General features: G+C 48.1%; 10 protein-coding genes, 1 long non-coding RNA gene and 1 pseudogene across 23 annotated transcripts; 4 read left to right on the top strand and 8 right to left on the bottom strand.

Annotated features, from left to right (window-relative positions):
- The first annotated feature begins 16,880 nt into the window (after positions 1-16,880).
- LBX1 (ladybird homeobox 1) lies at positions 16,881-20,300 on the top strand. 2 transcript variants are annotated; one of them, XM_090279533.1, is made up of 3 exons: positions 16,881-17,021; positions 17,951-18,677; positions 19,378-20,300. In XM_090279533.1, exons 2-3 carry the CDS (start codon positions 18,353-18,355, stop codon positions 19,896-19,898), a joined length of 846 nt encoding a protein of 281 aa, XP_090135659.1. In that variant the 5' UTR covers positions 16,881-17,021; positions 17,951-18,352; the 3' UTR covers positions 19,899-20,300. The 2 variants fall into 2 exon arrangements, with proteins under 2 accessions (XP_090135659.1, XP_090135658.1); XM_090279532.1 differs by lacking the exon at positions 16,881-17,021 and having other exon boundaries at positions 17,698-18,677.
- Positions 20,301-38,028: 17,728 nt separating this feature from the next.
- Positions 38,029-38,616, bottom strand: LOC150010520 (MICOS complex subunit MIC27 pseudogene; annotated as a pseudogene).
- Positions 38,617-73,802: 35,186 nt separating this feature from the next.
- Positions 73,803-79,807, bottom strand: TLX1 (T cell leukemia homeobox 1). The gene is made up of 3 exons (XM_090279531.1): positions 78,870-79,807; positions 76,574-76,775; positions 73,803-74,248 (listed from the first exon to the last, which is right to left on the bottom strand). The coding sequence occupies exons 1-3, from the start codon at positions 79,435-79,437 to the stop codon at positions 74,026-74,028; spliced, it is 993 nt and encodes a 330-aa protein (XP_090135657.1). The 5' UTR covers positions 79,438-79,807; the 3' UTR covers positions 73,803-74,025.
- Positions 79,808-136,416: 56,609 nt separating this feature from the next.
- Positions 136,417-140,683, bottom strand: KAZALD1 (Kazal type serine peptidase inhibitor domain 1). Of its 2 annotated transcripts, XM_090278434.1 has the most exons (6): positions 140,385-140,683; positions 139,774-139,810; positions 138,816-139,374; positions 137,608-137,768; positions 137,379-137,526; positions 136,417-137,199 (listed from the first exon to the last, which is right to left on the bottom strand). In XM_090278434.1, the coding sequence occupies exons 3-6, from the start codon at positions 139,318-139,320 to the stop codon at positions 137,105-137,107; spliced, it is 909 nt and encodes a 302-aa protein (XP_090134560.1). In that variant the 5' UTR covers positions 139,321-139,374; positions 139,774-139,810; positions 140,385-140,683; the 3' UTR covers positions 136,417-137,104. The 2 variants fall into 2 exon arrangements, with proteins under 2 accessions (XP_090134560.1, XP_090134559.1); XM_090278433.1 differs by lacking the exon at positions 140,385-140,683 and having other exon boundaries at positions 138,816-139,371; positions 139,774-139,940.
- A 16,778-nt stretch (positions 140,684-157,461) lies between these two features.
- Positions 157,462-171,944, bottom strand: SFXN3 (sideroflexin 3). 4 transcript variants are annotated; one of them, XM_090278432.1, is made up of 12 exons: positions 170,572-170,796; positions 169,391-169,554; positions 168,588-168,762; positions 168,140-168,234; positions 167,698-167,773; positions 167,451-167,536; positions 167,069-167,196; positions 166,855-166,904; positions 165,968-166,017; positions 165,234-165,281; positions 164,884-164,981; positions 157,462-157,593 (listed from the first exon to the last, which is right to left on the bottom strand). In XM_090278432.1, the coding sequence occupies exons 2-11, from the start codon at positions 169,549-169,551 to the stop codon at positions 164,885-164,887; spliced, it is 966 nt and encodes a 321-aa protein (XP_090134558.1). In that variant the 5' UTR covers positions 169,552-169,554; positions 170,572-170,796; the 3' UTR covers positions 157,462-157,593; position 164,884. The 4 variants fall into 4 exon arrangements, with proteins under 4 accessions (XP_090134558.1, XP_090134555.1, XP_090134557.1 ...); XM_090278429.1 differs by lacking the exon at positions 157,462-157,593 and adding an exon at positions 169,748-169,903 and having other exon boundaries at positions 163,910-164,981; XM_090278431.1 differs by lacking the exon at positions 157,462-157,593 and adding an exon at positions 163,910-164,533.
- A 948-nt stretch (positions 171,945-172,892) lies between these two features.
- On the top strand, positions 172,893-192,603 carry PDZD7 (PDZ domain containing 7). The gene is made up of 16 exons (XM_090278428.1): positions 172,893-173,181; positions 177,117-177,257; positions 177,583-177,757; positions 178,014-178,190; positions 178,472-178,619; positions 179,840-179,900; positions 180,254-180,661; positions 181,194-181,391; positions 182,920-182,970; positions 183,557-183,732; positions 189,313-189,404; positions 189,547-189,638; positions 189,798-189,869; positions 190,377-190,994; positions 191,309-191,409; positions 191,806-192,603. Exons 1-16 carry the CDS (start codon positions 172,953-172,955, stop codon positions 192,019-192,021), a joined length of 2,955 nt encoding a protein of 984 aa, XP_090134554.1. The 5' UTR covers positions 172,893-172,952; the 3' UTR covers positions 192,022-192,603.
- A 201-nt stretch (positions 192,604-192,804) lies between these two features.
- LZTS2 (leucine zipper tumor suppressor 2) lies at positions 192,805-203,331 on the bottom strand. 4 transcript variants are annotated; one of them, XM_090278425.1, is made up of 5 exons: positions 202,728-203,331; positions 196,941-197,387; positions 195,651-196,313; positions 194,892-195,149; positions 192,805-194,120 (listed from the first exon to the last, which is right to left on the bottom strand). In XM_090278425.1, the coding sequence occupies exons 2-5, from the start codon at positions 197,343-197,345 to the stop codon at positions 193,437-193,439; spliced, it is 2,010 nt and encodes a 669-aa protein (XP_090134551.1). In that variant the 5' UTR covers positions 197,346-197,387; positions 202,728-203,331; the 3' UTR covers positions 192,805-193,436. The 4 variants fall into 4 exon arrangements, with proteins under 4 accessions (XP_090134551.1, XP_090134549.1, XP_090134553.1 ...); XM_090278423.1 differs by lacking the exon at positions 202,728-203,331 and adding an exon at positions 199,910-200,012; XM_090278427.1 differs by lacking the exons at positions 195,651-196,313; positions 202,728-203,331 and adding an exon at positions 199,910-200,012.
- Positions 201,729-203,074, top strand: LOC150010515 (uncharacterized). Its single transcript, XR_016511244.1, has 4 exons — positions 201,729-201,792; positions 201,983-202,032; positions 202,296-202,457; positions 202,590-203,074. It is a non-coding gene; the product is annotated as an uncharacterized LOC150010515 (long non-coding RNA).
- Positions 203,332-205,181: 1,850 nt separating the features above from the next.
- TWNK (twinkle mtDNA helicase) lies at positions 205,182-210,745 on the bottom strand. Its single transcript, XM_090278421.1, has 5 exons — positions 208,385-210,745; positions 207,956-208,196; positions 207,697-207,804; positions 207,239-207,380; positions 205,182-206,367 (listed from the first exon to the last, which is right to left on the bottom strand). The coding sequence occupies exons 1-5, from the start codon at positions 209,622-209,624 to the stop codon at positions 206,047-206,049; spliced, it is 2,052 nt and encodes a 683-aa protein (XP_090134547.1). The 5' UTR covers positions 209,625-210,745; the 3' UTR covers positions 205,182-206,046.
- Positions 210,300-211,491, top strand: MRPL43 (mitochondrial ribosomal protein L43). Its single transcript, XM_090278422.1, has 3 exons — positions 210,300-210,495; positions 210,585-210,691; positions 210,790-211,491. Exons 1-3 carry the CDS (start codon positions 210,365-210,367, stop codon positions 211,029-211,031), a joined length of 480 nt encoding a protein of 159 aa, XP_090134548.1. The 5' UTR covers positions 210,300-210,364; the 3' UTR covers positions 211,032-211,491.
- A 726-nt stretch (positions 211,492-212,217) lies between these two features.
- Positions 212,218-225,631, bottom strand: SEMA4G (semaphorin 4G). Of its 2 annotated transcripts, none has more exons than XM_090278419.1 (16): positions 225,541-225,631; positions 221,975-222,444; positions 221,722-221,870; positions 221,375-221,437; positions 218,831-218,929; positions 218,626-218,719; positions 218,366-218,479; positions 217,999-218,168; positions 217,748-217,917; positions 217,308-217,452; positions 216,921-217,143; positions 216,403-216,518; positions 216,096-216,271; positions 215,846-215,907; positions 213,442-214,495; positions 212,218-213,315 (listed from the first exon to the last, which is right to left on the bottom strand). In XM_090278419.1, the coding sequence occupies exons 2-15, from the start codon at positions 222,096-222,098 to the stop codon at positions 213,666-213,668; spliced, it is 2,535 nt and encodes an 844-aa protein (XP_090134545.1). In that variant the 5' UTR covers positions 222,099-222,444; positions 225,541-225,631; the 3' UTR covers positions 212,218-213,315; positions 213,442-213,665. The 2 variants fall into 2 exon arrangements, with proteins under 2 accessions (XP_090134545.1, XP_090134546.1); XM_090278420.1 differs by having other exon boundaries at positions 216,111-216,271.
- A 1,476-nt stretch (positions 225,632-227,107) lies between these two features.
- On the bottom strand, positions 227,108-273,670 carry SLF2 (SMC5/6 complex localization factor 2). 4 transcript variants are annotated; one of them, XR_016511243.1, is made up of 21 exons: positions 273,382-273,670; positions 270,737-270,780; positions 269,520-270,256; positions 268,154-268,211; positions 261,427-262,400; positions 260,379-260,449; positions 257,206-257,328; positions 256,647-256,814; positions 255,560-255,662; positions 251,872-251,947; positions 251,167-251,308; positions 249,386-249,488; positions 246,127-246,303; positions 244,820-244,917; positions 241,688-241,775; positions 240,092-240,223; positions 239,486-239,563; positions 237,514-237,600; positions 235,442-235,510; positions 233,022-233,202; positions 227,108-228,714 (listed from the first exon to the last, which is right to left on the bottom strand). XR_016511243.1 is itself a non-coding variant. In XM_090278416.1 (20 exons), the coding sequence occupies exons 1-20, from the start codon at positions 273,519-273,521 to the stop codon at positions 233,167-233,169; spliced, it is 3,504 nt and encodes a 1,167-aa protein (XP_090134542.1). In that variant the 5' UTR covers positions 273,522-273,670; the 3' UTR covers positions 232,695-233,166. The 4 variants fall into 4 exon arrangements, 3 of the variants coding, with proteins under 3 accessions (XP_090134542.1, XP_090134543.1, XP_090134544.1); XM_090278416.1 differs by lacking the exon at positions 227,108-228,714 and having other exon boundaries at positions 232,695-233,202; XM_090278417.1 differs by lacking the exon at positions 227,108-228,714 and having other exon boundaries at positions 232,695-233,202; positions 261,427-262,397.
- Positions 273,671-282,801: the final 9,131 nt, after the last annotated feature.

The raw sequence follows: 282,801 nt of genomic DNA, 5'->3' as shown, positions 1-282,801 counted from the left end.
GTTTTTGTCCAATCTGTCTGCTGCACCCCCCCCCCCGCCCCCCCGTTGGCTCAGAGAGCTGCCCTCCTGCCTCTCAGCTTTCACGGGGCAAGAGGAGGGCTTCCTCTCCCCTTACAGCCTCTCCTCATCCTTTCCCTCCCCACCAGCTCACCTCTTGGCAAAAGAACAAAGCCCAGGCAGCTGTCCAGGCCCCCTCCTCAGCTCCCAGCGCAGGAGGTGTCCCCAGAGCACAGGGGCCATAGCCTGGCCACACCCCACCCCCATCCCAGCTGCTGGTTGCATTCAGGGCCAACCCAGACCCTGTGGCCTAAAGAAGAATTGAGTGCAGAAAGAGGGATATGACATTGAAAGACAGCTCCTCATAAGGGTCTCTGCACCCACACCCCTCCCTGTCATACACTTTAAAAAGAAAAGAAAAGTCTGAGTGATGTTGGCACGAAGGTGAATTGGTACAATCTTTCAGGAAGCCAGGTGGGTAACATGTATCCATGGCCTCTATGAGATGCATCCCTTTGGCCTAGCAATGCCATGTTTAGGAGCTTATTGTAAGGAAATAAGTAGGAATAGTCCAGACAATTTAGCTTCAAGGGGCTCATTCAAGCTTGGTTATAAGAGTGAAAAATTGGAAACAATCTAAACATTCCACGGTAGGGATTGGCAATGACAGAATACTGCAGCCACTAAAATGATGGTGTGGAAAGATGTTTAGCATCACTGAAAGGTGTTCACATAAAGCTGAGCAAAACAAGCAGGTTGCAAAACAGTATGTGCACTAAATGCGATGTGTGGGGCTGAATGAGATCCTGGAATAAAAAGAGGACATTAGTAGGAAAACTAGTGAAAGCCAAATAAAGTCTGGAGTTCAGTTAATAATAATGTACCAATGCTGGTTTCCTAGTTCTGACAAATGTACCATGGTAATGTCAGCATTAGGGGACACTGGGCTAGGGGCATGGAAATTCTCCGTACTCTCTTTGCAAGCTTTCTGTAAATCTGAAATTATTCCATAATTAAGCTGACTTAAGAAGTCATTATGTATATATAATGTGATCTCCCATTTTTTTTTAACAGCATATATACATCAAGGGATGGGAGAATATTCACCAATGTGTTAAACTTTAGTAATATCCGAGGGGTGGGATTATAAGCAACTTTAATTTGATTTAATTTTGATCATTTGAATGTTTTTTTTTTTCAGCTTTATAGAGGTTGTCTTGACATGACATTGTGTAAGTTTAAGGTGTATAACATGTTGATTTGATACACATATATTGCAGTAAAATTACCACTGTAGCGTTAGCTAACACCTCCATCACATTATATAATTACCATTTCTTTTTCATTCTCACATTTAAGATCTAGTCTCAGCAATTTTCAAGTACACAATACAGTACCATTAACTATAATCACAATGCTGTACATTAGATCCTCAAATCTTTTTTTAAAAATAAAGGAACATGCACCACTTGCATAATTTTTTTTTAAGTCAAACATTAAGTATTACTGGGGACATTGAGAGTAGCTCAATTCCCAGCCAGCCACCCAGCCTCCTCCGTCCCCTGAAGGTCTTGAACCCAGCCATTCTGCAATTTCTTTTACTTTTCTGCAGCCACTAATTGGCATGACCACCTCTCACCTCTGGAAACTCCAGAATTTGTGGATCTGAAATTCTCTTCTTTGATCCCAATCTCCTGTCTTCTCACCTCATTCATTCCCTCATTCTTACTCACTTGTTCTCTGGTCTCTTAAGCCCTCCTCTACTTCCTCCCAGTCCACCACCCCCATTCAGGCTTTACTTCCTCCCTTCCTATCCCAGCTCCCTGTCAGCCATTTCAACAATGAGCTTCCTGCCATCCTGCCTACCAACCTCCAGCCTTAAGCAATACTGCCATCCACTTTTCTGCTCTTACTCCTGGGCTCCCTGGAGTAGGTGGGAAAAAAATAAAAAGGTTCCTTTATGCTGCCTCAACTCATCCTTCACCAGTATGTCTTAAACAAACAAACCTTTCTCTTCATCTATAATTAATTCTTCATTACAATTCCACAACCATTACAAACTTCCTCTGCAAGCCTTCAACTCTAACTTGACCAAGCATACGGGCCCCATTCCTTGAGTAATATTTTCCTTTCTACCTGTCCCCAAACTTACCAGTCCATCCCAGAATTTCCCTGGATCACCACCCACCATTCGTCTTCCTCCTGTCTCTGAGGAAGAAGAGTTCCTTCTCCTTCCCAAGGACTCAACCTCTCTTGCATCTTCCCAGAATTTTCTCCATTATGCATTTTCCACATCTTGTCCATCGTGGCTCTTCCTCTTTCCTCTTTGTCCTGGGCAAACTTTATAAATGATAAAGCACCTTGATCACCTCTAGTTCTTTGCCATTCGCTCTTCATGCAACATTCCTGCAGCCCTGTAGTCTCTTACAGTCACCCATGACCTTGAAATAAGCAAATCCACTGGCCATATGCTCTGTCCTCCTCACTGATCATTCTACAGGATTTAACACTGGTTCCCTCCCTAAAAACTCCCATCATCTTCAGGCCACTCACTCCTCTTGTTTTCCTCCTAACTTTCCAACTACCCCTATGTGATCTCCTCTGAATCTTTTCTGTCCTCCAACTTTCTAAATACAGGGTTCTCTCAAGATTCAGTTTTCAGTCCTGTCTTAATCTGCCCTCTTCCCCATTTCTGTACGTTCACCGCTGTACTGGCTTCCACTAGCCATCTCTTTGGAAGAATCCCTAACTAACAGCTTCTGAGTTCCCACCTGTAACGTCCAACTTTCTGCTGAGCATCTCTGAGTGGATGTCCCAGAGTACCTGAAATGATTATAACCACAATCATTATCTCCATCGCCTCCCTAAGAAGCCCCATCTTCGGACTCCCACCACTGTTTCCAACAATCAAGCTAAACACCTAGGAGTCCCTTTGACTCCACTCTCCCTCTTCATTATCCCCCCAAATCCATTGAACCACCAGATCAAGCCAATTCTACATTATCCTCGTCTCTTGCCCATACCCCTTTGTGTTCTGTCTCCTCTGCCCTCATCCATTCTGGCCTGGCTTACCTAGACTATGGCAATATCTTTACCCAAGACCATCCTGCCTCTTACCCTGCCCCACTCACACTAACTTCTAGCAGAGCAACTGTCTACAGCCTCTAAAGCTGGGAAAACCATATACTTTATTATCCAAACAAGCATGCTTTTGAGAGTGAAAGGGACTCTTTAAAATAATAATACATTTTAATAATAATGCATTTTAATAATAATTACAGTGGAACTTTCCTGGACATATGGTCATCCTACCTAAAGCACATGTCTTTTCTCAAGACTTTCTATGACTCCCATTACATTAAGTTCCAACTCAAAGTAGCATTCAAGTCCTACCTTTCCAGCCTCTGGTTCATGTACCACACTCCCCTAATAAGCAGAACTACTCATTGGCCCTTGAACATGACTCATGAACATAACTACCCTAGTCCCATTCCTGTGTTCATATCTACCTTTCTTCAGGAAATCCTTGTCTCCAACTCTAGTCCCCAAATCCTATTCTTATTTCGAACTACCTTCCCCTCATCCTTTTCTTTCCCCTCTCTTGTAGTACTTTGCATTTCCTCCTTGGCATGGTATTATTTCTACATTTGGCTCTATGAAAAGTGCTGATCAGTGGCTGCATTTGGCCCTACTCCTAGTCAGCTCTTTGGCTGGGCAGCTGCTTACATTGTGGCCTGGCATTAAAAGATGAGCTGGGCCAATTGATGTCCTCTCCTGGGAATTAGAACTATGAAATATGAAGAGACTAGAGCAGTTAGCAGAGGTGATGTAGAGAGAGACTCAGAGAGGCCGGCTGGTCAAATGCAAGTCACATTATGAGAAATTATGAGAAAACCCAGGAAGCTCTTTGTGCTGTATGGGGGTCAGAAGCAGTTATGAGCTGAGGCTCTGGAGGCCAACCTGAGTGAGAATCCTGACTCCTCTGCTTCCTGGCTTGAACCTGGGGCAGTATACCTCACCTCCTTGAGCCTCAGTGTTCTCATATGGAAAATGGGGGCAATGTTATCAGCTAATTCACAGTGTTCTTAAGAAGATTAACTGAGATAAGCATGGACACCAAGGTGTCTGGCATTTAGTAAGTGCCAGAACTTGTTAGCTATCATTCCTCCTCCTCTAATTATTATTATTATTATTGATTTCATTAATATTAATGAGGAGAGAGACACACAGAGAGAAGAGAGACCCTGTGGGCTGCCTTTCCACCTTACCATCAGAGAAAAATTGGTCCCAGAGCTGCCTCAGTCCCTGAATGTTTTCTGGGCCCAATTCCTGTACTGGACCATGTGCTACAGTACAAAAGGCCCTCCAAGTGTGTGTCTATGTGTGTGTGTGTGTGTGTGTGTGTGTGTGTGTGTGTGTGTGAAAGAGAGAGAGAGAGAGAGAGAGAGAGAGAGAGAGAGAGAGAGAGAAAGATTCCTCAAGTGAACCTCTGTTTCTTGCAAATGGAATGCTCCCTGCCCAAATTCTTGTCTTCCTCATGTATCTGGACTTGAGCTTTCCACAGTCCAAGAGAATGCTCTGTCTACACAGTATCCTGCTGCCTGGCCTTGAACACAGCTGTTGCTCAATGTTTGGTGAATGAATAAATGAACTAATGAATGAGATTCCACCTCCTCTTTAAGGAACCTACAGCAGGGCTGTTTTAGGAGACTCAGAAATCCATGGGGTACACAGCTGTGAGAGAGTCAGCCCCCTGGTTCATGGTTTCATCCCTCAAAGCAGGAAAGTAGGAAGGCCAGGACTAGGATCATTCTGAAGAACTGGTGCTGCAGGGTCCCTTCCCTGAGTTTGGCCTTGCCCACATGCTGCTAGGCCCTGCCTGTTTTTTCCCTTACTTCCCCTAGCCCCAGGATGAGGCGCATTAGGAGGGGCAACCGGGGGAAGAGATCTATTGGGTCAGGTTGCCAGTCTGCTAAAATGGGGCTAAGGCCTCCCTCTCTCCCCTGTCTAGCCTCACAACCTCCACTCCTTCATCCGTATCCAAAACTTCAGCCATACATCTTTTCAGACCCTTACACTTACCATGCTCTGTCTTACTATGTCTTTGTACATGCGAGTTCTTCCCTTCGGGTGCCCTTCTTCACTCCCAGAATTTCTACTGCTCTTTAACACCCAGCTCAGACCCAACCCCTTCTGGAATCTTCCTGGGACTTCCAGGCAGGGTTAAATGCTCTTGCTCTGTTGCCCTAGCTCAATACTCCAGTTGCCCATGCATTTGTCTATCTTTCCCTGAAAATGTACCAAGATCAGGAATTATGCTCTATTTATTATTGTGACCCCCTGGCTGGTTTGGCTCAGTGGATTGAGCGTCGGCCTGCGAGCTAAGTGTCACTGGTTCGATCTTCCAGTCAGGGTACATCAGAGAAGGAAAACTCTGACTCCAAAAAACCTCCGCTGCCTTGCGGCATACCTCTTCAGGGGAAAGGCTAAGGGAGTAAACCCCGACAGAAAATCCGGAGCTGGAGTCCCTAAGGCGGTTCGACGTTGTAGTCAACACCAGCAACTCCTGCGGCGCACCTGAAGCCAAGCTGTATTGACTCCGTCTTTCCCTTGGACCCTTCAGCTGCGAAGAGAGGGGGGGTCTGCTGCATGGGCAACAGCAGACCCTCCATATCACCCTGCTCAGGCTCTGTAGCTTCAGCTTCACTGGAGAGGACACTCCAGCGTCATCACAAGATGTCGATTCAACACGGGAGGAGACAGATACCGTGTCACTCCCGAGTTGGACTGCACAGCCGATCTCAGCGGTGCAGATAGACTCTTAAGAAGCTACACCATCGTCTCTCGAGACGGACGGCTGCCAACGATTATTGTGACCCCAGTGCTTAGCAAAGGACTTGGCACATAGTAGGCTTTCACTAAGTATCTGACTTAGTCAGTCAGCCCAGTTGACCGACTATATGAATGTATCAACAGTTAATTGTTTCTCCCAGCTCTGGGATCTCTGGATCCTGCTGTTTTCTCTTCTTCTTTTAGGACTTTATCGAAGCCTTCTGCAGTCCTATGACAATTTCTCCCAAGGCCACCACTACTCACCCCTAGTCCTGAGCTACACCTGGCATCCACCATGCAGGACACTGCAAGGTTATGGATTTTGAAGCTAGAGATTTAGGGCTTAGGTACTAAGCAGGGGCCACAGGAGAAAGGATAAAGTGGGGTGAGTTAGGACTTGAATATCTTCAGTGGCCATTTGGGTCCTGATGGGTGGTTTCAGGTTGTCTCTACCAGACAGGCCTCTTACTAGACTGCTGGGCATGCCTGTCACTTGCCTGCCCTCCTACCTCCTTGGGCCCATAGCTGAGCGGCTGGCGGAGGCAGTGCTGGGCCAGCCCAAGCAGACAGCCTTGCGCAGTTGCTGGCTCCAGGCCTCCCAGCCCAGCTTGTAGCTCCCCCCAGAGTGGCGGGATTGATTGGCTGCAGCCGGAATGGGCACCAGTCTCCCTGGCTTGGACAGAAACGGGGCCATCTGTTACACCTCTAGTTAAAAGTACATAAAGTTGAGCATTTGTGCGCCGACAATACCACCCCTGACACCCTCCACGCGGCACAGCGCTCCGGCTCCTTGGCAGGCTTGCGCTCCACCACAGGCCGGCACAGCAACGCCTACATGCTGGCTCAGTTGGCACCAGCACAGACACCATGGCTCCACACCCCCTGCAGCCTAGCCCAGCTGGGTCCAACCTAGAAGCTTAGATCCCACCTGTATCAGAGAGCGGAGGAAAGGATGGAGGTAGAGGTTATATATTAGTGGGCAACTCCTGCCCCAACTCAGAGGGCCTCATGTGCACATGATGCCAGACTTCAGGTTCTCATTTGGGGGCACCTAGAACAGCTGATCATGCTAGTCCTGAGCCAGGCTGGCTCTGGAATCATGCCAGGCCTTGGGTTTCCTGGGCTAAGCCAACCAGAAGAGTTCATTTTCTTACTCAATAAGCTCATGGACCTTGAGTCTGGAGCCCCCATGGTGGCAGCTTATACCAACAGAAAGGACAACTTTGGACAAGGCTGGGTTCTGGACTTTGGCTTTCAGCACAGAGTTCTAGATTCTTGTTTCTGGGCTCTAGGATATGGAACCTGATTTCTGAACCCAAATTTCTGATCTCTGGCTCAGGCCTGGACATTCAAGTCATTCCACAAACATCTCTTCCTACTTATCTTCCTCTGGTGCTCTAGCCAGGCCAGACTACCTGTTTCCCAAAACTGTTGTGAGCAGTCTTGCCTCTGCCCCTTTTCTCTTGCTGCCCCCTCTCACTCCAACCTGGCATATTCCATTTCTTCTCTCCAACCTCTCAATCCTTTCCTGCCTTCAAGGCCTACCTCTAGTCCCATCTGCAAGGCAGACCTCTCTGGCTACAGGATGCCTCCCTGCTCAGATTTCCCAGAGGTCCCCTCCACCACCTGAATGGTTTCTCATGAGTATGTCTAGTATGACACTTGAGCTCCTTCTGCACAGGTAGAAACTGCGCTGGCCCTTGTCTTACACACAGGCTGCAATAGGGCTGACAACACATTTGGGAGAAGGCTCTATAAGTGCCAGCCTGAACTTAGCTCATTTATGGGGGAAGGGAGGCAATGTGCATAGTGATACTGGCTTTTCCAAAGGCCATTCTAATGGATCTGCTGGTCACAATCGGAAAGTAGATGGCCAGGTAGACAGACAACCTTTGATTACTCATGTGTTTGTTTAATACACATTTATTACACATGTGCTATGTGCTTAGTCCTGTGTGGGGCACAGAAGAGGAGAGGGAATAGTATAAAAATGAGATTAGACACAGTCCCTGCCCTCAAAGAGCTTACCCAGGAGTAAAGGCCATAAGACGTCCAAATAATAACTATAGTGCAATAAACCAACCAAAACCAACAAAAGTGCCCTTTGTCTCATGCAACAATAGACTCTTGGAGCTGGAAAGGACCCAGAAAGTCAGAGACTAATATCCTATCCTTGGCCAAAACATGTTTATATATACTACATGGCATATGTGGGTAAAGCTCTTACTTGGCACAAAGTAAGGTGATAGTAAAATGATAAAGATGATGATGATAATGATGGTGATAAGACTGTGATTATTCGCCTTCTCAACAGGATCTAAGCATTCTCCACCTACTGGGGGAGCCCACTCCCAGATAAGGCAGCTCCTCCTATTGTTTACATTCTACCCTTCAGAAAACCATCCACAAAAGCTCCCACCAGCAGTCTACAGATAGTGAGGTGACCTGGTACAGTGGCCAAGGAAGGGGTGTGAGGACAGAGGAGGACTGAGAATTATAGTAGGGTGCTAGTCCTAACTAGGGGGACTTACCTGCCTACTCCAATCCTTTCCTGCACAACATCTCCTAGCCTGGGGGAGTTGCCCCCAACTCTCCGCAAAGCACTGGTGGTACAAGGGCCTAAGAAAGGCTGGTAGGCCCAAATCAGGGCCCTAACAGAAGCTGGGCAGTGGGCCTGGATATGAAAAATCCTGTGACTTTCTCCTTCTCATGGGCAGCCCCAGGTAGTGTGTGTGTGTGTGTGCTCCCAGCCATGTAGAAAGCACAATGTAAAGCTTATAGGCCATGGAAAACCCTGGAGAGTGGAAGTGGGTAGGTGTTGAGGGAGAAGGTAGGGAGCAAGAGAGCTGGGGGAGGGAGGGAGTCAGAGTCTGAATACATTATGATCTGCTATGCTACTTGCCATCTGAGACACCTCAAACAAACCACTTGACCTTTCTGAGGCTCAATTTGCTGGCTGTAAATTGGACCACAAAGACTGTTTGCCTACCTACAGGGAAGACCATAGGAGGGCCTACCGTGACTGGCCAAGATCCTTATAAAACTTCAGTCACACTCATCAGCGAGGGGTACGGCCCAGGGATGCTGAAACTGTCTGGGCTCTGCACAAACTGAAGCTGCACTTTGCCCCTCAGCCCAGGCTGGGGTCCAGCTTGGGGGCCTATGTTGCCTAGGTCCACTTTTGCCACCTCCTTGTTTGTGGCCCTCATCGACCCCATCCCCATAAATCCCTGTTTTTTTCTTTTCTGTTTATAAAACTCTGCCCACCCGCACGGCCTCTTCCAAGAAAGAGCCCTGAAAAGAAAGCAGCTACAGAATTCTTCTTCCCATGTTCACAGGCACAAGCTGATCCATGCTCACAGCGGATTAGAAGCACAGGGAAAAGGGTGAGGGACTTCAGCTCGGCTCTTCCAAGCCCCTCCTCACAGGGTGGGGCCAGAGGGTAACTGAGAGATCGCTGGGATGAGGATAGGCCTCGGACTGGGAAGAGCTCCCAGCGCTAGGAGTGGGCGCAGGCATGCGGGCCAGGGCCTGAGCTTCCTTAGACCTGCCAGCAGCAGGCGCTGTGGCGGACGCGCCCCCAGTACCCGAGATTAACTTAAGAGCTCACACTAATATCCCTGGCTGTGTGGAAACAGCGTTTTATTAAATGCTTCACACAGATTTGGTATAATAAAGATGAATATATTATGTCCTTTACCTCCTCCAGAGTGAGACAATAATAAGAGAGGAAAAAAACAATAAAGTGAAACATAAATACAATGTAATGGGACTTGTGTCGAGGGATGCGTGACCTGTCGGGGCTGCCACGGGGTGACTTTGCAGCGGGAGCTCCGGACGGTGTCGTAGGGGAGGCGGACTCCAACCCTTCCCAGCCCGGCCAGGGGTTCCCAGGCCCCGGTTTTCAGCCTGCCCAACTCCGAACCCACACAGCCAGTCCCACCTTTGCAGCAAGGAGTACTAACTCAGAGGCGCTCCTGGGGGAGGTTAAGAGAGGGGGATCCTCTGGCCATACCCCTACCCCGCACGTTCTCCCTCTCGGTGCGGGACTGCCAGGGAGGTAGCCCCCACGGGAAAGACAGATTCATGAGCTGATGGACAGGATCGAAGGAGGAAAAATCCGAAAGCGACAATCTCTATATGGGGAAAAGTTGCCCTCCGCGGGCTCTCCCATTACTAGCCGGAAGTCCCTTATTTGAGTCTCATTCCCAACCTTCTCTAGGAGCCGCCAAAATCGTTTTTACCCGAAAATAAGACTATCAAGTGCGGAAAAAAGGGAACTCGAGGAGGTTCAGCCCCACCACTCCCCTCTTAGGTCGAAGCCAACGGCAAGGGCTCCATTCACCAGTCCCGGATGAAACTGCGCGACTTAAACTCAACAGCACTTCGCAGCTGGATCCGGGTTCGAGCCCCACCTGTGGCAATGCTAGCTTAACCTCGGTTTCCTCTTTGGTAAAACTGGAGACGTTGTCAGCATTGGAGAGAAGATTTCTAACACCTGGTACCCCGTCAGCTGTGAAAAAAAGAAAAAGAAAAAAAAAAAAAAAACAGCTACCGGCTGCTCCCCGACATATTCGTTAAAATAAGTAGCCTAGCCACATCAGACCTTCAATTCCCAAACCTTACTTCCTCCTTAGGCCCCAAGGTGGGAAACCCTTTTCCCCAAACGAATGAAAAGGCTTAGTCTCCCATCACGATCCCTAAATCCCCTGACATTTACCCCCGTCAAGGCTCAGAAAGATTAAGAGACTTACCCAAAACCACAAACCCGTCGGTGGTGGGGCCCTCTGAGGTTGAGGTGCCATCACAGCCCATCCCACCTGCCTCCGCGAAGACACCTGAGCCGCCCTGCTGTGAAAGCCATCCGAAATTTGGCCAAGAACCTAGAGCTCCGGTCCAGGCCTCAGGAGGGGCAGGGTAAGCCCAGGTCTCCCCACAGGCCCGGGCTGTGGCACTTACCAAACGAACAGAAACGAATGTCTGCGCCGGCCCAGGAAGGCCAGCAGGGCCACTGCGAGGGCCTCCGCTGAGGTTCACCACGTTTCGGAAAAGGGAAGGCTGCTAAAGAGAGGGCGGGTTCGACCTGCAGGAAGTGAAGGAAGACCCGGGGGATATAAGCAACCGTAAATGTGAAATGGGAGGAGTGCGATCCCTCAAGATCAGGAACCCAGTGACAAGTGGGAAGTGGAAAAGCCAAAGGGAGCTGGTTTCACTCAAACGAAATAAGGCCGAGGGCGCTGTTTATTTAGCCTCTCTTCCAGGCACAGCAGCCTGGGGCTCCTCGCAGGTCTCAGGCGAAGCGATACCAGCTGCTTGCTCGGTGAGAACTGGACCCGCGGGTCCAGGAAAGGCAGGGCCAGGGGCCAGGGAGCCAGGGGTTCCAGAGTGAGTGGAGGGTCCTGCGGCTTCCCCGGAGTTTCACTTCCATCCTGGCCCTGACGAAAGCAACCCCAGGGCATCTGGGCTCTGAGCAGAAGCCTGAACCTGCCTTCTTCACTTCGCTCAGAGCCACACTGCCCAGTTCTCTGTGCCCTGGGGCAATGGAATAGTTGGTTCCTGAAAGTCAGACCACTGCGTCCTTAGTCCGGCGTTGGTCAGCCCGTCTGCCTTCTCTTGCGGGGCATCTTGAGAGTGGCTGAGTTGGGACAGCCCTGCCCAGCAGGAGGCCCTCTGACTGGTGGGGCTGGAAAGGACAAGGGACCAGGGAGTCTCATGAGATGTGGCCGGGCAGAATCCAGGATAGGAGAGGGCAGGAGGTCTTCTACCCAGACTCTCCACCTCAGGCGTGTTAGTGATCCCCTCTCCTCAGCAGGAATGTGAAGGAAGGGCACTAATGCAAGGAGCCCCCATGCCGCTGCTGAATTATTCACGTGCTGTTTATTATAAGAAGCCTGACTCAGGCCTTTCCTGCGCGCTCGCCTAGTGGGGCTGGCGTGCTCCACGTTCTCTTCTCCTCTCCCTGCTTCGGTCCCTCCACCTATGCACTTGGCCCAGAAGCAGCATGGCAGCAGGGGGGGTGGGGGGTGGGGGGGTGGGACAGCCTTGTCCCAAGCCCTCACCCTTTTGGCCCCAAACAGCCACCCCACAAGCTCACCAGTACCTGCCCAGGCTGCAGACCTGATGGAAATGGACAAGGGACCAAAGGTTTCACCCCGATCTTAGCAGATTGCTACCCAGGAGACAGGGGGAGAAAATATGGGGGTATTCTGGCTCCTGCTCTGGGCTAGCACTTCTGGCCTCCTGTGTGGCTGACCCTTTTGCTTGCACAGCGGTGCCCACTTCTTTACTTACCCTAATGCCCTGGTTTTTCAAGGCACAACTCAAATGCCACCTCCACTGGGACAGAACCAGGTTCCCTCCAACTATCTTTATCTTCTTCCATAAAGACACTTCCACCCTGGGCTACTGGGGTGAGGGTGTCTGTTTCCTGCCACTCCTGCCTGCCTATCACCCTCCATCTTCTGTCTGTTCTTCATCTCTGCTTCTGGGCCCAAAACATGAGAGGGGCTCGGTCCTGTTTTTTTTTTTTTTTTTTTTAAGAGAGAGAGAGAGATAGTGAACAAACTTCATTCCTTAATCAGGCCATACCACAGCTGGGTCCAGAACCTAGGACCCTCCCCCCATGGCCAGAAAGCATTAAATAATGAGGCTCCTGTACCCCTCTGTGTGTGTTGGAGCAGCAGGGGTGCCCCACACATCTGCACACAGCTGGCAAAACAATGTACCTACCCTTCCCTCGTATCCCTGGTCCTTTCTCTGGGGCACAGAGTAAGGTTCCTGCCTGGCTCTTTTGTCTCTTATTATTTGTTTAGTTTATTCATTCAGTAAATGCATGAGGAAACTTTGGTATATGCCAAGCTAGCATAGGGCATGGAGAAGAAATTCAAGTCCCTTCCTCCCCAAGTTCACAGCCAGGTGGAGAAAGAGGCAGAAGGGCAGATGGACAAATAAGCACATCCCAATCTGACATGACACCAAGGAGGTGTGTGCTAAGGAGCCCAGAGGAACTCAGCAGGTCAGGGAAGACTCCCCCACATGAATTAAGCACTAAAAACAGAACAAGAGGTGCCAAGAAGGGAAGCAAAAGAAACCCTTCCTCCTCCAGGATGAGGGGAGCAAAGATTTGGGACCAAAAAAGAGGGTTGTTCTGGAAGCTGCAGAGTATGGTCACCTGGGCCTTGAGCACCCTTGCAAACTGTCTCATCCCCTGTCTACCCGTCTCTATCACTCAGTGGTCTGTCTATGCACCCCACCCCACCCCCTACACACACTTTCAAAGGCCAATCTCCCTATGTAGCACTTGTGGTAGGGCCAGCCTGTCAGTAGGCTCTGAAAGGGAAAAGAAGTGGGGAGGAGAAAAGTGGGAGGGAGCTCTCCAAAGCAGCGCCCTGGCCATAGATCTTGCCCCCTTTGCTAGACAAGGTCCTGAGAGCTGGGCCTGGCCAGACAGCAGGGCAGGTCCAGAAGTAGGAATGGAGCCTGTCCTGAATTTTGGAGCAGCTGACTCCCAACTCCCCAGGCCAGTGAGGAGACAACTTCCCTCCCCCTATCTTTTCGCCTTCCCCTATTGGCCTGCTTGTGGCCTTAAACTTTTCTGGATCTCCAGTCCCTTTTGAGGATCCAATATGTTATGAAATATTGCCCTTGGAAAAATGTGCCCACTTGGGCTCACATACATAATTTAACACACAACTTCTGGGATCTGCAGAGCCCCTGAAGCCCATTCAAAGAGCCCTTGGGGGCCTCTGATTAAGAACTCCATGGTTCTGGGATTAAGACTTGAGTCAGAAGAACCAATATTCAAATCTTAATGACTCCAAAATAGGCTGTGTGACTTTGGATTGGTTAGTTAACTTCTCTGGGCATCATTTTCCTTATATGGAAAATCAAAGTAATAATAGTAGCTAGCTCACAGGGTTGTGAGTAATATATGAAATGAATAAAACTTAGCCTGAAGCCAGGCACATGCAGTAAGGGCTTATGGTGTTTATTGTCATGGTTATTGTTGTTGTTACTGCAGATGGTGGCCCAGGGCAGAATATAAAAACCAAGTGGGCAGTCCCGGTTCAGCCAGGGTGGCAGAAGGCCATCTATCGGGAGTCTACTTCTATAGCAAAAGAAACACTCACTGAATTGCACAAGGAGAGTCAAAGTAGCAGGTCCTCAGGGGACAAAAATGATCCTGATTGGTGGTCAAGTTAACTCATTTCAAGCGGTGTCAGAACCTTTTTTTTTTTTTTTTTTTTTTTTTTTTTTCAGGGAAGCTTTGGCCTGAGGGCCAATGCTGGTGCTTACACGAATAATCTGGAAACAAACAGGCTACCAAAACAGTCTGGATTAAAGCCAAGGAAGCCTTTGGACATTTACTTGAATTATTCTCCTGTGCTAAGGAATAAATCATTTTGTTTGAGTCTACAGGGTCCCCTTATCCTGGCATTTCATGTTATACTCTTTCCTTCCTCTTTGTCTGGAATATTCACTCAACTAGAGGGAAAGCAGATTTTTGGCAGAATAATCCCTTCCTCTGGAGACAGAATAAGGCTGGACCCTGGTGGTATAGGCAGCAAACATAAATTCAGGAGTCAAGATACAGTATAGACTAGGCTCTAAAGACAGGCATTCCCTCTGCGGAGCAGACTCCAGGGACAAGCTACTTCCAGCTCCAGGGAGATGCCACCGGTTCAACTTACTGGATTGGGGATCCCAACAGGGTCTTCCCAACCCAGCATGAGATCCCAAGAAGGGGGGTGGGCAGAAGGTTAGATCCTGGAGAGCAATGGCAGGGTTTCTTTTTACCATCCCTGACTTACTGCCCCTGACTTACTCCTCCTTCTAATTTTCACAATCTCCAAAACTCCTTTGAGGGGGGACTGTCAAGACCCAAGCCTCTCCCCCCCACAATAAACAATCATTTATCCTTCATTTCCTTGATAAAAACTCGTTCAACCAATATGTGGAGGGTGCCAGGTGCTCACCTGGCCAGCTGGGGTCTGAGGTGTATGGAATTCCCAGATCAAGGTCCCTGCCCTCAAGGACCTCCTGGTTTGTCTGGTGGGAGAAGCAGTGAGTCTGACCACAAACACAAAACACAGCTCCTTGTTCTGCAGGACGGGTATGTGAAGCCACTGGATTTGGGCTCCCAGGTGTTCAAAAGATTCCAGCCATTTACACAGTGGGGTCTGAAGTCCAGGGAAACTGCTGAATATGGAAAAGTTTGGTGGGGCAGTTAGGCTGGTTTTTGAAAATGGCCTGGAGGAGGTGATGCAAGCAGGGGACCCTAAAAAACAAAATGAGTGGGTAGCACTCCCAGGTGCCCCCTGAACCCCTAGCCAGGATGGAGCTGTTTGGCTATAGAGAGGAGCAAATTAGGCCAAAACACTAAAGCCTCAGGATTGAGCTGCAGGTATTGCTGAAGGGAAGAGGTTTGGCAACAGTAGGTGGAAGAAGTAATATAGCAGAAGATTGTAGAATGTCCTGTCTACTTTGACATGTTGAGGTTGAAGAATAAAGGTCCCAGGAAACAGTGCTCCAGTGGAGAAATTCTATGCTCCCACCCCTCTGTTCCACAATTACATTCCTTATCTTCCTGGCAGCCTCACAGTAACATTAAACTTCACTGGTCCTGAGGGACTGGGAAATGGGCAACAGCAGGGTTGTCCTTAAGATCCTCTCCTACAGGCCAATATCAGGTGTGAATACTGGAACAGACAGGAAGAATGAAGGAGGAGTATGGGAGGAAGCCTCTCCCAGGACAGGGACCCAAGAGTCCCTGTTCTCTGCTAGCACAGGGATGTGGCTTGCCTCTGGGTCTGGGCTTTGGAAGGAAAGGGCTGCAGGCCAGAGGGTGAAGCAGGATCCTCAGAGCAGAAGTGAGAGGAGAGGGCAGACCCATTTCAGTCCCAGAGCTTCCAAGTCAGAAAGGTCCAGCTCCCTAGTGCCCTCTCCCTCAAGTCCCTCTCTGCCATCTCTGGACTCCGACTCCTTGGTTGCTAGGTCCAGCATCAATCACTTCATGGCTCCCAGAACAGCACTGATGCACTAGATAGGCCTGCCTTGGGGATAGTCCTGCAGCTCTGGGGGAACTGAGAACCCCATTCTCACCATCTCTGCCTCTGAGCACCTGTCCTCCCCCAAAATACAGGACAAAGATTGGGCAGGCACTGGGATCCCAAACAAGGATCCTTTCTCCCTGCACTGTCCCTTTTGCTCTGGAGAGCTGCAAGCCATGCTCCAAACAAATAACTAAAAGGGAGATAAAGCAACCCATCTCTGATGCACTGAGGCCCCTGGCATCTAAGGAGAGAACCTGTACCGGGGTCCACAGCCCAGCTCCATTCACTCCCTCTCTGGGGCAGGCATGGGGTGGGGTTGAGGGGCTAAGAAACCCAAGAGGTCCTATTCTTCCCACCCTAGCCTCTGGACTGGACTACAGTCCTCTGCACTGGCGTCTCTGAGCCCTTCTCTCAACCAAGCAGGGCTGCAGGCTGGCACTGCCTGCCCAGGAGTTTACAAACAAAGCCAGGGAAAGGGCTGGGGCTGTGTGGAAAAGGAAACAGTTCTTCCTCCATTGGCTCTAACCCCCCTTTACCTCCCTTCCTTTCTCCAGGCTTAGAAATGGAAAATTAGGGTGGAGAGGCCAGAGGCCCCACACAAACTAGATGAGGGAAGCAAGAGAGAAAAGAGCCTGGGGCACAGCCCCAGGTGAGAGTTCATAGGTAAGGGTTCAAACATGCCTATATAACCACAGTTCATATCTGTTTACACAAATATACACATGGAGAACGACACACGAATATACATATTCAAAAACAAACACATTCAAATACTAGTGCACACAAATTCTCGCCTGGTATACAGAATGTGGGGCCATAGGGTTCCCAGACCCTAGTCTGACCTGAATCCAGGCCTCTCGGCGGGTTCCTAAGAGCGTAGCCCAGCCTTGGTCGGCCCCCTCTGAGCCCCCGCCCCGCATCCGGAACAGCTGGAGTCGGCCGGGCGGTGCACTCAAGCCGGGCGCTGGGTGGGGCGGGGCCGGCAGCGGGGCCCCGGCCCGGGCCGGGCAGAGCGCAGCTGGGAGGCCCGGAGCCGGCCCCGTTAGCCCCGGCACCGGCCCCGACTGCCGGTCGGACCCCGGTCACTAGGCGGCCTCTAGAGCGTCGGCCCGAGATAAGTGTGCAAGATTGCTGGAGTAGGTAAGTCTGTCCCTTTAGGATCTGGCCTGAGGAGAGGTGCCCAGGGCCACCACCAACTCCACTCCGCCTCTGGTCTAGGGAAGGTTGAGTCCTCAGACTAACCCCCTCCCCCAAACCCTGGGGTCCCCAAACCCTGCGGTTCCCACCCCTGTGTCCTGTGTCGCTTCACGCAGGGCTGCAGAGCCCGTTTGGATCTCCTGATTCCCTCTTCCCAGGGCGCGTGGCCCAAGGCCGTGAGAGAGTATAGGGGTAGGGGCGCTGGGTCCTTGATCACAGCTTGGCAAAGTCCGCGCTAGGAGGCGGCGGGGCCCACCCAAGCTCCTGGTCTTACCTTGACCGCTTGGCGGCTGTGTATTTCCCGGGCTGGGCTCTCGCCGCCCTTCTCAGGCGTCAAATCCCGGGTCGGAGAGCCTAAGACCTCCAGGCCAGCGCTGCCATTGCAGCCAGGCCGGCGGGAGGAGGGTGCGCCGGGAGCGCAGCTCGCAGTTTGGGGTGGGGGCGGCGGCTTTCAGTCGTCGGTGGTTCGGGTGCAATAAAGGCGCTGCTAATGTAATTTACAAACAGCTCGGGCCGAGAGCGGCGCAGCGCCCGGACTGACAGGCGCATTAGGCAGGCTAATTCCAGCCGGCTCCTCCTACCCCCGGCCCGCTAATTAATGAGCTTCCCAACTTAGAGCTGCCTGCATTGGACAGAGAGTGAAAGAGAGGGCGAGGGAGAAGGAGAGAAGGAGAGGACGGGGGGAGCAGAGAAGAGAGAGGAGGGAGGGAGAGAGAACAGGAGGAGAGAGAACAGAGAGGAAGAAGAGAGGAGAAAGGGAGAAAGGAGAAAGAGAGGGAGAGAAGTGCCGCTGCAGATAATTGATTACTCCTCGATCAAGGCTAACTTGTTAGCAGTAGTCAATTGCCCCATCTCTCCGCCTCCCCTCGCAGTACGGGATCGGCGCCCTCGCCTCGGCTCTTCCAACTGCCGTCTCCAGGACCCGGGGCCAGGAGCAGCCGTGGAGCCACCTGACACCTTTAAATAGCACCAGGGCTGGCGAAACTGGAGCCCCGCGCGGCGCGCCCCGGCTCGGGCCCCGGATTGCTGGAAGCCCCGGCAGCGGCAGTGCCCGCGTCAGCACCCTCCTCTCGGGGCCCGGTGCAGCTCTACTCGCCTCTGCCGCTGTGCTAATCCGCCCCGCGCACGGCCGGCGCTCGGCCCGCGCCCTGCCTGGCGCGGCCTCCTTCCCGCCCGCAGCTGCCTCTTTCCTGCACCACCCGGCGCCCGAGCTGCCCGCGGGCTGGGTCCCCGTGGCCCGAGCCGCCCCGGCCGGGCCCCCAAACGAGGCCGAGATGACTTCCAAGGAGGACGGCAAGGCGGTGCCAGGGGAGGAGCGGCGGCGCAGCCCGCTGGACCACCTGCCGCCGCCCGCCAACTCCAACAAGCCGCTGACACCGTTCAGCATAGAGGACATCCTCAACAAGCCGTCTGTGCGGAGAAGTTACTCGCTGTGCGGGGCGGCGCACCTGCTGGCGGCTGCGGACAAGCACACGCCGGGCGGCTTGCCCCTGGCGGGCCGCGCATTGCTCTCCCAGACCTCGCCGCTGTGCGCACTGGAGGAGCTCGCCAGCAAGACCTTTAAGGGGCTGGAGGTCAGCGTCCTGCAGGCAGCCGAAGGTAGGTACTGCAACTAGATTCCCCTACGCCCAGAGCCCCGCTTTCCGAGCCCAACGCGCTTTGTGCCCTCCACCTCTTCCCTCCTTCTCCCGCACCGTCCGTCAGGGCCCTCCAGCCCAAACCGCTGCCGCTAAGAATGGAGATGGGTGGGACAGGACCCAAGCCCTATTTCCTGGGGACCTTTGTATAGACCAGAGTGACCAGGAAGGGATAGTGGAAACACAAGCTCTCTCTGTAGTCTGACTTCTCTGCCTGACTCCCTCCTGTTCCCGGTGGCCTGGGCACTCTTAGTCCTGTTCCTGGGATGAAGAATGGAGAGCCTTTTGCTGAGAACTTTTGGGTAAGGGTAGAGTTGTGGTGATTGTGAAGAGGTGGAGTACCAATATTCATACAAAAGTCAGGACGTCGTGATCTGGCTCCTTCCTGCTCTAGCAACCTTGGGTCTTTCAAGCCAACTCTTGGGGAGGGGGGGGAGGGGGGAGAAAAAACAAAACTATTTTTTTCTACGGACTTCCGGTAGAAGAGAGACGGGGAAGAAGGTTTGCTTTTAATGAGACTTGCCTTACTCCGGGAAGTCTAACCAAAACCGAGAAGGGAACTGTGGCAAACTGCAGGCTGGATGAGCCTAGGTGAGGTGAGCGAGAGACGGGGTGGGGTCTCTTCTCCCCTGGCGCAAGCCTATACTATGGTTTCCTCGCAGGCCGAGACGGGATGACCATCTTTGGGCAACGGCAGACCCCCAAGAAGCGGCGGAAGTCTCGCACGGCCTTCACCAACCACCAGATCTATGAGCTGGAGAAACGATTCCTCTACCAGAAGTACCTGTCCCCTGCCGATCGAGACCAAATCGCGCAGCAACTGGGCCTCACCAACGCTCAGGTCATCACCTGGTTTCAGAATCGGCGCGCCAAGCTCAAGCGGGACCTGGAGGAGATGAAGGCCGACGTGGAGTCCGCCAAGAAACTGGGCCCCGGGGGGCAGATGGACATCGTGGCGCTGGCCGAACTGGAGCAGAACTCGGAGGCTGCCGGCGGTGGTGGCGGCGGCTGCGGCAGGGCCAAGTCGAGGCCTGGCTCTCCGGCACTCCCTCCAGGCGTTCCACAGGCCCCGGGTGCCGGGCCCCTGCAGCTCTCGCCTGCCTCCCCGCTCACGGACCAGCCAGCCAGCAGCCAGGACTGCTCGGAGGATGAGGAAGACGAAGAGATCGACGTGGACGATTGAGCGAAGCCTAAAATATTTCGCCGCACGGGGCCCCTGGAGCAGTAGGCCTGCAGCCTCCCTGACCGGATCGCCGAGGGGAGCTGGGACCTCCTCTGCAATTCCCGCCTTCTCCCTTGTCCCTGGCCCAGACTGGGCTCCCAGCAGCCGCCTCTTCCCTCTCGAAGCAATAAACCCCGGCAGGGCTGGCCGGCCGGGCCGGCCGCTGCGAGTGGCCTCCGCAGGCCGCCCGGGGAGCCCTCCCCGTGCAATTCTGTATGGCTTCTGTATAAATATTTAAACCTATATAGCGGATTTTTCCCACCGCAGCCTGACTTTTTATTTTCTTTTCTTTTTTTTAATTTTTAAAAATCTCGGAGATTTTCATGCTTTCAAAGCTCTCAGGCTGCCGGTTTTGCTGAGGATGAGGCAGAACCGAGGGTAAGGGACACTGAACCCGGCGGTCTGGAGGAGGTAGCCGCCCTGACTGTTTTGATTTTTCTCTGCATGTGACGAATGCACCGGCCGTTTCCTTCCTTGCCTCCCTGGGCCTATTGCAGTTGACTTCTTTTATTTTCTCCTGCATTTCTCCCCCCAGGCCCCCGCGTCAGAAGTGGCTGAGGTGGGCAGCTGGGGCCTGACTCGCAACTTTCAAATTGATCTTTTCTTCCTCCCCTAAGAGAAGTCTATTTCCGATGCCATTTCTGCCTCCCAATACTCACTAGCGCTATTTTTAAGATTCCTTCTCACCCTCTCTCGGTTTCCTTGGACTGACTGCTGGGGTCTCGGTCTTAGCGACAAAACGGGGAAATCCAACCAACGAACCAACCAACCACGAAAAAGGAACCCAAAGCCCTAGAATTATTTTTTACTCTTTTTAGAATTTTTTTGCATGTGACAGAGACTGAGAGGAGGCCAACCTAAGTCCTCACCCCACCTCCTCCATAGCTCTGGGTCTGTCTCCAATGCCCTACTCCTAGCTGGACTTGGCCAGACAAGGTGGCCAGATGAGGGTAGGTCCCAAGTGCTCCTTCCCTGTTCCTGCCCTGCCTTCTCCTCCCCGGACTGTACCCAAGGCCTCTTTCTCCAATAAATAAAGTCTTTGCCATTTTACTAGAAGCAGTGGTGACCGTGTCTAAATGAGTGGGCTCTATTCAGGGAAGCCGTGGCAGGCCCAGTGTCTCAGTGCTGCTTGTTGCTGGCTTCTCTGGCCTTGGAGATTTAGAGGAGTTTCAGGGCAGGCTTGAGAATAGGGGTGAGGGGAAAGCCGCAGGAGGAAGGGTTTCTTGCCTGCAAAGATGCGGTAGGCTCCAAATGAGGCTTCGTCAAGTCAGGGTAAAAAGCAGGGCATGCAATGCTGGGCACAAATGCGTGTGTATGTTGGGGGTGCCACAGACATGAAATTAACTTTGCGTGAGGCAAAGGGTGGAGGGGGACTTGCCCTGTGATTTGGTTCATACATTCCACCCGGGACCCAAGGGCATTCTTCTGGCGCTCCCTGGGGTCTGGCTAAACCTCGGGTGAATGGCAGGTATAGCTCAGCCAGACAGCATGGGGCCTGAGGGCTCCCGAGTTTCGGTTCTGCCGGAGGGCCTCACTCTTGGGGGAGGAAGAAAAATGAGGCCAAAAGTACCAAAGGACAGGCTGAATTGCGCTCACAGGCGCGGGGAGATGTCAGCCCAAAGCTTCTGAGAGTTGGGGTGAATTTCTGGTCACATTCACAAATTCTGGGTCCGGAACTTGGCTGGGGGCAGAGACATCAATCTTCCAAGGACTCTCTGGGGTCCCCGCGCCCAGAGTGGGGCAGAGCAGGGAGGTAGGCAGCTTTCACTTTTCTGGAGTGAGCGGGTTTCTCTCTGGGCTTTTGTTGTCGCTCCGCTGGCCAGTGGCCGCTGTCATCAGAGGAGGGTCCCGCCTCCAGGCCGCTCAGCTCCCTTTCTCCGAAAAATTGATGTGAGAAATGCGCATCTGGTCTCGGGCAGGCGATGGGGCCCCGGGGCCTGAGTCGGGAACGATCGTGTCAGGGAGGAAACTAAGAGACAGAGAAACAGAAAAAGAAAGAGCACAGAAATCCACTCCGAAATCAAAGCGAGAAAGTAGAAAGCCACAGACAAGGGGAGAAAGAGGAAGAGGAAGAAAGAGGAAGGGGGAGAGAGAGAGAGAGGGAGAGAGAGAGGAGAAAGAGAGGAGAGAGAGACAGAGAGAGAGAGAGAGAGAGACAGAGAGAGAGAGAGAGAGAGAGAGAGAGAGAGAGAGAGAGAGAGAGAGAGAGAGAGAGAGAGAGAGAGAGAGAGAGAAGATAGAGGAGAGAACCAAAGAAGGAAAGAGGCTGCCGGGCGGCCGGGCCGGCGTGCGGCCGTTTCTCCTGGGCGACATAAATCGCCCTCTCTCAGGATGGATGGGTCTGTAATTCGGAGCGCGGACCATGAAGGCCGGGACGAATGGACCCGGGCGGCCGCTGACAGGCGACAATAGCCGGGCCCAGCCCCCCGCGGCTCCGGGTGCGGGCGCGGCCGCGGCCCTCCGCAGCCCAGAGCGCGCCGGCGCTGGCGACCATATGGTTTTTGAATTTTCTTCACAATTTGTAGACAATTTGATGGATTAGGTCCCCGCGCGCGTCTCCCCGGCACAAAGGCGGCGCAGGGACCACGGCGCGGCGGTCACCCGGGCATCTGCGCCCGCCGTGCGCACCGCCCCCCTGACTGGCCCCCGCCCGGCGCCCGAGCCCCAGGCCGCCCGCCCAACACGCCCATGAATCCCAATGAAGCGGTCCTGGCACCTATGGCCACTTCCCGCTTCGCGGCCCCGGGCTGGGCTCTACTGGGTCCCTTCGGGCTAGGGGCGGTGGCCCCGGGGCTGAGCCCACCCGAGCTGCGGAGCCCGCGGGGCGTGCGGCTAAGCAGGCGCATCGGGGATGAGGAGAAACGGGGCCATTTATCCGCCCGTCTAGTTAAAGCGGGTTATTTGTTTGCTTCTCCGGCCTCCCCCTCTCTTCCCCTCCCCATTCCCTCCTCCCCCTTCCTTCCCCTTCTGCCTTTTATTCTTTTGTCTCTAAATGGATTTAATGAGCCTGAAAAACATGACAATTGAATATAACCAAGAAATAAAAAATAACAAGGGAGGAAGGAAGGAGGAGAGGAAAGAAGGAAAGAGGAAGAGGAAGAATTAATAAAATAAAGGGAAAGATTCATTCAATTCATCAAATATTTATTGTGCATCTTTCCGGTGCCAGGTCGCGCTGGGGGCTAGGGAAATGGAAACGAATCCGATCCAGTTCCTGCCCTCAAGGAGCTCTCAGTCTAGTAGTGGACGAGACCTGCTATACCCCGGGCGATGATAGGTGACCTGAGCCAGTGGGGAAGAAAAAGTGCATTAGCAGATCTCGGAAAGAGGGATTTGGACTCCGGGTAGTGGAGTCTTCGCAGAGGAGGGGGCATTGGACCCAGGCCTTGAAGGACAAGAAGGAATTCGTTGTTTTTATAGGCCAGAAAGAAGGGCCTGCGAGGGAAGGACCGGACTGTGGTCTGCGGAAAGGGGAGAGAGACGGACCCAGGAGCCCTGGGCTGAGCCCCAGTCGGGAATCCCGGGAAAAGTGCACCGCGTGCTCGGTTCTGCACACTTTGGGGAGTGGATTCGACCTGCCCCTCAGTCCCTTCAGATCTGCTGGGTTGCATATTGCTGCCAGGCCGCTGGTAGGCTTCTGGAGCCGGTCCGACAGCCGGTGTGGTCGTTGTGACCCAACTCCACCCGACAGAGCACTGCCGCTTGTGACTGGTTTTCTGGCCCCATCGCGCAAGGAGCCGGCGGCGGTGATGCTGGCCAGGTCTGAGCCCATCCTTTCCTCAGCAATCCTAGCTCTGATGGGAGCTGCTACCCCTGAATGGGCCAGGGCGCTGCCTCAGGGACCTGTGATGTGAGAGGGCCTCGAATGCAAGCGCTGGCCCTGGGCCCCTCTGGGTGCTGGCCAGCCCTGTCCTAGGTGCGGAAGTGTGTGATGTGGGTACCGCCTGTGTGCCTTCCGTGGGAGCGGGGCGTGCGCATTACGCGTGTTATTCTCCGGGTGTGTGTGCGTGCGTGTATCGTGTGAGGGGCTGTGGGCCCTGTGCCCCTTCTCAGGCGAGGTTCGTTAATGCTTAGGACCGCCTGGGCCACCAGCCCTGTGTCCCATGTCACTTTCACTGCCTGGGGCCGTTGCAGGCAAGAGAACCCAGGACTCTGGCTTATCTGCAGACCCGCTTTCGGTTACGGGCTGCCCAGGGGGAAACGACCTGGCTTTGTCTTTTCCTACCCAGTTGGGCCTGGGGCCTCAGCTGGGCTCACCAAGTCCTTTGGTAAGGGCGGTTTCTGATCTCCCGGCCTGAGACACCGCTGAGACGCGCCTGCTGACCCGCCCCACCGTGCAATGTAGCTGGCTCGCTTTCCCCGCTCCTCCTTTCCAGGCCATGGGCTAGCGGGCGTCGCCGGGTGAGGCCGGGAGGCGCAGTTCCTTATTTTACGAGGTGTCGGGCCGGTGTCAGACGCAGCTCCGATAAGTAATACTCCAGTCTGAGGGACCAGAACGTGGTAATTAATCCCAAAGACTTAAGTGTATTTTAGTTCAGGAGGAAAAAAAATCACTAATTCAATCGTCCGGAAAATTGAAGTTTGATGCATGAGTCCCCCCTGAAAGGAAGGGTTGGGGCCGCCCACCTCCCCTCCGCCCCTGCCAGTTGCCGCGGGGACCCCTCCTCCCCACCCTTCTGAGGCTTCAGGTAGAGGGAAGTCCACTCACCCCGCCCTGCATATCCCCAGGCGCTCAAACCCTGGGCACCTTGGCTTTGCTCCCTAATCCAGTAGTCAACACCTCTTTCTTGGGGCCCAGAAAGCGGTTGTGCTGAGAATAGATATTCCCCTAGTATACACACCTGCAAAGGGGCATAAGGATGAGCAGGAGGTGTAGGGGGATTGACTAGATAAGAGACCCAGAGTGGACAGGGTCAGAAGCTGCAAAAGGCACCATAAACCTAAGTGAACTGGGGTCATGCCGGGCAGCAGGTAGGAAGGTTGCTGTTGTAAAGTGGAGAAGAACATGTGCTGGCTTTGAGGTGATGTGAGTGGGGTTAGAATGGTGGGTGGTTGGGTTGTGTAGGAAATGGGTGCATCTCTAGATGATGTGTGTGCCTGAATAGGGGTCTCAGGTAGAGGTTGGCACTCCTGGGAAAGCTGGGAACCTATCCCCAAGCTGGTCCACAGGCCATGTCTCCCAAAGGAGAGGCTCCTGGTACTGGAGCAAAGGAAGGTAAAGGTACCTCAGCCAGATGCATGTATATGAGAGGGGAGCAGTACTCTGGAGGGAAGAAAATCTGCACCTAAGTTTCCTTGGGGGCCCCACTTCCGCACTCCAAGATCCAGGGCTGCCATCCACAAGTCAACTTGTCTCCTAACCAATACTAGTTCTGGGAGAGACGTTAGGTTGAGGGTGTGTGTGTGTGTGTGTGTGTGTGTGTGTGTGTAGCTTTAAGGGCATCAACAGGGTGTGCCACTGAGTGTGTCAGAGTTGTGCAACTGAGAGACTGGGCATGTGTGGCTGATTAATGGAAACAGAGCATGTGTAACTGTGGGCGACTGGGTGTGTGCTGTTGTGTTTGTGTAACCAATTGTTGCAAACTAGTATGTGCAGCTAGGTGTGACTAAGTTAGTGCAATGGAGAGGAAAGAAGTAAAGCTGTCACTGGGGTGGGCGTGACCAAAGAGTGAGTGATGTCCCCAGTGTGTGTGATGTTATGCTGGGAGCTGGTGTGAGCAGATAACTAGGAAAATGAACATTGTTGTGGAACTGAAGCTACAGACAACCAGACTCCTGACTCCAAACTGCTTGACCAAACTAGCTACTCAAATTTACACTTACAGTGGGTGAGGTGGGGGGTGAGGGGAGCACATGGCCTGAAGGGAGGGGGCTCATGAGAGGAGTGGCAGGAAGTGGGATGGAGGACCTCAGCCTGGACATGCAACTACTCTGAAAGCAGCTGAGGCAAGTGAGTAAACACTATGTCTGCTTCTTTGAGAACAGGATGGCGTGGAGGATTGTCCTCTGTAGTCCTGTTGGGTAATGCCAGGCTGCCCTACCTACCCCCTCCTACTCAAGTGGATCCCCAGGCTGAACTTTTGTCTCTCGAATAATCTACAGACTTATTGTGGTCTCCTGAGTACCAGGTCACCCTTAAAGCCCAACTTCCTTAACCCACTCAAGAGAAGTTTCTCTTTCCTGGGTCAGAGGCTCAGCCCTGCCCAAACTGGGAGAGGACAAATGGCAATATGCACATGTACATGCATGGTGGATGGATGACACTGCCTGCAGGGCTGAGTGTGAATGAGTCTTGCCCTCTTTGGACCCTGGCTTATGTATGTACACAGAGATTGTTGGGAATTGGTGTGTGCATGTGGACCTGTATGGGCTTTCCCATAGAGAGTTGGATGGGGCTAGTTGTTTTCGAGTGAGGGGGTGGATGTAATGGGGAAGGGAAGTTCGTTACCTGTGAGTATCCTAGAACCTGTGTAAGTTTAGTTATCAACATGTGTGTATAGAGGTTTGAGATGAGTTGTCACCACATCTGGTTGTGGTTGCAACATCTGAATACATGGGATGGAGGCACTCCCACTGTGTGTCTGCACCCCTACCCCTGCCAAATTCAGGGGCCCAAGTCAGAAACAGTGGATCCAGGGCTCTGTGGAGAGGGATCCAGGGCTGTAAGTCCCCTCTGCCAAGAAATGGTGGCCTTCTTTTTCCCTTCCTTACTGGCCCCCCTCCCAACACAGAGTCTGGAATGAAAAGAGGTGACCCTTCTCATTTCTCAGAGGCTGCTCAAGGTGAAGTGTCTAGGTCTCCACAGGGACTGTCCCCTCTCTCCTGATGTCTGTGATGGGGCCTATTGATCCAGCTGCCCCGAGGGTCCCCTGGGAACACCTGCCCACATGTAAATGAATGGTAGGCTCAAGTGAGCCCACCACCAATCCAGGGCACAGACAACACAGGCACATAGTGTGTGACACAGACATTCCAGAAACTGCAAACATGCACAAAGCAGGCACCAAATCACACAGACCCACAATGCAGAAACCCAATACATCCCCACAGTGACACAAACGTACAAAATGGCAGGAAACACAGTGCAGTCACATATGATACCTTTGGTGTTAAACAGAGATACCATCCTCACTATTGTACACACAACACAGATACAGTGACAGGCACAGCCTGTAGTCACCACAAGCACGCAGTGCACATGCTTTTAAGCATTTGATGCAACCACAAGTGTGGGGAGGGAGCTGGCTGGCTTTGGCGACTTTGAGGGAATGATGCCCAATGTTCTGATATTCTGAGAGAAGTCCAACAGCAGCAGAGGGCAGCGAATAGCAGACAAGGGTGGTGGGGCAGGGAGGCTCCGGCTGTCTGGGGGAGTTCCCAGCCCTTAGCTCAGGAAAAAACCAAGTCCCCCAACCACCCCAGAAATGCAATCAAAGCCACCTACCGCCCACCCGCCCTGCACAATGGCTCTGGCTGGAGTCGTTATCATTTTTGTTAACTTTTTATCGACTGTTTGCTAGATGGCGTGTCAGTAAAGTGTATGATTTGAGATGAAAAATTAGGCAGATTAACCTGAGGGGAGAGCCTGATTGATTACTAAATAGGATCAATTTGAAAGTTTTAGTCCTGGCGTTTCTGCAGAGCCTCTTAATACTTCAAACTTCAATTTTACGGGCGATTGAACTAAGCATGTTTCTGACAAAATTGATATATGTATTAATTTGCTTTAACTGGTGATTAATTACTCTCCACTGAAAGAATTATATGAAGCTGTTTGCCTGCGATTTGCATATTAATCAAATTCTAGTTGATAATTCCACTGGTGGGGGGGTCAGGGGCGGGGCATGGGGCGCGAGGGTGTGAAGGGGTGTTTGCGCGGGTGCCGGTGTGTGCGCTGGTGTATGTGGGGGCTCCCCACCCCCTTTTGCTCGCTCCCTGCTTAGCTGCCAGTTTAGTGCATTAAAACCAAAGATGCAGAACGAGTTTGCCCGGCTATTTGGCGGGAGCAGAAATTGCCTGTCCGGTTTTATGATCTGCTCAGCCTGAGCAGCCGGGTCCTTAATGTCCCCTGTCAAAGTGTCCACGATTTAAAGGGAAAACGGCCCCCGCTTTAGCACAGTGCCTGCCTGACAAGGGACGAGGCAGGGACGAGCACCCCCTTAAGTAATCCCCTTCCAGAAGGATCATGGTTTCCAGGATGGCACCCCAGCTCTGGAGACCCTCAGAAACAAAGCCATGTCCTCGGAGAGGTCCCAGCTCCGGCAACGCTTTAGCAGTGGAGTGCCCCCCGACACTCATATACATGGGGGCACATGCACACACAGCACAGACCCAGAAACATGGTCATACACTGTCACTTGATCTGATGGGCAGGAGGCCATCCTCTTAAACACGCACAGACACAGCTATCCAGTCACACTCCTGTTCACTTAGATACCCGCTCCTGTTCCTGTCTATAGACCCACTCAGCTACCCACACTCACACCCAGGCATACAGAATGACACACAGGCGAAGAGCTTACATAGACACACAAGTCACGTCCACAGGGCCTTTCAGGCGCACGTGGTCACACACACTCAGATACACGCACATTTTCAGACCCACATGCAGACCTCATCTATACACACACACCCAGGCATAAAGCTCTTTCGCATGGGGATTAGCGGCTGGATACGCCCCTAATGCTTACTCACACCCTCTCGGCACACACAGTCCCCGCTGCCCCCTCCAGGCCCTATGCCTGCCTGACTCAAGCTAAAGAAGGCGGCGCCACTGAATCAACTTTGCTCATCTCTTGATTCAAAGGGTAGGAGTGTAATTAAAACCAGATAATTAATGAGACAATATTCCTCCAGCTACATCTTTAATGAACAAACCCCTTCAGGGCAGCCTCTTCTTCTAGGCTCATTAAAGAGAAGAAAGTTGGGCTGCTCGCGGACTTCCCAGCGCGTTAATAACGAACCCTGAGTGGGTGCCTCGGCCTGGAGCGCGGGAGCCACCGTCGTGCTCCCTGGCCCCGTCCTCGCACCACCTCTTTGTAGCTTTGCCTGCCTCGACTCCCACATCCACCCTCACCCCTATCCCCGCCAGGTGCCATTGTCTGCGGCTGCCCCCCAGCGGCCCCGCAATGCTGCTGTTCAGTGACTTTCTGCTTCGCTTGCCCTCTCTCCGGTGGCCTCTCACCAGCACAGGGCAATCTGCGCTCCGATACTACTGGGCATCCGGCTACCAGTTTCCCTCCCGCCAGACACTGAGCACTCCAGGACCTCGAGCTGGATGGAGTCGGCTCTGTAGAAGGGAAATGGAGGCAAGGTAGGGCCTGAGTCTCCCTCTAAATCTCAATGCCCTAGCTGGGTGACCTGGGACGGGCATTTGTGCTGCGGTCCCGGGAAGGGGTGGGCAGAGATCACTTCATTTTTCATGCGCGCCCTTGTGCACTCTCAGGAACGCGCACTAACACATGCACATGCACCGGCGCGCACGCGAGCGTGCATACAGACACGCCCACTCGCTCCTGTGCGCGCGCACACGTGCAGAGAGTCTCGAGGCCTCAGGTCCAGACCGCACGGTCCAGGCAGCTGGCAGAGCTTGCTTAAGCCTTTCCCCCCGCCGCCTGAGGTCACTCTAGCGTTATTTGTCTCTGGGGTAGAAACTTTTTCTCTCCGCGAGCAGCCTCCGCGCCTAGAGCGGACAGATGGACCAGAGAAATAAGGAGCCGGCAGCGGAGTGGGAGCTTAGGGCCCGGGGACTCGGACCCAGGCGGGGGCTGTAGCTCTGTCTGCGGCTTGTGCGGCGGCGCCTGTGTTCGCCTGCGCTGGCTTTTAGGGATGAGTTATGTGGTAATGAACGAAGTAAATCTGCATGCACAAAAGATGCTAATTACTCTTAATAGCATACCCAGACGCCCCGAGACTGGAAACCCAGAAACGCAAATCTGCTCCCGATAAATATTTTTAATTGTGAAATTTCCTGGAAACAAGGCTTTGGGTATGCGCGTCGAGGTATTTGGCTTTGGCGGAAGGGAAACGGCTCCACTTAGGAAGCGGGGTCCGGAGCCACTTAGGAAGCGGGGTCCGGAGTCAGGGCCCCGCGCAGAGGCGCCTGGCGTGGGCCAAACGACCTGAGCTCGGCGCTGGATAGTTAGTGATGTATCGCATTAATTACCAGTGTGAGCTGCAAATGGTTCGAGGCCCAGGGAAAATTAATGGGAATCCAAATTCTAATTATGTAGCTGTTGTTAAAGAGTTTAACTAGATAGTCACGAAGAAAATTGGATTAGGCACAGAAATATGCAGGCAGCGCTCACCGTCCGGGAGATCGGGAGATCAGTCCAGAGACTTAGCCTGGCTGTCACCCCTGCCCTAGAGGACACTCCTCCTCTCAGAGGAAGGAAAAGAACCCCTCCCCATCACACCGGAGCGTATAAATAAAGATCTGGCGTTTTCCGTTGGCTGCGGCTTGGCTGGTCTGAGAATGGGAGGAGAGTCCGAAGCTTGCAGAGGCGTGCAGTTGGATGGCGGGGGGGGGGGGGGGGGGTCCGTGTGGAGGTCCAGAACTCCTAGGTCCCTTGGTCTGGGTAAGCGTTTGTGTCCATTTCTCGGGTTGTTGCCTCGGGGTCTCTGCGAATGCACCCTACGCCTCTTTCTGATAATCATATAATTACATCTGAATGCTGTAGGTTTACATTTTCCCACTGTCAGTTTAAGGAAATAGCCACCAACCGGAAGCCCAATTGCACCCAAAGCCTCGTCATTCACTTTATTAAGGACCCTGGATGTTTCTATTTTTGCAGAAAATGAGGTTTGATCAAGCAGCACTAATACCTCCGGCCTCAGGGAGGGGGCGGGGACTCTCAGGGGGGGCTCCGTTTCCCGGAGGCCTAATGGCGGGTGGTGCCCAAGCTAGAGAAGGGTGGTCCACCTTGAAACCCATGGACACCCAATCCTTCACTTCTCCCAGTTTCTCCCAGTTTTCCCCAGAGCTTTGGATTCTTTCCATCCCGGGCCACCTACTCAGTAGGCCCACACTCTCCCTCATCCCAGCACACTGGGCTTGGAGCCCCCGCCACACTGATGCTTGTGTGGGCCTGGGGCGAGGCTCTTGGGGAGTTGAGGGGACATTGCAGCTCCAAAGGCAGATATCAGTGTCCTTTCAAGCCCACCTATCCCCTTTTCAGAAGTCTGGCAATCGCGGAGGATGCTGCTAAGGTCTCTGGAGAAGGCCTGGACGGTAGGGAAGCACCACCTCTCTGGGACCCTTCCCCACCCTGGTCAGTCTGATTCCAGCTTTCCATCCTCTCTTCCAGGAGAACGCAACCTCTCCCCACCACCCCTTACTTTACAGGGGGAAGTCAGTGGGTCCGGGTCCTCACCAAGGATCTCCAGTCCTCTGGGCGAGACCATGCTCCGCGCTTTGCTGCAGCCGGAGGCTTCTATTACCCATCATCGGATCTCCAATTCCTAGACAGCTGGGTGGGATTAAAGCTGGCGCTGCTTGCAGCGCGGACCCTGGGTCTCTGCAAGTCTTCCCTCCAGAGAGGTTCCTGATTGAACTCAGAGCGCCTGAGAAGTGAGGAGGCATGGGACCCCTGGGCCGAGAATCAGGAGAGCGGGATGGTCTGGAGAGAGGATCCTACAAGTTTGGGGCATCAGAATCTGAGTAATTTGCAGGTGATGGTGAGAAGCCAAGCTGGGGTCCTGATAGACCCGTTCAGGGAAGGCCCAGGCAGAGAAGGGTGCATGGCACGGAGGTGTCCCAGAGAGACAAATTCCGACTTGGGGAATGGATGTGAGTCTGATGCATTTAGAGTCGCAGCCTCTTTCCTCCTGGGACCTGATGGAGGCAGTTTCTCGGAGCTTGGGGCACATTTTCCAGAGTCAGGAGAAGCCACTGAGGATATCCGAAGGAAGAGCAAAGGAAGGGAGGCCCCAAAAACCCGGAGATCTACACTCTCCCCTTGTCTCATGGGATGGAGTCTGGAAGGCTCAGAGAAGGAGGTGATAAGAGACCTACAAATCCTGGGAGAAAAACAGATGGACATTGGCACGCTCTTGGATTTTTTATTCCTGGGATGAATTCGGATTCCAAGACCCGGAATTATTTTCCCAGTGGCCTCAGAACAGAACCCATAAATCCGGAGAAGCAGGTGGGTTGAGGACAGACTAAAGGACAGAGGATCCTCCACCCCTTTTCAGCTCCTGGGGAAGGCCTGGGGCATCCATCCTCTGTCCCTCGAAATGCATGCCATGCCTTCGGCTCCTTCTTCTCCGTGACCCTTCCAAGTCTCCTGGTAACCATGCTGTTCCATGGGCCCCCAAGTACCCTCTGTTTCAATGTGTAGGCTCATTGGACCGCTGCTGGCAACTTCTTCCTGTAGCCCTCTCCAGGTTTCCAAGCCAACCCCTCCTCTTCAAGACTGTGCTTCTCTGTGACGCGGCCTTCGAGCGCCACCTAGCGGCACTTGTGACGAGCAACAGCACGCATTCTTCAGCCACCCCCTACCCTCCACCCCACCTAGAACTCCTACACCCACGTGGACACAAGCCCTACCGTGAGCATGCTTCACGTCCACTTCCTGGCACTAAGCCATTCGGAGAGGGCCACTGCAGGAAGAGTGTGTGTGTATGTGTGTGTGGGGGTGGTGGTGGTGGTTATCTATCTCCTCCTTGGGACACGCAGATACCAGGGACGTTCTTTCAGGGATTTGGTATGGGGTGGGTCTGAGAAGGGATCACCCCATGTCTCGTTGGTGAGGGGTGAAAAAAGGGTCCTCCTTGGGCATCTCAAGAAGCCACTCATTTCTGGGAGAGCGCCTAAAGGGGAAGTTATGAAGTCCCTAGTCATCTCTATTTTTACCCTAGCCAGGCCCTCCTCTGCAGTCACCTGGACACTAGAAGTAAATTACTAGAACCCCCTCGGCTCACAAAGTTTGGGTCCTCGCAACCTCCTCCACCTGGGAAAGGTTAGGCAAGAGCTCCGCCTGCTGTCCATAGGTTGGCATTGCTGCAGGCTGCGCGCTGAAAGGCTGCAAAATTGAGCAGAGGAACTGGATATGCTTCTCTGGTCCTGATTTGATCTGCAGGAGGTCCTCTTGACCATCCCTCTGCCTTTAGGAAGGAGATCTTTTCCCCAGAGAAGAGGCTTATTTGGTCTTCATGGGTTTGCACAAAGAAGGAATAACTCAGTGCTATTGAGTACTACCCCTACTACTGGTTCTTTTTACTTATTTATTTTTAGAGAGGGGAAAGGAGGGAGAGAGGGAAACATCGATGTGCGAGAGATGCGTAGATCAGTTGCCTCTCACACGCCCCCAACTGGAGACCCGTCCTGCAACCCAGGCGTGTGCCCTGAGCGGGAATGGAACCAGCAATCTTTCACTCCACAGGCTGACAGCCACACCAGCCAGGGCTACTGCTAGTTCTGTGCTAATCTTACCTTTTCCTTCTGCTGCTGCACCAGCTGACCCCTAAATGATATGGTGCTAGGAAAGTTAGAAATTACTTCCTCTGTAGTATGATCATCAAGACTGACAGGACAGACTGTGTTCCCTATCTAGCATTCTACAGATGGAAAGGTCAGGGGAAGAATGAGTGCCAACAGGTGCAGGGTCAGTCCCTTTAGAGAGTGTATTAAAAGTGGTGATGGAACTGGAGAAGAGCCAAGACCCCTGAGTTTTTGGTTGACAGCCAGCTACTCCCTGGCAGAGAACCCCATGGGGGCCCTCATGCCTGACACATACTGACTCCCTGATACACAAGACCCTCCCTCCCTAATGCTGACCCAGGCTACCACAGTCTCCTATGGACACAGAACCCTTTGACCCTGTCATGGCCACGCTCACCAGAAACCAACACCTGAGATCTGTCCCACCCCATTGCAGGACATTCTCTGGCTCTGGACAACTAGGGGAATCAAACGTCAGAGTGGGCACAATCCCTGCACATGTATGGGATGAGGCAGTCCATGAAGGTCACTCTGGGTCATTGCCCTTGATTGTGAGGCTGTCCTTAGAGAAGAGAGAGGAAGGGCAGTGTGTGCATGTATGTGGCAGAAGGAGGAAGACAGGGCTTTGTAGGTCCCCATGTGATATGAGATCTGGTGACAGCCTCTCATTTGAAGTGATGCCCTCTGATTGTGTAGAGGTGCCCTAGAGCTCTGATCCAGGCCCCTCCCACCTACCTGCCATTTCCTAAGAGCACGATTCCCACCTAGGCACAGGTCAGAGTAAGCCCCTAGTATTGGGAATTTCCTGTTACTGTAAGTAGCCCAAAAACATGAGAATCCTTAAACCTGGGTCTTAAATGGAGAAATAAGTGAAGTGGGGACAGTGTTTCTGTCCTTTTCTATCTTTTTCCATTCTTTCTCTCTTGTGGTTTTCAGTAATTTCCCATAAGGGGGCATGGTGCTTTCTCCTCTCCCCATTGGGGGTCCTTCCAGTCACTGCTTCTTAAAGCCAGGACATCATGTGTTCCTCCTCCTCTCTTCATGTCTAGGAGGAGAATGCAGCAGGGGAGAGGTGGCTGATGTACCTGGCTGTATGCTGATCTGAGCTTGAGAAAATGCATATTTCAGGCTCCATTCCAGGGCCACTGAAATGGAATGCAGGGAGCAGGGCTGTAGACTCTTTCCTTTGATGTCGGAGCTTGTGGCCAAAATCTGGGGTCGGGGAGATGTTCTGGATATGGTGGACCATTTTTATGCATTCTAATCTTCTTGTTTATTTCCTTCCACTCCTTCTGGGCTCCAAGTTAAGGTCTTTAGGAAAAGTGCATTATTTATTTTGTGTGTGTGCTAAACTGACCCAAGAGGAAGACAGGCAGAATAACACTGGGGAGTGCTCTGGCAATCCTGGGCAGTGAGAGTGGAATCAGCCACAGGCCAGAAAGAAGTGGCCCAGGGTTTTCATGTCAATGGAGACCACGTGCTAAGACTTCTAAGGGGCCCAGGAGAAGCAGTTGACAGGAATGCCCCAGCTGGAGGAGTACGTACCCTGACCTGTGGGGATGGTGCAAAGGGTAGTTGTGGGTGGCCACCTATGGAGCTGGGGACTTGAGGGCACAGCGACAGTGTGATGACACTAAAAAGTAAGGACCTTTGTCATACCCACCCCTTTACCTTGTTGTCTGACTGTGTTCTCTTTGCACCCCTAAGCTTACAGGAGCCTCTTAACCCAGTGCCCAGAATCCTCTGCAATTGGGGACAGAGTTTTGTGTGTGTGTGTGTGTGTGCTTAAGTGTGTCTTTTCTGGGTGGTGATGGCATCATGCACTTTTATTAGGTTCCTAAAGGGCCTGTGACCCAACAAAAGTCAACAGCATTGATTTTCTTCTCTATTATCTATAGTGAGGAAACCACCTTGATTTCATTTTTAAACTCCTGTGACTGTGTGTATAAGTATGTTTGTATAAGTTAAGTCTGAAGATAAGCAGGAATTCCGTAGCTCCTATCCCTTGGAGGGCAGCTGTTAGGATGTGGCTGAGGTTCTGGACACAGCCCTACAGTTAGAGAAAGGGGAGATGAAACCCAGGGAGGAGGGGAGCGGCTGGGGAAGACAGGCCTTCACCAGCGGGAGGCTCCCTGAAGGAAGAAAGGGCCCTGCTTGGGTGTGGCTTTCTCTCCTCTCTGGACCCCGGCCAGAGAGGGAAGCCAGAGTGAGGGAAATGTTGAGGACTGAGAAAGACAAATGGGACTTTGCCTTGGCAAGTGGATGTAAGATCCATCTGGCCTTTTGTTTCTCTTTCAGTTTAACCTTCTGTAAATCTGGATTCCGGGAGACGGAAAGACAACAGACAGCAAATTCTTTGGAAATCCATGGTAGTTTTCAGTGTATATCTGTTGACTCAATGATTAAATAAATAAAGCAAAACGGCTTCATGAGAGTACAGCCATGTTATTAAAACATAGAGAAACTGGGTCTTTGTAAGTCACCTGAAGCTCTTTTGGCAGGAGCCTCAGTCACTTCAACAAAGTAGGTGTGCTATGTGCCAAGACCTTCACATGTGATTACCTCATTCAATTCCCAGAACAACCTGAAGACACAGGCACTGGGAGTTACAATGCCCATTGTACAGATGGGGACATGAGGCTGGAGGCCAAGGCACTTGCCCAGTGTGGCAGTTTGCAAGTGATCAGAACTGGACCTGCTTCCTGAAGCTGCAGGGCCCTCGCTCTGCTGTTCGCCCTGGCCACCTCTGGGAGCCCACCCTTCTACTCAGGCCCAAGTCAGGGTGGGAATTGTGTCTTGGGGGTTGCGGCCTCCTTTTTAGCATCTCTTCTCCTCTTCCCAGGTGAATGGTGACATCCAATTCTCTGGCTTCTTGCAACTCCAAGTGTGGTTCTGGAAACAACATGGGCATCACCTGGGAGCCAGTTAGAAAAGCTCCACCTGGACCTGCTGAGTCAGTACCTGTATTTTAATAAGATTTCACAGAGTGATTTGTGCACACATGGGAGTTGGAGAAGTTCAGCTCTCCATCTCTCTCGGCCAACTGCAGGTAAGGAAAACCTTTGCTGAGCTGATTCGTAGGAAGCCATGTCCCCAGGGCCGCTGGGGGCAGGGATGCCAATTTCATTCAAGACTTGCAGCCTCTGTCCTGCTTCAGGTTTCCCAGGACTCCTCCCTTCCAAACCTTCCTTCCCCTCCCAACTGGAAAGCCAGCTCCTCCTGCCTGGCCACATCCCTGCATTGCCTCTTATTTAAAAATAAACTTTTAAATTCAGAAGAGTTTTTGATTTACAGAAAAGTTGCACCCCTGACCCAGTGTCCCCTCTGTTAGTATCTTGTTACCGTGGCACATTTGTCCCAAATAAGCAAACAACATTGGTGGTATTGCTACTAACTAAACTCCACGTCATTCATCTTCACCAGATTCTCTACTAAGGTCCTTCCTCTGTTCCAGGACTCGATCCAGGATTCCATGTTATGTTTAGTTGTCTTGTCTTCTCAGTCTCTTCTGGCCTGTGCGAGTTTCTCAGATTCCCCTTGTTTTATATAATGCGCTCAACAGTTTGGAGGCACGCTGGTCAGGTATTTTGTAGAGTGCCTCCCAATTTGGGTTTGTCTGGTGGTTTTCTCACAGTTAGACTGAGGTGACGGGTTTGGGGAAGAAAAGTACAGACGCGAAGTGCCCTTCTCCTCGCATCACGTCAGGGAACACGTAGTGGACATGATGCACCATCGATCGTGTTAGACTTGACCACCTGGCCCCGGTTCTGCCTTACTTAGCCTTCCCTATTGTCTTTCCTCACGTCTCTATAGTTTCCTTCCTGGTAGTTAGTCATAGTTTTAGCAGCTAATGATATGTTTGCGCCATAATATCTCCATCACCCCCTCTCCGGCACATTCCTCCTCAGGCCACTTTCTGCCAACAGAAGCTGATGCATTCATGGGTCTCCTGCCAGCATGGGGTCTAAAAGCTAAATGGAAGCTTCCCACCAGGGCCTGGGGGCCAACAGGAGGTTGGGCCTTAAATACTCCAAGATATGCTCTGGATAATTTAGGAAAGTGTATTCTACTCAAGCTAAAGGAAAATGTAGAGTAATATTAGAAGGTGATTGGGAAAGGGCAATACTGGGTGTTGAAGAAGGGAGTTATCCAGTCATGCCTGAGTGTTTTTATTTTTTTCTTTGTCATAAAATATGTATATTTTATTCTGGCTCTGGGAAATGAAAAAAGAGAAGGCTAGGGAACATATCCTTCCACAAACCATTCTCCTTTAGCTGGCATTCATTACAAAAAGCTAAAGCAAATATACATGTGTATATGTATTTATATATGCATGTACATATTTTTTGAGGTTTTAGTCTCATAATCTTCACATTATTTTCTCTATTTTTTAATAAACACCCTTAAGAGTTATCAAATGCATCCCAATACTACTACTTCTGCCTCTTTGTCAATCATTTAATATTCTTTGGATTGTATTTAACATTTGTGTTTTAATCACTTATGTAATAGGTCAAACTATACATTAGAAAGTATAAAGGATAAATTTGCTTTAAGTTATGCCTTATGCATCACAATGACCCATTCCATGGTTTTTTCATCATTATTTGGAACTTCACACATCTGTAATTCTCTATGCAGACCTCCTCAGTTTCTAGTGCTGCACATATCTACATCTTCTGGGTGGGACTGCTGGTGATCCATAAGCTTGGGGTCAGGTACAGACTGTGTAGCACCTGAGATGGATTCTGATTTGGTCTTCTTTGCAAATCTGAGTTCTGTTGGCAAAGCCAGTGAGTGTTTCAGGTCGTGAGCTGTTTTTGCAGCCATTGCTATTACAGCAGAGCTTCCTAGCTTTGCAATTATTATGGACTGAACCGAGAAACAAACAGTTGCTCCTAAAGTGGCCAGTCCCAATGGATAAGCAATATTTTTTAATCTAGAATCTGTTCTTGCTGTAAGCAAGCCTGCCAATCCTGAAACAACAATCACTCCAATTTCTGGAAGAAAATCTCAAGGTGGATTCTTCAGGTAAACATATGAATCTTTTCCAAATTGTACTGTATCCATTATCCCATTTTTCACAAAAGCATAAACACCCTTGCACAAGCCAATATAACAACCAGTTGTAGTGTGCATGGAGGCAAAGCACATTTGTAAATTACCAGGCTGTTCTTCAACATATTTAGACTGGAGAGGTGGTGAGGTATATATGAAGAGCCTTACGGCCGCCATGTCTGTAACTGTCTCCACCCAAGTTTTTGTACCACAAGAGAAGACGGACAAACCAGTCAACGCAGCTGCCCCCACTGCAGCTCCGCCTGGTTACCTGAATTTCTTTATATTTTATTCTAAATTCTGAATTATCCTTCTTGATCATGTTAAGCAGTAGTTATTGCTCCTGCTTTAACACAATCCAGTCTTATTTTCATTTTAAAATAGCAACAATGAATGGAAAACATCCCACTGTCCTTCCCACTTTGAGCCTTTAGTCTCTCTGTGCGGTGTGAGACAGTTCCCATCCCCACCCTGGATCCTTGCCAAATAACCATGGGAAAAAGAGAAGTGAAAGACATTCCATGGGGACTCCACCAAGCTCAGGAAAGAAAACTCTGGCCTCTGGGTGGGAATTGATGCCTTTAGAGTCTTAATGTGGGAGAGGTACCCAAGATTCATGTAACCTGACTCAGCCCCTGAAGCCCTATCTACCACCCCTAGTGAAATCTATAGAATATTGTTCAACTTCTAGAATTCTCCCTACAGTGTTACATCTGTATGGTTCCAGATTGCCCAGAGATGATGAAATATTGGTCTTTGTCCTTCCTAAAAGGGCAAATTATGGTCAACAGTCATGCCAATGCCTGGTAGGAGTCTGCCTATGGAATGTTATGCAGGATTCTTTGCCACCTTACACAGGAAGCAGGATGGGCCCAGGTACTATGTCACTGGCCAGTGGTGGTAGAGGGTGGTGGGGTGAGGGAGAGACAACCAGCTGCCACCACTATGAATTCTGGTTGTTCGCATGAGATCCCTTGTGGAAGAATGTTTTCTGCACTCTTTTAGGAAGAACCAGCTTTTTGATCTAGCTGGACACTCCCATGAGCCACACACCATCCAGCAGAGAGAGGTAAGTGGCAAACAGGCCCCCTAAGGCTACCAGTAGTTGTTTTAGTCAGCCCTGTTCAATGGCAGTGAATGGAAACCCACCCAAAACAGTTTGATATAACATAGCTATAGAGAATTCCTCTTTCACACTTCCCTGAAGGTGGGCTTCAGAAACTGGGGTACAATGGGACCCCCACTGTACCAGACATGGCTTACTGGAGCAGGAGTGGGTACTGACCCAGACTGGGCCTGCCAGAGCCTTTCTCCTGATTTGCACAAGAGCTAGAGTGATCAGGACATCTCTGTGGCCCCTTGAACATATACATTCTGGGACTATGAAGCAGCCATGTTCAGCCTGAAGCACAGGAAGAATTGAAAGAAGTAGGTCTCAGGTAAGATACTTGAGACCATGAGGACAAGAGAGAGAAGTGCTACCTGGCTTCTAGGCCCTCCTGGGCCCCAGTGTGCCACTTGCCCTTATAATAACTATGCTATATAATACTAATATCTCATAATAATTACCATTTTGCCTAATTTAGCCTGAATGAGTTTCTGTCACTTATATCCAAAAAAGCCTAAGACAGAGGGTACTGTAGGGTTTCAGAGATTATCACAGAAAGAGTGGAAAGCACACTGGGGCTCAGGAATTGGAAAAATCATGTCTCTCTCTCTTAATCTGCCCATCTGGTTCTTTTCTTTCCTTATGTATCTCAACAGATCATTTTTCTTTTTGGTTTCCAAAGTGAATCCTAGTCCTCAATCTACACAACCTTTCAGTTCCAGCCATTGGACTATAGTCTCTACATCTAGTTGAAATATGAGAGACAGGCAAGGGGAGAGGTATTGATTGATTCTACTTGGCTTGGGGGACAAGGTGCCCACACAGTGTATTAATCAGGAACCCCCCCCCCAACCGTTTAAAAAATTTATTGATTTTTTAGAGAGAGAGAGGAAGGGTAAGAGAGAGAAACATCAATTTGTTGTTCCACTTATTCATTCGTTGGTTGCTTCTTGTATGTTCCCTGACCGGAGATCTAACCAACTGAGATACCTGGCCAGGGCACCCCCACCCCCCTTTTTTATTTAAGAATAGAAAGAAGTCCAACTTGTAGCCCAGGAGGGAAAAAGGGAATGGATTAGCTCATGTAACTGGTAAGAACAGGGTGGACAGCATTGCTGGTCCTGGCATTAGGTCTGGAGAATCCCAGGTTGAGCTGACTTCTGCCCCATAGATAGTCTTAAGAGTAGCCCTTCTAGCAGCAATATCAGCTCCTCTCTGTGTTGACTTCTGTCATCCCCAAGTCTTAAGCAAAGTTTTGTCAAATGCTAACAATAATAAAAAGACACTAGAGGTCAGAGGCCTGCAGGCAAACCCTGCCTTCAAACCGAGACATAGGGAGACATCAGGATTACTTCACAACTCCGGTTGTCTCTCAAACAAGTCTGTTCAGACATCTTCAAATATGCATTTTAGCACCTCTTTCTGCCAGAGTGTTGACACTCAGGCTGGCTTTCCCAGGGCTGAGTGATGCCTCTGTGGGTCTCTGCAGCACCTTCCCAGGGCTCAGAGGCACAGGCAGGAGAGTGAGCCAGAGGGGCATTCCTGCTTCTCAGTCAGTACCTTTTCTGTTTGCAAATCCCTCAGCACAAACCACTTAGTACATGTGGACAAATCTGTCCAGGCTCTCAAGACACAATTCTTGGGAGTGAGGAAAGAGGAAAGACTGTCTTTTTCACACCCTCATCTCTTCCTAGTCCCCACCTCTCAGCAAATGGTCAGGAAGATTCTGAGAGTGGATGCAAACGCGGAAGCTTGGGGATCTCAGTGAAGAGAGATAATGGGTAAGGACCCTGACCCTGGGCCTCAACCGGTATGGGACTGAGCTGCTTTTGGGATCCATTGTCCTGCAAATATGTGAACTGGCATCTAGTCAGGTCTAAATTAGTGCCAGGCTGTGTTCATTCAATAACTCCTTTTAAACAACCTTTTTATTTTGGAAAAAATTCAAACTTATAGAATAGTTAAAAGAATAGTATCATAAACTCCTAAATGCTCTTTACCAAGATTCTCTGATAACTACTATTTTACTACATTTGCTTTATTCTATCGTTCTCTTACACACACACAAAGAGATGTACTTATCTTAGTATTGTTTTTTTTTTCTGAACTATTTAAGGATAAGTTTTAGACAGATAAGCCTTCATCCCTAAATACTTAAGCACATATCTCTTAAGAACAAGAACATTTTTAAAAAGTTATTTATTGATAGATGAAGTAAATACTTTCTTAATTTCTAAAAAGAAACGGGGGGGTGTGACAAGAACATTTTTTTACATATCCTTCAGACAACTACCAAATTAAGGAAATGTCACTGATACACACAATTATCTAATATATGATCCAAATTCAAATTTTGTCTTTTATAGCAATTTTTTTTTTCTGATCCAAGATCTGATGCAGAATTATGTGTTGTGATTAGTTGTCCTGTCTCTTTAGTCTTCTTTAATCTGGAAAAGTTCTTCTCAGTCTGTTTTGCCTTTCATAATATTGACTTTCTTTTCTTTTTTTTATTGTTGTTTTATTACAGTTGTCCCAGTTTTCCCCCATTGCTCTCCACTGCACCCTGACTCCCACAGTCAATCCCCACCCTGTTGTCCATGTCCATGGGTCATTCATACTAGTTCCTTGACTAGACCCTTCCCCTCCTTTCTCCTTTCCTCTCCCTCGCCCCTCCCCTCTGGTCACTGTCAGTCTGTTTCTCGTTTCCATGCCTCTGGTTCTATTTTGCTTGTTTGTTTGCTTTGTTCATTAGGTTCCTGTATCAGGTGAGATCATAAGGTATTTGTCTTTCAACAACGCCTGGCTTATTTCACTTAGCATAATACTCCCCAGTTCTCTCCATGCTGTCGCAAAAGGTAGGAGTTCCTTCTTTCTTTCTGCTGTGTAGTATTCCATTGTGTAAATGTACCAGTTTTTTGACCCACTAATCAATCCATTGATGGGCACTCAGGCTGTTTTCAGCACTTGGCTATTGTGAATAGTGCTTCTATAAACATAGGGGTGCATAGGTTCTTTTAAATTGGTGTTTCAGGATTTTTGGAGTATAATCTCAGCAGTGGAATCACTGGGTCAAAAGACATTTCCACTTTTACTTTTTTGTCATAATATTGACTTTTTTTGAAAGGATTGGATGTCTGACAGTTTCCTCCTGAATAGATTCAGTTTAGGCATTTTGGACAGGGATGCCACATGAGAGATGACACTGTGTTCTCAGTGTATGAGTCAGGAGGCACAGGATGTCAGTTGGCCCCATTGTTGGCGATGTTAACTTTGATAGTTGGTTAATGTGTTTCCCAGATCCACATAAAAAAGTAAAGGCCATATTTTCCCCTTTGAAATTAATAAATGCTCCACGAGGAGATACTTTGACCCTGTTTTTTCCCCCAATAAACTCTTGCCCAATAGTTTTAGCATCCGTTGGTGATTCTTTCCTGAATCAGTAATTACCATGATAATTACAAAATGGAGTTGTCTCTTTTTCACATCTAGGATTAGCTGCTATTTATTATCTCATTTTACAGATTGAATCCTTGAGACTCTGAAGGTCACGTAACTTGCCACAAAGCAGGAAGATTCAGATTCCAGAGCCTGTTGCTATGCTGTCCTTCCCATCACGCGGTGTGGGAGGCGATGAGAGCTTCTCCCGCCCCTCTCTCCACTGCAGAACACTTACCTCCTTGCTTCCCTCCCTAAATGTGAGGCTGTGGCTGTGGTCACAGTTCGATGGAAAGAAATGGGCTGCCGGGCGCCCTGGCCAGGTTGCTCAGTTGGTTGGAGCATTGTCCCATACACCAAAAGGTTGCAGGTTTGATCCCTGATCAGGGCACATACTAATTGATGTTTCTCTCTTACATTGATCTCTCTCTCTCTCTTACTCTCTCCCTCTCTCCCTTCCTCTCTCGCTAAAAATCAATAAACATAACTTCAGGTGAAGATTAAAACAAAGAAATAGGCTACAGGGTTATCTTTGCACCACCCCCCATCCCCAGACTTTCCCTCTTAGTCCTCTTATGAACCTTCCAAAAATGATATGCAGAGCAGAAATCTCAATTAACCTGCCCCATTTTCCAAAATACACACACACACCATCCCCTCACCCCACCCCAAGAGGTAAGAGGCTCTCCCTCTCCAGATCTCAGAGAATAAGGAGAGGCTTTGCCATGCAAAGAAGTACCTGTGGTTAGAGAGGAGCTGGAGGCAAAGCTAATGGGCAACTGCAGCGTGACCGTGACCAGAGTTGGGTGTTCTAAAAGGGAAGAAGAGAGAGGGAGGGAATATAGGAAGTGCTTAAAAGTACTGACTCTAGAGTCAGACTGCTGGAATTTGAACCTGGGTTCCTATCAACCTCCGTAACTTTGGACAAGTTTCTTGCCCTCTCTAGGCCTCGCTTTTGCCACGGATAAAACACACCTGTAGGACATAACAGTGCCTACCTCGAAAGGTTGTTGTGAGGATTAAGCGAACTGATTCAGGGACAGTGCTCTGCCCAGGTGAGTTATTGCTCCAGTGATGGTGGAGTGTGCTGAAGAGGAAGATGATGTGGGTGACGGTGGGTGGCGGAGGAGCCTTGAAGGGCTGTGGCCCCAGGACAGTGTCCACATGAGGGGAGACCCTGTGGTTTGTTATTGGAGAAGGTGGTGGGTCAGACAGAGGCAGGAAGGATGTTCCTGTCCTGCAGGGCTGGGAGGGCTGGGATGACTCACTCACTCACTTGTTTACACTTTATCTCTCACCTGCTTCCAGAAGGGCTTTGAGGAGCTCATAATTAAAGCCTCAGGTGCCTCAGCCTGCTGGGACGGAAAAGACCAAGTCCCAGCTGGAGCAGGGCTTGGGTGAGGCTGGCACAGCTGGGCAGGTCCCAGGCTCACTCACCCAGGGGAGTGGAGAAGGGCCGACTTCCGTGCCGGGAGGGGTAGAGGGTAGCAGGGATGAGAGGCAGGAGAGGGGAGGGCAGACTGAGCCCTGACTGACAAACCGCCCAGATGGACAGAGGGACTGGAGGCTGGCAGTGTCCCATTTGGACAAAGAAATGTGGTAGGAGGAGGGGGTGAGGGTAACCGAGAAGGGGCTCCAAAGGTCTCTGAATCTGGCCGGGCCCATTGGCAGTCTTTGCTTAGTTGCTGTCTTTGGACTTAGACCATCCTGTTGGATATTCTTGTGGGTCAGTCCTGGGCCCTCCAGCTACCCCATGTCTCAGGCCCTCTCCATCAGGAACCCCCAGCTTATTTCTGGATGGAGGGAAGGCCTTCCCTCTCCAGGTTCAGGTCCAGGTCCAGGTCCAGGTGCTTCTGGACTCAGGCTGAAACACTCGTTGGAGGAAATCCTGTCCTCCTCCTCAGCTTTCCACCTCACCCACCCTACTCTCACGAAGTTGGGACATCCTGATGGTCCCTGTGCCTTGTTCTGGCAGCAGTGACAAGGAAGCACCTGCCCCCACCCCTGGGAGCCCTTCTGTCTCAGGCCACCCAAGGCCTGAGCTTTGCCCGCTCCTCCCCCACACTATTTCCTGCCTCTTACTTGGAACGTCCCCTGCAAACCCCAGCCTCAGCTCAGCTCAGGTTTCTTTCGGAGTTGCATTGACAGCGTCCCCACATTACACCAAGTTTTGGCAAGTCCAGCTCAATTCTGACAGACTTTCTGTCATAGTTCCCTCCAGCAACTTAAACCACACTTTACCGTAATGGAATAGCTTTCATTTAGGGAGGTGGAGGGAGTCTCCCCGAGGCGGGATTAAACATAATGACAGTTCCTAAAGGTAGGGGCTGGAATTCAGGCTAAAAAGGTAAGGCAGCCAGACTTGGGGTGGGGGTGGGGCGAGACGGTGGCGGGCAGTCAGAAGTCCCAGAGCCAGCATTTGCCAGTTTGGGCTGTGGGGCTGCCCAAGCAACAGAGGTGGAGGGGAGCAGCATGCAGCTTCGGGGTGCAAGGAGGGGTGGAGGCGTGGGGGGGCAGGAGGTGCGTGGGCAGACAACCACTGGCCACCATGTGGAAAAAAAACTTACAGGTTAAGATGCCTCCATGTGAGAACAAAGTCCCTTGTTAAAAAGAGGAATCTGGCTGCAAGAAGCAGAACTAGAAGGAAATAGCAGCACGTGAACCTCAGGCTGCAGAGATGGAGCTGAACTCTCTAAGGACCTTGATTCAGGAACTTGAAAGGATATCTAGGGTTACTCTCCCCCAAGCCTCTTGCAAGCCCAGTTCTCTCTCTCTCTCTCTCTCTCTCTCTCTCTCTCTCTCTCTCTCTCTCTCTCTCTCTCTCTCCCTCTCCCTCTCTCTCTCTCTTCGTTTTATCTGCTTCTCTCTGCACTCATATCATTTGGGGGCCACTCAGCATCTACACCCCCCTCCTAATAGCATCCCTATTTCCTATGCAGGAGTGTTTAAATATATACCCTGGATTTTGTCTTTATTCAGGTATGATGTAGCCAACTGTCACTGAGAAGATAATTTGCTATTCATAGTTCCCAAGAGGACAGGGCATGCCCACCACGTGGGGCCACATGCAGAAGCACCAGGGCCAGTCAGGAGGCAGAGGAGCACAGGGAAAGCATTATTAGCACAAGCCTTTATTGTGGTTTCCCTGGAAAAGGCAAGGCAAGGGAGGGCAAGCAGACTTAAGATGGGCAAATCTGAATAATTTCGGTGGGCTCTGGGCTATAGGGCTATTGTCTGGTCCCTAGCCATGGGATGATAAGCAGAGAAATATTGTTTTCTGGAGTGTGAGAGCCAGAAAGAGGAGGTGGTTTGGAGTCTGGGCTCTGGACCGATTAGTTTACATGCAAAAAGACACACTCCTTGTTTTGCTCTCTCTAGGAATTAGTTAACTGCAGCCAGTGAGGCCCCAGCTGCCAGAGCAAAAAGGAAATAAGAAATTAGAGTTAATGGAGCGACTTAGCGCTCTCACACTGGATATGACCATGCTGGGGTGGTCAATCCAGGCATTCTTCTCTCTATAAAACCAGAGGCAAGGCGGTGAAGCAGGAGCTGTGGGCACGCTTTCTGTGTCTCAGCTTCACTCCTAAGGAACTGGGAACTTAACATTTCACCCCAGCTCCTGAAACACAAATGTCCAGCACACAGGGTGTGTGGGATATAATCTTCAGAGCCACCTACAACTCTGATCAGGGAGGAAGCTGACTCACACTACCCACCAGGCCACAGTGTCCTCTGGCATCATGATTCCCAAACCCCCAAAGCTAAGCCCCTAGTGCCATATGTGAGGGACAGCAGAAAGATTGGGACCAAGTAAAGGCTTGCACCCCTAACCTAAAGTTGTGGGAGATCTGCAGGAGGGTTGGTGGCATATGGCAAGATCTCACTAATGAAGAGAAACAAGGATATTTAAACAAATATGGAGCAGAAAATAGAGGATAGAATGAACCTCTGAAGGCCTATCGGAATTCCCCCATGTCCCTCCCTTACACAAGTGACAGAAGCCTGCAGGGGCTGTGTAGAGGAAGGCAGAGATGGTCTTGTGTGGAGCAGGGAGGAGCTTACATGAGCATTCATCAGATGATTATGATGGTAGTTTTTGGATTAATTAATTAATTAATTAAAGACACTTTTTTAGAGCAGTTTCAGGTCCTCAGCAAAGTTGAACAGAAACCATAGAGCTCCTGCCCTAACCAGTGTGGCTCAGTTGGTTGGGCGTCATTCCACAAAGCGAAGGGTTGCCAGTTCGACCTAGGTTGTGGCTTCGGTCCCCAGTCAGGGCTTGTGTGAGAAGCAACCAGTCCATGTTTCTTTCTCACATCAGTGTTTCTCTCCCTCTCTTTCTCCCTCCCTTTCCTCTCTCTAAAAATAAATAAATAAATGAAATCTTAAAAAAAAAAACACACACAAAAGAAACCACAGAGTTCCTGTAGACCCCCCACCTCCCCATAGCCTTCCCACTATTAACATCATCCCCCAGTGGTGCATTTGTTACAATGACACATCATTGTCACCCAAAGATCATAGTTTAAAGTAGGGTTCCCTCTTGGTGTGAACTCCATTGCATGGGTTTTGACAAATATATGTCATGTATCTACAACTATAGTATTATATAGAATAGTTTCACTGCCCTAAAAACCCTCTGTGATCCACCTATTCATCTCCCCACCCTGTGCCCCATCCCGTAACCACTGATCTTTTTATGGTCCCCACAGTTTTGCCTTTTCCAGAATGTCATTCAGTTGGAATTACATAGTATATAGCCTTTTCAGATTGACTTCTTTCATAAGTAATATGCATTTAAGTTTCTACCGTGTATCTTTGTGACTTATTTCATTTTGGTGCTAAGGATATTACATTGTCTATTTGTATATATTAATCCATTCATCCAATAAAGAGCATCTTGAGTACTTTCAAGTATTGGCAGATATAAATAAAGCTGCTATGGACATCTATGTGTAGATTTTTTATGGACATAAATTTTCAGCTCATCTGGGAACCAAGATTGAGACACAACGGGCTCATCCAAAGGCACATTCTCTCCTGCCTAAGCAAACAGCTTGGAGGTGGTGGCAAAATTAAGGACCCAGATAGTACTAGTTCCCTCTCTAGGCTCACACCACAAGCAAGGGAAAGGTACCTCAAGGGACCATGACATTTGAGACGTGTAATCCCTATAAAAGAAAATCCAAAATATGAACAAACTATATGAGATGAAGTAGAAGTAATGGACCAATGAGAACAGAACTCAAACAATCATAATCAAAATTCTGTAGGGATCATGGAGAATATTATAAATTCGAAAAAGGGAATGAGAATGTATAAAGAAGCTCCTAAGTATGAAAAACATAATAGCTGATCTTTACCATATACCATACACAAAACAAAATTTAGATATATTAAAATGTGAAAGACAAAACAAAAACTTTTAAGAAAAAATATAGGAGACTTTTAAAATATCTTTGGGGTATTCCTTAATTCTTTAAACAAGGAATGAAAGTTCAAATTATTAATAACTATACTGACATATTTGCCTATATTCAAATTTTAAAATTGCTCATAAAAATGACATAGACAATGTCAGAAGACAGGCCATAAACTGGAAGATGAAATTTCCTGTGCACATAACTGACAAAGCATGAGAACACAGACTATAGAATGAACTCCTACAAGTCAATAAGAAATGAACAGCCAAACTCAATGGCCAATACACATGTGAAAGGATGTCCAACTTACTAGGAGTCAGGAAAGAAAAGGCAAATTAAAAAAAAATGAGATACCAATTCAGATGGATTCGACTGGAAAATTGCTTAACATCTGACCAGACCAAGTGTTGTCAAGCAGTAGGGAAAAAGGAACTCACATGTCGGTGGGAGTATAAATTCATACATTAGTTTGAGTAGGAGATTAAATGTAACCCTGCATTTCACTTCAAGGTGTACATCCCAGAGACACACTCACATATGTTCACAAGAAAACACATACTAAAATGTTCACCATTGACTGCAACAAGTTGAAAACCATCTAAATGTCCATCAACAGCAGACTGGAAGAACTACAGTATAGCCATGTGATGGAATACTACACAGCAGTGAAAATGAACTGGAGCTACATCTATTAACATGAGTAATCTCCACAACATAATTTGGAAAGCCAGAGAGAAGTTAAAGAAATATATATGCATTATATACTATTTATATTGAGTTTAAACCCCCAAAACAAACAAAAAAAATGTAATAATTAAAGAAACATAAAAGTGGAATGAAAGTATACAAGTATACATGGGAATGATAAAGACTATATTGATGGTTGTGGTTTCCTCTAGTAAAGAGGGGGTAGCAAAGAGGCTCTGGTCACTCTTGACCCTAGGAGACTGCCCTCTATGTGCCAGGCACTGAGCTGGGCCCAGGTGGCTGAGGTCTTGTTCCTGCCCTCTGGAGGAGACAGATAGTAACCCAGATACTGATCCTTGAAGTCCATCCATGTCTGTGCTTCCTCCACCCGGAAATCCTCTACTGTCCTTTTTCTGAACTTGTCAGGTCCTGTACTTGTCAACCCTTAACTTCAGCCAGACTCCTCTTGGGAGAGGGTTACAAAGGGAGTGTGCCAACTTCCTGCCAGCCCCCACCTGACCCAGGCTTATCTCTTTGGCTTGCAGCCATCTGTCAGGAACCAGCCCCCCTCCTTTTCAGGAGTTACTTGTACATCTATGCGTTTGTTAAAAGCTCTCCCATGGGCAAGGGAAGAAAAAGAATAAAGTGGCTTGTGAATATGCCTTTTTCATGGGAGACCTGGTCCTTTCAACCAGTCCATAAAGTAAGACGTCAAGTCTTTCAATCTCTTTTTCATGGATGATGACTGGAAGTGATGTGACTTGTCCAAGGTCACCAGCAGAGTGAGGGTTGGACAACAGATCTGTCTCACTTCTGAGCATGTAGCCATCAAGTCCTCCCTGGAAGCCACCAGGGCAGAGACAATGAGGTTCAAAACAAAAGAGTGCACTCCTAACTCTGGAAGGAGACCTGTGGGAGAATGAATACTTTTTCATCCCCTCTGGAGAGGGACTGGGGCCTGCCTGGGGTTGACAGGCACAGAGAAATGAAGCTCTGCTGGCCCAGAGGGCCCAGAGCCTCGCCTATATTGGTGCTGCTCTATGGAAGGGGCGCTGGTAGATGGCAGGTGTGAGTGGAAAGAGATAGGAAGGGTGAAAAGAGCATAAGTGGTGGCCGTTTGGGGGTGGGGGTTGGAGCTATTTTTGATTGTAAGAGTTTAGGGGAACAAATCCTGTACCTTAAGAGAAAACACAAGGCTGTCAGGAGCCACTTGGGCTCTAGCACATAATAGACTGAGCAGGGGCCACGGGTGTCTGGGGCACTTTGGAACAGCTTTGTAAGGTGTAAATAGCCCTAGGTGGGGAGAATGGCTACTTTTGCAGCTGGAGGGACAGGAACCTGAATACACAAAAACAGGGGATGAGCTCCCCCTTGTGGCACTTTTGGGTCATGGCAGCCCTGAACTCGGGCCTGGGTATCTGGGGAAATTCTTTCTGTATTGTCTAGGACTAAAGAAGTATTTACAGTGTGCTGGGCCTTGCACTGGCCATTTATAGCCACTGTTTCACCTTTACCACAGCTGGCAAAAAACTGTTTCTCTTCACCAGCACTTTCCCTCCATTCTTTACCCTCAGGTTCAAGTGGAACCTCACAACTTCTCAGAGGAGTATCCTGACCCCTTGTGCTTGCTACATCCAGAAAGCCTGGCTGTCTCCCTGATGCTTCTCACACTTTACTATAATTAGTTTACCTAATTGTTTACCTTTACCAATGGACCATAACTTCCTCAGGCAGCTTACTCTCCATTATATCCCTGGCAGAGGGAAGGAACTGAATTAATTTTTGTCAAATGAATAAATGATGAATGAGAGAGTATCCTGGCCTACATAGCCATACACAGGGTCACTATCACAATGTGGAGTTATGTGGTGCCTCAAGACTGTTAACCTTGATATCTTGAGCCCTTCTCTTTGCAAAGCCCCATATTACTACATGTTATAATCCTTTATATTTGCACCATTCCTTTACTGGTAAGATATAAGAAGGAAAAAAGAAAGGGAGGAATTTTATAATACAACCATCGGGTGTTGGGACAGAGTTCCTGAGCACTGGTCCTGGGCACAGTTGCCAAAGTGGGGGAAGAGAATCCATCAGAGAACATCACACAGCAGTTGAGCCCCCAGAGGACATTTAAGCTGGCTCTCCAGAATTGAGGCCAAAATCAGTGGGGTCGGGATCACACCACCCATCTCTCACTGTGTTACCTGTTGTGAAGTTTTAATAAGTGACCTTGGCCTCCTCATGTCAGAGGTTTCTCCTCATTCATCATCTGTATGAAATGGCAGCAATGGCAGCAAAACCCTGGGCTCCCCAAAAGTGCCACAAAAACACCTCTGAAACACCCTCAGAGCACTGGAAAGACTTCTAACAGTCCATTTTGACAGATGAAGAAATGAAGACTCAAAGAGTAATAAAACTTGCTCATGATCACCCAGCTGGGAAGTGGCAAAGCTGGGATGGCAACCCAATGCGTGCTCTTAAATTTGTTTTGAATAAATAATATACTTGCATAATACATACACAAACAGTTCAAAGCAGTGGCAAGTCCGCCTTCCTTCTACCCTCTCTCTCAGGCATTCTGTTGCTTTCCTAAGAACCAGAGCTATACCTTTTCTATGTGTATTGAGACATACATGCTCTTTCCACACACATGCACATGTGGGGGAAGCCTGGCATGTTCCCTGTTCTGAATCTTGTTCTTCCCATCTAACAGTATATTGTACGTATCTTAGAGCTTGCCCCATATCAGTGTACCTAGAGCTGTCTCATTCTTTTCCTGGCTGCACACTATCACACTGAAGGATATGCCATAATTTATTCTCCTAGTCCTCTGTTGATGGACATTTGAGTTGTTTCCAATCTTTTGAGATTACAAACACTGTTCCAATAAATATATTTGTAAACATGTCATTTCTCACACATAAACATGTTCCTGGAACAAAGCCTCTTAAGTATTCTACTTTGTTTACTCATTAGTTTTGGTGGTCATTCATCCATTCAGGACCTGAGGACACAGAGATGAATAGTATTCCTCCCCTCCCTGAAGGTGTTGGCAGAGGCGGTGAACCTGCTGTGGAAGGAGCGCTGGCCATTCTTCTCTCTGAAACCGGAGGCTAACAACTCGTCTGAGGACTGACCTCCAACCTCCCAGATGTCCGTTTGGAATCAAGGTAGACCACACACTTCTTCATGCTGCACGGTACCCTTTCCAAGCCTTTCTGGTGTGGCAGTTTTCTGCCCTACTTTGTCAGGCTTCATTTGAGTAGCGTTCTGGAAGGCCCGTTGAAGCCGCCAGAACTGGTGCAGCACGGAGAGCGCCCTCTTGTGGTCTCAGTATGGAAGGACTCAGTACTGCTGACCGCTTGCGGTCCTCCAGTGCAGGGCAGTGTACTCTCAAGACTCTTCCTTTGCCTCAGATGCTAAAGGCAGAGGCAAAGAGTCCTCCCAAATCCTGCTGTCCCCTTCTAGAGAGTGGAGGCTCAATTTTAGGGTATCCTGTGCCCAGGCTGCTTTAGGTTGTGAAATCAAGAGAAGAGAGAAAAATGGGAATCTAGAAATCAAAAGGAAAAGAAAGAGAATCAGAGATGAAAAAATGGGCCCACCAATATGGACTAAGGTCAGTCCTAGACAGAAATCACAAAGACTATGCTGTCTTTACGCTCAGGGTTCACAGATCTTTGTGAGTTCCCAGACACCCCTCCCCCTCTGCAGCTAAGACAGTGATGCTCAAATCAGCAAGTGGGGCCCACAACCAGTCACATTGGGCAGGGCTGGCCCTTGAGGAGAGCCAACCCTGCAGCCTTTCTGCTTTTGGGAAAGACTCTGAGTTGTACTTATGGTTTGGTGTGAACTTGTACACCTGACCAGCCCCAGGAGAGACAGTGCCTCCAGAACCTAGTCTGGCCCCTGGTTCTCCTCCATATCCAGCCTGTCTGCTAACCAATGACAATATCCATACCAAATACATTTACAAGTTCCGTGAGCCAGGACACCTGAGTTCTGGGTCTCTGTCTTCTGAAACGAAAGGATTTCTGACACTGTCCTGGATACTTACTTGAGAGAGGCATCCAGGGCTGTAGAGAGGCTGTGGTTTGAATGGCAAGAGATATAAGGGAGAGAATGGGGGTGTATATGGGAAGAGAAAGAAGTTAGTCCTGGTACTGGGGACTTTTATAAGTGACAGGTGTGGTAGGCAGTCTTTGCAATGGTCCTCAGTGATCCCTGGTTCCTGTGGAATCACTGCCCCTTGAGTATGGGCTATGCCTAGATACTTGCTTTTAATGAATGAAATATAGCAAAAGTGAGGGGCTGTTACTTTTGAAATTAGGTAGCAAAAAGACTGTGAGTTCCATCTTGACTATAGATTCTATCTTGCTTGCTCTCTCAGGCCCTTGCTTACTTGCTCTGATAAAGCCAGCTGCCATGTTGTGAGCTGCCTAACAGAGAGGCTCACATGGCAAGGAACTACCAGCCAACAGCCAGTGAGAAACTGGGGTCCTCCAGCCAATAACCTACAAGGAACTGAATCCCAACAACACTATATAAATGAACTTGGAAGTAGACCCTCCCCATGTCAAGACTTCAGATGAGATTGCAGGCCCAGGTAACTCCTTGGTTGCAACTTTTCAAGAGGAATGCACACTGGAAGAAAGTTGGACAGATGTAGAATGAGCTACTTCACAGTATCCAATGCACCTTCCAATTGATAGTGGAACTCCATCCTCTCACCCAGAAATCCCACTGACTCAACCCAGCTAGCCCACACCCACTACCACCCCCTTCTTCCCTAGCCCCAGCCTGTCTCAGGGAGGAAGGACCTCCTTATCCTATCCACTATAAAGATATCTATTTGGTCAAACATAGCTTTGTTCTCCAGGTAGAGCCATTGTTCAGTAAGTCTCACTCTGCCTACCCCTGAAATATTAAGGTCAGGTTGGTAGTCTTGGGGTCATTATTACCCATGTCCCCAACCCTTCTTATCAAAATTTCTGCCTTATTCCACAGGCCCTAACTGAGAGGAAACCGAAAGGGCCCCAAGGGGAAGAGGATCTTGGCTCATTTTCACTCAGAGCATCTCCCTCGACACCAAAAAGCCTTGGAGAATCTTATCTTTGCTCCTCTCCAAGTCTTGTCCCCTGTAATGTCCCCTAAGATGTCCTTGATCTCTGTGGATGGGAGAAAGAGCTCAGTAACAACTACTCATGAAGCACCACTGCCAACTCAACACTGAGGCAGGCACTGGGACAGGGTTGGTCACAACTCAGAGGGTGGCCTCCAGAGTCAGTAGTCTAGTGGGAGAAGAAGTCAAGTAAATGAGCACCCACAAAACCCTGCAATGAGTGTGATGAGAGAAGAATACCTAGGACATTTTGGGAGCTAGGAAGAAAGCATAATTCTTTCCCCAGGGCATGGAAGGCTTCACAGAGGATAAGTTTATTGGGCACCCATGAAAGAGGAGTAGGCATTCCAGACAGGAAATGACATGTATCTGGCCACAGTGGTCTGAGAGAGTGCGCTGCACTCAGGGAACTGCACGCTAGTTGGTAGAGATGGCACTCCAATGAGGGGAGAGAGGAACCACAGAAGAATTTTTTTTTTTTACTGACATGAAAAGACATCCAAGATAGATTATCAAATGAATAAAGCAAGTCACATGAGAGTGTGTGTGGTGTGATCCCTTCATATTCTGTGTTAACATATGTTCTTGCTTATGCTGTGAATGTCTGGAAAGAAAACACATAAAATCAATAACTGGTACTGTGAAGAGATGGACTGGACTGGCAAGGAGAGGAGGGATGAGAAAGGAGTGGGGAAGAGGACTACTCTCCCTTTTTACTTCATACCACTTTGTATTGTTTGCATTTGCATTAATTTGCAATGTTGATATATTAAAATAATTTAATTAATGAAGTGATATAACCACATTTGCCTTACAGAAAGATCAGCCTCACAAGACTTGGGGAACAGTTTGAATGTGGGATAAATATTAAATGCTATTAAAAATTATTGCTAATTTTAGCCATATATGAAAAGAACCTTATTTTTTTAGAGATAAATATTATGATGTCTAACATAAAAGGGGTTCTAAGCCTTGGTGAGTTCAAGAAAAGCTGGACCCCATGAACTTCCCTGTCCTCCAGCTGTGGGAGTTTCTCCAGAAGTGCTCTGTGGCCTGGTGAAGACACAAAGTAGGAGGTGGTGACACAGCTCCAGCCCTCAGATGTGTCAGTGGCTTGGATTAAATGAAAGGTCAGGCTGAGTGAAGGGACTGGGGAGGTTCCTAAGGACAGTGAAAAGCTGTGTGTGTGTGTGTGTGTGTGTGTGTGCATGTGTGTGGCTACTCCACATCTAATTACCCTCCAATTTGGGAGAAACCCTACTTTGTGTATGTTTGGAGGGAGGCAGAATCTCATTGCTAATAGAAAAGCAAAGAGGCCAGAACTTTCTTTCTCCATCCCACTATCAGCTAGCCTGTGAGAACATGACCCAAACTGAGCCAATTAATGCTCCTATCCAGGATGACTCAAAGATATGGGGACAGGTGAAAAGTTATTCAAAGTAAAGACAAAAGGGGTTGGAAACACAGTGCCAGCAGCATTGGGTGCTAAGTGGCAGAAACAACAATAGGGACGCCCAGCTAGAATATTCTTGTGTTGACCTTGACTGAATTTGCTGTCTTCCTGGTTCCTGCACACTGTTTTTTCTTTTGTTGTTGTGTTGTTGTTTCATTAATTAATTAATTTATTTATTATTTTTATTTTTTTAGGGAGGGGAAGGGAGGGAAAGAGAGGGAGGGAAACATCAATATGTGAGCGATACATTGATCGGTTGCCTCTTGCATGCCCCCAACTGGGAACCTGGCCTGCATCCCAGGCATGGGCCTTGACAGGGAATCGAACCTGAGAACTTTGGGGCTGGCACTCAATCCACTGAACCATACCAGCCAAGGCAGTTTTTGTTTTGTTTTGTTTTGTTTTAAAGATTTTATTTATTTAGTTTTAGAGAGAGGGGAATGGGAGAGAGAAAGAGATGGAGAAAAACATCAGTGTGTGGTTGCCTCTCACATGCCCCCAAATGGGAACCTGGCTTGCAACCCAGTCATGTGCCCTGACTGGGAATCAAACCGGCGACCCTTTGATTTGCAGGCTGGCACTCAATCCACTGAGCCACACCAGCCAGGGCTGTTTATTTGTTTTAATGTGGATTTTATAAGCTACCTAAAATATTTTCCCCCAATTTTTTTTCTTTAGGGAAGCCAAAGTTAGCCTTCGTGTTTGCTGCCAAGAACCCTACCTGGTACATAAATTGGTACCAGGAAAGTGATAGTAGGCAAAAGATTGCGAGGGGAATGGTGGAAATGGGGGTTGGTTATTTGGTTTAGTTGGGCTGTAAGTCTATAGATATCCAGGAGTGAGAATTTGATAGCCTGTGCCATGCAGTGCAAACCAGCTAATTAGATTACCGCATGTGGTCACCTAGAATGAAGTGTCCACTGAGGACAAGTTTTATGAGACCATATGGAATGGATTATCTGCTTCTAAAACCACAGAAAAGCTTATAAAAATTGGATAACAAGTCCAAGCCCTAAATTTTCAGCTCAAATAAATGACTTAAACCCATGGACTTTCTATCACTACTGGAAAATATACCTTGTTTCTTGGTAGCAACAGGGCTGACATAAATACAAACCAATATTGGAATTTGATCCTAATGGTTCTTAAACTATGATGTCAGACAAATCACAGTCTTATAAAACAGGACACTGATTAGGAAAAGTGGAACTCCAAGAACTGGAATAGGGCTATCTAAGAGACCTTCATAGGACACAACCAACTATCACTGAGCCTCCTCTACCAGCTGAAGCTGCTCCTCCCCAGTGCTCCTTTCTTGACTAATGATGCTCTGACTTCTTCTGGAGTTACCTTGCAAGAGGACACCATTTATCCTTATGCCCCACCCCTCCTACCCAACATTTTCTTTAGGTATGTCATATCCCAACATGCCAATTTTGGGGGCGTAGCTCTCTCTGAAGGAGCAGTTGACAGAAACCTGGACTCCCAGCTGCTCAAACTAGAACAACAATTCCAGAATCTTTACTAAGTGTTCGTACATCAATAAATTCAGCATGATCAGAAGTTCAAAGGAATCTGAAGACTTATGAAGATAGGAACATTGGAGAAGGTTTACTATGTGCAACTTGACCACCCATCCATTACGTCCTTAGAAAGGACCCTTGATGTTTCATTCTCAAAGAACTTGAAAAATACTTCAGTGAAGGAAATAACAGGAACAGCAAATAGTATTTTAGTAAGTTGTTCTCTGTAGGCTAGAGATGCTGTTTGGAGATGGTGTGTGACTCTCTCTTTAAAAGAAAACAAAGAACTCTGTATGCTTTAGAACAAGTAATAACACTTAAGTAGTAGAGGCAAATGTACATAAATAACACATTAGTCAGCAGAGCTGACAGGTACTCCATGGACAAAGGTCCCTGATCATTATAATTATTTTTGCTTCTTCTAATTAAGTGCCTGGAATCAAAATAGTCCACTAAGGTACCACTTGATCAGTACTTTTTAAAAAATGGTATGAATTGGTGAACAGAGCCTTAAGTTCTGTTCACCAGACTACTAATTGTTCCCCAATACCATTTTCCCTTTCTCTCTCTTAGAAATTGAACCTCTGGTTTTTAGCCCAATACATGGCTACTCAGAATAAAGACTACATTTACCAGCCTCTCTTGAAATTAGGTATGGCCACATGACTAAGCTTTAACCAATAAAATGTGACCAGAAGTAATATGTATAATTTCCAAGTGTGTCCTTAAAGGCAGGGGTTATCATCTTCTTTCTCCCCTTCCTCCATCCTGCTGCTCAGAATGCAGAAGCAATTTGGAAAACAGACAAGGACAACACTCTAGTGACAGTGAGAAAACAGTATTAAAGGGGGCAAAGGTCCCTGAATGGCGCTGTGGAGTAAGAGACACCATATCAGCCCTATTCAACCTACATTTGGACTGTCACATGAGAAAGAAATGAACTTCTATCTTGTTTAAGTTACTGTTATTTTTGGTCCCTGTTACTTACAGGGAAGTAATGATGACAGATAGTAACCCCCAATGATAAAGAATGTAGACACCTCCCTCAATTCCCAGACCTGAGTCATTTCACAGACCCAAAGCCCCGTAAGTAAAAGGGAGTTTGAGCACCCTCAGTGAGGAGCTCTGTAAAAGCATTAAAACAAGTTCTTTAATAATTACAGCTATCATTTATTGAATTTCATTGTGTGCCTGACAGTGACACAGTGGGACTCCATACCCATCTCCTGGCTGTTTTCCTTTCTATCCTCAACAACTAACAAAAACATGCTCTGGTTATCAGTAATTCGAAAGGCAAAATGGAAGCCCCTGGAGCTCTCGTTTCCTATCAAAATAGTAGATCAAAAGCTAAATCCTGGGAGAAATTCAAAGATTATACCATAAAAGACCATAGAAGCGAAGAGTAGTGATTCCTATCACAACTTCATTTAATTATCAAAAGGTGATAGAACATGGATGAAGCTTGGAGAAAGTTCAAAGTCTATGGCACATCAAAGTGCTAGATGGAGCCTGTGGCATGTCACAAGAAAAGAATACCAGGGGAGGCGCCTCTCATGGCCCAGTAGAGAACTAAGAGCTACTTATAGAAGGGGGCCTGGGTTTGGTATAAATCACTAGATGTACATGAGACACCAAAACAAACTGAGCTGGCTGCTCTCTGATCTACCTAGCCACGTGCTGGCTCTACTCTTCAGAGTCTATCATCAAGTGGAAGTGGAATCTATGGAATCAGGTCCATGTAGGTCCTGAAGGCACAAGTAAGTATCCTGTGCAGGCCACTCAACAGGGCCTGGACTAGGGTGAGGTAGCCAACATGCCTAAGGTGTAACACTTAAGGAGGCATTCACTCAGGTGTTGACCATGTATTTGCAAGACCTTGAGTGTGATTCCTCTTTATATTTTTCACCACAGTAGTCCCTCTCTATATCGCGGCTCACTTATCGTAGCCTCACTGTATCGTGGGATTTTTAAAAATATTATTTTTAATTATTTATTGTGGATTTTTTGCTTTATTGCAGGATTTTGTGGTACTGTATACATATGTTGTTAAAGTTACATAGGCTTAAGAGTGTAGAATATGTTTAAGAACATAAGTCGTCGGCAGCCGTCCGTCTCGAGAGACGATGGTGTAGCTTCTTAAGAGTCTATCTGCACCGCCGAGAATGGCTGTGCAGTCCGACTCGGGAGTGACACGGTATCTGTCTCCTCCCGTGTTGAATCGACATCTTGTGATGACGCTGGAGTGTCCTCTCCAGTGAAGCTGAAGCTACGGAGCCTGGGCAGGGTGATATGGAGGGTCTGCTGTTGCCCATGCAGCAGACCCCCCCTCTCTTCGCAGCTGAAGGATCCAAGGGAAAGACGGAGTCAATACAGCTTGGCTTCAGGTGCGCCGCAGGAGTTGCCGGTGTTGACTACAACGTCAAACCGCCTTAGGGACTCCGGCTCCGGATTTTCTGTCGGGGTTTACTCCCTTAGCCTTTCCCCTGAAGAGGTATGCCGCAAGGCAGCGGAGGTTTTTTGGAGTCAGAGTTTTCCTTCTCTGATGTACCCTGACTGGAAGATCGAACCAGCGACACTTAGCTCGCAGGCCGGCGCTCAATCCACTGAGCCAAACCAGCCAGGGACTAAGAACATAAGTAGTGTTTATAAAAGTGTGGAAAAGGTTAATAAGGGAGTGGGAAAGGTTAATAAGGGACTGGGAATAGTTTATAAGTGTGCGGGAAGGGTTTATAAAGCCTTAAAATATATATAAATACTAAAATAAGTGTAAGGTTCCTACTTCACAGATTTTCACCTATCACAGGGCTGTCTAGAACATAATACCCACGATAAGTGAGGGCACACTGTATAGGCAGCCAACTTCTTTGTCACACATACTACAATGCACTAGCCCTCACTCCACATCTATGATCTCATGCAAAATACCTTGATACCAGATGACGGAGGAAGAAGAACGTCAAGACTAGTTTATAGTGCAATACACCAACCCTGGCCAGAAAAAGAACATCGATGTACAGTCCCATTCACACGTGGCTCTGAAAAACGACAGAGAATGCTTCCGAGTGGGCAGAATGTTGAACATTATGTTTTGTGGCTCACTGTCTGGAGGGAGAGATGGCCTGAGAAGGATGTGTAGTGAATGAATGGGCAGTGGCTAATTGTTTAGACAGATGGCCAAGGTCTTGAAAGGAATGAGACTGAAAATTTGGGGCAAGGAATTAGAAGGACAAAGTATAAAAAAGAACTTTGGGATGAATATGGATTGTGAAAATACTTGTGTTTTATGAAATTGACCACCCAAAGTCTCCCACTATAAAAAGGGTTCTCAACAATTAGATGGACAGGAGAACCCACTCCACATCTCAGTCAGTTTCCATCCCCAGGTACCCCAAGGCATGCTCAGTGTTCTCCTGAGCAAATGGCCCCAAGACTGAGAGGAGCTTACCATTTCACCAAAGTTCACCTGTTTACCATCATTGCCAAGAGCCCAATTTGCTGGCAGTAGTAATCAATCCCAAGTCCTCTATACTATTCTACAACCTCAGAAGGACCATTGAGGTATATAAAGGAATGTTTGGATATGCCTACTCTGAGCATCAAGCCTCTGTCAATACTGTCATCCATGGACTTAGACCTGATTTTCCACACAACATTGTTTCTTAACAAGAATTCATTTTGCAGCTTTAGAAACAGGCTAATGTCCATGAGATTCACTAATCTTACTTATGTATCCCATTATTCCAAATCAACTGACTGTTCCTCTCAAACCAATTCTCTCTTCCTCCCTAGTATATGGTTGTCCACCTAAGGACCACATTTCCCAGCTGCCCTAGTGTGTAGTTCTCAATGGAATGTGAATGGAATTGATAGTTACAGCTTTCAACTCACCTTCTTAAAGAGCTTGCTGTATCATTTTCTTCCTGCTAGCAAGAACTGACAACTTTGGAACGAGGCTGTTGAAGAAGGCAGAGCTTTCCCATTAGCTTGGGTTTCCAGATATGTTAATCTTCCCTGGATGTAAAAAAAGAAGTAAACATTTCTTTCTGCAATTGTGTTTGAGGATTGTGTTAGAACAGTTTAGTATTTTATGGTGGTGTGGCATAGCACTTCAAGAATGAGGAATATGCTGTGAGCTAGCGATTAATATAAGACATTATTTCTCCCACAACCAAATTATATGTGTCCCGAAAGAGGGGGTGGCACTTCCTACAAGTACCCAATGATCACCCTGTGACTCTTGTTTTTGCTGGATTAGGGTTAGAGAGTCCTCAAGGGAAGAAAGTCCCCACCAAAACAAACCACAGTTACTCATGCCAATGAATGAACAGGTGAAAAGGGAATTATGGGATTGGCCAGGATGATTAATTCTGAATATCAAGGTCAAATAGGATTTTTTTTTTTTCTTACACGGTGGTCAAAAAGAACTATTCCTGGCACCAAGGGGCTCCCTTGGGTTTCCTCCTAGTGCTGTAATGTCCAATGGTAAAAGTTCATGGAAGACCACTACAGCCCTTCATAGGCAGGACCATCAAGGGGTCAGATTCACCAGGGAATAAAGGCTTGCTCCTCTCCTGGGTAAAGGATGCATGCAAACCAGTTCAGGTGCTGGCTAAAGGCAAAATAAATAAATAAATAAAAAGAATCATAGGTTGGGAAAAAGGAGGAGGATGTCATCAATAGAAAACAGAATTTCAGGGGGTAGGGAGAGAAGGCTGTAAGTAGGGGAAGAGTCTAGTCAAGGAATTAGTATAAATGACCCATGGACATGGACAATGGGGTGGGGATTGACTGTGGAAGAAGGGGTGGGTGGGGTGGGGGGAGCAATGGGGGAAAAAGTGGGACAAATGTAATAAAAAAACAATAAATTAATTTTTAAAATGAAAGACAAAAAATCATATGATTACAGCAATAGGTTAAAAAAAAGAATTTCATACTTCAGAAAGAAAGATAGTAGCTTTTACATCCTGCCCTTCTGTCATGTTAGACATTTCTATATTTTATTTTAAAAATATTTTTATTGAATTTATTGGGGTTATATTGGTTAATAAAATTATATAGGTTTCAAGCATACAATTCTATAATACACCATCTGTATATTGTATTGTGTTTACCATCCAAAGTCAAGTCTTCTTCCACCACCATTTATCCCCCCCTTTATCTTCTTCTACCTTCCCCACCCCCCTTTTCCTCCGGTAATCACCATACTGTTTTCTGTGTCTATGAGGGTTTCCTTTTTTCCCTCAATCCCTTCACCTATTCTATTCAGCCCTCCGAATGCCCTCCCCTCTGACAGCTGTCAGTCCGTTCTCTGTACCTACGAGTCTGTTTCTATTTTGTTTGTGTTGTTTATTAGATTCCACATATAAGTGAAATAATATGGATTAGGTATTTATATATTTTAACTTATTTGCATTTTCTTCCAGTTGCTATTCCCTTGCTATTGTATTGTGTGATGATGATTAAATTTACAATTTATTCTAGTCCATGGGTTGCAGAATATTGAGATGGGCCTTCAAAAAACTAGACAAGGAATAGAATGAAGATCCTGAACTTAAGAGCTATGAGGGTTTGGAATGTCTCCCTTAAAGGCAAGTTAAATACATTCTGTATGAATGATGTGTGATGCAAACATCGATATGCAAGAGAAACAACAACCAGTTGCCATCCCCCTAACTGGGGACCTGTCCCACAACCCAGGCATGTGTCCTGACCATGAATTGAACCAGCAACCTTTTGATTCTCAGGCTGGTGCTCAACCCACTGAGCTACACCAGTCAGAGCTCCTTTTTTTTTTTTTAAACTACTATCTGAACACTCTTTCTGTTTGGGAAGACTTTCCCCAAACAAGGTTAATAATTGTGGAGGAGTTTTAGCTTTTCCTATAGAAACCTAAGGTACTTTGTTCCCTCCTCATCTCCGACAGCTAGTGCTGAACGAACATATGTCTTAGGTCTGGACAATCAAATGATCCCACATGAGCTTTGAAACATGATGGAGTAAAGTAAGTTAAGGATGGAAGGAGACTTGAAAAATTACACATAGTGACGTTCATGCCAAGAGTCTAGTGACAGGGATGCCAGCAGCAGTGCCCGAACCAGCTTTTCCTGTGGTGTGACCTCAGGGTGTTTTCTGAAGCCAGTTTTCCTTAATTCTATATCTTTCAGGTGGATCCTACAGGATTCAAGGAAGGAGAGTCTTCTCTGCCATCTAGGGTTGAGAAGTACTTTCTGAACCTTCTGTAGGTGAGAAGGCTCCTCCTGTCCTGTGTTGGTTAGAGAGGGATGCTGCTTCCTTATGTGGACACTGGTCACTGAGACGACCCATTTGTCAAAACAATTGGGGTGGCTATTGACAATTGTCAGGCCTGTGGCCCCGAGATTCAAAAGATTCAGCGCCCCTCCTCCACTCCCAAAGGTCCCGAGGGCAGAGATACAGGGAAGGTTCAGGTCTCCCGGAGGAGCAGTTGGAACTGGGTTAGCTCTCCTTTCATTCGGGATTCCTAGCCCTTCTAAGGAGTGTAAGGAGGCAGCAGCACCCACTGTGATGAGCTTCACAGTACAGCCACTGGGAGCTTCCCGCCACGCGGAAGCCTCGGGGCTTTCTCCTCAGCAAAAAGTAAAGCACCTGACCTCTTTTCTCAGCCTTGCTCTTGCCATGATCCTTTGTGGATGCCGTCGTGTGGCGATAGAGCTCACTGAGGGGTGAGAGGGGTGGGAGTAAAGCTGGCCCATTCCATAGATACCCCCCTGGGGAAGTCCTCTCCCCATATTGGAGTAATGCCCTCCTAGCTCCTCCTGGAGCCTCACAGGGCCGGGACGCAGGTGGGACTAGAGGGGAGGCTTAGAGTGGTGCTTATTAACACCCAAGAGCCCTGGGGAACTGTGTGTGTTTCTCCTTTCAGGCTCTCGCCTTGGAATTCGGCGATCTTCTTCTTCGGGCCACAGGATCAATGCTGACCCAAAGGCCCCTGCCCTTCCCACGGGTTTCCAAGCGTTTACCTTTCTGCTTGGGCGGGTCCGGATCCCGCGTGAGGCGCGGTGCCAGGTCGCGGCTGGCTGAGCTAGGCTTTTAGGAGTCTCCGCCTCTGAAACCCCCAGGAGCGAATGAGCGGCCGGGGCGTTCCCCAGGTTATGCAGGGCAGGACCCGGCGCCCCTGTGATCTGCAGGGTCACCCATTGCCCATAATTTCTGAAGGCGGAGAGAGTCCCGGATCCTGCAGGGGGGCGGTGGGGGGGGGGGCGGAGCGGGGCCGCCGCGCACTTTCCTGCCTGGCCTGGGTCCCAGGAAGGGATGAAGCTCACAGAAGTCACTGGCAAATCTCACTGAGCCCAAGCCGCCTCAGAAATGTGTCCCTGGAGTACAGGGATAAAAGACAAGCCCTTCTCTGCCAAGGCCAAGCGCAGAGTGACTAGATTTCCCTTGCAGCTCGGCGCACTCAGGTCCACGCGGCGGAGTGGAGCGACTCCCCGCCCAAGAATGAGCCACGTTTGCTGAATTCTCCAGCCTTTGTAGCCACCGTGCAGTCAGAATCGCACTACCCCAGAACGCATGGAGTCCGGGTCCGAACTGAGTGGAGCCTCCAATTTGCGGACTGGAAAGATCCAAGCGGGTGGACACAGGCTGCGTTTTCTTCCAGGCCACCCCAGCCCCTCGACACACCCCAAGGACCAGGTTTGGGTGCAAGATGTCCTTTCTCTCCGGGAACCTGTTTATATTTGCAAATACCGGATGCTGGCGGAGTCTGGCTACAAAAATGAGAGCCTGTTTCTCGGCCTCTTCACATTTCTGGCAAATTCCAATCTGGTATATCCTGCTTCTGAGTGCGCCCTGCTGTCCGGCCGGACAGTCCCTGCGGCTGGTGGGGTGCGTACATGGGAAGGTGAATAGGGGGCGCTTCTGAGTCGTTCACTAACCGTCCCTACAGAGCTTTCTGCAGAACTCTCGACAGGCTTGAGGATGCCCTGAGCTGTCTCCAGCGCACCACGGGGAGCTCCAGGAAGGTGCTCCTTTGTACGCACTGTGGCGTCTTACTGGAGTTCTTCGAACTCCTGTGAACTGGCAGTGACACCCCATGACAAGGGAGGAAGCTGGACTGCAGTGTGGAGTCCACGGTGGAACCCACCCCAGAAGGCTCGGGATTGCTAGGGGGCCTTCCTTAAACAGAGGGTTCTGCTCAGGTGGTGCAACCAAAGGCCTCAGGCCTTCCAATGATCTGAGTCTTCAGCCTAAAACCCCACCCCCATCCCGCATGGACGAATATCCCTCATGCACCACTGCCCCCACACTTTCTCTGCTCTAGAAGCCTCTCCCACCGATCTAGGCTGGCTGGTGTCACTCTGACGATGTACATCCGCTGCGAGGGGCCTTTGGGTCCCAGCCATCCTGTGCACAGAAGAAGGCTGGCAGCTCACTCTCCCTAAGACGGTAGATGAGGATGTAAATCTGACTTGGAGCTGCTGTGGGGTTAATAACTCTCCCCTCCCTTTCCTTCTGCCCAATCCCCTGCAGAATCTACCCGGGGGCAGTATCCAGCCACCTTTGTGCTGACCAGAAAGTACTCAATTTCTGGCCTGAGATGTCCCAGAAAGGGAGAGAAGCCTATAGCTACAAAATGTGTTCGAGGTTACCACTGTGTTTTTGTGAGCTCAAAGTCAGGCTCCTAAACAAGCATGGTTCTCCCTTGAAAGCAAGTGAACTGGTGAGAGAGAGGATGCCAGAGAAACCCCGTAAGACTTTTCCTATCAACTTGTGCGATTGGCCTCCCAGTCTGTGTGCAGTCAGGTATGGCCATGTGGCCACCTGGGAACAACTGGAGTGAATGCGAGTGATCCTGCATTTCCCTGGACTGGAGGCAAACGTGGGGGTGAGATCTGGGAACAGCAGCTGGTGTGTAACCTACAGATGTCCAGGGAAGGGTGGAGTAAATGAGTAGAAATACAGTGGGACTGACCCTTTGTGTGGATGCAGACACATGAGCCAGCCTGACAATCAGCCCGGGGGTCTGAGAGGGACAGAGTAACAGTGTGTTCCTGTGAGCGCGTGAGGTGTGGAGTGTGTGTGTGGTGGTGGGGGGGGGACAGGCGGGCAGGGGGACTCACCACTCTGCATCAGCCCCACCCCCTACCCGAGGCCTCCAGCCCTCTAGGGCTGGGCTGATCCTCCTGGAGGTTTCCTCCCCTCGAGTCTCCACCCATCCCCACTGGGTCTCTACCAACTCTCTGCCTGCCTGCCCCATGGACAGTTGGGCACCTGTGAAAGCAGAGACTTGCTCCAAGGAGGGATAGGAAGCGCAGCACCTAAATAAATACACAATAAACCTCCCTTTGAAATGCTGTGGAGAAAAAACTCCCAGCAAGGACAGCAGCCACTGACTGTCCCTGGAAAATCAAGGGTCCAGAAATGAGGTGGGAAGAGCACAGCCCCTGAAGATTATAGGATGCACCCAGTAGAGCTCCACCCCACCTGGTGGGTAGAAAAACCAGGTCAAGCCACATGGGGCTTCCTGAGCCTTTCCTGAAACACCTGAAAAGAGGCAAGAGCTTTTACCTGCATTATCTCTTTAATCCCTTCAGTAATCTGAGCAAGGATTGGCCCTATAATTTGAGCAATGAAAGTGCAGGCTCCTAAAATTTAATTAACTTTCCGGGGGGTAGAAAGCACAGAAGCTGAGCTCAGAATTTAAGGTGATGTTCAAAGCCACCTCAGTAGGCACCTGGAAGTGAAAGAGGACTTTAGAAAGAGGGATGGGGGCAGAAGGAGAGGAAATGGGAGATTGGAGGGGCCACACAGGTAACAGGGAAGGAGCAGGACCTAAGAGACCAGGGAGGGGTGAGTGGCATGCTGGAGAGTGAATTATCAGAACCCTATTAGAAGGGGTATTGATTGTGTCTGTAGTTTTCATTTCTGTAAATAAAATGGAAAAATACTCTAGGGCAAATAAAATAAAACTGCAAGTTATATCTGACACATAAATTTCAGAATCCAGGATTAAATATCAGACATAGGGTGGTAGGTTAAGACCTTGATTCTTGAACTAGAATCAGCACCATGGGAAGATTGTTCTAAATCTGAAATCTGAGGCCCCACCCCAGACATAATGAATGAGAATTATTTTAACAAGTGTTCCTTCCACATGTTAAAGTTTAAGACATTGTCAGGGGATATTTATATAGTACATAAATGAGTATACCTTGTATTGTATATAAAGGAGCCTCCCCTGGAATACCTCCCTACCTCCTCCTCCTCTACCACTCTGGAGGAGGTAGGGAAGACAGAAAGGCCATACTCTCTTTTCATATTCTGACTGATCCTTACTGCCTATAAGATAAACCTAACACCCCTGCAGGCTGCACCCTCCTACCCATCCCAACACAGTCCTCACTCTCTAGCCCGGAACAGCCTCCCCAGCTACAGGCTTTGCACAGAGCAGATGGAAAAGGAAAGGAAGGATTTTCCTTCCTGGTTCTCCAACCTTTTGTCTAATAAAGTGTGATTCATTGCCACTATTTTTAACTTTCTGCTTATTTGAGTCTTCTCATCCTGCTAACCCAGAAGAGGGAGAAGGAGGGGTGGAAGTGCACAGAACTCCCTTCCATCCTAGAAGCAGGCATGCCCCAGCTGGGAAAGCCCAGAGAATGGGTGCTGGATTGGTGTGGAGGAACAGGAGGTCTCATAGGCCTGGCAGTGCTTCAGTGATAATCTTGGAAAGGGGGGTGTGCGTGGGGCAGTCAGAGCCAGAAGGGGCCCAGTGGCTTGGAAGCATTTTTTCCAGAGTCCCAGGGGGCAAACTCCCAGTGGACCCCTAATCTAAGAGCTCTCTCCACAAAATGAGACATCCCTTGAGGAGGCTAGTAGGCTCTCAACTTGAGGCCTCCCCAAATCCACCACATCTCTGTACTCAGCCATCTCTCCCAATGGCCCTAGTTCTAGGGTTAGACCCTAAGTTGAAATGCTGATTCCCCACCTTTTATCAGCTGTCTGCTCTTAAGCAAGTCGCTCTGAACTTCAATTTTTCCTGTCTATAAAGTGGGATATCACCTACCTCACAGGTTGTTTGTTAGGTACATATAATACCTTTAAAACCTGGTGCAGCCCTGGCTGGTGTGGCTCAGTGGATTGAGCACAGGCCTGTGAACCAAAGGGTCATCAGTTCACTTCCCAGTCAGGACACATGCCTGGGTTGTGGGACAGGTCCCCAGTTGGGGGCCCGCAAGAGGCGACGGATAGATGTTTCTCTCCCTCTTTTTCTCCCTCCCTTCCCCTCTCTCTAAAAATAAATAAATAAAATCTTCAAAAAAAAAAGAAATCCTCTAAAAAAAAACCTAGTACAGTGCCTGGAACAAAGAAAACGCTCAATCGTGTTGCTTATTAATATTACTATCATTATTTCCCGCCCAGGCTGGTAGCAACCACCCTGCCGTCCCTAGGGTCCTCAGACCCCAAAATTCCCAGGGCCTTGGCTCCAGTCTCACCTCGCTGCGCAGCCCCTAGAGGGCGTCCGGAACTCACTTGTCCTGCGTTTCTGGGTTGAGGCCCAAGATCCAGTTCCCACTCTGGGAGACTGAGTCGCTTGCCCGCTGCTTCCAGCTGTTGGGTCTTGAGACTCCTCCCGCAGGAACCGAAGATACGTTCCGCCTCTGGGACCACAGGGCGGAAAACGTGAGGGGACAGGAGCAGCCTCCCCCTTAAGGCGATACTTGGCACTGGGGGCCTCGAATCCCCAGGCCCTCGGCCACCTTCTGGAACACACAAGGAGACCGGATTTCCGTAGGCTTGGGGAGGCACAGGCGGCCGCTGGACCTCTGGGCCTTGTTAGAGTCCTTGGCTAGAATCCAGGGCCGTCCGTGGCCCCTAAGCTCAGTCTCAAGTTCGTGGGGGTGTGTAGCCACCAGAGTTGCAGAGCTGGAAGTTAAAGCACGGGCCTCGAAAATCCCCACCCCCAGGCTGACTGGCAGTCGAATTAGACCCTCCTCCCTCTGGGCTAGAAGAGGAGGAGAGAAAAGGGGGAGAAGCGGTGCCCCGTGGCGCGGTGGCTGCAAGATAACCGCGTAAAAAAGCTTGGTGGGGCCCAGACGAGGGTAAGCTTGTGAGAGTAACTGCGAGTGCTAGCAGTGGAGATTGTGTGTGTGTAGGTGTACCTAGCACCGCACACCTGTAGTTCCCCTTGAGTAACATGGCACACCCCCATGCATAGTAGAAGGAGCTATGTGAGGTTGTACACAATGCTGGCTGTGAATGAGGGGATGTGAGTTTGTACACACCCAACGTAACTTGGATACCCATTGTTCCCTCCACTCATTCCTATCCCTTCCCTATCCATGGAACACACCATCCTCCTCCGAGTCTGCTCTGAGCTCCTTGGATATCCAAATTGGTACCAGTCCTCTCTGTTGCACAGTCTGTTCCTATATCAGACTCCCTGGGGGTAAGGAATCTAGGTGTGGGTGCAGATGAGTGGTGCCAGAAGCCTCCCTGGGACAATATTGGGCAGTAAATTCGTGCCATTGGGGAAAAGCCCTGGCAGCTCCTGTTAGTTGCCCAAGTAGCAGCCTGGCTGTGGGGCTCCAAACTCGAACTAACCAGGGAGGGCCTAGGATGGGAATTTTCTGCTTAGGAGCCGGACCCTGGGGTGACTAGTGTGTGAAGGTGGGCGTGAGGTGAGCATGAAGGAGGGGGTTTCCTCCCACATCTGGCCTGAGGGGCCCTCAGGGCAGCCCAGGAACCACAACTCCCCCTTCCCCAGCCCGGCCCCAGCTCTATGCCTGGGACCCACTTCACCCACCTGCAAGTCACTCAAACCACAAACAGGATGCTCACCTGAGTCTGGGGCACAGGGCAGACACCACACCTGCCACTGCTGTGGTAACATTACGAGGCAGTGCTCAGGCCATGCCCACTCACCCCCAAGCACAGATCCTGCCACACAAAAGCTTTATTATAGTTAACAGGTTGAGCCAGATTCGCTGTCTGCCACGGAAGGCACAGCACCCTCCTCTAGGACCCCAGCCCAGCAAGGGTCTCTGGGTCCCCATCGAGCCACCTGGGTGGGTGCTCAGGGCTCACTCAAGCCAAGGAAGGAAGCTGGCCTTTCTGTCCAGGCAGGTTTGTTGATCCCCCCCCCCCCCCAATCTACACACAACTATTCGGATACTTTCTTCTCTATTTTTGAACAGAGAGACCGACCATTTCCGGCAGGCGCCTGGCAGGCGAGGAGTTGTGAAATTTTTACTGCAGACACTTGGCCCTGCCTGTGACCCTCGCAGCCCCCTCCCCTCCTGCTTCTGCCCCACTAGGGACGGGGTTGCAGGCCGCGCCGCCAGCCTGGCCTTTCCGGCAGCCGCGGCACTCGTCTGACGCGGGATTCGCCCAGATTCGGTCCCAACGAATTCCTGGCGAAGAGTGGGTAGTCTTGCGCGGTTCATCAGGTCTAAGAGCCTCAGTGCTGCGGAGGTCTGGTACCTCTGGGACGCATCGCTCTAGGGCATTGTGCACGTAGGAGGGGCCCTGGGAAAACGCACGACCGGGGCCACTGGCTAGCTCTGGGAGCAGGCGTGGGGGATTCGGGTAGCTGGTCAGGGCAGCCACGTGGTGGCCCGCGCTCACATTAGGCGTGAGGTGGGGGGCAGCAGCGCTCGCAATCCCTGTATGCGGAGTGCCCACTTCCGCAGAGAATCTCCGATAAGCTGGACAGGAGCGTAGAGCAGCCGGGCTGAGCGGGCATTCGCCGGAGGGACAGGAGGGTGAACCCTAGCTGTTTGTAAAGATGGGAGGGAGGGAGGAGGTATTTTAGGGAGGGTTAAGCCTTTAGGTGTTTTAGGGAGCCTTATGCTTAATTTTGCCTGCGTTTGTCTTGCAAGAGCGGGAGAGGGAGTAGCAGTGAAGCACGGGGTTTGTGGGTTTGTGTTTGGGCTAGGCAGCCGCTCCCCGTTCCTGCCTCAGATCCTCAGCTGGACAGTCTGAGGCCAGAAAATAGCCAGGAGCCTCCAGACGCAGCAGCTTCTTGGAGGGGGGTGTTCCAGGGACTGAGAGGCCCCAGTGTCCCCAAGGTCCTGCGACTCTGGAATCCTGCAGCCCGGAGGCACTGAAGGTGTGAGTCTTAGAGACCGAAAATGGAAGACACCTCACCAAAGAAAGAGTGCAGGCTGGGAAGCTCCAGGACTGGGGGGGCGGGGGCAACAGACATACCTGCCCAGGCAGAAAGAGACAAATTCTACAGTTCCAGGTGACAATTTCCGGATTTCATTCAGCCGGGTACTGGGCACTACAGCTACTGCAGGCTGGAGACCCGCTGCAGACCCCAACGTGTGGCCAGAAACTTCTCCCCACCACCAAAAACACAGTCTGTCAGGGTGTGGTCTTGGTCACCCAGTTGGTGTAGGGGCTGGGGACAGGAGACTGGCCTACCATTTTTGGGCCCCGAATTCTCTCTTGCAGAGAGCTGGAGCCAAAGGAGCCACAGATGAGGAATGAACGAGCCCATTCCCCACAGAGCCAAATTTCCCCTTGGGTCTCCTTGGGTGGGACATTGCTGTGTTTTGTCCCTTTTTCAAGGTGCATGTCCAGGATGGCAGGTTGGTCAGGAATGAATGACAGTGGCGCTCTGATGGTTTCCATGGCTCTCCCTATCCCATCCCACTGCACACAGCTCTGCACGCACAAACAACTCCCACACACCACTCACTTCTAGTCTCTAGTCACAGAGTTCTCTTACTCTCCCATTCCCCAAAGGGAGCCTCCTTCTCCCCACCCTATTCCCCCAGGATAACATGTTCCCTAGACCCTTCATCACTTAGCTTCTTTCACAAAAGCAGGCCCAAGTCAATTCTGTGCACCTGAGATTGGCCTAGTGTGTATTGGGAGGGGCAGATGTTATGTAAAGTGCTGTGCACTGTGGCTGCTGTCCTGGCCAGAGTGGTCTGGGGCTTCTGAGAGGGTTCTTGAGAAATCACTTATTCAGATCCCACCTAGGGCAGGCTAGAGCTGGGAGCTGTGAAATCCCACTTAGAGCACCACAGAGGACCCTGGCCCCCTTACTGACCCAGTGTGCCTCAGTCTCTGCAGCTTGCTGGGTAAGGGCTAGAACTCCAGAATCCCTAGCAGGTATTAGTACCCCCACAATGTATCTGCACATCCTACCTTAGACCCCCACTATCTTGTACACCACCAATGCACAATTACACCCATTCATACACAATCACCAGGAGGAACAGTCACCCACAATGATTACACTCCCCACTAATCCATTTCCCCAATTATATATATACATACATATATATATATATACACACATATATACACATTGTCACACCCAAGTATATACATCTCACACATTAGTACATCTCACACTCAATTACATCCACATAATTGCAGATGATACACAATCACAAACATTCACACATGTAACACAAAACAGATTCACAAGGAGAAACTAATATGAACTCTCACAAACATTAACATGATTCACATACAATCACAAATACAGGTGGGTAATCACACAATTACACCCCCCCAAAACACAGCTCCACTTACACATGGCTACCCACACACACAAGTTCATCTGTATAATAATAGTTTCAATTTCCAACTTAAGCAGAAACAAGCACACCAATTATTGCAACACAATTACACACTAGTACTAATATTCGCTTTCAGTAATGTTCTGATTGCTCACAACGTTAAAAACACACAATGTACGCACACAACTCTCACACTCAAAGACACTCTATCCTTTCCAACACTAGCTGTCTTAGAAAAACCTTGCTCTCCCTCCTTTTCTCAGCTCTGCCTTTTCTCTGTTCCCCTTCTTCCTTCCTCTTTTCAGAACCTGCAGGCCCTGGCCCCTGATGTCCCTTAGGCTCAGGCATCAGTGGCTGCCCTGGTAAGCACCAACTCACACCAAACCCAAGTAGCTGCCTGGTGCTGGGCTCAGCAAGGAGCAGGCAGCCCTAACTCCGGATCCGGAGGGTTTTATTTTTTTTCACATAAATTACACAAGCACTTTATAAAATGGTTACACAGAAAACACCTTATAAGTGCATAACTTAAACCCCCCCTATGAACAGGGTCTGGAGAAATAGGCTGAGTTTGTATGAAAACCTGACTGTGCATACCGTACCTGGGTGCGGCTAGGATGTGTGATGGAGGCCCGGCAGGCCAAATGATGCTGTTATGGCCGTTGTGTGTGGGATGGTATGTCACATTGTGGTCGTGGCCTTGTGTTTATGAGAAGTACAGCTCAGAATGCTGTTCAGAATGAGTCTAGGTCACTCCTGGCCTAGGCCAGATAGTGAGGATCAAGGGTAAGAAGGCTATGGCCCTGTGTGTGCATGACACTCTGCCGTAGGTCCCCTGTGTGTGACTGGGGTGACACCATGAGGGATAGGGAAATCATTTCTGTATGGGCCTATGGGTGTCCGTGTGTGATGAAGAGTGGGATACAGAGAGAGGTTCAAATGACAGCCCATGCTATCCTCAGGGGACCCCAGAAACTCCTCTTCCCCCACTTCCCCTGACTCTCTTGGTCCCACGTTAAAAATCAGAATAAAAGAAAATAAAATAGGTGCAACTGAGACTGACTCCGAACAGTTCTAGTGGGTGCAGGACTGCATAAGAGTCTGGGAGTCTGGGAGGAGGTCGCCGGTCCTTGTTCTCCGCACTTTTTTCTTCTTTTCCACCAAAGAGAGAATGGTTTCGGTGAGCACGCAGACCCCTGCGGAGGGGCGCAGCGTTCTCCTCCTGCGCGCAGTCTGAGGCCGGTAAAGCCGGAGACAGTCCTGGCTCTCAGGCCTTGACAGGGACCCCTTGGCTGGGCTGGGGTCTCCGGGGTGGAGTGGGCAGAATCACTCGCAGGCCGACGCCACCGACGTGACGCTGGTGATCTTGGTCGAGTCATCGGACCACGGCTGCAGGTTCTGCAGGGCGAAGAGCGACGAATTGTGCACACAGAGTGGGTCAGCAGGCAGCGGCTGCGCCAGGCTCTTCTGGAAGGCCTCTTGCTGCAGCTGCAGGAGAATGCGGTTCGCCTGCTGCCTTTCGGCCTCACGCTCCTCCGCAGTCTGTCGCCTGCACCGGGGACAAGCCGTTACCCACGCTTCGGTGTTATCCCAAGAGATAGCCTGAGCGAGCACTGGAGCTTGGGCCCCTCTAAAGCATTCCCTTATCTTTAAGGTCCTGACTCCGACAAAGACTGGTAACCCCGAAAGTAGAGGGAACAACGGAACTATATCAGGGAAATTGTGGGAGAGTCCGACAGTCAAGCAGCTGGGGCTTCTCATCTGTGCCCGACACAGACACACCAGCCTCAAAGGCCGCAGCCAAGTATTGCATGGCATCTCCACTCTCCCCAACCTTGAAGATGACCAGACACTCTCTTCCCAATCCTGGGCAATCCATTCCAAGTCCAGGGCCGAGGCAAAGGCCGTGGATACGAGTTACCCTGCCAGACCTCTCTTCTCCCCCTTTTCTCTGCGAACATTTTCCAGGTCTCCCGACCTCCTGTGCCGAGCTCTGAGCCCTGTGCCCTGTGCCCTGCCGAGACCAGGGCCCAGCCAGCCGGCTTCCTCCACCAGGGCGGCCCAGGGAGGCGATGGCTCACTTATTCCATTTAATGCCTCCCCTCCACCCTGTCAACTAAGATCAAACGTCTGTCTCTAAGGTGGACAGACCTAATGGGAGTCCCCGGGGCCTCCAGAAGCAATTTGTAGGCGATCGATGAAGCCGCGCAAAGCCAGCGAGGGCCTCTCCCAGCGACAGCCGCCGGCCTCCTTCCCACTGCCCCTTCTTGCTTTTTGCTCCATCTCTCTGGCTCTCTTCTTTCCCTTCTTTTCTGCACTTAAACTGTTTGATTGTTTCCCTTCCTTTGGGTTTTGTGTCCTTATCTCTTGTTTTCTTTCACCCCTCAACTCCCACCCCTTTGGCTCTTTAAAAATAGAGGGAATTTGTTTGAAACGAAAATGGAGGCTTTTATCACCCATTGGTCTCTTTTTTTATAGGTAAGACTTTGCTAGGCTGCCTGGTTTCCTTTTCTCCCTGGGGTGGGGTAATCTATCTTTGCCGCCCCATTTGTGTTTCAGTTTCTCCCTTTGCCAACCGCTCTTTCTCAGACCCATACCTGGGAGGGGGCTTGCCTGGCTCTCTCCCCTCCCTCAGGCTACAGTTCTGGGTGGGCCTTGAGAACACTAGTGTCGCCCCTACCCGGCTAGCCCTTGCTCCTCTTTAACTAGCTTTCCAGAGGTCTGAAGCTGGCCCCCCACCCCTTCCCCAGCGGCAGGAATGTGGGGAGGGGAGGGCAGCAGGCTCGCGGGGCAGTGGCTTCCTTTGTGGCCACCACGGCGGAATCCAAGGCAGATTCCTTGCCTTCATTCAGAAAAAGAGGAAACTCCAATTCCTTCCTGCCGTCCCAGGCCCGCCCGGCCAGGCGCCGCCACCTTCGCCCAGACTCTAGCGCTACCCCCTGAGGCCTGAGCTAGCGAGAAACTCCTGGCAGCCGTGGTACCGAGTTTTCGGGCCAGATGTGCGGGAGGGTGCAGGGATGTAAGAGGGCCAAGCGGAGAAAGCGCCGGTGTGTGCGGAGAATAAGCCAGGGACACTTTCTGTACATAAGAAGGAGAAGGATGGAGGGAGGCAAGGAGGGAGGGAGAGAAAGAACAGAAGTCGAGGTATATGGGGGAAAATATTAATGTAGTTGTGGGTGTGTGACATGAGAAGGGAAAAATCAATCTCCCTACCCACCCCCACCACACACCCATCTGCTCCTAATTGATCCCGGATTCAGAGGGACCCTCGAAAACCCCGCCGCAGCCGGCGCGGATTGATTTTCCCCTTCCAGGGTGGGTAACCCGCTGCCGGAAGGCAGAGTGGGGCGCGGGAGGAGGGAACCATCAGACCCCGGGCTTTGGTCTGGGAGCCCAGGCCCTGGTCTTGGAGCTCCAGACACTCTTGCAGGGATCCCGGCTGGGGCGCAGAAACAGGGCGTGGGCCATCCTGTCTCCATTCTCGGGGGTAGGAGAGGCATTTCTGTAAGTGCGAGTTTTCTCAAACAAAAAGCCTCACAGGACTCGCTGATCCAGGAAGCCCAGACTGCATAGACAGCTCTAACCGGCTGTTTCCGCGAGCAGCGACCGAGATCAGCCGCGTCTACACCGGCACTAAGTGTGCTGGTCAGAAAAACAGGAAGCCTCCGATAAAACAGACCTGGGGCTCTCCAGCCACATCTCGGTCATCAGCGTCCTTTGCCTCCCACTCCCTGAGAGCCTAGCAGAAGCTGCCGGCTCTTCTGAACAGATCAGAAACTGAGATCAGAGGAGTGTGAGTGCCCCGAGAGGCCCGGAGCCTTGAGCGGACTGCCGTGACTGCGCTGCCCGCGCCGCGCGCCCCGCGCGCTCTCACCTCCACTTTGTCCGCCGGTTCTGGAACCAGGTTTTGACCTGTGCGTCAGTCATTTTGAGCGCCTTGGCCAGGGCAGCCCGCTCGGCCGAGGCCAGGTACTTCTGGCGGTGGAATCGCTTCTCCAGCTCACAGATCTGCAGGCGAGTGAAGGACGTGCGCGGCTTCTTCTTCTTGGGGGGCGTCCGGTTCTGATAGGGGTGACCTATACGGCGTGTTACAGTGAAGGGTGAGAGGGCCACTGGAGCGGGAGACAGACAGATGGCAGAGGCAAGCGGCAGAGCGTCAGGAGGCGTCCCAGGCCCGACACCCCGCGAATCAGTGAGCATAGCAGCTAAACCCCACGAGCAGGGCCTTGATCCTCCTCCCGTCAGCCCTGAGCTCCAAGCTCAGGCGGGAAACAGCCCCCTCCCGCCGCAAGCCGCAGCCGCTGCCACCAAGGAGGCCTCTCTAGCCCGGGGCTCCCAGGTGCCCAACCAGACACTACCACAGTCACCTCCTCAGTCTCCCTGAAGCGAGCTAAAGATCGCAGCCCACCACAACCCACGGCCTCCAGCCTCCAGCCTCAGAGAAGCGGTCCAACAGTAAGAGGACATGCTTGGTTAAGATCCTGGATCCTGGGTCCTGACCTGAGCCACCATCACACAGCAATATATACAGACACATCCCGTACAACAGTGAAAAATTATAGATCTCTACCTCCAAACAAGCTGGCAAACAGGCACAGACACACAGGCAGACACACACAGGACATGGGGCACCACAAGGTGACATGGGGCAACACAAGGTGACACAAGGCAACAGCCATACGCTCCCTCAGAACCTTGTTTAGGCTTGAAGGAAGATTAGATGGGCTGTGGCACTCGTAGGTAGGCCCTATGTGGAGTACCTTTCACCAGCACCAGGACCAGTGAGTTCCAGGTTGGGAGTTCCATCAGTCCTTCAAGATTGGCCTAGCCTGGGGTGAGGGGCAGGGATGGGCACCAGGCCCTGACTCCATAGGCCTGAGAGAACTTGGGTTGGGGCAGTGGGGCCCCTTGGGTACAGGGCCCTTCCTGGAGGCCCAAAGTGGAATGACTGTTGTGCCTCTCCGCACCCCTTCCTAAACTTTTGCCACAAACCCAGAATGTGAGCCAAGTTTCCAAGGTTGGAACAGGAGTAGGGAGCCTGTGGTGCCTTGAAGTCGCCTAGCCTAGGGTCTAGCTCTAAGCTGCCTATACCCCTTTCACAATTGGGCACTGGAGCCTGAGGCAGGGGAGTCCCGGCCTGTGCCTCCTGCTTCCTCTCACTAAGGCCTGGTCCGGAACCCAGACTCAACTCGTGGCTGCTTCCCAGTGGGTGTGGGAGCCTTGCCCGTTCAGAGGATGGCACTCTAGGATCCAGAGAATGCCAAGGGAAGCGAGAAGTGAAGCTGGGGGAAAAGGGCCGGAGCAGGGGTGATGGTTGAGTGCTGAGAACGGAAGAGGGAGCCGAGGGAGCTGGGGCAAGCGGAGGAAGGCGCGGAGCAGGCACCGGAGAGTTCAACAGCCGGCGCCAACAAATGTGTAATCGTCCCAGGAGTAGACTTTGGGTGGCCAATCGATCGTGGGCCTGGCCAGTATATTATTTACGCCGGAAGGCGGAGGGTGCAGGGTTCGGGGAGGACGCCGAGCCAGAACAGAACGAAAATGAAGCGGGTGGTTCAGCCTCAAGCTGTTACCGACCCGGACGAAGCCCACAGTCCAAGAAATGCCCGCCAGCTCTTCAGCTTTACTCGGGCTCTTGGTCTCTGCCAGCCAGGCAGCGCAATAGACACTGGAGCATGAAGTGAGTGAGTGTGTGTGTGTGTGTGTGTGTTGGGGGTGGGGGGGGCAGGAGGTGAGGAACTTGCTCTTTCCTTGCGTCTGATTCTGGGGCTCGCTGCCTGGGCCAGAGAACATCGGGACCGAAGAAGTAGTTTGTTCACATCACGCCACTTCTCTCAGATACCTGAGCCCCAACTGCGGGTAGAATGTAGTCCCGAAGCTACCTTCTCCTTCCCTCCACCTAACAGGGCCCAGGGACTCCGAGAGGGGATCAGGGAGCACTTCTCAGACCAGAGGTCCTGCGGGAGAGACGCAGAGGGGCCCAAACTGGGAGAACTCTTACAGCATGGCGATTCCTCGAGCATAGATAGGTGGCAGGCTGTTAAATTTGAAGGAAGCACCAAGAGGAGCTGGGCGACCAGGCGCGCAAAGGGGTAGCGGGGAGCCACGTGGAGGAGGGGGGGAAGTGCAGAGCCCGGGCCACGGCCAGGCGGGCGTGCGCGGGCTGGACTCACCTGTGAACCTGTCCTTTGTGTATCTGCGGTTACTCTCCATCCAGGGAAAGGTAAGGCCGGTGAGGTTGTTGACGCCCGGCACGGCAGGCACGGAGGGCACCGTTGGCAAGCCGGTAGCCAGAGACTGGGGGTGGGCCACTGTTCCAGCTAGTGGCCTGTGCGCCGGGACCCGAATCACCCCTGCAGCGCTCAGCGCCCCTCCGCCGCCGCCGGCGCCACCTCCGCCGGGACCCGGGCCGCCCGCCAAGGCCATGTTCACGTTGTAGGAGCCGGCGAGCGGGCCCATGCTGCAGGCGCCGCCTCCGCCGCCAGCTGGGCCACCTGGACCGCTCGGACAGCCAGCTCCATAAGCCCCCGCTCCCCCGGCCCCCGCTCCGGCCACAGGTCCCCCGCCGCCGTAAGGGTAGGCGCCTCCGACCAAACAGCCGAGGCCGTATTCTCCGTCCTGGAGGCGTGAGTTTGGCCCCATGCAGCCGCCCTGGTCCGGGCTGTTGAGGATCTGGTCGATGCCGAAGCTGATGGGCTCTGCGTGGCCAGGGTGGAGATGGTGCGGACCCAGGTGCTCCATGCTGGCCCCCAGCCCCGGCCCCGCGGGGGGGGGGGGCCTGGGCGGTGGGGCTCGCTGTTTTTCGCTCTGGGGGCAGAGCACAGGGGTGCAGGGGCGCGAAGGCGGGAGCGGCTCCTGGCTGCGCGGAGACTTGGAGGCGAAGTGCGCAGAAGGGCTAAAGTAGGGGGAGGGGAAGGGGAGAGGGGGCGACGTATTCTACTCCTCTCCGGCTGCTCCTTCCCCTCTCCGGCTGCTCGCTCGCTGTTGACTCTGGGACATCAATCACCGGGCGAAAAAGCCCGGTGCGAGCGAGCCTAGCTGTTCCGACCTGGTCTCTCCATTGGCTGTGCTCGGAGAGGAGCGGGGTGAATGACAGCGCGGGGGAGGGGCGGAGACGAGGAGTGAGAGACCGGGAGCCGAGACAGATGCAGAAGCCAGAGACAGAAGGACGGCGACTGAGGCTCGGAGAACTACTTCAGGAAGATGGGAACTAGAGACTTAAAAGGAGAAAACAAAAAAAATGGAGGCGGCCATTCCCAGAGACCGAAAGATAGAGCCTAGGAGTTGGAGGTCAGAGCCCTCCTCCTAGTCAGGCAGGAGCCGCCCCCTAATTTTGAATTGGGCTAAGGGGTCCAGTCCACCGGGTGTCTGGGGTAAAGGTGTCCCAGCGCTACTGGAGAATCTCCCCAAGGGCTCAGCTGGGAAACACCTGTCCATCAACCAGAGGATTTACACCAAACTTGAAGTCCAGCTTGTTAGAAAGTAGAAGACTGTCTACTCCCCAGGTATGGAGCCCAGGCCCCTGGGGCAAGGAAGGTGAGTTCAGGCTTGCCCTTCTTTAAAACACAGGCCTATGAACAACTGGCTGTATGTTTAAAAAAAAAAAAATCAACAACCACCTAATCAGCCTGTTTAGAGAAACTGAGGAAGGGAAGACTTCCTGAAAGGGAGACACAAGAAAAGGGAGTTAGCTTCCGCCTGTTGCCAGGGTGCCCATGCTTCAAGATACCCCTTTCCTTTAAAATAAACAGATGTCTCAATGAATTCATTTGGATTGCTTTCACATAGCAACTAGGCCAGTGGTGGCTATTTCAAGCGAGAAACCTTTGGACTGTGGTAAGGGGTAGGGGTGATTTTCCTACTTTTGGAATCTTGGAAGGGAGGCCTAGAGGCTTAAGACAGCGGGGGCTGGGGATGGTGGGACCAAGAAGAGGGAAGTGCATCCAGGACAAATTTAGGCCTCTTCAAAGTTTTGCCTGTGGCTGACTGGCTTGGAGCCCAGGAGAGAAGAAGGAAACTCCCTTTTCTGCTTCCCCTCTTTCCCTTCTCCAGTAGGGAAAGGTTTAATCCCTCCCAGACTCCAAGCTCTGGGAAGGGCACAGGTTGGATCACTTGGGATCTATTTCTGGTCTATTCCAGATTCAACAGGCCCTCAGAGTGGGGCTGTCTCTTTCAGGCAATATGCTATAATGTGAAGACACACATTCTACTTACCAAATCTCATTGCAATGTAGTATTTGCATTGGCCACATCTGTTACTTCCACTTGAAGAGATCTCCTTGGAGGAAAGAAATGACTTACTCATCTCTGTTTGCCCCTGTGGAGTATAGCCCCAAACCACAAAATATACTCATTTTGAGTGAGCAATAAATGAATAAACCTCCTTATTCAACAAATTTATTTGAGCACCTACTATATGTCAGACATGGTTATTTTAAATTTTTATTTATTAATTTTAGAGAGGGAAACATTAATATTTGCTGTTCCACTTATTGATGCATTCATTGGTTGATTCTTGTATGCGCCCTGACCAGGAATTGAAACCACAACCTTGGCATATAAGGACAATGCTATAACCAATTAAGCTACCCAGCCAGGGCTCAGGCATAGCTCTTGGCATTGAGAAAAGAGCAGGGAACAAAGCAAAGTTCCTGCCTTTGTAGAACTTACATTCCATAGAGGGGATGTAAAGAAGCAAGTACAATAATACAAATTAAAATTAAGTGTTATGGAGAACACTATATACTACACTAACTCTTTGAGATGAGTAATCTCTATTTTAAAGATGCAGAGAAATCAAATCTCAGAGAAGCTAAGTGACTCGATCAAGATAGAGGAGCTGGATTCTACTTGCTTTTATGAGTTACCCAGGAAACCTGGCTGATGGTTGGAAGGGCATCTCTATAAGGAACACCTTCTCTGGGCTCCAGGCAGGTGGACAGGGGTCCATTAAATATAAAGCCAGGTGTGGTGGTTTTAAACACTAGACAGAGGCATGAGGAGAGAACCCCACTTCCTTGCCAGTACTCTCCTCTCCACCCACCCAATTCAGGAGGTTCCATAAGTTTCTTTGGAAGTTATTTGAACCTGAAGGGATCTCTTTCCTGCCTCTTGCAAGAATTAAAGAAGACATAGACGTAAATGTTTTACTGAGAAGATACTGTGTGCCAGGCACCACACCACACTGATCTCATTTAAGACTCACAACAACCCCATGAAGTTAATAGAAATATCCCATTTTAAAATAATTAAGAAAAAAATGAATGTTCATATCAATTTTACTCATAATGGCCACATTTTTTAAAATTAAAGAATATTGATGAATGGATAAATAAAATGTGGCATCTCCATTGAATATTATTCAGCCATAAAAAGGAATAAAAAGGAAGTCTTGGTTCATGCTACAACATGAAAGAACCTAGAAAACACCCTTCCCTCCATGCTAAGTGAAAGAAACCAGGCACAAAAGGCGACATATTATATACTTTCATTCATATGAACCATCCAGAATAGACAAATCTATAGAGACAGAAAGTAGATTAATGGTTACCAGGAGCCAGAGGGGAGGGGGGGATTGGGGAGTGACTGCAAATAAATACAAAGTTTCTATTTCAAATGATGAAAATACTCTGGAGTTAGATGGTTGCACAACTTTGTAAATATACTAAAAACCACTTAGTTGTGAGATTTAAAGGGCTGAAATTATGGTACACGAATTACACCTCATTTTTAAAAAAGAAAAAACAAAAACTGAGGTTCATTGAGATGAATAAAGTTGCCCAAAGCCCTACAGACAGGAAAGGATTAAACTGGGATCCCAAAATCTGAACTATTTTTCCTGTTAGATGGTGAAAACTAGGAAAAGAGGCCCTTCAGCCTCCTTGGAGGCTGGGTCCCAGCTGCCTTGCTCCACCTTTCTCCTTTCAGTCAAGAAGTCACATTTGTGTCTAAACACAGTTCTGCCTGCTGCAATTAAAACTCTCTTTCTAGGTTATCCTCAAAACAACTTCTGTTTATCACTCTCTGGCCCCTGCCTGAAACTCCTAGCATTCTCCCCTTCCTTCCTCTCTTCCCTCCTAATGCACTTTTCCAGCTCCTATGCCTTTCCCACCCTGCCTGTTCCAAGCCTTTGGGCATCTACCTCACTCACCTCTTGAACACCTCACTTCTGTCCCCGGTTGTCCAGGGTACCTGAGAGGAGGCCTCATCCTTGCTGGTCTAGTCTAAGTTTGGCAGAGGTCACAGCTGCCTAGGAGCCCACTAAGATGGTCAGACTGCTCTCCTCACCAAATCCAGCAACCCAGGGACATCCTGCCTTTCCCCTGCCCTCACTGCGGCCTGCCTGACTGATTTCCCTTGGATTTCCCACACAACTCTCTTGCTTATCAGAGTCAACTTTTATCCGAATCCAGTTTTGAGCTGCTGGCCTCCCCCCTATCTGGGGTTTTTTGAGTCCAGCCCTACCTCAGCTTTTGGGATAGTGAAGTCGGGGAAGGTTACACTCTCAGTCCCTTCTCTGCCTAGGAAGATGAAACAAGAGCCCCAGGGTTCAGTGGGTTCTGGCCCCTGCTACTCCCATAAGCAGTGTTTCCTGAGCACAATGCTGCAGGTTAGAGAGGTTTCTGAAATGGGGAAGGAGACTCAGAGCTTAGAGTCATTGCATCTTGTGTTCCATTGCCTTACACTGTAGCCCTGTTAGGAAAGGGTGGGGTGGAGGGAGGCATGACTCCCAAAGTACCAGTGATGTCCTAGGTATCTTTTCATCCCATCTTCCAAACGTCCTGTGATGTGGCTTTTGTTGTCTCCATTTTACAGGTGAAAATACCAAGGCACTGAAAGCTGGGAAGGGATAGAGACTGGACTCAAATGCTGCCTTTCTGACTCCATTCTTTATAAGCTGCTTCCTCAACACCAAACTAGACAGATGTGGTCTTTGTCTTGCAGGAGTATCTTTGCACATGTCTAGGTGAGTCCAGCCCTGAGGCCACCTGGTAACATCCCCCACTTCCAGCACCAGCCCCCACCCCCCGCCCCCTGCACCAGGCATGCAGAATAAAGAAGTGTCTCCAATTAAAAGAGGAGCAGCTGGAGCTGAGGCTGTGGCAGAGGAAAGAGAAAAGGGAGGGCTCATCCACAGGCGAAGCCCCTTTGGATCCCACATTACTCCTGTCCCCCTCTGGGAGAGACCCCTGAGCCAGGGGTTGTCCTTTAGCTTAGGGGTGTATATGATAACTTAATTACTTTGTGTTTGTGGGTCTGTGTCCATGAAGGGAAGGCTGGATGCAGAAGTGTGCATAACAGTGAGGGTAGGTGCCCTTGTCTTTAAGGGATAATTGTTAAAATTTGTTTTTTATGTTTTTACCCAAATATGCACTGATTGTCCATTATGTATCAGTGTTAGGCTGTTGGGACACAACTGCAAACAAAAGGTACTTGGGTAGGAGCGCTGGGGGAGAGGGAGTCAGGGATTCTGGGTCTGTTTTACAACTGGACTTGTCTGTGTAAGGATGTGTGTGCCAGGGAGAATGCAAGCGAATGTGTGTTTTCTATAACAGGATGATTGTGTGTCTCTACCACTGTTCCTCTGTAACAGACATGTACATGATGGTGTGAGGGTATCCCTTGCTAGTGTGTGAAAATGTGAATATAATAATAATGTGTGCTGCTGATGTGCGAGGATTGTCTTATTTTCTAGTGTAGATATCAGGAAAATGGCCATATGTGGGCCCGTGGGTTTGGAAAGAGGGACACAGGGTATGTCCAATAGATATTTAGCAGGGAAAGGATGGAACAGGTTGAGAAATATGTAAGGGGACGTGAACATGAAGTGGTCCATGGTGGGAACCTTGAGGTCTGGATCCCCAATACCCAAGGTGCCCTTTCTGCTTTGCTCACCTGCCTCAGTAAAGGGGCAGAACGTTCCCCCTTTCATGAAGGAGGCAGGCACAGCTGATAACTCAGGGACTTAGAGACCCAGTAAAGGGGACCCCACCTGCCCAGAGCCCTGGGGTGGGGATGCTTGTCTCCAGGAGCCTAGGATGGGGAGGAAGGGAGTGAGCAGGTCAGGCTGGTTCCAGGCACACAACTCAATTATTCTTCAGGCCTGGGAGAGGGCAACAAGGGCTGTGCAGGACCATCCCCAGGTGTCCCTACCCAATCCTTAAAGTAACAGGGACCAAGGACCTCTCCAACACAGAAAGCCAAGCACACATTTCCCATCAGTGGAGCGTAGGACATGGAGAGACAGGGGACAGAGCTTCTCTGATGTAGGATACACCTTAGTGTTACCTGGTTTAGGGGCCAGCACCTTCTCCTCCTCCCACTCCACCCCAAAGCCTGATTGAATAATGGGATCCCTGATGCCTGGCCCTACCCTCTAGGGCTTCCCTTCTCAACTTCTGACTAAATGGAAGCTGTTGGCCCCATCACCCCTGGGCACCAAGCTAGGGCCTCAGGCTTCTCTCTGACCAACTCCCTCCCAAAGGAGGACCAGAGACCCTCAGGTCCCACCATCCAGCATGAGTGCTCTTGACCCACTATATCTTTGATGCTAAGTCTCCTCTCAGGACTCCGAAATAGGAAAAAGGTAGGACAGTGGGTGTGCTGAGAGATGGTTCAGGGCAAGGCAGACCTCCACCACTCTGTCATCCTCTGGCAGCTCCAGAAGGGCTCCCTGGACACCCCCCAGGAGGACACTAAGTTGGGCCTCCCACCAGTGGGCCCCAGTGGAGCAGCTCCCATCCTTAGCCTCTAATTTTGGCCTTACTCAGCTGCTGGATGGGGCCGTGCCCTGTCCCAGGAATTTCAGGTGGCAGAGGGCACCTTGGTAGCCAGGCCCTGAGCAGGGTGTTGGGGAGAAAGAGGGAGTGGGAAGAGAGCCAGCCTGCCTGAGGCCAGGCCTCTGAGGGCCACCACCATCTTCCAGGAACCACTCTACCGCCTGCCTGGTGGGACTGACCAGGCTCCCTTCCTGACTGAGGGCTGGACCCCCGCAGACCTGTGTGTTCTCTCACTCAGCCCCCACAACAAAGCCCAGATGAGCGAGCTTTCCCGACCGGGCCACCCAGAGCCTGCAGTGATCAGGTCTACCCCGGCTTCTCCCCTCAATTTCTTGCCCATAGAGAGCATAGATTTGGCTTCAGAGGGAGGGCGGATGGAGACCTTCCCAATACCGGATTCCCAGCGGGTTTCGATCCAGGCTGTGATGAGGGAGGCTGAGTCTGAGGTCGCAGAGGTTGCCCCTATGAGCTGGGGCCACCTTGGCATGGATAGGTCTGGTAATTTCAGGGGTGCAAGGGGTGCGTGGGAAGCTGTCGACCCCCGCTGAGCCATGGTCGGTCTGTTCTGGGAATGGATAACCGGGCCCACGGCTGAATGAGAGGGCCTGGCAGCCGGGCGAGCCTGGTGGACTAGGAAAGTGTTCTCCCAGGAAATGAGTTGAGCTGGTGTTTGGGTCTGAAATGAACTCTCCAAGCTCCTCCTCCATTAGAAAAGCACGGGGTGGGGTGAAGGGGGGAACGAATTCGGCCTGGGAGACCCAGCTGCTGCAGGGCTGGTGGCAGTGGTGCTGGTGGTCGGGGTGGGGGTAATGTGTTCCATACCAAATGCTGACTGCACACAGAGCCGCGCTTATATACAAATGGCCATGCACAGACACACTGACCATCCAAGCCTTTCCAGGTGCAGTGCTGGAGCAGCTACATCATCACCCACTCCCAGACCCACACTCATCCTTGCACACAAAACTCAGGCACTCCTGAGCGCAGTCCCCACGGATGCTCTCAAAGCCTCCTCCACACATCCGCACACAGGTGCGCAGACACACCCAGCCACACTCACACCCCCTCTGCACAGATGCAAAACAAAACAAAACCCTCTCCCTTCACATGCACACTTACAGGTCACACGCGCACAGGTACACACACACTAGGAACCTGCAGGTACAGCTCTTTCCACACGTCCTTCCTGCACCTTCCTTTCACACTGACTGGGCTCACAAGCAGCCACACAGTGTCCCAACTTTTCCGGTGAGGCCTAGGTCACTCTCGCGGAAGGGGGGAAGGGAGCCGCAGGTGCCAGAAGTGGGGGGCGTGCCACAGGGGGAGGGGCTGTATCCATATGCATGGGCTCCGCGCACAAAGAGCAGCTGCCCGAAGCTCAGCCCCCGGGGGCCCAGAGTTATACAGAAGCGGCGGCCTCTCAGTTAATTGAATTAGGCCGGTCAGGCCCTGCCACCCTTGCGCCACCCGCGTCCGCTTTGCCACCCGTCCCCGGGCGCCGCGGGCGCTTGTTGGGTGCCGAGGGATAGAGTGAGGGAAGGAGGCACCACCGCCTGAGCCCCGGCCCGAGGCGGTCTCTCCCCACAGAAATAATCCCATTGTCCCGCGGGCTGCGTGTGGCACTGGGCACTGGGGATCACCAACTGAACTGTGACGCTGTGATTAACGGGACAGAGAAGGGGTTGACACAGCCCTTCTCCACCCACCCTCTCCCTGATTCTCAGCTGCCTCTGGTTCAGGTGCCTCTTCCCCACCTGAGAAGTGAGGGCGGGAGGAGGAAGAAGGCCAACTGGCCGCTGGAAATTAGGCAGGTTGGATGCCTTAGTGAGGGAGGTGGGCCGCGCATGGTCAGGCACAGCGAAGGCCGTGTGAGAGTGGAGCAGATGAGTGGGCCAGAGCACGCGGTAGCTAACTTCGCGAGTGTGCAAGAGCATGGAGAGCCATAAGCCCCTGCGCAGTGAGTGAGGTGCTCCGTGTGTGTGCGACTGTGGTTTGAGTGTGGAGTGGGGGCTGTGTGTGAGCGAGGTGTGAATGAGGTATGTAAGGAGATCCAGCTGCCCCCTCTGGGGGGCCACACCAACTCCAAAGCCAGGGAGCTGGGCTTAGAGTCTGGCACTGCCTGAGCTCCACATGCAGGAAGAGCCTGCCTGGGCACTTGCCTTCCTCTCAGCCTAGATTTCAAGAGTGGCCTCACCAGAGACCCCACCTGAATCCCCACCACCAGCAACTGAATCCAGCGTATTCAGGAGCGGTGAGCACACAGCTATGCTCTTCAGTCCCATATGCTTACCTCTACCCAGAAGCAAAAGACCTGGGACTGGACCTGGGACTGGCCCAAAGTGTGTGTGTGTGTGTGTGTGTGTGTGTGTGTGTGTGTGTCCTATGGGTGTGTCTTAGTGAGTGAACCACATGATCCCGGGAGGGTGAAAGAGGGCCACCATCCTGAGTTCCTAGGGCTGCAGGAGGCTTTGGGATCATTTAGTGGCCAGCACTGCTACTGAGACCCTGTGCCAGCCGGGACCCCTGGCCCAGGACCTTCTGCCTGCGGCTGCCTGCTGAGCTGCCTCAAGCCACCTAAGTTGCACAGTGAAGATGAAGTCCTCTAGCAGTCTAACTAGGGGTGGGAGTGATCTAAAGCTGGGAGACTCGTGCCCTCAGGAAGGGACCAGGAACTTGTGGAGGAGTAATGCAAGGAGAGCAGGAGCTGTCACCTCCACACCTACTCGCCCCACTGCCCAAGGCTCCTGAGGGGGAATGGGAGTTGGGGTGGGTGACAATGATCTGGGGGCCCACTCTCACAGGCCAGGGGCCAGGTCTCTGCAGCCCGCACTGTATTTCCTGGGACTTTTACTGCATCACCAAGATGAGCAGTGACATCCCCCTCTCCCCTTTCATAAATATTACATCTTCCCAATGCAATTACAGGAGACGGAGCGGCATGAGCATTTACTAAATAAGATTATGGGGTAATGCTAATGCAGTTTATGTCTGCGCTCTGACACCAGACAAACTCCCTATTAATAACCTCTCAATGAGGCAGGAGGCTCCGAAGGCAGAGCCTGGGGCTGCCCACACTACACATAGGGTAAGAATGGCCACAGCATGGCCACCCTGGGCTCCAAGGCTCTCCCTGGGCTGCCAGGGCCACCCTCCTCTCTAGGCCTCTCGGCTTAGAGCTCTCTTTTTCCAGGGGCAGCCTCGCCATCTGCCTCCAAGCTGTGGAGTCTCATTGACACCCTCACTTCTTTCACTTAACTTCTTTTTGGGCAACAGTTTGGTCCCCACTGCTGCACCACCCCTCTCTTTGGAATCCAGAATCCGCACCGCTGGAGGGGCCCATTCTCCATCCCTAACAGGTGTACAGGACACATTCTTCCCTGGCTTAGAAACTGCTCACCTTGACTATAGGGAAAATCAAAGCCATTTATCCCACCATTCAAGGCCCTCAACTTAATTTATGCTTCATCTGGAATACCCTCTTCCAGTCACTGGCTTCCATTAGCCATTTTGTAGCAACTGAGATAAACACTCTCATACCTTCCCACTTGCACCATATTTTTGGGTGCAAAGCTCTGACAATACCCACCCCCGCTGCAAAAAAAAAAAAAAAAGAGAGAGAGAGAGAGAGAAATAAAGAAAGAAAGAAAAAGGAAAGAAGAGAAGAAAAAGAAAAAGGAAAGAGAGAAAGAAATTTTTTTCTACTTCAAAACCCAGCTCAAATTTCTGCCTCCCCAACATTCTCCAGGCATAATTCATGAGTCCTTTAAGTGGGCAATAGCACACTGCCTTTGTGTGTGTGTGGGGGGTGTGTATTGTATATTTGGAGTTTTTGGAGTCACAGAGACATGGATTGGTGTCCCATCCACACCGCTTTACAAATGTGAATCAGAACAGATCAGTTAATGTCTCTGGCCCTTGATCTATTTATTTATTTATTTATTTATTTATTTATTTATTATTTTTAAATAAAACAGGCACAGTGAACTCTGTCTTCTATTTCATCAAGCCATTATCAGAATCAACATAAAGATAAAACAATGTAGAAGTCTCCTAATTCATCTTTCTTATTGCATTGACATTTATGCAAAATGCTTGTTACCCCTTCTGGTCTGGGAGTCCTTGAAACTGAATGTTTTCCAGACCTGCTCAGGTTCTCAGATCCAGGTCATGAACTCCTCAGGCATTCTAGATACCCTTGTCCTGGTCTGCCTAACTTCCCCCTCTTGAGGGTCCCATTGAGAGGACAGGGCTAAGGCAGTAGAGACAATTCTGGAAAAATAGGATGTTAGTACAGCAGAAAAAGTTCAGACAGGATTTCAAGGTCAAGAGAGCCATCCCCTGGCCTCAGGCTTTCTCCTGGTGCTAGGTGGTCATTAATGCAGCCCTGGATTCTTCTTAGTCTCAAATAAAAGACATTTCATGCCCAAAGACCACAGTAATGAGGAACCAGGGAGGGGCTGGGTAGCCTGCAGGCTCAGCAAAAGCTTCCCCACCTCAGAGGCCTCTCCTCCTTCCTCCTTCTTCCTCCATCCCTCTGAAGTCAGCGAAACCTTTGAGCAGCTTCTGGAAGGCGGTTCCTTAACCTTTGGAGCAAGCAGAGGGGTGAGGGGCGCTGGCAAGTCCTCTTTATAGGTCTCCTGGAGCCTCTCTCCTCTGCTCCCACTTCTCTACAAAGGCCGGATCATCTTCACCTCAGAGAGGCCATAGGGATTGTAGGGACAGGCTGGAGCCCAGGGCCTGGAAAACGGGGTCAGGGAGAAGGAACAATGCTTTACCATATTCTCCAAGCCCTTGTCCCTTAAAACTGGGGCTGTGCCTGGTCAGGCCAGCACATACTTACCAACTCTGACCTGCCATTCCTGGCCTGGGCCACAAGTGACACGGAATGCTGCAAATCTGTCTGAAATCTGTTTGGGACATTTCGGACTCACCACAACATCCCTTTACTTATTTACGAAGCATTAAAACATTAAAATTGACTGCCCCCTCCCCTCCCCTTACCTCTCCTGTCCAGTCTTCCTCCTGAATGCTCTTGGAAACCTTCCTAACCAGCCCCTTTATCCAACTGGTACAGCCTGTGCACGCAAACACATACACCAACTCACAGGTACATGAAGGCCCTTACTCTCAAACACACACACACACACAAAGAGAGAGAGAGGGAGAAAACCAACACATATAAACCCCTGAGCACATCAGTCCATCCCTGAGGGTTACCTCTGCAGATGTGCAGCTGTGCTCTCTCCCCCTGAGCAGCACGTACACAGAGAAGTGCACAGGCACAGTTTCAGAAGCTGATGCTGCCATCGAATCTTCCAGAGCAGGTCAGGGATCAGAGAAATGCCTTCTTTTATCATTGGTGGGAATTCTGTATAAAGAACATAATGTATGTTCAGGGGGTTGGGGCTTGTATACAAATTGTATGACAGGACTGGGATAAACCACTCCCCAGAAGGTACCTGAGCTCTGAGTCATCCCCCAGGACCCGAAGAAGTAGGAGCACAAAACTGAGCTGAGGGTGTGGTCTGTTCATTGGAACCAGCACCTGCCTATCATCTGTACTCAGTAAATCAGCGGAAGATCCTAAGGCAGGAAGTAGGAACCAGTGGGCAGGCTCCAGAGGGTGTGGACCTTGAAACTTGAAAGGAAGGAGCTATTTGGGCCTCTCTCAGGGAGTGACTTTCTGTTCCAAAAAGCACAAGGCAATGATGGCACTTTCCTTGGGGGTGGCTACTTGGGCCCTGGTGAATCCAGGCCAAACCGTGGCTAAAAACAGCAGTGGAGCTGCACCAAGAGGGTTTCTTTCCACCACAGTGTATTTGAGAAAATGATGAGGATAAAGAGAAATGAATGAACTAGGGGCTTCAGGGGGCCAGAGAGAAGCCAAGTATAATGAAATGATGAAAGGCACTACTATTTTAACAAGACTCAAATTCTCCCTCTGCCACTCTACTAGCTGTGTGATCTTGGGCAACACACTTAACCTCTCTGATCCTCAGTTTCCTCTTCTATAAAATGAATATATACTACTTACTTTGTATGATTTTGGTAAAGATCAAAAGAGATGGAAAGATGTAAATGTGCTTAGCCTAATGGCTGGCACGTGGCAGGATCCAACAGATGGTAGTTGTGTGTGAGAAGGAGGTAACAAGAAGGCCTGAAACTCAGGACAGGAAGATTTAGGGTCTTCCTTCCCTGGAGAGGATTGGAGATGCTGGTACCAAGTCAGGACTCAGAAAAAGAAGGGCAGCTACGAGCCGAAACGACTGTTCCCAGTCAAGAGAGCAGTGCACAGTGGTTAATAATCTAATGCTCGATTGCCTGAGTTCAAATCCTACTACTTATATGACCTACAGCAAGTTTATGACTTGGTTTCTTTATCTATAAAATGTTTATGATAATAATAATAGGATCCATTTTATGCACTCATTATGAGAAGTAAATTAGTTAATATTTGTAAATTGCTTAGAGTAGTACCTAGCACATAATAATTGCTACTCAAACATATGCCAAGTAAATAAAAAATAAACCAAGCTCACAAGCTAATGGGTAATCTGGTGTCGAGAAGGACTCAGAGGAAACAGGGCAGCCATAGGCCCAGGGCATCCTGCCTCTGGCTGCAGGATCAGCGCTCTTCAGAACCCTGCTCTCTCAAACTCTTTTTTCCCTCCAGTGGCTGTGGTTTGTTTACCTTAGGAACAAGTAACCCTTTTAAGTCTTCATGTTGCTCAAGGGTTTGTTAAGGGAAAAGGAGATATTTCTTTATGTGTTGGTGGTGGTGCTGTGAATTGGTCCCATTCTGCCTGGGTTAGGTAAAACCACAATACTGCTCATATCCTTTGATAGAATAATCCCACTTTTGGGACCATATCCCAAGGAAATAAAAAAAGCTATTTGTACAAAGATGTTCATTACAGCACTATTCATAATAGTTCAACCTTGGAAGCAACCCAAATACCCAACACTAGGGAAATGGTTAAGGCAGCGAGGGAGCAGCAGCAGCGGGAGTAGTACACAGCCGTTCAAATTGCTAGATATGACACAAAAGAAGTAGTGGGACATACCAAGATGCCAAGCATTGTAAAAATGTCATTATTCCCCTGGAAAATGTATAAATTTAATGCCCTGTGAATTTCAATCACACCAGACATTGTATTGGAACGCAGAAAAAATTGTTCTGTTTCACATGAAAAGTGAATAAGTGAACAAACATAATTTTCTAAAGAAGAGCAGTTTTGACCAGATGTTAAAACAATTTGTTATAGGGCAACAAAATGAAAACAGTAGGTGTAGGCACCTAACCAACGTTTAAATCAGTGAGACAGAAAAGAACCCAGATAGAGACCCAACCGCCTATGAATTTAATATAGATGTTAGAAAACAGCAAGAAGGAAACATAATAAGTGGTGTTGAGAAAAGCTTTGCCACTTGAAAAATGCTATTTTATATCGTATAAAATCAAATGCAAGCTAGAGGAGATAATTAAAACTACTAGGAGGATGTGTAAATGCAGGGGAATATAGGTACAATGCAATGTTAAATGTAAAAAATTCAAGGAAGATTGTTTGTTCTTAAAACTACAACTCCAAAAAAGTACAGATCCTCCTAACCTTGAAAAGGAACAAGAGATGAAATATTATGATTGACATAAAGACTTGGTGTTTCAAACTGATGGATTTTTTTTGTTGTTGAGAAGCTAGGAGTTAAATGAAATGGGGAAAGGAGAGAAATGTAAGTGCTCCCACCTTTCCATCAATGCAGACAAGAAGTCAGTGCTGCTTGTGGAAGGGCTGGGACTACATCTGCTCCAGGTCAGATGGGGGGCCCAGCAGTAGGGAGCCAGGACAGCGAGCTATGAATACTCATTATCTTCTAACTTGAGTTTTGAACCTGGCCCTGAACCTGGGTTTCCCTGCCCCCAAACCAGACTCAGACACCTACTAGCTCCCTAGAGGCCACACTGCCTCTAGGGTTCCAATTTCAGTCCTCCAGTTATAAACTGGGTGACCTTGGACCAGTAACTTAACCTCTCTGGATCTGAGTCTTTTCATCTATAAAATAGAGATCATGATAGCACCTATTCATAGAATTGTTGTGTGGATTAAATCAGTTAATTCACATAAACCCATAGTCCAGTCTATGGCCCAGAGTAATTTCTCAGTAGAAAGTTAGTTATGATTAGGGTTGGGGTTGGGGAAACTTTAATGAAGGAGGTGAAAAACAGGGTTTGATTTCCACGATACCTATGTCTTCTGGGTCTCCAGTTGGTTTTGCAGCTGAGCCCACCTGGCTTTCTCCCTCATCTCAGCTGACAAGGCAGGAGAGACTTGGCCAAGAGGGGGTCTTTGGTGTAGACCAAGAACCCAGTGCTGACACACAGGGCTCAGCTGCCTCAGATTCCACCTCCCTCATGGGGGGTTTCGCGCCCCCCCACCACCCCCAGGAAAAAGATGAAGCCAAGTTGGAAAAACATGCTGTGCGCCTGGGGGATACAGAGAGGCCAGGTTCTGGGCACTTGACTGCAGGTCAAGTCTCACTGGGCAGAGAACTGGTCACAGGCATGCTCTCTCCTGCTTGGAGCATCCTTGCGCTTAACTCCCTCCAGCGATTGCTCCCTCCAATTCAAGACTGCAGCTCCCATCATAAGGCTCCAGGCTAACAGGAAAATGGAGATACTTTTCTTGAACTGTCTGTCTCTATTCTTCTTGCTAAATCTGCCACAGATTGGGCAACAGAAGTGAGAGGTGTAGTGAGCGGTCTGTTTCCTGTCATCTTCCCTATATGTCTGTCACATATAAAGCTGGGAGTGTCATTATCTTTGGGTGAAAACTGTAGTTAGGCAAGGTAAGACTTCCAAGAACCTACTTATGGCCACTTAGTGGTCCCCCAGAGGATCAAAGGGAGTGACCACTGAGTCTATGCGGGATGGAGGGACATGCAGGACATGGCTCTTTGAAAGCCAGATTGCGAAGTGCTTTCTTCTCCTGGGGATAGGACCAGGTGAACCTGTAAGAGCCACAGTGACTACAGAACAAAGTGAATGTCAGCCCTGGGGAAAGGAGAACCCAGAAGGGCTGCAGAGAGAAGAGAAGAAGGAAACCTGGAAAGAGCTTAGGAACCTTCCTGACTCCATAGTGAGGGCAACCCCACCTATGTATTTAGAGATTTTTGAACCCAAAGTTGGGGAGCTTGATTACCAGGAAACTTTTCATTCATTCACCCATTTATTCATTTACTTATCTATGCAGCGAACTTTGTTGAGCTTTGCTCAGAGCCAGGGACGGTGCCTGCTGAGTACTAAGCTGGAAAATGGGTTTAGGAGGGGCCCGCTGGGGGGCGGGGCAGGCCCAGCCACACTCATTTCTGTCAAAGCCTGAACCAAACACTTCTTAAACTTTGTGGAATTCCTGGTGACTTTGTACTTTGCCTGTGTTTGTTATTTTTGCTAACCCCTGTTTGCTTGTAGTTCCTGGTGATTAGAAAAACAAGCAAACCAAGCCTTAAACACGAGAAGGGGGATGTCTGCTTGTTTCCGAGACAGGGAGCAGAAGAGACCAGGAGAGGTGCCGAGAGAATGAGAGGGACAGAGAGTCAGAGAAGTACAGGGAGGGAGAGCCAGAAGACAGAGTTCTTCTCCCTGTCCCCACTCCTCCTGCACGACCCACACCGCACTGTCTCCCCAATGTCTCCTAGCTCCTTCTTTTTCCCAACTCTTTTCTCCTCCCCCTCCTCCCTTTACAGGTCCCCTAGCATCATACAGGTTCTCAAGTCCCTTCCCCCTCCCCCTTGGGAGTCTGGCCTTGAGCAGGGGGTGCTGGAGAACTTGGTCTGGGCCTGAGCATCCCCCTCCCCAATGAGCATTCACTCTGGGATGCACCCTGGCCTCCAGGGGTCAAAGGTGGCAGCTTTATTTACTCACAGCCATGCTCTCACTGCACCAGTCCTTTCATCATTTTTTATAATTGAAACAGCCCAATGGCCACAGGCGCCCTGGGAGACCACCCCACCACTTCCCTTCTCCCCCAGCCTTCAGACACATAGACACTTGTATCCTTCCAATAAAGGCTCTGCTTTCTCAACAAAGTACAGCTTTACTCTCAGGACAGTTTTCAGCTGTCGGTTTGATCACATTCCTCTGTCTGTGTAAAGCCTGAGCCTAAGAGGCTGAGGGTTGACCAGTGTGTGTGTGTGTGTGTGTGTGTGTGTGTGTGTGTGTGTGAGAGAGAGAGAGAGAGAGGCTGAAGGTGCATGGTGTGAAAGTGTGCATTTGAGTTTGAAAATGGGGTACATTTAATGTGTCTGTCTTGAGAATATGTTTGTGTGTGTGAGAACCTACATGAGTGTATATAAGCATGAGTTTTTGGGTGTATTTATATACAGTATTCCCTCACTTATTGCGGTATTATGTTCTAGACCCCCCCGCAATAGGTGAAAATCCGCAAAGTAGGAACCTTACATTTATTTTAGTATTTATATATATTTTAAGGCTTTATAAACCCTTCCCACACACTTATACAGTAAACCATTCCCAGTCCCTTATTAAGCTTTCCCACTCCCTTATTAACCTTTTCCACACTTTTATAAACACTACTTATATTCTTAAATATATTCTACACTCTTAAACCTACGTAACTTTAACAACATACGTATACAGTACTGCAAAATCCCATGATATAACAAAAAATCCGCAATAAATGATTAAATATAATATTTTTAAAAATCCAGCAATACAGTGAGGCCACGATAAGTGAACCACGATATAGAGAGGGACTACTGTATACATATATGTGTGCATGATAGCCACATATGTGACTGCAATGAGAATGTGCATATGTGCATGAGAATCTGGGTGTTTGTGATTGTGTGAGTAGTTTGGGTGTACAGACTTGTGACAGAAACATATACACATGAGTCTGCCTGTGTGTGAGCTCTTGTGTGTGTACATCTCCAGGTATTAATATCGTTTAAAATGTGTCTGCACATGGATAGATCTCAGAACTATGATGTTAAGAGGCAGAGGCAGAGGCAGACCCAGAAGTTAACATACTCCATGACGTCAATTAGATAAAGTATAAAAACAGGCAAAATTAATCTATGGAATAAGAAGTCAGAATAGGGTATTGTGCCTGAAAAGGGGGCAAAAGGGGGCATCTTGGATACTGATGATATTCTACTTTTTGATCAGGATGCTGTTTACTTGGGTGTGTCTACTTTGTGGATATTCATTGAGCAATATATTCATATAATAATAAAGCATAAAGTACATATAAATTTATGTACTGTCTGAATTTATAATATCATGCAATAAACATTTACCCCCAAAAACTGAACATGAAGACTCCCTACACCTTCCCTCATGTTCCTCACATATGCTCACATCGCTCACCTTCTTCAACTATCCCTGGACTCTCTTCCTCTTTTCCCTCCTCACGCGCCCTGAAGGTGAGGGTGTCTGAGTGTGTAAGAGGCATATGAATCTGAGTGGTTGAGTCTGGTAAAATTCCTGTCTGACTCATAGCTCATCTCCAAGTTTCTCCCAGCCCCACAGCCCCCCCCCCCTTTCTCTCACCTTTCTTGGCCTCCTCTTGGAACCCAGTGACCACTTCTATGGCAGTATCCCTGGGAGTAGAGCTCAGACAGGGGAAGACTTGGTTCCACCCTCCCAGAACCCCAAAGCTAAAGTTCTGGAGTGGTTCAGGCCTCAGGTGTACACACCAATGCGGCAAAACTGGAAGGCCAGCCGCTCCACAGTGGGATGAAGCACACACACAGGAGGGAGTAAGTGGTTCGAGGGCATTAGTTGAGAATGGCTTTTTAGGAGAAAAAAGGTTTCTTTTTGGAGAAAACCCTGGCAAAGTTGGGCCATGGCTGCACTATTTAGGCTCCCAGAACCTGGTTTCTTAATCTGTAAAGAGAGAGAAAGCACTGCCCTGTGATCGTCTGCCTGTGTGTATCTGTGTGAACATGATTGCATGCACAAACCCGCGGGTGATGTATGTGACTGTGCATGTGCTTCTGCCTGTGTGATCGATGTGCATGTGAGCCCCTGGGTGTGACTACATAGCTATCCGTGTCCCTGCTCCATGGAGGAGTTAGAGTAAGTTTATCCCATTCCTAATTATTCTACCCTGTGATTTCCACATACACTTGCCTACCACGAATCCCCATTTGGGGTTCAGAACCTCTGATTTCTCCAGGTTACCAGGACATAGGGTCTAGACTGGGAAGGGCACTATGTCTCCAAAGGGAGAGGGCCACCCTGGCTCAGCTCCTCCATCTTCCTCTAGGCTGGGCTCATTCACTCCTCTCCCCAGCCAGGTACCGCTTGGCACCTTCAGTAACCAGGCTCTGTCAGCTTCATCCAGGCCAAGGTCTCTCCCCCAAGTCAAGGCTCCTCCCACCCCTTCCCAAACCTGCTCAACCCGCCTGGCACCTGGCTGCCCAGCATCTCCCAGAGGTGCCTCCAGTGCTCCTCTTCAGGGGAACTTCAATCCCATGAGAGCCAGGAGAGGCAGCCAGGGCTGGGAGTAGAGTAGGCGGGAGGGCAGACTGACCCCTTTAGAAGGGGTTGGGGAAATTAGGCTTGCTGCTGCCCCAAGCTACCTCACCATGCTTCTCTCTGACCTCAGCCTGCAGTGCCCCCTCCTCCACTGTCCCTGGTCTCTCTTTCCTGCCCCCCTGTACTGGAGAGTGACCTCCTTCTCCAGACCTCCACCTTCAATGGGTCAATCCTCCTTCCTGGTTCAGCTGATATTTTGTCTGAGTGACTCAGGGGGTAACTGGGGAATGCCACTCCCAGGAGTCTCCTGGAAGCATGAAAGAGATGAGAGCTCGTGGTGAGTCACCCCTCTCTTCCCTACGTGTCCCTTTGAGAATGTGACCCTGGCTCTGGACTCTTGAAAAAGAGAGATCCCAGTCTCCTCACACACCCTAGGTCTCCACAGACCAACAGACCGAAAGGGCACACAGAACCCCCCAATCCTGCCATTTCCCCTCCTTGATGGAAGATAGGTCAAGACAGAGTTCCTTCTTTTAAGGGGATAAGAAACACTACCATGTATATACAGATACACAAAATATTTTAAAAACTGTTGAACACTTACAATGTCCCAGGGACTGTTCTAAGTTTTACATAACTTACCTCATTTAACCTTCACAACAATCCTATGGAGAAGATACATTCATTATTCCTGTTTTAAAGATAGGAAGACTGAGGCACAAAAAGGTTAAGTAAGTTGGTCATATCTCCAACACCATATCTCCAGTAAATAGTGAGTTCAGGATTCAAACCCAGGCAACAAGGCTATTGAGCCTGTGCTCTTAACCACCACCTATAGTATATGCATAATTACCCTTAAGGATATATATACATATACACACCTACTCATACTTCAGACAAACCATCTCACATACATAATTGTGCATAGAAATATATCATTACCCAGATGTAACATTTATACAGCAATTTATTTACAAATCACTTTCACGCCCAAACGCAGTGCCCACAGAAAGAGGGATTGCTACCTGCTAACAGACAGCAATTAAGGCTGCCATTCACTGACTCAGCTGAGGCTCAGCTATTTGGCTGGAAATCATTTGTTTTTGTTTTTTGTTTTTCCCTTCCTTTCTTTAAATAAAAGTAAAATGTACGTAGTAGTAAAATTAAATCAAGAAGTATCCTCCTTCCTCCTGTTATTCCCATTTCCAGAGTTAAGCACCATTAGCAGTTTCTTTGTATATCCTCTGGAAATCGTCAATGCGTGTGTAAGCAAATAGTATTAGAGATTATAGGTGGCTTCTAATCCTTGAGCAAAATCCTTGTGGAGAAGCTCTGCTTCTCCTCCTTTGCAGATGAAAAAACTCTTAAAGAAATGGAGTAGCTCTCCAAGGTCACTCAGGTATTCAGTGGGGAAGTTCGGTTGCCAGTCCAAGTCCTCCTATCCTGGAGCCTGTGTCCTCCACTCCCTTGGCCCCAGGACCCACTGCCTCCTCCATTCGATGCTGGCACCATGATGGCTCAACTGAAGTAGAGGCTCCATCACCCCCATGAGCAGTCCGGGCATCTGCTACTCCATGCTTGTAGGGCAGAGCGAAGGGCTTCGCTACCCTCTGGCAACTCAGTCTAGGGGAGAACTTGCTGGGCTGAGCCCTAATGAGGAGGAGGACAAGGAGAGGACCTGGGATCCTGAATGAGACTATACAAGGGTCCACATCAGCCAAGGAATGGGTCCCAGTATTCCCCTCTTGGGTCTATATCAAGTTTCACTGAGGCCTTGAGTTTATGGAGAGTTGCCTCAGCCTTCACAGTACCTCCCAGCCAGGGACACAAGACCAGGAAGGAGGGGGGTCTGTGGCGCCCAGGGAGAAGAGGTGCCTTTAGATAAGAACTCCCACTCTTCCATCCCCTGCCTCTGAGAGAGGAGGCTCAGCAGGGGCAAGGAAAGTGTTATACTATTCTCAGCTCCTGAATTCAAGGAGGGTGCTGTGGAAGCCCCTGCCCCTAGGTGAGCTTTCTGTGACCCCCCCATAAGCTTTCAGAAGGACCCACAGACCTGTCCTCAACTCCTCTTCCATACAGAGCCTGCAGGGTTGGGACATTGGGAGATGTGAATGGCCAAGGCTCACCCATAATTCCAGCTGCCGAGACTTTGCCAAGTGGCTCAGCACAGCGGTGCCAAAGCACTCTGACCCAGGCACCTTGGGCTGTCCCTGCTGGGTCCTGCATGCCTCAGGCCTGGGACCCAATTCTCACTTCTCCTATCCTTGTATGGAATCTGGAGAATGGACCAGGGGCAGGTCCAGGCTGGGACCTACCGTTCCTCAGTCCTCAGGGGACACCCTCTGGAACAGAATCCTCAGTGAGTTGCCCCTTTCTTACCTGAGCAAGAGAGAACTTGCATCAGGGATCCCTGAGGTCAGTGCTCAGTGGAGGGAGAGAAAGCCAAGGTGAGGCTTGCAAGAGCCAGAGCAGGGACTGAGGTTGGAGCTGTCTCTCCATAATTTCTGGGCCAAGTAGACTCTGTGGGATGAGGTAGGCCTCCCTGAGAGCTCACCCTCTCCCTTCTTTGCACACAGCAGAGCCTCCTCAGGTCCCCATCACCTCCAGGATCCTGTCCACACACCTTAATTTGAACGTACTCCTTTTGAATCCCAGAGCTCTATTGCGTACAGGGCAGGGCTTTGTTGACAGCAACAGTATTGAACTGGGAGTCCAAGGACATGAGACCATTCCTAAGTTGAGTTCTAACTAACTGAAGGACCTGGACATGTCACTTCCCCACTCTGAGCCTCAGTTTGTCCATCTGTAAAATATGAGAATTGGGCTCAATTTAGAATAATGGGAATCTGGGAATGAGCTGGGGTGAGTGGGCTTGGCAGTGGGTGTCCTGCTTGTTAAATTAAGCAGGCTCTCTCTCTGGGGCCTGGGGAACACTGTGAAAAGTAAGGACCCTTAAAAGGATATTATTGGTCAAGAAGAAAGGATGCATGTATATGTTATGCATGTATATATGATGTGTACATATGTACACAGGGGCATAAATACATGTGTAGGTGTGTGTGTGCACAGCAGCTAATTGATCTCACCCTCCCACTGGGGTGGGGGAAGGCACAGAGAAGGCAGTCACTCATTAGAAGGCAGTTAATGGGCCCAAATGGCCATGTCAGCAAAGGATAAGCTCAGATGAGCTTCCTCCCAGTGGGGGGAGGGGAGAGGGAAAGAGAGGAGGGGAGCAGAGAGCAAAAAAGAGAGGGAGGATGAGGGGGAAAGAAAGAATCTTTCCTGGGAGAAACTATAAGATTTGCCATATCTTGACTTTATTCCCATTAATAATACCTCCCACCTCTGAAGAGAAAAATCTCCATGACCAAAGCAGTAGAGGGATGGAAAGTACACATGTGTTCATGTGCACACAGACATAGGTATGCCAGCCTGCACTCACAGGCCCACACAGTCTTAGACACAGGACACACACTGCTCATCATGCATTCAACATTCATCCATGCGTGCAGTGGGGAGGGGTGCTTGTGTGCTCTCCCAGGGACATGCCCCTTGCACATACCTCTCACACACAGAAATGTGGACACATGCAAATAAGAATGCATATGTGCTTTCACCCAAGGATGCCAGCTCTGTGTTAGGTTGGAGAGAATAAAGAAGACTAACATTTTAGTGAGGTGTGGTGCTAAGGAAACAGACCATTCATGTGGTATGACACATGCTGTACACCAGGTGCACACAGAGGTGTGCCTTTCGGGATCCTCTGGGAATCATCTGCTGTTCTCTTTGCCTGGAGCCATTTTCATACTGAGGGGTTGGAAAGGAGGGGCCAAGGCCAGCATCCCTCACTTATCTTCACTCAGCTGAGCTGTATGCGGGGATCCCTCATATCACCCCCACCTCCTCCCCTACTTTCCTTCACCCCACCAGATACCTGCCATTGCTTACAAAGTCTCTCTCTTCCAAATTGTGAAAACACTAATGTCATGCCTTGATATTAGCAAATCAGATTCACAGTCTGGACACCTGGTGATGGTGGGGGAGGTCTCCAAACTACTGTCCAAAAGGATTATTTCTATTGTGCACAAAGAAAATAAAGACCTAACTCTAAAAATATTAAAGACAATATATACGTGTGTTAAATAATTTTGGTTTAAAGAAAGCTGTTCAAAATAAGACCCAAACTATAAAAGACATCAACAAAAACGTTGATAAGTACACTACATCTAAATTTGAAACTGCTGATAAAAGATTGAAAATGATAGAAAGACAAGCAACTAAACCAGAATGAATATTAACATCCAGAATAAAGAACCCTAACGTAGCAACACCAAAAAAAAGTGAAAGCTCCATTAGAAAAATGGACAAAGTATATGAACAGGCAACTTAAACAAATTCAAAATATTCAATAAACTTAGGAAAATATGCTCAACATTAGAGAAATACAATCATAATTAGTAAAATGCAAATTAAACATAAGATTTATTTTTGTTTGATCCATTAGATCAGCAAAAATTTTAAAAGATTGCTAGTGTCCAAAAAAATGTGGGTTGTTCAAACTCAGAGAACAAAGTGATGGTCACCATATGGGGAGGGTGGGGTGGGAGGATGGGGTGGGAGGATGGGTGAAAAAGGTGAAGGGATTAGCAAGTACAAATTTGCCCTGACCAGTGTGGTTGGAGCATTGTCCCATACATCAAAAGGTTGTGGGTTCAATTCCTAGTCAGGGCACATACCTAGGTTGTGGGTTTGATCCCAGGTTGGGGTGCATACAAGAGTCAGACAATTGATGTTTCTCTCTCATAGTGATGTTTCTCTCCCATTCTTTCTCTTTAAAATCAATTTTTTTAAAGATTTTATTTATTTATTTTTAGAGAGAAGGGAAGGGAGGGAGAAAAAGAGGGAGGGAAACATCAATGAGTGGTTGCCTCTTGTGCACCCCCAACTGGGGACCTGGCCCACAACCCAGGCATGTGCCCTGACTGGGAACCGAACCAGTGACCCTTTGGTTCTCAAGCTGGCACTCAATCCACTGAGCCACACCAGCCAGGGGTAAAATCAATTTTTTAAAAAAGAAGTACAAATTGGCAGTTATAAAAATGTAAAGCACAGCATAGGGAATACAGTCAATAATATTGTGAAAACTACATGGTGTCAGCTGGGTAAACCCTGGCTGGTTTGGCTCAGTGGATTGAGCATTGGCCTGCGAGCTAAGTGTCGCTGGTTCGATCTTCCAGTCAGGGCACATCGGAGAAGGAAAACTCTGACTCCAAAAAACCTCCGCTGCCTTGCGGCATACCTCTTCAGGGGAAAGGCTAAGGGAGTAAACCCCGACAGAAAATCCGGAGCCGGAGTCCCTAAGGCGGTTTGACGTTGTAGTCAACACCGGCAACTCCTGCGGCGCACCTGAAGCCAAGCTGTATTGACTCCGTCTTTCCCTTGGACCCTTCAGCTGCGAAGAGAGGGGGGGTCTGCTGCATGGGCAACAGCAGACCCTCCATATCACCCTGCCCAGGCTCTGTAGCTTCAGCTTCACTGGAGAGGACACTCCAGCGTCATCGCAAGATGTCGATTCAACACGGGAGGAGACAGATACTGTGTCACTCCCGAGTCGGACTGCACAGCCATTCTCGGCGGTGCAGATAGACTCTTAAGAAGCTACACCATCGTCTCTCGAGACGGACGGCTGCCGACGAGACGACGACGACGACGACATGGTGTCAGCTGGGTACTAGACTCATCAGGGTGATAATCTTGCAAGTTACATAAATGTCTAATCACTATGTTATACACCTGAAGCTAATATGATATTGTGTGTCAACTGTAATTGAAAGATCTTTTTAAAATTTTAAAGAAAAGTGGGTTGTCTCATCAGCAATTGGAAGTACATAAATTGATCCAGTTTTCCTGAACATACCTTGGCAGTTTCTATTAAAATTACTAATGGCCATCTTTGTCTTAGCAACTCTGTTTCTAGAGATCCATTATCTTAACAAAAATATTCACATCTGCCCACAGAATCACATACGAGGGTGTCCACTTTATAAAACAATGAAAAATTAGAAGCAACCTAAAAGTCCAATGGTGGAGGGCGGTGGCTAAATGAACAATGGCACCCTATTCTATGGAATACTTAATATGTAGCAGTTAAAAATAATGAGCTGGATTTATATGTATTCATTCCGCAGTATCTCCAAGTTATATGTTTTTCTAAGCCATACTTTTAATTAGAAAAGCAAGTTTGCAGAAAAATAACACATGTACAAAGATAAAAATACACCCCCAAAACAGTATATTTGTTTATGTATGACATATACAAGGTCCGCCCAGAAGGTATCCAGCCATGTAATAAGAAATATAGAGACGTTTATGGAAGAAGATACAAGATACAATAAACATTGTTCATAGGACAATGATGCCTCAGTCCCCTTCAAAGTAGGCACCTTGGGACCTCACACAGTTCTCCCATCACCATCAGCTGCCCCAACATATTTTCCTGAATCTCACTGATGGTCTGAAATCTCTTCCCTTTCAAAGGTGATTTTAGTTTTGGGAAAAGCCATAAGCCGCAGGGCTCCATATCTGGGCTGTAGGGGGACTGAGTCACCTGGGTGATTTGATGTTTCGCCAAAAAACTGCACAAGACGATGCATGAGCTGGCATGTTGTTGTGATGAAGCTGCCAATCACCAGTTGCCCAAAGCTGCGGCCTTCTGAATCATCCGAATGGTTTTCATGGAGGAATGTTCAAGCTTAACGCAAAATTTGGTGCAGATTCATTGCTCTACTCACTCAGTCATTTTGAACATGACGGCCACACAACACACACGCTCACTCAACAGCTTCTACTGCCCCTACCGACTGGTACAGTAAAGTTCTCATTGTTCACACATGCACATTCCAGCCCACTCTCCTTGGCTGCCAGGTTACATCGATGTTGCACAAACCATTCTTGTTATATTAACAACAGCTGGACTTTTTCCAGACAGACTTCATACGTGTATGTAAATGTAGAGGAAATGATCAGAAAGGATATCCAGTAAACTGACCATAGCAGTAACCCTTGGGAGAATTCTGGAATTGGAAAGGGTGCTTCATCTATATTTCTTTTCTTTAAAAAAAAAATAATTTATTTATTTATTCATTTGTTTGTTTATTTTTAGAGAGAGGGGAAAGGAGAAAGAGAGGGAGAGAAACATCAATGTCTGGTTGCCTCTCACTCGCGCCCCCAACAGGGGACCCGATGAGCAACCTAGTCGTGTGCCCTGACTGGGAATCAAATAAGCGACACTTGGTTCACAGACCGACACTCAATCATCTATATTTCTTACAGCAAAAATGCATTTGTAGCTTACTTTAGAAATTTAAAATAAATCTGCATAAAGGTACACTGACTAAATTAATAAAGGCATCAGCAATGAAACCTGATATACACAAATGAGTCACCAAGAGTCTTATCCACATCTTTGCAATAATTCTCCTTTGGCAAAGGTCACAAGGATTTGCAAACTGACTGGCTAGAGTCCTTCATTTTACAGAGGTAAGGACCAACGGCCATGGCCCAAGCCATAGCTGCCATAGAAAGATCACAAAAGGTTAATGGAAAGCAGAGAGTGGCAAGTTGACTGTATTCTTGTTTGACTTATAATTTGTGGTCTTACAGGCAAGTCCAGGCCCAGGGGATCCTGGCTGCACCCACAGCCCCAGGATTCAGTGTTAGCAATTCATGACAAATATTGAGTGATGGGTGGTGCTAATGGTCACATCAGGCAGCCCTCTGCAGTGAATGGAATCCTGCCTCCACATTTCCTCACTAGTTCCTCATTATAACTCTGAGGAGTAGCTTCTGTTTCTATCCCCGTGTCATGTTTGACACTCATGATAGCCCTATGAGGGCTTTTCTCCCTATTGCAGGTATGGAAACTTAGAGAAGTAACAGGTCCAAAGCCACTTAGCTGGTTAACAGCAGAGCAGAGATTGAACTCTGGGTCTTCTGAGATTCTTCTTCTAAGACACACAGGCAGTAACTGCTTTTCCCACCCACGTTTGGGCTCTCACACACGTGCCCAACGATTTACACTTGGGAGCACCCATACCCTACATGGTCACATTAGCACACTTGCCAAGTCGCACTTGCTCTTTCAAAGACCCACGCATTCACACTCACACTGGTGCATACACTCAGCTTCACAGGCACACACCTACCTACACACAGCCACAGACACACACACTTTGTCTCCAGCATACACTCACTTACACAGGCACAACTCTCAGAAGTGCCTGGTGGATCTCCCTCCTTCTCAGAGGCCAGATCTCTAATCTTGACCTTGACCTCACTGAAAGTATTTTTGGAGGGTGAATCTGGGCCTCTTTGGAGTGCCTGGGAAGCAGATTTCTGACCCCCACAACCCACCTCCCATCCTTCCACCTGCCACATTGTGGCTCCAGCCCAGGGGCAGAGGCTGCCTGTGTTTGGGTGGCAGCCAGAGTTGAACGAGTAAGAGAGGCCAGAACAGAGATCAGAATGGAAACCCACTGACATTCAAACCCCCTTGGGCCATCCTGAGCCTGGTTCAAAAACCTTGGGCTCAGAAGTCAGGCCTATCGTGATTGAATCCAGTTCTACACCTCCTCATAGGGTGACCTGGACAATTTTCTTCACCTCTCTAAGTCTCTGCTTCCTCACCTGTAAAGTTGGGCGGCTATATTGCCTGCTTTGCAGAACTAATATGAAGATCAAATTGCAGAAGCATCTGGCACAACACATGGAAAGTGTTCAATAAATGGGAGCTGTTTTCTTACTTTTGTTATTATTGCTATTATTAAAAATGTTCCTAGGAGTGGCTCATTGCACAGATTGGACAGAGGGAAGATGGGCTCAGTGGTCTTTCCAGGGCAGAACAGAAAGGCAAGGGTGGGGTTAAAGCAGGTCAGGGGTAAGAAGCCAGAGAGGGCAGCAGTGAGTGAGGGGACTCCTCCCAGAGGGGAGCAGGCACAACTGGAAGCAGGTGTTGAGCATGGCCTCTGCAGGGTCCCCTGGTCCAGAGGACCATTGCTGTCCTGCCACAGAGGCAGGTGGGAGCTGGGGGCCTAGTCTTGGATGCCTGACATCCCACCCCCCTGAAGGCCTAGACAAAAATCAGGGCCCACCCATCAGCACTGCCTCCATTTTTCCTCCTTAGCCCTGCCTCCAGTGTCTCAAACAGGCCCCACATCCTACCTACCCCTGCTCCCTGAGGAGTTACTGCGTGCTCTAGTCACCCCAGGGAGGCTTGGAGGGTTGGAATTTTTCTACCTCGTGGACAGCCAGACTGAAAAGCATTTTCTTCTCATTGACCTTGAGATGGAAAACTGAGGCACAGGACCCCAATCCATGTGTCAGGGTGAGTCCAGCAGAGCTGGGGCTGGAACCCCTGACTTTTACTTCCAATACTACACACTAAGACAGGGTACCAAAGTCTACATGGCCTGGATTGAGGAGTCAAGATCTGCATCTTCTGGAGGTGCAGCCAGACTTAGCCAGCAGCTGAGGAAATATGAGGCTTTCCCAAGGTAGCCCCAGCACTCTGTTAGATGAGACCACAGGCAAGTGGGAGATGGGGAGACACTGAGGCAAAGACTGCTCTCTCTGTGGCCTGGGCCTAGCTGAGGAGGCCAATTACCCAGGAGCCCCTGCTCCCCAGGGCCCCATCACTAGGAGCAGTTCTCATCACCTCCAGGACTAACCATATCCCCCTTTATCAGCCCCCCTGGCACCAGCCTGTCTGAGCCTCCCCCACCTCTGACGCCCAGGACGTTTGTTTTGGTATCTGTGATGACTGGTCCAAGCATAATTGGGATTAAAACACCCACTCAGACCCCCTGAAGGATAAACAAGCTGTGCTGGGGCAGCCCTGGAACTGATGTGAAGACAGACATGAAGACAGAGGGTCCAGGGAGGCCAGGCAAGCTGGGTGTGCAAGGGCTGGCAGGAAAGGGAGGGAGACCAGGTGGAAGGAGAGGGAGGAGGCCAAGGGCATGCCTGCTTCCGGGGCAGCTGCTGCCAGGAAGTCAGCACTTTGATGTCAGCTAGGAAAGCCTTCCCACCCAGCCACTCTGGTCTGCGGCTGCCCTCAGGAAGCTTCAGGTCTAATAGGACATTCCCCTGGCTCTGAGGGAATCTCCTGTGCAGACTTTAGGTAGCTTATTAACAGTTCCATTCCCTGGACCCCATCTCCACAGCCTGCAGCACAGTAGGTCTTCAGGCCCAAGTGTCACACTTAGAGAAACATCGGCCTTCATTGATGGGGAGGCCTTGACCTTGCCTTCAAAGAGCCTGAGAGCAGGAGATATGGCCCTACCTGGGGCTTGGAGTTCCCAGCAGGTCACAAAGGTCCAGGGGCTAAGAGGAAGACTCCAGAATCCCAGCTAATTAATAGCTGCAGAAGCTGGGGGGTAGGGTTTCCCGTTAGGACACATAGGCAAGAACTGTCAAGGAGATAGATGCTGGATGTCCCTGTTGTTTTCCTAGGACTCCAACTGAGGTAGCTGGGGCTAAAGGAGGCTTGGCTGATCTTCAGAGCCTGGTTCTGCCAGCTCTACCCTTGGGACTCTGGGCATTTAAAGGGCCAGAGTCCTGCATCTAAGTTGGAAGCAGCTCCTTGACTAGATGGCGACACAATGCCATGCAGTGCTCTACCCACCCTCCATGGATGACATAGGACCATACCCTCAAAGGGGTACGTGGGGGCTGAGAGACTTAGAGGAGGGTCTGGTTGGGGGTCTCTGGCAAGCCCAGTGTTGAAGCCACAAGTCTCCTGAATCTTAGGACCCATTTATATCTCTAGGCAGCTAGTTCTACATGGAGGAGGGAGGAATGGGTCTGCTGGGAGATTGAGGCCCTTGAGCAAACTGGGTCCAAGCAACTTACAGGCCTGTGGGTTTGAGTGATCAGGCTGCAGGATCAGTGAGTGCTCCAGATGCTGCCAGTGGGGCTTTGCTGGACCCCCCGCTGACCATATGATACCAGTAGCTCCTGTATTGGCTGCTTCCGAGGGTCTCTCAGCGGAGAGACAGGCATTGCGAAAGTGATGGGCTTGAGCCTGGGAAGGAGAGCCCTGGCTGGCTGCATTTCAGGGGAGTTGGACCAGGGCCCATGAAGTTGGGACCGACTGTATTCTCCCCCACCCAAGAAACACTGCCCATACACACTTCCTGGACCCCCAGCCCGTCCCCTGAGACCATCCCATTTGAAGCTAGCACCATGTGTGGTCTGATGTGTGAGATGGGTCCTGTCTTTTGGTCCACCTGAGGCTAAGGGCTCTTACTCTCAGCAAGGCTTCCTCATCTCCACCTAGTCTTCATCACTCTCCTTCCCAAAGACACTTCCTCACCCAAGGCATGCGATCTCGCGCTTCCTGGAGCTGCTGCACTGGGTTTTAGGTCTGCCATCTGGTGGACGTTGTCATAACTACTGCCATCAGCTTCTGAGACCTTCAGAGAGGGCAGCACAGACCCCAGGGTACTTACTACAGGGCACTGCGCAGGGCAGGCCTCCAAGCCCCATCGACACACCCACATCCTGCTTCCTGGGATGAGGAACTCCCTAAAGTTGGACTTGATTGGCTGCAGAAACTCTCAGGTGTTGGGCAGAAACCTCCAGGTAAAGGCTCCTTCAGCTCCACCCCCACCCCCCAGCCTTAGGAAGCCCAGTGGCCACCCAACAGCTCCCATTCTGTTTCATTTCTCCTGTCCAGACTAGAGAAGTCTCCGAGGCCAAAGTCCTGTTTTCTGGAGCTGAAGAGTTCCTGTATGTGCTTCTGGGTGACACAGAGAGTTGTGAAGGGGGTCCCTCTTCCTACCATCCCCTCAATCCCTGTGCCTGGGCCCAGACCAGTGAATACCCACAGTCCAGCAGGGACCCAGAGGTCTGACGATCCACCTCAGGGATGGAAGGATGGAAGCCCTCATTACAGGATTGTTCCACACGCAGGCAATGGTGAATAATTTATGTACAAGGCAGAGAAGACAATAAATCAGCAGCAATGATTAACATGAGCTGTTTTACATGTGAGAAAGATCTATGGCAGGAGGCTGCCAGGTTGCTGGTGATTAATGCCGCTATTTGCACTGGCTTCTGGGCCTTTATATTCAATTATGGGCCTGGAGTATGTGGGAGGTCCTGGAGATGGCATGAGGAGACAGGGAGACCAGGAAGGGGATAGTCAATGCCTAGGACCAAGGTTGAGGTGACAACAGGTGGCAGTCTCTCCCTGTGGGCACCTTTACTGATGAGAAGGTTAAGTTAGTGGGATGGAGTAGTGGCTATTTCTGTAATGAGAGTCACTTTGCCTCTGGAGTCACCTCTAAAAACTAGTCAAGGGGGTGTGCTGGGCAGGGGACAGATGAAAGGAGGCATCCTTGGGAAAACCTGACTCTTCTAGAGTCAAATGTTGGCTCTTTAACCCTCTACCACATCTGCCCCTCACCCCCACGCTGCCACCACCATCACTCAAGGAGTGGAGTCACATCAGCCAGCCAGCTGGGATGTGGCATGGTGGTTCATGCTGTACAAAGTTCCTTGTCAGCAACAAGAGCCAGGGAGCCAGGTCCTGTCTCCACATTCTAGTCGGGGATGGTAGCAGCAGGGCAGGCTGGGAAAGAATGCTCCAGTGCCCTCCTCCCAGCTGACCTTAGGAAGCCCTGGAAGGCGCCCTCCCTAGATTCCCACACTTGGGCCTCCTGTCCTCAGCCAGCTCCAGCTGGCCCCCATCAGTGCTGGGGGTTCCAAAGACCAGTGGCGGCTTTGGGGTTAAGCGATTTCCCCCTGCCTAGCCCCTCCCAGCCCTGGCTCCTATTAGCTCCTTCCTCCTCTCCTCCTCCTCCTCGTCTTCAGTGACCTCTGTACAGTGTGGCCCTGCCTTCCCTCAGGACCCAAGGGTTATTAGGTGCACAGGGTGGGTGTGCGGGTGCTTCTGGGACCTGGGCTGACAGCCCCCCAGCCTACCAGGAGCCTGCTCTAAGTCATTCTACCCACAGGCCAAGGCTTCAGAATTCCAGTCCCAGGGTGGGAGGAGGTGCTGAGAGAAACGGAGAAGGAAGCATCGCCCCCTTGGTTGGGGTGGGTGGGATGGGGCACCAGAGGAGGCTGGCAGGGACAGGCCAGTGTTTCTGGCTGGAGAGAGAATCTCTGGTTCGTCTCCTCCAGGCTCCCACTGCCTGCACACCCCACAGACTTGTGGGAAGGAGCTCTGTCATCACACTTGTGTCTGTGCGTGAGCCCGCGTGGGTATGAAATTCTGCGTCTGCCTCCATGAGTCTCTGGTGAGTGTCTGGGTCTGCAGCTGTGTGTGTCTGTGTGTCTGAGCACCTGTCGGTGTCTCTGTATGAGCGCCTGTGCGGGGAGTATGTGAACACACACACTTGAAGCTGCCTCACTCACAGCCCTGACTGGCCCATCATTCCGCGACAGCAGTCTTTCTCAGCCCCTAATCCCCTGTTTGCCTGGCTCATCCCTGGACTCCTTGGGACTCCATTAATGAGCCCTGGCCGCCCCAGGACAAGCCCCAAATTAACCCAACTGCTGACCCTGACATGGACACCTATAATTAGGCCAGCAGTGGCTGAGGCAGAGAAGGCCCTCAGGCTCAGTGGAGCAAGGGCAAGGCTGGGCTGGGACAGGGCGCCTAATGCCCAGGAATGCTCTAAAAACTGTGCCTGGCTCCAGGCGCCCCCCGCCTGGCTCACCTCTAATACCTCTCAAAGCCTCCCAGACAAGGCTCTGGGGAGATTACCTTGTGAAAGGGCCCCAAAGGAGGGCAGGGCTGCTCAGCAGGCCCACCCTGCTGGCTTTAGGCTGGGGAGGCTTTATGGAAGGGGAAATCTGCCCCTGTGGCCTCAGACCCACAAGGTCTTTAGTGGTCCCGAGTCCAAGCCCGTGACAGCATCTGCCCAGGGAAGAGCCAAGTCCAGGCTGGCTGGCGCCCCACCCCTACCTAGGGCCAGCCCCTCTCCCCTCAACTTGTTTTGTTTGCTCTGTGCAGCGTGTCCGGTAGCTCCATCCGCATTAACCCCTGACCCTGACTGTAACTCTTCCTCCCTGCTGACAACTGTGTTTACTCAGTGGCTTTCTTAAGCACAGAGTAGAGGGCTCGCACCTTGTCCCTCCTGCCTGGGCTTTCCCAGGGAAAACTATACTCAACCTGAGACACCTGGATCCCAGGAGCTTCTAGAAGAACCCATGACTGTGCCGGTGCAACTTATGTGGCTGAGGCTAAGGGCTTGGGAGGCAGCAGCTACCCCACTTTGGAAGTGGGGTAGATGGGTAGTATCATCTCAATGTGCAATCTGGCATGAGCTATCAAAACTTTTCAATGAAAATATATCATTTGACCCGGTAATTCCACTTCTAGGAATTTGTCTATGTGTGCCCTGCAATTGTGCTCAGAGGAATATATCAAGAAAATTTATTGTAGCATTGTATGAGCTAAAAATAGAAACATTCTAGGTGTCCATGTAGAGGACTAGCTAAGTAATGAAGCCAGAGCCATACAGTGGAATACTATGCAGCCATTCAAAAGAACAACCTGCATGTTCCCATTGAGAATGATCTCCAAGGTACAAGGAAAGCAAGGTGCTGATAAAAAGCAAGGTACCGAATAGTGTAGAATATGCCATCATGGTGAGGGGGTGGGAGGGGGTGGTAAGAAGGTAAATATGCAAACAAGCTTTTGCACATCTTTGAAAATATCTTTTAAAAAAATCTTCAAGAAGTAACAATGATGGCCTATGAGAAAAAGAATGGAGGGCAGGAGTGGGAAGGAGACAAAGTTTTACTGTTATACTCTTTATGACTTTTTTGAACTTTGTACATACTTCATCTTTCAAAAATGAAAAAGAAATTAAACATACAAAAAATAAGTAAAGTGCATATATCCTGGGGCCCAACTATTGTACTTCTAGAAATCTAGCTGATAGAAATACACAAGTACACCAAGATTATGCAAGGATGATCTACTGTTTAAATATCATATACTGAAAATAAATGTTCATCAATCAGTAATTGTTTAAGTAAATGATGGTGTATTCAGGCTATAGAGTAGTGAGTGGCCAGGAAAAATGAAATAGATCTACATGCACTGGCATGGAAACACTGCAAAGGCAAATGTAAGAGGAAAAAGCAAGTTGCAAAACAGTACAAAAATAGCATTCCATTTATATTTTGAAAAGAATGAAGAAAGAAAGAAAAACTATGTTTCCCTGTGTACATATATATTACATAAATGTATCCCCAAAACTGGAAAAATAAATGTGAAATTGATGACAGGGGGACATGGGATGGGGAGGTTTACTCTATATGTGTCTGAATATATATACAACAAGACTTCAAGCATTTTTTGTATAATTACAAAATGAAATAGATAAAAGGTTGAAGAAAAAACAGCAGCATCACATCACGCATCTACTTTCCTCCCATCACATTAGCTTCTGGAACCAGCTCTTATTATCCTCTATTATTACCCACAAGGTTATTTGTCCTCAAGTTGCAGAAGGGGAAACTGAGGCTGAGAAAAGTTATGCAACTTCCCCAAGGTCACACAGCAAACCCAACCCAGGGTCAGGCCCCCAAAACTCCTAACTTGTCCATGTCATCTCTCCTGGGAAGTACAATATCTTCTGAAGATGTCCTGAGAGTCTTCCAGGGTGTGGACATCTGGGCTGAGGTTAATTTCCCCCTGGACACCTACATACAGCACATGGCGAACCCCCTTCCATTTCTGTCCACCTCACCCCCTCCAGCCCCCAGGGGATCTGCTGTCGAGCCCAGCCAGAGTTGAGCTCCAGAAGCCAGTGCAGCTCCCAGCCTTGGCATAGCTGCCAGTTTCCCCATCACCTGCTCCTGTTCTGGCTCCTTCTACCAGTAAGAGCTCTGTACCCATTCCCCACCAACACCTACCCCCAACCACAGAGCACCCCCTTAATTACACTTAATGGCAAAGACCATAAGGGCTTTATTAAACTTTATTATGGACCCAATTAGCAGCTAATGCCCCATGACTACTATCCCTCCCCCCAATAATCCCATTAAACATAATGAAGCAGCCTCCTCCTCTCCCCTGCTGGATAGGGGCTGAGGGGACAGGGAAATCCATCTTCCTGGACCTAATCCTGCCCCTCAGGCCCATTGGACACCAGCTCAGGTCCGGAGATTCCTGGGGACCAGGGCTGGGTGAGCAGAGACAGAAAATAACCAGCCAGTACTTTGATGCCAGCTATTGAGCCCACACACACACATGTGCACAGACACACACCCTCACACATATATATACACAGCCTGGCTGATGTCCAAATACTCCTTTCTCAAAACAGGATGTGGAAACCCACGGCCCTCAAGCACAACCTGGTCCAGCATGCAGACATTCTCCTAGCCCCGTCCAAGAGCTCCTCAGTGTTGGGGGTGTCCAAGTTGAGGGCCTTGGCCCAGGCTCCTCACAGTGTGAGGATGAGGGCTGGGTGGCAAGGAGACTGAGGGTGCGGAGGGAGTGTCTCCCCTGAAGCTTGCACCTTCACCGCACGCTACGCCCCTCCCCTGCTTCGGCGGATGGTTTCAAATATTAATCCAGCACCCTCAGTGTACAGTGCCACATACAGGCACAGCGCAAGGCCCTCTCTGCCAGCTCACTTGAGCATCATCACGACCCAAGAAAGCAGGCATTATTTTCCCCATTTTACAGATGAAGAAATGGAGGCACAGAGAGACGGCCAGTTTCTGAAACAAGTGTTCTACATGATTTGCCTTTGAAGACTCTCATCACTCATTCCCCAGCAACACACCTTTCCCCATCCTGCGGCAGGAGACGCAGAGATCATGAAGATAATTTTCCGTTACCTACAGGTGGAGAGCAATGGTTTGAAGGACCATCGTGGTGACCACAATAAGACAGTCCTTGGGGGTCTGATCCCATGTCCTTGATGGAGATGAAAGGACTAGAAACCAGAGAACATCCCCATCCCTCCAGCTACAAGAAGCGCCTGAGTTACTGGAAACCAGTCCCCAGACCCAGGATCTGGCACGAATGAGAAGACCGGTGGGAGGGAACGAAAGGCGTGCGAGAGGAACCACAATAGGCAAAATCTTCAGCTACCCCAGCGATCTGTGCCAGGGGTCTCCATCCATCCCCATTCCAAGCACAAGAACTGCCTCAAGATGGGGTGGAGGTGACACATAAAATCTCCAGGGACTTAGGTCCCTCCATTGGACCTTGGCCCTAGATAAAGAGTAAGGAGTAAACTCAAGACTGACAGGGTGGAATCTATGGCTGCCCTGAGAGGGCTCAGGGAGAGAGACCCTTGAACTTTTGCTTGGAAACAGGCTCCCTGTTCCCAACTCCCACTCCCCTGGGCCGGCCCAGCCTGGAAGCAGCCACTTGAAATGGGTCCCAGGGAGCCTGGGAGAAGGGCTGGCCTGGCTCCAGCGTCCAACTCCTGACACCCCAGCCAGGCCCACTTCCCCCACCCACCCTGGACCCAGCCCCAGCTGGGGTCAGGAGGTGATAGGGAGAGCTTTCTCTCTAGAACCATCCAAGCCAGGATCCCTTCCTCCCCGAACACACACCCAGCATGGCAGCTCTCCAATTGTTCTATCCCTGGGGAGGGTGGGGTGTGTGTGTGCAAGTCAGCACCTTCTTCTTTCCCAAGAGGCCATGGGGTCTGAGGAGGGGGCAGATTCTACTTACTGGAGTTACTCCAGGGCAGGGCACTGGGGCACCTCCCGGGGTGGGGCCCCTATTCTTCCCTTTTCCCTGGATGCATGTGCTCTGACACCAAGCCCCCCACCCCAACCTCTGAACACAGCACCACCTCCTCAGCCCCCTCATACCCAGAGGGATCTGGTGCCCAAGTACATTTAGCTACAGATATCCAGAATCAGCCAACAGAAAACAAGAGGGAAAACTGGTAGGGATAGGGTCAGGGTGGAGAGCAAATAAAATTTGGGGACCTTGGGAGAAAGTTAACTCGTGCTGAGGCTCTGAGCAGGGAGCTGGTATTGGCTTTACTGTTTCCTGGCTGTGCAAGCTTAAGCAAGTCTCTCAACCCCTCTGAACCTCAATTTTTCACCTACAAAATGAGGCTGAAAATAGAACCTGCTACCCAGGGCTTTTTGTGAACATTAAAGTTGTAATATATATAAAATGCTTAGCAAATATGTGAAGATATTTCTTAGAACACAATAAATGAGAGTTTTTGTGTTGTTGTCTGTAGGGATGGGGTTGTCCCTAAATTGGTAATAATAATAACAGTAAAAATAGATAACATTTTTAGGACATTATAGGGACCATAGCCCCCCTCAACTAACCTTAGGCTTGGTTCTTACTGAGAAAGGAGGAGAGGATTTGAGTCTCCTCACCTCAGCCCTCCAAGGCCTCCACTAGCTATAGCTCACCCTGGCATGATGACTTTAGAGGGCTGATGCAGTCCTGGCTCACTCCCAGTAAGCCTAAAGGTGTCCCATCACATCTCTCTCATACACATGCGCGCGCGCGCGTGCGCACACACACACATGCACACACACTGTTCCCTCTTCCCCCTTCCTTTCCCTGGAGCAAGGAGAAAGAGATATCAGAGTTTGAAGGATGTAAAAATTAGCTGGAGCTGAGAGAAGTGTCAGCTTCAAGATTCTGCCCCCACCCCTTCCCTGCCCAAGGGATGGTGTTTCCACAAGTCTCTGCAGAGAGACCCCCACCCCACCCCCAGGTGCGGACTGACACTGGGGGGGGGGGCGGGTGCGGAGTGAGCAGGAGAGGAGATGGCTTGCCAGGAAGAGCAGCTGCCCCAGCCCAGGGGCCCAACCCAACCCATCCAGCATCCAGATTCAAGGCCAGGGTGGAAAGAGGCCAGAGGGGGTGCTTAGCTTAACCTGGATCCCAGCTACCTCGGCCAGAACTGAAGGTGTCATGCGCTGAACCAACTTGTTGGGGAGCAACTTTTCCCAGGAGATGAAAGGAGTCTTGGACATTGTTCTTCATCTCAGAGTACCTTCCCAGCTCTCTGGTCTTGTTGGACTCCTGCCTCAATTTTCCCACCTCTCAAAGAGGGTCAAGCAAGTGCTGTTACTTGCTCTGCTTTCTGGGAGTGGTCAAACTGAGCCATGGGTGGGAACTCCAGGAGAGAAGGCCCTGGCAGAGAGCCAGTCCGCTCATCCTGTCTCTGTCATCGTTAACAGACACAATTATTATTATTCGGAGAGACGGGCCAGAGGTGGTCAGGGACACGGTTGGGGTGAATGAAATGAAAAAGTCCTTGGTATGTGCCGTCTCGCCAGGTTAATACTCCTGCCTGTCGGACTGACAGCTGCAAGATTGATTACCCAGGCCTCCCGCTCTTTATAACTCGATCAGCCGAATTAATCTCTGGCTGTCGGCCCATCTGATGCCTGAATCACAAATTTAATTTGGTGATGTACAGCTCCTCCCCCATCCCGTCTCCTCCTTCCTCGAGAACCGCCTTCCTCCTCAGTCCATCCTGTCTCCTCCTTCATTTTCCTCCCCTTTCTCCCCACTTGTCTTGCTCCCCAGTTTCCTGTTCCTCCTGCTCCTGCTTCTCACTCCACCTCTCAGACCCCTCAAGGGGGCAGTGTGTGGAGGATGAGGGAGAGGAAGTCAGCAAACGCCTCTGCTCAGGCCAGGGGAGGGGTCATGTTCACCCCCCACTGGGCAGGGTGCCCACTACACCATGCTCCACCCCAAATGGAATAGGAGGCTTAGCTGACACTAAGTAAGACATATTAATGTACTAAAGACTTAATGAAGTTGGGGGGGGGGCAGTGAGGGGTGGAAAGTGCTTGCTTTATTAGTTTATGGCCGATTAATGGGGACGCCATTACTGTGATGGAGATGGATTGCTGCTGTCAGCAGCCTGGGTTGAGGGCCGGCGGCTGCTCCTTTCCTCGGGTGGTGGGTGCCCTGAACAGTCAGAGAGAACTTTATTAGAAGCGCCTATGGGGTCCCACCTGGGGAGGCCCTGAGGCCACGCTGGAGGGATGGGAGCTGAGGCTCAACTCCGGGCTTTGGGAGGGAATTCCAAGGGGTCAGGGTCTGGGTACACATGACAGTTGAGAAGTCACCCAAAGGTACTGGGGCAGGGGAGTGGCCTGGCTCCAGACTTGCACCCAGCAGGAGCTCAATAATGTCACCTGAGGAAAGGGAGGGAGGAAGTTAATAAGATGGAATAACCAGGACCCTGTGGATCTGCCTGAGACCCTTCCCAGGAAAAGGAGTGAAGGGCAAGGGAAGTGAGCCCTATTCCTTCCATCCTTTCTCAGAAGGGGATGGTGCACAGAGATCCCAGGTCCACTAGTCCAGAGGACAGGGGCATCCACCCCAAGCAGCAGTCTGCCCTAATGAGCCAAACACCTCACCCCATACTCTCCTGATAGAATGGAGGGAGAAGCCATTTGCCTCAACTACCTACCAGGCAGCCAATGGGAAGCATAAAATGGAGACCAAGGCAGGTGAACTTAGGGGTGGACAATGTGGGGTGGGGGAAGATACTACCCAACTTCTAAGGTTTCTTAGGCCTGGGGGGTGGGGGGATCCCAGTCATTAGACACAGTGACCCAGACACACCCTCAGTGGCTTCTCCCTCCCCTCAGCTCCTTTTCATCTCCGTGACCACAACCTCTCTTGCTCTCTATGAAAAGGGAGAACTAAGGTAAGGATCTAACATAGCTCTGCTCCAAGGAGCTACTTTCTATTTGGAAGGTTCCAGGCCTCAGGGTCTTCTATGAACTCACATATCTTAGGAGTATATGACATTTGACATGGCTGTTTTGGCACAGGAACATTAAATTTTCAGAACTTTTTAATTGTTATCCAGTGACGTACAAAACAAGTACTGCCTAGCCCCTCCCCAACCCCACTGTCCTGAGCCCCCCAAACCCCCATCGTTCCAACCCCAACCAGTCCCTGAGAGGAATCAGAGGTGAAAAGAGATTCCAGAAGTGGCTCAGAATCAGTCTGTTGACCAAAGTACATAGTACTAAAAGCACGTTTTTATATTTTGACATAAGTTAGGCCAAATAACTGCAAAATGACTGAGCCAAATGTCCTATTTGGCCCATTTGTCCTCCTTCCCACTACACATGTGATTACAGGTAGCACATGTGCCTGGCTCCTCAGCTACACTGCATGTCCAAGCGCCAGCCCCAGGTCTGAGTGTGTTGCACGTCCACGTGCTCCTCGAGGGCCTGCATCTGTGTGTGTTGGGTGTCCGTCTGCTTCCCAGCACAGCCTCTCCTTCCTGGGGCACTGAAGCTGCCACTCAGTGCCTGCTCAGGCTGAGGGCCAACTGTTAGTTCAGGGGCCACCACCCAGGCCTACCTCCCCAGGTAGGAGCTACCTGCTCAGCCTAACTGGGAAATAAATACCCTGTTTCTGAGAGTAATTTAATTATTGGCTCCTGTGGACGAGTGTGTAATTAAATTCGGTAGCTCCCAAAGTAATTAATTGCTATGCAAATAGTAATGCCCTCTGCTTTGGAGAGGAGGATCTCGGCCTGGGTTTGCCCTGCAATTAGAAGCTAATAATTACCCTGTCAGTTCCAGCTTCTGCTGGGTAATTACCTGCTGAAGTGCCACTGGTCACTGAAGGCCATTCCCATCACTTGCTCCTGTGGTTCTGGCTCTGGTGGCTTCAATAGCCAGATCAGGGCATCCCTGGAGAGCTGGTTGAGGTTGAGATCCTCCCCATCCTGCACCATATCCAAAACTTCAACAGCCCCCTAGAGACACCCTTACTTCTGACCAAGAACAACTAAGGATGGACCGTCCATAGCCTCCCTTTGCTAAAGGAAACAGAGCCTCAGCTCCTAGGTATGTAAATTTCTGTTAAGTAGGTTCAACTAACCTACACCGAGAGATTCCTAGCTGGCAGGAACTTTCCTAAAGAGTATCTAAAAGTTAATGTTCATAAAAATCATTTTTTAGTGTGTCAACTCATGGAGCAATGAGAATGGAAGACAGGAGAGCAGCCACTTTGTAACAAACACACACTTTCTCCGGGTTATTCAAGCAAACACTAGGTCCTGCTGAAAAGGAATTTTGAAGATGTAATTAAAGTCCCTAATCAGTTGACTTTAAACTAGGGAGATTATCTTCTGCAGGCCTGACCTAGTCAGTTGAACCCTTCAAAGGGCCTGAGCTCTCCCTGATGGTGGAGAATCAAACAGCAGCTGAGTCCACAATTGCTCTTCCCTCACCGTAGACCTTCCATTCCTGACTTTCCTGACTGCCTGTGGACAACAGCCTTGCTGGTGCCCAGGGGTCCAGCTTGGTCCTGATCTTTCCTTCCATAGCACCTGACCTACAGATTTTAGACTTGCTCAGCCAACCTCCACAACCGCATAAGCCAATTCCTTATAATAAATCTCTGTCCTGGGTTCTCCACCTGACTGTGGATTGCAGGCCAGTGCTCAATCCACTGATCCACACCAGCCAGGGCACACATTAACACTCTTCAGAGAGCAGTCTAGAGGGTGGGAGCAATGGCTTCCTCACCAGCTGAGGGTTCCCTAAAAGCAGGAGGCCATGTATCTCCCCTCTAAACAGGGACTCCCAAGGGTAGTTTATATTTTCTTACTATACTCTCCCTCAGTGCCTGGCCCTAAGATCTGTAAACATGATTCTCAAAAAAAAAAAAAAAAAAAAGTACTTATCAGTAGCCTAGTAAGACCAGAGGCCCCAGAGCATGCCCAGGGTCTGCCAGGCACCCTCCACACAATCTGGCCTCCCATCTCTGCTGGTGCAGTTACTGCTCCACTGACAGCTCTTTAGAATCCATTCAGAGTTTTGGCCCTGCTGTAATCTCTGGGTGATGAATATTTCCTCTAATGAACTGATTGGAATTGGATTAGGCTGGAATGCCGTGTGCTTAGATTCTAACTGATTAAACCCCCATCTGTGCAAGGCCTGCCTGTGAACAGCTCATTGCATATAATATTTTGAAGGAGGGAAAAAGTGAAGTTGGTATTCAAGTTTTGCAAAGGAGCAGGAGAGAAAGGGGAAAGATAACGTCTGTCCAGCCCTGGATGGTATCGCTCAATGGGTTGCATGTTGTCCTGCAAACTGAAAGGCTGCCATTTTGATTCCCAGCCAGGGCACATGCTTGGGTTGCAGGCCAGGTCTTAGTTGGAATTGTGCAAGAGGCAATTGATAAATGTTTCTCTTGCACATTCATGTTTCTTTCCCTCTCTTTCTCCTTCCCTCTCTCTCTAAAAATAAATAAATAAAATCTTTTAAAAACTGTCCAGACTTTTGCCAGGGTCTATTTGCTTTAAACCTGACCAGGCAAGCACTATTCACCCTTGGGTACCCCCACTTTCCCCCACTAAGTTCAAGTATACCCCAGGGCTCAGGTGCCTGCACCCTTATTCAGGAGCCCTTCCCAGGGTTCTCAGAGCCCACACCTATCTGTCCCCTGCAAGAAGCATTGACTGGACAAGAAGTTGCTTGGGGAGAGAGAGGCAGGAGGGAGATGAGCTAATAGTGGGAGAAGTCAGACCTGTGGATTCAGTTCTCACCATATGAGACTCCAGCTCTTTGTTTTACTGTAAAATTATCCAGTCTCCTTCAAAGGAAATTACAGGGAGTTTGGAGCCCCATCCAGGACAGGGACTCTGGGCTACTTCTGGGCCCTTTGTTGGTCAGGACCAAGGATAGCACCTTCAACAATTCAAGGATATCCAAATTCCCAACCCCTCCACCCATTCTTTTTTCTTTCCTGCCAAACATGTTTCTCTATTCTTTAACACTCTTTTTCCTTTTCTTTCTTCTCCCCTTTCTCTTATTCCTCCCTCTTTTATTCCTCTTCCTCCTCTTCTTGTTTCTTCTTAATCCGAGGGACAGAGCCTGGCACCAGGTCTTCATAACCAAGTACTCCACCCCAGCAATCCCCCAAGAAGAGTTATTTAAACACCTCAAGGAGCCTATCCTACCTAGCCTCCATTAAAGACCTATTGCCATGGCTTACTCTCACCCACACCATCCAAGAACACACACATGCTGAAATCTGGTGTCCAGCAGGAAGGCCAGAGTAACTGTATTTGAAACACTGGTCAACTGTGCTCCTCTGTGGGGCTAGAGGTTGACCCATCTGATTTATGTACTCCCAGCATGATTATGGCTCTAACTCCACAGCCCTCCCCTCATCTCTCTTTTTTTCCCACCCTTTCCCTCCCTTTTCCTACCCCTTTGCTTCTCTCCTCTGTGCCACTGTGAAAAGTAGCAGCAGCTGCTGGAGAAGGCACTCCCTTCAATGAACATCAGCAATTGTAGTGACTGAGTGTCCTAGCCTTCTTTCCCAGTTAATCTAACTTGGGAAGAGTTGAGGTGTGCTCTGGCTCTGCTGCCCATGAAAGACAGAGAATAAATAACAAGCCAGAGGCATAAACAGATGTGCAGATATATGCAGCTGGTGCTTTCCTGCCAAATTACCATGGACTGAATGCTGGCAAGAGGCCAGGATTCCTCCCCCTCTATTTGGAGTTTGGCCACCAGGACCCATCCAAGCTCACCATTTATTTGGCAACATCTGAGTGAGGGGAGGGGATGGCAGGGAAGGGAGTGAAGAGGCTGCAGGTGCTCTTAGGTTTGGTGAGGAGCTCCAAAGGTTTATTCTAAAGATTCAGGTGTGTGGGGGGGAAGGATAACATGCTGGGGGAAGAACAGGGAATTCTGACCAGACTCTCCATGAAGTTTTCCTAGAATAGTACCACCAGGGTATGGCTTGAAACGGCTTGAGGGTCAACTGTAACAACATCCTTTGTTGCCCCCTCCCTCTTGCTCAAAGACTGGGTGTTCCTGTGATCTTTGATCATATATGACACTGCTCAGAGTTGGAATGAATGCAGTGGGCAGGCAGCAACTGAATGAGAGCCAGTCAGAAACTACCAAACATGAAAAGATGTCCCTGAAGACTCCAGGTTTGGAACAAGAAGTGGGATAAACTAATTGGAGTTTTTGTGGCACTAGGGGACAAAGCAGGTGTGCAGAGAGAGAAATCATGAGCGGGAGGAGTGTTGCCAAGGCGGCCTTTCTCTATGGACACCCCTAGATCTGAATCCAAAGAGACACCAAACCAACTTCCAAGCTTTGTTCAGATCAGAGAGTTTTTCTCTTTATCAGTTATTAATTTGTTTTTTTCATGCCAGCCCATCTCATGCAGATTTGGGGGGCATAGGCACTTTTTCCAGTACTTGGCTCCTGCCTCTTCTCCAGATAAGATTATACAGATTCCTGACCTCTGGGGATGGGAGATGAGTGCTCTGGTGCACTATGGCTTTATAATGAATCTCGAGTGGACTTATTCTTACAGGCAATGGAGAACAAAAGGGTTATATGATAAAAGCAGTGACCTAAAAAGATAAGACTGGCCATGGAGTGGAAGAGTGGGTTGAAGGGGAGAGAGATGCAGAGCAGGGGGACTAGTTAGGAGCTACTGTTGTCTCTCAAGCCTGATGATGGGTTGCAGAGCCATGCACAGGGAAAAGAACAGAAGGAAGAATGAAGGGAGAGTTGGTGGGACTTAGTGATGGACTGAACAAGAATGAAAGATTGAAGAGGGCCAGCATGGCCATTTAATTTACTGTCCAATCCAGAACAGTTGTGAGCATGAAAGGAGTACAAGCAATCATTTTACCAGGACAGTAGACACATACTGAGTAATCCTGGGCAACTCTGGACACACAGACACCTTGGTACACATGACCCAAGGTGTGGTGCCTGGGTGACAGCATGTATAGGGTGATGCTGACCAAACCAAAGAGGCTGGGATGCAGAGTGGCCAGAGGGAAGAGGAAGGGATAAGTAGCTTAATATTGGACTTGTTTAGTTTGAAGTGTTTGGAGACATTCACCTGAATAAAAATGGCAGGCCACCCCCTTCCAAACATCCATGGACTCTTGCTTGGAATGTGGATTTCAAATTCAAAAGAGAAGTCAGAGTTAGTTATTCAGTGCATACCTTTTGAACCAGTAATGCCACTTTTGGAAACCTGAAATACTTATTTTTGTGCATAATGATGTATGTTTAAGGAAGCTCACTGTGGCATTGTTTGCATAAGCAAAAACTTAAAAACAACCTAAAGACCCACCAATTAAGGGATTCGTCAACTCTATTATGGAGGGTCATGTGAAATATATCTATATATATTGAAGTATATCCTTAGATACTGACCTGGAAAATATCTGATATTTTTTAAGTAAAAAGAGCAGATAGCAAAATAGTAATATGACATGATAAATCTACACAATAATTGTTTTAAAACCTAATTTGTATGTGTCTGTATGTGTAGTGTGTCTTTCTGTCTATGTGTGTGTGGTGAACATGTAAAAGATCTAGAAGAATACATACCATATTAGAGGGAAGGAGAAAAGAGGTGCTTTTACTTCTTACTTTACACATTTCTGAATTGTTTGAAACTTTGAAAATTTTATAAGCATATAGTCATGTACTATATTTTTAAAGTAAAGAACAGTAAAAAGGACTTTTAAGACAGACTAAGAAATTACCTTATGAAGGTGATGGGTGAAGCCCTAAGGAGTGAGTGAAAAGCAGAATTGGGGCTGGCACTTGAGACCTATTCCCACAGAAAGGGGAACAAGAAAAAAGGAGGCAGGGCCACAGAAGAAACTAGAGTGTGCTCAATGGGAGTGGGACTTATTCTCGGACCTCCAGGGCTAAGAAACTGTGCACTCTGCAAATGAGGCTGCCCGAACCATTCCCTCTAAACTCCAAGCCTCCCCGTCAGCAGGGCTGGGCCTATACACAGTCCAGCTTTGTTCCAGGGCCCTGGATGTGCCGGTCCTAGGTGGCCCGCTGCTGTTCCAGGCTCTGTGCTGTTAAAGAAAGCCCACTTCTTTCTTAAGTGCCACACTTGCCTAGAAGACCAACTCAATCCTAGGCACCAGTTTGCTCTGGGTGACTCAGTGCGACCCGAGGTGGCCCCAGCCCAGCAGTGCTGACTTCCTTCTGCTTTCTCTCCTCTCCTCTGACGCCGCCAAAATGCCCAGCATCTCTCCCAGGTGAAGAAAACCATAGCCAGAAATTAATTCCCTTTTCTGGAGCAGGGCTGTGTGTTGGGGTGGGGTGGGGTGGAATCGAGGGGACAGACAGCAGCGGTGACTCACAGGGGCTCCTCCCCTGGGGAGATGGAACCTGACAGCCCAGGGTGTGGGAGCTTTGAGGCAATTTCCTGACAAGGCTGTCAGCACACTTCACTCCTCACTCTCAGCACGAGTCCCCTGCAGCTGAGCTGAGGCTTCACTTTCTTTCTCTCTAGTCCTCTCTCTAAAGCTGTCTTCCCTTCCCCAGCGCCCCCTCTCCACTTGGCAAGCCCTTTCCAGTGCTAACTCTCTGCTTTGATGCTCCACTCTCCCCTTCTGCTAATGCTTTTTTTGGGGGGGGGGGCGCGGGGGGAGAAATACATAGAGTCAGATTTTCTGTTGAGGTGCCCTGGACCCAGGCTGCTTCCCAACCACCGCAAGTTTTACAGAGGATTGAGAGTCCAGGGATGCACAGTACATGGGGCAAGGAGGGTGTGTATGTGTGTGTGTCAGAGACAGAGAGACAGAGGGAGAGAGGGAGAAAGAGAGACAGAGAGAGACAGAGAAGTCATCTGGGCTGTGTATCATCTGGGCTCAGGTGGTGGTAGGGGTACAGAGGATGTGTAAGGGAAGGTGGGGACATAGCTGAACCAGTTAAGGTTCCTCAGGTCTTAAAAGATTATAGGACATCGGTGTCAGCAGTGCCTACGGTTTTCTCATCGGTCCCCTCACCCACCATTTAATACATGAGGAAGAGGAGGTCCAGAGAAGTGAAATGACTTACTTTCTCTCACATAGCTAGCTAGTGGCAGAACCAGGGTGAGACCGGGGAACCTGACTTGTGGACAGGGCTGTGCCCCAGCTCTGTCACAGACCTTAGAGGAAAGGACCTGGTTCTGAGACACCACACATGACAGTTTGGACTAACAGCTTCTCAAAGAGATGGAAAAAGCTAGACTCTCCTGGCCTTCAGGATGCCCTGGGGACAGGGAGAGCCCTGTCTCTGCAGCCCCAGCAGCCCCAGCAGTGACAGCAACACCTCTCCTCATGCTCTTGGCCTCTTCCCTCCTCCTTCCTGGGCACACCCCAGCATGCAGCAGTCTGGCCCGGAATCTCTTTATCCAAGTTCACCTCCTTGGCTGCAGATAATTCTTGCCTGGCCCTGAATCCCACCTGCCTCATCCAAGGGCCTAGCTCAAGACACACTTGTCTTCTTCTTGCTTGTTTGTTTGTTTGTTTGTTTGAACATCTGTTTTCATTTCTCTTTTTTTTGTTGTTGCTGTATTACAATGGTCCCAATTTTCCCCCATTGCTCTCCCCTGCTCCACCCCCCCCCATTCCCACAGTCAATCCCCACCCTGTTTTCCATGTCCATGGGTCATTTATACATGTCCCTTGACTAGACCCTCCCCTTCTTTCCCCCTTATCCCCTCCCCCCTCCCCTCTGGTCACTGTACAAACTTGTCTTCTTATCCAAGCTCTGATTCCAGCCCCACCCCGAAGGAATTCCTTTACTTTTTAGACCTGTCCTCTGTCTCCCACCCCAATTCCAGAGTCCTTTTGATCCCACAATCCCTTGGCACTGGAGTTACTTGCCTTCTCCAGGAATAACACAAGACACCAGGCTCCCCTTTTATTGATTGGAAGAAAATTTCATTTTTAACACAAGCTCTAGTCATTTGCCATAAATGTGAGACACCAGCATGGTGTCCCCCACACTGTCTACACCAGCCAACACACTCTCCTTGTCTAATATGTCCCTGTACAAGCTCACTACACCACCATTGCCCTCAAATCTGCCCCCAGGCCTTCCACAGGGGCCTGGACTCCTGGATGTGAAAGGGGAAAGATGAGCTTGTGGCTGCGCAAGCTTTCTCTAACACCCCTTCCATCTCCCCGCCTTTCCCCAGGAAGAGAGAGTGGAAGAAAGGGTGCAAAAAAGAGGTTGGCAGGACAATAAAAATGTCAGGGCCTTTCTTCTATGCTTCCTCTCACTGGATCCTCTCCTGCTTTCTCCCATCACCCCTCTCCCCCTCTCCACTCCTCCTCCTCCCTCCCTCTCTCTTCTCTCCTGAAGACCCTGCTGCAATTGCAGCCAAAGCAGCAGCAGCAGCATTTGGGGGATGAGGCGGGAGAGGTTAATTATTGCTCCCCCGCCCCCCATGCCCCTCCCCACAAGATGTATCTGACTGTCAGAAGGGGTGACAGATGAAGACAAAGTACAGGTATGGCTCCTGCGAACCTGGCCCTCTATGTACCAGCCAGGGGTGGGAGTGGAGAGGGGCGGGCTACCCAAGTTTTAACCCCTCCAAAGCCAGAGGTAGAACCCCGGTTCCTGGTAAGGGTGGTCCTGGCAGGGGCAGGCTGAGCCCTGGAGACCTGTTGGCCTCCTCCCTTCCTGTTCCAGTAATCTGGAGGTTGGGGGCAGGGGGTGAGAGGGAGGCAGGGAGCCACTCCACCCCAGAGGCTGCAGGATCATAGTCACAAGTAATCATTCCAAGAACATTATAAGTACAAAGAAAGGGACTCGTGGATTAGCCTATGTGGTAGGTACATTTAGGGGCCCAGGAATCCCAGTGAGAGGGAGCATTCCATCACTGTTTCACCTTCTCTGTGGCTATGTGCCCCTCTCACCCAAGTCTGTCCCCAGGCATTGTTGTTCAGGTGAACTTGTGTGTTTGAGAATGAGAATTTGTGTCTGAACCTGTATTTGTGATGATGTAGCCCAACAGGCTCCAGAGGAGCTGATATGGGGTGTGTGGGTGTGCACACGCGCATACACACCCACAGTGCTTAGAAGGGGTATCTGTGCATACGGAGGAGGGTGCCTATACTGTGAGCACAGTGTGTTGTGTTTGTGCATGAGACAGAGCTTCTGCCTGTAGGTACAGCTGTGGTGAAGGATTGTCCTCAGGAAAACGGGGATGTGTGCTTGCTGGTACTGAGGTGTCTACATGTGGGAGGGTATGGACATGGTGCATCTTTCTGTGGGTACACAATATGTGCCAATTTGAGGGGGCAGTGTGGACACTGATGCTGGTGTGAGTGTGAACGTGATTGTGTGTGTGCATACACGAGTGTGCCAGCTGAAGCTGCCTCTCACTAGCCTCCCTCCCTCTCTTTCCTGACTCTCCCCTCTCCATAAGCAAACAAGGTGAAATAATTACTTTTCCATTTAAATGCCCTATGTTCAAGCCAGAATGAAAACAAAGTGATTTAATAAAATTGTCTTTAAAAGGGAAAAGAGGAAAATAAACGTCTGCTCGGCTCCTCTCCCTGGCGTTCAGGGAGGCCCCAAGCCCTTCAAAGTTAATTAAAACAGGAACTAAAACCGAAGAATCGCTTACCAACCTTTTTCCCATTTCTGCCTTAAAGGTAAGGCAGTCCCCAGAAGCTCTGCCTGTCCCTGGGACCAACGCTCATTCCTGACAGGCACCGTGGCCTTTCTGTAGCCACATATGGGGGACAGAGCTCTGCTCCTTCCTGCCTCCCAACGAGTCATTAAAGGCCCTGTCTGGCCATGTGATGGACACCGGTCCCCATCAGAAGCTTCCGGCCCTTACCTCCTCCCAGGATATAGCCAGCCCTCAGCCCTTGTTGCCCCTCCTCCCAGGTCCCCTGAGTCCCCAGCTACTCTGAGTTTTATCTGTCTTCACTGACCCCCTGGCCTGGTCCTCAGCTCCAGCTCAGCACAGTTCCGGCTGCTTCCGCCTGGTCTGTATCTGTTCCCCATCAGAGGCCCCATCGGAGCTCCAGCCCTTCAGCAGCCCAGATAAAAGAGATGGATGGAGGTGAATTTAGGGGGCGCCCCTCCCAGCAAGCCCAGAGCTAGTGCCCTGGCTTCTGACAGGGGCTCCCTGAGGAGGGCTGAGGGTGAGGGTGAAGACTGCTAAGTTCTCTGGAAGCCCAGTCTCTTCCCATACCCATCTTGCCTTACACCTTCCCCTCCTTCTAAGGCCAATTCCTAAGACCTCCTCCAGGCAGGCACCAAGACTGTGATCACCCCACACTCCAACACACACTTCAGCAGGAAGCTCCACACTAGGCACCCTGCTTTCATCTCCATGCAGCTCATCCACCCAGAAATAATGATAATAGTAAAAATGATCATTTGTTGAACATCTATTGTGTTCCAGAGACATTATTCATAAGATCTCCAATCTCATCACAACCCCTAAAGAGTAAGTTTTATCACTATTTGCACAGGAGGATACAGTAGAAGGGAAGCTAAGAAAGTTGCCCAAGGTATGCAATTAAAAAGCAGAAATGAGATTCAAACCCATACTGCAAAACCTTATGCCCCCTTGGACTTCCGGCCAAGATTGGGGGCCTAGACAGACACGCTATGTCTCCCTCCACAATGGAGAAGGAATACAACTACCTCAAAACTAGAGACTACCAGAGGTTCCAGAAAATTGAGCTGCATGGAAGTCAAAAAAAACCAAACATATAAAGAAGAAATACTCATCCAGACAGGTAGCAGGGGCAGAACTGGGGCAGAGAGGATGCAGTGTGGTGGTGGCAGCAGTGGAAGCAGCGGCCAGCCAGTGGAAAGCGCAGTCACACATTTTAAAAAGTAGGGAGGGACACCTGGGGAGCGCTCCTAGCCCCAGACCAGTCCGCATAGCTCATGGTTCCAGTGCCGAGGAAAATGAAGCCTCATTGCTTCTGACTGTGCAAACCAGTGGGGGTTGGGGCAGAGGAAGAAACTGCCAGTCTCTCAGCAGAGTCCACTTATTTAAAGGGCCCCCATGGTCTTAGAACATCCGCAGACCCACCCACTCTGGGAATGACAGCCAGGGCAACAGCTAGAGAGGCGCAAGTTCCATACGGAAGTGGGGGAAGTGCCTGGAAAAAGGGCAAGTGCTGAGTAGGGGGCATTGTTCCCTCTCAGACCCCTACCCCCCCACATACAGCACCATAATGTGGTGAAACGGGTATCCATACTGCCAGATACCTAAGGCTCCACCTCTTACAATGTAACAGGTGCAACAACTCTACCTAAGACACAGAGGCAACCTGTCAAGATGAGGAGATAGAGAAGTACGGCCCAAAAGAGGGAACAGATCAAGGTTCCAGTGGGAGAACTAAGGGACATGGAGATAGCCAACCTAACAGACATAGAGTTCAAAACTCTGGTGATAAAGGTGCTCAGAGGCTTGACAGATATGCTTAAGTATGGCAAACGCATAAGGAGAGAAATGAAGTCTATGCTAAATGAAACGATGGAAAATCCACACAAAACCACTGGTGAAGGGAAGGAAACCAGGATTCAAATCAATAACTTGGAACATAAGGAAGAAAAATACAGTCAACCAGTACAGAACGAGAAAACAAGAATTGAAAAAGATGAGGAGAGGCTTTGGACCTCTGGGACACCTTTGAACATGCTGACATCTGAATTATGGGGGTGCCAGGGAGAGAGAAGGAAGAGCAAGAAATTGAAAGCTTATGTAAAAATAATGAAGGAAAACTTCCCAAATTTGGTGAAGGAAATAGATGTATAGATCCAAGAAGCACAGAGAGTCCCACGCAAGCTAGACCCAAAGAGGACCACACCAAGTCACATCATAATTAAAATGCCAAAGGTTCAAGATAGAGAATCTTAAAAGTAGCAAAAGAAAAACAGAGAGTTACTTACAAAGGGGTGCCTATAAGACTATCAGCTAGTCTCTCAAAAGAAACTTCGCAGGCAAGAAGTATTCAATGTGATGAACAGCAAGGACCTACAACCAAGATTACTCTATCCAGCAAAGCTCTCATTTAGAATGGAAGGGAAGATGAAGTGCTTCCCAGACAAAGTAAAACTAAAGGAGTTCATCATCACCTAGTCATTATTATACGAAATGTTAAAGGAACTTATTTAAGAAAAAGAAGATCAAAACTATGAACATTAAAATGACAGCAAACTCACAACTATCAAAAACTGAACCTAAAAAATAAAAACAGACTTCCAGCCAAGATGGAGGCATAGACAGACACGCTGTGTCTCCCTCCACTAACTAAGAAGGAAATCAACTACCTCAAAACTAGAAACAACCAGAAGTTCCAAAAATCAAACTGTATGGAAGTCCAGCAAACAAAGATATAAAGAAGAAATACTCATCCAGATGGGTTGGAGGCGCGGAGAGGACTTGTGTGGTGGCGGCAGCAGCGGTCGTGGCGGCGACCGCGGCAGTGGTGGCAGTGGCAGGCCAGCAGAAAGCGCAGTCACATGTTTTAAAAAGTCAGGAGGGACACCTGGGGAGTGTTCCCAGCTCCTCACCAGACCTAGCAGCTCACGGTCCCAGCACCAGAGAAAATCAAGCCTCATTGCTTCTGACTGTGCAGACCAGTGGGGATTGTGGTGGAGGCAGAAACTGCAGGTCTCTCAGCAGAGCCCGCTTTTTTAAAGGGCCCGCATGGTCCTAGAACGTCCGCAGACCCACCCACTGTGGGAACGACAGCCAGAGCAGCAGTTAGAGGGTCACCAGTCCAGTGCGGAAGTGGGAAGGGTGACTGGAAAAGGGGCGAGTGCTGGACAGCTGGCATTGTTCCCTCTTGGACCCCTCCCCCACATACAGTGCCACAACGTGGTGAAACAGGCTGCCCTGTACTGACGAATCCCTAAGGCTCCGCCCCTTACAACATAACAGGAGTGACAGCTCTACCTGGGACGTGGAGGCAAACACAGGAGCCTGTCAGAATGAGGAGACAAAGAAGTATGGCCCAAAAGGGGAAACAGATCAAGGTTCCAGTGGGAGAAAGAACTAAGTGACGAGGAGATAGCCAACCTAACAGATGAGGAGATAGACAACCTAACAGATGCAGAATTCAAAACACTAATGATAAAGATGTTCACAGGCTTGACAGATATAGTTGAGTATGGCAAACACATAAGAGAAGTGAAGGCTATGCTAAGTGAAACGAAGGAAAATCCACACAAAACCAATGGTAAAGGGAAGGAAACTGGGGTTCAAATCAATTATTTGGAACACAAGGAAGAAAAAAAAACAAAAAACAGTCAACCAGTGCAGAATGAGGAAGCAAGAATTGAAAAAAATGAGGAAAACGTCCCAATTTTGTAAAGGAGTTGGACATACAGGTTCAGGAAGCACAGAGGGTCCTGGGCAAGCTGGACCCAGAGGGGACCACACCAGGACACATCATGACTGAGATGCCAAAGGTGAAAGATAAAGACACAGTCCTGGGGGCAGCAAGAGAGAGGCATAGAGTTGCCTACAAGGGGGTGTCTATAGGACTATCAGCTGATTTCTCAGAGGACACTTTGCAGGCAGGAAGGGACTGGCAAGAAGTATTCAATGTGATGAAAAGCAACCTACAACAAAGATTACTCTATCCAGCAAAACTATCATTTAGAATGGAAGGGCAGATGACGTGCTTCCCAGACAAGGTAAAGCTAAAGAAGTTCATCATCACCAAGCCATTATTATATGAAATGTCAAAGGGACTTAAGAAAAAGAAGATCAAAACTATGAACACTAAAATGACAACAAACTCTAGGCCCCATCCTTGTTTGAAACCCCTGGTCTGAACCCAGACTTGAAGCTGGTCATAGCAGCTGGGCTGTCAATGACCCAGATAGCTGGGAGAAGTCTGCATGGGACAGTGGTGTTGGGACCCCTGACTCACCTCCTCTCTCCATGAGTCATCTAAGCCAGGACAAGCCCTGGAGCCTGAGGTCTTCTCTACCACCAGTGCATCTGGGACTAGGCTTGAGTAGAAAGAGGATTAGAGAACATTAGGGACCCTGGCACGGAGAAGGAAGGGATGGAAGAAAGGGAGGGATGACTCCATCTGAGCTGACCTCCAAATTCCACCCCAACTGTCTCTGCCCCTCCAATTCCACCCCTGATCCTGACCTCATTATTCCCCTATCCAACAGCTCATCCCTCCCTCAAGAGTTCTCAACCCACCCTCATTATCTGCAACTGAATCCCAGACCTGATCCTTCCCAGTCTCTAAATGCCCTCATCACTGCCCTTGGAGAACCTATTTCTACCCCCAGCATCCCAGACCCCATTCCCACCCATTCCATCATTTTTCCTTCTGAGGTGCTTTGCACTGAGTGGAGAGGTAAGAATTGATCTTCATTCATATTCTCCTACTCTAAGTGGACTTACATAGTTGTTCCCCATTTTAGAAAGAACCTAGTCATTCAGAGGCTGAGTAAATAACCAAAATATATCCTAGGAGGTAATCAGCCTATGTCTCCAGCCTCTTTCCCTCTGTTCTTAGCTGCCTGCACACTTAGAATAGTCCAAGGTGACATGACCTAAGCTTTTGAGCAAAACAACAGGGAATCTCCAAGCCAAGCAGAAAGTTTAAGCCTGTCTGCTCCTCACACATACACACACAGTTACACATACATGTATATAATTTATATGTACATCTTAGAATAGAATATAAGCTCCATGAGGGTAGGGACAATGTGTTTTTCTGGGATGTACCTCTAGCCTGTACAACAGTGTTGGCACATAAGAAATATTTGCTGAAAGAATGGCACAAAATGGAACAAGTACTTGCAAATAAATATATACATACAGCTATATACACATATAATACATCCATATATAATGCTATGTACACAATACATATATGCAACTATATGGTTATCCACATATATATGTATGCACTTAGAGAATCCATGAACATGCATATACACTCATGTACACATATACCTCATATACCGTGCATACAGGCATACATATATGTACACATATTACTACTATGAACATCTGATATATATTAAATATAGGTATCACACAAAGATATCACATATATACTACACGTACATGTACACCTTCATATACATAAATAAATACAAACAGAAGCCCCTTTTTACTCAAAAATTTCCAGCCTACTTTACTATCTTAAGGTCCCTGGCCCGGATCTAGCTGCCATAACCTGAAATATCCACCAGATAGCACTCTTTCGCCACTTCCTGTATTCCCAAGTGTTGCCAGAGGTGCCGCCAGAGATGTCTGTCGACTCTTTCTTCGGAGGCACAGAACTTTCGGAGCCAGCGTACCCCATCAACTTTCTCCTCACTCCCCTACCCATCACCACTGTGGGAGTGTCCTTGGTTCCCAAAGTCTGCAATCTCGGCCCTCTTCGAAATCTAGTTCATACTTTCGGGCCTCCAGGCTTCGGTGGAAGGGGCGGAGCCCCCTTGGGGCTCCAATTCTGCTCAGCCCAAGCTCAAATCCATACACGTTCACCAGCAAGCCAGGGGGTGGGCTTCACCAGGTCTCCCTAGGTTCAGACTGGGTTTAAGGGCCCTTCCTCCCTGGGCCTTCGTAGTAATGAGCAGCCAGACTCAGTGGCCCCATCTCCGCAACTGTCATTTGCACACACGTGACATCTACACACCTATATACATGCCCCCCCCACACACACACACTTTGGCTACTCTCTACACCCTGCCCTGAACGCCCAGCCTGGGCCAACCAAAAGCTGAGAGGAGAATGGCCAGGCCCTGGGACCTCGGTCCCTCAGTCCCTTGGCTTGGAAGGGGCTAGTCCTAGTTAATACTTCCTGCCCCAGTCCGGTCTTGACTCCAGGTCTCTGGTTCGGAGCTTGAAGGAAGCGCATTCGCTCATGTTAAGCAAACTACTCAAAATCCCGGAGGTGGGGAAAGTGAGGTGGGACACAGACAGACTCTCCTGCTCCCAGGCCCTGGCCACTCTCTGTCAGCTTTCCTGGAACCTCACGCGTCGGGTTGTGAGCAACCTAGGACGAAAAATGCGGGGAAGTCTGGAAACCCGTGGGGAGGAGAAGCCGGGAGTTCTAGCAGCAGTTAAGCTTCCCCCTCCTCCTCCTGCCCTCTTCCCCCGGGAGCGGCGGGAAATTATTTATTAAAACGCCGCCCGCGCTCTCATTTATTTGCGGCGAATAATCCTCGGCATCGCAGCGCGTTTATTAAACCTTTCCCGTCCCCGCATTACTTTAATAATAAATCGCGTGTCACTTTCCAGCGACGTTATTAAAGCGCGTCTGCTGGAGCAGAGGCGGCGGTGGGGGTGCGGGGGAGTAGAGGGCGCAGCAGGGGTTCCTCCTATTCCAGACTGTGGGGCCTGAACAAGTAGGGCCGCGGAAAGGGAAACTGAGGCCGTAGGAAGGATGAACCCGCACTTGGTACAAAGGCTGCAAAAGCGATCGAGGAGTACGAGTTCCCGGGGGTGTGTGTGACCCTCTATGGTCGGGTGGAGGCTCTGGTTTGCAGGTGGGCACAATAGATCGATGGGCCCGCCAGGGGGCGCCTTGGAGCCCTGCTATGCGGGAGTCCCCAGGCCTCCTCGCCCTGCGAAGAACAAGCCAGGGGCGGATTCCCAGGCTGCTGCAGGACCCAGACCCCTCCCCTCTTTCTTCGGGGAGCACACCTCTTTTTGGTCTGGATAAGGAACAAACAGTACGAGCACCCTACCCCCGCCACACCGTTCAAAACCCTACTACTGCTTCCGCGGTCACCTTGGAATTCTCCCCAAGTATGTTGAGCGCAGCTCCTGGAAGCCGCTGGGGCTCCAGCCAGGCAATGAGAGCAGTCCTCTGCTTTAACCTCTGGGGTAGCCTGGCTGTTCCGTGAGAGGGGCGGCCAAACCCTGGGTTTGGGGTTCCAGACCACGCCCCTCTCAAGAGGCCAGGCTCCTGTGTTGGGCCCCAGAGGACAAGCTCAGACACCGAACGAACTGCGATCTTTCCCGTGGTGGCGCCAGGCTCTGGGCGTAGCCCGGTCGCGCAGAAGGCCGTCGCCATCCTACCTGGCTTCAGAACTTAAGCTTTCATCTTCTCCTTCAATCAATCAACAAACACTGCGCCTTACCAGTGTCCCTCTGCTAGGTCAGGAGAGTGTAGAGAGATTTGGATAAAGAGCCCAGCTCCGTGAGGGATACTCAGTCAGAAAGAACAGGTCACAGTTGGGGCAAATGAGGAAACCAGTTTACCATGACTCTGTGTTCAGCAAGGCAAGGATGGATTCCTAGGAGAATCTTAGGGTGTGGCCCATGCATGTAGCCAAACTTCTCCCCTTCTCCACCCAGTTTATGTTTTCATTCTGGGTCCTACCCACGCACGTAGACCTGATTCCCCACTCTGGAGAGGAAACCAGAGTGAAATAAAGTGGGGCAGGCAATCTATCTCCAGATCAGCCCCAACTTAGTGCAGACTGGGGAGATAGCCTCCCTCCATCCAGATGGCTCCAGCCTTTCTCCCTAGAGGGCAGGGTAGGCCCCAGCTCAAGCATCCTCTCTGTACATCTGGCAGACATGTGCTTAGAGGGCAGGGCCTACAGCTTTTGGAAGCCAGTCTTACCACCATGAAATTTAGTTTTCATGTGCACATATGCATGAACGATCTGTGCATCCATGTGTTTCAGTTTGTTCATATATCTTTATTGTGTGCTTATTGTGCCTAGTCCTATGCTAGGCATTGTCCAATACAACGTGGTATAAGATATGGAGTTTCCAGAAAGACAGGAGAAATTAGACATGACCAAATGCCCATCTTACTGCACTGAACTAACCAATGCTCCATTGTGCTCTCCTGGGTAGCAGATGGCAAGCAGCAAAGAGGACTGCAGTTAGTAAGTGTGACTGAGACTTAGGAAAGAGGGAAGTTTCTAGAAGCTTAGTTTTGAGAAAGGGCAATCTGAGGCAAGACAAAGATCAGGGAGTAGGAAAATAACAGCAGGAGCTGTGCAGAAGAGCAGTTAGGAAGACTGGCTGAGCATGTCTGGAGGAAGGGTTGCTGGAAAGCAAGGTAGGAATCTGTTGTCTGCTCCTCTCTATCCCACCCCACCCTCCATTCAGTCTAGGGACCAGAGAGTAGCTGTTGCCTTATTCCTAGTTGGTCCATGTATCTCCTGCAAGGGCCCCTTTGCATCCCACCGCCCTATATCCTAATCTCTGCCTCTCTCCTTATCTTCCAATTTTTGTCTCCCCTACTAAAGGCATTAAAGCAATCTGTTAAGGGGCCTTGCTCCCCCTTTCCAGATCTTTTCAACAGCAGGGATGAACACTATCCCCATTCACCCACCCCCATGGACCAGGGTTCCGGACCTAGTAGTAATCCTCGCCCTCTTCACTCTCAGCCTCTTCCTCAGGAACCAGGTGCAAGGATGGTAGCTGGGGGATGCCTGTGGAGTTCAGCTGGTCTGCAAACACATGTGGGCAAAGAAGAGAGGTCAGAAAAAAGGGGCTATCAGTGTCCATGTATCCCAGTCTGTGGGAAAGCCACACTTGCACTCACATGCACATACATACATCGATACACACTAAGAGGCCTGAATCCACCACCATCCTCTCCTGCTCCCAGAGCCCAGGGCTCCCTTACCAGGTGTGAATACGGTCAGGTTAGCTGGGGCTTCCACCTGACCCAGGGCATTGCGGGCCAGGCAGCGGTAGGTGCCCTCATCACTGGGACGCACAGCCTGAATCTGCAGCCAGCTTGTCACCTCAAACCTCTGGGGTCCACCCCTAAACTGTAACCAGAGGAGAAGTCAGCAGAATCCTTCTAGGTGGGCTCTGTGCTGCCCCACGGAAGCTCTGCTCCCTTCCACTACCTGCACAGAGATGTGGGGATCATCTCCTGGCAGCTGAATGTCCAAGCCGTCCTTCCTCCACTCGACTGAGGCCATGGGGTATGCAAACACCTCACAGCCAAAGATCACATCCTTCCCCGTCACATTCCAAATATCGTATGGGTGCAACACGATCTGAGGCTCTGGGGGAGGAGGTGTGAGGACTGAGAACAGGATGGTACATCCAGCCCAGCAAGGACCCCATATATAAACCATTGTGAACATGTTTGTGGGTAAATACACCTCCATGAACACATGATACATATATCAATGTGGATGCAGGTACACACAGGAGTGCAAACGCGGAAAAGAGATGTGCAGACATGATGCACAAGCGAGCGCACAGACCCACACCTCAGCTTGGCAGCCACACTCTGTCCCAGATTGCTCCACTGTCCTCATTCCACCTTCTAGGCCCCTTTTCCCTGTATCTGTAACCAACACCTCCCTCCTCCACCCTCCCCTTTTTCTAACCAGGTCCAGTTGCCAAAGGCCCAACAAGCCGCCCTTCCCCCACCTCACTTTGCGGCTGGGGCAAGTCCCAAATGGCAAAGGCCGAGAACCTGAAACCAACTTGGAGTTGTGGGAGAAAGTGTTGGGACCCCCGCCGGGGTGTTTGTTTTCCTGGCAGCCTCAGCCCAGCCAGACCTGTCAAAGGGGCTCAGGAAGTGAAAGTTACTGAAGCTGCCAAATAAAACTTGAGACCTGAATGGCCCTGAGCTCTGGGATGGGGGAAGGAGTTAGAAGAGCCCCCTCCCCTACTAATCCCTGAGCGCAGAATGGTATTGGGATAGGGAGGTGGGGAGACTGAGTTAACTGCTTGCAATACAAAGCTGCCCAAATGAAACTTGATTGCATCTCACAGGAACCCAAGTCCCCCTGCCTGGGCTCCAGCAGTCTAGGGCAAAGTCTGGGAGTCTCTTCACTTTCTCAGTTTTGAGGCCAACAATTGGCTATGCGTCTACTCCCTCAGAGTTGTTCCCTGCCAGCGGGTCTGGAGCTTTTCCTGAAAAGCTCCAGGCCCGAACCTTCAGACAGCGGCCTCTGCGGACCAGCAGCGAAAAACGGGCTCTTATACTGCACTCCAGGCCTCATCTTTTTTTCTCTGCTGGCCAGGAACCAATGCGGTCCGGGGCCAGGGGCAGCAGTGCCTCTAGGAGCCCCAAGTGCGGTGGGTAGGAGACCCGTACCCGATTCGCAGGGCCCTGGGTGCGCCACAGTGAGGTTGGCCTCTGGCAGAGCTCGGGCTGCTTCCTGCAGACGGCAGATCTGTGAGTAGGTGCGGCCGTCGGAACCGCAGAGCGGGTGCTGTGAGCTGCAGACACACAGCGGTTCCGGCACCTCTCCGCGGCTCAGGTCGCCGCCTGCGTCCAAGCGGCACTCAAGCTGCTCACCGCAGCGCCCATAGAAGTGGGCACTGGGGTCCAGGTCGCAGAGCTGGCCTTCGAGGTTGGCGCATTCCCAGCAGCAGCCGCAAGCGTCGAGCACCCGGCCGGCCAGGCAACCCCGCGGCGCGGCGCACTCCTCTGGCTGGCAGGGAGCACAGCCCTCGCCCTCCGCCAGCAGCCGCAGCCAGCCACGCCGCAGGTAATCCGGGCCCGGGGATGGCCGCGCGCCGGTCGGGGGCGGCTCCCGTACCACCAGCAGTAGCAGTAGCAGTGGCAGCGCCAAGGTAGCTGCGGGCGGCTGTGGCATGTTTAGCTGGAAGCCCTGTGAGCGCTCTGGGCATCAGCGGGCTCGTGCACCCTGCTAAGGAGGGAAGCCAGATCAGGAGATCAGAAGCAACCTCACTGTACCTCATACCAAAGTTCGACGCTAGCTCTGTCCCCTTCCCTGCTACCTTGGAGTCAAGTAGACCCTCAATGCCGAGGCATGGGGGTCACCCAGTTATGCTGGGTGGTGATTGATTGGGCTGTTTTTTGGGGAGGGAGGGAGGGAGAGGTTGGAGGAAGGGGTAATAAAGCTCAGGCGCGCGCGGACGCGCACACACACACTCAACACACACCAGCACCACTGCTACACTCCATTCAACTCTGAAGAAGTTTCCTGCCCTAGAGGTGGATGGGAAGGGATGGCCCACGAGAAGTAAGGAGTGTTTAATAGGAGTGGGAAGGGAGGGGGTGATGTCCTGGGGTCCAGACCGCTCACCTAGTGTCCTGAACTAAGCCCTTCAGAGCAGCCGTGACTCCAGTCCGAAAAGATAGGCAGTGGAAAGAAGGCAGAGAAGAACAATCGGCTGGGCCCGCAAGCCACCTCTGCTCCGGCTTGAAGATCTCTGAGAGCCCACGGGTTTGGACTCAGAGAGCAGCTCCTCCGCCCCTCTCTCCGCCCCTAGACGTAGCACCCCCCTCCACAAACACACCCTACCCTCTAGTTCTGAAACTGCCAATTTTATGCGGCTGTACGGGACCCTCCTGGGCCATTTCCTTCAGCCTGGGCCAAAGTCACAGTAAGAATAGAGAAGCTGTAACTGGACACCGAAGCTGGGAGAGGACCCGAGACGGGGTGCGGTGGGGGTTGAAAGTAGGGGGCAGGGGGTTGGCTGCTGAGTTCGAATAGCTGGCTGACCGGCTAGGCCCTGTCCCAACTGACTTTACAGCCCCTGGGGTTGGAGCTGTGGTGTCACGTCGGGAGCTCCAGAAGGGGAAGGCCACAGAACTTTGACTCCCCGCAGCCCATAACTGGCTTCCAGGGGAGTGATTGCAGGCTTGTACATCCAGCTTCCCCACCAAGGCGCCGACCAGAGACTGGGCGCTTACATCAGCTTCCCCACATCTGGCCTCCTCCTCCCTCCCTACATCCGGCAGGTGCTTTAACCGCGGTTGAGCAGGGTGATTAAAGGTCCCAGCCGACTAGCGGCCGCAAGAGGAGGGCGGGGCGCCTCCGGGGTCCGGATTACAGGTTACGGTAGCGAGGCTTGCAGGGTCGGAGACGTAGGGTCTCGCAGCTGCCACCAGCGCCACCGTGGCACTTTAGGCTGAGGACGAGGAGGAAAGCATTTCTGGAAGCCCGCCTGCCTCACCGGGGGTCTGCCAGGCCCCGCCCCGCCAGCCCCAAGCAGCTTACAAAAGCCGCGCTGAAGTTCAGCTTCTAGGGAGCGGAAACTGAGCTTTGCAGAGGGGGAGGAGACTGTGTAGTCAGGATCGGTCCAGAAGGACCTGGCCAGGGGCGGAGCAACTTGAGCAAGAGGGTCCTGACCAACCCCAAAGTTCAGAGCTGGTCCGGGGCCTCGAGACCGCCCAGGGGGACCGGCTCCGCATGCGTACAGGAGGCCCGGACAAGCAAGTTCCCGCGTGCGACCCGGCACTCTCCTCCCCCCGAGCCTGTCTTCGTCTAAGCCTTTTCACTTAGGCGTTCCCTAGCAGCGTACACGCCACTTCTGGTCGGAGGGGGTCGGATGAGGTGGGCGAAGACAGGTACACGGTCACCCTGGTCTCCCAAAGTCAAAAGAGGGACGGGAAACGAACATCACGCGTTGTCTCGCAATTATCGCGAAAATTAGAACAGGAATCCAGAACAGGAAAAGCCCGCCGGTTTTAAACTGGAAAAAGAATGGGCGGAGTCAGCTATGGTTGGTAGTCATGGGAGATCTTTGTTTTGGGCCTTAGGGCAGCTTAACTGTCGACCTGGGGCAGAAATGAACTGTAAGAGAACTGCAGGAACCCCTGGGGGGGGGGGGACTTGAAATTGTGGAGGTGACTAATGGAGCCACTCATACAAGGAGAGACCTCTGGCTCTGACTTACAAAATGCTTTGAGGTCGGAGATCGTTGCCCAGGATACAGAGTGGAAGCAGTCGGGTCTCTTAAGGAATTGTTATCCGTTTCTAAGGCTAGGCGCCAGTATTTAAACAACAAACTTCACAGACCTAGAAACTATTTTACCCACTTCATTGTAGCCGGTTGTTTACTTTCAGTCTTTGCTATGATCCCAGCGTCTGATATTAGGAATTGTGTCTAACCACTGTACCTTGCGAACCTACCCCCGCGCCTGACAGCACAAAATATTCTTGGTATATATTTGCACATTTAATGTGAACGACTTCCTGATTGTGAAAGTCAAGTTTAACCTGGATTTTCTTTATCGCTGATGGAGAAGACTGGATAGACAGAGAACGAACGCCCCCTGGTGGGCATACGGTTGGTGACGAGAACATTATCGTGCGTACAGAAGAAACCAAAGATGTTGACTATACAGGAACTTTGCTTTTATTAAGTAGAGATTTTGTTCCAGGAAAACACCACATATTGTGAAAATACTTTTAGAATGAAGTTTCTTGCCTAAGACATAATTTGGAAGTTTAGATACGTTCCCAGATCTTCATTATCTGACACTATCCAATAAAGCTCCAAAACCCATTTAATAACATCTACTTGCATCATAAGTTTAGTAAATATTTTGCATAGTCATACTTTTAAAATGTTGAATCAGATTGACCAGCTTCTCTAATCTGGGCGATGCTAGTACTGCACGGAGAGAAGGTCGATGGTGGTATCCTTTGTGTGTCTAAAGAGGGTGACTAGATTCAGATGAAGAAGGTGAAGTTAAAATTTGTTGAAGAACAGATGGTCCAGCCTATTCTCCCTCCCCGCTCTTTCCTGTAGATGCTCGTACTGGAGAAGGAACGAGGTATAGAGTATAGTTTGCTTTCCACTGTGTATCATAGCCTGGAGTTCACAGGTTTTTATAGCTTCACTTTTCAGCTACTGACGATGAAATAACTGAAATTTAATGACATTGAAATGGGTCCTATAAAATGAACAATATAAAATGAAACAAGGTGTGAAGGGTCACTATGTAGTTGGTAAGAAATTACTTGGCAGGACCCACACATTCTAACCTGTCACTCCATGAGCCCTGTTTTTATATAGCTAGTAAAAATAGTGGGCTTGCAACTTTGAGGAAGAAGCAGAAGTGAAACAAATGGTCTACACTGACCCATTAGAGATGGATACAGAGGAATTGTGCTTCCTCGGAACATTAGAATCAGTTAAGTCAAAAAAAGGCTCAACTAGATTATTAAGACAGAATACCTTGTAGCTGCCTACTATGACAAATAGGTGGACTCAGTCAAAGTGAAAAATATGTGTAGGAAAATAAGGTTAAGTGAAAAAAAAGTATATAGATACTAATCACAACCATGTGAATATTAATCATATATCTCATCAATAAACACTCTTAAGAAAATTTGGTATGAGGCAAATGGCTGAGTATAATGCTCACTATTACTTTGTAAAATTATTTTTCATAATAAAGTAGAAGATACTTTATAGGTAAATTAGAATGTTGGGGTAAATGTAGAAAGTTGTGACAGCAAGATGAGAAGATAAGCATTATAATTCAGCTATATGTTATCAAATGAAAGCTGAAATACTCAGGAGACTACCTCTCTGGAATACTTAGGCATTAAGGCAATTTGAATGAGCTTTAAAAACATGCAGAAAGAAATCAGGAGAAAATGTCCTCAGTTTACTGTTCTTAGATCCCAGGAGGCAACTCCCCCTGCCCCCCACCCCAGACCCTGTTTCCCATCCACCTCTGAGATGGAGACTGTAACTCCATTTGACCTGATGATCTGGTCACATTTTATTAAGAGAATTTTTATGAGTTTATTTTTAATTATATTTTATTGATTATGCTATTACAGTTGTCCCAATTTTTCCCCTTTTGCCCCCCTCTACCCAGCGCCCCACCCCAGGCAATCCCCACACCATTGTTCATAACCATGGGTCATGCTTGTAAGTTCTTTGACTACTCCATTTCCTATATTTTACATCCCCATGGCTATTCTGTAACTCCCTATTTGTACTTCTTAATCGCCTCACCTCTTCACCCGTTCCTCTACACCCTTCTCCCATTAGGCAACTATCAAAACACTCTCCATATCCATGATTCTGTCTCTGTTCTTCTTGTTTTCTTAGTTTGTTTTTTAGATTCAGTTGTTGATAGGTGTATATTTATTGACATTTTATTGTTCATAATTTTGATCTTCATCTTTTTCTTAAGTAAGTCCCTTTAACATTTCATATAATAATGGTTTGGTGATGATGAACTCCTTTAGTTTTTTCTTGTCTGGGAAGCTCTTTATCTGCCCTTCTATTCTAAATGATAGCTTTGTTGGGTAGAACAATCATGCTTTTCATGATTTTGAATATTTCTTGCCAATCCTTTCTAGCCTGAAAAGTTTCTTTTGAGAAGTCAGCTAACAGTCTTATGGGAACTCCCCTGTAGGTAACTTAACTGCTTTTCAGGTTCTCTTTGTCCTTAACCTTTGACATTCTAATTATGATGTGTCTTGGAGTCCACCTCTTTGCATCTATCTTGTTTGGGACTCTCTGTGCTTCCTGGACTTGCATGTCTATTTCCATCATCGAACTAGGGAAGTGTTTTTTCATTATTTTTTCAAATAGATTTTCAATGTCTTGTTCTTTCTCTTCCCCTTCTGGCAACACTATGATGCAAATGTTGGAACACTTGAACTTGTCCTAGAGCCTGCTTACACTATCCTTGTTTTTTTGGATTATTTCTTCTTCTCCTTCTTCTGATTGGTTGTTTTTTGTTTCCTTATGTTCCAAATCATTGATTTGATTCTCAGCTTCATCCACTCTACTGTTGTTTCCTTGTAAATTCTTTATTTCAAATTGCATATCCTTTGTTTCTGACTGAATCTTTTTTATGCTGTTGAGGTCCTCACTAAGTTTCTCGAGCATCCTAATAACCAGTGTTTTGAACTTTGCATCTGATAGATTGCTTATTTCCATTTTGCTTAGTTCTTATTTCTGGAGTTTTGACCTGTTCTTTCATTTGGGCCATGTTTCATTGTCTCTTCATTCTGGCAGCCTCCCTGTGTTTGTTTCTATGTATTTGATAGAACTGCTATGACTCCCTGTCTTGGTAGCATGGCCTAATGTAATAGGTGTCCTGTAGGGCCCAGTGGCACCATTTCCTTTATCACCCAAACTGGGTACTTGAGATGCACCCTTCGTGAGCTGAGTACACCCTCATCTTGTGGTTGAGACTTGATTGCTGTTGGCAGGTCAATGAGAGGGATTTATCCAGGCCAGTCAGCTGCAAGGACTGGCTGTGACCACTGACCACCAAGCTCTGCCCTCTGTGGAGGATCAGCTGTGCAGCGGCATGGTGGTGGTGCTCCGACATGGTCTGTAGCTATCCACTGGGTGTGCAAGCTCTGGGGTTTCCTGGGTGGTTCAGGCCAACGTCAGCCCCCACAAATGTTCTGGCCAGGGTCAGCCTGCATGAGCTATAAAGCAATCTGAGATGGCTGCTACTTGTGCTGGGTTTGAAGATACCCAGGCAAAGCCAAGCTGTGAAACTAGGCTGGCTATTGCCAGTACCAGGCTTGGGGACACTTAGCCAGAGACATAGGGACTGGGGGCTTACTGAGGCCAGCTGTTGCTTGTTTGATAGGATTTCGGAAGTTATGAAGCATGAGCTAAGACCAGCCATTTGCATGGAAAAGACAATTGCTTGGGTGGGCTGGTAAGTTGTGTGGGAGAGAGCCTCAGAGGACCTCCAGGGCAGCACAGATAGTGTTAGCCAGGATGATGGAGTCTCCAAAATGGCTCCTGCCTGCTGGCTCTATGGCTCTGTGGAGGACGGAGAGTTCTGAAAATAGTAATGGCCTCTGCTCACCTTTCTATCTGGGAGAAAGCTGTCTCCCAGCTCCTGCCTTGATGTCAGACACTCCAGTTCTTCCCTGTATGTCACTGGTGCCTTTCAAGGTGCTACCCTGATGCTGGAGCTCAGAAGAAGTGAGTCTGAGTAAGTCTGTGTGTGGGTTGTTTTAGGGGAACTGCTTGGGACTCCAGAAGTTTCTTCCACTGACTCAATCCCCGCTGGTTTTTGCAGCCAGAAGCTATGAGGACTTATCTTCCTGGCACTGGAACCCTGGGCTAGGGGGCTTGGTATGGGACTGGGACTCCTCACTCCCAAGATATCCCCCCTGAGTATTTATCCAGCATGTACGGATGTGGGACCAACCCATTCTGCATCTCTGCTCTACTACCAGTCTGGATGGATGTGGTTTCTTTAATTCCATACTTGTCAGACTTCCATTCAACTCAATTTATGATGGTTCTGAGTAATGGTTGTTCTGTATTTTAGTTGTAATTTTAATGTAGTTGTTTGAGGAGGTGAGCTGTGTTTACCTATACTTCCATCTTGACCGGAAGTCTTGGCTACATTTTGTATTGAAAAACTTAGAAAAGATGTTTAAATCATTTAGAGTTTTTCTACATTTCTTTCTTGTTTGTTTTGAAGTATAACAGACAAGAAGAAAAGCACACAAAATAGCTGTATAGCTCAATTAATCATTACAAATGACCACGTGTGTGATCATCATAGAGGTCAAAAAACAGAATATTACTAACACCTCCAGAAGCTCCCATCAAGCTTCCTCCCAATCATTAATCCTTTCTCTTTATTAATTAATTCATTTTCTAACTCTATAATTTTACCTGCTTTTGACTTTAATCTAAATTGGGATACACCTAGGAGTAGAATCACTGCTTTATATAATATACATACCTTCACATTAGTAATTACCAATTATTTTTCCAAAGTCACTGTATTAGTTTATATAGTCACCAGCAGCTTATGAATTTTCCCATTGTGGCACATCCTTGCCAACACTTGCTATTGTCGGTTTTTAAAAACTTTGGACATTAAGTAAATATTTTAAAGCCTAAGATTTTAGATGGCCAGTTCTGCAAGGATTTCCTTCCCTAGATTAAAAAGAAACAACTTTTATTTTGAAATAATTTTAGACTTGCATAGGAGTTGCAAAAATAGCAAAGGAAGTTCCCATGTACCCTTCACCAAATCTGACCCATTGATAACATTTTATCAATCATAGTATAATTATCAAAACCAGGACATTGAAACCCTGGCTGAATAGCTCAGTTGGTTAGAATATCGTCTCAATACACCAAGGTTATGGGTTGAATCTCCAGTTAGGGCACATACAAGAAACAGCCAATGAATGCACAAATAAGTGGAACAACATATCAATGTTTATCTCATTCTCTCTTGCTGTCTCCCTAAAATCAATACATTTAAAAAAAATTTTTTTTAAACCTAGGACATTCACATCACTACAAAACTATTAACTAAACTATGGACCTTGTTCACAATTCACTGATTTTTACATGGATTCATGTGTGTTTTCATAATTGAAATTTTATCACATTTACAGGTTTATGTAAATGTGAAGTGAGTAATGGGTCTTCTTTAGTATAGGAGGATAAATGCTATGCTCATGCCAAGGAAAATGCTGGCAGAATCTATAATACTAGATAAAATGTCATTTAATATACTCATATAAGCAGCTTTAAAAATTATCATCAAAAGACAATGAAGGGAAAAGAGGCTTGTTTTCATAGCTGAATACTCACACATTTTCACACTCTTACATCTACTTATTGGGGTAGCTGTGGGCATGGGTAGAGTCCCAGGGTCACTGGTTGAAGTCCACTTTTCATTTTGGCAAACTCAGAAGGAAAGTATGATGACAAGTGATAACTCTCCAAAGCAGCAGGCTCTTCAGTCCTGCCTTCATCCACTTTTTACTAGAAGACAATTTTCTGTAGGTGAAGCCAATGAGATAACTTTCTGCTGATACTTCTACAGTGATTCCTTATTACTTCCACCTTTATTTTATATAATGTCAAGATCACTTCCAGATTTCTATCTCTGGCCCAGACCTCTCTCCTGAACATTACACAAATATATTCAAACTGATGAGTCCATTTCTGATTTTTTTTTTTCCAGGCAGCCAGGCAGAAGGCTGGCTATAAATAGCTCCAGCCTGCATCATACTTATAGTTCCCATCAGAGAAATATTTTATCTTACTGACCCTGTTTGGATGATATGCTCAATAAGAATTAGTCACATGGCCAAGGCCTGGCCAGTCTGGAACATAAGTCTCTTCCTATAGCAGGTGCAGGTGATGCCCCACCCATTTAACCCTGGTCACACCAAATGTGACCCGAAGACAGTTCCTATGCAACCTGAAGGAGTCCTCTGGCCCTTAGAGTGAGCTCAGCAAGGCGGGCAGGCTAAAATTGCCACAAAGTTAACTCAGGAGCAGGGCATAGCCAATGGGGGCCAGGAGTTGGAACATAATATCCTGCTTCCTTTTCTTTCAGTGGGATGATTCTGAGGTGTATTTAGTCCAGTCCTGCAGAAGGGCTGCAGTGGGATTGAACCCTAGTTGCCCTCAGTGGTAATCCACTCATTGATACACCCTTTACGTGCTTTCCTTCCCTTTTCTTGCTTCCCTTCTCCCTCGCTGTGCTTTCTGGGATAACCTCCCTAACAATCTTTGTCTCAAGATTTGCTTTCTGGGGAACAAAAACTAAGGTAACCCCTGTAAAGGGAGGAGGCCATCTGTCTGAGGATCCCACCAAGAACATATGGACCTGGAAAAGATCTTAGACCCCCAAACTGCATTTGTTTGTGGCACTATCCTTGTTCACATATCATTTTTAACTTCTGTTCTGAAGAAATAACAGTTTAGTGTTGACTTCTGTATAGAGTTAGACAACAGATTAACATTCCAAGGTTCTTGAGTTGGCTATTTCCCTGACACCTAGGAAAAATATGGGAAATGTATCCTCACAGCTCCAAAGAAGAAAAGGTGGAATACTTTCTCAAGGGCTGATAGAAAATAAGAGTACTATTAGTCTGCCAGGAGCTACTCGGCTTTTAGGCAACCAAACCAGGAAAGCATCAGAATATGATGAGTGTAATGCTGAGGAGAGAGCAACTGCCATCTTTGTTCAGTGTGGGCGCCTCAGTGTTAGGAGAACAAATATGTTAGAACGTGGGCTAGAAAGAACAAACCTGAGGCTCAGCCTGAATCTCTAAGCATATTCAGTAGTCTATAATTCTTACATGTCAATATGCTCAATTCACAAAAGCACAGACACCTTCATGAGTTTTGTTACATTTTCCCCAAGGGTAAGATACAGGGAGAGAGGTACCTAAGGTCTCAATCAAGAGAACTATATCTAGCAAACCTCTTGCTGGATCTGTTTCCTAATTAAGGGAGACCCAAATGGGGAAATTGTTGGGTAGAATCACACTGAAGTTGAACTCAAGAAATGTGTAGAAACAGAGCTTTAGCATCAAAATTACAACTAAACTACAGAGCAACCATCATTCAGAACCTCCTGAAATCTGGCTGAATGGAAGTAAAAAAACTAGGGATTTAAAGAAGCTACATAAAGACTGTTAGGAGGGGCAGAGATGTGGACAGGCTGGTGCCACATCAATGTGTGGCAGATAAAAATTGGAAGGGATATTTCAGCTGTGGAAGTACACCCTGAGGAGCGAGGGGTCCCAGCTCCATACCAGGTCTCCAAGCCCAGAGTTCCAGAGCCAGGAAGAGAAGTTCCCATAACTTCTGATGGTACAAACCAGCAGGGATTGTGACTGAGTAAGATGGAGGGGTTCCAAAGTCCCAGGCAGTTCCTCTTAAAAGGCCCACTCACAGATTTACTTGGATTCACTCCCTCTGAGCTCAATCACTAGGGCAGCAGCTTGAAAGGAACTAGGGAAATACAAGGAGGAACTGAATTGTCTGGCATCAGAGCAAGAGCTTTCCACCAGACGAAAGTGCTGGCAGAGGCCATTGTTCCTTTTCTGAGACCTACCCTCCAACAGAGCCTGTTGGTAGGCACCATACCTGAGTCTCCATTAACATGGCTCACACTCTTCACCCCACCTTGGCAATTCCCTGAGGTCCTGCCCCACCAACTTGCAGGCCCACCCAAGTTGTTTCCAGTGGCTTTTTCATACAAGTGGCCTCTCTTTCCTCATGCTTTGGACTTTCCTTAAATCTCTAACAAGCAGCATCTGGCCTCCGAATACCCTATACCTCTTGGTAAGTGGCCCCAGGCCCAGCACTAGTAACAGCCAACCTTGGTTCACAACTTGGCCTCTCCTGGGCACTTGCAAGTCCAGCTCAAATAGCAGCCATTGACAGATTGCTCTGTAGCTCCTGCTGGGTGGTCCCAGACAGGGCACATATGTGGCTGATCTTGCACCTCCCAGGAGGCCCCAGAGCCGGTGAATCCTATGGAAACTTCAGACCATGACACATTAAAACCCAATCACTTCTATGAGTGAAACCCTTAAGGGGCAGACTCAGTGAGCACCAAAGCCCCACTAAAGCAAGTCCTGCTTTGTACGGTCAACCTCTGCACAGCAGCTTCTCCACTATAGTCACAGAGGGTCTTTGAAGCCCATCAGCCTAGGGGGTCAATCTCTCCCAGTGGCACCAACAGCAACCAAGGCTCAACTACAACAGGACAGTGCACACAGCCCACATAGGGGCTGTAACATCCAGCTTGGATGACTGGGGATGCTGCACTATTGGGCCCTACAGGACAACTACTATATAAGGTAACTCTACCAAGTCCATGAGATGTAGCAGCTCTACCTAGTACATGGAAACAAACATAAGGAAGTAGTGAAAATGCAAAGACAAATAAATAGGTCTCAAATGAAAGAACAGGAAAAATCTCCAGGAAAAGAACTAAATGAAATGGAGGCAAACTACCAGATACAGAGTTCAAAACAATGATTATAAGGGTGCTCAAGGAACCTAGAACTTCAAGGAACTTAGTGAGAACTTCAACAGCATGAAAAAGTACATGGAAACCATACAAAAGAACCAGTCAGACATGAAGGATACACTAACTGAAATGAAGAATAATTCACAGGGAATCAACAGTAGAGTGGATGAATCTGAGAATCAAATTAGCAACTTGGAATATAAGGAAGGAAAAACGCCCAATCAGAAAAGTAAAAAGAATTAAAGAAAACAAACAAACAAAGATAGTCTGAGGAGCTTCTGGGACAACTTCAGGCATACCAACATTTGCATCAAGGGGGTTCCAGAGGAGAATAAAGAGTACAGGAACTTGAAAACCTATTTGAAAAAATAATGACAAAAACTTTCCTAACCTGGTGAAGGAAATAGACATACAAGTCCAGGAAATACAGAGAGTCTCAAACAAGATTAACCCAAAAAAGCCCACACCAAGATTCATCATAATTAAAATGCAAAAGGTTAAAGATAAAGACAGAATCTTAAAAGCAGCAAGAGACAAGGGAGCTCCCATGAGACTGTTGTCAGCTGATTTCTCAACAGAAACTTTGCAGTCCAAAAGAGAGTGGCAAGACATATTCAAAGTGATGAAAAGCAAGGACCTACAACTAAGATTACTCAGCAAAGCTGATTATCATTTAGAATTGAATGACCGATAAAGAGCTTCCCAGACAAGAAAAAAGTTAGAGTTCATTATCACCAAATGAGTATTACATGAAATATTAAAGGGTCTACCTTAAAAAGAAGGGGAAAAAGAGATTAAAACTATGGCAATAAATACATATCTATCAAAAATTGAATCTAAAAAACAAAATAAACGAACAAGCAGAACAGAAACAGACTCATAGATACAGAGAACCTTTTGACAGTTGCCAGATTGGAGAGGAGTTGGGGTATGGGTGAAAAAGGTGAAAGGATTAAGAAATACAAATTGGTTATAACAGAATAGTCATGGGGATGTAAAGTACAGCATAGGAAATATACTCAATAAAATTCTAATAACTATGTATAGTGTCATATGGGTATGACATTTATCAGGATGATCACTTAGTAAGTTATACAATGTCTAATCACTGGGGTGTATACCTGAAATTAATATAATATGGTATGTCAGCTATAACTGAAAAATTTAAAAATTATTTAAAAGCAACAACAGAAAAGGCCCTGGCTGGTGTGGCTCAGATGATTGAGCGCTGGCCTGCGGCCTGAAAACCAAAAGGTCGCTGGTTCAATTCCTGGTCAGAGCACATGCCTGGGTTGCAGGCCAGGCCTCTGGTTGGGGGCAAGCAAGAGGCAACTGATCATTGTATCTGTCACACACTAATGTTTCTCTCCCTCTCTTTCATCCTTCCTTCCCCTCTCTCTAAAAATAAATTAATTAATTAATAATAAAAAAAAGAAATAAAAACAAAAAAGAAAGAAAGGAGAGAGAATTACAAACTATGTATAAATAAACAAAGAGAATTTAAAAAGAAAACAGAGCTTTAAATTAGCAGTTGAGATGTCCAGGGTACTGGGACTTGACTGGTTGTCACGGTGCCTTCTACAACATTTAAATATTTTATTTATTTATTTATTTTTAGAGAAAGGGGAAGGGAGGGAGAAAGAGAGGGGGAGAGACATTGATGCAAGAGGGAAACATCAATCGATTGCCTCTCCCAGGTGCCCAGTCCAGGGACCAAATCCATAACCAAAGCAGGAGCCCTGACAGGGAATCAAACTGGTGACCTTTCGCTTTGCAGGACGATGCCCAACAAAATGAGCCACACTTGTCAGGGCAACAACATTTTAAGAGAATTTGGATTTATCAGAAGAGAGAAGGCTGCCGTGAGCCAGGCCTTTTTCTTTGGTAGGTGCCAAATATTAACACAGCCACTGTGGCTGAGTGGGCAGCATCTGTAGTGGGTGGCAGCTGAAAAGGCTTACAGTCTAGGAAGGGCCTCCTAGGAGACGTTCTTATTTGAACTCAGAATCTAGGCTTCCAGTCAGCTTTGCCAGTAGCGATGACATGTCTGCACCTCTGTTGTCTGAGAAATGAGGGTGAATTCTGCCTTCAGACATGTTGTATTTGGCACTGTTTTAAATTTTTTACTTAATTGACATTATTTAAATTGTGTGAAATTTTATAGAAAATCCAGATTTTGGGGGCAGAGTTATCAAGCCAGGATGTTCAGAGAGGCCTTGGGGAAACCCCCCAGCTGCTCCTAGTGCAGAGATAGGGCGGTGGGGGGGGAGTAAGAAAGTTAGAGCTAATATTGAAGCTGCTGGTGCTGCCAAATTTTCTTGAGAAAAGAAAAACCAGGAACCTGGTCTGCCTAGCAACAGTTGAAGATGTACTTGAAGCTGTTTTAGGTGGGGCTTACCCTGACCAGCTTACCACATTTAGGCCTCCTTCCCTCATTTAGGATTCCTGCCTGCTCCTGTAGCTTTTGAGTTTATGATCCTTGAGCTAGATGATTCCTTCATCTCTAACCGGCAATAACAACAATAATAGCTACTACTTATCAGATGGTTTGGAGTGCCAGGCACTGTGGCAAGCAATTGACATACATTATCTTATTTTAGACTTACAAAGGTGAGATTATGAGCCTTATTTTTTAAATGAGAAACTGAGGTTTGCTCCCTGTCACACTGACCATTAAGCAACAAGAGTCAAGATTTGAACCTGAGACTGCCTAGCTACAAGGCCTGATTCTAATCATCATGCTGTTCTAACATTATCACTGTATCTTTGTCACCCTAACTTCGGTGCAACTGGAGCCAGAACTTCAGCTCGTGTTTATAAATTTTAATACCCAAGATTCAGGAGCCAAGTTCTAGAAATGCAGGTGTGTGTGTGCCCAGAAAGGGCAGATTAGGAGGTGGGGGGAGGTGATGGGAACATCGTTGGTCACATCATCTGGGCACCTGAGGCCAAAGTGCTTCAGGGTTGACATCAAGAGAAGTGGAGAGACGTGCTGGGGCTGTGGGGATGGCCTTGGGGGCTGGCAGGTTAGTTCCCTGTGAAGCTGAGACATTTTAAGGCCTTAGGGAGAACCTCCAGCTGCTCCTAGTGCTGAGACAGACAGGTGGGAAGTGAGAGTAGTTAGGACTAGTATCAGCTGCTGATGTTGGCAGGAACTCTCCTGGCTATGGATGGTTAGGATAGAGGGAGTGGTGAGTGGAAATCAGGTGGCTCTTTGAGCTGGGGGTGGGGGATGGGGCAGTATTAGCCTCTGAGCCACGGGCCCTTCCTCATTCCACTTCAGCCTTCCTCATTCTTGATCCTCTCCCCTCCTTGCCTGAGGGTCTGTGGTGGCCAGACAGGTTTCTTTGCAGGAGGCAGCTCAGCTACCTCACAAGGAAAAATATGATCAGAGCCTTTCTTAGGTTCAGAAACAGCAATTTACCTAAGGCCTCAGAGCCACCGTCCTGTGCAGTGCATGGAGGTGAGAAGGGAAAGGAGGAAAGGGCTTGTCCAGAGACCCTTCACCTTGGCTGGGGACTCAGACGCGACTTGCCTGACCCGGAGGGAAGATGAGGTACCATCACGGGGCCAGGGCACCGCGCAGTTCAGAGATCCGGTCAGGTGATGGATGATACAGAGTCCAGACCCCGGAGTCTTGTCTGGGGCCCGGCGTCCAAGGCCTGGAGCGTCCCCTGTGAGACCAAAGAACACCTCGGGTAGGTGGGGTCGCCGGGCAAGGAGACCTGCGGAGTGGAGCTCCAGCCCCTCCCGGGAGCGTGGTGCGCCCCCATTCCTTCCACCTGCGCGAGGGCACCCCGCCCGGGGAAGAGGGGCGGGAGTCCGAGGCGGGTCGGATTCCCAGCCAGCTCTCTCCTCACAGGAGGCGGCCCATTATCCGGCGTCGTTAAAGAGCAATTAGATGGAAATTAAGCCGAGAACAAGTATTGATTATCTCATTAAGGCCGGGGGAGCCCGCTATGTCGGTGAGAGTTTACCGCCGCTCACCCCATTATCTGCAAGGTGAAAGCCTGCGGTCATCAAAACCCAGTTAAGTATTGATCTTACCCCCATCCCCAAACCCAGTCTTGCCCCTCCCCCCTAGAGCAAGTGGGTTCTAGAGAGGTGACACCAGGGGTGTGATGAGGTGGAGGGAAGAGTTCATGCTCCCGTCTCCGTCTTAGCACTTGCTCTGTAATTCCCCACATTTTCTGCTCCCAAATCATTATTTTTTTCCTGATGCTACGGGGCGGTGCTGATGGAGAGGGATCAGAGACAGTTCACATTCACATCCCTCTGGGGGCTGGAGAGCTGGGGCTCCCCTAGTTTTACATCCAAGGAAGAAAAACTAGAGTCGAGACTTAATGAAAAGAATTTACCCCTGTTGATACAGAATATAGGGCACCTCTGGGCCCCAGACTCCTGAGGAGGGGGGACAGGTTTAGTTCTGGGTGACCACCATCACCAAAGGATGAGATATCTGCGACTATCCCACACATTCCCTAAGATTTAGAAACCTCAGAATTCATAAGAGGCTTCTTCAGAGTCCCAGATGATGTGAACTTTGGGGAAAAATCACGGTGTGTTGGAGAGAAACGTTGTTTTCACCCTGGCTTTGCTTCTAGCTGGCTGTGTGACCTCAGGCAAGTCATTTTGCCTCGAAAGTCCTCAAAAGGATGGGGTTGGAAAAGCTATAAGGCTCCTGAGCCCTCACATGCTATAATCTATTGGACTGAGTGCTGAATTCCCTGATGGCAGGCTGAATGCAGCTGTGTGCCCAGCCCTTGCCTGCCCTCCTGGAGCTTCTGTTTTCAAGGGGAAGAAGACAGGGAACTGATTATCAGAGAAATAATAAGTTACAATGACAATATGAATGCAGGTGCTAGGAGAGTGTTTAAGAAGAGAGTGGGGGAAGCTAGCACAGGAAACAGATGTTTCAATAAAACAAAACAAAACAGAGAACAAGCCTGTTGCCCATTCATTCATTCAACTCATAATTACTGAAGGCGCTGCAGAGCCATGATGAGCAAAACAATGGTCCCTACCCCCCAGGGCCCACAGTCCAGTGAGGGAGACAGACATCAATGATACAACCACACAAATAAAGGCAAAAGCATGCATATGGTGCATGTACTGAAAATATGGAAGGGAGCAACGAACGAGAATAAGAGAATTGGCTTGGGGAATAGGGGGTTAAGAACGCTTCTCTGAGAAAGCCACCGTCATTCCCTTGTTTAAGATACAAGTTCTTCAATCGAGCCAGTGGTGGGAAAGCTAGAAGAGTACCCTGGAGAGGGCACATCTTCCTCCCCTCGGAGCACGCTGGGGTCGGAGACTCAGCAGGAAACAGGGTTCCGGTCTCTGACACTCCAGGCCCCTTTGTGGGGTTCACCTGAGAGTCTCAGGTGCGAAGTGAGGCCAGAAAAGGAGGCGTTGGGAGGCGTGGAGGCGGCAAGTGGTGCGCCTGGCCGGCACCCGGTTGGCCTGGGCGGAGCGAGCTGCGCTGCAGCGGTATCTGGGCTCATCTCCCTGCCCCGGAGTCGGGCAACTATTAATCTTGGTTGACGGTTTCTAAAGTCCTAATTGGGAGGTGGGGAGAGAGGCCCAGTCCGCCCTAAAGGTAAAAGCGGCTAATGGGCCTCTTCATCACCGCCAGGAGTCGGTCCCAGGCGGGGCGGGAGGGGCGCAGCAGCAGGTGAGATGCGGAGCAGGCGGCGGCCCTTAATGAAGCTGTAGGGCTGGGGCGGACGGAGAGGCGAGCTCCCGGGCAGGAAACCGTTCCAGGGGTGAGAGGAAGGTTCGCCCACCCCCGCGCTGACAGCCCAGTTCAGGGCTCACCTGGGCACCCTTTACCTGAAAAGGCCCCCCTGGGGGCGCAGTGCTGGGGGAAGGGGTGGAGTTTAGGGGGGTCCTGGCTTAGACCTGCATAGGTATGGATCTTTTCAGAGGTAACAAGGGTTAGGCGAGATATGGGGAGAGAGGGAGGGTCTGAGACGCCGAGTCGCCATGCAATTAAGCGAGGGCACAAAGTGGGCGCTCCGATGTTTGCTGACTTGCAAGTCTGTGCCCGACGTGTGCAGGGGGAAGATATTGGGAGCAAATGTGAGTTCATGGGCCTCTGCGACTACAGTGACTCCAAAGCGCCCGGTCTTTTGCCGCGCCCCTTCCCCCTCCATGACTCATTTTTCCTCCTCGGGTAGGCTTATGAGCCCCCAGCCTCTCCAACTCTTAAACCCGCCCCCTCCCCCAGCAAATGCTAGCAGGACCAGTCGTTAACCCAGTTATTTCAAAGCATCCCCCTCACCCTTCATCCCGGCCCAAACTACCAGGACGTGGGGGGAGGGGTGCTGGGCTCACCCAGGAGGGTCAGCGCTGCTCCTCTGCGCTCCCCTGGGATCCACTGAGTCATGGAGCCCCCACTTCTCTGTGGGCTTCGCCTTCCTTCTCTCGCTGTCAGCCTGTCTCCTGTGCCCTCCCCCTTCCAGCTGCATCAGAACTATATTGTATTCTCACCTAATCCTGTTCAATTACAGCATAATAAAACACATAATAAAAACGTAATTCATTTTTCTCCCGCGCTCCCCATCTCCCAGCATCTCCTTGCTCGGGATTAAAAATTTGTCTTCATGTTTGTGGCTCAGTAGTCCCGACGCCTCCACATCTTTAATGTATGAGCCGGGGAGCTAGGGACTCGCTGGTTCGGCTTTCTTAGCGTCACAAAGGCGCCCGCCAGTCACCTGAGGATGCCGGTGGATAAGGAGGGAGAAGTGTAGACCTGCCTGAGTCTCCAGTGGCGGCCTCCCCCTCCCTTCCACGGGACGGGATCTCAAATGCCCCCAGATTCCCAGTGGCAGAAGGAAAGCCCTTCGGTACATTCCAAAAGACCCAATGTAGCTTCCAGGGGGCGCGCTGTGGGGCAGTTCTTTGGGGATGGAGTTTACTAAGGAGACTGGACTACGTATTGAAGTCTAGTGAGAGATGTAGAAAAGAGCCAGGCAGGGAGGGGCCCCTCAGCCTCCATTATCTCCTTCGCCTCTGATCTGAGCTAGTAGACCAGCCAACACAGCTCTGGCTTCCAAATTACCACCATCATCCCCAGTACCTAGGGACTCTCTTATCCACGCTCTGACCACGTTATGAGCAACCTGGATCACTGAAACAAGGTTAGAACTTGCCAGAAATAATTATTAAGAATTTAATAAGAGAAAATTTTCTACAAAGGCATATTACCTGGTATGTTTACAGAGGGCAGGTCTGAGACCCAGATACAACCAACCCAGTGCTATTTCCTTATTCCTTCATTTCTTCCTTCATTCACTTAGGGCAGGGGATCCGAAACTTTCTGCACTCATGGGCCCCTTAGATTTTCAGTAATTTTATCCATAGTACCCTAGGACAAAAAAAAAAAAAAAATCTAACAGTCCTTTTTAAGTACTTAGGTAAAAAAAAAAAAAAACTTAGTATTTATGTTCTAACTCTGTTGTAGGTGTTTGAAAAACTAACACATATAAACTGGAAGAAAAACTATTTTTATGTCCTTCTTAACCTCAATTACTTACTAATGACATATGTGCACCTATTGGGCTCTGCATAACTTCTTAAAACTTGGAATCAGCCTGGATACTGTCACCCTTATTTCCTGTCTGATAATGACTCCTCTGTAGATTTTGCTTTTTCTGTCATCATCAAAAACCCAGTTTTACAAAGACGCTGAAAGCAATGCGTTAGTTTAATTTTGCCCTGGCTGGTTTAGCTCAGTGGATTGAGCGTCGGCCTGCGAGCTAAGTGTCGCTGGTTCGATCTTCCAGTCAGGGTACATCAGAGAAGGAAAACTCTGACTCCAAAAAACCTCCGCTGCCTTGCGGCATACCTCTTCAGGGGAAAGGCTAAGGGAGTAAACCCCGACAGAAAATCCGGAGCCGGAGTCCCTAAGGCGGTTTGATGTTGTAGTCAACACCGGCAACTCCTGCGGCGCACCTGAAGCCAAGCTGTATTGACTCCGTCTTTCCCTTGGACCCTTCAGCTGCGAAGAGGGGGGGGGTCTGCTGCATGGGCAACAGCAGACCCTCCATATTACCCTGCCCAGGCTCTGTAGCTTCAGCGTCATCACAAGATGTCGATTCAACACGGGAGGAGACAGATACCATGTCACTCCCGAGTCGAACTGCACAGCCATTCTCAGCGGTGCAGATAGACTCTTTAGAAGCTACACCATCGTCTCTCGAGATGGACGGCTGCCGACGAGTTTAATTTTGCAACTGTGATCTCAAGTTAGTAGTTTATGCAGTGTCCAACAGATGTCAAGTATTGCTGTGTTGGTTTTCCCTCAAAAACTTAAAATATCCTCTGAGTTCATCTGGCACTCTGGGGTTCCTCAGTACATAGCTTGGAAATCACAGATTTTGGCGATCTGCCTGTTTTCCTTAATAATCCTCTCTAGTGGTCTTGGAAAGTTTGGGGCAATTGAATAGAGGTCATCTGATTGCCAAAGGAAAAGAACTTGAATCTTATCCACAACTCAGGGTTTAGATATAAGCAAGGGAGTCTGGGAGCTGAGAGGGTCAGGTGTTGGAAGCCAGCTAACAGAAATGGGGTCCTGAAAGAAAATCACTAGCAATGACAAGCAAGTCCAGCAGGATGAACAAGACTCAGCTGAAGGCTTGAGTATCATAAAAAGCAAGACTTCCAGGTATATCATAGGGTGATGCTTAATCTTACATCACCACTACCCAGCACCACTCCCACCTCACTGTGCCTTGGTACTCTGGAAAAGAGGTCATGCAAATGGAACTATATCACCAGAGGCCCAAGTAATTCTGCTGAGGGACCACTTGATAGGAACTGAACTAGAATAAGGTGAAGGTTTCTCCTTTCCAGTATGCCTTAAATGATTGAAGCTTGGTGCCAGCCCCAAGAAGCTGCAGAGGTGGAGGGTAGGTCAGCACTACAGGGAACAAACTGCCCCAAAGGGAAAAGGCATAAACATGTGCAGGGAAGCAGACAGAAAACAGAGTTGGAGACGGCAGCTCTGATTACATGTGAGATACTCTCCCTCAGCTCCCTGCCTTTGGGACTCCTAGAGAGACACAGAAGAGGAAGGATTGGGCTCTTTCTCTTGCTGGCCATTCTATGTAGGGATATATCTAGGGCTAAGCTTCAGTTTGCCTGGGGAACTTTTCAAGCCATATTACTCCCAGGATTCCAATATGCCTCCCTGGGAGGTGTCGACACGCCCCTCCCCATCCTCCAAGCTGAAAATCACTACAGCTGTCAGCCATGGTCTCTGTTGTGAATATGTCACATTTTCCATGTTCGTTGAGGAGTAAAACAGATTGAGAGCCACTGTGTTAGTGATCTTACCTAGGACCAACATATAAGTGGGGTTTAGGGCACTTTGGATTCCACACCCATTTATCAAGCAAATATGGATTGAGTACCTATTGTGGACCAGGCACTATTATAGGTGCCATGGGCACATAAAATTGATGACAAAAGTTGTTTAATGGATATAAAGTTTCAGATGCACAACATGAAAAAGTTATGGAGATCTGTTCTGCAACAATGTAAATACACTTAATACCACTGAACTGTACACTTACACATGGTTGAGATGGTAAATTTTATGCTATTTGTTTTTTATAACAATTAAGAAAAAACATGAAGATATGTTACCTGCCCTCAGGAGGGTTTTCATTTAAACTGGAGAGTCATCTATTTAGGACCAATAATACATGTTGTAATAAATACCAATCAGGATGATTACCAGCTCACCAGCGGCCCTACTTTGGGAACAACCCCAACCATAAAGGTGGACCTGAAGTAATAATGTCCAATGTCCTTGCAACTTGACCTTGAACTCTGGCCACCTCTGAGGGATAGACAACTGACCTAAGCTGTACCAATTTTTGAAACTTGAATGGAGAGATCAGAGGCCGGAGCTAGTTGAAGCTGTATCTTAGTGGAAGTGCCCATAAACTCCAGTTACTGAGACCCAGAGCTGCCCAGCTTCCTGCCCTTTCCAAGGCCAAGTTGGTTAGTTAGCTCTATCTTTGGTTCTTAGAGATACTGACAAATCCTTCCAATATATCCCCCTATTTACTGAAGCTAGCCATAATTATTGTCTGCTATTTTCTACAAAATAACTTCAAATAAAACCAAACCAGAAGTGCTCCTTTTGGGAAATAAAAGTTGTCAATTTCTTTTTTTAAATCATTTTTTATTGTTATTCTATTACAGTTGTCCCAATTCCCCCCCCCTTTTCCTCCTCTGCCCATTCTACCCCAAAAGTTGTCAGTTTCCACAAAGCAAGTTTAAAAGTGTGATGAGAAAGAATAAAATTGTTTTCATCATTATGCCCCAATAAATAAATAAATAAACAAACAAAATTGTCAACTGAGGACTTGCCGGTCATAGAGGAGGGGAGGACTTCAGTTGGAAAATAACATAGGTGGTTCATTGGTTAATTTATAGATTAACATAGCAAACACTGCACCCTGAAGTAGCTGCTTGTTGGTTGTTAAAGTACGGGTTATTTTCCTCCTGGATGGAGGAAGTGGTTGTGTGTGTAGCCCAAGCTATGCAGGATTCCTCCCACATTCTCCCTGTCGTTATTCAGATGCAAAACCTCCCTTGTCCGAAAAAATTGAGAAAAGGAAGCTGGAGGCGGCTGTGGCCGGAAGTGGAGGGTACCATTGTCCCTCTGGCAGCCTGTGCTGCGGCTGACTGGGAGGGAAAAAGACGTTTGTATGTAGGAAGGGAGAAGCAAGCAACCCAGGAAGCTCCCTTTTGGGAAATGATGCCCCCACACGAGAACTACAGATCACTGCAACGTGTGGGGAGACCGACCAAGAGGGAACAGGGAGGGGCGCCTTAATGACTAGTGGGTACAGGCTGTGTCCCTGAAGATGGGAAGGGAATCCGTTCACCCAGCAGGCCTTTTCTACCCAGTGCTGAGCACAGAGTAACAGAGTTTTAGTAAATGTTTCCTGAACATGGGATGCAAGGGCGGAGAGAAGGAGGGCGGCAGACGGCGAAAAATGCAGGGCCAATAGCCCCAGAGGCCACTAAAAAAATCGGGGCTCGGGACTCAGGAGAGGCCTCGCGTTATTCCTGGAAAACCTCGCGGATTTCCAGACAGGAAGTCAAAGGGCGGGCGCTGACGTGCTCATGGACTTCGAAACTGGCAAGGAGGAAGTGAACCTGACGGATTTAGCGGTCCAGGACCAAAGTCACCAGGGAAACTGACCTGAGACATAGGTTCCAGGCTCAGGTAGGGAGGATGAATGGTATTTAAGACTCCCAGCGCCAAAGCCATTGCCCGAGAAACAGGGAGGAGGTGGAGCCGAGCCTTTGATTGACAGGGGCCACAGCAGGGGCTGGATTCTGCTCCTGATTGGCGATGTCCCAGAGGAGTGGCTTACCTATGACTGACAGACTCCCGAGACGGGGCTGGCTTGAGACTAACAAGCTTTACTGGGAGGAAAGGGGTGCTTGGCTCTGACCCGTAGGGCTCTGGACCCCGCCGGACTAGGCTAGTCTGATTGCCATGAGCCCACAGGGCCCTAGTGAAGCTGTCCCTAACCAGTAGAGACTAAACTTAAGAGATTAACTGTCCCTCAAATGCTGGTCTTATTAGTCCCAGTGATCCTAGAAAAGAGCAGGATACATAGCCCCCTTCCAATGGCCAGGCTAAGCCAGGGCTCCAGAACCAAGTCATTTTTCTCCTTGGACCTTGGGCCGGGAGATAGGGAGGTTTGTGTACTTTCTTAATAAAGGGAAGCATGTGAGGCCAGGAAGGGGAAAGACGGCAGGGGAGGGAGGCCAAGGACACAGATGCAGGCTCCCAGAGAAGGTTCCTGAGCACTAGGAGGATGAGGGGAGGCCCAAGAATGGGGCAGATTACTTTCCAGGATGAAAACTGCTAACTCTTCCCAAATGCCGACTTCCAAGAATAAGTCTAAGTACATGGAGGCAGTTTGGAAAATGTATCTGGCTACGATTTGCCCCTAGAGAGCCTGTGAAGTTAGCCTAAAGCTGATATTTTGCTTTGAGAAGCTGGTGCAGAATTAGGAAAGATAGCAGGAAAGCATGCCTTCCTAACTGGTCCACTTTGCTTCATTAAGCCTGGCACCACACAGTAGAACTCAATGAACAGTAGCTGGTGTCACTCCCGCAGCCCACACAAGTAAACTTCATCCCAAGAGGAGTGAGCGAGCCCAGGCCAAGGTAGCAGGTTTACTTCAGGCAGCTGTAGGACCATTCAATCCTACAAATTTCTCCCCACCACCTAGTTTGAGAGCTTTGGGCTAAAAAAAGGGAGATTTGAGGTATATGCTGTAGGGAGTAGGTAATATATTTTAATATAGACTCATTCATGTTTATTCTTTTGAATCTTCCAAAGTCAAGACATAGGGTAAGAAAGATAACTATAGACTGTTTAATAGTAGCTCCTACCAGCTATACATTGTCATGAACTTTTGGTCTCATCTCTCCCAGATAAAAGGGGGGGGGGGGTACCTAAGCAGGGAGGGAGTAGAGAGCACTGGGATAAGGGGAAGGGCTGTTAAGTGGCAAATGGTCCCTGCCAGACTTATTCCCCTGTTTTATCAGTGGGGGCATGGAGAAATGTGGAGGGTGTGTTGGTGCACTAACAACTTTTCTCTGATGACGCTGGGCAATCCTTAGCGCTCTAGCCTTCCTCTATGCAGTGCCCCCCACCCCCCACCCCAGGGACCAGATACTACCACCCCATGCCAAAATCTTGAAGGGAACCAAGAAGCCTGAATAGGTATGTAAGTGTGTGAATCAGCACCCCTAGTGAAGAAGGAAATGAAGCCAGGACTCCATTTGCTGAGGGATAGGCGGCTAGGAGGGGGAAAGAAGGCAGGGGAGGGAGGCCAAGGACACAGATGCAGGCTCCCAGAGAAGGTTCCTGAGCACTAGGAGGATGAGGAGAGGCCCAAGAATGGGGCAGACTACTTTCCAGGATGAAAACTGCTACGTCTTCCCAAATGCTGACTTCCAAGAAAAAGTCTAAGTACATGAGGGCAGTTTGGAAAATGTATCTGGCTACGATATGCCCCTAGAGAGCCTGTGAAGTTAGCCTAAAGCTGATATTTTGCTTTGAGAAGCTGGTGTAGAATTCGGAGATGGCAGAAAAGCATTCCTTCCTACCTACCTACATTCCCTCTCCTTTAGTACTCAGCGTGCTGATGGACTGATTTTTATAATCTCAGAGCGCCCTCTGCTGGGAGCTGAGGCTCCTTACAGAACGGTAGGGAAGAGACTAAGACCTGGACCTGACAGGGAGAGAAGGAAAGGCCACAGGCAGGAGCCTCTTCCTGGGCACTTAGGACCTGGAATCAAGTGAAGATCAAGAAGTAGACAGGTTTTCAATTTATTGAGTAACAATGGCATCATAGCTTTTATTACTGGCGGCAGTTGATTAGGGGGCAGGAAAGTGCTCGTGGGGGATCCTGCCTTCACCTCACCACTTCAGCCAGAGGTCATGGGAGTTGGAGTCAAGGTCCAACTCTGTACTCTTAGTTTACCAACACATACTCTATCCCAAAGCCCACATCCCCTTTGGACCAGCCACTGATGCCTGGGCCATTCCTCCTCTTGGGAGTGGGGATGGGGGTGGGAGCAGGGCCAAGCCTCAAGAGAAGGAGCTAAGATGAGGTTCTGCTGAATATCTAACACGGAACACAAAATTCCCTGTCTTCAGATTGTACACTCAGGGCCTTAGTTGCTTTTGAGGGTGTACTAGTTACACCCATTCAGATACCCGTGGAGGTGAAGCACTGTTCCCACAGCTATGTCCCTCTGTACAAAGGTGCGGTGGGAGTTCTGAAAGAGGAATGGAATGCTTCTCTGCTTTTGTGGCTCTTTGGTTGAGGGAGAGAATTGGGATTGTAGGTCTAGATTTGAGGTTATGATGTCAGAGTGGACCAAGACTCCCAGGATTGTGCCTGAAGATGCCCTTATTGCAGCGGCGGGGTGGATGGGAAGATTGCAAGAGCAGTACAGAATACTGACATTCCTTTGTTCTAGTAGAGAAGCAGAGATGAAATAATCCATTCCAGGATGTGGCAGATGACATAAGCCCCCCTGCCTCCCTTAGCTTGGCATGTCTTTCTCTGCCAGCCCAGTTCCTGTGTCAGCTTTGGGAGCCAGGAAGCAGAAATCTGAAGGATTCAGCCCAGTTTGGTTTGTGAGTATCCCTCAGTCTGTCCTGAGATCCTGGGGCTTCTCCTATGTCCAGAAGGGGTGATGTGCTGTCAGAAATGACTTGCCCAGTGGAACTGTCTTAAGTCCCATAGCCTGGATGGCTGGCAGGTGGCAGGAGGCCAAGAAGAGAAGCCAGATATCAGGACATTTCAGAACAGCATGTCTGCTCCTAGCTTCCAGGACAGCATGTACACACACACATATTATATATGCATATATGAAAACACAACAGCGCAGGAGAAAGAGATTATGTGGCCCTTGTCTTTGGAATCAAAGAGGAGAGAAAAAGGCTTATTGGGGTACCTCCCCCAGCCTAGTGTTTTGCTGGTCTCAATGGCTGCTCCCCACCAAGCCCCCTGCCCAATACCAAGCAGAAGAGAAAGTGGCAGGTTGGCAAGGCCCCCCTAATGCAGCAGCCAAAGGAGGTGAGGGAGGGGCCAGGGCTGACTACCTCAGAGCCCCTTGTTGTAGTAAACCACTTCAATGCTGGGGTTTTGCTGATGGATCTGAGCTCTCAGTTCTGGCTCCAGCCTGCTCACATGTATGGAACTGCAACAAAACAGCATGGGCAGGCTGAGTGTCCCCTGAACCCAATCCCCCTCAGGCTAAGGGATACCTTAGCCTGAAGACTCCCCATTGAAGAGCAAAAGGCCCAGATCACTATCATTCCCCCACCCTCAGAATGAGCTGAGTGCCTGCCAGGCCCCTTCTTGGAACACCCTGAAGGACCCTAAGGTCAGCTGGTTCCAGATATGGAAACCTGCCCAGAGCCCCCAGTCAAGCCCAAGAGGCCACACTTACCTTCGCTGGGGGAACAGAGCACAGCACAGGGGGGTGGCAAATACCAGGCTGGGGAGAAGAGTGTTGGAAAGGTTTGTGAAGCTTTGGCCTAAGGATGTTTCCTCCCTGCACCTCACCCCATTTCTGGATACTACCCCTAGGGGTGGAGATCGATTAAAGCCAACACTGACATTAGGTTCTGGCTGAAGAAAGAACCTCCAGAGCAGCGACCCAGAGTTCCACAGCCAGTGAGTGAGAATTAGGAATTCAATGTGCATGAAATTCCTGGATGGTACCAAAGGGTATATTATCATGACTTCTCTCATACATGAAGGCTGGAACACCTTCAACTAGACCAGCGGTTCTCAACCTGTGGGTCGTGACCCCTTTGGGGGTTGAACGACCCTTTCACAGGGGTCGCCTAAGACCAGTGGAAAACACATATGTAATTACATATTGTTTTTGTGATTAATCACTATGCTTTAGTTATGGTTGGGGGTCACCACAACATGAGAAACTGTATTAAAGGGTCGCAGCATTAGGAAGGTTGAGAACCACTGAACTAGACCCTTGACCTTCAAGGACAGGAGGGATCAACCCCTCATATACACAGTATGACCTATGGGTGTCCAAGACCCATACCTTCTCTATGAATGACTGAAGAGTGTATATATATATCTTAAAAGTAATAAATACCCACCCACATCCACCATGTAAAGGGCACTCCCACACACCCTAACTCCCTGCACACTTACCAGAAGCCCACCAGTCCCACCTGCAGGGGTGCCCCCAGCCAGGGGCGGCGCTGTAGGGAGATAGAGACAACGGAATGGTGTGTGTCCCCTGCCCACCTGTCCCCACCCCCTTGCACTCACCATGGCTCTATCCCAGCAGCCCTACCTTTCAGCCTCTGATACACCGCCCTTATACTCCCAAACCCATAACAGGGTCAGTACCTTTAAATCACCACCTTCCACTCTAGCCAGACCTGTTTGCTGACACCCTTCCTGGTGTCTCCTTACCCATTCTGGCCTCTCAGAATTGGATCCCACGGCACCTCTGCCCCGCTTTCTCTTCTCTTACTTCCTCCAGGACCTGCTTTCTTCAGGAAGCCTCTTCTGACCCTCCACTTACTTCCTCCCACTTCAGTGCCATGACTTTGTCCCTTTCCAATGCATCTGCTTGATTTGCTCCAGTCACATGGGCCCCATTCTGTTACTCAAATGTGCAGTTGGTGTTCAATAAATATTTGCGAATAAATGAGCCAGAGCTTATATTCCTGGGCCTTGCTTCCGTCCTGTTTGTGTGTGCATGTGTATGTGTGTCTCACTGCTGTTAATAGGTGACAACATGAGTATGGTAGCAAGCACGACTATGATAATCCATCCTTGGTATGTCACAGGCTCTAAGTGACACCAGTTTCCTTCCTTCCCTCATCTTCTCCTCCTCTTCCCTCAATGTTCCTTCACTCCAGCCCAGTTCATTCTTCCTAAATGAATGAAGGTGGAGGAGGCAGCACAGGCGTGAGGTAAACAGGTGGCAAGTCTTAGACTCAGGTCAGGCTGGAGAGGGGGTTAGGGACTGGTCACTTCTGCTCCCAGTCACTACTACTTCCAGGACAGGAGAGGTGAGAGTGACCTACCTTCAGGAAGTCTTTCTTCTCCAAGGTGTCCATGATCACAGGGGGAATGGCTGAGTGGACGGCAGGGCAGGGAGGGAGAGAGTAAGTAGAGTGATAGTTAGGACCCTAAGGAAGGAGGACCCCCCTCTTCACAATTCATCCCACTACCTCCAGAGTCCTCAAAACCCCCTTTTCCTCAGAGCGTCCTGTGCCGTACCCAGCCCCCCTGCCTCACCCATAGCAGGAATCGCCATGCAGATTCTTGATATCACCACCTGGAAGATTCCCTGCTTGGCCGCGGTCACCGAGTGGCCAAGCCTCTGACCTGTCTCGTCAGTCACAGGGATCCCCACCTGCAGCTCCCTGAGAAAGGAAGATGGTGGGGGTCAGATCACAGGCCTCAATTCCCACGCACAATGTCCTCATTGGCAGCTATTCCCTGGGGTCCTCTCAGACATCCAAGGTTGAAAGGCTGGTTCTTTCACCCAAGATCCCAGCATCAGACTGAGACTGGGCCCAGCAGCTCCTGCTCAGGGAGGGAGAGGACGGTCCTGACTCTGGCTGGTGTGCCCACATGCACGCCGGGCATGTGCAGGCTAGGAGTCGGGGCCACTCACCTCTGCCTCATCAGAGGGATGTTGATGCAGTTTGCAGCTGCCACAGCTGCAAAGGGCACAAATCTGCCAACCAGAGGGGGCAGGTGCTGGGGGAGGAAAGATGTCATTTAGTGGCCCTGAGGGCCATGGGGTGGTGAGGAACTCTGGGAGACCATATATGAAGCCTGTAGGTTGGTATGGAGGGGTAATGGGGAAGGAGGCAGATAAGGGATGACTGGCGACCAGTGGAATTGGGGCGGGGAATTACCTTGGTGAGGGATTTGAGTCCCAGGGCTGTGGCCACAGCCCCAGTGGTGGCACTCACATAAGCTGTTCCCAGCTGCCTGTGGGTGGAAAAGCCAGGTCACAGGGGAAAGATGAACAGTTCAGTATATGATTTTTTTCTTTCAGGAACATGCCAAATCCTCAACCCATGAGGCATGGGAGGGTGGCCTCATTGCACAGAAAGGCCTCCTGTGCTCCAGTTTAGGTTAGTCTGGAAGCCCCAACCCCTCCCCTTGAAGAAGAGTAGGCCCCCCAAAGTATACACAAGAGGACCTCAAGCCTTCAGGCCAGGAAAGTGGGGAGGAAGGCAGGCTGAGAGGAGGGCATGGAGCCACTGGCTGCACGGGCCCTTGGTGAACAGTATCAAACAGGAGAGAGCAATGGTGGGCAGAGAGAAGAGAAGAGTCTCTGGGGCGAGTTCTCACCTCACAGTGATGGGAGCATCGCCACTACGGTTAGAGTAGTTGACAACAGCATTGAAGGACTGATTCACCCACTGCCAGAACACCACAGTTGGGGTCTTCCTGAGGGTACAGAGACATTCACTTCTGTCCCCTCCACAGTTTTCCTGATCCTTAGACCCCAATAATAAAACTCCAAAGGGTTATTCCCAAACCTTCAGGGGAGAGCCAGTTGATGACCCTAAATCCTGTCCTGGTGACACCTGAATGACCCTCCCCACTTACACAAACCTACCTACTCTCTGGGGTTGGAGGAGCCCCAGGGCTGAGTTCTGAGGAATGAAAGGAATTCTAACACACACTCTCACCCACCATTTTCTGCCCCCATCGGCCCAGAGAGGAAGCACCTAGTCATCAAGCTACACTCTAAGCTTGGACAGAATGGTGAGGAAGGGGACACAGAGGACAGGACCTGCCTGTAGAAGGTGAGCATGCAGCCAGTGATGGTCATGTTCATGGGCACCTGGGCTGACATGCGGCCAATCAGGACCACCTTTTCCCCCGTGTCCGGATGGAAGGCAGAGTCATACACATACTTGGCCCTCCACAGCTGGTCTTCGGTGAGCCCTGGAGTCACCACACCAGCCCTACAGAGGTTAGCAGGAAACAGACAGGCCTTCTAGGGGACAGATGTGCGCCCCCCCCCCCAAGCCCTGCCCACCTGGCTCAGGAAGTCTGGGCAGAGGACCAGGCATTTTGGTCCCCAATCGCAGACTAAAGGAGCTCCTGGTCTCTGGAAGACAATCAAATCTTCCAGGGGCAGGGGATTCCAATTTCTATTTCCCTTCTAGCCACACAAAGAGGGGTACCTTTGTGTTTATGCCCAAATACTGGTGGTTTCCAATGGGTCAAAAATGGCTAGGGGTATTGCAAGGATTTTTCTTACTGTAGACAAAGGGGATGCCCTCCTCTCTCCTTGGTACTCAACTTTGAGTCCCTCTGTCCTTGCAGAGGGTAGCCCAGCAGTGGGACAGGTCCCTGTAGATAGTTTGTGAGGCATAAATATCAATGACACCTCTTCAACCCAAACACCCTAAAATCTTTTGGGTTAAAGCTCTGTACCATAGTTGTATGATTCCAACACACAGGGCCAGTGAGTGAGGGGTGGGACAGAGTCACTCTCAAGCTTGGGGAGACACATGCAAAAGATACTGTATTAAAGGCAGGGAATAAGACCCTGGGATACAGGGTGAGGTGGGGAAGGGGTGGGGTCACCTGTAGTTCTGCACGATGTTCCGGGAAGCTTCCAGCTGTGCCCCGGACAGCAGCAGATTTCGGGGGTCAGTAACAGTGAAGAAGTGCCGGGCTCTGCCCAGGAAAGTGCTTTGATCCCAGCGAGGTTCCTGGATGTTGATATCTAAGGGCAACTCACCCATTTTCTGCAGGGCAGGGACCAGCATCAGAGGACTCCAAGGAAAGGGCCCAAGGCTCCTGCTGGAGGAGCTTTTGGTGTCCCTGCCCTGGTCCCTGGGCCTATTGCCAATCCCTTCTAGCTCAAGGTGACTCCAGATAGGTAAGCAACAGTGGGGGGAGGGGCTGTTTTCTAGGCAATGTTCTGACCCAGGGACTTACCACAACTGGAGGAGGCTAGGGGTGGAGGAGGTGCATGGGGACAGAACCAGGAAAACAGATCTTGCGCTCTGGCCTGGTGCAGATTTTCATGAGTAATTTACATGTGTGTGGTTGATACATGAGCAGCAACTAATCCCGTGAAGCTACTCTTGTGCTCTGTATGCACAAAAATGCATGTTATATGCACTCCACATTTATGTTCATGTCAGCTTTAGGCCCCAGCTACCCTGAAACCTAGATACAAACTCCCAAGGCTGTCTGGGAAGATAATGTAAGCCATCCCACACCACAGCCTGATTGGAGGAGAGCAGCTCCCCGGCCACCCCAGGGCTTACTCTGATGCCGGCTCTGTGTGTGTTTGTTTAACCCACACAGGATGGCCCAAGGCTCTCCTTGTTCCCCAGCTGGGCAGGGCTGGTACAGACAGCCATCCGCCTCTCCCCAGAGCCACCTGTCTCCAGAAAGGGGTGGAATCCGGCATGTGCCCCCTCCACCCAGCACAGAAAAGAAAGCCTGAAACAACCATCTGGCTGCATTGGGCAAAATCCTACAGAATGACTAATCCTCTTCAACAACACTTCCTCCCTCAGAGCCAGACACGCCCTCCCCTCTCTCACACTCTCACATTCACATACCCATACACGAAACACCATCATACTCGCCCTACACGACAACGAGGGTGGACACACCCTGCACACACTGTTCCATAAAAACCGTTACTTGCGCGCAAACACACACACACACCGCAGCCCATATCCATCAGTTGCAGACCCTTGAATGTGTGACCACACAGAGCCCCACCCTGAGACTTCTCCCCTACCAACCTCTCCTCGCGTCCCAAGTGAAGACGAATATACTGAATCCGGAAAGGGCAGAGAAGGCAAGTCGTCTTCCTCTTCCCCCTACTCGTCTGACCCAGAACCCTGGCCGAGCATTCACTTTCCTGGGCTCCTGGCCTCTGAAGCTCTCAGACCCGCCTTATTCTCCGCGCGACGCCCCCGCCTTCCCATCCATCACGTGTAACGTCACGCGTGACGCTAACCATCAGAAGGGGCGGGGGCTCCCCCGGCGCGTCCGCCCGGCGTGCCCAGGGATTGGCAGAACCTGAGGGCGGTGGGTGTCATTTGAGGCGACGCCCCCAGCCCGGGCCACCGGGATTCCGCCCAACGCTACCTCCCAGAGCCAATCCTGGCTCAGGGATCAGTTCTGGCCTTGTCCTCAGGCAGAGAGAGGAAGGGAGGAGCCACGCGTGCTTGCAATCCCCTGGCTGTCCTCGGGAGGCTCCTGGCCTAGGCAGCAAGGGCTCTAGGTGTCCAGCGCGAAGACTTGCAGGGTGCAGGCGGGCGGCGTGGAGAGGCCATCCTCTGATGTTGTGCCTGGAGGGACTTGGCTTACCTCTCGGCCTGTTTACTCGTTGGTTGCCTTGGCAGTGGCTGCTGTCTGCTTGGCCCCCTAGGCTCCTACCCCACTTCCCACAAGCTCCTTCCTCGAAGCACCTCGGCATTAGCTTTTCTTCACAGACCTGTTCCGCTCGTGCCTGTGCCCCTTCTATGTACCCGGTCCTTTCCTTTTCCTCAGCCCCGTCTTTATTCTCCTCTGTAATCCTTAGCTTCACTGGGTCCCCAGTTTCCTTATATCCCCAATCCCTACCCCTGCAGCACAGACCTTAGCCCTGGGTTGTGAAGCGGCAGAAGTCTCAAGGCTCTGTCTGCATAAAGCAAGTGGATCAGAAAGATTCTTCCTGCTTCTAGTGTCCTGGAATCAACTGCCTGTCCCTGTGACCTTTCCATAACTGGGTGATCAGAGAGACACTTGCTGACATAAACGGATGATGCATGTGAAGAAGGCAGCGCGCAACCACACACACACACACACACTCACACACGCACACACACAAACTCACCCAGTCACAGTACAGAGCAGGTCTGCCGCGCGCCCAGGCTCCAGTCCACTCCTGCCCACTGCAGGCTCATGCCCCGCTCAGCCCAGGTGACATTCCCTCACTGAGGCTTCAGGGGTGAACGCCGAGGGGTGGCAATTCTATGAGCCTGGAGAAGACAAGGTTGTGGCTCCCCTGTGCTAAATCGGTAGTGGGAGGAGGGCAGGCCAAGACCCACACTCTAGGTTCCCACTCAGGGTAGGCATTAGAACTCGAACTGGAGTGGGTAGAACCCAGCGGCCCCCGCCCAGGTGACAAACGGCTGTCCTGGGTGCCTAAGAGAGGTGGTAGGAGGGAGTGACTGGCGGCTCCCTCAGCCAATAGGAGCGCGGGGCGCTCAGGCCAGCCCCCCCCTTCTGCTGCCTCAGGGAAGCGTGGGCGGGGTCCCCTGCTTCTGCAGTCGCTCGCGCCTGCGGGCGGGCGAGGCCGGCGGCCACCGCAAGCACCAGCAGGTGAGAGGAGCCGGGGGCCAAGACCGAGAGGTAGGGGGCCGGGAAGACGGAGCTGGGGGTTGGGTGCTGCGATCTGCTCTGGGGGACTTAGCCCCGGGTTTGCGCGGGATGTTGTGGGGCTTTCACCAGCAGGTCCTCCCCCAAGCCAGGGAGTGTCACGCAACCTCTGCAGACAGAAAAGGAGGCGGGATGGAGGGGACAGCAGCCTGGCATCGGGCGTTGCGGGTCTCTAGGGGCCAGGGAATCTGCAGTCCTTGGCTGCAGCTGTCCCAGGTCCTGAATCCCTGCTCTTGAGGCCTGAGCATCAACCGCTGACCCTACCCCCATACACTGGAGGGGTGTGCAGTGGATTGTCCTGGCCCCAGCTTCTCTCACACAGCTTGAAGCCCCGGGGCCTGCAATAATCCTATCTCCTCCACTCTCTCAACCTCTAATGAGGACTGAGGACCGGGCAGATGACTCGGCTGAGAGCAGGAATGGGAGGTGAAGGAGAGCTTCCCACCCGCCTTGCGTGAATGGCTCCCAAAGTCCACGATGGTGCCTGGACTGGGAGTGAGGGGCCTAAGGCGTGGGAAGGCAGGATGCTCAAACCAAGGGGAGGGGTGGAAATTCTGAGGGGCAGCATTCACATCCCCCTCAAATATCCCTCTCTTCTCGCACAGACCTCAAGTGCACACTCCAAAGAGGCAGCGGAGGTGGGGGCTCCCGTTCACTGGGACCCTAGTCCTGCCCAGAAGTCTCATGGTGCCCATAGCTCGCAGGGCCCTTTTCTCAAGGGCTAGCAGGTTCCTTCTGGACCTGTAGTCTAGCCACAATGGCCCACGGTTTTTCAGTGGGTTTCGACCCCCTGGGCCTTGGAGACCTAAGCTCTGGCTCTCTGAGCTCCCTCTCCTCCCGAGGCCACCTGGGCAGCGGCAGCGATTCAGGCTCCGCAACGCGATACCTGCTGAGGAAGCAACAGCGGCTGCTGAATGGGCCCCCCCGCGGAATCCGAGCCTCATCGCCCATGGGCCGTGTCATCCTCATCAACTCCCCCATCGAAGGTGGGGGCGGGGCTCAGCCATAGGCCGGGAACAGAGGGTGGGGAGAGAGGACACATGGCACTAAGTTGAAAGAGGCAGAGCCCCATATGGGTGGGTGAACTCAAGAGATGGGAACTCAAGACTGGTGGGCTTCTGAAAAACCATACACTCTTCCTCACCTACTTTTTTTGTCCTTCAGGCCAATCCTTTAGGGCTCCAAGATTATAGAGAGGTCAGAGGTGGGAAATAGGGCATGGCCACAGGGAAAGGGGTGTGTGTGTGTGTGTGTGTGTGTGTGTGTGTGTGTTGTGTGTGTGTGTGTGTGGTGTATGCTAGCCCCCAAGTGAGCTAGGCGGGGTATTGGCCCTTCCATTTCAATGGATTCTGCCTTTGTCCAAACCCACTTGTGCATGCCTCTGGGGTGTGTGCAGGGTGTAAGGCATCCTCCATCAACCAGCCTATTGTGTGGCCAGCTCTGTGTTGAGCTGTGAGTAGCCAGTGCCCAGCTGGGCAGATAGAATGAAAGGCTTCACATGCAAAGGAACAAAATGAAGATAGAGTAGCAGGTATTTAGAAGAGTAGGGAGAAAAGGAAGGTGGAGGGTCAGCGAGGGAGCCCCAGGCCTGGGCCCTGAAGGACAGGAGAGCTAAGCTTGTGTAGATGTGTAATGCCATTTCATTGCACATGGATTCTGCACCAGCTTTCGTTAGGTGCTGCAGGGAATACAGAGAGAAGTAGGGCTCAATTTTCACTTTCAGAAATATACAGTGTAGCAGGGCTTAGAGACAGCAATGAGAACAGCTGGTGATGGAGTGGAGGTATCACAGACAAAGGATGGAGGTGGAAAGCATGAAGCACAATGGGGCAGGCACTTAAGAGACAGTCTGGCTGCAGTGACAGGTGTGAGGGAACAAAGAGCAAAGGAGCAGAGCAGGGAAGTGGGGGCCCCTAGGGCCTGTGCTTTCTGTGGACAGGACCAGATAAATATCTCCCACTCTCCTGTCTCAGAGCCATCAGAGTGCCCTGGCTGAATTCTAGACTGGACGTTTCAGACCCTGCTCCTCCCCCACCCCTGACCCAGGTGGCCATCTTTGGGGCAGGGGGTAGCATGTTACTCAGAGATGAGGCTTTCTCCAACTAGTGGTCCAGCAACTCACCCCTGCCATCCACACACTTGGCCTTACCCTAGGCTGAGCAGCAGGGCACTGGTGAGGGTCATCACTGTCATTCTGGTCATGGAGCAGAAGTCCCCAGAGGAGCTACAAGGCATAGAGTGGGTAAAGGAGCACTGCAATACTTCCCTTACAAGTCCTATTGTATTAAAAGCACTGACCTATACCTCTCCCTCACACAACAGGCATGCCATGTCTGAGGGCCATGGGCTGGGAGCCTCTGTGCTCAGAATCTTCCCCTCTGCCTGAGCACAAATATCTCCCAGCTCACCACAGCCTAGAACCTCTCCCCCATGTTATTATTTAGGCCACTCGGGGGCCTAAAGTAACTGATAAGGGAGATACAGTGGGAAGTGGAACACTGCCACTCGCATCACCCCCATGAAGTCCCACCAGCTCCTCAAACTCAGCAGGTCCCAGAGGAATTGCATCATCTTTAATCCAAACCAGCCCTCTCTCCTCACTCTGCTAGCTCATTCATTTATCCATTCATCCACCCATTTATCCTTTCATTTATTCAAAAGCTACTTAGCAAATACCAAGTACTGAGCAACATACTGGGAATACATTGGTGGAAAAGAACTACAAAGTCCTTACCATGGTTGAGCTTACAGTCTAGTGAAAGGAGACAGATAAGAAATAATAGTATATAAATAATGAGAACAGATGGTAAGAATCTTGAAGGTACTAATTCAGATGATAGAGTAGTGTTTCTCAAACTTCGAAATTACCTGGGAGGGGATTTGCTAAAAGACATTGTTGAATGCTCTGCCCGAGCTTCTGATTCAGTGAGTGTGAGGTAAAGCCCGAGAATTCATATTTTTAGTAAGTTCCCAGGTGCTGCTTATGCTGCTGGTGTGGGGAGCAGGCTTTGAGAACCACTCTAACAGAGGCTAGCTGGGAGGAGCAAAGGGACTTTCTTAGGTACTCCAGCTTCTCTGGGCAGGTGGTGTCTGAGTCAGGAGGCCTGAGGAATAGGAGCTGGTTTATGATGGTCTGGGCCATAGCATCTCAGAGGGGACACTGAAAAGATTGGCCCATGAGAGAAACAGGAAGGAGGTCAGGGTGGCCAAAGCTCAGGGAGGCCAGGGAGGGAGGCCAGAAGTGGGGGGAGAGTGGTGGGCAGAGGAAAGCCCATGAAGGACCTTATTGGGCATGGGAGGGGTATGGGGTTCCTTCTAGAAGCAGGGGCAGACATTGAAATTTTTAATCAAAAGAAAGGCATGATCTATGAGAAAGGCTGACTCTGGAAACTGTGGAGAGAATGGATTAAAGGAAGCAAGAGCAGAAGTAGGGAGAAAGTGAGGAGGCTGCGTAGTGCCTGGAGGGAGAGGTCAGTGACCTGAGCTAGGACAGTGGAGGGAGAGAAGCTCTTAGATGCCCCAAGCGCTTAGGCTCAAAGCCCCAGCTCTGGCATGCTCCTGGCCCCAGGGCCCTAGGGAGGGCCCAGGGATGGACTGAGGAGAAAGGGGGTTGAGGGATGGGAGAGCAAAAGGCTCCTTGGCTGGGATGAAATGGTCCCCAAACCTGTGCAGAGTCAGCTAGGAAGCCCCAGGATCTCCACATCTCTGTTCTGTACCACCCCTTCCCACAGGCTGCCCTTGGGGGTTTCTTCCTAAGCTGCCCTGGTCTTGCACTGTAACCTGGTTTCCTACTTAGATGAAACAGAAGTATATGTGTGCATGCGCGTGTGTGTGTGTGTGTGTGAGTGTGAGTGTGTGTGTGTTTGGAGAGAGAGACACACACAGAGAGAGAGAGAGAGAGAGAGAGAGAGGTCTTATCACTTTTCTCCAAACAAAAGGTCTCCTTGAGGACCCACTCCTGAGCCTTTGCTCACTCCATCCCATCATCAGCGTCTTCCCTTTCCCCTCCAGCCATCCAAACTCCACCCATCTTAGTCCTCCAGGAAACCTTTCCAGCCAACTCCAGCCCCTAGGGACCTCCCTCCTCTGAGTTTCCCCAGCACTGATGGAGAGGACCATTCTGGGCTCTGGGCACATACTGCAACATGGTGTTGTTTGAGGTTTCTCCCTTTATATAGTCCGGTAGCTCTTTGAGTCCTTGCCTCCAGAATCAGAGTTTAAGAGATAGAAGGCACCTCAGGGCTCCTTCCACAACCTCCTAGACAGGGATTTACCAACTGTCAGCTTGTATGCCTCCCAAGTGAGGAACTCACTCTCCGTCCTGGAAAGCTCATTCCATTGTCTGACAGATGAAAGTTTTAGAAAGTTGTCTATTAACTCACTCTGTGGGCTTTGCTCTGCCCTCTTGGTTGCATGGTTAAAAACATCTAACAACTTTCACGGAATAGCTCTTCAATTGTTTGAAGATAGAGCCAACATACTTGTTTCCATTGCAAGCTGAAGAGCCCCTCAACTATGCTCCGTAGAATAGATTCCTGAACCACTTTTCTATTCATCTGATCCTCAGAGTACCAAGATTTTTAGGTATTTGGCCTATGCCGGACCTGTGGGCATGGGAAGCTTACTAAGCACTAGATGCATACACACCCACACCCACATGCATGCACACACACATATTATGAGGGAAAGAGAACAGTGTCTTCCACATGGAGTCCTGTCTTGTCTGCTCTCATCCCCTCGCTAACCCATAGTCTCAAAATCACACAGAAGAAACTCAGAATTTGGCTGCCCCCCACCATTTAGGTCCCTGGATGCCTGTGCTTAGCAACCCAGCTCTTTCAGGCCCCAAAGTTGGGGAACCCAGGGGTCCACTGTGCCCAGAGTAGGCATGGGGGTCATAGCTGTGTCTCCGTCCCCACAGCCAACAGTGATGAGAGTGACATCATCCATGCAGTCCGGGTGGAAAAGAGCCCAGCTGGGAGGCTGGGTTTCAGTGTGCGGGGCGGCTCTGAGCATGGCCTGGGCATCTTCGTCAGCAAGGTGGAGGAGGGCAGCAGCGCAGGTGAGCAGGGCCTCGAGAGGTGAGGCCCTGGGGGATGCATGTGACCTCACTCTAGTGGGGTACAGAGGTGCCATTGTCAGGCATGGGAGGGAGGCCCGTAGCTTTGGAGGGCCTGATCCGATGAAGAAACAGGGCCCTCTCCCATGGCACAGCAGGCTACTGGAAAGGTCCTTAGTCTAATATGGGACACTTAGACCCTACCTGGGGATCCTCAGTCTTGGAGAGAAAGTTTTACCCCAGGGAGCCTGGTCTGATGGGGACTCAGCCTCACACTGGAGGACTGCTCCCAAGTGGCCCATGCCAGCCCTCCCCTCCCCTATTACAGAGCGTGCTGGCCTGTGTGTGGGGGACAAGATCACGGAGGTGAATGGGCTGAGCCTGGAGAGCACCACCATGGGCAGCGCCGTGAAAGTCCTGACGGGCAGCAGCCGCCTGCACATGATGGTGAGGCGCATGGGTCGCGTGCCGGGCATCAAATTCTCCAAGGAGAAGACCACATGGTGAGGAGACCTGCCCTGCCCGCCCCGGCATCCCCACCCAAAGCCATGTTGGGCCTGGCACATTGTAGCTGCTCAATAAAAAGAGGAGAGGAGTGTGATTTCCCAGACTTGATTAATCTATGTGAAGATCTTAGGCCTGGGAAGTCCCCCAAAGGCCAACCCCACCTTTCCCATACAGGTGTGGGGCTGCTGGGAGGAGAGAGGTGGGTGGTGGCAGATGGGGGCCCAGGCTGAGGGCTCCTTGCTGCTGCCCCAGGGTGGACGTGGTGAATCGGCGGCTGGTAGTGGAGAAGTGCAGTTCAACGCCATCGGAGAGCAGCTCGGAGGACGGTGTGCGGCGCATCGTTCACCTCTACACGACCTCTGATGACTTCTGCCTGGGCTTCAACATCCGTGGGGGCAAGGAGTTTGGCCTGGGCATCTACGTGTCCAAGTGAGGCCAGGGCAGGGAATGCAGTGGGTAGGGTAAGGAAAGGGACTTGGAGTGGGGCCTGGGCTGGGACCTGGGGATAGGTCAGCAAGTGAGGCCTGGCCAACTACACATTCAAAAGAGGGCCTAGGTCAAGGGTAGGATCTGCAGAGGGGAGTGGGGGTCACCAAGAGGAGGGTCAAGAAGCTTGACTGGGGCATCCCTGTATCCAAGTGAAGAGTCTGAAATGGTGTGACAGAGGGCAGGCCAAGGGGCCTACCATACTGCTGCCTATCTGACCCCAGAGTGGACCGTGGTGGGCTGGCCGAGGAGAACGGCATCAAGGTGGGAGACCAGGTCCTGGCGGCCAATGGTGTCAGGTTCGACGACATCAGCCACAGCCAGGCCGTGGAGGTGCTGAAGGGCCAAACACACATCATGTTGACCATCAAGGTGGGCAGAACTGTGGGAGCCAGAGAGAGGCCAGGCTATAGAAAGGACTTCCTAGAGCATTCTAGTACTTAATTATGCCTATTGCTCTGCAATTGGACTTTTTTCACAGCCAGATGGGAAGTAGGGAAGGCATTGTTCTCATTTTACAGAAGAAGAAACTGAGGCTCAGAGAAGCAAAGTAACTGAGGATCCACAGTCAATTACCCAGCTGGCCAGTAGCAGGGCCTGGTTCCAGGCCTGCTCCTCAGTTGTCTAGGGCAGTGCCCCTTCATATGAGTGGTGGAGGCCTAGGACTAACAAAATAAAATGTCCTGCTCAGAAAGGTGGTGTGGTAGCTATGGCTTTGGGCATCCTAGGTGGTGGGCATTCTCAGGGTACAAGGCAAGAGGAGCTGGACTGGAGCCAGAGATTGAGTTTCAGGGGAGGTAGCTGGATCCATTATTTATGTGGGCCTCACACTTGCCTGAGGATCAGGTCCTTCTCACTCTTAGCTGCTGAAGGATGTGATGCCTCACTCTCCCAGTGCCTCATCCTGGCCCCTGCTCTACCCTTCTCCCTTCTCCAAGCCTTTCACCCATTTCACCATTGAGTGCCTCCTCCCCCATTCCCTGCCCCACCACACTCCATTTCTCCCTTTCCTTCCTCTCAAATGATCCCAAAGTTTCCTCCTTACTCCCACTCTGCCATTCATTCATTCATTCATTCATGTATTCATTCATTCATTCATTCATGTATTCATTCATTCATTCATTCCGCATTTTTAAGTACCTACTATATGATGGCCACTATGCCAGGTACTGAGGTTACAACAGTGAACAAGGGAAGGTCTCTGCCATTGGGGGAAGACAAATAAACTAGATACATGCAGATTGTGACAAACGCTATAAGGAAATTAACAGGGAGATGGGATGAGGTAACTTAGGAAGACCCTTTTAGCTGGGGGATGGGTGTGTGTGTCAAAGCAGACCTGTCTGAGGAGGTGACACCTGAAGCAGGAGAAGGAGTTAGCCATAAGATGAGCGGAAGGAAGAGAATCAATCAGAAGGAACAGCAAGTGCAAAGGCCCTGAGGTACAGAGGAACTTGGCATGTTCAGAAATAAAGTGGCCCATGTGGCTAGAGCATGATGAAGGAGAGTGATAGGGTTGAAAGGTTTACTCTTATGCCATCACTACCCATTCTCACTCTCCTTTCTGATCCACTCCCCATGCCCTTCCCCAGGAAACTGGCCGGTACCCTGCATACAAGGAGATGGTTTCTGAATACTGTTGGCTGGACCGACGTAAGTGGCTCAGACCCCCAAGGTTGAAGAATAAATGGGCCAGGGGCCAAGATCTTATTGGGATTTTCATGCTGCCCAGACTATTTCTGGGAGCTCCTCTGAGAAACTGCAGATTCTGTTGCAGGCTCTCCTAGGGTCTGGGGTCCCAGGGGGGTAAGTGGAGGAGATGTGGCCGCCCCAAGGTCTCGTCCTGCTGGCAGGATGCTGAGCAGCCAGATCCCCAGCTTCCAACTTTGGGTGCTGTGGGGTGCTCCCCAAACCCTCAAGTGCAGGGGTGGTCTGTAAGCCTGGCAGGGCCCTGAATCAAACTGGCCAGACCCCCGAAACACCCCTGCCTTCCCCATTGTCCGCAGTGAGTAACGGGGTGCTGCAACAGCTGTCCCAGGCCTCTGAGAGCAGCTCCAGCGTCTCCTCATACACCTCCAGCGCCCCCTACAGCTCCGCTGAGGGCTCTGGCTCCCTGCCCTCAGACCGCATGGACGTCTGCCTGGGGCCTGAGGAGCCAGGCAGCCGTGGCCCAGGCTGGGGGCGGGCAGACACAGCCATGCAGACAGACCCCGATGTAGGGGGCCGCGTGGAGACCTGGTGCAGTGTGCGACCCACAGTCATCCTCAGGGACACAGCTATCCGCTCCGATGGGCCCTCAACCTCCCGCCGCCTTGACTCTGCTCTCTCTGAGTCCCCCAAGACGGCTCTGCTGCTGGCTCTCAGCCGACCCCGGCCCCCCATCACACGCTCCCAGAGTCACCTGACCTTGTGGGGTACGTGGGAGATGGGTGGCTATTGTTCTCTTCAAGTCCCTGGTCCAAAACCTCCCTTAGACCCTGTCATGGGCCCCAAACTTCTTCCCTTCGCCCAGGCCTTGACCCAGCCTCAGCCCCAGGATACACTCAGACCCTGCTCTGGTCCCCTTTTTAAATTAGTCCCAGGCCTCAAACCCACTCTCAGTCCTAGCCCCAGCTCCAGTCAGCTCTGGGCCCTGAAAGAGCCCTAACCAAGCTCTCCCCAGCCTGGAGTTCTAGGCCTGTCTACACACACACACACACACACACACACACACACACACACACACTGGCCCTCATGTATTCCTCACACAGCTGTAGCTATGGGGTGAAGGAGGGGTGAAAAATTGGAGGAGGACCCCACCCCCACCCCATCCCTACCTCCCCACACAGCTGCAGATTCTGTCTGCCCCCTACTCTCCCTTCTTTCTGCCCCTCCCCACACCCCTGTCCCTGGTCCTTCCCTTCTGCCCACCCCTCCAGCCCCCCGGGTGCTCCCTCGTGTCTGCAGAGGAGAAGAAGCAGCGGAAGAAGGAGAAGTCGGGGTCCTCTGGGGAGAAGGGGGCCCTGCAGCGCTCCAAGACACTGATGAACCTCTTCTTCAAGGGAGGGCGGCAGGGGCGGCTGGCAGGAGACGGGCACAAAGAGGCTTGGACGCTGGAGAGAGGGAGCCCGGCCAAGCCCCGTCCTCGCCTGGACATGGAGAAAGGTAAGGGCTGGGCTGGTCAGACAGGGAGGACAGAGGAAAAGTCCACTTTGGCATCCAACCCCACACTGCCTCTTACTAGCTGTGAGTGACCGCTCTACCCCGTGAGCTTCAGTTTCTTCATGAGGAAAATCAAAGTAACAATACCTATACCTTTAGGAATAGTGAGGAATAAGTGGATTAGTATATGTTCATCACTTAGGACATTGTCTGCCACACATAGGTGCCCAGAAAATGTGGTGGCCATTGTTATACTGCCTCATCTACCCATTGTACAGGAGGGAAAACTGATAAGAGTCCCAGCACAGAAGGAAGTGGAAGGGCTGGGGTCTGATCTCTGTGCTCTTGGTGGTGAGGAGAGGAAAGGACACTTCCTAGAAGATTTGGCTTCATCTCCCTTGGCCAGAACTTCACAGGCCCTACACAGTTCTAGAACGATCCTTGAGCAAGGCCATTTTTAGATCAGGGCGCAGGCAGAAGGACCTAGGCAGATTTCACTCATGTCAGGGGCTTCCTAAGGACCCTCACACAGGGCTTCGCATCTCCCAGGTGAGGTTCAGAGACCTGACCAGGATTAGATGAGTTAGTTGACTCTTGGGATTGCCTGTGACAGAAACTCAACCCAAACTAGCTTTGGAAAGCACTTCTTGGCTCTGCTACTTATTTAAGCTGGGTCTAAAGATGTAAACAATTGCATCAGACATCTGCTCCCTCATCTTTTGGTTCCTTTTCCCCTAGTTGGCTTCATTATCATGCAGGCTTTGCCCACTTGAGCTAAGATGGCCACTGTTGCTTAGCAACACCAGGAAAAGAGAGCTTCTCCTTAAATAGTCCCAGCTCAAGTCCCAGGCTCTCATTGGCCCATCTGGGACCACATGCCCAACAAATTACTGTGATGCGGGAGGGAGAAAGGCTTCCACCAACCAGCCAGGGTTATGGGCCCACCCTGGGGTCCATGCACTGAGAATGGGAGTCCCCAGGTAATATCAAGGTGCTGTTCCAGAAGGCAGAGAGGATGAGGAACTGGGCCCTATCCCTCCCTCAGGGTCTCAAGGTGACAGTTCCATCCATGGGAGAGACAATTCCTTCAAATGAGGGCAGACCAGCTCCCCCTTCTCAACCCACCTCTCTTTCCACAGCCCCTGGGGCCCTGCTCGCTCCTGGTTCTCCTCCCACCTCTCTGGCCACTCCTCTCTCTCCTCCAAAGGCTCTCTTTTTTCTCTTTGTCCACTGAAGGTAGGTGCACCCCCAAACGTTGTCCATAGGGTTCTTGCCTCCATATATTTGCTTCCAAATGAATCTCTATAAGCAGAGCTCAGACTGTACCCTCTCTTGATCCAAAACCTTTGCTGACTCACCTTTCCCTATAAACAAAGCCCTTAGCCTGAGCGTGGCCTGGCCTCTTGCCTCCTCGTCTCACCTCCTTCCAGCCTGAACTCTCGATTCCAACCAGTGATCCAGCCACCCCTAAACACCCAAACCCATTTTCAGGTTGGGGCCAGGGCCTGCTGCTGAGTCTTTTTCTTCTTAGCAGGGGGAGTGGGACCGGTGCAGAAGTTTGTCACCTGGAGGCTGAGACGAGGTAATTCATGCATCTCTTTACCAAGGCCTGGTTTATAGCAGAGTTGCTGATGGGGTGCATGTTGGGGGCAGCTAACGGGCTTTGGGCTAAACTCAGTTGAGATTGAGCATGGGGAATCAGGCAGATGAGGGGGTGCATACTGGGGGCAGCTAAAAGAACTACACTAGGAAAGATAGAGTTGCAGGCAGATATTGCGGTATATTTTTTAGGACTGAGGAGCTTGACTCCCCAAGACAGATTTGGGGGAGATGAGAAAGCCTGTATGAGAACTCCAATGGGGGCCAGACTAGCATTACAGCATATGTTCGGGGACCCAGGGACTTCTAGGCCAGGTCTCCATTAAGGAACAGACTATATAGGGGTCTATGTTGGGTGGTGGAGTGGCCTGGGGTGGAGCTCCACTGGTGGCAGATCACTGTGGGAGACCATGGTGGGGAGCAGCTGGGCTAGGCCGGAACTCTGTCAGGGGCACCTGGACTCCTTGGCCAGCCTGTCCTGGGGTCTGATCTCCATTTAAGGAAGCCTCTACCTTTTCTCCTGATGGCTCCAGGCTCCTTTATCGTATTTCTTTGCTCCTGCCCCACAGATCGGGAGAGGGGCCGAGCCCTGCTCTCTGCGAGGTCTGGGAGCCCCTCCAGCCAGCTGCCCAATGTGGATGAGCAGGTGCAGGCCTGGGAGAGCCGACGTCCCCTTATTCAGGACCTGGCCCGGCGGCTGCTGACTGATGATGAGGTGCTGGCCATCACCCGTCACTGCTCCCGGGTGAGCCTCCAGCCTGCCCCCAGTCCCAGCACATGGTCACTTATCCACCCAGACCCTCATTCGTTCAGGCTATTGTCTGCTGACCAGTATCTGGGTTCAACACTGTGAGGTCAGTGGTCATTAAAAGCAGAAGGCATCTGTGCCACATGTACACATAGGCACATATGCCCTGAGCTCACAATCAGGTAGAGGAGTTAGATAATAACTAGAATCTAAACACCCATGGCGACAAATCCTGTGAAGTGCTGTGAAGGAAAATAATCCAAGAGGCACAAATTAGATGTGATCTGGGAGGACCTCCCTAAGGAGGTGGTATTTAAGCAAAGGAAAGGAGGAGTGAGACAGGTGATGAGTTGGGGGACATGAGTCCCTGCAGTCACCTGCTTCCACTTTCCTTTAAACCCCAGTCCATCCCCATGTCTCCTTATGCTCCTGAGTCAGCCAACAAGTAAGTAGCCCCTTGTTCTCTCCCTGAGCACACACACACACATGCACGCATGCACAACCCAAACCTCCCCAACACCTCCCCTGTTGTTCTCTGTTCCTTCTACTCCAAAGAGACCAGAGGGCCCTGGGAGAAGTAGAGGTTAGATTTGAGGAAGTCTTTGTAGCCTGAATGTTGGGGAGACTACAGGAGGCATAGGCCACCCCCTCCAGGAGGATTGGAAAACCCTCTCCAGTGTCTACGGCTTCCCACTGTCTCAAGAACCTCCAGGTTTCTGTGATGGGTTCCCTGTGACAAATCTACGTCAGTGCACACGTGAGCCTGTGTGCGAGGGCAATCTGAGAGTTTCAGGAAATCCTCTGTGGATCCCCCCACTCCCTCACCTTGGTCAGGGTGGGGCTGTATTGTATGTCTGTGTGATGTGTGCATTTGTCTGTCTGTGGGGTACCTGGGTTTGTGTCAACTTAACTGTATGATTATATCTGTGTGCGAATGTGCATTTGTCTGGCTAAGGCATGTATGTGTCACCTGGAGACTGAGACATGGTAGTTCATGCATCCCTTTATCAAGGTCTGGTTTACAGCAGGGCTGCCTGTGATGAGGTGCATGTTGGGGGCAGTGAAGGGCCTTCGGGTTAAAGTCAATGTCATGCCCAGCTCACAACGTTAAGTGGGGCTGTGTGTACCAGCCTCCATAAGCCTGCAACTCTGGCCTGTGGCCACTAGGTGAGGCTCTATGTCTGTTTCTTTATTGGCTCTTTTTCCCTGATCCCTCAGCTCCTCCTACCCCATCCAAGCTAGAAGGCCTCTCAATATGTCCCCACAGCACCCAGGGAGCTTGGAATACCACCCAAACCTGACCCAAGCTCTACCCACACCAAGAGATCAGATTGTCTGGGGTGGCCTGAAAGATAAGTAAAGCTCCCCTAGTGACTCTGAGGTGTGGCCCTGAACCCCTTTTCTCTCCCCTTCTTAGCCACCTCTTCACAGCCACCAGACCAGATATTATAAACAACCTCTCTGATGACTTCACACTCCCCAAGCCCCCTGGTAACCTCTGTGACAGAATGGAGTACAGGTTCCCTATTCTCCCTGATCTAACTCCCCAACCCACTAACCTCAGCTTTTCCGTAGTCACCACATCCCCACATCATCTTTCTCTGGTCACCATGTAGGTTTACACAGGTTATGAATTGTACAGTTTCAGGGCCATTACTCACACTATAGTCACAACCTGCACAGCCTACATGAAGGCCCTTTATGTAACCCACGATCAAGTTAAACTTCTATCTACCAGTTATTTCACATCACCCTCATAGCATTTCCCCCCCCAACTTTTGTGCTGATCCCTGAATTATCCTTAAGAGTCAGTGTATTAAAAGAAAGTCAGTGTAGGGACTTCCTGCCAAGATGGAGGCCTAGACAGACACACTGTGTCTCCCTCCACAACTAAGAAGGAATCGTCGGCAGCCGTCCGTCTCGAGAGACGATGGTGTAGCTTCTTAAGAGTCCATCTGCACCGCCGAGAATGGCTGTGCAGTCCGACTCGGGAGTGACATGGTATCTGTCTCCTCCCGTGTTGAATCGACATCTTGCGATGACGCTGAAGCTACAGAGCCTGGGCAGGGTAATATGGAGGGTCTGCTGTTGCCCATGCAGCAGACCCCCCCTCTCTTCGCAGCTGAAGGGTCCAAGGGAAAGACGGAGTCGATACAGCTTGGGTTCAGGTGCGCCGCAGGAGTTGCCGGTGTTGACCACAACATCAAACCGCCTTAGGGACTCCGGCTCCGGATTTTCTGTCGGGGTTTACTCCCTTAGCCTTTCCCCTGAAGAGGTATGCCGCAAGGCAGCGGAGGTTTTTTGGAGTCAGAGTTTTCCTTCTCTGATGTACCCTGACTGGAAGATCGAACCAGCGACACTTAGCTCGCAGGCCGACGCTCAATCCACTGAGCTAAACCAGCCAGGGCCTAAGAAGGAATACAACTACCTTAAAACTGGAGACAACCAGAAGTTCTAGAATATCGAGCTGCATGGAAGTCCAATAAACAAAGATATAAAGAGGAAATACTCATCCAGACAGGTAGGAGGGGCAGAGTTGGGTCGGAGAGGACATAGTGTGGTGGTAGCAGCGGCAGCGGCAGCGGCAGCGGCAGCGGCGGCAGTGGTGGCAGAGGCAGGCCGGCAGAAAGCGCAGTCAAACATTTAAAGAAGTCAAGAGGGACACCTGGGAGCACTCCCAGCACCAGACCAGACTGCACACCTCATAGTTCCAGCGCCAGGGACAATAAAGCCTCATTGCTTCTGACTGTGCAAACCGGTGGGGGTTGGAGTGGAGGAAGAAACTGCCAGTCTCTCAGCAGAGTCCGATTGTTTAAAGGGCCCCCACAGTCCTAGAACATCTGCAGACCCACCCACTCTGGGAACAATGGCCAGAGCAACAGCTAGAGGTACCAGGCCCATACGGAAGTGGGAGAAGTGCCTGGAAAAGGGGCAAGTGCTGAGCAGGTGGCACTGTTCCCTCTCGGACCCCTCCCCCACATATAGCACCACAACACGGTGAAACTGGTTGCCCTGTACTGATGAATTCCTAAGGCTCCACCCCTTACAACATAACAGGTGCAACAGCTCTACCTGAGACACAGAGGCAAACAAATACAGGAACCTGTCAAGATGAGGAGACAGGGAAGTATGACCCAAAAGAGGGAATGGATCAATGTTCCAGTGGGAGAACTAAGCAATGAGGAGATAGCCAACCTAACAAACGAGGAGATAGCCAACCTAATAGATGCAGAGTTCAAAACACTGGTGATAAAGATGCTCACAGACTTGATAGATATGCTTAAGTACAGCAAACGCATAAGGGAAGACGTGAAGGCTATGCTAAATGAAATGAAGGAAAATCCACACAAAACCAATGGCGAAGAGAAGGAAACTGGGGTTCAAATCAATGATTTGGAATATAAGGAAGAAAAAAAAAAGCAATCAACCAGTACAAAATGAGGAAACAAAAATTGAAATAAATGAGGAGAGGCTTAGGAACCTCTGGAACAACTTTAAATGTTTGAATCATAGGGGTGCCAGAAGGAGAAGAGGAAGAGCAAGAAATCAAAAGCTTATGTGAAAAAATAATGAAGGAAAACTTCCCAAATTTGGTGAAGGAAATAGACATACAAGTCCAGGAAGCACAGAGAGTCAAACAAGCTAAACTCAAAAAGGACCACACCAAGGCACACCATAATTAAAATGCCAAAGGTTAAAGATAAAGGGAAAACCTTAAAAGCAGCAAGAGAAAGGCAGAGAGTTACCTACAAAGGTGTCTATAAGATTGTCAGCTGATTTCTCAAAAGAAACTTTGCAGGCAAGAAGTATTCAATGTGATGGAAAGCAAGGACCTACAACCAAGATTACTCTATCCAGCAAAGCTATCATTTGGAATGGAAGGGCAGATGAAGTGCTTCCCAGACAAGGTAAAGCGAAAGGAGTTCATCATCACCAAGCCCTTATTATATGAAATGTTAAAGGGACTCATTTAAGAAAAAGAAGATAAACAATATGAACATTAAAATGACAACAAACTCACAACTATCAACAACTGAGTCTAAAAAAAACAAAGAACACTAAGCAAACAATTAGAACAGAAACAGAATCATAGGTGTGGAGATCATTTGGAGGGTTATCAGCTGGGAGGGGGAAGGGGGAGAAATGGGGAAATGGTACAGGGATTAAGAAACATAATTGGTTGGTACAAAATAGACAGGGTTAAGAATAGTATAAGAAAGGGTGAAGTCAAAGAACGTATATGCACAACCCATGGACATGAACTAAGGGGGGTGGGATTGTTGGAGGGAAGGGGGGACTGGGAAGAGGGGAGTAAAGCAAAAAGAAATTGGGACTACTGTAACAACATAATCAATAAAATATACTTCTAAAAAGTAGAAAAAGAAAGTCAGTGTAAATGCCACCACTTCCATGAAGCCTACTATGATCTTCCCACCCTCCTCTGAGAGTCCCTCTGTTAGTGGTTTGTAGTTCATTGGAGCACATAGCTCATTCTGCCCCTCTTTCCTACTAGACTGAGTTCCTGAAGATCTAGAACAGTTTTCATTATTGTGTCCTCACTGTCACCCTCCAGTACACAGACTGGCACTTAGTGGGTGCTGAATGCAGGTTTGTGAACTTGAAGTATGTGCACATATATGACTGTCTGGGGGAGGTGTTGTCAGTATGTGTATGTGTGAGTCCCTATAACTTTGTGTGCGTTTTAGGGCCACACACATAAGTTTATCTTTCATTTATTTCCAGATATCTTTTACTGTCTCACTCTGACCACCAGGGCATGCTGTTGCTCCGTGTCTATGCCCTTTCAGGGTGCTCTGTGTCCCTGAATCAGTACGCGTCTCCCTTTCACCACCAGGGGGCGGTATGCTGTCCATTAGGGTGGCTCCCAGTGTTCAGTTTGCCAATTTGTCTGCGTAGGTGGGGTGTGGCTGGTGGCATCTGGGCAGTGCCAGGCGGAAGGGCCTCCACAGCTCTGAGTACTGACTGGGGAGGCTTTCTGTAGGGCCACCCCTTCTCCAAGGTCCCCATTCCAGCCCTGAACAAAGCCTAACTTGTAGGTCTGTGTGCAGACAAATGTTGGCCCAGCCAGACCCACAGCCTAGCGTTTGGCTCAAATTCCTTACTTCTGCTTGGAAGGTGGGTGTGGGGAGGAGAGTCCACCCCCTGCACATCCTTTTCCGGTACAGAGTAGGCAAGAGCCAGACCTCCCAGGTTTCAGTCCCACTTAGTACTTATCTGTGTGGCCTTGGGAAAGTCCTTTTCTCTGAACCTCAGTTTCTTCGTCTGCAAACCAGTAGTAAATAATGTCATCTCTCAGGGTGGTTGCTACATGAGGGATATGTATAAAAGGCTTAGAAAGTGCCTGTCCCAAAATTGTCACTGCTATTGTTGCTATTACAAGTCTGTTATTATTGTTGGAGGCTTCCACCTCATTACCAAGATAAGACATCCTGAGGACAGCTTGGGGAAGGGGAGAGCCTTTCCTAAACATGGGGGGTGCGACAAACCCAGGCATTGCCCCTGGCCCAGCTCTGGAAGCCTCTGCTGCTGTCTGACCTGTGGTGTCTCTCTCTCCAGTACGTGCATGAGGGCGGAGTGGAGGACCTGGTGAGGCCCCTGCTGGCCATTCTGGACAAGCCTGCAAAGCTGCTGCTGCTGCGGGACATCAGGTAGGGAGGGAGTTGCAGGAAGGGATTCAGGCAGGAAGGGGACTCCAGATACCTCCCCCAAACTTCTCTGGGCTGAAGCTGCCCCCACCCCCCTGCAACTCCAGAACGGAGCTCTTGCCCACCCCCATCTCGCTGTCCCCAGGAGTGTGGTGGCCCCCACGGACCTGGGCCGCTTCGACAGCATGGTGATGCCTGTGGAGCTGGAGGCTTTTGAGGCCCTCAAGAGCCGGGCAGGTCAGCAGCTGGGGTGGGGCAGGATGACGTGTGGATCCTGAACCCCAGGTGGGGGTGCGGGTGGCATATCCCACTGGAAAAGGGGCAGAGCCCTCTCAGCTGTGTCCATCAGGGAGCCCGGCAGCAGGGCCCTGCCACTGACCTCTTCTCTCCAACCAGTACGGCCTCCTGCTTTGCGACCAGCGCGGCAAGACACACCACCCAAGCGACACCTCATCACCCCTGTGCCTGGTCAGTCAGAGTCCCAGAGCTCAGGGAAGGGGCACCCCCATGGGGGCAACTGGGGCAGGGAGAGCAGGCCTCCTTTGGTCCCTGGCCCAGGGACTGTGGTGTTGTGGTTCAGAGGGATATGCGCTTCCCTGAAGGAAGTCTCATCCATCAGAACCATTTCTGTCACATCTGCTCACCGCTACTATTTACCTAATAATTGGTTTTAAACCCACTCACTTCTTAAATCTAGTCTCATTCTATGCAATAATCCCCCCAAAATTAAGTTTGCTGTACGAGTCATTTTTTCGTAGACACATTAAAACGAAACTATTACAATAGAAAGTATTAAAATACTATTACAATGGAACATGGGCAGTGTCCCTCACTGTGGGGAATGCTACCCTAGGGCCTGAGCAAACCGAGGCCTGGGTCTCCTAGGCCCTACAGGAACAAAGGCAAGGACTGAGGTCTGGCAAGGTGGTCTGGGCTAGTGAGGGGGGGCAGCCTGACCTTGGCCCTCTTCCCCAGACAGCCGTGGAGGCTTCTACCTGCTGCCTGCGAACGGCTTCTCTGAGGAGGAAGATGATGGGGAGCTGAGGGAGCGGCTGGGGGACCTCCAGGTCTCTCTGGGTGCCTCTGTCCCCCACCACCCTCATAAAGGAATCCCCCCTCTCCAAGACGTGCCAGTAGATGCCTTTGCCCCACGCCGAAGCACCTGCACACCTTCTCCCCAGCCACCCCCTGTTGCTCCCCGTCCCCCGAGACCTAACTGGCTGCTGACAGAATCCCTGACCCCCGAAGACCCTCTCCAGAGCCAGAGTCAGAGCCAGGGCCCAGCCCAGAGCCGCAGCCGCAGCCGCAGCCGCAGCCGCAGCCACAGCCGGGGCCGAGGCAAGTCCCCTGGACGCAGGCGTTCCCCATCCCCGGCGCCTATCCCCACCCCCAGCATAGCCAACGGGCGCTACCACAAGCCACGGAAGGCCAGGCCCCCTCTGCCACGACCTCTGGATGGGCAGGTAGCCAAGGCAGGGGGGAGTCAAGGGCCCTCCGAGAATGGAACCGGCAGGACAGCCCAGCACGCAGCCACAAAGACCCCTAGTGGGGAGTTGAGGACAGTCACGCTGTCCAAGATGAAACAGTCCTTGGGTGAGTCCAAGTGGGACTGGGCCGGGCGGGGGCTGTTGGGTTTGGGTAAGGTTGGTGGGTTTGATTTTGGGATGTGACTAGGGAAACTGGGCCTAGGAAAAGAACCTGGGTATTAGGGTATAGTTTGGAGCAGGGTCTAGACTTAGGGGCTTGGGATCTAGAGGATTTTGGAGCTGGGGATTGAGTAGTGACAGAACTGGGATTTGGAAGAAGTTGGGGGTCCCAGATTTGGGGATTGGGTCCTGGATCTATCCTGGGAGCTCTGGGTTTTAGGGGTGTGGCACACTCCCCACTGTGTTTCTCACTCTCACTAGGCATCAGCATCTCGGGGGGCATCGAGTCCAAGGTGCAGCCCATGGTGAAGATAGAAAAGATCTTCCCTGGGGGGGCCGCCTTCCTCAGTGGGGCCCTGCAGGTGGGTGAAGTGCACTGACGTCCACTCCTACGGCCCAGAGATAACTCTGGCCAGGGCAGGCTGGTACCTGCTCATCTGCCAGCCAGGCATGTTTAGACCAGGTTGTGGGAGGACGGGAATCAGGCCTGCAGGATGAACAAGCCAAGGGAAAAATCTGTCCCCTCATGCCAGCCTGGGCCTGAGGGCGGCCCATCCTGTTCTACCCGGTGCCCCAAGGGACAAAGGGCCATTGTCTGTGCCCCACCCAGCCCCCAATAGCTCCAGGCATAAAAGTCCCATTGTTCATCCTCTCCATCCAGACGGGAGGAGTGTCCCAGCTGGTGAAGGTGAGAAGTGGATGCTGGAGTAGGGGTTGACCACGGAGTGAGGAATGTGATTCTCCCACTCCCACCCTAGGCTGGCTTCGAGCTGGTGGCAGTGGATGGAGAGAGCCTGGAGCAGGTGACACACCAGCGAGCAGTGGATACCATCCGCCGGGCTTATCGAAACAAGGCCCGAGAGCCCATGGAGCTCGTGGTCAGGGTCCCCAGGCCTGGCCCGCCACCCTTACCTTCTGACTCACCAGCCCTCACCGATCGAGTACTTCCTGCTGACCATTCCCCTGCCCGCTGACCCCTGGATGGTACTTCTACTGGCTGCCAGAGCCTCTCAATGCCTTTCCCAATAATACCCAGACCCCCCACCCCCAACCAGTGTTGGGCTCTTCCAGCTGAAGCCCAGCCCAGTCCCCTCTCCAACCCTCCAGACTCCTGATTCTAACCCGACTCTTCCTACCAATCCCACGACACCCCGCTGCCCGCAGATCCTCCCACTGACCCTGGAATCCTGCTCTCCCAGACCTCAGGAACCTCCCACTCCTGCTTGCCCTGCCTGCTCCCAAAGCTCCACACTGGTGGCTCAGATCTCCCTCCTCTCTTCCCTCCCCAGGTGTCACTAAGGCTCTGCCCTTTCCAGATATACTTAGCATCAAGGACAAGGTGCTACTGGGCAGCCTGTCACCCACTCACTGCTCCAATCCTCTCAAGACAGGAAATGGGTCGAGAAACCCGAGGTCTGGAACATGGGATTGGTGGGCATTTTCTCATGATGCCCCCTTTTGATTCTCCCAAGCACTGAGGGACATGGACTCTCAGATACAGCCCCCAAGCGGTCACTGCATCCACCCCCAGCCCCAAGCAGTGTTCTGTGCAAGGAACAGAAAGAAGTCTTTTCTAGTTTCTCAAACCCTGAGAGACCATTTCATGTTGTGGCCCAGTAGCCTCAGATTTTCTATTGGCCTTGTTCTTTCCCCGTCTTCCTTTCTCCCCCTAAGACCTCTATAAGGGGTAGGGGAATAGCCAGCAGATAAAGAGGGGGTGGGGGAGGATTCCTATAATCTTTATCCAGCACACTCACTTTTTAAAAACAAAAATTTTTTAATCTTTTTCTTTGGGTTTGTACAAGAAATTTACAGTGTGAAAAATACAATAGTGAAAATGAGGCCACAAAACAGGGTGTGGGAAGGGGCCACTTGGTCACATTAAACAAGACATTTCTGAGTTTTTCCTTTGGTCTGACTACAGCCCCCTCACCACTGGGAAGAGGCTGCAGAGCAGGATGCTGGGGATCAGACCCCAGTCCCAGCCCTGTCCCCCAACAGGGTGGGGGCAGGCACATCTGGAGCAGCTGGTGCTGCCTGGCTCTCTCTGGCTTTGGAATGGGGGGGAGAGTGTGGAGATAAGGGGGTAACCCCTCCCTCTCCCCAGACCCCTGGCTGGTTGACCTGGTTGAGCATCTGGGGTGAATGGGCTTGGCAGAGTGGCACTGGCAACAGGTGGGGAGTGAAACAGGTCGAGTGAGTAGGAGCCTCTGGGTGACAGTGAACACAGGAACCTCCAAGGGGAGCAAGTCATAGGGCAGCCCTGGGTTCTTGACAGAAGCCCAGAGTTCTGGATCCCACGGGACAAGTGGCTCTGGGGACCTTAGTGGACCTGAGGCCACTGTTCCCTTTCAGCAGAGCTCCCTGTAGAGCTGGGACACCAAGGGCCCTAGATTTCAGTGGCAGTGATCTCCTCTAAGCAGATGCAGGGGGCTGGCTCGGCCAGGCCCAGGTCGGCAAGCTCCCGGGCCTCCAGCTCCAGGCTGAGCTGCTGCAGCTCCTGCTCTAGCTGCCGGTTCCGCCGGTACATCTGGATGTAGTTGTGCTGCAGCTGCTTTTGGTAGCGGATCACCTGCTCCTTCTCTGCCTGCCAGGCCAGCCGTTCCCCCTCGAAACTGTCCCTCTGCTCCTCACCCCGCCGCCGCTCCTGCTGCAGCTCAGCCCGCAGCCGCTCCACCTGGGCCCGCAGGCTGCCTCCAACCCCAGCTGCCACACGCTGTGCCTTGGCCTCATCACTCTCTGCCAGGAGGAATGGGTCAGCAGCAGCAGGTGGCACAGGAGGTTCCCGGAGTACAGCTGCCTCGGTGTCCAATTGCCCAGCTTTCTCGCGCAGCCGCTCAGCCTCCTGGCGGTGCCGCTGCAGCTCCTGGGAACAGGCCTCCAGCTCCAGCTCCCGTGCTCGGGCCGCCTCCTGGAGACCCCGTGCCCAGCCCTCACTGACCCGCAGTGCTGCCCGTGCCTCTCGCAGGGCCACCCGCAGGGCCACCAGCTCACTCCCTTTCTGCACCAGCTCTGCCTGAGACTCCTTCAGTTGCTGCTTCAGCAGGGAGATCTCGCCTGACTTCTGGCACACCTGGTGGTGGGAGGGAAGGATGGTGAGAAGGGTCCCCCCAGGAGCTCAGGCCCTGACATCATGCTGGACATTTGGTAGAGAGGAAGTTTGATCCTTATACCCATTTTACAGATGGAAACAGAGCCTAGTGACATGTCCAAGGTCGTACAGCTAGTTAGTGGCTAAAGTGGAATACAGACCCAGATCTTTTTCCTTCAAAGTGTTGTCTTTAAACCCCAGAGCTCTGGGGACTGGGTGATGGCAGGTTTTTCAGGGGTGGAGGCAACTGAGGGTAATGCCCACATTTCCAGTTGGGAGGTACTACAGTGTTTTGGTTAAAAGCATAAACAATGGAGTCAGACTGCCTGGGCTCAAATCTCAACTCTGCCATAGACTGGGTATAATTTTGGGCTCCAGCCTTTCTGGGCCTCAGTTTCTGCATCTCTAAAATGGGGGTATTAACAGTACCCACACCTCATAGGGCTGATAATGAAGATGACACAGTCTATGCAATATGCCTAGAACAGTGCCTGGTACACAGCAAGCACTACATTCTTATTATGGACTAGAAGGCAGTGCAGCTTTGGGCACTAGACCAGACTAATGAGACCAAACATGAAGGTACAAGGAGGCCCCATCCCAGAAAGGGAGGTCAGAGGGGGATCCCCATTTCACAAAAGTGAGAAAGGAGAGGACCTCTGGGGGGTGGCAGGCTCAGGGGCTGTGGCTGGGCTCCTCTTTCTAGGGGTTCCTTGTAGGACCCTGCTCCTCACCCCTCCTGGTCTGACCCACCTCCCACTTGGTCTCCTCGAGCCGTGGCCCGAGCTCCCGCTGCTCTCGCTCAAAGGTGGCACAGCGCCGCTCCAGCTGTTCACGTTCCTGTAGCAGCTGCGCAAAGTCATCCTGCAGCTGCCGCTTCTCCTGCTGTAGCTGGAACACCTGCAGCTGTAGCAGCTGCTGGGCCCGCTGGGCCCGCTGGGCCTGGGCTGCACCATCCTCTCGTAGGGCCTCACGCTCCCGCTGCCAGTGGCACTGCCGATCCTCGTACACCTATGGGAGAAAAGGCAAACTTGGGTCCTGGCAGCTCCCTCTAACCTTGAGCCCTAGCTGCCTATAATCACTGACTACTCTGGTGGCCCACTAGGCAGCTAAATTCCACTAAACAGTGATAACAATATGACAATAGTAACAACTACTTTTATGATAATAAAAACAATAATAATAGCAAATACTTATGTAGCACTTCTTAGGTGCTGGGCATTATTCTAAACACTTTACACACTTTGCCTTATTTAATCTGCATAACTCTAAGAGAACTAAAATATCCCCATTTACAGATGAGGAAACTGAGGCTTCCTATGAATAAGTAAATGGCAGTAGGTTTGAATCCTCACTACTCTGTAGTTAAGCCAGACAGCCGTGTTGGAATGGGGTCACAAGTGCCACTGCCCACCACTTGCCCCCACCCTGGAATAAAGGGAAATGCTCCTTGGATACCCAGCACCTCTGGATATCCTGCCATGCCACCCCCATTATTGCCACTGATCACACCTGGCACACGGTCACCTCGCTCTCGTCCAGACTGTCCCGCAGCTGCTGCAGCTCTGCCTCACGGTCGCGGAGCTTCCCTTCCAGGACACAGTGCAGCAGGGCCTCATCCGAAGGGGGTGGAGGGGGTGGTGGTGGTGGTGGGGAGCGCTCCCCACAGGAGCTGCTGTCAGGGGAGGCCCGAGGACCACTGCCCAAGAGGCCTCCAGCCACGCGGCCCCCCAGGGAGCCTGTGCTCTTGCTGGAGGAAGATCGGCCACTGTCCGAGTGGGAGGGCCCAGTAGGGGCTCCTCGGGCTGCCCCTGGAAGTGCCCCCCGCCCAGGGCCATGGGAGGGCAGGTGCCCACCTGGGGAGTTGGTGGCTGGCTCCGCTCCCCCAGTGCTGTAAGTGGGCAGGCTGGACAGTGAGTTTCGGCCGGAGTCAGACAGCGTCCCTGATGGGCAGCCACTGGCCCAACCACTCAGTGCCAAAGGTTTGTCGGCAGCTGAGGAGGAGGAGGAAGAGGAGGAAGAAGCAGGGCCCCCAAATAGCTGTGTTAGGCTGCCCTGGCTCCCAGACAGTCCGGTGGCCCGAGGACCCAGGAAGCTGGGGAGAGATGGTGCCCCTCGAGGTTTGGGCAGCACTGGCTTGAAGGCTGTTGGGCGGATCAGGATTTTCTCCATATTCTGAAATGAGGTGCCATGTGACACTGGGGATGAGCTGCCCAATCTTTCAAAGCCCTTATCACACTCCCTGTCTTCCCATCTGGAGTCTCCCATCCCGATGTATTAATAACAATTGGTGTCACTAACTGAGGGTCTCCTGAATGTCACCTTTATGTCAAGTAATTTAAAAGGTTAATCTCTATTCATTACAACATTATGGACAAAAATATTATGACTATTCCCATATTACAGATAAAGAAACTGAGGCTCAGTGGAATTAAATGCCTTGCTCTAAGTCAAACACATTGCTGTTGTATAACAACAGTATTTTCAAGTAGCGAGCATTTATTGATACATAGACTATACCAATCACTAGGCTAAGAACTTTACATGTATTATTTAATTTGCACAACACACTTGTAAGAGCTGACCTATCACCCCCATTTCACGGATATGGAAAAAGGCTCAGGAACGTTAAGTGACTTCTTTGAGATCATATAGCCAGAATGAGAAAGAACTGGGATTGGAACTCAGGTCTAATGAATCTGGAGCTCACACTTCTTTCTCTAAATAGGCCTTCAAATTCCTCCAGCTTCTCCGGGGGGCTCCTGATTCCACCCATGCCCAAAAGGAAGGGCTGGTCCTCACCTTCTCGAGCTTTCCGGAGACAGGAATGAGTTTCGGTGGGGGGCCGCGCAGGTGGGCATTTCGTGCCCGTTGCTCTCGGGCATCCTCGATGTCGCTGCTGGGGCTGGAGGGTGACTCTGTCCGGAAGTCCTCATTGATGTAGGTGAAAGTAGTGCCAGGCACGGTCTTCCTGGGGGGCACAGCTGGGCACAGCGGCTCCTGTGCTTCATAGCCACCCCGCAGCAGCCCATCCTGCTGGCGGAAGAAGGTGGGCCCAGGGGGGCCATGGTGGCGAGAAGGAGCCGGCCCCCCGGGGCAGGGCCGGCCTGAGATGAGGCTGCTTACACTGCCCATGGCTGCAGCTTGTGGGGCAGCGGTCTCAGGAGCAGGCTCCAGTGGCACTGGCAGAGTCTGCACGATGGCCATGGTGGCAGAAGCTCTGGCCTGGCCGGGGGCCTCCAGGGGAACCTGTGAGCAGGGCAATGCTGTCAGAGTCCCTCCACCTTGATCCCCTTTCCTATACAAGGCCCCAAGTCCCTCTCCTGACCTCTGAGCCCAGGCCAAACAGCCCCTTGACACTGATAACAAGCCCTGATGCCCCCAAAGCTCCCCCTCTGAGCACTGGCATGAACCTGGATTCTCCCTGGGCTCCAGACCACTGACCAGCTTGGGTCTGACCAGGGCAGAGGACTGAATCTACTGAGCAGGGATGACGAGGGGAGGGGAGGTCTGGTGGTTATGAAGGGCCCAGCCCCAAATTGCATCCCCCACAGAAGCCAGGACCCAAATTAAGGAGGGAGCCTCATCTACCAGCTCCCAGCACAGGTCCCTGGTCCCCCGGGACAGGTGGCCTCATTAGAGGGCAGTTTGGGTAGAAGCAACCTCAGGGACGAAGTCAGCAACTCAGATGGTAATTAGGGAACAAAGAGCCAAGGCCAGGCTGTGCCCAGGCTCCCCCAGCTGGGCCTCAGTTTCTCCCAGACAGAGTGGCGGCAAGGGTGGAGCTGGCCAAACAAGAAACTCGGAGCTCTTAGGGAGCCCACAGGTGCCCTCTGGGGTCTCCTGACTACATGCAGGCTCACGCTTACTGCCATCACAACTTCTAGCCTCCCCATACCCACTCAGTTGGGCCTAAAGGAACCTACATAGGCCTACTGCCAACTTCTATGAAACTTTCCAGCTTCAGATGTTCCCTAGCGTAATCCCAAGGCGATAAGGAGAGAAGCCCTACCATCACCCCTGGCAGCTTCTTCAAGATCTCACTTCCCTGGAGCCCAGGGCTCCACCTCCCTAGGCCCTCCTCCTTCCTGGAAGGGGACAGCAAGTCTCCACCCGGAACTCCCTCCATCAGGGGAAGACCAGGACTCAGGCATCTGCTGAAGTCATCATGCAGAGTAAGGAGGCCAAGAAGTGGACAGAGAATTGCGTAGGAGCTGAAGTGGATGCGTTTATTTATATGTGTGTGTGGAACTGTATGCACAGCATGAAAATGAGCACTGTGTATATGAAACTGTGTGTAACAACACCATGAGTATTATGTGAGTAGGTATGTTTGGATATATTCATACATGCATGACTATACATGTGAATTCATATGGGGTATATCTTACAAGAGTGTGTGTGTAAATATTTAGGAGGTCACTCTTAAAAAAGCATGTGAAAGTTACAAATGCAAAGGTAATAAGTGAATTTGTGTTGTATGAGTGATTATATGAGAATATGTTTGGATAAATGTCTACTCATATACCTGAGTTTATGTATAGACTCACATGTATTTTATAGAAGTGTGTGAACAGGAAAGCGAGTGTGTACAAGTGTATATTGAGGAGTGTGTGAGAATAGGAGCATGTGTAAGAGGGTGGGAGCCTGAGCAGCATGCAGGGCCAGCTGGGTGAGTGGAAGCTTGATTTTTGTCACTCACTGGAGTGTGGGAAAAGAGACATTATCTGACTCCTTTGCCTGATCAGCCCCTTCTTTCTTGCTTGTGTTCCATTAAGTCCACCCCACCTCCCCACTCAAGTCAAAAGATCCTAAGACCCAGGAAGATGTCCAGGACTGAGGCAGGAGGAACTGGGAGCTGGGGGTAGGGGTGAGCAGTGTCACACAAGTGCCAGCTCTGAGCAAAGTGGGTGGAATAGCCCCTCCTCTGCCCTCTCCCAGACCACACCAGAGAATGAAGAAAACAGTGAGGAAGGGGCTTCTTAGGGGGCAGTGAGGGCTGGCACTTCTGTCTGCATTTCCCCACTTCAGTGAGCACAGAGAAAGTGAAAACTGAGGGGAGGAGACAGACTCAAGAGAGACAGGGACCCAATAGACAAAGACTCAAGAGGCCCCAGGGTGTCAGGTAGACAAGGAGACAGGCAGACCCAGTGAACCTGGGGCCTTGAACCCCATGGAGCCAGGGGCCCCTAAACCCAGAAGAGACATCAAGCTGGGCCCTGTGAACCAGACACCCAGGGAACTGGAGCTGGAACCAGGCGTCTGGAAAGCCAGGCCTGGCCAGCCTGACTCCTGCTCTTGGAGCCTGAGAGAGAAGGAGGGGCAAGTGGAGGCTCCATTTTGAGAAATGCGTCTTTTGCTGTAAGAATGGGAACCCCCACTCTCCCCAGCACTCGTTGAGTGACCCCTCTGGCACAGCAACCCACCTTACTGGGCTGGAGAGAGCAGAGGGCAGGGATGAGCCAGGGCCCGAGAGAGGTCTGGCCAAGGTCCGAAGGCCCACAGACCTGTTTTGGGGGCTCAAGAGTTGGGGAAAGAAAGTCTCCCCTCACCACATTCCAAGGACCAGTTAAGTAGGCTGGAGTCTGGGATCACGAGTTCCCATCCGCAACAGGAAGCCGGGAGCCTCCATTCCACCCTCCAGACCCCCCCACCGCCGCCGCCGCTTCCATAAAGTGGGGGCAGTGTGGAATGCCCCCTCCCCACTGGTCCTCCGCCGCGCAGAAGTTAGGGGTGCCCCTGGGTCGCCTCCCCACCCCAGCCCCCCTCACCTCCGCCGCTCTGCTCCATGCTCAGCCCCGGGCCGCCCCCCGCGCTCCACCAGCCAGCCGCCCGGCTTCAGCCCGCGCGCGGCCACTCGGAGCCGCCCGGCCGGACCCGGCCCCGCCTCCGCGGCGCCCCCCGCAGGGCAGCCCCCGCCCGACCTGAGGGGGCGGTGCAGCGCGGGGGAGGGGTCCCAGGGGTGTCCCCGCCCCCGGGGCGCGGCCACGCGCCAACACTCCGCGTCACGCGTGTCCGGCTGGGCACCCGCGGGGGCTGTACAGCGGGACTCAGGACCTCTCCCTCCCAGGCCGGGTGGTTGTGTGTCTGGGAGATTGGTCGGCTCGGGACTTGGTACGGCGTTGGCGGCGGCCGCGGTGGGTCACCCTCAACCCCAACCCAGGCCCCGGGGCCAGCGGCAGCTGGTCATTGTTTAAGCACAAAGGGCCAGACGCCGTGGCGGCCGCCCTGCCCCCTCCGCTCCTCTAGTCGAAGCCTGCCCGTCCCAGACACACTCTGCGACTTCGGAGTCCAGAGTGGGAGGCCGAGGGTCAGCTGCCACCCACTCTCTCCAGTGGCCCGGGCCCTGCGCCCCAGAACAAACCAGGGGCCGAGGCTCTGTGGGTACCTGCCCCACCCCCAGCGGCTAGGTGGCCACTCACTTGGATTTGCGGAGGCGGCGCCACCTGGTGGAATATTTGGAATACACACCCAGTAACCCCGTCCCCCGACCTCAACGGGGAGGGGGGGGGGTTGGGGGGGACGCTACCCTACTCCACAGCCATGTATCCTCTTCTCCGTGAGCCCAGGCCTGCCCCAGTGGCGGCTCTGTGCTCCTCAGCCTTCCCTCAGAGTCATTTGCTAGGAGACAGGTCCCTGCTCGGAGAAGCAGCTTCTGGCCCTTCAAACAATCACTGGGGGGAGCATGTTAAACCCACACCAGCCTCACAGCAGACAATATTACACTGTCTTCTCGGAGTCATGAATATTCCCACCCTCTGGCAAAGAACAACCTTAATACCCACACGGCCTTTCCCACCTTCAGTCTCACACAGCCATAAGTCAGAGCCTCATTCATCATGTGGCTCCATGTTCTTCTTTCCGTAATCTTTCAGGCCAGCTCACACAGAGACACACTCGGAGTCACACAGCTGCTTGTGCACAGGCTTTCACCACTCGTACTCCGTCGCACCCAGTCACAATCTTAAACACTCTCCCAAGTATCTTCCACACTGACCGTCTTATTCAGCCATAACTTCTTACATGTACCCATATTTCTCATTCTACCACACATACTTTCCTGTAGGGGTCTCTGTGACCTGGTCAGGTCAGCTGATGCCAGCACCCCATAACCTACACCCTCTCTCTGCAACCAGGGCCAGGCCGGCCAGAGCTCCTCTGCCCCAGGAAGGAATATTCCCCCCCCCCGCCCCCGCCCCCTTCCAGGCCACAGCCCTGGACCGCTCTCAGCTCTATTTTTAGCTCTATGGAAAGGGTTGTTTTTCTTTCTTTTTCCCTGGAAAGGGAAACATAGCCCAGCCACCCTCAAGCTCACCCGAGACCCTCAGCCTCATCAGAAAAGACGAAGCCCCTCTCTCAAATAGAGACCCCCTCCTCTGGCCTTGCCCTGATCCCAGCCTCCTGGGGTACCAGGAGCCTCCTCCCCTTTCTGGCAGCCTGCCCAGAAAGCTACAGCAGCAGCTGGGCTCAGCGTGTGTGTAGGGGTGGGGGTGGGGCGGGGAGGGAGGCTGACTGCCTCTGCCCACTCCTTCATGCGGGGGGGGGGGGGGGGGCACTCGTTCCTTCCTCTACCTGAGGGATATAGGCCCACACCAGTACTGAGGGGAGGGTTATGCAGCCGCATTCTCTGAGGGAGAGGGACTGCCACTCTACTGTGAGTGGGATTTCTGATCCTACCTTTGGGGGAGGAGTTCCCAATTCTGCAAGGAGGGGTCTTAGTAGGCAGGGGACCGACGGGTGTTGGGGCAGCAGCTCCCCAGGCCGGAGGTATGGGGCGGGGAGGGGGAGGGGGAGGCCTGCTGTCCACTTCAACCAAGAATAGCGCCCCCCTCCGATATCTTCAGGGATGAAGGCACCATGAATGTGTTCTCGAGAAGGAAGGCGAGGAGTACAGGTAACCGCACCCGAGTCCAACAGTCTCCCGTCCTCCTGCGCTACCCGGACTCCAGGGGGCGTTGTGCTCCCATTTCTGGAGGAGGGCTTATCACCTCTCTAGGCAGGGAATGGAATACAGCCCAGCCAACGACCCCAAAAACTTGCCCTGTACTGGGGAGGGAAATCCTCGTCCTGATGCTGGGGTGGGGGGAAGCACAGCCCACCTGTCTGTGAAGTGATCACGTGCTCGGCGCCTGTTTACGCCTTAACCTTCACCTGCAGGCGGCGGGGAAGCAGGAACCGCAGGAGGTGTCCCACACCACCCGCCCCTGTCGGTGATGGTGATCACCGTTTGGCCCTTTTCTCCTACCCTGGGCAATTACGCGACAGCAGAGCTCCCTGCCTGCTGGGGTCCGCGCGGGCCAGTGGCGCTGCTCCAAGACTGTAAGAGTAACCCACTGGGCGCGCCCTTTCCTGAGTGCACGTGTGTTTGTGTGCCCCAAGTGCGTACGTGGGTCTGTGTGCACGCGTGTGTGGGCCTTTCCGTGTGAATTTCCGTGTCGGTTCCCTGTTCAGACACTTCGCCTGCGCCCCGGCGTGGGGATTTCCCCCTCCACATCCCAACACCCTGCTTCGCCAGACGGGAAAGTTTACTCCGGAGCGGGGATGTACGCGAGGCGCGAGTTCCTACACCTCCGCAGTCCTACCACTCACCCAGTGCCACCTGCGCCGCCGCTCCAGCTCCCGTCAGGCTCCTGCTCCAGCGCGGGGACCTCCTTGCTGCGAATCCGCCGGCTCTCAATGCAGCTCCCCGCTCCGGGCGCCCGCCAGGTCCGGCCTGGTGGAGCGGGGCGGGGCTGCTAAGGCCGCGCCCCAGACCCAAGGAAGGGAGTGGTCTGCTCTGCACCCCCCTCAATAGCCGACCAAGTACCCAGCCCAGCAGTAACTCTACGGTGGTCGGAGGCTGCTCTCTGGCCTCTGACTTCACAGCTTACTGGATTTGGCTTTCAACCTGGGGAAGAGGTAAGCGGCACATGATCCAGAACTAAACTGCCTACCTAGCTGACCTAATCAAGCTGGCTATAGGGCTTTCCTGCCACCAATTCCTGCTCTGCTGGGAGCCAAAATTGGTCCACTCTCGGCCCACTCCCCAGACACAGGAAAACCCCCTAAGAAGCAGACAAAGAAGGCTCATGTTTCACCAAAACAGACCCATCCCTCCTACCCCCACACCTCGGGTTGGGCTGCCCAAGCTGAACCAGCACCTCTCTCCCCCTTGGAGTAGGTGTCTGCCCAGGTGAGCAAGCCTGCCAGTTCTGGGCCCTGTACAGAGCATAGTCTGGCTTCTCTTAAACTCATAAAGTTCCACCCACAGGCACAAACAGGAAGTTGGCCTGTATTGCAGGGAGGCACCTAGGGCTCCCTCCCTCCATGGCACCTAAGGCAGCCTGTGGGAAGGTAGACTGTGATGTCTACAGGTATCTGGGCCATATTTGCAGCCTTAGTACTTGGGCAGCAGTTCATGGAATTTAGTCCCTTCTCAAACCCATTTAGAGTAAAGCTGCTGGAGGACCAAAGCAGCTCCTTCACAGCCAGGTGTGATACTCAGTCTGAGGAAAGGCTGCAGATCCAGCTAGACTCTACTTGGTTGGCCAGGCCCTTATATCGAATTGGACATTGGCAGAGTACTTTGCTTCATTGCACTCTCCCTGGGTACAGGGACAGTGGCTCCCTGGGATTCCCCACTGCTTTCTAGTCTCCAGGAACTCCTGAACACATTTTGGGCTCACCTTGATGTGAGGAGTTTGACAGGTGTGGAATGGAATGTTTGTGTAAGGTGTGGGGCTGGGGGAGCATTAGCTTCCCCTCCCTCCCCATCATTCTGGTTTGTGCTGTGTGGAGGTGTCTGCTAGTAGGGTGGAGCAAGACAAACAGGCAAGTCCTCTATCCCCAATTCACAGAGACCTCACAAAGTTCCCCTAATGGACACCACCCCCCCAACAAAGGATTTCCTAGAACACACGTGGCATTCTAGGGAGACCTGAATTTGGAACCTTCATTCTTATAGGCAGGACTGACCTGGTGCTGTGCATCTGGGAGGCATGGCTGACATTCAGTGTTAGAGACCTTGGATGAGGCCTAGACCAGCCAGCGGCTGGGAATGATTACTGCAGGATTAGGAGGCTTGGCTCCAGCCAGTCTGGGAGAGACCCCCAAGAAGGGAGGCCCTGGAGGAGCTCTCTTTCCTCCCCCCAGGTTCTTCCCCCACAAACAGCTTTGCTGCAGGTCTGTTTCAGGAGACAATTGTAGCCATAGTTCTCACACATAAAAGAACAGAGACCCCAGACCCTTCTACAGGGTCTCAGAAGCCGCTTCTTAGGTTGACAGGGAGACCCTGATAAGGCAGCCCTTCTTCGGAGGAAGGAACCAAGCCCCCAACCTCATGAGATTTCTCCCCAGTCCCCTCAGAACATTTTGCATTTTCACCACACTTGCAGACAAATCTAAAGGCAGCTGGGACTTTAGGATATCAGAGGAGTGTCATCATTTACGTACATTTCTTACAGGGTCTCTGGACAAGTTATTTTTCCATCTCCTTCAGGGCTTATTAAAAACAAGGAATCCTGTACCTCTCCTCCAACATCTGAAATTAGAAATATCTGTGTGTGTGTGAGGGCTGGGGCAAGAGAAAGGCCTAGGTTTTTGCTTTTTCAAACAAGAGCCCCAAGAGTTCTGACACACACTAACATAAGAACACAGGGAAGGTACAGGAAGGTGGAAATGGATGGGGGCCACATAAGAATATGCTGAGCCTGAGTCCACATTGAGAGGTCAGTGAGTAGCTCATATCACAGAGGGACAGCTGGTTAAGCAGAGTCTAGGCATGTGGCCCAGTGACCCACACCTCTGCCAGGGATCACATGAAGATCCTTAGGGATCATAGGTCTGAAGAGGCGCCATCCTGTCTCCCCTAGGCCAAGAAGAGGTGTGTGTAAAGGTTTGTCTATGTGAAGGCCCTTTAATGCTCCTGCTTCCTTGGGAACACACAGCTCAAAGACTGGGGGTGCACGAGGGGGCCCACCCATTCCCAATTCAAAGTGAGAAGAAAATCCAGTTACAGACTTGGGAGACATCTGGTGGACAAATAAGAAGAAGCACAGAAACAAAGGCAATGGAAAAAAATATTTTTTTCAGTAAAACTGTGAAAGGCTCTACAAAAAGTTATGACTGCATCCACTAAAGTGGTCTGAGGCAGCATACCATACAATCAGTGTCTAAGTGGCAGGCACTGTGGGATCATAACCTCATTCCATGGCTCTCTGGCCAGGCTTCCACCTTTATTACAAGGCCAAGCACCAGAATCTACTGATATTATTGAGTGCCACCACATAGCAGGCTCCAGAGTGGGGAGCAGAGGAGCTTAGTACCCACCATGTCACCCTTTAGCTCTGAAAGCCTAGGCTGGAATTTTGGCAAGAAGTACCCTATTCTTCAAGTTCAGGGGACCAGACCACATTGCTCTGAACTTGCTCATTTCCAAATCAGGGTCTCTGTATTTCCTTTTGGATCCCTCTTTCTCCAGATGTTTGCATAGCTCCATACTCATTCTTTAGGTCCCAGCTCAAATATCCTCTGCTCAGAGACACCTTTTCAGATCTTAATCACAGTGCCTGTAAGCACTATGACATTACTATTTTATTTTTCACTATCTACAATTGTTTTGTGTTTATTTGTCCATTAGGTCATTTTGTCCGATCAGATTGCATTTTCTGTGGAAGCAGGGACCTCATCTGTCTCGTCAGTGCTATATTCCCAGGACCAAGAACAAAGCCAGGCACACAGTAGGTTCTCAAATATCTGCTAAATTGAATTCTCTCACTATGGGACCCTGCCCTGGGCCAGGCCCCTGGGACTGAGAAGGGCCTGTAGCTTAGCACCACAGGACAGAGGCAGTCCTAGCAATGGCCAAGAAAGAGTCTATGCCCCAGCCTGTCCTGTCAGATTTGTTCCAGGGTCCAGCTCTGCACCTCCTTCACCTCGAAAGCTTGGAGGGGTCTGGCTGGTAAGGGTTGGGGGCCTCACTTGAGCAAGTCTCAGAGTTCTTGGACACAGCCCCCTTTTTGCCAGAAGAGGGCTTTTTGGCCACTAGTCCATTGTCATCCTTGATTTTCTTGAGCCGGGTCTTGCTCTTTGGTGGTATGGAGAAGGTGAGAGAGTTCTTGCTGAACTCGAGTGGGAAGACACCTACGTCCCCATCAAAACGGTTCTTGGATACCTGCAGATGTCGTTTCCCTGGCCCAGTTACCAGCTTCCTGTCCTGCAGGATCAGGACATTGTCCGCTTCCTGGCTTGCCTGAGGGACAGGGCAAAGGACAAAGGAGAAGTGAAAAGACATATGAGAAGCAGAAAGGAAGGTTGAGGGTGCAGGGAGAAGTGGTAAGAATGGGGAAAGGAAAAAGTACTTTCCCTTTTCATCAAAGCTCATTGAACGATTGACTGTGATGCTGCGGTCACTTGAGTTTTCCAGTTCCTTAACAACCTTGCTGCCGTCTCCACTTTGTACCTGCTGTTCCCACTGCCTGTAACACTTCTGCACAGCTTACCACCCCAATCAACCCCAGCTTCTGATCACTGAGGTCTTAGTCTAAGTGTCACACTTCATCAGAGAGACCATTTTTGATCCCATAAATAAAGAAGGCACCATCTTTCCACTTCTGTGTTATTCTCTTCCCGAGCTCCATGCTTGTTCCATCATGGTACACAGTCTGTGCCCAACCCAGGCCTGGCATATAAGATGCATTCAGTGTACCACTGGAATCTCCAGGATCAGGATGGTCCTTCCCATTTAGTTATTAAACACCTACTTTTAGCCAAAAGCCCAAAATTCAATCCAACCTTTGCTGACACCTCCTCTAGGAAGTCTCTCCAGATGCCCCTGGTTGACTCAGATGTCTTTCTGTTTGCTCCCCAAATACCTGTGCTGCCTATCATAGCTTTATCATACTGAGTTGAATCACTGTCTCATTGTTTTCCCCACTAGAGAATATGAGCTCCTGGGGGTCAAGGAGGGCAAAGGACCAACAATTTTGTATTTCTCATGTCATGGCCTCAGCTGCCTCTTCCAGATGAAGAGTCAAGATGATTTAAGGCTGACTGAAGTCTATCCCTGGTTACACCTTCCCCCTCTACTTTCCAAAGCTTGGGCTCCGCTAAAGGCCACTTACTTTGGCTGAGCCAAAAATGGATGCTGTTTGCAGCTCCTTATCATCATCCTCCTTCCGGGGATGAATGACCAGTGTCACATGGCAGCAACTGTCTGTTGCAAACTTCCGAAAGGCCCCGACTATATAGTCTTGAGCTGCAATCCTGCCCCAACCCGAACAAAACAAGAGGTTATCAGAAACAAACAGAAGGACAATACACACATACTCTTGATTCATTCACCTCTCCACAAAGCAACACAACCCCACTCTACTTCCCTTTACCCAAGGACTCACACTTAGGTCCCTGTCCATACTTCCTGCTGCCACATCCCATACCTCTTTAAAGAAAGAAATACACAGGGGGTGGGATATGTCTGCACACATGTCAGAAAACAAGGGTATAGTGTGTGTGCCTAGGGCCAGCTGCCTGAGAAGGCATCTGTGTTCAAGTGGATTCCAGCTGGACAAGAGGATGTCACCTGTCTGTGGACAGCTGCTCGTGACCCATCATGAACTGCAGATTGTCGATGACCACATGACAAATGTCATAGACGTAGACTGCATGTTGCATTGTGTCTATTATAGTCCTAGGAAGAGAAAGAGGCAGTGAATTCAGGAGTCAATTACAAGTAGTGTTCAGTCCATCCCAGGGAGAAAGTCAGTATCCTAAAAATTCTTACCGGAGGTCTGTTCTCCTGCCCTCCCATCCTTTGAAAACCACAAGCTTAGAAATCTTACCTGATGCTCTGTTGTCCATGGAAAGTCATAAAATAGAGGGGCAGGTCCTCAAACTGGTCGGCCCACTCATCATATTTGTCTAGTTGGTCTTCCAGCCGCCCCAAAGCGAACTGTGTTAGCATGATCCGAGCTAGTCTCACGTTGCTGATCTCAAAGCTGCCCCATAGTGTGTTCACCCCTTGGGTACATAAATCCAGGGTATACTCACTGATGAATGTTGTCTTTCCACTGCCTGTTGGCCCTGCAGGGGGTGGGGTGAACACAGACCTGGGTGAGGGAGAAGAATCCTACTCTTGAAACCAAGACCTGGAGCTGGGCCTCAAGGTTGGGAGGGAAAGCCTCCTCTTCATTTACAGTGGCCCAAACCCATATGCTTTTGTCAGCTGATCCTCTGCCACCACCCCAAGCAGCGATTTCCCAAAGGGTCACCTGTAAAGACTGTCAGCTCGCCCTTTCGATGTCCCTTCAAGAGACGATTGAGATCTGGGAAGCGGCTCCAGCGAACACCCGCTACCTGCTCCACATTTGACAGTTCTCCTAGTACTTCCTCCCGAAGCTGCCGGAAAGACACAATAGACTTGTGCCAAGCAGGCAGGGCAGAACGCAGAATTCGAGAAAGACTTAAGCCTCGGTTCAGGGCCTCTAGGGGACAGGGATGCTTGTCCCCAGGCCGCACCAAGGAGCATCGCTTGGGATTCAGTTTTCGGGCAAACAACTTGGCAGCCTCCCAGGACCGAAGGTCATCCCCCAGCCAGAGCACAATACGTCGGAACTGTTCGAGGTAAGGGAGCAATGCAGGTGGTAAGCAGGCTGTTCCCCGGGGAAGGGCAAGAGTGGGCAGCCCTGTGGATTGGTTTAAGGCCAGGCTGTCCAGCTCACGACTTGTCAGCACCACCTCAGCATCTCGACGACTGATCAGTGATAATCCAAACAGATTGTGGTAGGCACCAGGCCGGGGTATGGTGGTCTCCACATACTGCACTCCATCCCCCTGGCCTTTAGCCTGTAGGAGCTTCAGGCCTCGTAATCTCAGACTTCCTGGGGAGAACCAAGGGAAGACAAGGCTTCGAGCAGGCCGCAGATACCGCACACTGAAACGCTTGAGTGTGTCATCTGTCACTTTGGTAAGGCCAAACATCACACGCGTCAGCTGGGCCTCCTCCAGCTCAGGCAGCTCCCAGAGAGGTACTGCCCGGTCCCAGATCCTCCGGATCTCCTCAATGTCCTCAGCTTCTGGGGCTTCACTAAGCAGGATCCCCTCTCCATCTCCATCCCCACGTCCTTCCACACTGGCCTGGAAGTCTTCCCAGCTCCCCTCTGCTAGGCTGGTCATGCAGAGAAAGCGGCCTGTGGTCTTGTTAATGAAGAGGCTAAAGGAAGTGGTATCACCAGTGTGGTCTTTGAGTTGGGAGGCCCCCAGAAAGGGGCTGGGTGCCCGCAGGCAGCTGTGGCCATCCTGGAAGGGGATCCCATGTGCCCGCAAATATTGGCGGATTTCAGCTGCAGTTACAGGCAACACTGGTACCTCCATGGCGGGGAGAGCCTCCTTTCTGTACCGTCTGCGAGGAGGGCCTGGGACCAAGGTTCGAGGCAGGCCCCTTCGACCCATCCACTCCCCTCGCAGGGACAGCAGGCTACGAAGGGGATACCCACTTCGAAGGGCCCACATTCCTAATCAAATGGAGGAAGTCCCTACTTGAAATGCTGTAGGTGCCTGGTTCAGGTGCCTTCACTAGGTCAGATCCTAGGGATCCTCCACACTGCACTAAGAGCTCATTCTGATGGTTTCTCTCGTTTTTCAAATTTCTCCCTCATTAACATCTCTCTGAATCCTCTTCAGCCCTTCTACATTTCTACTTCCATCCAAGCCCATCTACACGATCCTTTCACACCTGTTCTGCCTGGCTTCCTAGCTCTATGGTCCTTTACAGCTTCTGCCATGGCAGGCCCTCACTAATTATGGTTTGTTCAGATCATCTCTCCACCACTACTGCGCTCCACGGAGTCTCCTTGTCGTCCTCATCTCTATAGCCTTCGGCGTCCTTTCCGTAGCTTCTCTGCTCTAGATGCCCACTAGTGGCCCTCTTCACTGCTCCATTCCTCAAAGGGGACACGACATGACTAGCGCGCCACTGAGCGGCTCCTGCCCCTCTCCGCACCACCTCTCCACCCGCCCACGCGGATTTCCTCTTCTCCACCCGCAGGATCTCCGCCGCTCCGACCCTGGACCCGTGTCACCACTCTCGTCTCAGGTCTTTTCATTCGCAATGTGGGTTGCTCGCACGCGCCACACAACAAAACCTCGGAATTAAAACTCCCCTGGGCTCCGTGTCCCCGGAACCGGAAACGTGGGTGTTAGTCCCGCCCCATCGCTTCCAGGCTACGTTCGGCGGCCTGGGAGCTGGAGCCATGACGGCGCGCGGGACCCCGAGCCGCTTCCTGGCCAGTGTCCTCCACAACGGGCTGGGTCGCTACGTGCAGCAGCTGCAGCGGCTTAGCTTCAGCCTCAGCCGGGACTCGCCCTCGTCCCGCGGCGCCAGGTGAGCTGAGGAAGGGCGCGGGGGTGCGACTCCGGGCAGCGGTCACCCGGGTCAGGGGTCACAGTGCTCACCCTTCTTGGGTTCTTCAGGGAGTACGTGGAACAGGAGGTGGCCAACTTCGCCCGACGGAACCCAGGTGTCGTAATATACGTGAACCCGCGGCCCTGCTGTGTGCCCAGAGTCGTGGCCGAATACCGTGAGTGGGGCCGGGCGGTGGCTGGAGGGCGGCCTCAAGGAGGGTTTGGCTAACGTCTGACTGCCCGCTTCCGATTATCCCCACCTCCCTTCTGCCAGTTAACGGGGCTGTGCGCGAGGAGAGCATCCACTGCAAGTCGGTCGAGGAGATCACGACGCTGGTGCAAAAGCTGGCTAACCAGTCAGGCTTGGATGTGATCCGCATCCGCAAGCCCTTCCACACGGACAGCCCTAGCATACAGGGCCAGTGGCACCCCTTCACCAACAAACCGACAACGGGCGGTGGGCTGCGCCCCCGAGAGGTCCAGGATTCTGCCCTGCCCCAGGTGCAAGCGCAGTGAAGAGATCCTCCAACTCCATTCCCAGTGAAGGTGGTTCTTACTCTTTTTGTTCAGGGTGATTCCAGGCCCAGGCAGACAGATGGAGCCCACGAAAGGGAAAGTTGATGCCAAAGCTTTTGCTTGGGATAAAGAAGACCTGCCTCTTTCTATTTGGTGCCCACTGTGAGGGGCAGTGACTTCGTGTCTCTTAATTCTTATCCAGTTGACATTACTGAAACGTGAGAGTCTTCAGGTATCTTACTGGGTCCTTATTTCTGAAGTTGAAATTGATAATAGTGCTCTCAAATCACAGTGAGGGATTTCATGGCTGGCTTCTGAAGAATCCCTGATGTCCTTTTTCTGCAGTCATTGAGCTCGAGAGCTAGCACCTTCTACTCTGCTGTGAACCTGACATTGGGCTAGGCTGTGTGAACGTTTGCGTACAAATTAGAAAACAGGTTAATAAACTTGACCATGGTCACCCTTGAGGTCTTCAAAATATGTTCATATTTTACATATAACCCCATTTTTCATTATCATAAAGCAATATAATAACCCTTCAGGATGCTTAATACCAAAGGCCATGTAATTAATCCAGGCCTGACCCTTGGAGAGAGTGGTTTTCAGACTAGCTAATAAAAGAGCAGCATCTTCTAGGGGCTTACCTAAAAAAGGGGGTGGAAGGAAGACGGTGAGGAAAAGAGCCAGGAGCCCTGGCTGGTGTGGCTCAGTGGATTGAGCTCCAGCCTGTGAACCAAAGGGTTGCTAGTTTGATTCCCACTCAGGGCACATGCTGGGTTGTAGGCCAGGTCCCCAGTTGGGGGCACGTGAGAGACAGCCACATATTGATGTTTCTCTCCCTCTCTTTCTCCCTCCCTTCCCCTCTTTCTGAAAAATAAATAAGTAAAATCTTTAAAAAGAAGAAAAAAAGAGCCAGGAAGTACAAACCTAAAACCTTTGTGTGAATTCTTGAACCACTGTACTTTTGTCATGCCCTTATCGCCATGATCATTGAATAGGGAGACTCTTAACAAAGGCCTATGTACCTGCCCAGGGCAGCTAGAATGGAAGTTGAGGATCCCAGTTTCCTCTGCAAATGGTTTTATGGGGATCAGAGCCAACCCTGCAGTACCTTTTCCATAGGTTCAGAAGTCTGTCCCTTGGTGATCAGGGGAAGGCAAGTTTAGACCAAGCAGATTACTCATAGTCGTGGGGGAAAAGGGTATTTATTAACCAACGGGGTGGAAGAGCTGAGCCCAGGCTCCCCACTGTCACATGCCCATTCCGCCCACCTTGGTGGTGAGTGGGGGCATTCCTAAAGTAGTGTAGCCATCTCACAATAAATACATTCATTGTGGGGTAGAGGTGGGAGAGGATGGGTGAAGGGCAGTAAAAATCCGTGGGATTCCACGTTCTCAGCTACAAAAATAACAGTCATCCTCACCCAAGGGAATGAGGGAGCTCAGTCAGGATTTGATTGTCCCATATGGGCCTGGAGACTTCAGAGGCCCCTGGACCCTGAAAGTGCCCCGGTGAGGTAGGACAGGGGTGGGAGCCAAGCATCCAAACTCCCAGCCTCTGCCCTTTGCATAGTTCCAAGAACGGGCTTCATGTGCCGGGTGAGATACCAGATCTCGCCTCCTGCTCTGGTCTAGGGGTAGCAAATGCTTGGTCCCCAAAAGGGAGGCTGGCTCATTGAGTGCAGTATGGGTCACCCGTCCTAGGGAATTGTCTGCAAGGACAGCTAAACCGGAGAGGGCTCTAAAATGTCCATGGACCAAACCTGATAGGTCCAAGGCAGCAAGAGGAGGCTCATAAGGTGCATGTGAGTGGAAATGTGAGCATGTGTATGTGAGGGACATGCCTAGAACTCTGTCTTCTCTGTCACTCTCAAGAGAGACCAAGGGGATGCAGGTGCTGACTCATAAGGGCTGCACATTAAGGGAGAAGAAGAAGAGGGGAATGATGCAGTCTTACCTCCCCACGCTGGCCTGTTCCCAAGTTCTTGACAAAGAGGTCACCACAGGGGGCTGGGACTAGGGGAAAGGACTAAATAGGATGGGATGTGGCATTTGGGAGTGTACCCAAAGTCCAGAAGAAGGGATGTAACAACAATGCACCAGAAGGTAGGGGTAGGGGGCCTGCAGCCCAGCTGATAGACATCCTTCCATGTGGGCATGTGAATGTATGCAGGGCTCAGGTGGCTTTCAGCTGACAGAGGTCTTGTTTGGTATCAGGACCATCCAGCACACAGGGCCATACAGAGGATGGTGACATCGAGGCCGTCTGGACCTGCAAGCCCTGCCTGAAAGAAAGAGGAAGGGTTTGAGCAGATGAATGGGACAGGAGGATGGGGTCCTCTCTTCCCAAGTGGTTAGGTTAAGGGAATAGGAATTAGGGCTGGGGCTGAAGAACCTGAGGGAGCACCTACCTTTGAGGAGAACCAGTTGGCCTGGGCTGCTCACAGATGGGTCTGTGGAGATTAAGGAGGGGACTTTGGCTGGGCCTGATTCTGGCTAGCCCTATATGGACATCAAAAGTTGGAAGGGCCTGAGGTTGGGGGCGGTGAAGGTAGGGTGGCTGTGTTGGGAGGCAGTGGCCCAGCCTGGGGCATACAGGCTGGCTTGGAAGAGCACTTGTCCTGGGAGGCTGGGCTCAGACTGAGCTCTCATCCAGGTGCTCTACCAGCTGCGTGTGCTTCCTCTTCTCCAGGATGCGGCTGAGCTCCTCAGCAAAGGAGCAGGGCCCTGTGGGCATTCCATTGTTGCTCTGCCTCAGGAGCACGTAGCTGTTGCCATTCATCTTACGCAGACGGCTGGGCAGTGCCACCAGCCCGTTGGTCAGCTCAGCCGGTGGTGGTGGGGGTGGTGGAGGAGGTGGGGCTGGGGCTCCTTCGCCGGGGATGATCTGGAGACAGCCACCCTCCAGGCCCCCAGCCCCCTCCCCATCATCACCCTCATCCTCCTCTCCAGGACACTGGCCTGAGACTGTCTGCAGCTGCACAGCAGAGCCCCCTGCCCTGCCAGCCCGACCCAGTGAGTATTTCCGTCGGTGCCCCTGTCTGCCTCCCCGAAGACAGGCCACATAGAGGAGGGAGGAAGCCAGGACGAGGCAGAGGCCACCAAGTGCAGCAATGGCCAGCACATACAGCAGCCTCACATCAGGTGCCAGTTGTGCCCCAGGCATGGCAGGGACTTGTGGAGCTGGGGCAGGAGTGGCTGGCCGCACCGTGAGGCTGTAGGAGGTCAGCAGGGTGCGAAGGCCATTCTCCTCAGCATAGCAGCCATAGTGGCCACTGTGCTCAGGCTGTGTGTCTGTCACCAGCAGCCCATCCACACCTACACGGTAGCCACCCTGCCCATCACTCAGGCCCATGCTCCCATTGAGCAGCCACAAGGCCCGGGCCAGGTTGGATGGCTGGTCACAGGGCAGGAGGACATCATCACCCCGGAGCACAGAACGGGTCTTCATTGGTGGTGGTGGCCCTGGAGGAAGTGGGGGGACAGGAAGAGCAGTCAATGCCTGCCAATCCCAGGGAAAGCATTGGAGATGGCAAGCCAGATGGCTCATTGCTATGTCCCCAGCACCAAGCACAGAATCTGGAATCACAGTGACAACTGGCCAAGCTCTCTGTGCTTATGCTTCCACAGAAGGTTCACACTGGCCTTCCCTGTGGTTTCAGTTCCTGCCATCTGCCAGTGATGCCCAATCTCTACCTCCAGCACAGAGTTCTCTCCTGAGCATCAGACTTGAACATCTTCCACATGCTGGGCATCACATGAGGCCTCTTGGACATGTCACAGGAACTAAGGCCAAAGCCTGCCTCCCATAACAGGTCTTTTCCTTGAATTGTCATCACCACGTATAGCACCACCAGCTACTCAGGTGCTTAATTCAGAAACCTGGGAGTATCCTTTGCCTCTTACTCCCCCTCATCTTTGTATGTAACCCTCACCAAGATTCTGTTTCTGGAATATATCTTAGACCTGCTCACTTCTCTTCTTCCCTCACTGCTGGCCCATTCTGGTCCTCATCTAACCCATCCTCCATGCAGCAGTGGGTGACCTTTTAAAAACTCTCAGCTGATCGTGCCACGTCCCTGCCTTAGCGTGGTCCCTGCCCACTTCTCCAGCCTCTTTTCTTGTTGCTCAAACATACCGAGCTTGCTCTGCCTGCTGTTCCCTCTGCTTGGGTGTCATCCCTCTCCCTGTGGCCCTCACTTGCTTGAGTAACTTGTGGGGAGAGAGCACAGCAGTGACTATCAGCACAAACTCCAGTCTGCTGGGGGCAGGTTCGAATTCTGACCTTGTCACTTAACAGCTGATTAACTTTGGGCAGTTTACTTCTCCCTGTGCTTCAGAGAGGTTGTTCCTCATGGGGATGATAATGGCATCTCTCTCATAGGAATGTTGTGAGTGTTTTCATCAGTGCCTGGCACATAGTAAGTACTCAGTACATACTAGCTATAATTATTAACTTTTGCTCTTCAGATATTAGTGTGGTCATCTGATCTTCCTTGGGAAAATACCCATTATCCTTCAAACCCTTGTATTGTAATTATTTCTTTTGTAACAAAACCCAATGGGAATAATTATAATTAATTCTGTGATCATGTGATTGCCAACTCCCCGCCCCCCACTTGGCTGTAAGTTCTGGAAGTGAGCCTGTTTTCTCATTTATAATTCTTTTGGGCAACAAATGTTGAGTACTTACTCTGTGCCAGACTCTGAAAGCACACAGACATAGCCATTCAGATACATACAACAAATGACAGTAAATAGCAAAGAGGACAGGCTATACAGACAGACCCACACACATCCATGAACGTCACTTACCTGTGTCTCTGTTGCTCTCACAGCCTCGGTTTCCTCTCTCTATGTCCTGTATCAGTGCTGTCCTAGAGAGAAAAGAACAGGACTCATGAACAAGGGGAACTGGGCTTCAGTTTCCCCAGTAGAAGGGTCAGTAGGGCTGTTGCCAACAACCGGCTCCCACTCCCCCTCCTACAGCTGGCAGGCCTTCCTCCTTCCCTCAGGCCCTTAGTCCCTGGACATGTGTGACCCTCACACCCCCACCACTTCCCACCTGCTACCCTGGGACCTGTTCACTGTGGTGGTGGCCTCCACGCAGGCATGGGTGCTGGGGTCCCAGCCACAGTAAGGGTCCCGGGCCAGGATGCAGTCATAGCAGGAGCGGTAGCGAGAGCAGCTGGACAGAGGTAGCTGGATGACTCCACTAGGGGCTCCCACATAGAGGCTATGCTGGGAGCCAGGGAGGACAGCTGGTCAGCAACACCCCCACTCTCACAGACACACACAGCCCATGCCCAACCTCCCCAACCCCTTCCCCTCTTCTGGCAAGGCCATATGGAGGATCACAACTCAAGGGTTACCTGCATCGGAGAGATGACCAGATTCTCCACAGACTGGGCCTCCTTGAAGACTTGTGTTTCTTCGATAATGTGCACCCCAGAGCCCAGGACCACAGCTTTATGGATCCAGCCATCAGCTAGTATGACAAAGGCAGAGGGTCAGGTCCCAGTAATAGAATCTGCTCTCGTCCCCCTACAACAGCCTAATGGGACTAGCTTGGGAGTCATGAGGTCAGGGACAAGATTCAGCCAGTAGCAATGACCCTCAAGACATTGGGAACTCTGGGCTTGTCATAGCAGGAATTACTGAGTTCAGAAGCATTAGTGATCGGGGTCAAATGTCATTGTGGTTGGTGATAGGAGTCGGCAGTCACCAAGAGCCAGTGTTCACTGGGGGTCAATAGTGAATGTTCATGAAGAATCAACATCAGTGGTCACCAGGGCTTTTGGCCAAGGGTCATCAAGGGGGCTAGAGGTCAACAGGGATCAAAGGACAGGACAGTCATCACCAGAGGGCTCAGGCCTGGGGTCAGAAGCACCTGTGCCCAGAAAGAGCAGGTCATAGGTGGGTCCAGCAGGCGTGGTGACAGGTGTCCCTGTGAGGTGTGTGTAGCGCACACCACGCTTGAGCAGCAGGGGCCGTCCACGTGTGGGCACCACAGGCCGAGCCATCAGTGGGTGCAACTTCACAAAGTCCAGGACCAGCGATGGCAAGTCCTGGGATGAGTTGTATCCTCGGCTGCGCAATGAATCTGTGATACACTGGGGTGAGAGACAGGGGTGGTGAACCTCAGGACTCCGCACAGGATCCTACCACCCCTCCCAGGGGTTCTGTCCTTCTGTCTGTCCTCCCCACAAGGCCAGACCCTCCTGTCCTTCCTAGGGATTCTGTCTACTGAGCACTGACTCCAGGTCTGGGCACTCACCGAGCCAGGCCGGGGCTCTGGCACCCCACCCTCGTAGCGGCCCCAGCGCCGGGCACCATTCTGGTATTCCATGTAGGGGCCTGCAAAGACAGCTTGCACCTCGGTCAGGTCATAGCGGCAGATGGCTGAAGCCTCCAGGGTCTTCCTAGGGATAGTACATAGGGGAGAGGGCTGAGTCACACTGAGTGGAGCCTGCCTACCTGCCGCCTGCCCAGCCTGGAGCCACTGTTATCCTGGCCAATCCCAGCTCTAGGCCCACAGGGCTTCCTGAGTGTTGGTAAGCCACTGTGGCCTCTAGCCTCAGGTGAGCTGGATATGCTTGAAATTCTCTCTCTGCAGCCAGCCCTCCCCACAATGGATCCTGTCTCATTCTCACTGACCTCTGCTCCGGCCCCCATGCTGTCCCCAGTTTACTGCCTCCCCACTGTCCCTGCACTGACCACTGTGTGATCAGCGTGAAGGCCGCATAGAAGTGCGTGCGGGCTGAGGTGTCAGTGTCCAGGCTGCAGACACCACGTAGTGTCTCATACTGTGGAATGTGGCAGATGAGACGCGCCTTTAAGAAGGAGGTCCACTTCTTCTGCAGGATCTTCCTCCCTCCCAGGTCTCCCTGGGGAGGTAGGGGCATGGGGTCAGGGGCCAGGGTTGCGCTTCAGCTTTACACCCTTGCCCCAACTTCAGTCCTAGTTACCTTGCACACACGGGCCACACGAGCCACACGGTAGCTGCTGCGGCTCTGAGCAAAGCTGCCAGAGCCCTCCTCAGTGGCACGTTCCGTGAAGAAGTAGTAAACCTTGTCATCGTCACCCACCACGCTGGCCTTGCTCTCCCGCACCAGGACGGAGAACACAAACTCAGCATCTGTGAGCCGGGCAGTTCAGGTGGCGTCTGAGACAGGCTGGGTGTCTCTCCCCCCAAACCCCTACCCCTCGCTCAACAATACACAGGAATAGGCAGCCTCACCTGGGGATTTGGGGATAGGATGGTCAACTGCCCAAGGGAGTAAAGATGAAGAAATAGTCCCCTGCCCCCATCATCCAGCACCTCCCCCTCCTCACCATTGAGCCAGTGCATGGGTGCCTCCTCGGTCCTCAGGGAGTGCGGATGGCGGCTCCGGCGGATGTCAGGGATGCTCCGGAATTCATACCGCGTGGCTGTGTAGAGGCCTCCATCTGGGGCAGGAACATGCCAGGCACGAGACACGTCACACACAACAAGGCACACAACACACCTAGTGGCAAGTTCTAGCAATGACATCTATGTCCCTCAACAGCATGCTTGTGGATGAGGGACTGGAGGGGAGGGGGGGCACTCTCACCGATAATAAGACCTGTGAAGCCACGGGCTGGGTCATAAGGACACTTCTCCTTCCCCTCCTCAAAGCTGGTCGGCAAGGTGAAGGCCTCAGCATCCTGGAGGAATGAGAATTCAGAAGTCAGTGGTTCCAAGGACAGGCAGGGGCCCAAGGTCAGACCAGTCTGGAGTCAGGGACCAGCGATCAGGGCTGGGGCAGGCACACTCACAATGGCTGCGCAGAGGGGCTGGAAGGCATGAGTCCCACATGCATAGAGGTGGGTGGCGTTGAGCCGTTGTAGCAGCCGCACGTGGTTGAAGCACTCCGTCTGTGGGATAGGTTGGGGGCGGGGGTGCTGTGAGCCCCGGGCCTCCTCAGAGGCCTCTTCCATTAGTCCAGCTTGGTAGTATGGCTCTTATGCCCACTCACAGGACACACAGTTCTTTCCAAGATCCCAGTGGGCCTTCTCCCTGCCCCTAACATAGAATATTCCCTGGAACTCATTGTCCTTTGCCCTCCCAGTGGTATGGCTCCTCTCCTGTGTCTTGGGTTCCATAGTACACTCTACCAGCTCCTGCACCTCCTGCACCCTCAGGTCAGGTACACCCAGGTTCCCACCACCCTATGATGCTTCTCTCGCATCTCCTTCTCAGTAACATCCCCCAACCCTGAAGCTCCCACACCCCTTTTGGGGTGACACCACCAAATCTATCCTCAGGCTCCAGCCCTCTCTCCACCCGATATCCCAGACATATCAAACTAACCTCGTCAGAAAACAAACTTGCCCCTTCTTCCCTAACTTGCATCTTCCCTCCTAAACCTGTTCATCTAGTCCTGCCCTCCTCTCTTCCTCTGTGCATCCTACTCACTCCAGAAACCAGGAGTCATCACTGCTGCTTCCCATTCCCTCACCCCGACATCCAGTCCTGCTTCCTGATTAAATGTCTCTTTGTCCTAAACATCTCTTGACTTGGTCAACTTCCCCTCCACTGTTCCCACCCTAGTCCAAATTAGTACCACCATCACCTCTTCCCTAAACCACTGCAGCAACCCCGAGGGCCCTCCCAGCCCCCTGCCACTCTTTATAAAAAACATACGTGCACATGCCTGCAGTGTACAATTCAAAAGGAACAGAAGGATATGTTGTAAACAGAGTATCCTTTTTATCCCTGTTGCCTTCAAAGGAGACAGCTGTTACCATTGTCTGGAGTTTCCTTCCAGAGCTATTCTACCAATCAGTACACTCTTACAACCCACTTTCTAAGGCATATTTTAAAAAATGTAAACCAGATCATGTCACTGCTATATTTAAAAACCCTTTAGTGGCTCACCAGAGTCCTGAACATAGGGTCCACCATGCTCATCCTGGCCCTGGACTTACTCAGCCTACTCCAGCCACACCGGCTTTCTATGCTGCGGCCCTCTTGACTTCTTTGCCTTGGTAACGATTCCTCCTCCTGCCTGTGTCCCCGGGTTTGGACTCAGGCTGGCCTCTTAGTCTCAGCTGCTCCCTTGCTGGGTGCAGTGGTGGCGTGCTTCCCCGCTCCACACCAGTCTGGTCAGGCCCCCCTCCTCTGACCCACGCCATGCCCCCAACTTCCCCATTACCTGTCCTGCTTCCAGACTCACTTCCTTTTAATCCACGTAGTGCCTGAGGCTGCATAGATATTCCTACAGTAAGTAATGTTTCCTCAAGGTGTTTACATTAATAAGGGTGGGGGGAGGAATTCTGTGGTTAAGTAAGCTGGAAATCACAGGTAAAACCTACCTGTACTGGGGACTTCTCAGAGCCTTAAGGGTATTGCTGTGCACTGTGGGATAGAAATGCAGCTTTTCCCAAACTCAGATGATCATGTAATCCCTCTTTTGAAAATTAATGTTCCTCAGAGCATGCTTTGGGAAATGTTCTGTCTACCCCAAGTGCGGTCCAGGGACTGGCAGTGTCAACTACACCTGGGAGCGTGTTAGAACTGCAGAATCTTGAGATTTTCCCAGACCTACTGAGTTAGCATCTGCACTGATAATATTAAAGTTTAAGAGTATCTAAAGTATCAAGTGGTGAGGGTGCTCATTGTCACAGGATAAAATCCAAACCCTCCATGACCTGGGCCCCACCTGCCTCCCAGCCCCATCTTCTATCCGTGCTGCATCGCTGCATCAGAAGGCAGCCTTTGATGGAAGCTCCAAGAGGCACCTCTTTAAACACACTTGTCCCAACACCACCCCTGATGCTCTGAATCAGAATCTGTGGGCCGGTGGACCTTGGGAATGTGTATTTTTAAGAAGCTCTCCAGAAGGATCTACTACATAGCCAGGCATGGGATGCCTACAGACACCCTGTTTCTTTAGCCAGAAAGGGCTGACACTGCCCCCAGAATCCTGTGTGCCTGAGCTATTCCTTGACCAAAGCCTCATTTTTCTCATCTCTAACGTGGAGGATAATACTATTTCACAGGGTTATTTTAGAATTAGGTGAGATAGTAGCTAAGTCAGCACTTACTAGAGATTAATTACTGTTATCAGGATTGTTATTTGGGAGCCTGGAGGAAATTAAGATGCCATCACAGACCAAGCTAATAGGTCACCAGATGTTTGGATTAGAAGTGCTGTGCCTGGGGCTTGCCACTCCAGTAGCACTTATAATGTTTATTGTGGTTGCTGCAATTGACTGGCTGATCGTTACCTCTCCATCTGTGCTCCCAGCCCTGACATCCACAACTGAAGAGGAGGAGGTGGAGGAGAAAAGGAGCTGGGGACAGGACAGATCACATACCTGATTGTTTTTTCCTTTTTGATGACATTTGCTTTGCATCTCTGGGGAGGCCTCCCAGTGGATCTGGAGAGGGGCAAAGGGGAGAAAGGCTGATGCACGGGCCCCAGTACCCTTGCCTTTCCCCATTACCTGCGGGACCAGGTGATAGGACCCTGGGGAGCTGGGGAAATTGGGGTGGGGTTAAGTTTCAGAAGGAGCATGGGGCATAAGGGAGACCTGGGCAGAGAAGGGTGGCTCTGTCTGACCAGGGGCCTGTGGAAGGCTGGCAGGGTTCCCAGGAAGTTGAGGTCCTGGGGAGCTGGATGAAGCTGGAGACCCTCTGGGTGGCCCAGGTTCCAGGGGCTGACCTCTTTGTGAGCCCCATCTCCTATGTCGTGGGCATTGAGAGAGAACAGGGCGCCCCGAGCTCCCACCAGCAGCCTTGCCGAGGCTTCCTCCAGCAGCAGTGTTGAGTAGTTCTGGGCTGGGCCCTTGAAGTGCCGCGTCCCAGAGAGCTCTGAAGAGAGCAGGAGCTGTGAGCCCAGTTCTGGGGCTGCCTCCCACCCCCAGCCCTGGCTCCTGCTGTCTTTTGAGGTTGGGGCAGGGGGAAGTCAGTCTAACCTTCGTAGGGGATAGTCATCCGAGGGGTGGCATCTAGTTCTCTGGATGGTCTCCGTGGTGAGGGCCCAGGGACTGCAGTTGCTGTGAGGAAGCTCAGGAGGAGGGGCCAGAGCCTCCCCCACATTTTCCTGGGGAAGCCCAGACCAACAAGACCCCGAAGGGGACCCAGGGCCAGAGTTAAGGGGATGATGGGAAGAATAGTCACAGGGGTCAAGGGCCAGGGAGGTTACTTGGAAGGTCAGGGGTCATGGGGCCAGGGAGGGTCCTGGAATTGGGGGGACATGGAATCATAGGGTTGCGTGGCCATGGAATCCCAGGTAAGAGGTCAGAGGATCACATGCTGTCTGTCTGCATCAAATACAAAGTCCATGGTGAGAGGCAGCTGTGGGGTCATGGAGGGTTTGTATGTCTCTGGTGGAATTACCCTGCCTTGAAAGCAGGGCTAGTCCTGGTTCTCTGTGGTTTGGTTTCTGAAGGAAAAAAAAAACACAGGAAAAAAAAAGCCCTTTGATCTGTGTGCGGGTGGAAAGTAAGTGACATTATCCTAGACTTCAGGGGGTACTGAAGGGAGGAGGCTGAGCATCTGCAGAACTGCCACGTCAGGATCATCAGGATCGACTCAGCCATTTGGATGCAGGAAGTTGGGTGGAACTTGCCCTCTTTACAAAACCCTTGACTCCTCCCAACCTAAACCCAAGGTAATAGTCCTTCTCTGACCAAGTTAGAATCTTAGGTAGGCCTCCATCTTGGTGGGATTTAGGTTCTCAGGGAGAACGCCTTCTCCTCCTGACAATGACACCCACCCAACTGGGCAGCAGCTGCCCTCACTGCCTGCGGGGGTGCCTTTTGCAGGAAGGCCTGGGCAGAGACGTTTAATGGACCTTTGTTTATTTTGCCCTGTTTTCCCTTTGTTTTTTCTTTTCCCTGGCCTGAGAGCTCCTTCTGGAATTTCTCTTTAATTAGACACTTCTTCTCAGCATTCCTCTCTGAGGGGGTGCACATTTCTGCCCCGCCCATTCGAGTCTGTACTGCGCCCTCTGGCTAGGCATCTACACATGTCCCAACTTGCAAACGGGCACTCACAGGCAATCGGGGGTATCTGGCCCCCAGGCAGCATGAGTGTAATGTCTGTGCAGGAGGCTATAATGTGCAAGTCCAGTTGACTAAGATATGAGCAACATGCAAAAGCTGAGCAAGCCCTGGTGGCTGTGGCTCAGTGGATTGAGTGCTGGCCTGTGAAACAAAATGTTGCCGGATTGATTCCCAGTCAGGGCACATGCCTGAGTTGCAGGCCGGGTCCCCAGTTGGGGGTGCACAAGAGGCAACCACACATTGATGTTTCTCTCCCTCTCTTTCTCACTCCCTACCCCTCTCTCTAAAAATAAATAAATAAAATCTTAAAAAAAAGAAAAAAAGAAAAGGTGATGATAGGATCCCTGAGCTCTTGGCCACCTCCCTTGGCATATCTTTGAGACTATTCCCACATCTGGACCCTCCTTCAAGCCGACCAGCTGGGGATGGAGTAAGGGGGTAGGTGGCAGGCCTCCTCTGAGCACTGTAACATGCCTGGTCTCTGAGGTGGCTGCTGAAGACTTCCTCAGCTGGGCTAGGTATGGAGAAAGGCTGACCCACCCATTCTCATCAGATGCCCACAGACGGGGACAGAGGGGTCACTGGCCTCTCCCCTCCCTTCCAGGTCAAAAATTAACTAGTGGCCTTGAAGAGAGGGGCAGGACTGGGAGCTGGCCAGAGGGAGAACAGGAATTTGGAGCATTTATTCAAGAGGTAAGTTCACCACTATAGTGGACAGAGCCCACTATGGAGAATGGAGTATGAATACTGGAAAAAAAGTCCCTGGCCCCCAGAAAGGGCATCAGCTACTGGTTTAGGGGCCACGGCAGCAGAAGGTCCTAGGCAAACTGCCCATGCTCCTCTCCTCACAGTGGAGGCACACCTGTTTACCTTTGAGGCCTCTTATTTGTTCAGTGAAGAAGGAGGGGGTAGCCCTATGGCTAGTGGGAAGAAGTCCCCAGGATTGGTCAGGAGGAACACACCCCAGATCACAGGAACCACTCAGAGTGTGGTACATGGCACACTTACACAGATTTACACAAGTCACATGTATCTAGAGGAGGGTGATGTGTATGCAAACAGATGCATACACACATACATATGCAATGGAGGGCTATGAACACATGTATGCACAGAAGAGTCATGCGCATACACATAGGGAGGTTTGTGTACACATGTTCACCTAAAGGGCCTACCAAAAGTGCTCATATGCATTAACATGTAAAGCTGTATTCATATGCCCATTCATTCAGCAGGTCGCACAGTCTCAGAGGTTGACAAGGAGGGTTATAAACCCACACATGTACACCTATTCACAGGCAGGTCCTGCACATAAATACATATATGGAGGGACATGCACAAAAACTCATTGATACAGTGGGTCAGGCACTGTTATGTTCACAGAAGGGTCAAGTACATGTGTATTCACAGCCTTCAAACACACAATTACGTCTACACAGACACAAGCATATGGGGTCCAGTTCTCACTGCGGATTTGGAGGCTGCCAGTGTCCACGAAGGGCGAGATAAAAGGCAGAACCCTCCCTCCCTCCCCAATGTCCCAATTCTAAGGCCAGATTCCCAGTATGTGTGTGTGTGTGAGAGGGTGGGGGTGGGGGGAAGCTTCTGATCTCAGGTGCTGAAATGGCATGGGTGCATGGGTCAAGGCTGCTCTACAGGGAAGGAAGGCGGCCCCTAGTTTTAGCAAAGGAAAGATGGAATGAGTAACTTGGCACTCCTCTACTCCAATGTATACTGCAGTTCTAGATATGGGACTTGGGCCTGAGCTCTCAGCCCCCATTTAAAACCTGTTGGGAGAGAGGGCGAGGCTAAGGGGCAACTAGGCTTCAAGGTCTCCAGTCCACACCCCACACTCCACCTCTGGTTCCATAGTTTGTGTTCCTCCCCACGGCCAGCTCCCTGGACTCTGATCACCTTCCCACTAGGTGGATCCTAGGGCAGAGGGAACTGAGGAGGGGAGACAGTCCCCGCCAACAAGATAAATGTAGGATCAGCAGGGTCTCATCCTTCATCCTCGATATCCACCTTCTTAGTGTAGGAGGAATCTCCCTCTGCCCAGTAGGATGGTGGTCTCTCCTGGCCTGTGAGCCCTTCCCCCGCTACCTCTTTCCTCCATCTCCTCCCCGGTTCTCTCTTTTCCTCGGGTCTAACATCAGTTTCTACTGCTGCAGCTCGAGGACAAGGTCTCCTAACCCACCGGACGCCAGGAGATGTGACCCAGATCCCGGGGAACACTGCTCGCCACGCGGCCCCGGCACTGCGCCGATCCCCGACTCCTCGGTGATGGGTCTGCGCCCATCGCGACCCGAGGCCTCGCCCGCGCCCCTCTACATCCTTTATGAGGGACCAGGGAACTTGGCAATGAAAAAGGCCTGGCCCAGCTTGTAGGGTAGAATGGATGTGGGGAAGGCCTGGCCTGGCCCCCGCCTCCCGGCCCAAGCAACGGCACCTCCCTGACCCTCTTCCTCTCTCACCTTTGCGCTCGGATCCTGGGCCATAGAGACAGCGACGCGCAGCTCTGGGCCCCAAAGCACCAGCTGCAGGATGAAGGGGCCCGCGGTCAGAGGCGGGGTGGGGTGGAGGCGGAGCCTTAGGTGGGGCGGGACCTAGAAGGCGGGAGATGGAGGCGGGGCCGACAGGGTGGGGTGCCAAGAAGGACGCTGTGCTGCTCCCTCCTTTCGCCCCCCCCACCTCTATACAATAGAGACGCTTTAAGGTCTATGGCATCCCCCGCCCTCAAGGTGTGCGGTCCCGGTATTGCCCCCTGGTGGCGGTTTCACCACACTGAGTGCCCTCAACGGCTCATAACCCACCTTCTTCTCTAGCCCTAGGACCACTCCGACTTTTCCCTGCTAGAGATGTGCAAACCTGTCCTCCAGGGGCATAAAAATCCCCCCAAACCTGTAGGTCTGAAGGCCTGTCCTCACTTCTTGAGCTTCTGCCACCGCCTTGTGCCCTCGGCCTAAGGCGCAGAGAACCACTGCACATGGAGACCAAGCGTTGGGGCAGTTCTGAACACAAAACAGGGTCTTGATTCTTACCTCAAGATCCCCGTCTCCTGGTCCATCAGCCTGAGGTGGATGAAGGGGGTCAGGCCTGGAGGGATGAAGTAACAGCCTGACCAGAAGTACACACACAAAATGCAGTTTTTCTGGATAAATAAGCCACAACTATCTGTACCTGTCCACTCAACCAAATCTTAGGCATAACTGGAGTGCACCTCCTCAGGGACTGGGTCACTCAGACACCTGTCTTCCCCTCCAGCTCACCTTGGACCTCTTTCTTACTCCAGATCTTTTGGTGAACTCCTCCTAGTCATAAAATATTCCATTCTTCCTTGGTTCAATCCCCTTACTCAGTAGCAATCTAGGGAGCCTCCTCAGAATCAACCCCTCAACTCCATTAACTCAGCTAGGATGGGACTCCCATGCAAACTTGAGCTCTTCAGTTTCTCAACTTGGGCCATGCCTCCTTCCTACTGCCTGCCTATACAAGACCCCTGTATGGTTTCACTCCACCTGAGCTCTAGCCATGACCTGGCCTGTTCCTCCCTCTCTTATCCATGACAGTATTGATATGGTCCCAATAGCAGGACCAAAATAATGAGGGCCACAGGTAACTAACTCATGTGCCTCGAGTCTGCACTCTTGGAGGGACAGAAGGTAGGGGTACAGGTGGATGAGCACTGGCCTGGGAGTAGGTGAACAAGATTCAAGGGGCTCTGTCATTATTTAACTGAAGGGACCCAGGGAAAGACACATCATCCTTCTCTTTCTGAAGTCGCCAGTGCTCAGTTTGGCACTTCCTCATACAATCTCGTAGTTGGGGCTGCCATGTGTGACTAAGACAGCAGGGCACATGTCGCACTTCCACCTCCCCCAGCACTCTACAAATAGGATGTGTGCACGTGGAGGGGGCGGTAGCTGGGGAGAAATGCTTCAAGTGTACACACACATCTACAGAGTGCCAGCTTCATTAAAAAAAAAAATTGTACTTTCATTCCATCCTGAGGGATTAACAACCTGACTTTATAGATGGGAAAACAGGCTCTATGAGGTTAAATAACTTGCCTTGAAATTATTCTTGTGTTTATAGAGAGGACAATCAGGACTGGGAAAGCCTGACAAGAGGGGAGGATAAGCCTTAAGGGGTATTATCAGAGCAAAGGCACAAATGTGTAGGTTTGTGTTGGAGAGTAGGCAGAGGGAAAGGGCATGAGAGAGGAAGGTGCGTTTCATCTGATGAGATGGGAGGGTTCCCAGCAGGTAATAGAAGGGAAAGCCAGAGAGTAGTTTGGAAAAGACTACAGAAGGAAATTCTGAAAGAGCTGACCAAGAAAGGAAGTCCAAGCTACGAAGACTGAGAAAGACATGGCTAATAAAAATAAATCTGCAGTTCTTGTGGGAAGGTGGGTTGGGGTGATAGTGGAGGAGCAACAGGAAGACTGCTAGCCCCATAGTACCAGACAGGAGAGAAATTAAACTGCAGGGGGCCCAGTGGGCTAAGGGATACAGCTCCCGTGTTCTCACAGAACTCACAGGGGCTACTGTATACCTTAGGAGGTGGCAAGTAGGCCAAAGTGATGTGGTGGTAGGTTCGGCATCCCACTCACCTATTCTCTACAAGGCATGCCTTTCTCCTCCAAGGTGTTCTGATGGCAGACTCAGAACCTCGCACATTTTCAAGTGTGCAAAATGTCTAAATCACAATGCTGAGTTCAGGCATGGCACTTGCTACAGTGTAGCTGGGCAGTTGCTTTAGTACCTCTGATAATATAGATTCAGACCACAATGCATTTCTCTCTGCTGTCCTTCCACGTCAATCTCTGAACCTAATGAAGTTATCAGATGTGACTGTAATTAATGGAACTTTCTATAGGAAGCCCCTTTGATTGATAATACTTCTCTTTGCAAATCAAGCTGATAAAACATGAATAAAGAGAAGATGGACAGTGGAAGAGACTCAAAAGCAAAGCAAGAAATTACTCTTAACCTAGTCATGAATTTGTGTCCTGGGACACAGGCAGGTCATTCTTTGAATATGTTGTTACTCAGCATTAAGAGTCACTACCTTGGCTGTTTCACAGGGTGGGCTGTGAGAGGATCCCATTGGAAAACCTTGTGGTGTACTTCACAAATGGAACACAAATGTAGGTTTTGGTTTTGCTAGGCTACTCTCCCCAACTCTGTTGTAGGCAAGTGGCTGATGGCAGTGCTGGTTGATCTCGGCCACCTACACACCAGCGTTTGTCTCCAGGCTTTGCACGGAGTAGTTCCTCCCTGTAGCAGGGATCCTAGGTGTAGGGGGTAGGTATGAACTCCTGAAACTTGAGCAGAGGTTCCCTGAGGCAAAAGAATTCTGGCCAAGTTGTCCTGTTTGCTGTTCACTGTGGCAGCATTTGCTCCTGCTTTGCCATCTCCACCTCTGGCTTGCCCAGCACTCTCCCTTTAGGTGGTGTGATCTTTATTTTGGCCATATTACAGCTGAGGTGCTTCTTCAGTAGGGACTGTGCCAGTGCAACAATGCTGTAGTCTCACTGTTCCACTGTGACTCAGAAGCCTGTTTTGCCTATTAAGTTTTCCTCCCAGCCAGTCGTCTTGGAGTCAGACCCAAAGCTGGGCCTTCTGGTTTGACCTCTCGACTCCAGCCTGGGGAATGGTTAGCAAGGAAAAGGGAGTGTCAGGACATGTCCACAAATGCTGAAAAATCACCACCCACCACCCCTTTCTCAGCTTTAGTATGCTGGGTTTTATAAAGTCACAAACAATTTTTTACCAGCAGAGACAGCTGAACAGACAAGTCTCTGGGGCTCTCTGTGTCAGAAGGAAGAAAACACACATATAGTTTTAAGAATTATGGTTTGCTCAGATGTCAATGAAGCCCAAGTGCCTTAAGGTCAATTTTGTCTTCTGGAAGAGCCTCAACTTAGAGCAAAATAATTATAGCTAGCATTTATTGAGTTCTTGCTATGTGCCAGGGACTTTGGTAAATTTGTCATGCAATACTAGCTCCTTTGGCCCTTACAAACACCTCAGGTAGACACCGTTATTATTCCTCTTAACAAATGAAGAAACTAAGACTCAGGGAAGTTAAATAACTTGCCAAGGATCAAAGAATTGTTATGGTGAATCTGGAACCTGAGGTCAGGACGAAGGGCGAGGAGGCCAAGGTCCTTAGTTGTAGAAAGCTGTGATGCCTGCCTCCCAGGAAGTTCTTAGGCAACATTTCTGCTTTTGTCTGTGCTGTCACCCAGACCTCTCCACCTTACTGCTGGAGAAAAATGCTCACAAGCTGTCAGAAGTGGGGAACACCGACAGGGTTCTGGAACCTGAGGCCTCTGGCAACTATGTCTAGCCCTTCTATGATCTCCTAAGAACAGCTGCTCCTGCGTGGAGGTGTCAAGCTAGGTCTCCCTGCACCTGACATATCCAGAGCTGTATCTGCCTGGCAGGTTGGAGGTGATCCTGAGCCCTGCCTCCGCACTGTACGGCTTCTCCTAGACTCTACAACAAGAGGGCCAGGCCAAGGGTATTCTTTTCTAGTCCTCTTTCCCCAAAAACAGAAAGTATTTTCACCTGGGTAACAGAAGGTTAGATTCATGAGAACTCTGTGTTGTTCACCACTGAATCATAAAGAGTGCCTAGCTGGTTGTAGCGACTCAACAGTTGTTCAACATAGTGGATGAGGTAATGTAAGAATGAGATTACTGAATTCCTGACTGCAAAGTATACATATAGCAAATTATTTTAACTGGGTTATATAAAAGTGAACTGTGTAAAACTATGGCTTTAAGTATTCCCAAAACAGAAGACATCAAACTAAAAACCCTACTGGAGAATCCCAAGCAAGAGGAAGAAAGGAAGAAAACAGTTTAAAAAGCAGCAGATGGGCAGGGGAAGAAATAGAACATTCCAGATACTTAACCATCCCCACTCCCAAACAAATACTATCAAACACATGTTCAAACTGAGAAAAAGCCATTTTAATAGCACACACACATACATTCATAGGACTTTAAACAAGATGTAGTATAAAATCCGAAAAAAAAAGAAAAGAAAAAAGAAACCTGCATCTATTTGTAAACTGCCTAAGAGCTGGTGGATTAACTGGCTGACAGGACTGCCCAGGGAAAAGAAACACAGGTAATGAGGTGCACCAACGCTGTTAACAAGCAAGAAATAACCACAGGTCACGCTCTACACGTCCAGCTACCTGTACCCTAATCTGCCTCCTTAGAGGCAAACTGAACAGTCCTTCCCTAATTCTCAACTCAGTCACTTATGGATCACCTCTTATATTTTTACTTTTCAAAACTTAAAAATTATTCTTGGTTTAAAGACTTCACACATTATTACTGGCCAGTCCCCACCAACTACACTTGTTTTGACAGAAATAAAAATGCAAAAGTTCCAACTGGGCCTGGATGACAACACACCATTTTCTATCTTTTATATCTGGGGAGATTTTTGTGAAGTCAAAAGCAAGTTATTACTTGTACCTCAAAACAAAAACAAAATGCCAACCTTTCAAAAGGTGACAAAGGCACCACTGCCATCAGGAGATAGACAGAAAATGTACAAATGCTGTTACTTCACTGCTACGTAGATGCATTTTGTGCATGGAGAGCATCTTCACTTAACATGATATAACTAACAGAATTGTATTTTTGGATAACAAGAAAAGCAGTTTAGAAAAGGCAAACAGTTACACACAAAAGCATAAACACAATATCTTAAATTTCAGCTTGCAGTAAGGGTAATAAGTTTGACATACATATCCAGAAAATTAGACAAGGCGATTTTTGGCACTGTAATATTGCCAAACACACCACCACTCAGTGCAAGCTTTGTTTGCCAAGTCTCCAAAGTGGCCTGACATTCTCTGTGCAATGAACATTTTCTCCCCCACATCCATCCCTTTCACTGGGTAGGCAACAGCAGGAGGGAGACAAAGGGTACTCAAGAGGGAAAAGGGTAACACTTGATTTGGGAGAAAAACCATGGGCTACTTGTGCTAAGAGAATTACACAATTGTTATGAGAACCTGAATGCAAATACTGACTGGAATATGACCTGGAGACTGAAGACATCTACCAGAGTCATAAATGCAAATGTCCAAACAGGTGTTTGGCCATTTATTTTAAAGGGACACATGAAGTATTTTTTTCTAATGGAGAAAGATAATTAAAAATAGAGACTTTTCTTATTGGAACTGCTAAATAAAAATGTATCAAAGTGGTTTTGAATTTGATGAGCAGTTATCTGTTGAAACTGCAATACAAAAGGGTCACTTAAAAAGAAAAACCTGAATAACCCACTTGTCCCCCATCAATGTACACAATTAGAAAATATTTACACACTGTAATTACAAGCAATATAAGCAGTATTTTATACTTTTGAAATTTTGTACACTTTACACAATGCAAAATGAGAAAAATATGAACACTTATAAAATTACACACAAATAATGTATCTACAAATTATTAAATTACAGAGTGTGAAAGCCCCCACTGTTGGGCAGATAGATGCCAGAGTTTCAAGCTTCTGTCAAATATAACTCTTTGTATTTATCTCAACCTTAAGTGGCATTTTCTAACAATACCCTTGAGAGGTAGTATCAAGGTAATAATATTCTTACCAGTAAACTCAACACAGAATAAAACTTTTGTTGGCCTGACAGGGTTCTTAGGAACTGGATTTACTTAGGTCTCCTTTAAAAAATCTCTAACTGCTCAATGCTTGACATGGGCTCAAAAATTACTTATGCTACTTTAAATGATAAATTTAAAATAAAATGTGTTTTACTCCTAAGCCTCAATTTAGAGGTAGAAAACTATTTTCCAAAATTTGATTTCTCCCTTCTCAAGCTGCAAACATCAAATCCAATTCCCTTCCCTGCCATCATCTTTTCCCTCATTACTGGAGACCTCAGGATAGCTAACAATGTCATCCAAGTCAACACTGAAAGAAAAAGTTGGCATTTTCTTTAAAGAAACAAACCCTCCTAAAAGGGATACTTGATCAACAAAAGAATTTTTCAGTTAGCTAGTAAGAGTTTATTACTACCAAAGGCTTCAAAGCGCCCCTGGGCTAAGACCAGCATGTGCACTTCTACATTTAAAACAAAGGCTGGTTTTCCAGTGTTTAAGAATTTAGAGCAGCTGTGGTTTTCAAGTGCAACAACTTTAACATATAAGCACAAACACGTGTGTGTGTGCACACATGCGTGCAGTGTTCTAAAGAATAACACCATCCAGGTCTCTGCCAAGGTTAAACACTCATGAAAATAAGGTTTCTGGAAACTTGTCCAGATTAAACTTTTATAATACCAACTTCTGTAATATGGCTACTGACGGGCCAGAATGCTAATATTTAGCCAAGATTCTATGATTTAACCAGTATTTTTTAAAAATGCACTGGAAATTAAAAATAAACTGCATATTTTGACATGAAAACAGAAACACTATTTTTTATAGCTTAACCTCTTCCCCTCTTAAGGGGATCTGATAACATACCTTCTGTTTCTCAACTGTTTAAATGTATTTTAAAACATAACATTTATAATGTTGAATAGTGAAGGAAAATGCATGGATTGAACCCTCCCTGTGGTTTATAGAAGTTACAATTTTTCCATCGAGTCTTAAAATAACTAAAAGGGAAAATTAAACTCAACTGGAACTTGGTCTTCGTTTCCATGTTAACTTCTCACATTGGTCCAAATCTTTTCTTACATATTTCCTGTGATTATCCAAGTGCCACAAATACAAAAAAAAAAAAAAAAAAAAAAAAAAAAAAAAGGATAACAGGCTTATAATTTAACAGAGAAGTTAATAGGGGCAGGTTAGACATGCAACTATTAGCTGCTTCTACACTTCCTGCTCTTTTAAAAGGCCAATTGCCTTAATTAAACAGATTGTGTTTCATGTCTGTTTCAGAAATAGCAATTTCTTTATTACCAGCTTTATACTAGATACTCCAGTGGCACACGTGCTGCACATTTTCTTAGCATTCCACTGGTTTTTGTAGTAATCCTTTCCACTCCTCTAGGAAAGGCTCTTACTGAACTTCTCTTGGTGCATATTTTTGCTGTTGCAACTCCTATTAAGAATCTGGTACCCAGAAGTCATGAAGCTGCCCCTAGAAAAGAGAAGGGGAAAAAAAAACAGGTTAAAGAAAATCCAAATTATGAATTAATTTTTATAAAATGTCTCATCAGACAATGGACTTTGATAATCAAAGTAAAAACAATCTTTATGTTGTGTATTTCTCTGAAAATTTATGGTTATCAGATTAAAGTTTCACATTTTGTGGTCAAACAATTAAAAAGTATAAAATAAGTACAATATGTTTTCTCTTTACCAACAGAGAGGGTCATATTTAAGAAGATTAAGTAAAATGTTAAGCTAATATAAAGTTTTAGTTTTAAATTCTTTAGCTAAGATAGCTAGCCTGAAAAAAGGTCTACTGAGATTAGAAACAACAAAACATTAGCTTAAGATTTCTTGAAGACTTCTCTAAGAGGGCGCTAATTAATATTCAGCATCCCTATTACTTTTATAAAAAGTATAAGCAACTTCTAGGCCCTATCTACTTAAAGTCTGGTCCTTGTACCAGTAGCATGGATTAACCCGAGAACCTGGTAGCAATGGAGACTATCTCAGGTCCCATTCCAGACCTACTGAATAAAAATCTGCATTTTGACAGGTTCCTTGTTGATGTGTGCACACATTAAAATTGGAGAAGCATCATTTTAGACAGTACCATATCAGTTTGCTTCTAAACAAGCAGGATGGCAAACTTAATAAAAGGTATTTAAACAATGCCCTTCTTAAGCCAAGTCTTCTTATATGACATCAAAAGTGTGACAAAAGAAAAAAAAGTAGATAAACTGACTTCATCACAATTAAAAGCTTTTGTTCTGCAAATGATACCATCACAACAATAAAAAGACAACACATAGAATGGGAGAAAATATTTGCAAATTCTACCTAATAAGAGAGTTGTATTTAGAGCATATAGACAATTCTTACAATTCAATAATAAAAAGATAAAAACCCAATTTAAAAAAAGGGCAAAGAATTTGAATAGACATTTTTCCAAAGAAGCTATATGAATGACTAATAAGCACAGTGAGATTCTACTTCCAACCCCTATTATGGCTTTAGTCAAAAACCAACCAAAGAACAACAAAATAAAACCCCAGATGACAAGTTGAAAAGAATATGGAGAAATGAGAAACCTCAAATATTCTGGTGGGAATGTAAAATGGTGCAGCCACTGTGGAAAATAGTCTGGCAGTTCCTCAAACATTTAATACAGAATTACCATATGACCCAGCAATTCTACTCCCAGGTATATGCCCAAGACGTTTTCACTTTAAAACATATGTTCACACAAAAACCTTATTCAAAAGTTCATAAAAGCGTTATTCATAATTGCCAGGAAGTGGTAACAACTCAACTGTCCATATAATAAGTGGATAAATAACATACAATGGATATTAGTTGGCACTAAAATGGACGTACATGCTACAATATGGATTCACTTAGCATTATGTTATGTGAAGGAAGCCAGTCATAAAATACCCCATAGTAGCCCTGGCTGGCTTGGCTCAGTGGATTGAGCGCCAGCCTGCAAACTGAAAGGTTGTGGGTTTGGTTCCCAGTCAGGGCACATGCCTGGACTGCAGGCCAAGTACCCCAGTTGGGGGCATGAGAGGCAGCCGATTAATGGATCTTTCCCACACTGATGTTCCTCTCCCTTTTCCTCCCTCTTCCCCTCTCTCTAAAAATAAAAACAAAATTAAGGAAAAAAAAAAAAAAAACCCACATAGTATATAATTTCACCTATATGAAATACAAAGAAAAGGCAAATCTATACAGACAGAATGTCTGTAGTTGCCTAGGACTTGGTGGAATGGGGCTGGGAGTGCAGGTATTTAGCGAATGGGGAGTAACTGCTTGCTAATAAGTATGAGATTTTTTTTTTTTTTTTTAGCGTGACAAAAATGTTCTAAAGTTGGATTGTGGTGATGATTGCACAACTCCGCATATCTGAAAACCACTGTATAGTTTAAATGGGTAAAACGTATGGTATGCGAATTTCATCTCAATGAAGCTGTTAAGAAAAATGCTTCTCATGAAATAGCCTCTATTTGATACCATTTAACATTTTAAAATGGGCTCAACCACCTCTTAAATTAATGAATATGAAGCCAACAAAAACTAAACACAAAAAATTTACAAACTATTATACTGGAGTTTTCAGTTTATCTTAAGATACACAGAAGCAAGTGCTCTGTCATACTTTTTTCAAACAATATGAATACCATTTAGCAAAACTATTAAGAATAAATAAAACTTTAATAAAATGACACCTGAGTAGGCCGACAGTTCTGGATTATTTCCTGCCATTTTCCATGTATCCTGGCAACCAAGTCTTTTACCTTAAAAATATCAAATAGGGGAAAAAGGATCAGATTAAAACATCCTCACGTAAAATCAATTTAAGGCTTGATACAAAAGAACTGATAACTGTGACAGGCCCACACCCAACAACTCAGTTTGATTTTTGTCAAGAAAGAGAAAATAAACTACTCATTTTCTGGAGGGTCTTTAAAATCACAGTGATAAATAAGACTTTTCTTCATCACCATAATCTAAAATACTGAATGCTTAGGACTCCATTTTCCCATTATTTATTAAAGATCATTCAGAAAAAAATGTATTTCCTACTTGAAGACATGTACATTTTCAACTTGCTGGCTTTGGAATACTCAGATACAGAAGCTAAAGGGTAGTCTGTTATAGGGCCCAAGGCTTAGTTATGTTACTTGCCTTCCTAGCTTCTATTTCAAAGACTCAAGGCCACAAAGAATGGTTGTCACTTGTTCCTTTCCACATTATCAGAAGATCCAAAATTTACTGTTATACCTCTCTAGGTTTTTATAAAGTACAATGAATTTTCTTTAAATGCCTGGTATATTCTTACATTTGGAGGTTTAACAAGTCTTTGGGTAAAACTCAAACTTTCCTACCACTCTAGAGATTCTCAATTAGCTCTTGAACTTAGCTGCCTGAGAAAAATGTTTTATATAAGTCAGGAATTTTATAGTTACTTTAAATTTATAAAGTAAATCACAAGGTCTGCTTTTAGTCTCCATTTAGAGTTCAGTGGATTCAGTTTCTTCAAAACAATTACCACCTTTTTGGTAGAGGCTTGTGGAGAGAGGCATGCAGCTCAAGTATTTCAGCAGGGCCATCCCCTAGGCAATTTCCATAGACCTCTATGCTATTTTCCACTCTATGTAAGAGGAGCTCTGGACCAATCTATGCCCTGCCCTCTGGCTTTTAAGAAACAAAAACCTTGGGTGGCCTCCTTTTAGCATGTCTGTCAGCAGTAGCCACTTCCACCAAGTCCTACAGGCCAGTAACTCTAGTTAGTTTTTAAAAGAATGTGCTTCTGAAACTATGGTTTCCACTCTAAGGCAAAGAGCTATTCTCTACATGTATTTGAAAATCCGCAACCTGATACTTCATTAGTGGCTCATTTTTGTATTTCATTTAAACCTACTAAAATAAATATAGATACTACTATAAATCCAAATGGGATAAACTTTACAGTTAATTAATGTAAGATATAAAGTTACAAAGCTGATATGATACTTCACATTCAATGACTCTCCAAAAACAGGGGAAAAAAAAATCAGCTTTACATTACAAAAGGTGAAAGATATTTTGGAATTAAAAAAATCCTTAGAAGAAAAAATTTTTAAAAAAGTATTGTTAGTGCTTCAGGAAAAACTGCCAAATCATCTTATTAATACTAAAGTTATTTTCCTAACTCTATACTTACATATCGTACTTAGCTTTTCTACTGTTTGAATACACTAAACCTTTAAGGAAAAGGTTTAGCAAGCTTACTGCTGAATCATCTCCATCCTAGAGCTCAGATTGGATGATGTGTAAGGACTCAGATTTGAAGAGTCCTTCAACACATTCTCTAATGGAATATTTAAAGAATAACACCTACCCTATTTCTTATCTATGAACAAAGCAAATTTTTAATCATCACAAAATTCTATAACTACTGTTTTAAAACTTATATATTTATTTAAACCCGCTTTCATTCTTGAAGCTAACTGAAGCATAAAAGTCTTAAGTTGTACAGAAGTTTCATTAGTAGTGGAAGAGTTTTTCTCCTTAGGTATCAGGAGTTTTAGAATAGAAAGCATAATAAAATTAAAAAATGCATCTGCTTTAAGATTCTTTTCACTTTCAGTCTAGCTAGTAGTACTTAGTAGAAGCTGATTTCTGTTATTAAAGGAGAAAACATATTTCTAATTCTATATGTTCCTTTTTTAAAGAGAGCCTTATATGCTTCAATTCCTCAAATATTAATGTAACCAATGTTAGAAAACAAACGAACAAAAAAATACCACACACTTACCTTAGTTCTATAAAACAGTCTTGCATCTTCCCTAATATCACACTTAACATGCTTTTCCAAAGCCCCACAGAGGTGCACGAAGTGTTTCTGAGCAAAACAAATGCAGGGCATGAAAAAAACACTTGAAGAATTACAAATTACTAGAACTAAAAAGCATTTAAAAATCTACCATTCTCCAGTAAGCAATTTCTAATTTAACCGTCCACCATAATAGCAGTCATATCAGTGAAAGTAGTAACTGCCAGGATAATAAGACTGCTATGGTTTATTGTTAGTTAATGTAAAATACCTATATAAAAATAAAAGTTGGTTTTTGCTATGCATTTGAAGCACATTAATGGAAATTAACCCTAGAGCTTACACTATGATGTAATGCTCCAAAATTTGAAGTCCTTTCTTTAACATATTTTCTCATGAAATACTCAAACAGCAGCTAACCTATTTTTTCTTTATGAACTACTTTAATAGTAGTTACTTGAAAAATTAAGTGTCTTTTAAGTTTTAGAAGTGTATAGTCCAAAACAGTCACTTTCATACATATACCAAGGCTGAATATACTAAGGCAAGAATGTAAATGGACACTTTTTGGGAGAGAAATGTGATAGCAGCTATTTTTAAGTAAATTAAAAAACTTTTAAAATTCTTGCTAGAGGATATATTCGATGATTTTAGAGAAAGGATGGAGGATGGACAGGAGGGAGAGGGAGGGGGAGGAGGGAGAAAGAGAGAGGGAGAAAAGAGAGATGTGAGAAACAAACAATAATTAAAATTTGAAAATTTTATAACCTTTGATCTAGCAATTCTACCTCCAGAAATGCTTGCATAGGTTGGTAGAGATATATGAATAAGCATATTCATGTTAGCACTGTGTGTAATCACAAAAATGTAATGTTCATCAATAAAGGTTTTGAAATAATAGTTTTTAGACAGAATGGCTAATATCTCAAAGCAGTGATTTTCAACCAATGTGCTGCAAGAATTTTTAAAACATGCAGTAACTGACTATTCAGTCAGGGGCACTGACCTCCATTCCCTTAGATTGTCAAGTAAAAAAATGATAACAGCCAACACAATAATAGCTGTCCTGTGTGAATTAATCAAAATTGTACTTTTTTTTTTGTCAAATTGGCAAAAAATACAATAGTTTTTGATGTGCCACAAGACTTTAGTAGTTTATGTGTGCCATGAGGTGAAAAAGGTTGAAAACTGCTGCTATATAGAAAATTCAACATTAACTTTTATTAAATTTTCCCCTATACAAAGAATGTTCATAAACTGGTACAGCCACTGTGGAAAACAGTACGGAGGTACCTCAAAAAATTAGAATAGAGCTACACATGACCAAGCAATCTATCTTTTGGGTATCTACCTGAAAAAATCAGAACATTTATTTGTAAAAATATATGGAGCCCTATGTTCACTAAAGCATCATTCATGGTGACCAAGACACAGGAACAACCTAAGTGTCCTTTAATGTGGTACACACATATACAATGCAATACTATTCAGCCATAAAAAAAAAAAAAAAAATACTGCCATCTGTGACAACATGGATGGATCTTGAGAATTTCATGCTAAGCAAAGTCAGACAGAAAAAGACAAGAACCATTTCATTTCACTCATGTGAAATATAAAACAGAAAGCAACAAATAAACAAAATAAAACAAAAAAACTCATACAGACACAGAACAGTATGGTGGCTACCAGAGAGGAAGGGAGATGGAGGGAGGTAGGAGGTAATGGGGGTCAAATATATGGTGACAGGAGACTTGACTTTGGGTGGTGAACACACAATGTAATGTGCAGATGATGTAGTACAGAACTGTACACTTAAAACTTCTATAATATAATCTTACTAACTAATGTCACCCAATAAAACTTAATAAAATTAAAAAAGAATGTTCATTCATTCCATCAATAGTGACACTGATTAAAAACAAAAAACAAAAACCACTAAAAACTACTTACTTACCCGTTGTCCAGAAGAAAAAGAATGAGAACAACTAACTTCACCAACTAAATGAAGAAGAATGTAGGTCAGGTAATATGCCTATTGAGAAATGAATAAAAACATCCATGAAATTAACTAGCAGATATTATCCTAGTTTACACATTAGGAAAGCTGCCTAGACAGGATTAAGGATTTGCTAAAGTAACCAAATTAGTAAGAAGAAAAAAGCCATGCATTTAACCTAGGCTTTCTGATTTCTAACTCAAGTGCACTCCTTTTATCTCATGACCACCCAAGTAAAGGGCTGCAAAAAATACACTCACTATTAAATTACCAATAACCATCCTTTTACCTCTATTCTCAACTCTCAAGTTTACCGAAGAATTTTGTGACAGCAATTAAAAATATTCACTTTATGGGTGGGGGAGAGAAATTAGGGGAAAAGGGGACAACTGTAATTGAAAAACCAAAATAAAAAAATAAAAATAAAAAATAAATAAATAAAATAAAAATATTCACTTTATAATAGTCTCTAAATGCCTATTTTATATCAGCCTATGGTTAGAAAGGTGGCATCAGTTATATATGCTCTTACATACTCTTTTGAGATGATCTAGCTTTGGATACCTGCTTTTCAAGTTCCAAATGAAGACTATCATCAATGGTGCCATTTGGTTGTTCAGCTCTTTTCTTCAAGACCATTTTCTTCAACAAATCAGAAGGCTTCATTTGCACAAGATACCTATATAAGACTGATATCTATCAAAAGAAAGATATTGAATAATATTAAACAATACAGTTGCTCTTTCTTAGGTCACTTTTTTTCAGTGTTTCCTTTGTTCATTTTGCTTTCTCTAATTTTGCCCCTTTAGTTTTCCTCACAGGCCAATGATACCCATTTTTCCTTTACTTAAAGGTCCTCAATTGCTTAAAAGGGATTTTAAACATTTAGTACCTGTAATTGAGGATAAAAGCTTAAGGACGAGACCAAACGGCATTATAATAGAAGTCAAAGAGAGGGCTTATTCTGTGAAATTATTTGAAAGTCAGTGAAATTGAATCTCCCTATAAGTAGAAGTCATTAAATTCTGAAAAGAATTCTCTTTTAATGGCAGTAAATACCATTGAAAGGATTGAGAGCTATTTGATAATGACCCCAGTGACTCAAGAGTGGTCCCCATATATCTGGCATCAAATCTACCTCAACCTCACTAATGCACAAAGCATCTGTCTCTCAATCTCTGTCCCACAGCACCTTGTGCATACTTCTATCACTGCTCTTAACTACACTGAACCACAATGGTTGATCTACTTTGTTTCAACCACTAGGTTACGTTTTCAAGGGCAAAGTCTTTAATTCATTTTTAAAAAATCCCTAGCAGAGTATCTTGGACTAAACCACAATTCAAACAAGACTACTACATCTAGATCAGGTTCTATGTTGAGTTTTCAAATCCAACAATGAGTAGCACCATTGGTGCTACTACTGTTTGAAAAAGCCTTCAGGACTTCCTGGAGCAGAACTTGCATAGGACATGTTTATACACACTCACATATATACATAATATACTTGCTACTGAATGAGTACTGAAGGGCAACCACATTTTAAGCTATACAATTTAAAGACCAATATTAAAACAGGTACAAGATGCAATTAATGTACAATAGTATTGCAATTTCTAATCTTTAAATTTCTTTTTTCTTTTATTGATTCTATAGAGGAGAAGGGAGGGAGATATAGAGGGAGAAAAACATCAATGTGAGAGAGAGACATCAATCAGTCGCCTCATGCCCTAAGGAACGAACCTGTAACCCAGGCACGTGCCCTGACTGGGAATTGAACCAATGACCTTTTACTTTGTGGGACAACACCCAATCACTGACCTACACTGGCCAGTGCTCTAATCTTGTGATAAAACTGATAAACTTGATAAGGTAAACTAATTTAGTAAATGATGTCACACTTAGCACATTATGATTTCCCCAGTTTTTATACATTAATTAATCTAAATGTCCACACCAATCCTATGGAGAAGTAAAGGGTGTGATACAATCTCTATTTCATAGATGAAGAACCTGAATCTTATTAGTTAAGTACCATTCTAAAGATTACATGAATATTATGTCTGAGAGTCATGATCTAACCTCAGGACTTCTGACTCACCTTACTACCTCTTACTACCTTTTCTATTTATTGAGAGAAAATAAAAGTGTTACTTATACCTGCAGATTACTGGCATTAGGGATATCTTCATGTTTCTCATCCAAAAGCTTTGAAATAATCACTAGGCTGAGGCACTGTCTCAGCTGCCTGGAATTAGAATTTTAGAATGTATTTTAATCAATACTGCTTGAGAAACAGATGAATGAGCCAAAAGTTCTTCTAGTCCTGCTAATTAAAAACATAGCTAATGTTTTAAAAGAAGGCTGTACAAAAACATATAAGCTGGGGGATTTGGTCAAGATGGTGGTGTAGGCAGACATGGCTCACCTCTTCACACAACCACATCAAAATTACAACTAAAATAGAGAACCACCACCAACCAGAACCGTCAGAAAGAATTGAATGGAAGTCCGACAGCTATGGAATTAAAGAAACCACTGAGATGGGTAGGAGAGGCACAGATGCAGAATGGGCTGGTCTCTTATCCACATGTAGTGGATAAAAATTCAGGAGGGATATCTCAGGAGCGAGGAGTCCCAGCCCCACACCAGGACCCCCAGCTCTGGGTTCCAGTGGCAGGAAGGTAAGTCCCCACAACCTCTGGTTGCAAAAACCAGCGAGGATTGAATTGGTGGAAGAAATTGCTGGAGCCTCAAGCAGTTCCTCTTAAAAAACCCACACAGGGACTCACCTACTCAGACTCACTCCCTCTGAGCTCTAGTATCAGGGTAGCAGCTTGAAAGGCACCAGTGGCATGCAGGAAGAAACCAAAGGGTCTGGCATCAAGGTGAGTAGAGGCCATTGTCTCTTTTCTAAACCCTTCCTCCACAGAGCCAGTAAGCTGGTGACATAGATCTGAGACTCCATTAACCTGGCTAACACTGTCTGACAGGCCTTGGAGATCCCCAGAGACTCCACCCTGCCCAACTTAGGGGCAAACCCCAGCTACTTTTCCATACGAATGGCTGGTCTTAGCTCACGCTTCACAACTTTATGACTTCCTAAATCCTGTCAGACAAGCAACAGCTGGCCTCAGTGAGTTCCAGGCCTGGCACCAGCAGCAGACAGCTTAGATTCACAGCTTGGACTCACCTGGGAGCTCCAAATCCAGCACGAGTAGCAGCCATCTCAGATGGCTCTATAGCTCAGGTAGGGTGCCCCGGGCAAAACACAGGTTGGGGCTGACCTTGGCCTGCACCACCCAGGAAACCCCAGGGCCAGCGCATCCAGCGAACAGCCACACACCACATCAGAGCACCACCAGCCTGCCTCTGCACAGCTGATCCTTCACAGAGGGCAGAGCTTGGTGGTGAGTGGTCACAGCCAGTCCTTGCAGCTGAGTAACCTGGGTAAATCCTTCTCATTGACCTGTCAACAGCAACCAAAGCTCAACTACAAGAGGAGGGTGTACTCAGCCCACATGAAGGGCGTACCTCAAGTACCCAACTTGGGTGATAGGGGAGCTGTGCCACTGGACCCTACAGAACACCTACCACATTAGGCCATACTACCAAGGCATGTAGTCAAAGCAGCTCTACCTAATACACAGAAATAAACACTGGGAGGCTGCCAAATTGAGGAGGCAGAGAAATATGGCCCAAATGAAAGAACAGAACAAAACTCCGGAGAAATAACTAACCTATCAGATGCAGAGTTCAAAGCACTGGTGATCAGGACGCTCAGAGAAATGAATGAGTCATGGCCACAAAATAAAGGAAGAAATACAGGTTATACAAAGTGAAATAAAGAAAAATACACAGGGAGCCAACAGTGATGTAGAGAAAGCTGGGACTGAAATCAATGACTTGGAACAAAAGGAAGAAATAAACATTCACGCGGAACAGAAAAAATAAACAAGAATGTGAAAAAAATGAGGAGAGGATTAGGAACCCCTGGACAACTTTAAACGTACAAACATCCGAATCATATGGGACGCCAGGAGAAGAGAAATAGCAAGAAATTGAAAACTTATTTGAAAAAATAATGAAAGAAAACTTTCTTAATTTGGTGAAGGAAATAGACATACAAGTCTAGGAGGCACAGGAATTCCCAAACAAGTTGTACCCAAAGAGGACCACACCAAGACACATCATGATTAAAATGTCAAAGGTTAAAGATAAAGAGACTCTTAAAAGCAGCAAAAGAATAGCAAAGTAACCTCCAAAGGAGCTCCCATAAGATTATCAGTTGATTTCTCCAAAGAAACTTTGCAGGCAAGAAGTATTTAATGTGATGAAAAGCAAGGACCTACAACCAAGATTACTCTATCCAGCAAAGCTATCATTTAGAATGGAAGGGCAGATAAAACTGCTTCCCAGACAAGGTAAAGCTGAAAGAGTTCATCATCACCAAGCCATTATTACATAAAATGTTAAAGCGACTTATTAAGAAAAAGATCAAAACTATGAACATTAAGGACAACGAACTCACAACTATCAACAACTGAATCTAAAAAATAAAAACAAAAACAAAGTAAGAAAACAACCAGAACAGGAACAGAATCATAGGTATGGGGGTCATCTGGAGGGTTATCAGCTGGAAGGGGAAAGGGGAATAAAGGGGAAATGATGTAAAGATAAAGAAGCATAATTGGTAGTAACAAAATACAGGGGGATGTTAAGAATAGCATAGGAAGGGGTGAAGCCAAAGAACTTACATGCATGACTCATGAACATGAACTAAAGGGTGAACTGCTGGAGGGAAGTGGTGGAGGGGGGCAAAGGGAAAAAAGTTGGAACAATTGTAACAGCATAATAAATAAAATATACTTAAAAAGCATTTAAGCTTTAATAGAAGAGTAAAATTTTCATGTAAGATACTTGCACATAAAGTTAGAGTTGCCTAAGGCTCAAATTGTTGAGAGCATTTACATTTGATCATACTGATTTACCGATAGAAAATCTATTTTATTGCCAAAATTTCTTTTTACAAATAAACAAACAAAAAACATAATTTATTCATTTTATGGCATGTGCCATCCAGTTATCAGATAAAAATCAAAAATAGTATAAAATAATCTGAGTTCAGTATAAGAATCAAGCTGTCAATGCCTTTTCCCATAGCTGATTATGAAATAAAAGACTCTGATCTAATATTCAAGGAATGATGAAAGGAAATAAAGGACCCAAAAGGATTTCATTAATGTAAACAATGTACATTTTTCTTAATGATGAATTCTCACTTTTCAATACCTTCCACGTGATGTCCAGTTAGGAACCAGCTGTACCAACCACAGAAGGTTGTGGGGATGACTAGAGAGTTCATTTATGGCCAGACAGAGTTCATGCACCTGAAAACAAAGAACGAGTAAGATTTTTCAAACAGGTCAGTGGAATCGAACATCCAACAGATCATTCACAATCATCTTGCCATAATGGAAGCATTCTTATGAAAAAAGCACTTATTTTTAAAAACAGCATGGAGTCTAGTACCTGCTAAAACACAGTATACAGATTTAATTTTATCTTAAACTCTAGAATAGACTGAACAGATATATTTATCAGAATTTCACCTGGCTTTCATGATTTGTGCTACATCTTATCTATATGTACTTAAATATTAATATTCCTTCTTGGAAGAATAAAGTCATTTAAATACAAATACCAGCTTCCAAAGGTATATAATGAGTTGCACAAGACCATATAGTATCTTCCTGGACCTGGGATTTCTTGCATTTTAAGGGTCTTCAGCTATTCCAGTTTTAAAGTCTAAGAGAATTGCTTCAAAATAATCCCCAAGTAGGGGAGAGAAGTATGGGATGAGGGTAATAAATGAGACAAGATTATGCCTTGATCATTATGAAGCTGGGTGATAATTAGAGATTCATTACACTCTTTCCTCTATTTTTGCACTTATTTAAAATTTGCCACCAAAAAAGGTTGAAAAATATAACTTTTAAAAAATCTTTAAAAAAGTATACATGTTTAACTCAATATGGTTGCAGAAGTTCAACTCAAATTCTTCTTGCATGTGTGACCTGCTCCAGTATTTCTTTTAGGTCTGTTAAAGGTCACTTTAGAAAGGTCTTCTTTGACTGCTTCATCTGAAATAAAGCATCCCCTACCTTGCTACTCTCTATACTTATTACCTGTTTTATTTTTATTTCTAGTCCTATTATGTTTGACATAATATTATAATCTACATCCACTTTATTCATTATATAACCCTTTGACTAGGGTAAAATTGCCATGGGGTCAAGGGCTTGTCTTTTTCACAGATCTATTTCTAGCATCTACATTAATGCATGGCCCACAGTAATGCTCCAATAAATATAGTTTTTTTGGGGGGGGGCGGGTTGAATAAAGAGTTGTAATTTTAGAGAAGATTCAGTTATAATGAATTTAAATAATACAGTCCCAGCAAAGACATGCCCTTCCTTAGTTTATTTTTCACCTGCTGAAGATCTTACTTGAGCTTAGAAACTGTTCTGCATGCACTATGAAAGTCAAATTGTAATGTCATACAAGAAAACCAATACTAAAATTTTAAGTAATATTACCTTTGTGTTCCAATCTCTGAAGTTTTTCATCAGGTTTATCAGGAGGCTTTGAAAATCCACTAGAGGAATTTCCTTCAGCTGTTTTTCCAAACTCATTTTAAATAACATTAAAATCAGCAATATTATTTCATGATCCTGGTAAACTTCTGGATGTATAGACGTACATAAGCCTAGAAACTTTGACACAAAATCAGAGACAAAGCAACCTGAGATCCATTTTACTTGAAGAGTTTAAAATAAAAAGTTTTAAATAAAAATTGCAAAGGAGGACTGTGTAAAAAAACATCAGTTATCTAGAAAAAAGAAATACTCATAGAATAAGTATTTTCTTCCACATTTTTCATTTTCAAGATCTTAACAGCTCAATATCATTGGTTTGCTCCAGCCACTAAAAATGTTTTAATACTGTTATTAATTCTTACTCAATAAATTATACTGTAATATTTTTTTCTTCATACATCTTAATTCTAAAAAATTATTGATTTAAAAAATATTAGTTTCAAAAAGCTTCTTTGTCAAATATTCCTATAACAATTTAAAATATATACTATGATCTAAAGATCTCTTTCACTCCTAATATTAAAACAAAAATAAAAACAGCAAACATAACCTTTAAAACAAAGATTATTGCTAATAAATTTCAGAAACTGGAGACTTCCGGCCAAGATGGGGGCATAGACAGACATGCTGCGTCTCCCTCCACAACTAAGAAGGAATATAACTACCTCAAAACTATAAACAACCAGAAGTTCCAGAAAATAAAAGTGCATAGAAGTCCAGCAAACAAAGATATAAAGAAAAAATACTCATCCACACAGGTAGGAGGGGCAGAGCCGCGGCAGAAAGGACTCGGTGTGGTGGTGGCAGCAGTGGCAACTGCAGCAGGCTGGCAGAAAGCGCAGTTACACGTTTTAAAAAGTCAGGAGGGACACCTGGGGAGCGTTCCCAGCTCCTCACCAGACCTCGAAGCTCACTATCCCAGCACCAAAGAAAATCAAGCCTCATTGCTTTTGACTGCAAACCAGTGGGGTTTGGGACGGAGGCAGAAACTGCCGGTGTCTCAGCGGAGTCCGCTAGGTTAAAGGGCCCCCATGGACCTTAACCATCTGCAGACCCACCCACTCTAAGAACGACAGCCAGGGCAGCAGCTAGAGGCACCAGTCTACTGTGGAAGTGGGAGAGGTGCCTGGGAAAGGGGCGAGTGCTGGGCAGGCGGCACTGTTCCCTCTCAGACCCCTCCCCCACATACAGCGCCACAACGTGGTGAAACAGGTCGCCTGTTACTGACCAATCCCTAAGGCTCCGCCCCTTACAACATCATAGGAGCAGCAGCTCTCCCTGGGACACAGAAGCAAACAAACACAGGAGACTTCCAGCCAAGATGGAGGCCTAGACTGACATGCTCCATTCTCCCTCCACAACTAAAAAGGAATACAACTACTGCAAAACCAGAAATAACCAGAACTTCCAGAAAATAAATGGAAGTCCAACGTATGAAGTTATAAAGAAGTGGTGCTCGTCCGGACAGGTAGGAGGAGTGAAGCCGGGGAGGAGAGTTCAAGCTGTGCTGTCCGCGGCAGCAGCAGCAGCAGCAATAGAGGCAGGACAGCGGTAAGCACAGACACCCGTATTTAGGGGGAGGCGAGAAGCGCCTGGGGAGCACCCCAGCTGCAGACCGGACCCGTCAGCTTGCGGTTCCGAAGCCAGGGAAGGCAGACTTCCATTGCCTTGAACTGTGAGGCCCAGAGGGGGTGGGGACGGAGGAGGAGGCTCCCGGTCTCTCAGTGGAGAGTGAACGGCAGGAATCCATCTTGGACCTCCATCCCCGCAAACAACGCCACAGTGTGGTGAGACGGGTCACCCAGCTGTGACAAGTGCACAGGGCTCTGCCTCCTATAGCGTAGGAGGTGTGACAGCCCTGCCCAGGAAGCAAAGGTAAACAGAAAACTGTCAGGATGGCACAGTTCATGATAGAGATCCTGGTGACGCAGCTGACCAGACAGCAAATATCTAATCTAACAAAGCAAAAGATAGGAAATCTTTCTGAGGCTCAGTTCAGAGCTTTGCTTATAAAAATGCTTACAGACCTCACAATAGATCTTAAACAAGATGGTGAAGGAATGAAGGCTAGTCCTACTGAAATGAACAAAAACACATATGCAACTAGTGGTGAGGGCAAGAAAACCAGGGATCAAATCAACAAATCGGAACATAGGGAAGGAACAGTCAACCAGTGCAGAAAGAAGAAACAAGAACTGAGGAAAATGAGGAGGCTCAGAAACTTATTGGACAGCTTTAATGGGCCAACATCCGAATCACAGGGCTGCCAGAAGGTGAAGAAGAACTAGAAATTGAAAAATTATGTGAAAAAATAATGAAGCAGAACTTCCCTAACTTGGGGCAGGAAATAGACTTACAGGTCCAGGAAGCACAAAGAGTTCCAAAAACACTGAACCCAGGGAGAACCACGCCAAGACACATTATAATCAAAATGTCAAAAATTAAGGGTAAAGAGAGAATCTTAAAAGCAGCAAGAGAGAAGAAAAGAATTACATATAAAGGGGTTCCAATAAGATTCTCAGCTGATTTCTCAAAAGAAACTGCAGGCAAGAAGGGACTGGCAAGAAATATTCAAAGTAATGAAAAGCAAAAACGTAAAACCACAATTACTCTATCCGGTGAAGCTGTCATTCAGAATAGAAGGGCAGAGAAAGTGCTTCCAGGACAAAGTAAAACTGAAGGAGTTCATCAGATACAAACTACTGTGATATCAAATGTTAAAAGGACTTGTTTAGGAGAAGGAGGATCAAAACTATGAACATTAAAATAAAAACTGTATCACAACAACCAACAGCAGAAGCTAGGGAATTGGAAACAAAGGCAGACTAAGTATGCAACGAGAGTGGGAAAAGAATTATAGGTATGGGGAACATTTTGGGGGGAGGTCAGTGGGGAGGGGGAAGGGGGGAAAGGGAGGGCAATGGTACAGGAATTAAGAAGCACAACCAATGGACATGGACTAAACGGGGGGACAACGGGAGGGAGGGGGGTCACTGGGTGGAGGGGAACAAAGGGAAAAGAAATTGGGACAACTGTAATAGGATAAACAATAAAGCATATTAAAAAAAACTAAAAAAAGAAAAATTTCAGAAACTGGAAATCGTATAATAAAACAATAGCGATTTTGTTTTAAAACCATTAACCACAAAACTAAATGGTTCCAGCTCTGAGCTAAAGACATACAAGAGTTTCTTCCTACCTTAACCACATTTAAAATGTTGGTTTCAGGAAGAGTTGAAAAAATTGGCTTATAAGATGAATCTTCACTTCCATTTCCCCCCAATGTCATTCGTGTTTCAGAACTATTGAAAAGCAAATAAAGAAACATGAAATTAGGTACAATATTATTGTAAGAAATAATGAATAAAAATGTATTTTATTGAGGTGTAATTTTACGTACAACGAACGGAATATACCCATTTTGTTTTGGTAAATACATATACTAGTGTAACCATCATCCAAATCAAGAAATAGAACATTTTTCCATTACCCCTAAAAGTCCCTTTATGCCAAATGCAAGCCATTCCACTATCTCCCATTCCATGTAAACACTAATTTGATCTCTAGCTCTACTCATTAGTTTTTCCTTGAACAAATACTTCTTACAAGGCACTATCCTCATTGCTCTTGGTGTCAGAGAGTTATGCAGAAAGTGGCTTTGACTACAAACAACTCATATTTAAAGGCCTCACGAGTGGCGTAAAGAAAAGGCCACAGGCAAATAAACAATACTAAGAACCCCAATTATGGTTGAGGTATGTGAAGGTTCATGAAAGAGGAGACACATGAACTTGGCCTTCAAAAGATAGATAATATTTTCATGCTTCATTTCTTTTTTTAAAATTTATTTACTGATTTGAGAGTACAGCAAGAAAGAGAGAAAAAGAGAGAGAAGGAGAGGGGGAGAGAGAGATTTGTTCCACTCATTTATGCATCCATGGTTGATTCTTGTACATGCTCTGACCAGGGATTGAACCTGCAACCTTGGTGTATCGGGATGATGCACTAACCAACCTAACTACCCAGTCAGTGCCTTTCTTGTTTAATTTCTTAAATAATACCTTCATATGGTTAAAAAGTCAAGAGGTATCAAGGCACAGTATGCTGTGAATTGCTCTCCCACTCTAGACTTTCAGTCACTCATTTCCCCTTCCCACCATTACTACTAGATTTAGTCCTTCATTTCACATGTTTTATGTATATACAAATAAATATGAATATCCCCCACCCCCACAAACCCCTTTATTACAAATGGTAGCATACTATATACTCTGTTGTACACATCCCTCTTTTCACTTAATGTATATCATGGAGATATTTTCATATGTGAAGAACTTTCTTATTTTTAAAATGTCTGCTTGGTAGTCCCTTCCTAACAGTGCAAACTCAGGCAGTTTACTTAATAGCTTTCTGCTCCTGACTCACCAGTTGTAGAGACTATTAAATAAAGTACTATATATTAAGCCCTAGAACCATGCCTGGCACATAGTAAGCAATATGTGTTAGTAGTTGTAATAATTATTAATGTACCATGATCTGTCCCCAATAGACTGACTGTCTTTTGCTCTTAAAATTAATGTTTCAATAAGTGGACAGGTAATATTTTGGCAAGTAAACACTTAAGGATGGAGCTGAGCAATCAGCATGAGGAAGAGCCAATGCAATAATGGCAAATGTGGAGAAACAGCAAGTAGATCAATTTGGTTAGAACAAAGGGAGAGCAAAACAGAAAACAGGTAAAATATTATTGCATTGCTGAATTTAAAAAGTTTCTATTTTTCCTCATTAAACGTGATTATGGCTTTAGATTAAGATAGATGTTAAAAATGTTTCTAATTCAAAATCCATTCCCACTTTGAGAAATTTTAAAATCAAGAATGGATATTAATTTAAACTTATCAAATGAATTAATATTAACTGTTCTTATATAAAAACTGTTTAAAAAATGTTTTTGCCATTAGTTCTGAAAAGAAAACTTACACTAGATTGTCTTCATTAAAGTCTGGCTGAAGATTCTCCAGAGGAAACAAAAATCTAAAATCAATTCCCATGTTGAAAAACACAGCTGCTATATCAGACAATGATGGGACCCAGGGCCAAACTGGTGAATCACTGAAGGTATCTAGTTAATAGAAGAAAATATTTTGTCTCAAATCCTGAGTAACATATTTTGAAAAGACTAGAAATAACAATCATAAAATACCAACTTCTGTTAACACAGGAAGATTTTACCATCTTCTGTGTCTATTTGTTACAGTCCTCGAAACAGACAGCTAGATCACAATGCTTTTTTCATTATAAGAATCTCAAAGGTGAGAAGTCTCATACTTTTGCAGTGGACACTTTCAATCTCAGTGAATATCAGTATAATACTGTTGTTCAACAAGAGATAATGAAAGCTAGTTGACTAAACTTGCAACTATTTCTACTTACCCAGAACAGTAAGCCATGACTTGGTAAATATTAAGGGCTGCCACTTTATAAGATCTTATACACTTTTTCTCAATGCAACTAGAAAAATGCAGATACTCATTTTTCATTGGAGTTTCATTTCATTGTTAAAGACTTTAGATTACAAAAATAATTTATTCTACAGTACCAAATACACTAATTATTAGCAATATGAAAGAGACCATGTATAAAGCAACCAATAATTCACACCCCTAATCACCATTATATACTCACCATTTCTAATTGTTATTTCCATCAATGTACTTAAAATCTGCACGGACACAATACAGTCTGTATGAACTGACATCATCTAAATAGATAAATGATAAGAGTATTGAGAGAGAAGAAAGAAAACATGAGCACTTACTATTTGCCAGACACATATATAGGTGTTTTATGGGTATTTAATACTTACAATAACCGTGTGAAGTGGTCATACATCACACATAGGAGCAAATAGGCTCAGAGAGATTAAAATACTTTATCCAATGAAATACATGAGTAGTTGGAATTTAAATCCAGGACTGATTCTGAAGTCAGGGCCTTTTGCAGTCTAACACATTATTTGTTTTTACGGTAAGACAAACATAACATTTGAAACTATAAAAAAATTCTTTTCTAATTCATACCATGCTATGAAACCCAAAAACTGCAAAGGAAAAGGCTATCACAGGCAAAAAAAATAAAGACTAGTAAAATATTTAAAGATACAAATATGCAAATTAATATGCCAATATACTTTTTAAAAGATGTTTAATATTACCAGTAATCAAAGAAATACGAGGAAAAATTACATCATTACTTGACTTCAATATCAGTGAAGATTGAGAATACTCAAGTGTACTAGGAAAGAGGCAGCATGCTCAGTGCAACTATAATTTAGTAAAATTTAAAAAATAATTTGATAATACTTATGCAAAATTATTATCCTTGTACTTTGACCTAGTTAGCTTTTTTACACAGGAATTTATATGCAGAGGTGTATCATTAATATAATTGTATAAGAGAATTCTTTGGGAATAAAAGCTTCAGTTTAAAAATATTTTTTAAAAATCATATTGAAAGCAATTTTTAAGTGGTTTTATAGAGAAAAATATAGTTTATTTCTATTTCTTTCTCTTTTGCTTTGAAGCCATGGATTATAATAAATTTAAATCTAAAATTTAAGAAGGAATAACACAAACTCTGGCTTCAATCAGGCATACAGCTTGTATCATTTCAAAATCATCCTGTGTGAATAAATATCTTTGCTATGATGTTTATATTGTAACACGCTGCCACTAGGGGGCAGCACCATTCAAAAGCACGTTGGACACCGGACAAGTTTTTGAATAACAATTTGTTGTGGGGGTGATGAATTCTAAGGTGACACACTTGAACTAATTAAATGAGTGTGTAAAGAAGTGTATACAACAATCTAATATCTACCAATTAAGATTGGGTTAAATAAATCGTGGTACTGTATAACACTACAAAGGAATACTATAAAGCCATAAAAAAGGACGATAATATATCTGTACTGAGATAAAAATACTCAATAATTTACTGCTGACAGTTATAAAAGAACACATATTTTGTTTACATTGTTATACAGCAATCTATTTACACAGGGAACAACCTAGAAAATACTAAGAGCCTCTGGAAATTAGAAGTTCAGCCTTCTTTCTAATTTTAATATCCTTTCCATTTCTTTTGAACGCCTCATAATCAAATGTGAATTTCCTCTGAAAATCGTAAAAACAAACAAACATTGGAATTGGAAAGGAGAAATGAGACAAAATATCTTAAACAGAAAAAGAGCTTAACAAATGGTTATTAGTTTGGTTTTTAAAGAGTAAATATAAAGAGTATTAAAAAACTGCTTATAAAACAAGTATAAGAGGGATAAATGGTAATGGAAAAATATAATAAAAAATAAGTTAAAAAAAACACTGCTTACACAAAGATATGGTTGTATGCTATCATTAGGGTTTTAAAGACCATAATGATGGGCTCACATCAAGACGATGAAAATTAATACAGATGATTGCCAAATCTTACTTGCAAGTTTAAGAAAAGATATATAATTAGAGAATAATGAAGCCCTGTCATGAGAGCAAATGAAATTTTTGAATCGTAATAAACAAATATGTGGGTGGAGTAGATAGGTAAGAATCTTGCTAGAAACTGCTCGTAAGAAAAACTATCTGAAGCATATGTGGGGAGGGGAAAAACACTTTAGGAGAGACACAAGCTAAAGATCAGAAGGATGGTCAATGAGAGACTGGAAATTTAATGACTGTAGAATGTTTAGTGTAGGGAGAGATGAGGGTCATGATAGTTGTTTAAAAATAACTGACGGGGCCCCCTGGTCGGGTAGCTCAGTTGCTTAGAATGCTGTCCCTGGTACGCCAAAGTTGTGGGTTTGATCCCTGGTCAGGGCACATAAAAGAATCAATCAATGAATGCATAAATAAGTGGAACAATAAATCAATGTTTTCTCTATTTTTTTATCTTTCTAAAAATCAATGAATAAAAATAACTGAAGGACTATAAAGACAGATAGGCATATTCTGGGAAGCTATGAAAAGATAATTAGTGCCACTAGATAAAAATTGTAGGGAGGCACTTTTATTTAATTAGGACTGTCAAAAAATTACTGGGTTCCAAGTAATCAGTGGAAGCAAATGCTCCTGTCCCATAGTCTGCACCACCTGTTATTCTCTTTGTCTAGAATGCTCTTCTCCCACATAGTGGCAAGGCTCATTTCATCACTTTCTTCAGGTCTTTTCTCAAACTCCACACCTTATCATGAAGGCCTTACTGATACTAAACATATGTAAAAGCAAACTTTTTCTTTCCTGATATTCTCTGTATCTACCTTAGTTTCCTCATAGCACTTAACATCTGAGATAATATACCTATAAATGTGCACACACACATTTATGGTCTGTCTCCTCTATACTAGAATGTGGGTTTCATGAGATTGGAAACACTGATTTTTTTTCATTGCTGTTCTCTCCAGTGCCTGGCATAGTTGGCACTCAGAATTGCCAGATTTATAAAAATATGGATAAAAAACTGTACTGGAATAGCTAGCTCTTGCCAAATATAAGATTCTTTGAAATGTTATCTTAAAGTCCAGAATAGAAACTCCATGTTTGTCCCACTTCTCACTTCAGATATAATAGTTACAGTCTCTGACACCACTGATATTTATAAAGTTACCCTATAAATACAAAAATTAAGACAATTATTTTAAGTAGATTTAAGAGTTAAATATGAATGAGGAGAAACATTCCATTAGATTTGCATAAAAATATATGAATGGGGAAATATCAGTGTACAAGTCAAATCCTAAAAATGTATGTAGGCACCTCCATAAAAATGGGGAAAAGAGGGTAACCTCCCAACGTATGAAAGCATTAGAAGACCTCTTCTTAAACTCAGTATAATAGTGGTTTATCAATGTGATGAAATGTTTCAGGTACAACAAACATTACTATCTTGCAAACTCTCTGTACTAGTATTTTCTTTGTAATTTCTTTACACTGATTCTTTTTTTTTTTTAAGATTCTATTTATTCACCATTAGAGAGGGGAGGGGAGGGAGAAAGAGAGGGAGAGAAACATTGATGTGAGAGAGAAACATCGATCTAAAGGTTCGTACCTTGACCGGGGAACAATCTTGCAACCCAGGCATGTGCCCTGACCGGGAATTGAACCGATTGACTTTTGCTTTGTGGGACAACACCCAACCTACTTAGATACACCGGTCAGAGCTACATTGATTTTTTTTTGCTTCATTCTTATCCACTGAATCATGGGTTTGATGTGCTATATTAGTTTTTTTCTCTAGTAATGTACAAATAATATTATATTTTAAGTTTGCTTTTGACTGGGAAATACAGTAGGTGGCAACTATAATCCCCAACATCTCTTACCTGAAATAGCCACTTTAACACAGGTACAGGACATTGGACATAATGATAAGCAGAGGTAAGGAAGCCTTGTGTTGTCAAGAAAATCTGATCTGTTTTTCCTGATCTGAAAAAATAAAGTAAAATTAGTATGACTGCTGACAAGAAACTTCTACGACCACATCTGACATAATCAGGGAAATGAGCAAGCAAATCATCCTAAATCCATTTTTAGGTGGATTCTATACCAATATGGATGGGTTATTCATAAAAGAAATTCAACTGATGGCCTAAAGCTGATCCAGCTTGTTGCCTTGGCTCTACATTTATGTATTGGACAAATCTACATTAGCTGGCAATGGTGATAAGGAGGAGAGCCTATCAAGTCTCAGGACAACACCAGTTTTTGCCAGCTTGGGTCTATACTTTCATAAAACTCAGCACAAGAATTAATGTGATTTCTCTGGATCTGAGATATCATGCACTGAGAAAAATTAGCTCTGTGGTAATTTGAGACAGTGACTGCTAGTTGCCCATCCCAATATCTATCCTTGCGTTTCCTCTTGGTAACTGAACCCTGATTTTTAACTGGGCACACTGGCTGCCTGTAATAAAAATTATTCCCCACCAATCCCCAACCTTCCCTGAGGTAGTGTGGCCAAGTTGACTAAGTTCTACGTAAATAACCATAAGTAGAAATGTTGTATGGGATTTCTGGAAACTTGAATATAAAGGCTAGAACTCCAGTAGCACCTAAAGCAACCAAGTGCTAAGGATGGTGGAGAAAAAAGATTATCTGGTGAAACACCAGACCTGGACTTTGTACCTCTGAACTCCTTCACATAAGAAAGAAATATGTTTCTTATTTAAGCCCCTGATATTTTGACAGTCCTTGTTATTATATACCGATCTTAATCCTAATAAAGGCACGTGATGTGCCAAACAACTATCTTACTCTGCTTTCTATAATTAAATAATACAATACAAAGGGCAATAGTAATAAGAGGATTAAGAAACTGGACAAGTCATAGCAGAAATTAACCCTTTAGAAGATTACATTGGTCAGAATCTTAATTTTTATATGTGATAAAAGTAAAATGTCTGTACTTACTTGAGAATAAGCTTCTCCACAGCACTTTGTCCAATAAAACCAGAGTCTCTTAAATCCAAGGTATACTGATTAAAAATTTTTCCGGAATTGAATAAATTAAATATTTCTTCACCTGGATGATGATCAGGAATAGCATCAATCGTAATTGAAAACTTCTTTAGAAATTCCCTGAAATTGAAAAAAAAAAAGTCATTAAATAATAAACACTTATACTATATTTAATTTATGTTTAAAAGTTGGGTGTAAAGGAAACTTTTCTTAGGACCTATGTTAACCCCAGATTAGAACTCTAGCATGAGAACATGTGATTTGCTCCTCACACTTTTTGCTAGTTATCAGTCCAAAGCCACTAAATGTGTGTGAAAAGAAACAATAACCAGAAGAAAAGACAAATGATATAACTTGGCCTTAATGTTTGCCTTCCAAATCCATCACAAATGGATTAGAAACCCATCATGGATTATCTACTAAGTAAATAACCATAATTACCTATCTTATAAAAACAATGTTTTAAAATGTATTAACTTAACAGGACATAGATAATGAAAAAAGGGTATACCTGTGTTCTTCCAAGAGGCCATCCTCATCATCAGTACTGTCTTGATCTCCAATTCTGATTGGGGATTTAATGCCTCGGCCCTGTCTTATATCTTCCTGTAGTTGTTTCTGCAGTTCATCTAGCCTGAGAATTGAAAGAGTTATAATAAATGATTTGCTCTAAAAATAAAAACAATCTTTAGCTTATGTCTAAAAGCAGCACCAAGAAAAACTCTTATTAAGTATAAACTGTTGTAAGACAGACTTTGTTTAGACTATAGGTCAAATCATGTCTCCCAAATACGTCATGATGTATGATATGGTATGTACTATTTTCATTACACACACAAAGTCTATTTTAGGACTTAGCCTTTTACCTAGCTACTAGTATGGTATTAGAATAGCATTCCATCACAGCTCTGTCCAGCTTGCTCAGTTGGTTGGAATATCATCCTGTGCACCAAAAAGTTGAGGATCCAATCCCTGGTCAGGGCACATACCTAGGTTTTGGGTTCAATCCCCAGCTGGGGTGCATACGAGAAGCAACCGATCAATGTTTCTCTCTCTCTCTCTCAAATCAATAAACATATCCTCATGTGAGGATTAGAAAAAAAGAAAAAGAAGAGTATTCCATCACATAAAAAACTTGAATGTTACTTTATAGCTTGGACTTCAAGAATGATGTCCAAATCATTTAGAAAAGGGGAAGGAAAAATGGCAAAGAACAAACATTACTAATTTGATGTTTAATCTCTAATGCTCATTTTTTTCTTTTTTATCCTTACCCAAGGATATGTTTATTGATTTTAGAGAAAGGAAGAGAGAGAGAAACATGGACATGAGAAACATCAATCAGCTGCCTCCTATACATGCCCTGACAGTGGATGGAAGCTGCAACCTAGGTACATACCCTGACTGGGAATCAAACCCACAACCTTTTGGTGTGTGGGACAATGCTCCAACCAACTGAGCCCACTGGCCAGGGCTTTAATGCTCATTTGACTTCCAGTAGACCAACAACCTGATATTGTTAACTAGGCTTTCTAGCAGCAGTAATCATCATTGTTATCCCCATTACTATCACAATACCTAACCCTTACTAACACTTGCTATGTGACATGCACTGTACTAAGAACTTCATGCATTAACTTTTTTAACCCTCACAACCTCATCTGGTAGTTTATGATTACCCATTTTATACATGAGGAAAAGCTAACTTTTCTAATGTGAGGTGCTGGAATTCAAAGTCAGAGAGTCTAGGTCTTAAATTCTTCCTTGCTTGTAGTACTCACCAAGATTAAGTTATTTTAATGAGGGTCCTTATTCCTAGCTCCAGCCCCACAGTAGATGAGTATAACAGAACAGTAAATGACAGGTAAATGTACTGCTCTTGTTACTACATGATCACCAGATCATACTAGCATCTCTGCCTTTGCAATGTTCACCTTTAAATAAGCAACATCATGTTTGACATATAACAAATCACATGAATTCACTCAACATTTAAAGAATTTTATAATAGAAACAACTTCTCTATATTCAGAAAGGGGAACACTGCTGACCTAGTATCTGCAAATCCTATATCTAGCTATTTAGTTATCAAGTTTGAGACACAGATATAACAACTTCAAGCCAGTTGAGCTTTTAGTGAAGGTCTCTGGACTCGTTTCAAGGATATTCCTTGAATATACTTTCCTCCTCTCATTAGCAAAAGCAGTCTGCAACTAGTTACATAAATTTCACTAGAGTCATTAAGATCCTCAAACTTTTTGATTTCTTTGTGTGTGCATGTCAGAGGTGTCATTCGCAACTAAACTTCTTCCTCAAAAGAGTAGCTTGATGTAGAAATAACACGTCTAGTTATGCTGGTTGCAAAACTTGGACTAAGCAGGCATACAAACATTTAAAAAAATTGTACATATGCAAACAAAACACCCCAAACAACCTAATTAGAAAAATCTGCCAAGGATCTCGAGTAGATATTTCTCCAGAGAAGCTACACAAATGCCAATAAGGACATGAAAAGATGCTCAACATCATTAGCAAAATGTAAATCAAAACCATAATGAGATACTACTTCATACTCCTTAGGATGGTTATTATCAAAAAGAACAGAAAATACCAAGGCTTGGTAAGGATGTGGACAAACTGGAATCCTTGTGCACTGCTGGTGGAAATGCAAAATGGTGCAGTCATTATGTAAAACAGTATGACAGTTCCTCAAAAAATTATGCATAGAATTACCATGTGATCCAGCAATTGCACTTCTGGGTATATACTAAATTCAAAGTGGTACTTGAAGAGGTATTTGTATACCCATGTTCATAACAGCAGTATTTACAATAGCCAGGAAATAGAAGCAACCCAAATGTCCACTGATGAATAAACAAAATGTGGTATCTATATACAACAGACAGTTATTCAGACTTAAAAAGGGAATTTTGACACATGCTACAACACGGATGAACCCTGAAGATATGCTAAGTGAAATAAGTCAGTCATAAAAAGACAAATGCTTATAAGCCCATTTATATGAGATATCTAGAATAGTCAATTTCACAGAGGAAGTACTGAAAGAATGATAGTTGTACCAGGGGCTGGGAGGGGAGGGGAGAATGGGGAGTTTTTGGTTAATGGATATGAAATTTCAGTTAGGGAAGATGAAAAAAGAAGTTCTAGAAGTAAACAGTGGTGATGGTTACACAACAATGTAAATGTACTTAATGCCAGTGAACTGTACCTTTATTAAAAAAAAATTTTTTTAAATATTTTATTTATGTATTTTTAGAGAGAGAGGAAGAGAGGAAGAGAAACATCTATGTGCAAGCGATATGCCCCCAATTGGGGACTTGGCCTGCAACCCAAACAGGGAATCAAAACAGTGACCTTTCATTTGCAGGCAGGTGCTCAGTCCACTGAGCCACATCAGCCAGGGCTGAACTGTACATTTGAAAGTGATTAAAATGGTAAATTTTATATCTATTTTATTATAATAAAAAGTACAAAAATTCTAATGCTTTTGATCAAGAATTTCAGCTATCAGTTAGATACCAGTTGTGATAAGCAGAAAAAAAATTTATTAACTAATGCAGTATATCATAAAAACCCCGAGCCTGTAATACAGCCTATGAACAAAAATATCTTATTTCTAAAACAGTATTTAAATTTAACCAGATAGTCATAATGCTGACTAACCTTTGTGTGTCTTCCTTTTCCTTCACTAGACGTTCTAGAGTATTTGTGTAAGTTCCACTATGAACATGTTTCTAAAACAAGAAGAAAATTTAGAAATACTTTATAACATATCTTAGTAAAAGAATTGGGATGTTTTAAGTTATTCAGAATACTAAAGAATATTTTCTAATTCAATAACCTGAGCCAGGAGGATACTTTTCTTAAAAAAGAATTATCAACATCATGCTTTAAATCTAGTATTTTGTACTACAGGCAATTTGATTATACCATCTATTAGGAAAGGCACTACTTAGAAAACCCTGCCAGTCTTAGGAACTAACTGGAAACACCCAAGGGTTCCATGGCTACCCTGTCTTTATTTTTAATTTCTATTTTAGTGGAATCAAACTATTAATTTTTAGGTGTTACCATGAACATTAACAGCTTCCCCACCAAGTTTTACAGACATATTAGAATTTAATTCAGCTTATTCCCAAGATAGAATGAGGCACTTTATAAATAAAACTGCACACCACAATTAACAACATTCTACACTCTACCTTCATTTACAGCAGTGGTCTCCAAAGCAGGGGGTGTGCAAGGTGATCCATTGGGGTGCAGGAAGAAAATAATAGAACTTCTATTTATATGGAACTTCTATAGAAACTCCAGTAGAACTTAGTCTATAGTAACTTCTACATAAATTCTATAGGAAAATACTTTTTTCTTCTTCCTTTAAATTGTTTTTGCATATTTTTTAGAAAATACATAGTATAGTGATACATGTATTAATCTATAAGTACACATATATATCGGGGTGCATGCTCAAAAATTTTTTTACTCCTAGAAGTGTGTGTGATCAAAAGAGTTTGGAGACCACTGATTTACAGTAATAAAACTAAAGATAGGGGAAACCCATTAACCAAACAAAAATTATACCAGTTGCAGACCAATTATGAGTCATAATAAACACTGGATTTAAAATAAGTTCTAACATTTTATTCCTCTTCCATTAATCAATCCATTTTTCCCTCTTCAAAGTAAAGATAAATGTTATAGAACTACTTACTATACAGTCTGATGACTGAGATCCAAGCCCCTTGGAAGGAACAGGAGGCTTTCCTGTAGATGCAGGAGTTGAACTGAAGTTCAAAGCCATTATTTCTTCCAGTGATTTTAATGTTTCCTCTTCCTCATCACTGTCTAGGTTGTAACCTAAACTTTCTTCATCACTATCAAAATCACCCCTTAGTTTTCTTTTCAGTGCACTGCTACCTACATTAGAATTTCCTGAACTCTCTTTATCTGAAGGTGCTGAAGGACTTGGGGTACATGGCACAACTTCCAAAGCAGCTGGGGGAGACTTTGTAGGAGTGCCATATTCTGAATGCAAAGATCCCCCAGAAATTTTCCCTGAAGGTACATTAGAATCAGCTTTATTAGTCTTTGCTTTGTGTTCCTTGTGTTTGGAGGACTCCGTAGAATGCCCAGAACATTCTTTAGATGATGAACGCTCTTTATCTTTTTTAGGAAGTGAAAGAGTGCAATTTTTAGAATTTAATGGTACCCGAGAGGAACCAGCACTTGGAACATGGGAAAGTAAAGGTAGAAGTTTTGTCTCCTTCGATGCCACAGAGCTAGCAGTTTTATTTTTCTGAAGGTTGCTAGATTTTTTAACTGCAGACTTTTCCTGAGGTAAAGGTAAGTGAGGTTTCTGTATTTTAGTCTCTTTGGTACTTGCCACACGGACTTGGTCACTATTCCTGGAAGAATGGTGGCCAGAATTTGAAGGTGCCACGCCTGCAGAGGAACAATCAGCTTCTTCATACGGTTCCTTGGATATATCTTCCAAGCGCAAAACATCACCCGGTGTCTTCAGTGCAATGTGTTTTATAAATTTCTCTCTCTGATGTGGTCCGTCAGGACGCTTCTCAAGGAGGGACTCTTTTGCTTTTGGCATTATAGATTCTCTTGTGCTTTTCAGATCTGAGTCCGCAGAGTTTCTTTTTCTTTTGTCAGGAAATTTATTCTGCTTAGAGCCTGCTAAAATTTAATTTTTGCCAGATTAGTGAAAATGTATTTTCCTATCTTACTAAAATTTATTCATTTGGTGTCTAGAACACCCTGACAAAATATTTAAATTATAAAAGTTTAGGCTGAGACTATTCATCACATATGGAATGAGAAAAAAGTTAATACTATCATTTATTTTTTAACTAATAAAAACTGGTCAGTCCAAAAAATTTAAAGCTAATGACAAATGTTTGTTTTCATTCCAAAAGTATTAGAAGTTTACTACTTAAATAGAATTAAAGGCGTAACTCCCCAAAACATAAAAAACTGCTTATCTGTATCAAGGAAAGGATTCCAAAGGCACTTTGCTTCAAAGTGCACACACTCTTTCCTAGACCAAGGACTACATGGTTCCAGAAATGTAACACTTCTATATATATATTTACATTACCTTAAAACACATACATGGTAACTAGTTGAAGGCAATTTTAATTTCTCAATTAAAAAAATTAATCCACGTTTTTGCCCCTAGTATTTAATTGTTTATCCTTTCCCATATATCCCTCTAGTCTCCAGTTATGTGGAAGTCCTAACTCCCAGAACCTCAGAATGTAATATTCATTAGAAATAATCTCTTACAGGGGGTAATAAAATTAAAATGAGGTCATTAGAGTGGATCCTAATCCAATATGACTACTAATGTCCTTATAAAAAGAGAAATTTGGACACAAAGACATACATGCAGAGGGAAGATGACGTGAAGACACACATGGAGAAGGTACTGTAATTGGAGTGATGCATCTACAAGTCAAGGAATGCCAAGGTTCGTAGGCAAACACCAGAAGCTACAAAGAGGTAAGGAAAGGTTCTCCCTTAGAACAGTTAGAGAGACCAAGGCCCTGCTGATAATCTTAATTTTGGATTTCTAGCTTCTAGAAACATAAGATAATAAATTTCTGCTGTTTTAAGCCACCTAGATTTAGGCACTTGTTGTGGCAGCCTTAGACAATTAATATAAGCTATGTTAGCAGCTCCATCCAGAAGCACTTTAATAACCACAAAAATTTGGGTCAACCAGTTTTTAAAAATTTCTTATTGTTTAAAAAATTGCTTTCATTAATTCACTCTTAAAACTCATCATTCATTAAAAATTCACTATTTTAATAATCAGTATTCTCAGAAATCAAATTTCCCTAAATCAAGTTTCTTTCTGCACATGGACAGATCCTCCATGTCTCCAAATCCTCAATAGATTAAAAAAAAAAAAAGAAACAAACAACCCTTGAGAGTTAAGCAATTATTTGGATACCTTGATTAATACATATTCTGGAAAAATCATCTTATAAAAATAAAAAAACCAATTACAAACAAACGCCCCCATCTTTGTTCTTCTACAGATATCTCCTATAAACTGAAAAAACCATTCATGCCCACTCAGTTTTCTGGGGCTAAATATCCTGTAAAAAAGAATAGGGGCCCCTTATAGTGCAAAGATGAGAAATCAAGTAACAAAGGAAAAGGGGAGAGTTGGAGCAGACTTATACTAATTATCTTAAGTTTGAAGGTTATAAGAAATATAGCTCCAGAGCTGCCAATTTGAGTTTAGTTCCAATTCCTAGAGAAGTAAGACATTTTTATACACAGCTAGTAATGAGAAGAAATTCCTGCTTTATTCAGGAATTGAAGACTTATCCAGGAGGAGGAGAAACTATTTATGGGTAAAGTTTAGGAAAAATCAGCTTATTCAGAGCTTTTAACGTCTATAATTAGAGAAAGGTGAATTGGTACTACAGGTAGGCTCCCTTTTTGTAAATTCTCTAGGGCAGTGGGTTAACTGCAAAAATTTCATGATTTTTTTGCACCCCTTGTACAAACTTAGGACTGAATGTCTTTATAACATTTCAAATATATATTAGTAGGAGGAGGGGAGTATAAGGGAACTAAATGATAATGAAAAAAATAAAAATTAAGCATTTATTTATATTATTATTATTTTTCTTTTTTAGAGGGGAAGGGAGGGAGAATGAGAGGGAGAAAAATATCAATATGTGGTTGTTTCTTGTGCACCCCCAACTGGGGACCAGGCCTGCAATCCAGGTATGTGCTCTGACTGGGAATCGAACCTGTGACCCTGGTTCACAAGCAGGCCCTCAATGCACTGAACTACATCAGCCAGGGCAAAAAAATAAAAATTAAATAAAAAATATGTGGACTTCTGGCCAAGACGGAGGCCTAGACAGACATGCTGCATCTCCCTCCACAACTAAGAAGGAATACAACTACCTCAAAACGAGAGACAACCGGAAGTTCTAGAAAATCGAGCGGCATGGAAGTCCAACAAATTAAGATATAAAAACGAAATACTCATCCAGACAGGTAGGAGGGACGGAGCCGGCGTGGAGAGGACATGGTGTGGTGGCGGCAGAGGTGGCAGCAGCAGGCCGGCAGAAAGCCAGTCACACATTTTAAAAAGTCAGGAGGGACATCTGGGGAGCACTACCAGCACCAGCCTAGACCGCACAACTCACGATTTCAGCACCAGGAAAAATAAAGCCTCATTGCTTCTGACTGTGCAAACCAGTGGGGGCTGGGGCAGAGGAATAAACTGCCAGTCTCTCAGCAGAGTCTGCTTGTTTAAAGGGCCCCCACGGTCCTAAAACATCTGCAGACCCACCCACTCTGGGGACGACAGCCAGGGCAACAACTAGAGAGGCGCCAGTCCCATATAAAGTGGGAGAACTGCCTGGAAAAGGGGTGAGTGCTGAACAAGCAACAGTGTTCCCTCTCAGACCCCTTCCCCACACACAACGCCACAGCGTGGCGAAATGGTGAAACGGGTCGCCCTCTACTGATGAGAAAACCTAAGGCTCCGCCCCTTAGAACATAACTGAAGAGACAGCTCTACCTAAGACAGAGAGGCAGACAAACACAGGAGCCTGTCAAGATGAGGAGACAGAGAAGTATGGCCCAAAAGAGGGAATGGATCAAGGTTCCAGTGGGAGAACTAAGCGACAAGGAGATAGCCCACTTAACAGACACAGAGCTCAAAACACTGGTGATAAAGATGCTCAAAGGCTTGACAGATGTGCTTGAGTACGGCAAACGCAGAAGGGAAGAAGTGAAGGCTACACTAAATGAAACAAAGGAAAATCCACACAAAACAAATGGTGAAGGGAAGGAAACGGGTTCAAATCAATGATTTGGAACATAAGGAAGAAAACAAGAGTCAACCAGTACAGAATGAGGAAATAAGAATTGAAAAAAATGAGGAGAGGCACAGGAACCTCTGAAACAACTTTAAACATGCCAACATCCAAACCATAGGGGTGCCAGAAGGAAAAGAGGAAGAGCAAGAAATTGCAAGCTTATGTGAGAAAATAATGAAGGAAAACTTCTCAAATTTGGTGAAGGAAATAGACATAGAAGTCCAGGAAGCACAGAGAGTCCCAAACAAGCTAGACCCAAAGAGGACCACACCAAAACACATCATAAGTAAAATGCCAAAGGTTAAAGATAAAGAGAGAATCTTAAAAGCAGCAAGAGAAAATCAGAGTGTTACCTACAAAGGGGAGCCTATAAGACTATCAGCTGATTTCTCAAAAGAAACTTTGCTGGTAAGAAGGGACTGGCAAGAAGTAATCAAGGTGATGAAAAGCAAGGACTTACAACCAAGATTACTCTATTCAGCAAAGCTGTCATTTAGAATGGAAGGACAGATGAAGTACTTCCCAGACAAGGTAAAGCTAAAGGAGCTCATCATCGCCGAGCTATTATTATATGAAATGTCAAAGGGACTTACTTAAGAAAAAGAAGATCAAAATTATGAACATTAAAATGACAACGAACTCACAACTATCAACAACTGAATCTAAAAGAACAAAATTCAGCTAAGCAAACCAGAATAGGAACAGAATCATAGGTATGGGGATCATTTGGAGGGTTATCAGCTGGGAGGGGAAAGGGGAAGAAATGGGGAAATGGTGCAGGGATTAAGAAGCATAATTGGTAAATACAAACTAGACAGTGGGGAGTTAAGAATAATGTAGGAAAGGGTGAAGCCAAAGAATGTATATGCACGACCCATGGACATAAACTAAGGGGGATAGGATTGCTTGATGGAAGGGGGGGTACTGGACAGAGGGGAGCAAAGGGGGAAAAAACTGAAACTACTGTAACAACATAATCAATGAAATATACTTAAAAAAAAAGAAAAGAAAAAAAAGAATTAACAAATGAATGCATAAATAGGTGGAACAACAAATCGATGTTTCTCTCTCCCTTCCTTTCTCTGTAAAACCAATTAAAATATATATATATACATACATATATATATGTATATATATATATATGAAGGCAACCACCTTAAGGCTGCCTCTGAAACTATGTAGAAAGCATCTTTTTCAAGCAGTGTTCAAAAACTTCAGTATGTGGAATTACATAAATAAAACTACTTTGGTCAGCACTGATGAAATCTGTCAACCCATGAACTAAAAATAATTTTTATCTTAGTCACATTATCAAAGGGGAGAAAAAAAGCTGAATAGCTTGGTGGCAACATCACCAGCAGCAAAGCTAGCCTAAAAATATTTTGTTCTTCCATTCACTTCAGTGCAAAGGACCATTTCTTTAGTATTACAAACATGTAATACAGTGAGTGCATGAGCAATCTCATGGCTGAGCAACTACTGTTCTTGAACTATTAATGTCAAAATTCACTAACATCTGATCACTGAAATCAACATTATAAAAATTAAATAATTTTTAAAACACATAAAACTTCAAACTTATTCTTGTATCCTGGAAGCTCTGTGACACTAAGTATGAGTTTGGCCTTGGTTAAAGATTGATTGTAACACTTGAGATCACTTGGTCAAAATGCAATCTACCTCTAGAATATATAAAAAATAGAATCTTACACAAAACCTGAAGAATAATGAGTCAGAACTGTCTCCATTTTTTAAGTTTCTAAAAGTAACCACCTTATACAGATGTGAGTCTCAAATGAATTAAAAGGACATAGAACAGGGCATGTTGCACAGTAAGTGCTTAATAAATGTTTGCTATTATCATTATGAGTGTGGAAATTAGTAAAGTCCATTTTTCAAAGTTTGCAGTCATAGCTGAAAAAAATTCTGATATACGAAACTATTAACAGTTGTTATTTCTGGGGGCCTTTCATTTTTTGTGTTATAAATTTCTACAGTGTTTTAATTTTATCCTATTCTATTTTCTAGTTAAAAAAATAAAGATACTGAATTAACAGCATCTGAATTAACAGTAGCTGTTTGCTATTATGCATTTTCTCAACCAGCAGATACTAAAGGTAAAAACTAGTATCATGTAAGTGTCCTTGAAATTTGATACTAAAGAGTGATCTTTGTATGCGAAATACAGGAAACACTGTTGTGGACCATGATAACGGTTTCAACCTTAAACAAAGCATCTTTAATACCAAGACCTTAGATAGTCCACAATCCTAGGAATATAAGATTATGATTCTTAGTTGTAGCCAAGGATTCAGAAGTAGGGCACTGAGTACCAATATGAGAAACACATTGTAAGGAACTAATGAAGAAGGTAGAGAAGAGTCTAGACAAACCACAGGTTACATATGCTAAATTCAAGGACTATTAATTTTGAATATAATATTAAATTATAAACTGAGACACTCAAGTCACCTCTAGGAAGGAAACTACATATTAAAACAAATTTGCTTTAAAAACCAGTGCCATTAAAATGCAAATTTATTTTAAAATTCATAAATTTAATTATTTTGATTCTACCTGAAGCAGTTTCCCATGAATCAGAAGATGATCTTTTTCTTGAAAGATGTCCATTTTCCTATTAGCAAAATGAAAAAAAATTCATTAAGAGTTGGGGGAAGTAAAGAATATGAATTTTTCTTCATAACATTTAAACACAGATTTCTAGACTGAATAAAGCAAGAACATATATTTGGAGGCAAATTCCCTATATAAAGTATTTTAAATTCTTAAGTTTTATCATAGAAACAAAGGACATGTGTAGTGTAGAAATATAAAAACGTCATAAAGTCATTTTCGTAACAGATTTACAGATTTATATTAATAACTAAGGATTAAGATTTTATTAGAGCAATATACTATTATTTTGATAAAGAAATAGGAAGCCTAATATTTGCCAATCAAATGGATACAACTCACTCTTTAATACTTCTGTTTAAGTATCAATGCAACACCAAACACGAAATTGACCAAATGTCACTAACCTCTATTGATCATTAGCAATTTCATCACTGATAAAAGCACCAAACTATATTTTCCAGTAACACAGTGCAACAGCCTCTATTTACTCCCATAATGTCATAGTTTGCTTTATTTTTGCTTTATCTGGTTTACAAATTTCATAGCAACTTTTCCACACAGCACTTTACCTAATCTTCCTGTATTTGCTCTGTATGTAGGTAAGCTCTTTGCAACAGATGTACTTAACTTTACTTCCCAAGGAAGAGGGACTGCTTTATGCTGATCTAAGTTTGGTTTAGTTTCAGAAGATAAATACGATGAGGTTAAATGTATCCGGATAGTTTTCTAAGCTTTCTAAGACCCATACTCAATTACTTAAGATTTGTATATAATCTAAACCATTGATTCTCAAACTTTAAAGTGCTTCAGAATCACCTGGAAGGCCTGTTACTCACAGATTGCTGGACTCTACCTCCATAGTTTCTGGTTCAGTGGGTCTGGAGATCTGTATTTTTACAAGTTCCAAGGGGATGCTGATGTTCCTAGTCCAGGGACCACATATTGAGAACCTTCGTTCTAAACCACTTCCTGCTGTTTTTGATTTTCCATTCCTCGCGCATCTCCCTTCAGCACAGCCTAATTTAAAAATGACTATACTTGCCTAAAAAAAGAATGTTTATTTTTCTGATTAAGAAAGATCTTTGTTCCTGGTCTGAAAAAATTAAGGGCAATAAACACTGCTTTACTGAGTTTGATCCACAATTGAGTTTGAACCCAATGAATGTAGCTTCTACACAATCTGTGTTTCAGTATTTTCTTAACAAAAGATACCAGTATGATGTTAACAATTATTAAATACTTTTAGGTTTAGTATCTAAATATGATAAAGCAGTAGCCAAGCTAATTTAGTAATTATGGCACATACCAGGTTTGAAAGATTACTCTTTCCAGGTCTGACATCGTTCTGTTTACTTTGCTCCTGCCTTGGTTGACAATTTCTTCCTATACTAGAGGATTTTAAGGAAAGATTGCTTGCTTCTGAGAAAGAATTTTCTGAGTGGGTTCTTTGCTCCATTTGTTCCTTTCTCAACTTCTTTAGTTGTCTTTCTCTCCGGTAAGAAGCTAGTGATAACTGGAACTTAGCTCCCAGTGGGCTTTCTCCTGGGTGATGCCTAGATAGGCTGCTCCTGCTGCTAAGACTTCTGGAGCTGTTCTTGAATATGTCAGCTTCTGTCACTGTGGCCTGCTTTTTGGTATCTGCATTGGTCTTTCCTTGATCTCTATCATTCTTCTCCCTGCTATTTTCATGAGTAAATAGTAACTTCCTTCTCTCTGGAGATCGATGTTTTTTCTTTAGTGTCTTCATCTCTTTAGACAAGCGATATGAAGGAGGAACATAGACTGTCTTTGTAACTGTCTTTGGACATTTGGTAGTTAGTGACACACAAGGCCGACATGACTCATGTACACGATCTTTAGGGTGCTCTTTAACACTTTTCATGAAAGCCTCTATAATAGGGCTCTTTTCTGATGGCAGCCTTTTGGGTTCAGATTTTTTTGGTGAGGACAGTTTCCTTTCAAACTGCTCTGTCCCATTGATGGACAAACCACTTTCTCCATATTTGATGTTTGATTTTTGTGGAGAATCCAACATATGTCTGTCTAAATAGCCAATTAAAACAATACAAATCGCATGTTATTAAAAATATACAAACTATTACATCTTGTATAACTTTATTTAAAGTATATTTACAATACTAACCTATCACAAAAAATTTCAAATTGTTTAATTAGAATGACGATACACATTTTATGGGGGAATTAAAACATGATTTATTTGTTAACCTTACCTTCATGAGCCTCCCTTTTGCTGTATCATATAAGCTCTTAATTGCTCTATGAAATGTTACTGTGTTAGAGAATCAAAATACTATGCATTATGAAAATTACTGACTGGACTAATTTTAAAAGAAAATATAGCAGCACAAAAGTTTCTTCATGATGTTTAGAAATTGCATTTTCATTATATATTAAATTTTGAACACTGTTTAATCAAATTAATGAGTTTAGAGTGGATTTAAAAACTTATCCATTTCCTTTTCCAAAAAAATCCCACAAAAAATTCACAAATTGTATACATACCTTGTTTTGAAGCTGGTTTGAAGAAATCTATAATTGACTGCTTCCTGAAAACAAAAGCATAACTAATATGGAATCACATAAGCAAATATTAAAACCTCAATAATTCAGAGTAAGTGGAGAACACTAGTAGATTTATAAAATATAGGCTGCATTTCACTATATAGTTTAATCAAATTTTGACAATGGCAATGCTCAGCTGATTATAAACAACTGAAAATATAATTCACCACTTCCTGTAGGAGTAAATTTATAAAAGTACAACTGAGGTTTATATAATCTATAGCACTAAAATGATAAGATTGGAGTGTGAGTCCAGAGAATTGGTAGACTGATTCCTAGGACTGAAAAGCTCATTGCTACATAAAGTAAAATATCTTAAGGGGATCTGATCCTATTCTTTGATAATTCTCTTGAGTGATACAAAATAATGCCTAGTATTTGTTTCTGAATGAATAATGAAGATTGTAAAAACTGAGTAAAACCTGAACGGATTGGATTCATAACAAGAGTAGATGGCAGTAGAATGACAACATGGGTGATCTGGCTCATCTGAGGAGGCAACTGAAGAGTGTGCTGGGCAATACAGAAAAAATGAAGTATTAACCTCATACAACTCTCTTATATACTACAGTAAGATGCTAACTAAATAACAGTAGAAACTGGAATGAGTTCACAATACACAATGTTTCAAAAATCTTAATTTATGTAAGAATTCTTAATATATTTACAAAAACAACACACTACCTGGGAAAAACACAGAAAAAAGGAAGTTAACAAGCAGATAAAGAATAACAAAAACCATAATTTTCATTTTTAAGGATTTCTGCACCCTACAGTGGACACAAAGTGAAACAGAACCTTGTTATCAGGATTTGTATTCTGATTTGTTCATGTCTTTAGTTATTTGTCAGCTGCATAAAGAGGGATATGTAGAGTGAAACATCAACTTTCTGGGAAATTTTGCTAAAATGTATTCATTTTATTGAAAGAGAATAAGCAGTGGTATATGAGTTTCCCTAAACATTTATCCACCAAGAGACTGAAATGCTCAGAAAAAAATGAATTCAAGTGCCTTGAAGGTTAAGCTTCATCTTGTACACTTTACTAATCATATTAAAAAAACAATGTCCATTCTTAATTGTTTACTGACAGTCTACAGTGTTTGTTTGAGATGGTGGTAGAAAAGCTAAGAGGTTATAAGATGAATGAGTGATGGAAGGAAGAATCTATGCATTTGTTTTCATAAACTAAATTATATCAGCTGAATTCATTACACAAGAGTTAAGAAAGAAATGCTAGAGGTTCTGTAAAGGGGAGAAAAATGATGTAAAGGATGATGATACCTTCAGTTATTGGTTTAGAAAAGAGCTGGGACAGAAGAAGCGGTTAATTCATAAGATAATACTAAATATACTTTTATATTAATTACTAAAAGTAACATGATAGCTCGTCCCTAAAATATCAGATCCCTGGCTCTTTTCTTGAATACACCAGAGAGAAAAATGGTTTTGTAAAACATGCAAGACATTTGTAAAACAACTAGAGTGTAACTTTCAAGAAGGAACAGTTTCCTAAGTTCATATGCACAGAAATGTCTATTATTTATTTTTAATTAGTGAAAAAAATCATAACAGCTCACAAACCCTTAACTGAAATGTTTGGGGCCAAATGTATTTTAGGTTTCTGAATGTACTGGATTTTAGAAAGGCGATAACTTAGATACAGTATATAAAGCCCCCTAGTGGGGTCTCATGTTGTACCCTGTAAGCAAATTAATATTTTTCCAGCAAAACTTATGAATACTTACACTTAATGGGATAAAAACCATATACAGCCTTCAGACAGTTCTAGTCAGGTTTGGCTGCCAAGTAAGATGTGGTGCCAAACTTACTGAAAACTTTTTGTTTTCATAGCTTTCTGATTTTCAGAATTAAGGTAAGGGACTGTGGACCTGTACTGCAATAGCAGAAGATAAATTTAAACTGTTGTCACCAGCTTTTAAACTTAAAATAAAAAAGACAGTACCAAATGTGTAGAGAATTTAAACACGTTTTATTGCCAGAGGATATCATTTGAGGAAACTCCCCATCTCATTACATAGCTCCCACAAAATCTTTACATAAAAACTGACCTCTTGGAAAAGTTACTGGAGAAAACATATCACATTCCAAATTTGCACTTTCTTTTAAGTATGAATTATCGTTTATACTGAACCATAAATAATTCGTGGGTTTCTCTCATCACATCTTACATAATTTCACCCACAATATTAAAAAAAGGTTTATACTATTAAACTACTGGATCAGTAGAATTGACAAAATACAGAAAACCACCTAAAAATGCACTAACTGGTTAGGGCCCCGGGTCCAACTATCACAACGGGCAAAAATCACGTCTACCTAAGGTGGGATCTCCGTAGCCATCAAGGCTGTGATCATTAGACCGACAGCGTCCCAACTACAGAAAAAGAAACTCGAACTCCCAGAAGTCCCCGCGTGGAGGCGGGGCGGAGGTTTGCCAGGCCCCAAAACGCCGAGGCCTGAGCTGGCGAAGGGTGGCGGGAACTGGAAGAGCAGCCGTCCGCAGTCCTCCCTCATACCCTTGCCCCCGCGACCCGGCCCCTTCTCAAGCCCTCTGCACGGTACCTGTCCCCAGGACTCTCTGTTCTCTTTCCCGCTGCAGCAAGGACGGTACTACCGGGTCTCAGATGGCAGCGCGGGGGCGACGACCCCGGGGCTGGGGATGAGGGGAAACCTGGCCTAGCGAGCATGCAGCGCCTTGTCATGTCGGCGCCGCTGGAGACGGCTGCATGAGCTGTGGCTGGAGAAGCTGGGTGCGTGGTAGCCGTCTTGCTGCTGGGACTTGGGGAAGCTGTCGGAGCAGAGGTGGGCGGCACCCCCTTCTCTCTTCATGGCGGTTCTCTCTCTTCGGAAGTGACTCCTAAGTGAGCGGGAAGGAACCTGAGGACTACCAGGGGGCGGGTCTTACTTGAAGATTCGGGTTCTGATTGGCTAGTAAGGTGGTCGTTCCAGTAGTGGCTCAATAGAAAGCCGGAGCCACTCAGGAGAAGGAGGAGTTTCGGGAACGGGGGGGCGGGGAAGGAAAACTGCCCAGCATCACGTGCGCGCGTGGGGGGCGGGGCGCGCTGCCGAGTCCTGCTCGCGTCAGCCTTGGCGGGCGCGCGGGGGCGGAAAGTCGCGGTTACCGGTGGGCAGCCGTGGGCAACCGTGGACGCTGCGGTAGCAGGCGAGACCCGCCTGGTCGAGAGCGAGGGGCGAGGTTTGCGAAAAGCAAACCCAAGAGGCAGCTGCCCTCAGCTGATGATGGCCCGCAGTTTGGCTTCGTGTGTCACACAGTTGTGTCTCAGAACTCCCCAGCTGTTCATTACATCTGTCTGTAGCATCTTAGGCCAAAGTGCCCTAACACTGTCACCATTTCCTCTGCATTCTGCACAGCCCGATCTGAAGACTTGTCTTTTCTGTGAGGGTTCTTTTTCTTTTTTTAAGAAGGAAAAAATGCCATTGAAATAAAGACTTTTATTTCACAAAACCCTTTTGTTTCTCAGCTGCTTAAGGAAGTCCATGAAGTCTCTGCAGCCAGATTCCTTGGAGATCTCTTTTTGTAAATCCTTACCGGTGGGTATGTTTTATTGATGAGAGAGAGAGACAGACAGAGACAGACAGACAGAGAAAGAAAAAGAAAACATCAATGTGAGAGAGAAACATGGATAGGTTGCCTCCCTATGCTCCCAACCAGAGATGCTACACCTGGCCTCACTCCGTGGAGATTTTTTTAAGTAACTTTTTAAAGTAATTTTTTAAAGGGTCGCGTTTCAATTACCCATGTTAAGTGTGGACAGCATAGATTAGTGAAAGCCGCCAGCAGTCTCCAGTCCCCCTTTGTAAATGGCCTGTGCTCAGGAGACTGAGCTGCAGCTTTCCTTACAAACTGAGAGACTGATTAGAGTATCTGAATCTCAGTTTCCACATATATAAAATGGATACTCTACTTTTCTGGGTAAATGTAAGCCATAAAAGAGATAAGCAATGTAAACTGTATAGTTCAGAATCTTTCATGTAATAAGTACTGAGCAAATTAGAGTTACTTCGTTCTTTAGACTTCCAATTTATGAAATCTTCCAGAGATAGGTCACATACGGTTATAACTATTAACCAAAATATCAATCTCAAGGATTTTCAAGCTTTAATTGGCAGCCCTATTCAATTAGTTCGATGGAATAAAATCTTAAATGACACAGAAGAATTTAGACAGGTCTTCAAGGTTTATTGCACTGAGATTTAACTGCTTCGGTAGCTAAGCATGCCTGACTGACCTGAAGTTCACCTTCCTTCCCAGTTAGCTCTCCAGAGGAAGAATTAATGAGGAATAAAGTGGCAAACAAGGCGGCCAGGTGGAGGGTAGAAGATAAACAGTGAATGTATGGGTCTTGCATTCATCCAGAAAGCACATAGACATAGCTATGTATATACTGGGTAGTAGTGATGCAAGAAAGGAAATACTAAAATGAGGGTCATGTCTCCTAATAACTGAGAAGTTACTATACCTAGCATTATTCCTTACATTAAAAAAAAAACATATAGATGCTCAAAATGTGTTGAATGAATAATGACACACGTGGTTTTTATATGTAAGGGCTTTTTACATGTATTATATCCCATCTCTTGTATTAGTGTTTCTGTTGGATGTTTCTACACTAGTAAATTGCTGCTTCTATAAAAGCACATCTACAAAACATTTAATCTGATTCATTTCATTGCATGCTCAGTCCATAAAAAGGGGTAATGCATAAAAACATGTTCTACATGATCAATTAGTGGCTTTTCTTTGGATTTTAGTATTTGAATCATCCAACCTCCAAGGTATCACTTTAAAGTCTATACTCGTGCTACCAAACAATAGTTTTCACATTTTCTTAATCTGAGCAACAGATTATGGAGTTAAGTGAGGCAAGAAATCCCTTGATCAATAAATGGAGATGGAATCATAATGAAAACACCATTTAAAAAAATCTCTTCTTAACAGGGAAGTAGTTATCTAAATCTGCAATAAGCGTCAAAGCTCTTCTTTGTTTAAGCTGTGTTTGAAAATGAAACAAATTTGGTTTGCAGGGCAATATTATACCTGCTCAACATACTAACCAGAGCTGCTGGGAATCTCTACGGCTCCCGCCCCCCCACCAGATAGTGTTGGGCAATCTATTTTGTGTTTATATACCTTCTGCTTTGAATGTGTATACATATATGCACTGTGTGTGCACGCATACACGCATACACAGTTACTGTAAGGGCTTTTTACACATTAATTTGTAGTGAGCCAGAAGTAGATAGCCAGGAAGCTGTACACTATGTGAAAGATGTTAAAGAGCTCAGGTGTTTGCACTTGGGGAGACAAGGGAAGAGAAAACTTGGGGTAGGGCTAGGAGGAGAGGGTGATGAATAAAGTAGACAAGACTGAATTAGAAACTTGAGACAGTGTCAGCTACGATTTGAAGAATAATTTGGAGAAACTAGGACAGACCACTGTAAAAGTCTAATTTGAGAAGATTTGGGGGCATGGGGATGAGGAAGTAAAGACCACAGGAATTGAGTGGCTTCTATGCATGAAGTTTTTATGGGGTACAGTTCAGCTCAGTTTAGCACCCTGAATTGTCAAAGACAATAGGAGCTCTGACTTTGGCCTTGATGGGAAGGGATGGGACACCAGCAGAAACAGTGTTGCATGAATAAGAGATAAGTTTGCTGGGAGCGGCAAGCCCCACGTTGAGGAGTGGCCGAATTAACTGATGCCAGAGATCCCAAGCAGCCACGAAGAGATAAAACAGTACCTTATCTGGTAGGGAGTAAAGGTTCCATAGTTACAAAGAACATCACCAAAAAGCAGGGAACTCTAAAAGTAACTTCTAATTTTACAATAATGACAGATATTTGCTCTAAGGTTGCAACACTCTGGAATAAACTCCAAGGGTCTTGGAGGGTGGGCTAGGGCAAGCTGAGAGACAAAGGTGGGTTTGCTGCAGAGCTGCCTGCTGGTGGTCAAGAGGATGTGTGGACGGGAGGGTATAGGTCACTTGGGGAGGGGATAAGAAATAGACTCAGTGAAACAGGAAATAATTAACTTGAGAGCCTGACTGAGAAAGAAAGACCACATGATGATCTGAAGAAGGGAAGGCAGCTCCAGCATCTCAAGATCTACATAAACAACTTTGGAAATGGGTGCTCAAAACTGCCCAAGTGCTTGGGAAAAGCCCTGGCTTGGTTTTATGGAGCTACTGGGGAAAAGTCAAATGTAGTATAATGTCATGCCATGTAACCTAATTTAATTAGTAAAATTCTGCAAAAGCAGACATGATGCTTAGGAAAGTGGGTTTCTTGTTATTTCATTATGGAATGGTGCAAGACAGTGTTTCCCACACTCAACATGAGTAATGTATACAAGATTTTTGACATACCTATTTCCTATACTATTATTTATGTAATATTTTTCTTTAAATCACTTTCTAAAACTTAAAAACATTTATTTTAAAATAAAACTTAAAATCATTTCCATAAGTGGAAGGAAAATCAGTATCACTTGGAAAGTGATAACTTTCCAAATGGAAGCCAACTGTAAAAACTAAGTAAACAACAAATAGAAAAAAATCCCCTCGTTTCTTCTAGAGTCATCTTGTTTACTAGTGGTGGTAAGCATACATATTACTCATACATCTGAAATAAGACTCTGGGAAATATTGGTGGTGGCGACTCCAACCTGTAATCAGGTGTTTTTCAGATTTGGTTAGCAACCCATTAGAGGGTTTTGAAATTGATGTAATGGGTCACAGACACACTGAAAAAACACAGAGAGAGAATAGAGAATATCAGTGCACTGCACATAGTATTTGGGTATGTGTTGTTTTGCAAAACTTTTATTTCTTCAGTTGTATATATATTTTATATGGCAGTGATGTAAAAAGTATTTCGGTGGCCCCAACTGTGGGCAGTTGTGGAAACGTTTGAAAGTTGTCACTGTAAGCTGTATTCATATTTCATGCTTCTCTGTGTTAGTGGCACTTAACAGCGGAAGCTGCTTGGCGGAAAACAAGATGGGCTTCGTTTGGTCACTCCTGCTGGTGGGGAGGATAGGGGAAACATAACTAAGGCTCTCTTTGTGCCTAATTTTAAGGCTGTACACTTTAGGAGTGGGGAGGGTCTTGTAGAGGCAGGCAGATGTCTCTCCAAGAAGTTTGCCTTTACCTTGCCTTGCTGTAAATGGCTTCAAGAGGGGAGAAGTGGCTAAGGTGACCCTATCAGGTCCTGCCTTGTCCTCAGTAATCTAGAGACTTCAGATGAAAAATGGGAGAGAAGGGGAAATGGTGCAAGAGATGAAGAAAGATCTATATCCCTTGTTCAACCTGCCCCTCACATAAAACCCCTCCATCCTGGAACTGGAGACAATCTCTAGGGGATATTAAATTTGATCTCACACCTTCACAATGTTCTTCCCAGAATTCAACGCACCTATCATTATCCAGAGGGCCTTTCTTTACCGGGCTCTGACCTGCCCCTTCAGAGTCATTACCTATCAGCACTATCCTTAAGCTGTAACCTGCCACACCACCAAAATACTGAACCCTTTATGCTGTGCATGATAAGATGGCCTTCTGAAGATGTTCTTTTAGTTCCCAAAGAGTTTTTTAAAGGTGTTGGTCAACACTTAAAAAAAATCAAGACCTTTCTCAGAAAATTCTAAATTTCTGGCTTCAAGAAGTACAAAGAGGGGTCTCACACTGTAACAGAACCCTTGGGCTGCTTCGATTGAAACAGAACCCACGGGCTGTTTAGTTAGGGGCCTGATTGCCCGCCGCCAGGATTATAACTCTGAATACCAGAGTTTGGTGAAAAGAAAAAGGATTGTTTATTTACACATAGTCCTGCCTCCCCCTCCCAGACCTGGCCAGTCTTAGGAAAGTCAGAAACACCGTTTCCCTACTTCCTAGGCACAGTTCAGCTTTACCGGTAGCTGCCAATCACTCAGTTCTGATTGGGGAGGTCCTTTCTGTGCTGTGGTGCCCTTCAGCTCTCAATGCAGGACCGCCTGGATTCTCAGCCTCCTTGTAAACTGCCTTCTTCCTGCAAACCGCATGGATCTCCTTTCCTTCTCAAAGCAGCCTGGCAAGAGCCTCTTCTTAAAGCAGCCTGCAGATAGATCCCTTCTCCAAGCCAGATGGAGGGAGCCCACAAGAGCCAGAGAGTGAGGGCGTGAGGGCCAGAGAGAGCCTGAGAGAGAGAGCCTCCTAGAGCCAGAGCCAGCCCAAAATGTCCGCAGCTCCTTCTCTTCATCCATCCTCTCTCCCCCTGCGTCCTCTCACGCAGTGGGTGTTGCAAAGAGTTCTGACCATTCACAGAACCCTACGTAGGCTCTGTCTGCTTCTTCCCTACCAGCCCACAGTCCAAGATCCCTCCCATCTTCCTGAGTCTTGGAAGTGAAGCGGGTCTTTCCAACAGTGTATCCAGCCACTAGCTCCAGGCATGCAAGGGCATCCTGAAAGCTGCTTCCTGGTGCCTATCTCCCAGCCGGAAACTCTGGGGTTTGTTTTTGGACTCCTCTGTTTCCGTAACAACACTTATGCAAGGGCTAGCTAGGTAATACTTTAAGTATGTGAATCAGGTCCATTTTTTAACTTTTATAGAGAGTTGGGATCAGACAAATAATTCTTAACAATAATGATGAAAATGATGGCAAACACCTTTTGGGTCTTACTGGTCAGGCACTATTCTAAGCACTTTATGACCTATTTGCCCAGTGTTTGCGTAAGCATGATGATAAATGGCACCTGAACTCAGCCTTAGTGAGTAGCGAGGTGGGACTATGGGAGAACCAGAGGGTATGTTCCTCACTATATGGGGACAGCCTTTCGGCCACAGTTTCCATGTGGGAATGTAGGCCCAATGTTCCTCCTCTTCCCTCAGCAGCAGACCCTGGGAGTGAGACATGACAGACATGCAGTAAAAGCCTCAGCCCCCTATTTGAGCTGCCCTAGATGTCTTGATATATGCCCCAACATTTCTTTGTTTCTGTAGTTCTTTGAGATCATGCTCTCTTAAAGCAAATACCTCTTGGAGCCAAAAGGGCAGGAAATAGTTACTTTTTGGTGCCCAGGGGAGTGTTAAACAGAGCTGGCAGGATTCTCACTCAGGAATTCTTACTTGAAGAAATTGTCATACTTACTTATGACAACACCTAGCAACATTTAAAAGGACCATTGGCGAATGTCTAGCAAAAAAATAAAATAAAATGCATATGTCTTTTGATCCAGCAATTCCCCTTTCTAATGTATTTTCGGAATATACTTTCACAAAGGTGAATGTATAAAGGTATTCGTTGCAGCATTGCCAGTAGCAATAGATTGAAAGAGAACTAACTAGTCTAGCAATAGGGGAGTAGTTAAACAAATTATGGTACATCCTTATAGTAGAATACTATGCTGCAGTTAGGAAGTCTGAGTTAGATATCAGGATGTGTTGTGGTTAAAAATGTGAGCCCTGGGCCCTAGGGTTCGATTTCTTGGATTCACATCTCAGCTCTACCTCTTAACAGAGCTGTGACCTTGAGCAAGTTACCTAACCCCTCTGTGCTACTGTCCTCATCTAAAAAAGAAAATGATGATAGTACCTGCCTCATTAGTTTGTGTGAGTTTTTAATAAGTTACTGCAAGTAAAGCTCTTAGAACAGTGCCTGGGATATAATAACTATAAGGCTTAGCTATTGTTAGTTGTTGTTGTGACTTTGTTAAATTAACATTTGTTAAGTAGAACCCCAAGGTGCCAGGTGGGGAGCCTTGGTCAACAAAAGACCACAAGGAAAAAGGAAATGGAGAAGTTTATCACTCCCAGATCCTAGAGAAAGTGCACAGCATGCAGGGGAGGTCAAGGTGGGCTGCAGGCAGAGAGAGCACCGCAGGACCTGGGTGCATGCCTTTATTGGAATCTGTAGTGGAGTGCTTTGGGGTTCCTGGGCTAAGGCTGGATTCGTCAATTCAAACCTAAAATAGCCAGGTTTTGGTAAGCTTCACAGGGATCTTATTAAGGGGCACACAAAGGGAAAGCTCTGGGAGGCAAAGGAGACCGTTTATCACAAGGGCTGTTGGGAAGTCACGTCAGGAGCATACATTTACTTGTGACTCTCGGAGTGTTATCTAGGCATGTGTGTGGGAGGGCTAGTCTCAGTTCAAGGCCTCTGCAGGCTCCTTGGCCACACAAAATGGATGCAGCAATATTATGGAGTAGTTAAGCTGAATTCTCAACACTTTTTAGATAATATCAACTGGTATGAAATAATCTCTAAGATATACTAAATGAAAAAATGGAGTTGCAGAACAGTATATGCTATAATCTATACATATGCTATGATACTACCTGTATAAATAAAGGGCTATTTGTGTATATATGCCAAGACTATCTATGGAAGGATTCAAGTGACTTCCTAACTGCAGTATGCTATTCTACTATATGGATGTGCCATAATTTGCTTAGTTAGTCCTCCAGCGCTGGACTAGTTAGTTCCCTTTCAGCCTTATACTACTGATAATGCTGAAACAAATACCTTTATACATCCATCTTTGTGAACATAGAAGTAGATCTGTAAAATACATTGAGAGGGAAATTGCTGGGTTAGAGGACATGTACATTTTATATTTTTCATAGACACTGGCCACTGGTCCTTAAGTGTCCAACTTTTTCATAGATAAAGAAGCTCATAACAGCGGTTGCCTCTGGAGAGAGGTTTCCCCCTATTTGTGAAATTTATATTTTGCCAGATGCATATATTATTTTTCCAAAGAAACATATCTATCTATTTATCCTCAATCTATCATCTACCTATTTATCTATCTTAAAATAAAAGGACCAATGATTTTAGCTGAAAAGTTACACTGTTACCTACAGTAATTGCTTTCAGTGAAGACCTTGCCAGATATCTACCACTATTTCTGTTAGCCTCTACTCATTTCTCCATCTCCTTTCCATAGGACCTCAACACTGACACCCCTGCTTCTGCCTGTTCTTTGTGGGCAATGTGGAGGCCACTAAGTTATGTTGCCTTACAGAGATTTGGTAGCACAACATTTGTTGCTGGGTTCTCAAACTCTATGTGCCTTAAACCTTTATTGAGTACCTGGTATATGATGGGCACTGCTATAAGCACTTATTCCCTAACCTCCAGATTTGGTGCTCTCTTCCCCTGCATTTCTTATCTCAGTGAATCTCTCCTCAACTGTCCCCCAAGCCAGAAACCTGGGAATCCTATTAACCCCCCACCTCTAATACCCTTAGCTCCCATCTGTTATGAGTCACCAAGTCTTAGTGATTTTGCACCCTAAATATCACTTGTATCCTCTCTTCACTCTTAAAAATGCATGCACACAACACATACATATTTGATTTTTTTTAATGTGAAAGCTATAGATAAATACAAAGAATAATATAAACATATATTCACCACTGTGAACTCACAAATGTTAACATTTAGTCTGGTTACTTATCTTTTCTGGTCTTTTTGTTTTTATAATAAAACACTACAGAAGTAGCTGACTCCTTTTAACTGACACCCCTAGTTTAGTTTCCCTACTATTGTAGTTTCCAAGTCCACAATTTTTCCATGACTCAGATTCCTTATTTTTTACATACACATATATTTAACCATAAAGAATATATAGAATTATTTTGTATGTTTTTTAAAGATATGTACACATGTACATTTTGCTTATGTATGCAGTTTATACACCACATTTGTCCACTACAAAAAAATGCTGTCATGAACATCTCTGTACGTGTTTCTTTGTGCCCATGTGCAAGAATGGGTTATATAATCAGAAGGGAAATTGCTGGGTCATAGGGTCTTTGCATTATCAAGTTTATTGTATGCTGCCAAATTGTTTTCCATAAATGGCTGAATTAATCTACAGTCTCACTAGCAATATATGGGAGCATTGTTTTCCTCATGTCCATTCCAATATTTGATATCATCATCCTTTTTTATTTTTGCTTATCTGAACATGAAAATGGTTT

Source organism: Furipterus horrens, unplaced genomic scaffold (genome assembly GCF_987537825.1).
Source record: "Furipterus horrens unplaced genomic scaffold, mFurHor1.1.pri manual_scaffold_5, whole genome shotgun sequence".
In the NCBI taxonomy this organism is placed as follows: Eukaryota; Metazoa; Chordata; class Mammalia; order Chiroptera; family Furipteridae; genus Furipterus; species Furipterus horrens.
This window is presented reverse-complemented; position numbering and strand designations above follow the sequence as displayed.

Excerpts from the sequence above, each read along its gene's own strand:
- PDZD7 (XM_090278428.1), top strand. The coding sequence starts at position 172,953 with ATGGCCCACGGTTTTTCAGTGGGTTTCGACCCCCTGGGCCTTGGAGAC. Across the intron at positions 173,182-177,116 it reads CATCAACTCCCCCATCGAAG|CCAACAGTGATGAGAGTGAC; the intron begins GTGGGGGCGGGG and ends CCGTCCCCACAG. Across the intron at positions 181,392-182,919 it reads TCGCCTGGACATGGAGAAAG|CAGGGGGAGTGGGACCGGTG; the intron begins GTAAGGGCTGGG and ends TTTTCTTCTTAG.
- SFXN3 (XM_090278430.1), bottom strand. The coding sequence starts at position 169,551 with ATGGGTGAGTTGCCCTTAGATATCAACATCCAGGAACCTCGCTGGGAT. Across the intron at positions 168,763-169,390 it reads AACATCGTGCAGAACTACAG|GGCTGGTGTGGTGACTCCAG; the intron begins GTGACCCCACCC and ends TAACCTCTGTAG. Across the intron at positions 165,282-165,967 it reads GTGGGACTGGTGGGCTTCTG|CCTGGTATTTGCCACCCCCC; the intron begins GTAAGTGTGCAG and ends TCTTCTCCCCAG.
- SEMA4G (XM_090278419.1), bottom strand. The coding sequence starts at position 222,098 with ATGTGGGGGAGGCTCTGGCCCCTCCTCCTGAGCTTCCTCACAGCAACT. Across the intron at positions 216,519-216,920 it reads CCTGCTCTTTCTGGGCACAG|CTGATGGCTGGATCCATAAA; the intron begins GTGCTTCTGACC and ends TTGTCATACTAG. Across the intron at positions 215,908-216,095 it reads AACAGGTCCCAGGGTAGCAG|GACAGCACTGATACAGGACA; the intron begins GTGGGAAGTGGT and ends TTTTCTCTCTAG.
- SLF2 (XM_090278416.1), bottom strand. The coding sequence starts at position 273,521 with ATGACAAGGCGCTGCATGCTCGCTAGGCCAGGTTTCCCCTCATCCCCA. Across the intron at positions 251,309-251,871 it reads GGAAATAACAATTAGAAATG|ATACCTTCAGTGATTCACCA; the intron begins GTGAGTATATAA and ends TCTATTAACTAG. Across the intron at positions 239,564-240,091 it reads ATTTGGAACTTGAAAAGCAG|GCATATTACCTGACCTACAT; the intron begins GTATCCAAAGCT and ends ATTTCTCAATAG.
- LBX1 (XM_090279533.1), top strand. The coding sequence starts at position 18,353 with ATGACTTCCAAGGAGGACGGCAAGGCGGTGCCAGGGGAGGAGCGGCGG. Across the intron at positions 18,678-19,377 it reads CGTCCTGCAGGCAGCCGAAG|GCCGAGACGGGATGACCATC; the intron begins GTAGGTACTGCA and ends GTTTCCTCGCAG.
- MRPL43 (XM_090278422.1), top strand. The coding sequence starts at position 210,365 with ATGACGGCGCGCGGGACCCCGAGCCGCTTCCTGGCCAGTGTCCTCCAC. Across the intron at positions 210,496-210,584 it reads CCCTCGTCCCGCGGCGCCAG|GGAGTACGTGGAACAGGAGG; the intron begins GTGAGCTGAGGA and ends TGGGTTCTTCAG. Across the intron at positions 210,692-210,789 it reads CAGAGTCGTGGCCGAATACC|TTAACGGGGCTGTGCGCGAG; the intron begins GTGAGTGGGGCC and ends CCCTTCTGCCAG.
- KAZALD1 (XM_090278434.1), bottom strand. The coding sequence starts at position 139,320 with ATGCCACAGCCGCCCGCAGCTACCTTGGCGCTGCCACTGCTACTGCTA. Across the intron at positions 137,769-138,815 it reads CCCAGGGCCCTGCGAATCGG|AGCCTCAGATCGTGTTGCAC; the intron begins GTACGGGTCTCC and ends CTCCTCCCCCAG. Across the intron at positions 137,200-137,378 it reads CCTGACCGTATTCACACCTG|ACCAGCTGAACTCCACAGGC; the intron begins GTAAGGGAGCCC and ends ATGTGTTTGCAG.
- TWNK (XM_090278421.1), bottom strand. The coding sequence starts at position 209,624 with ATGTGGGCCCTTCGAAGTGGGTATCCCCTTCGTAGCCTGCTGTCCCTG. Across the intron at positions 208,197-208,384 it reads CGAGCTGACAGTCTTTACAG|GGCCAACAGGCAGTGGAAAG; the intron begins GTGACCCTTTGG and ends CACCCCCTGCAG. Across the intron at positions 207,805-207,955 it reads CATGGACAACAGAGCATCAG|GACTATAATAGACACAATGC; the intron begins GTAAGATTTCTA and ends TTCTCTTCCTAG.
- TLX1 (XM_090279531.1), bottom strand. The coding sequence starts at position 79,437 with ATGGAGCACCTGGGTCCGCACCATCTCCACCCTGGCCACGCAGAGCCC. Across the intron at positions 76,776-78,869 it reads CACAAAGGACAGGTTCACAG|GTCACCCCTATCAGAACCGG; the intron begins GTGAGTCCAGCC and ends CACGCCGTATAG. Across the intron at positions 74,249-76,573 it reads AACCGGCGGACAAAGTGGAG|GCGACAGACTGCGGAGGAGC; the intron begins GTGAGAGCGCGC and ends TCCCCGGTGCAG.
- LZTS2 (XM_090278425.1), bottom strand. The coding sequence starts at position 197,345 with ATGGCCATCGTGCAGACTCTGCCAGTGCCACTGGAGCCTGCTCCTGAG. Across the intron at positions 195,150-195,650 it reads GCGAGGTGACCGTGTGCCAG|GTGTACGAGGATCGGCAGTG; the intron begins GTGTGATCAGTG and ends TTTCTCCCATAG. Across the intron at positions 194,121-194,891 it reads TCGAGGAGACCAAGTGGGAG|GTGTGCCAGAAGTCAGGCGA; the intron begins GTGGGTCAGACC and ends TCCCACCACCAG.